The 238551-nt window shown below is 37.7% G+C and overlaps 10 protein-coding genes, 1 long non-coding RNA gene and 1 pseudogene across 22 annotated transcripts in view; 7 read left to right on the top strand and 5 right to left on the bottom strand.

Annotated features, from left to right (window-relative positions):
• PIG-X (Phosphatidylinositol glycan anchor biosynthesis class X) overlaps positions 1 to 36342 on the bottom strand; it is a 70621-nt gene extending 34279 nt beyond the window's left edge. For all 6 annotated transcript variants that reach the window (XR_011899954.1, XR_011899953.1, XR_011899956.1 and 3 more), the window contains exons 1-2: positions 36088 to 36342; positions 32866 to 33001 (exon numbers count right to left, since the gene is read on the bottom strand). Coding sequence is in view for 1 of the 6 variants with exons in the window: in XM_072301044.1 (XP_072157145.1) it covers positions 32866 to 33001; positions 36088 to 36203 (252 nt within the window). In the remaining 5 variants the exon portion in view is untranslated. The remainder of the gene's footprint in view (positions 1 to 32865; positions 33002 to 36087) is intronic.
• Positions 14292 to 18437, top strand: LOC109030817 (putative nuclease HARBI1). Its single transcript, XM_019041985.2, has 5 exons — positions 14292 to 14825; positions 15392 to 15588; positions 15813 to 15945; positions 16349 to 16493; positions 17229 to 18437. The coding sequence occupies exons 1-5, from the start codon at positions 14574 to 14576 to the stop codon at positions 17618 to 17620; spliced, it is 1119 nt and encodes a 372-aa protein (XP_018897530.1). The 5' UTR covers positions 14292 to 14573; the 3' UTR covers positions 17621 to 18437.
• On the bottom strand, positions 18594 to 26185 carry LOC109030818 (uncharacterized). The gene is made up of 6 exons (XM_019041986.2): positions 25097 to 26185; positions 24045 to 24254; positions 23329 to 23479; positions 22771 to 22947; positions 21687 to 21772; positions 18594 to 20731 (listed from the first exon to the last, which is right to left on the bottom strand). The coding sequence occupies exons 1-6, from the start codon at positions 25301 to 25303 to the stop codon at positions 20540 to 20542; spliced, it is 1023 nt and encodes a 340-aa protein (XP_018897531.1). The 5' UTR covers positions 25304 to 26185; the 3' UTR covers positions 18594 to 20539.
• A 166-nt stretch (positions 36343 to 36508) lies between the features above and the next one.
• On the top strand, positions 36509 to 48039 carry LOC109038463 (maspardin). The gene is made up of 7 exons (XM_019053508.2): positions 36509 to 36898; positions 37980 to 38114; positions 39038 to 39143; positions 40014 to 40134; positions 42239 to 42347; positions 44097 to 44348; positions 45382 to 48039. Exons 1-7 carry the CDS (start codon positions 36800 to 36802, stop codon positions 45448 to 45450), a joined length of 891 nt encoding a protein of 296 aa, XP_018909053.2. The 5' UTR covers positions 36509 to 36799; the 3' UTR covers positions 45451 to 48039.
• Positions 48040 to 50263: 2224 nt separating this feature from the next.
• Positions 50264 to 60420, bottom strand: CstF50 (cleavage stimulation factor subunit 1 Cst50). Its single transcript, XM_019053493.2, has 9 exons — positions 60212 to 60420; positions 58675 to 58874; positions 58074 to 58228; positions 56994 to 57218; positions 56052 to 56212; positions 54709 to 54859; positions 53861 to 53954; positions 52911 to 53042; positions 50264 to 52367 (listed from the first exon to the last, which is right to left on the bottom strand). Exons 1-9 carry the CDS (start codon positions 60280 to 60282, stop codon positions 52252 to 52254), a joined length of 1305 nt encoding a protein of 434 aa, XP_018909038.1. The 5' UTR covers positions 60283 to 60420; the 3' UTR covers positions 50264 to 52251.
• A 135-nt stretch (positions 60421 to 60555) lies between these two features.
• On the top strand, positions 60556 to 66775 carry LOC109038455 (zinc finger protein 277). 2 transcript variants are annotated; one of them, XM_019053495.2, is made up of 3 exons: positions 60556 to 61092; positions 62187 to 62370; positions 63839 to 66775. In XM_019053495.2, the coding sequence occupies exons 1-3, from the start codon at positions 60893 to 60895 to the stop codon at positions 64670 to 64672; spliced, it is 1218 nt and encodes a 405-aa protein (XP_018909040.2). In that variant the 5' UTR covers positions 60556 to 60892; the 3' UTR covers positions 64673 to 66775. The 2 variants fall into 2 exon arrangements, with proteins under 2 accessions (XP_018909040.2, XP_072157140.1); XM_072301039.1 differs by lacking the exon at positions 60556 to 61092 and adding an exon at positions 61356 to 61504.
• Positions 66776 to 67465: 690 nt separating this feature from the next.
• Positions 67466 to 83842, bottom strand: Hsdl2 (Hydroxysteroid dehydrogenase like 2). Its single transcript, XM_019053494.2, has 9 exons — positions 83662 to 83842; positions 82643 to 82806; positions 78943 to 79156; positions 77305 to 77510; positions 76466 to 76663; positions 74125 to 74199; positions 72801 to 72917; positions 70452 to 70580; positions 67466 to 68921 (listed from the first exon to the last, which is right to left on the bottom strand). Exons 1-9 carry the CDS (start codon positions 83673 to 83675, stop codon positions 68809 to 68811), a joined length of 1230 nt encoding a protein of 409 aa, XP_018909039.1. The 5' UTR covers positions 83676 to 83842; the 3' UTR covers positions 67466 to 68808.
• LOC140224705 (tigger transposable element-derived protein 1-like) lies at positions 79163 to 82636 on the top strand (annotated as a pseudogene).
• A 260-nt stretch (positions 83843 to 84102) lies between the features above and the next one.
• Positions 84103 to 100972, top strand: noi (splicing factor 3a subunit 3 noi). The gene is made up of 12 exons (XM_019053510.2): positions 84103 to 84381; positions 85423 to 85470; positions 86321 to 86479; positions 87362 to 87407; positions 88216 to 88307; positions 89936 to 90157; positions 91209 to 91345; positions 92454 to 92609; positions 95262 to 95448; positions 97376 to 97486; positions 99254 to 99344; positions 100612 to 100972. Exons 1-12 carry the CDS (start codon positions 84286 to 84288, stop codon positions 100743 to 100745), a joined length of 1479 nt encoding a protein of 492 aa, XP_018909055.1. The 5' UTR covers positions 84103 to 84285; the 3' UTR covers positions 100746 to 100972.
• A 5404-nt stretch (positions 100973 to 106376) lies between these two features.
• LOC109038460 (sialin) lies at positions 106377 to 172549 on the bottom strand. 4 transcript variants are annotated; one of them, XM_072301034.1, is made up of 11 exons: positions 172239 to 172549; positions 133535 to 133605; positions 126348 to 126541; positions 123058 to 123297; positions 122448 to 122532; positions 115918 to 116141; positions 112246 to 112395; positions 111771 to 111903; positions 110006 to 110161; positions 109646 to 109731; positions 106377 to 108347 (listed from the first exon to the last, which is right to left on the bottom strand). In XM_072301034.1, the coding sequence occupies exons 1-11, from the start codon at positions 172301 to 172303 to the stop codon at positions 108168 to 108170; spliced, it is 1584 nt and encodes a 527-aa protein (XP_072157135.1). In that variant the 5' UTR covers positions 172304 to 172549; the 3' UTR covers positions 106377 to 108167. The 4 variants fall into 4 exon arrangements, with proteins under 4 accessions (XP_072157135.1, XP_072157136.1, XP_072157137.1 ...); XM_072301035.1 differs by lacking the exon at positions 172239 to 172549 and adding an exon at positions 136588 to 136760; XM_072301036.1 differs by lacking the exon at positions 172239 to 172549 and adding an exon at positions 136480 to 136498.
• LOC109038461 (uncharacterized) lies at positions 121774 to 123390 on the top strand. The gene is made up of 2 exons (XR_002009593.2): positions 121774 to 122221; positions 122996 to 123390. It is a non-coding gene; the product is annotated as an uncharacterized lncRNA (long non-coding RNA).
• Positions 172550 to 173364: 815 nt separating the features above from the next.
• krz (beta-arrestin protein kurtz) lies at positions 173365 to 227408 on the top strand. Of its 3 annotated transcripts, XM_072301038.1 has the most exons (14): positions 173365 to 173744; positions 175282 to 175380; positions 175643 to 175673; positions 176952 to 177012; positions 178158 to 178351; positions 180733 to 180911; positions 181868 to 182003; positions 190364 to 190448; positions 192099 to 192171; positions 192858 to 192995; positions 201206 to 201349; positions 211960 to 212046; positions 213077 to 213217; positions 215917 to 227408. In XM_072301038.1, the coding sequence occupies exons 2-14, from the start codon at positions 175343 to 175345 to the stop codon at positions 216002 to 216004; spliced, it is 1395 nt and encodes a 464-aa protein (XP_072157139.1). In that variant the 5' UTR covers positions 173365 to 173744; positions 175282 to 175342; the 3' UTR covers positions 216005 to 227408. The 3 variants fall into 3 exon arrangements, with proteins under 3 accessions (XP_072157139.1, XP_018909274.1, XP_018909275.1); XM_019053729.2 differs by lacking the exon at positions 192858 to 192995; XM_019053730.2 differs by lacking the exon at positions 201206 to 201349 and having other exon boundaries at positions 173366 to 173744.
• The last annotated feature ends 11143 nt before the right edge of the window (positions 227409 to 238551 follow it).

Below are 238551 nucleotides of genomic sequence, written 5' to 3'. Positions count from 1 at the left end.
TAGAGCTGTATACCGAACCCGTACCGATACCGATCGTTACCGATCGATACCGACCGAAACATTTTCGATTCACCGAATACCGAAGCCATCGCGATATATCGTACATACCGAACATACCGAGACTTACCGAAACATACCGAAACATTTTCGATTCATCGAATACCGAAGTTATCGCGATATATCGTACATACCGAAACTTACCGTACCGAACATACCGAAACTTATCGAACATACCGAAACTTATCGAACATACCGAAACTTATCGAACATACCGAAACTTATCGAACATACCGAAACTTATCGAACATACCGAAACTTATCGAACATACCGAAAGTTATCGAACATACCGAAAGTTATCGAACATACCGAAACTTATCGAACATACCGAAACTTATCGAACATACCGAAACTTATCGAACATACCGAAAGTTATCGAACATACCGAAAGTTATCGAACATACCGAAACTTATCGAACATACCGAAACTTATCGAACATACCGAAACTTATCGAACATACCGAAACTTATCGAACATACCGAAAGTTATCGAACATACCGAAACTTTGTTGAATCCATTGTTGCCACGTTGCCGTAGTTCAAATGTTCAGTTTTTCACCTTTTTAGCTGTGACGTTGAAGGAATCGCACAAAAAGTAATCTAACTATTTTTTGATGAAAGTAGACCGTTTAAGCTCAAGGTAGATTTACACAGGTATGGACAGAACTTAACAACTGGCCTCTGATTGGCTCTCCAGCGGCCCCTTAACGTCAGCCATTTTGAATGTTTTAATTATTTTGATTTATTATTTTCGGTTTATCGTTTGTCAAAATTTTGTGGGATTTTTTGCACAATTTTGCTAATGCGATATTAATTTTAACGTTTAAACGCACAAACGTTTGAATGTTAATTTGATTGTAATTTAATTAAAAAACGGGCCCCTTAACCTACGTCACGTAGTCATGTGACACGTACTGAGGCTCATGGGAAATTTTCAACTTTTCCATACCTGTGTAAATCTACCTTGGTTTAAGCTTTAAAATAAGCACAAGTTCTTCCTGGGGAAACAAGTTGGAGGAGAGATATGATTTTTCAAAGTGGATGCGGTACACTTGGACCTGGTTTGTTCCGAGTCCCAAGATCACCAAATGCCCTCAAACCAATCACGAATTGCAAGGTTGTGCATTTTTATACCCCATTATAGCTCATTTCCCAAGAAAATTATTAAAAAAGAACAAAATATCGAGACATATGAATGTTACAGAACTAGCCTCAGCTGCCGCTCGCTGCATCAACAAAAAATCATGACTCATTTTCAAATCGTTTCTCTAGGATGGACTTAAATTTAAAAAGCTCAAATGGTACGCTTTTATTAGCAATTCCTCTTTTTTCCTCTTATTTCTACCCAGCAAACCGTTGAAGGTAAACATAAATTTTTTTATGATCGAAAACTTTGATTTCCCTGTATCCATCGCATATTAATCATTTATCCTGATGTTGTCATTTTTGACGAATGATTTTATACAGGATTGACCTATAAAGGTATCGCCCCAGCTAAAAATTGAAAATTTGAACTATGGCAACGTGACAGCAATGGATGACATTTTCAAAATGGACCAATTTTGTCATCATTGTCTGAAAGCTGGTGGTTTCCTCTATATTTTGGGACTAAGATCATCGCTTTACGACAAACCGTTCACGAGATATGCGAGTTGAAATATTTATCTTTGAACCCCTTTCACTCTATCCGTACTTGTTTGATTTCAAAAATCGTCGGTGTTTTGGACTCGGAAAGTGATTCTCTATCGACCCTGAAAGTATTTCGAAGATCAGGGCGAGGTTGGAAATGACCGCTTTTGAATAAGGCCTTTTGATGACCGTTTTACCACCCATTCTTCTCCATTTTATCGAAACACTCCTGCATGAAATATGCCTGCAATTCTGCGGGAAGTTAACATCGTAATATCATAAACAGATTTTTAATTTCACCTTTGCCCCGCATTAAAAAAATATTCAGCAAAATTGATGATGATCAGAAATAGCTAGTGATTATCAGTAAAAGGGAGTAAGTAACAGTTAGCAAATTGGAGTAGAAATATAGTGTCATTTATTCCAGTAGATCAACTTTTCACCCACCTATGCTCACAAAATGGCGCTATGGGCCAGTTGCACCAATTTTTTTTATCGCTTTAATCGAAAGAACTAAGGCTCCTGATGTCACAGGAATTTTCCCGGAGTTTTTTTATCACCGGAAACCCCCAAAAAATCAACTTAAAAACGCCTCAGAATTTGGATTTTCAAAACGGTCGTTTCGGGTCCGCCATACTTGTGACGTGAAATGATATGACAGACCTGGTTTCTTCATCACTTACAATGTATTTTCCCGTAAGGAAATGGCAGCCGCTTTTCAAATGCAAATATCGAGTCAATCGATAATTTTTTGATCAAAATGGAAATCAGAAATGGATTCCTCGTACGTTTAAATGGTTAAAACCTTCATTAGATAAATAAGAACCGACGGGATAAACCCTATTTTTAAGGAAGACTGTAGTCAATGGGCGATTGTTTACATCTGCTTAGTGATAACAGACATGGACATTAGCTCAATATTTAGCCATTTTCATGAGTTTTTACTTTTTTGTCACTATTTGAAGGTAAGTTTATTTTATAAATTAATTGTTTAGTGCCTTAGGATCATGTTAAAAGCTGCAAAGGTATACTTTGTTACTAATTAATTCAGAACACACTCCGGCAGTCCAACGCTCAAACCTGGATGTAGCGAGTCAGTTGTTATTTCTTACTATTTCACCCTTTAATGCCTCACTGAAGACACCAAAATGATAGTATCCGTCATTGATGATGAAAAAAACTTTCCTTTGACAATACTGATGAGATGAGGAGACCGGTATGTTTTAGCTGGAGGCAAGGAAAGTAGACGTAGGATCCTTCTTCGGTTACCAGACTTTGTCGATAAATTTTTCTGTATAGTGTTACATTTTAAAACACACAGGATTTTAAAATAACATAAGTTTATAAAACGTGGGAACGTTCTGAATGATATTGAGATGTTTGTTGAAGAGTTAAGAATGATTTACACGCATTGAGAGAACATCCATGGTTTGAGCGTTGGACTGCCGGAGTTTGTTCTGAATTAATAAGTAACAAAGTATACCTTTACAGCTTTTAACATGATCCTAAGGCACTAAACAATTAATTTATAAAATAAACTTACCTTCAAATAGTGACAAAAAAGTAAAAACTCATGAAAATGGCTAAATATTGAGCTAATGTCCATGTCTGTTATCACTAAGCAGATGTAAACAATCGCCCATTGACTACAGTCTTCCTTAAAAATAGGGTTTATCCCGTCGGTTCTTATTTATCTAATGAAGGTTTTAACCATTTAAACGTACGAGGAATCCATTTCTGATTTCCATTTTGATCAAAAAATTATCGATTGACTCGATATTTGCATTTGAAAAGCGGCTGCCACTTCCTTACGGGAAAATACATTGTAAGTGATGAAGAAACCATGGCTGTCGAACCATTTCACGTCACAAGCACAGAATATATAGGCTCCACCAATCACAAGTATGGCGGTTGAAAAACGAACCTTTTGAATGGGTCGGTTCCAAAAACAGCTTATTTTGAGTTTGAGAGGTCATTTCAAGGTTTTTTAGTAGCGCCATCGTTGTTTTCGTGAAATTTGCCATAAGAATCAGGCATCAATTTGCAAATCCCCGAACCTTGCAACAGGCCCATTGGGTGAAAGTTTCCATTTATTCCATAGGTAGTTTTTCTCACTTGTCAGCAAAGCGGAGTAACAAACTTGAAATCGATGTCTCTCGGTTGCGAGGTTTCAAAATGTTCAGTCTTATTTAATTCTTTCCCTCGGATGGAAAAAAAGTGTCTTGGATCCAAAGTCCAGACTCTTAAAAGATTGGACAAGAAAAATACTCTTGGTTCAATCGGATTTTTCTTTGAAACGAGAGCCCAGCCTCTTAATTCAAGCGGATTTCTTTTTTGTTCAAGCAAAAATCCGATTGTTTCGAGAGTATTTTTTAAGAGTCTGGACTCCGGATCCAAGAGACTTTTTTCCAGTGTAGGTAAACGAGTTTCTATCATCGTCTGCGCTTTTCATAGATACTTCCTCAAGTATAAAAATTACGTCGAATTGTGTTTTTGAGAAAATGGCAGGAAGGCTGTAAAGTCGCTAACTTAGTAACGAATCCTTTTCTTCAATAAAAATTGACATGCAGGTCCCCCGTTCAAATAGTTTACACTTATGCGATGCCATGACGAAGGTTTTACTCCTCGCAGATCGGAAGTGAGAAAAAATTCAAGGATTACAATACATTCAAAATTAGGCGCTAAAAATACATTTTCCCAAATATTTTGTAGCTACCGCCAGAATAAGTATAGACGGTTTCCGTATCGTAAAAAATGAAACGCAGATGGACTCAAAGCTGTCTGTCTAGCATAACTTAGGAGTGAAAATGAGTTTTCTTCTTTTTCTTCCTCTGAACAAACGTCAGGAATTTTATGGTTACCTAATCCCAATGCAATTTAGCGCTGAGTTCAATTTGGACCATAGTTTCTCTTCAACACTTTTAAGAAAACCAAAGTTTTCCTTAAAAACGGGCCGTTTCGAGGAACCAGGCCCAGATAGGCCCTAAGGCCGACCTGCCACTGGCAGATACGCTCCCACGGCGCGCCGAGTATGCACCCCTGTGACGGATTGCAAAATAAGAGAAGAAAAAAAATATGATGAAACCTTAACATAATATCCTCAACTCATCAACCTTAACTCATATCAAATTTCAAAAATAAGAGGCATCTACACGCGATACAATTATTCGTGCTAGATGGATATCCATATTGCACATGAAAAATTAAAAGCGCAATGGCGTGAGTCGTGAGGCGTGAATTCGCAATAGGTATGCTCTTCTCTAGGCTGTTAGTCAGATCCGGGAGAAAAGTTAAAAAGCGAGGCCGGATTACGTTTTTCCTACCTTCGGCTGTGTTGCTCACGTAATCCTTTGAAGCACCACTACAAGTGAGACAAACGAAATCAACACAATAAGGAAATGGAGCAAGGGAAAGGACTCGCGTCGATGACGGCGCAGAGATACGACTATTCGTGCTTGATGGATGTCCGTGTTGCATCTGCAAAATTGAAGGCGCAATGGCTCGAGGCATGAACTCGCAATGCTCCGCTATGTGCTGCCAATGAGGTGTCGCTCAGATTCGGGAGAAAAGTTTAAAAAGAGGCCCAAATAGGTCCCTTCTTTCTTCGACTGTGTTGATACTCGATTTTTTTTTTGGAATGATTTGCAGATCAATATCTAAAGCTCGCGTGAACCGGCCCCATCCAATCTGCGGGGCAGGTTTTGTTAGGAAGCCTCGAAATTTGACCCGGCTTCAGCATTTAAGGGTTAATAAAAATATCATTAAAATGACTGCACCTTCCTCGCAAAAAGTCAGGATTCAACATTGCATCCAAAATAGGCCAGTCAGTCTGTGAATCTTTTGCATTGTCCGGAACTTTCTCGGAACTTTTGAAAATATCTAAAAGGAGTCCTGGGACGGATGACGGTCATGGAGTGGGAGACATTGGAACCAAGAAGTTCTGAATCCCGGATTTTTTGACAGACATGGAATGGAAGCACTGAAGTAGTGACGCTAGAGCTTCAAAAAATTGAGGTAAATAGTAGCATCCTAATAGACTATTTTTGATATAAATTAATCATTTGGGCGTGCAAGACGCGCAAGTACCTTTTAAAAATTCGGAAACTTGGCCAAAAGCGCTGTCCAGGCGCAAAAATGCGGTACATATTTTCAGCGAGTTGACTATTTTATTAAGATTTGATGGAACGTTTCTATCGTCGTAAAAACTTAAGCTGGTTTACTTTTGTTATAAATCAAACATTGAACGTGCACATGGTAGTATTTTTTATAAACTTGGAAACTTGACGCTGTTCTTAAGGTGATTCGATGGACGCCATATTTTGTGTCAGAACGGCCTGCGATATATCGCATCAATTGGTTCCATTTTTTCAGCTACTCATCATATTTCTCCAATTTTGAGATCGCAATTCTGTTGTCAGGAGACTAAAGCACTCACTTACCAATTTTGACAAAGAAATTCAACGTAATGAAGGCGTGGTTTTTTTAGAGAGAAAATATCGCATTCGAGTGCAGTTTCGATATCAGTATCGAATGCGATGTTTCCTCTCTGAAAAAACCACGCCTTTATTACGTTGAATTTCTTTGTTAAAATTGGTAAATGAGTGCTTTAGTCTCCTGACAACAGAATTGCGATCTCAAAATTGGAGAAATATGAGGAGTAGCTGAAAAAATGGAACCAATTGATGCAATATATCGCAGGCCGTTCTGACACAAAATATGGCGTCCATCGAATCATCTTAAGCTAAGGTACATTTTGGCAAAATTTGATTGTTTTGTTTTTTCTTTTCTCGTAATTTCTGAGGAACATTTTCGGCGTCATATGGACCGAAGAAAATAGACTATGAACAGCGTAGTTTGGACAAAAAAAAATAGCTTTTATCCCAGGGACAGAAGTTTGGAAAAATCCCTAAACTCACATAAAAACGTAATACCGGTCTTAAATACCCCTGGATTAGTGGATTATCCCCCAATAGGTATTTCTAAGAAATTTACAAAAAAAAAAATCAAATTTTGCCAAAATGTACCTTAGCTTAAGAACAGCGTCAAGTTTCCAAGTTTTTTAAAAAATACTACCATGTGCACGTTCAATGTTTGATTTATAACGAAAGTAAACCAGCTTAAGTTTTTACGACGATAGAAACATTCCATCAAATCTTAATAAAATAGTCAACTCGCTGAAAATATGTACCGCATTTTTGCGCCTGGACAGCGCTTTCGGCCAAGTTTCCGAATTTTTAAAGGGTACTTGCGCGTCTTGCACGCCCAAATGATTAATTTATATCAAAAATAGTCTATTAGGATGCTACTACTTACCTCAATTTTTTGAAGCTCTGGCGTCACTACTGCATCCCTAAACAAATTATCAAATCTACGAAATTCGTTGATCTTCGGAACCGTGCCGTTATTCAAAAAATATGGGATACGGTAGCACTTAGACTTTCACCTTAAATTCTGAAACTTAGCCAAAGTTGATGTTTAAAATTGCCGGAAATGCATATGCAAACGAAATTTTCTCGAGATCGACACATAGAAAGTTCGATTTCATAGGCTAATTTTACTCTGGAGGTTGTAAGATATCATATACCATCATATCTTGAAATTTAGCCGGCGCGGCACTGAATTTCTTAGTATTCCGAGCGTACGTAGTCTCCTTATTTTTCCTTATTTTGAACCCCACCAGCAATGTTTTTATTCATAGTTTACTTTCTTAATGTGTACATTATCGCTTTAAATTCTTTCCCCCTTTCATCTCCTATTTTTCACCTTTCTTTTTCATTTCTCCTATTTTCCTCTTTTATTTCTTATAATGTTTCGCTCTGCTTTCTTTTGAGTGTTGTATGTATCTGTATCATTTATATTTTCTTTCTTATTTATTTTTTTCATTCTCTTTTAGTGTTTTTCTCACTCTCATTTTTGCTTTCATTTGATATTTTGGCCTTTCTCTTTTTACTTTCTTCTTCCTACTTTGCTGGTTCCTCATTAATTTTATACGTCCCCTCTTACTTTATCGTTTCTCTTTCAGTTGGTTTTACGTCACTCCTTTTTTCCCCCTTTATTTAGCTTTATTTCCAATTTTACTTTTGCTCTTTTATTTATTCATATGGCATGAATAAATAAAAGATCCAATCATACCCTGAGCTTTTTCTTCGTCTTTTATTTTTCTCTTCCTCTTTTATTTTCCCTTTTACTTTTCTTTTAATTATATTGTTTCCCATTATTGTTTCTTTTACGTTAATGTTTGTCCTTCATTTTTCTTTCCTCTTCATAATATCGAACTTTGAAGAGGTTTGCAACGCAAGTCGCGCAGCAAGCGCGGAACGATTGCTTTGGGATTCGGAGGGGGATTGCACGATGGGAGCCCTGTGGCTGGTTGTGACGGCGAGCCGGGACAAGCTGGTGTGTAATGCGTTTTAATAGAAGATCGAAATGTAAGCATCTCAACCAAGAAGACGCACGGACCAAAAGAATAAGCGAGCGTGCAACGAGTGACCAGTTACATCAGGCATAGCGCTGGGAGAGGAGAGGTGGATGGTAGGGTACACTACTCGGTGGCATGAATTCATTCGGTAAAAGAAAAAGAGGAACGAAGCGGAGCCGACTGCGACTGGGAAGATGCTTCGGGGAAAGGAAAAGATAAGGAGGCAGAGAGTCTTATCAGTCAAGCCAAGGGACGAAGCACGCGTGAGGGAAGAAGATGGACAGGAGAGCTGGGTCGCGTCGGTGCCCGCGCGGAGCACGGCGATGCGCTGCCCAATACTGACGTGCTAAGGAAGAACGCCGTATGAATATTCGAGGGTTGCCAAATTGTTCAGGATAAAACATATATTTTTGAAGACAAATATGCGTATTTTTCCTTGAAATTTTCAGACCATTTAGATAAAATTGCGAACAAAATTGTCTGAAAAAATTGAAGCAAACTAGTGACGATTTTTCTAGTAAATTAGATTTTAATGGAAAGATCTATGTAAACGTTTGAATGCTCATACGGCGTTCTTTTTTATCACGGCAGAATATTTCTTCGCTCTTCTAACATGATCAGTGTTCGAAACTCACAGGCTGCGCCAACGCACCAAATGCGCCTAAAAAACGAAGGCTCTGCGCCAACGTGGCCCCAAAAATTACCCCTTAAAAATCTGGATTTTCATAGGAAGTCACATAAAGAAAGAGATCCAAATCTATTTGAATTAAAAAAACTCGAAATTGTCAGCACTACAAGAGAAAGGTTTTTTATTCCTCACGATTTCATTTTTAGTGCTTTTGTCTTCCTCAGTTACAGCTACTTACTAGTTCTGTTACAAAAACATCTTGCGTCTAACTTTTCACTAAATGCGCAGTAATGTATAGACAAAATGTCAATTTGGCCTCTAAAAAATCTTCAATGGCGCCTAAAAATCGAGCTTGATGCGCCACATGGCCCCTAAAACTCGAAGGTGAGTTTCGAACAACAAACATAATTCAATTTTTACGTGAGCCGTGCAAAGCGTCGAGATTTATGGATAATAGGGCTCAATGCAAGCCTGTTGGATTTTTAATGATACCGGTTAATGTGGATGGGTCCGATTTTGTTCGGTAAGTGTCGGTAAGTTTCGGTATGTTCGGTAACTTCGATATGATCCGTAACTTCGATACGTTCGATAAGCTTCGACATGTTCGATAAGTTTCGGTATGTTCGATAACTTTCGGTATGTTCGATAAGTTTCGGTATGTTCGATAAGTTTCGGTATGTTCGATAAGTTTCGGTATGTTCGATAAGTTTCGGTATGTTCGGTAAGTTTCGGTATGTACGATATATCGCGGTAACTTCGGTATTCGATGAATCGAAAATGTTTCGGTATGTTTCGGTAAGTCTCGGTATGTTCGGTATGTACGATATATCGCGATAGCTTCGTGATTCGGTGAATCGATCGAAACCGACCGAACCGAACCGATACCGACATCGATCACCGACACTCGATGAGGCGGTTCGGTATACAGCCCTAAGTTGAAACCACCACCAAACGTCCCAGGCATTCTGTTTGTTACTAGCGTTGGTTTCCCATTTTCTTACGGAATCATTCTGTTAGATTGAATTATAATAGGAGACATTTTGAAAAAATCTTAGTTTCTAAAATTTGAGCGTTACTATTCTATTCGACCACATAAAAGCTCTGTTGCTAATAAGCCGAGTTGCCAGGGAATTCAGAAAATTGAATTCCTTGACATATTTCTAATTTCCTTGAAAGTATGTGGTAAAATTACGCGACATTTGGTTAAAAATTGATATTTCCAAACCCTCGCACGAGAGGAGAGCCATGTGAGGAAAGTTCGACTCCATGCACCGATCGCCACGCTGCCGTGCTGAGGAAGAACGCCGTATGAACATTCGAGAGTTGCCAAATTTCCTTTGATAAAATGTTCATTTTTGAGGAAAGTTATGAATATTTTCCCTTTACATTTCAGAATCGTTGGGTAAAACTGTGAACTAAATTTTCTGAAAAATCGGGAGGGAAATATTCATAAATTTACCAGGAAATTGTCGTTTCACGAAAGGAGATTTGGCAACGCCTGAATGTTCATACGGCGTTTTTCCTTAGCAAGGCAGCACAGACGAGACGAGACTAGCGGCCCGATTATTTAAAATAGACAAGGCGATAGACAAAAAAGGATCCGAGCGATTCTATGGGTCGAAACGGTTGGTTCTTATAGACCAAGAGGGAAAATGATGATTAGTTTTTTGCAAAAATGTACTCATTTAAGCGGAAGAAGGCTCATTTATGAAGATACTTGGCCAGCTTGGTTTGATAATGGAATCTGATGATGGGAGTGACATTTTTCGTTTCCGAAAGTTTTCTGATCTTTTGGGCCCTAATAGCTCCATATTTTGACATGTCCGTGCTCTATCTATATATATGTAGGTACTCTAAATTTCAATAATTGGTTCGGAGGACGGCTGACCTTCGGGGGAGTTGGTGGCGAAAAACGCGATCGCGAAAAAAGAAAAGAAAAGTAGAAAAAAGAAAACGGCCGAGGAATAAAATGATTCATTATTCAGGTTTTCCACAGCGACTCGATCAAGGACAAGGTTAAATTAGATTCGGTTTCTCAAGTATTACGGATCGCCACGCGCCGGCCGCGATGCTTGAATTTAAAGTTGGGAGGAAGAAATTATCAAAAGGGCGTGCCGACTCCCGCGAGAACTCTAAGTACCATCACCATCAATACCGCTAAGGACGGAATCTCCATGAATTTTTCCAATGATTAAAAATAGAAATTCCAAAATTCAATAAATCAGAATGCGCCTCCGTTAAATGCCGCCATTTTTCCGGGAATCCGGCATCACCCGCACTGCCTCCCACCCCCCTAGCCTTTTACAAAAATCCTCGTTTTCCTCACGAAGGAACGTATCTCCATGCCAACGTTGCAAAATCAACTCCAATATTTTAAAGTTTTACCGGAGTATACTTGTGCGATTTTTCTTTAAAATTTTCTGATTTTTGCATGGGATCAGAAGAAAAATGAGTGAAATTTTCAATTAGAAATGTCCAGAATTCTCCTGGTTAAAGAGCAATCTGCGAAGGGAAATTTGGCAACATTGGAATGGCGTTACGTTCTTTCATGAAGGAAAGGACGAAATATGGGAAAAGAAGTAGGAAAAAGGTAACGAGATGAACTGTTTTGTAGATACCAAAGAATTTTATCAGTGGCCGGTCATTTCAAAATAACAAATGACAAGTAGTCTTCGATTTCAAAATTCCTTGACTTTTCGCGCATTTTTAACATTAAAATTCCCAGAATTTTCAATGTTTTTTTTTTTACAATTTCTTCGTTAACTATTTTCAGGAAAATTTTTCAGCTCGAGGTTTCTCGAAATTCAATAGATGACAGATTTCCGCTGAAAAAAAAATATGTGAAGGTCCTAAAGCTACTAAAATCCAATATCTTTTTAGAGTTGGGCAAAATTTCCTGACTTTCCCGAGTTTTTCCTGATTTTTCCAAAACTTGGATGAGGTTTACACCTCTACTGGAATCGACCAATTGGAAATGTTTAAAAGATACGATTACATGTATACCTTTTTCAAATTGATCTTTAGGGGGTATAGAGAACTGGTGCCATAAATACTAGTCGTTGGTTTACAAACTGGTCCAAACTCGAAAAAGATATTGGGACAATTTAAATGATAAGATCGATTGATAAATAATATTTAAGGATAACTCTCCTCCAAGAAGGATAACACACGTGATTTAAGATCGAAAGTGGTTCGGATACCGATACAAGATACATGAGTTTGCGCGGCTGCCCTGAGTACAGGATCCTCAACAAATTACCTATACAAAAGGCTCATCCATACCTGACTAAGTGACTGGGATTTCCTCTTTTTATCTACCTAAAATACATTGATAGCCAACTTGATGGATGAAAACGGATTGTGGACAAATAATACCTGTCCTCAGGATATACAGTTTTAGGTAATGTTGGTAACGTTCAGCAAGGCGGGAGACTACAATTTTCGATTGTTTATCTTTTTTTTTTTTTTTTTTTTTTTTTTTTTTTTTTTTTTTGGGGGCTAAAATCTATTTGGCGTGCAAACAACCGCTCGGTCAACATTAATTTGTTCCTTCCGAAAAACAGGGCTGCCACAGAATTTAGATAATGAAACTCCCTGACATTTCCTTGATTTCCCTAACACATTTTGGTGGGATTCCCTGACAATTGAAGATGTGACAGGTGGTTAAGAAGGCATAATTGAAAATAGTTTTCAGTTAAACTTTGTTGCTCGAAACTTCAAACCCATTTTAGAAAGCAAACGAAGGTGATTTAGCAGATTTTCCCTGACATTTTCGTCACTTTCGTCATTTCCTCTGACATTTCCCGGTTTTCCCTGACGGTGGCAACCCTGCAAATTGGAGGGTAAAATCTATGCGAGGATGCGGCAAGTTCCCGGTTTCCAAGCATGAGTAGATAATTTGAGTAAGAAAATTTACCTCTAATAGAGAGCACTTTCGATACCGGTGCACTATCACTCCATAAAGATGCGGAAATGCGATAGGGTGAGTCGAGGTCTTGGACGGGGATCTGAGAGGGTCTCTCGGGAAGAGCGAAAGGACACGGAAAATGAGTTATAAAAATCGAACGATGCAGCACTCGCGAAATTCACTGCCGAAAGACAGAAACACACGGCGAGACGAGAGTAAGTAGGGGTTGGGTCCCCGCTTCCATACGACGATTTCAGAGAAACGAAGACAAATTAAGAAAAATTAAGAAAAATGATGACAAGGGCGCGTTCGGCTGCTAGGGGTCGGGTCCCGCTCCGGGAAAGCTCGACGCGGAGAGGCACTTGGAACTGACCTGGGATTTTCTTGTCCGTCGCCGGCGTCCGAGCCGTTTCGCCGATCGGGTCCTCCTACCCCGCGAGTATCGAAAAGTTTTTTGCCGCTCGCCTTCAACTTGAAACGGGTTCCGTCGCACGGTGGCGCGAGCCCGCTCGTTTCTCGGCCAGCGGCGTGGCGTGCTCTGCGATACATCGATCGATCGACCGTTTAAAACCTATGGAAAAGTATCGATAAACAGGGTGTTCGCTGCGAACACCTTAATAATCGATTATTTACCACAGCTTTAAATGGGAAAATATCGATAGATCGCAAGTCACTGTTCTCGGCGTCGCCACAAAGAGCCACTAAAATTAGAGTCGCCGCATGTTTTATTCCTAGAATATATGGATTACATTTTGCAATAAGGAACCACTATTTCTGGCTCATTTTAGAAACAACATATGTGCCATTGATTTCCCTATGAAGATACGTGCTTTTATGGAAGAGCCAGAGATAGTGGTTCCTTTTTGCAAAATGTAATCCATATTTCCTTCTCGCTTTCGTAATTCGTTTCACTCGCGGGTGCCATCGCCATCACGGTGCACTGAAAAAAAATTCTCGGCATTTTTACCAAGGTCCGTTGGTACCTTTACCATCTCACTTTGTTTACCAATTATTGATAATTTTACCAAGACAGACTGGTAATCATACCTAAAAACCGGTATTTTTACTGATTTCTTTAGGTAAGAATACCACTTTTATTGGTAATCAATTCTCGGTAACTTTGCCATTTTATCTCGGTAATTCTACCACAGTCGATAAAAAATATTGGCGTTTTTACCGAGGTCTAGTAAAATTACCGAGGAAGTTCAATAATTTTACCGAGATTTGTCGGTAAAATTAACAATTCCGTAAATGGTCATTTTACCAAGAAAAAACTGGGATCAAATAGAACCCTGAATTCTTGGTAATTTTACCCTTTTCTTAAAAATACACAGAGATTTATTTTTCAGTGTGGGCGCTAGGGTGCCGTTTATTTGGGAAAAGTCTCAAATCTTATGACAACACAACTTCAGTCGGTTCCTTTACATGAAAAAACATACAAAAAAAATTCAGCTCAAAATTCGAGAATTTAGAGGTCGCTCAAAGGTCTGAAAGTTCAAGATTTTGGCCAAATGTCGTAAAATTTCTTCGATATTGACGAATCTTCAGGACAATAAAAACGAGAAAAAGTTAGCATTTTTTCCATCCGTCGTATATTAACTCCAATTTGACAAATTTCCACACTCTATGATCCCTCGGGTTCCTACCCAGCAGGCTGATTATTCACTTGTCTCATCTACCGACCTTGATAGATGCGAACTGCACATCCATTCCGAGCGATTCAGAACTATTGACGATGGATCCGGCCATAGATCCACTGATAGATGCGGATCCCCCGGGCCTGAGGCGGTAGATGAGATGACATCTATCGAACTTTGAGGTTATGTTATGTTTATTTTCCGGCGTGTTTACCGTGACTTGTGAACTAGTGAAGTTGTGGGTGACATGTAGATCAGTTCTTTTAGTGTATTTGCGTGTTTAATCTCCTACTCAAATGGCTTTTCTCCCACCGGGCTTCCTACCTCATCTTGCTGCACTGGAAAATGCTGCTAATGAAGAAGAAGCGGCTCATAATTACCGAGTTCAGAGGAAGAGACTACGGGACGCGTGCAATCCCTTTGATATTCCTCAGGCAATCTTCAAGCAGAACTTCCGTCTTGACAAAGAGAGGGCTCACGGTTTGATTGACAAGCTCACTCCTCTAATGCAGACTCAGAGGGCTTTCAGCCTAACTGCGACTCAAAAAGTAAGTGCCTAGCTGAATATGTTTTATTACGCTTTTCATCGCCGCCATAAGCTCAGCTTTTACATCATCATAATTATTTCTAATCAAAGGTTTTTAGTAAAGTTCCAAGTACCAGTCTCATTAAAATACTGATTTTCAGATGCCTCCTAGCCGCTTTAAGGAGGCGAGGCTATATGACATGATAGTGTGTCAGTTTTCGGAGCAAAATAAAGTACTTGTTCTTAACATTCCATTACTATCCATCTTTACAGAGTAGCGTCCGAAGGTCCTTTTCTCCTAAGGTTTTTGGCACAGTAAATACTTATTTATTCACCCGAAGGAACTGGTTTTGTCTTAGTAGGTTTGTTATTGTTGAAGTGGTCCCATCATGATGGTGAAGTGAGACAATTCCCTTGACAAAGTTTTTACATGGAAAACATTAAAATATCCACCACCGATAAAAGTTAATTTCCTAACATTTACAATTGAGCATGCATCATTCATCATGGAAAGCTAGATAGATGCTAACACACTTTCCCTCCGAAGTATTATTTTTTTACTTCATTGTTATGTCTCACTGTTGCTAGGTTTTGACTGCCTTAAAGTTTTTGTCATGTGGGAGCTATCAGCGAGGTTCGATTGCGCACCATAATTTGATTAATTTGAGCCAGGCATCTGTCAGCCGTTGCCTGTCTGACTTTTTGACTGCAATGGATCAGGCGGTGGTTCGGGAGGTCATCATATTTCCCACGACTGAAGCCGAAATTCAGGCAACAAAATTGGGGTAATTGCATGTTGATAATTATTTTATTACATTCTTGTAATTTTCAGTACAACCTCTGAACCATACTAAGCTGGTAAGACTAATTAAGGTTAAAACACCTTTTTTGTGCTGCTGAGTAAAACTTAACTTTCATATGAATTATTTTCAAACAAATACCTACCCTATTTATGAACCAAATATTTTTGAGAATTGTGGGTTTTAATTCGTTTGCTTCCTTTTCTTAGATTCTTCGAAAAGTTTGGATTCCCGGGCTGCATAGGCGCTGTGGATTGCACCCTGATAGGTATTAAGAGACCCTCCCAAAACGAAGAGCAGTATTACAGTCATAAGAATCTGCATTGTATTAATGCTCAGATTGTAAGTATTAACATTATTTTCATCGAATTTTTCAGTATTCTTTTGCGATTTCCCCATAGTCACTGAACTTGAAGTATTTTTAAAGGACAACAGTAAATGTTATTTATCAAGAATCAGAATATTTTACCCTCAGAGCTTCACTAAACTATTCTTATTCTTAAAGTGTACAATTTTTTAATGACGAGCTAAGTATGAATTCCATGTCCATTAATCACATTTAGTCTGTGAGTAGAATTGTGTTAATTTTTAGGGAGGAAAACACCAAAACTGTGGTCTGAATACTGTCAGGTAATAAGATAAGAGAATAGTGCTGCTTCTATACATTTTTTGAAGGGGAAGTCAATGCCAAACATCTCGATATTTAATATCAAGGTTTTAAAATTGTTATTTATCCATGTTACAGATATGTGATAGTAATTTACGCATTACAAACATTAACCCACGTCATGGAGGTGCCACTCATGATGGCTTTATTTGGAGATTCTCGGTCATTAACAACCATTTAAGGATTGCCCATCAAAATGGACAGACTTATACTTGGCTTGTTGGTAATTCATCACAACTCTTTCAATTACTTATACTGCGGTAATCATACCAAGGACTGTTTAAGTAGGAATTGGATAACTTGGCCGCTTTCATTTGTCCACAGAGATTTCATTTTTCTCTCAGATGAGCTAATTTTTAGATTCATGAACATTTTCTCCTGTTGAAGGTAGTTCTTCAAATATATGTTGCCAAATTTGGGATTTGTAACCCCCCACCAGAGTGTTACATATTTTACGAACTGCCCACTGTGTTGAAGACTATGAATGGAATTCTACGGATATGCATTCATTGAGGATTCTGATGGAGCAAAATTAAAATTGAGTGAAAGTATAGGTATTTGTAACTGGCACCAGTTACTAAATCCCTTTATTGTGCAACTCACAAAATATTTCCTTGGGTTCTTCTTCAAATAACACAGCAAGAGGGTCAAGAGTATGTTGAGAAAAAGAATTTAAAAAATAAGCGGCTCTCTATCTTTGTCATTTTTCGCTTGAAAAAGATAGAAAATATTTTATGAAATCAATTTCCTCTTGTCTTGTTGAGCCTTGGTTCATCAGTTGGGACATTGCCAGCAGCCTCTCATTGTGCTGTGGAATGAATGTTCGGCTCATGTCTACTGTTACGGAATACTGCATGGGGAAATTATGTTTGTTAAGTATGCTCTGAAAAAACTACATTTCTTTTATCTTTAATGAAGGAAGAAATCCCTCTCAGTCATCATTTAATGCTTCTTCCAGGTGACAGCGGGTATCCTACTCTACCGTGGGTCATGATTCCCATAATCCACGCGGATGAAAACACCCCTGAAGGTCGCTATACTCACGCCCAAATTAGAACAAGGAACTGTGTAGAGCGAGTGATAGGAGTGATGAAGGCCAAGTGGCGTTGCATTCTTAAGCATAGGATTCTGCACTATGAACCTGGGAAAGCAAGGCGCATCATAAGATCCTGCGCCGCACTTCATAACATCGCCATGACAATGGAGGATTATGCTCATGATGCTCAGAATTTCGAGGTAGATATCGATCAGGAAGGAGAACCAGCAGGACCTCTAAATGGTATCCTGGAGGATGAGTTGGCGGCAGGTTTAGTAGTTCGCACAGAATTGATTGCAGCCCATTATGGTTAGATGTGACTGAGTCTTTCTTCTCTCCCAGAACTTTCTGTTGAACTCCACCATAAGTGTATCAGCGTTCTTTTTTAATTATTATAATACTAATACTGTGTTGCTGAAAAGAGCAGTAACATCAAAATTTTCGTAATTGAGTTTGAACGACATGAAAGTTCGACTTTTGAATGTGAGTTTGAATTGAGGGGTTGGTGCTACGCTCGTGGTCCATGCTCTTAATAAGTATTACTTTCCTCTTCTTTTTTCCTTCCATCATGCTTTAATTTGACGCCCTGCTGGTTTCAGCTTTGCTTCGTCTTTTCTATTGCAGGCGTTTATTTCCCGGTTCTGTAGTGTAGTGTTGCATATTTTGACTCTACATCTGTGTCAGAGATTTTAGTATAAATGACATGTTCCCCATGAGACAACTCCAGTGTAAGCCTTCCATGACCTACAGACGAGTTCATTAATAAATTTCTATTTCCATTTGGTGGACATTTTGCAACTAAGAACCATAATCTTTAGCTCACTTTAGAAACTATGTATGTACCATTAGTTTCCCAATGCAGATATGTGTTTTTACGGACAAGCCTAATCCTAATTGCAGAATGAAGTCCATTTTCTCCCTCTTAAAGTGGACTTCAGTCAACTCATCCCTCAGCAAGATCCTTTTGCCAACAAATTATGAAGTATCCATGTTTTATTGTTTCTCAGCATTCCTATTTTTCCTCACTCTTGAAAGTATGTTGTAAAGAGGAAAGAAAAATGTGAGGCAGAAATGATTATTTAAGTCTAAATACAGAATTTGCTAGTGTCTGAAATTTGATGAATTTCGTGTTTAAGTGGAAACTACCGAGTGAACTGAACACGAGGATATCCTTGGTTCATGAATTGAACAATCATTGGAGAAGATATGACAAAATGATCTAATCTGCTAAAATACACGTGTTTCAATGGGAAATGCCGCCAGATGACATCTGGGCGGCGCATTTTCTCACATTTAAATCTATTTTCATACTATTTCCCAGAAAGTCCCTGAGACAGGTACTTTGAACTTTACTAAAAACCTTTGATTAGTAATAATTATGATGATGTAAAAGCTGAGCTTATGGTGGCAATGGCTTTTTGAGTCGCAGTTAGGCTGAAAACCCTCTGAGTCTGCATTAGAGGAGTGAGCTTGTCAATCAAACCGTGAGCCCTCTCTTTGTCAAGACGGAAGTTCTGCTTGAAGATTGCCCGAGGAATATCAAAGGGATTGCACGCGTCCCTCAGTCTCTTCCTCTGAACACGATAATTATAAGCAGCTTCTTCTGCATTAGCAGCATTTTCCAGTGCAGCAAGATGAGGTAGGAAGCCCGGTGGGAGAAAGCCTTTTGAGTAGGAGATTAAACACACAAATACACTAAAAGAACTGAAAGACTCAGAGGAAAAAAATTAAAAAATACTGGAAAATCAGCTCTTTAAGCACTTTCAGATGAAGCAATAAAAAATTTGCACCCAAATTCTCCATTTTATGTAATGAAAAAAATAGAGAGTTCCTAAGTTCCTTGTCTTCTAGATAATCTGTATTATGTAATGTCACTAGTGTTACCAATGTTAATTAGTTTTCTAATACCTTTGTAAATTTAACTCATTGAGATAGATACAAGGCGTGTAGTTCTTGTAGCTGTTATTATATTTTTAAATAAAATTTGTTTAGAAAGGAAAATCATTATACTTCTCTTTGCTTCTTAGGATGTCCCAACAATTGGAAAGTAATCAAGTAATTATAAGACCAACGAAAAGCTTTAAGCATGAATCAATTCTAAGACACTGAGACAATCACCTTAGATGAATTTCCTGGAGTTTACTGTACATTCTTCCCATGTTCCAACAGTTGTCTCACGACTCAAAGTTGGCAATTTGAAAAAATCTGTCGAAAAATTGAAGTCAATTTATCACCGAATGAAACACTTTTATTAAGATGAACAGGTACAAGAGAAAATAAATGAAGAAGATATCTTGAGTAACAAGTGAAACTAGAAAAAAATCACAATTTGGTGAAATACAACTATAAAGCACAATAGTTTCAAATAAACAGGTAGCTTCAAACTTAAACTGACATCTTTAAGTGGCAATTTCAAATTCTATGCTTAAATATTGAAGTCAATTCATCACCAAACAAAACACTCCTATTAAAATGAATAGGAACTAGAGAAAGACAAATAAAGAGATCTTGAGTAACAAATGAAAAAACTATAAAAAAATCACAATTTGATGAAATACAACTATAAAGCACAATAGTTTCAAATAAACAGGTAGCCTCAAACTTAAACTGACATCTTTAAGTGGCAATTTCAAATTCTCTGCTTAAATATTGAAGTCAAATTATCACCGAACAAAACACTCCTATTAAAATGAATAGGAACAAGAGAAAGACAAATAAAAAAGAGAACTTGAGTAACACATGAAAAAACTAGAAAAAAATCACAATTTGGTCAGATAATACGATAGAGCTCAACAATTTAAAATAAACCGGTAACTTCAATGAAACTTAAACTGACCATTGGCAACATCTTTAAGTGGCAATTTCAAATTCTCTGCTTAAATATTGAAGTCAATTTATCACCGAACAAAATACTTCTATCAAAATGAATAGGAACAAGAGAAAGACAAATAAAAGAGAGATCTTGAGTAACAAATGAAAAAACTAGAAAAAAATCACAATTTGGTCAGATAATACGATAGAGCTCAACAATTTAAATTAACAGGTAACATGAATGAAGCTTAAACTGACCTTTGGCAACATCTTAACATCTACATCTTTTTTCAGACACAAGAAAAAAAATCAGTCTAATAGAAAAATCAGTCTTTTAGAAAGTATGATATCCTCTCCTGGATACACAATATTTTAAAAGAGTCAAAAGTATATAATAATGTAGAAATATTCACATCTTCATATCACTCTTCTTCTTCATCTCCTCCGATAAGTCTTCCTACTTTATCACTGAGGCGGGCAAGCGCTAGACCTAATCCCAAATTCGATTCGCACTGGGCGGTTGATGCATTAGTCATGGCCGTTGCGATAGCGTTCATTGACGAGGCTGCATTGTTCATTGACGCGGCTAAGTTATTCATTGCTGCAGCAAGTTCCTGGAAAAAGAATAAAGATAATGATTAATCAAGCCATGAAGCTTGAAACAAGTAGTAACAATAGCCAAAAGTTGTTTATAACAGGTTTTTAACAGCAGGCTTTTAAGGCCTCATTCATGTAGGATTGCCAAAGAAAAAGAAAAAAAAATTCTAGTAACATCAAGAGCTTCATAATTATTTTTTGTGTAATTATTTGGCGATGATTTTTACAATAATGCTGGAACATACGAACTATGTAAAGACTGATGGTCAATAGTCCATTTCTCTCTTTTTTTTTTTTGATTTTCTCTCTCAGCCAGTAAAAAATTAAAATGTAACTGAACGCAAACGATTCACAATGGTAACTTTGAGTAGATTTAGCCCTTGATTGACTTTACCTTCATTCAAATCCGCATTGTGCGTTTTATACAACTATATATGACCATTCAAGGAATAAGGAAATTTCGATTGCCTGTAGACGTTCTTTCCTACTTCTTCAGCTTTGAAGATACTATGTCAAAATGATACGACTTTATCTTGACCTCCCTGGGATGTCCATATTTCGTCCTATTTTTGGGATGATTTACTTCCTTACTGTAAACAGTATTGCACCAGTTCATGGTTACGGCCACATATCTATTTCTATTTTAGCCTCAAACATCCCAAAATATTCTTTAATTCTTGAGTAAAATGTAGCAATGAAAGTATTACGGAGCATGGATGCAAATTATTCAAATATTTAGATAATCTTTGAACTTCCTACAAAAGGATGGCTTGTATGGATTCAATTAAAGGACAAAATTTAGTAACTCCATGGGCTTTGACTCTGTGGGTTGGGTATCAGTTGTAACATCAAGAATAGTGACTGATCATAGATCTCAGCTTTGAGAATGTACGAATGACCTCTGATACAAATAATGATGAGTCTGCTTTTCTTGTGGACCGACAAGCAGAGAGGAAAATTTAACAAGTGTACCTTTGTAGCTTTGATGGATTCCATGGTAACAGAGACGTAGGCTTTGGATGTGTCCTGATACTGTCCTCTCAAATTTGTGCGTGGACCTGTTGAGCAAGAAAACTTAGGAGTAAATTAATCTGTCCATTACTATGAGGTAATTTTAAAATTAATGTTTCCGGATATCCCTTTGGGACAATGGGCCTAAACTTTAAGTTTTAAGTAAGTTCTCCCAACCTATTGTTTGCAATGCTGCTTGCATCAACTTCTGTTTCAAAACCAAGAAGTGCCATTCTCTATTCTATTTTGCTTTCAAAATTTCTCAGGTTCTGACAGTGTTGTATTTATATGTTTTGGTACATAGTTTCTCTGTCTTATTTCGACCATTCTTTCCTTTATGATAATTGAATAATGGATATTAGCTGATTGCCTGTTTATTACCAGTACCTACATAAATGAGTCTCACTTTATCAAGAGAATTACCTAGATATGACAGTCAAAGTAAAAGACGAATTAATTAAAGCGTCGAGTGGATTAACATGTTTAACTATCAGTATGTGCTTTAGAGACAAACAACCTGCAACCCTGAAGATTAAATGTCTCTTACGGACTTGGAAGAAATTGAAACAGGTGCAACGATCTTCGATGTGCGTTATGAAGCTCAGGTTTCCCTGAGTTAACAGATTTTGTCATTAAAAATTATTGAAAGCTCGATTAGGCATAGATAAACTTTTCTATTGATTCACTAAACTCCGCAACTCCAAGAACAACTGAGAACCCCTCTTAGAAAAAATAGAAAGTTGCACACAAAAAACAGATGAACTGATTTTCCTAGTTGATGGAGCAATTTCACCACACATGTACTATAATTTAACTTTAAAATGATTTATTTGTTTAAACGGGAAGCGACAAAACATGGTCCCTTGCAGCTTTTACAGAAATTCATTTTCCTCTTTCATGCAGGATAAAGTTTGGGTGCACAAAATATAAGGAATTCTTTCATTTATATCTGCTTTGGTACAAATGTAAGAGAAATTCTTGTTACAAATCTGACGCTGCATACCTAATAACACAATGGGTCTTTTTTAACAGTAGGTAAGCTTACGTTTAGCTGGTGGACCAGGATCCTCCTCATTTGCTGATGAACCTGTGGGTTTTTGAGGTATTTGGGTTGAGGGTCCGCTCTCCAATTCTTTCTCTGAGGGTTCGCTCTCCGATTCTCTCTCCGAGGGTCCCTCATCCTCCTCCTCTGCACAGCTTACCTCATCATGACGGTCTGCCACTGTGGAAAAAAACAAAAATGCATCAGTTGATTACTGAAGGGAATGAGAGGAAAATATTTAACCACAACGGAAATGAAGGCAATAAATATGACTACAGAAGCACAAATTAGAGAAAGCACGGAACGGGGCAAAATTGCCTATTAGACATTTTCACAAAAAATAAAATGAACGGGTAACTCCTAGTTTAATTTATTTTCTCTTTCCGACAAATCTCATCGATATTAAAATGTGAAATGCAGTAATTCCTTTGCAATTAATGCTTGCATTGTGATAGATTGTCCACACATTCACATAATTTTAACCCAATCTCCTCGAAATTTTTTAAATTATTTCAACCTTAGATATTCACTGATAAAGATGAAAACATAAATTTAACTCACCTCTCACAGGTGATAAATTAGGGGTTATCAAATACTCCCAAGTCTCCGATACATCCACATTACCGGATCTGGATGTGGAAGCAGTGGGGACAACTCGAGGATCAGAAGGTTCAGAAGGTTCGGAGGTTGAGTCACCCTGGCGAACTGGAGTCTGTAAGAAGAGTTTTTCGTAAGAGAGGGTAAATCTTGCTGGAATCTGTATAAGTGAACTGACCACCATTAATTTGGATTTAAGAGATTACTAACCATGCTTAAACCCAAAAAAGCTGTATTTTTGGTTCTGAATCTCCTACTTACGCACAGAAATTTTAAAATGCTACCGCTAACTATTTTGAGTACAGGGCTGACCATAAATTATGGAGGTTTACTAGTAAGTAGGTAAATATTTTATGTCCACTGAAAGGTAGAATGCAATGGTTCCACAGAATACTACTGGTCCACAACAATGTAAGTAAGCTGAAGAAAGGTGAAACTCCGGATGATAAGTTACCAAGAAAACCAAGGGTGTCACTACTGCGGTGGATGATGTCAAAAACCGAATTTTTCAAGCGATCATATCTCTGTTAATATTGATCTTGGAAAGTTACTATTTGGATGGATCTTATTATTTTCAGCTAATCTACAAGAATCAGACATCAAAACACAATTCTGAGACCAGCCCAGCTGACCCATTATAAAATGTAGCACATTTCTTAAATGAAAGGAGATTAACTTACTTCCTGTTGAGGAAGACCAATTTCCTCCTCTTCCGGCTGACCAACCCACTCTTTGCCTCCGCAAAGATCGACGATCTGCTGCTCCTCAGCAGTTAAGGGTGGCACCTCTCGACCTTTGTCATCAATTGCCTTCACATTTCCGGTCTTCCTTGTTGCTTTTGCCAGATATCCAGCCTTTTTCTTAATCCTTTTTTTCAGGTCACTCCAAGTCTGGAATTGAAAAGGAAATGGAACAATATCTAATGATTGAATTTTAACAAGGCAGAATGTTAACAGTTTCATAATTTATAACAGAATGAGCTAAGATCCACATTGAGAAAGGCTTGTGCAAAATATCACTCTTTATTGTGCTAAAAAAGCTTATCAGAAGCTCATATCTGCTGTATTGTTCGTTACATAATGCTTACAGTATCAAAGCATGATTATTGAAGTTGTATCTCACAGAAAATTGCTGCTGCTTTTGAATGATCTTGAATGAAAAACTAAGAAACATTAATGTTTATAATTTTCCCAGAATAATACTCACATAGTGAAGAAAAATCAGAAGAAATTTTGACAAGGAAAACTTTCCTCAGTTTTCCCTCATGAATATTCCTTACGAAGAATACACCAACCCCAGTCTCACCGTAACTGCCTTCAATCCAAATTCTTCTTGAAAACAGATAGCCTCCTTCAACAAGGCCCTGTGCTCTGTGCAGGTATGATTGTTGCTCAACGTTATTCAACTGAGAAGCATATTTTTGGAATATTTAAGAGCTATTTCTAGACATGATTTGAAATGAGCATTACATAACAGCTACTCATAAATGGACGTATTCATGCAAAGAGGAACTATGAACAAATGATGAAATCAAAAGGCACAAAACTATGTATATGAGATTTGCATATATCTTGGTTACCTTATCTCTTATTAATCTGTGCATACCTTCTTCCAGAATAAATACGGCTGAATAGGAAGCATCCATGCAAGTGTTGGTTTCAATGGCAATGATGATAGGAAGAAAAAATTATTAATGTAAATGATAAAATAATAAGACTGTAATTTTATTTACCTGTTTCCATGACGCTTTACTCCGGGGTGGACCATTGGCATTCAGGATCTTGATCAGCCGATCCCACTGATCGACCGTCTTCTTCACATTATTCTGACCTGGGCTCACACCACTTTTCGCAAATATGGTGTGTTTTGCCATATATTGAACAAGCAGACTGCGCTGCTTGTCACTCATTGTGACCCTCTTTTTCTTGGTGTCGCTCATCTTCTTTAAATACAACTACACTTCACAACACACACACACAAAAGTAAAGAAAAAACCACTAAAAATATGGCACGGACACTAGCATTAACTTGGTAAAATACATGGGTAGAAATGGGCCGTTTATTCACAGTTAAAATCTGTAGCTAGAAAGGACAGTGTATACAACTACAGGCCGGAGCGAAAGACTTCGAACTGTAGTGAAATACACTACTCCCAAAGGAACGGTGAACGCATGAGAAAAGTGCATTGCTAGATGGAAAAGGACCCAGATAACAGCGAGACGTAAGCTCACGAAGAATTGATTTAACTTGAAAATATTAGAGCTGCACGTTTTTATAAATCGCATTGAATGGGAGGCGTATAAACTTAGAATAGAGGTGAAAAGAAATTTATGACTTCAATCAATGTAAAGCTAGGTCCATATCATTTTTAGGGAGAATCAAAGGCAGAAAATCTAAAAATTATAAGTGGAGTGAAATTACGAAATTGATTCCAAAAAGAAACTCACAGCAAAGTAAAACTTGCAATAAAGACACTGACGGTGAAAACTTGATTTTCCGATTTTCGGAAAAATTTATTACTTTTAGACTTTCAGAATTCAGAGGATCACATATTTGGAGGTTAGCCGGTTGTTTACAGCACGCTTCTTCTTCTTCGCCCGTAAAGTCAAGTGTTCTGATTGGTTGAAATGAATAGTTTCTTTTCAACTTAATCGTTCAACACTGTATTCAAATTCTGCTCATCCATCGCTCATCTATGACCGTTCCATCGGCTTGGATCTGAGTCTAGAATCGCAAACAGTTTGCTCATGCATCTATCATAGATGCGCGGTAGATCAGATTTCCGGATCTATGACCTGGATCCATGAAAGTAAATAATCAGCCTGCAGGTCGACTTCGACTATACTGATGATATAGAAAAAATCTATAAGATTGTTGGAATCTGTTCTATGGTTGTAAAAGTAGAACCCATTAAAGTTAGTACTACTAAGATAATACAGTGTCGAAAATGTCAGAATTTCGGACATTCCCAAGCATATTGTGGTAAGCAAGCACGTTGTGTAAAGTGCGCAGCTAAACATTTATCCACAGAATGCCCTTGGGCGAAGCGCATTATCAACCCTAAGTGTGCAAATTGTGGGGTAACAGGTCACCCAGCTAGCTATAGAGGCTGCCCCTTCGCGAAAGCGATGCAAAAAGACAGAGAAAAATCTATTAAAATGAGAAAGGGAAAGATCGATGGGTCTAATTTTCCTAACTTCCCAGATAAACCAAATAAAAAGAAAAAAGGGGGAAAAAATCCTCCTAGTGCTATTAAACAAGGAGTTAGCTTCGCCGACGCAGTATCCGGCCCGAAACCCTCTAATCAACAGGAAGAGCTCATAAGTCAACTCTTAATGACCATTGAATCATTAAGGAAGCAACTAGAGGAGATGAGTAAGAGACAGGAAAAATACGAACAGGCTCTTATGAGCCGAGTGTTGAGTTCTCGATAAAATGAACAACAAAAATGAAAGCATTCTTAATCTTATCGCATGGAATGCGAATGGATTAAAACCTGCTAAACTCTTAGAATTTAGTGAAAAAATGGCAAAATTACGCGTAGATATAGCATTGTTCTCTGAAACCCATTTTGCTAGGGAATCGAGAGGATACTTGAAAGGATATAGATTTTATAATTCACGACATCCTTCTAATAACGCTAGGGGGGGAGCCTCTATTGCTATCAGGGAAAACATTAAACACTCTGTTCTCGAAATTGTAGAAGAAGAACGTTTCCAAGCGGTGATTATTCAAATTGAGTCATCGCTAGGGCCATTTAATGTCAGCGCGTTATACGCTCCACCACGTCATCGATGCTCAGTTGACGACTATTCTGGTCTACTTGATAAATTGGGTCCTCGCTTTCTTATCGGGGGGGACTTCAACTGTAAAAACGTCAGATGGGGTTCGAGATTAACTAACCCGAAAGGTGATAATCTTGAAACTGCAGTCAATCTTATCGGAGGTGATTTTATCTCTCCGGGTAAACCCACCTTCTATCCAGGTAATCCATTGAAAGAGCCAGACGTAATTGATTTTTTCATCTTCAATAATCTCAATCTCAATAACAAAACTTCTTGCAATGTGTTAGAGGGAAAAAAAGATCATGTGCCGGTTTTCTTATCTATATTTGCTACTCCAGTATTAGTTAAACGCCCACCCTGTCTAATTTCTACTCAAACAGACTGGAAAAAATTTCGAGAATTATTAACTTCCCGTATTAATAACTCAACTTCAATAAACGACTGCTCCACACTTGATAAGGAGGCAGAGTCATTAATTTCGAGCATCCAAGAGGCTGCAAAAGCAAGCACGCCGGTTGCTAGAACTTTTAATAATTTTCATCATAAATGCACTCTTCCAAAGGAAATACTCAGCCTTATTGACCGTAAAAACAAAGCGGGAAGGAGGAGAAGGATTACTCACCATGAATCTGATAAAAATCTCTACAATAGACTAAACAAGGCAGTGGAGAAACGTATTAATGAATTTCGTAATGAAAAATTTGAAAAATTTGTAGCTAATCTCAGCCCAAGCGAAGCTAATGATTACACCCTTTGGAAAGCGACAAAATCCCTAAAACGTCCTTTCCTAGCTAGCTTCCCAATTAGAAAACCGGACGGTGAATGGGCAAATAATAGCCAGGAAAAAGCCCATACTATTGCCGATCACCTTGAAAAAGTATTTCAACCTAACCCCTGCGAATCTCCAGAGAAGGAATGCGAACTAGAGGAAGAAGTTGGTAATATTAATTTTCTCCCTGCAGAAAAAATCAACAAAATTACATATGACGAAATTTTCAAGGAAATTAAATATAAAACAAAAATCAAGAAAAGTCCAGGTTTTGATCTTATCTCAGCAATTATCCTCAAGCAACTTCCTCCTGCGGCAATCAAAAAATTAGAAGCACTCTTTAATGCAGCATTGTCATTGAAATACATCCCTAGTCAATGGAAATTGGCTGAGGTGATTGTTATTTTAAAATCCGGAAAACCTCCTTCAGCCCCTAGTTCGTACCGCCCTATCTCCTTACTTCCCCTGATATGCAAACTTTTCGAGAAGTTATATATTAAACGTTTACTGACAATTGTAAATAAGAAAAAGTTACTTCCTAATGAGCAGTTTGGTTTCAGGGCTAAACATAGCACAATAGAACAATTACACCGGATCTCTTCTTATATTGAAAAGGCGCTAGAGGAGAAACAGTTTTGTAATGTAGTTTTCTTGGATGTCGCCCAGGCATTTGACAAAGTCTGGCATTCTAAAGTGGCATTTAAACTTTCTAAATTCTTGCCTGGGAACCACGTGCAATTAATAATGTCCTACTTAGCAGATAGATCTTTTAGGGTTCGATTTGAAGACTCTTACTCTGAATTTAGGAAAATAAGAGCAGGGGTACCTCAAGGTTCAGTACTCTCCCCCCTAATCTTTAGTCTCTTTACAGCTGACGTACCAAAACCTAAAAAAGGGAAAATTGGGATCTTTGCGGACGACACGGCCGTTGCGTCCTCCGCGCCCACATATGAGGAGACAGTCACTAACATCCAAGAGTGCCTGGACGACATCCAGGATTGGACTGAGCGCGATCGCACGGCGCTTAACGCCACCAAATCAGTTAACGTGGTCTTTACCTTAAGACCATATGTTTATGTCCCTGTGATCCTAAATAAAATTGCTATTCCCCATGCGCAAAAGGCTCCTTACCTCGGCCTTACCATGGACTGTAAGTTAAAATGGAAGGAGCATATTCTAAATAAGAAAAAGCAAATTGACTTAAAGCACAGACAGATGCTATGGCTTCTCGGAAAGCGATCTAAATTAAAGCTAAAAAATAAAGTTTTACTTTATAAATCAATGTTAAGGCCAATCTGGGTATACGGCTGCCAGATTTGGGCGTGTGCCGCCAGTTCCAATCTCAAAATTATTGAGACAATTCAAAATAAAATACTCAGACAAATGGCAGGGGCCAGGTGGTACGAGCGTAACATCGATATTAGAGATGAGCTCGGGATCGAAGAGATGGACATGTACATCTCACGTATGTACAATAGATATGAAGAGAGACTGGGCGGTCACCCCAATCCCGAAGCAATAGCGCTTTTGGATTGGGGCTCCGAGACCCGGAGGTTAAAAAGACGCAAACCACATGAGTTGAGCACAGCTCATTTCCGTCGGTGTTAGGCTCGTGCCTCTGGCCCTTACCAGTCTTAGTCGACTGACAGGGCGAAAGCATAGTTAGTAGAAAAATTCTCTAGAATCTAGTTCTAGGAATAATTATAGTTAATATCAGTTAGTTTTTCTCCCGCTTTTTACAGGATTTTACTTCTATCTCATTTGTTCATCCTTCATTTTCATTCTCATTAATTTAATCCATAAAGCGGTGTTTATTTCTTTTTTATTATATTAGGCTTAAAGGAAAATTTGTAAAGACTCGTAAGGTCTAGTAATATAAGTTGTAATTCAATATGTGTAATTACAAAATTAAATAAAAAAAAAAAAAAAAAAAACTTTCGCGCAAAGTTCCGTGCGAACTTTTGCTAGTAGTGAGGGGCATAGTGTCCTTTCTTTTAATTTTTCTTGTTTTGCCGGTTGAAAATGCGGGTGTGATCCCTGCGAAACGTCCCGGGTTTCTTATTATATTTTATATGTTTCTTTTTTATTATTTGCGGCCTTAGTCCCGTTTTAAGTTGTTTCTCTGTTACTGTTTCGGGCCGATTAAGTTGTTTTTTATTGATGTTTCGAAACGAATGAGAAGGGGGCGGCAAAATACAGGTGGCCCATAGGCAGCAAGTAGGTAAATCCGGCCCATGGGCGGCAAGTAGGTAAATCCAGCCCTGTTTTTTAAATGAATTTTGAGTCAAATTTACGTGAGAAATTGATTTACCAAGATTATTTTTCTTAATTAAAATTAACTTTCTTTTTAATACAGTTTTTACGTCAATACATTTGTTCGTAATTTCCAATACTTTTTACGAAATTTTTATGTTAATTTAATTGTTATGTAAATTTGACTTCCTTTTCCGAATTTTTTCTTTTTTAGCGTTTTTCTGTGACTTTTAACAATTTTAGACTTTCTTTCCTTACTCTAGTAAGGATCTAGTCGTCAGAATCTATCCTGAACGACAACTTACATTCATGGAAAATAAAGCTTTAAATGTTCCTGACCATTTTTTACCATCCAAACTCACTAGAACACATTGTATAGGTATATGAAAAATTTGAAGAGCATCGCTGTCAAAAGCTAAGTTCTCCTTCAATTTAGCTCTTTTTGTATGGTCTACGGGTAAGGACAAAACTAACTGTTTTTGCTAAACGCTTACTGTTTTTAATTCATAAAATTTGAAAGTCTCAATGAAAGCAAAGCTATGTCCAATCACAGCTAGGTATTTTTATTTTGAGACTGCACATCCCAACTTCTCCCACTTTTTCAGCCGAATTATTTTTTTTTTTGGGCTAGATTTTGGTTGGTGCAGTAATGCTGATGGTTATTTTTAGAAGACTATGATAGTGAAACCTAAAGTTTCCAATGATATTTTATCAGCATAGTAAACTCAACCACGACTTCAATCATAAATAATTCCATTTAGCAAAATCAAGCTGAAAGGCACAAGTAAGGGTTCATGAAAGTTGAAGTCATAGCTCAACATTATAGGGTAGGTTCAAGTAACTTTTAACGTGTTTTAGACTTTTTTTTCTTACCGTAGACCCTGAAAAACCACTTAAATTCAAGGAAAATAAAGCCTTAAATGTTCATACCCATTTTTAAATGTCAGAACTCACTAGACCACATTATATTCATGATAAATTTGAAGAATATCGCTGTGAAAAGTTGAGTTTTCCGTAGATTTAGCACTTTCCGTATGGTCTTTAAGGTAATGACAAAAAATGCTAAATTGAAGGAGAACTCAACTTTTGACAGCGATATTCTTTAAATTCATCATGAATAAATGTGGTCTAGAGAGTTCTGACAGTTAAAAAATGGTTATGAACATTGAAAACTTTTAGTTCGATGAATTGAAGTTGTCCCTTAGGGTCCATTAGCGCTAAGGAAAAAAATTCTAAAACTTGTTTGAACCAACCCTATAATATTCTCCCACAGGATTCACTTTCAGACAGTAATAATTAATCAACATAAACATCAACCATTACTGATAAATCATCAAAGATCCTATTGGGCGAAATTCAGCCAAAAAGCACCAGTTTGGAGTCTTGACATTTTGGCCACCGTTGGTTGCTTATTTACGCTATTAAACTGTGACTCGATGATAAAGAATGCCATAGGGCGACATTCCGCCGAAAGGCACCTGTGTGGGTTCTTTACATTATGGTCACAGTTGATTGCTAAACGCTACCAAACCATGGCTAAATGATCAGAAATTCCATTTGGCGACACATGTTAACACTCTTTGAACATCTGAGGTATGAGTTCTGGAAATTTTGGCTATACTTGGTTGCTAAACGCTACTTAACAGTAAATGTTCAACAGTGACTTGATGATAAAGAATGCCATAGGGCGACATTCCGCCGAAAGGCACCTGTGTGGGTTCTTTACATTATGGTCACAGTTGATTGCTAAACGCTACCAAACCATGGCTAAATGATCAGAAATTCCATTTGGCGACACATGTTAACACTCTTTGAACATCTGAGGTATGAGTTCTGGAAATTTTGGCTATACTTGGTTGCTAAACGCTACTTAACAGTAAATGTTCAACAGTGACTTGATGATAAAGAATGCCATAGGGCGACATTCCGCCGAAAGGCACCTGTGTGGGTTCTTTACATTATGGTCACAGTTGATTGCTAAACGCTACCAAACCATGGCTAAATGATCAGAAATTCCATTTGGCATAATGGAGATGTTGCATGTGTGAGGAATTTGCGATTTGACTGTTGAATCTTGGGTAAAAGGTCACGAGAAACACGATGGTGCCACTGGTTTTCTCTGAAATCATCTCCCAAGCTCAAAAAAAAGCACTCAAGTTGAGGCCAAAATGGAGGGAATATCCCACCCTACCCTGAGAGTCCAAGTCTAGATCAAGACCAACTCTCCATGCAAAGATAGGGAGCTAATACATTGACAGGGCTACCAATTTATCTGGGGACTCCAAAACTGAAAACACGGCAACCCTGCTAATGTATTTGCTCCCTATCTTTGCATGGAGAGTTTGTCTTCATGTAGACGTGGACTCTCAGGGTAAGGTGGGATATCCCCTCCATTTTGGCCTCAACTTGAGAGCTTTTTTTGAGCTTGGGAGATGATTTCAGAGAAAACCAGTGGCACCATTGTGTTCCTCGCGAACTTTTATACAAGAATCAACAGTTAAATTGCAAATTCCTCGCACATGTAACATCTCCATTGGGCCAAAATGCACCGATATCAATACCTCATATGTTACTTGGTTCCTCGAAAATTCTCCTCTTGGACTTAGCCTAAAAGTGTGGACACTTTTTAGCCTCCGGCGAAACCTAGAGTCTATACGGCTTCGCCGCACGACTAAAAGTGGAACTTTCAATCACCTCTTTGCTTCTAGCCAACGCTCGTAATTCATCAGGATTGACAAAGACATTACTGGGCAGATTCTCTTGTAAAACTAATTGACAATTATCAAGATTTGAGTGCACATTGACCACCTCCACCAAAGATGTCAGTTTCCTGAAAAAGAAGAGGAGAAAATGTACATAAAATAAAAAATCCTTGACTGAAAGTACTTCAGTAGGTATTTTCTTAATTTTCGAATTATACATTTACAAGAGTGATTCTTGAATGGTTCATTAAATACACTCTGGCATTTAACTTTACGATCAAGAAAGACTTAGTTCCAGAAAAGGCAGGTGAAGGGCGGTGTCAGCAACTGGCTCAGGGTATTTTTTATAAGTTGAAACGCAGGTACATTTCCTCATTCAAAGGACCTAGCGACCAATCAACCCTTAAATACAGGGATCCAACTGCTCACCTGAGTCTGCCACTCATCCGTTACTTTTTGTCATGTCGACTATGAACATCACTAAAAAATACGATTTTATTGCTCAAGCCATGACTCCTACCAAAGCAAAATTTAAAAACTCTAATTTTACCTGGATTAGATACCTTCTCATTTTAAATTACTCACGAATTTGACTGGATCTTTCATTCCCCAAAATGGAAGAGCACTTAATTAGTAATAGTAAAAAAAGTAATTCATCAAAACTACACACACACTGACTCCTTGCACAGGGGAAATCTTGAAAAATGCTCTTTATGTCGCATCTTGGCTTACTAAAAACTGGTCAATAACTTAGCCGGATCGTTCACCTAGTCTCCAAGGAATGGAACCCAGTCTCACTGGTTTCCAAGTATGACATATGATTTTCATTAGTGTCACAACTCCTTACACAAGCAAACACTTATGAGGAGCTCTCTTCTTTGGAAGACGGATTACTTTAATAGCCTTAAATCACTCAAGATTTTGGCTAGATCCTGCATCTTCCCTAAAAGAAAATGGACCGACCAGCGTCTCATTGGAAATGGTCAAAACAATGATGAAAAAAATAACTATTCACCGATATTGTATAGCTCCTTACGCAAGAGAAAACTTGAAAGAAGCATTCTTCGTAGCACCAGGATACACAAAATAAATTTACCACAGTAGCAAAATAGGCTGGTCATTTCTACTTACATCTCAATATTTCGGCTGGAATAACCACCATGGTGACAAGAAAAACAGAACAATTTGCAAAAATTACAAATTCATAGTGAGGTAAGTACTCAATTGGAACTAATAATTTTGCAAAAAGAGTGTTTATAATTTAAATTGTTCTTTGGTACTACAATTTTTGCTTGGGATGCAATAACTGAATTGCAATGCTCAATTATGCTGTTCTTGATAGTTATTCTGCAAAATTCACTAAATGCCATCGTGATTTAAGCTGGGACTTCGCAAATTCTCACCAAGTATTACTTATATTGCTATTTTCACTAGATATAGTACGAACACAGCCTCAAATTTTCGCAAATATTGCCGAAAATAAAAGCTATCATCCGGCAAATTCTGCAATTTTAGTTGTGAGCATCTTATCTTACTTCTATTTCATAAATTATCGTCATATTCTTTCTTCGGACAAAATACCTACAGGTTATGAGAATCCATCAATAATTACACACATATTGCACTCTGCGATTTGTGGTGGTGTAAGAGATTAATTTTTTTCCCCTCAATGTAAATTCTTGCTGGTCCAGTGGTAGAGGTGTTGCCAGATAAGATGACATTTGTTTACTTTTGATTAGCAGGCATAGGCAACAAATTTACACCTCTGCACAAAGTGTCGTTTGCTACTGTCCACCTTAAAAACATCTGTCTGATAATCGTTTCGGAAAAAAAACTACTTATCAATACTGATCCATGACTTTCGTGTGGTTACGATTTCTGTGTGGCTAAAAATTAAAGTGGTACAAGGTTTGAAAGTATTAAAAAACCTATCCAAGCTTGTGTTCTCCCTCCTGCAAGAGTCGCATGTGTTCATGTGGATATTTGTGACGCAAAAATGCCTGCATATCGAAAGTAAACCGATGTCAACTTATGTGACGACATCTCTAAAACCTTGACTACTTTGCACATAAAATCCTAAAAAGTAGTCACAACAGTAAAAAATGTCAGGTCTTCCTGCGCAAATTTAATAGTCATGAGCTCTAAAGCGGTCTGAAGGTAAAAAAATAAATGATGAAAGCATTTTAAACAAACTTTCAGGTGAATACATAGACCGAAAACTGCGAAAAGCTTGATTTTATACCATTATTTGCTCCATAACACGGGTGCTGATCGGTGGGGTTGAGCTACCAAAACCACCAGCGGTCATGACATCAGCACCAGCAATCAACTTAAGAACGCAGTTTAGAGATCCGTCGTTCCGCTGTTCAACAGCAGAAAGCACTTATTTTTAACTGGCTCCCAAGTGCTACAGATCTTATTGAAGTAGGGTAATTCTACTTTCTGAGATTGGTAGCCTCATGCCGCTCTCTGATTGGCCGGCTCCCACTTGCCTTCTCGTATCATCCTCACTTTCGTTGTTCATGTCCATGTAGCCCTTTTTTCGATACAATGTTGTCTCCCATTTATTTCACACTCGAAATAATTGTTATTTATTTCTCGCGCTTATCCACCCTCTATCAGATCTCGCATGCAAATACTTGAACATGCGCAGTTCGTGTCAGGACGTGGTTTGTTTTACTGATAGCAACTGGTGCATTGCCGAAGTAAACTTTCAGTTTGCGTAGGGTGCTGAACGCTGTATCAACGGATATCACATGGCCGTTGACTTACCCATTGGGAAACGTGTTGTCAGTCGTCTCTGTTGACTAGCTAGACATTCTGACTCTGCTCTGCATACACAATTACATTCAGAGGTTAGCTAAATGCTCTCAACTACCTCCTGAGAACAATGACTTGTTGACTTCCGTTTGGTAAACAATCCCGGGCACTGGGCAATCCAAATGGAGTCGAACAACGCCGAGCGTTTGAAATCGGGTGATTCCGCTGCCCAACGTTCCCAAAAAGTTTACTTCGACAGCGCAGCTCTATTAAAATCAGCTGACAAGACTGGTTGCCACCAAGCCGATGAACTATGAAGCACTGCATTAAGTGCTTCATGGCAAGGACTAATCCAGTGAATACATCTCAGAGGTGTGATACAGGTGCCTTGCTGGAACTAAGTTTGATCTTAAGCAGCGATAGAATACATTGAATTTAGCGTATTGTAACATACCTGTGAAAACCCTCATTGCTGGTCTCACGGAGAATAGTGGCAAAAATGTTGCAGCCATGCTCCTCCGATAAACAAGCGACCACAAGAAGTAATAAAAGACACTGAACAAGCAACATTTTTGTAGTGACGCAAGGAAAAGCTATGAAAAGAAAGTAGAAAACGGAACTTTATCAAAAATCTTTTGAGAGAAACAACTGTCCGAAGCGTCCGACGAAATCAGATCTAATCAGGAATTCAGTCAGGAGATCAGACCAGAGACGACAGTGACAGTCAGTTGAGGTTATGTTACGTTATGTTTTAGGACATTGACGTAAAATTAATACAATCGATATCGATTTGTACAATTGTATTATACGTCAATGGATATATTCTTCATCTATTTTGATTTTTATATTGAGTTCTTGTGGTTCTTGGTTTTGTTGTTGGATTTTGTGCATCTTTCCAATTTTCCCAGTCTTTGATTATTGGTTTTTCTAATTTTCTGGTTACCTCTCATCCCCCCACAATCTTCCTGTTTAGAGCCCTTCAAATATGTATTATGTATTGAAAGAAGAAAATCATGGAGAATTATAATTCGAGCCAGAGCCACTCTCATGAGAAGGATTAGTTAATCAGCTGTGCGTTTTATCTAACTTTGTGTTCTTACAGAGGTTTCACATCTGCTCGCTTCAATTCTTGAAAGCACTAGTATCTCTCAGAACACCTCTCCACCATGAATTGCGTGAGTGATTATGCTCATTCGAATGAGTATAATAGTTTCAGAAGCAGTGTTCCTTTAAAAACAATCATTGTTGATCCGGACTCTTCTAAGGTAACTATTATTCTTAGATCATAATGGATTACACAGCTCTCTTTTGGGGAGTTTCGTCCTCCAGTGTTTGAATCTCCGCAAAATCTTTAGGAGCCATTGTGACCAGCATATTGAAAATTTAAGTAGGAGCTAAATGGTTCTTCCTTTTTTCTGGGAAATGAAGATAAACGTTATAGTATATCGCTCGGAATGTTAGAATTGGTTTAATTTTCGCGACTCAGCAGGATCGAGTTTCATCCAATCACGATCGCACGCTTGAGGAATATCTCTGATATCTGTGCATGTTTATTTAAGCGCCAACTTTGGCCACAATTTTAATTATTTATGCGCATACGGTGTATGATGCCTGTGGGTTTCAAGCACTGATCTTCTCATAGAATTTAATGAAATGATGTACGTATGCCGTGTCAACAGAATTGACAGTGAAACTACCAAACCATGTATCTCACTGGCAGTCTGTCAAATTCTCTGCCCCTCCCACTTTTTTCTTTGAGTGAAGAAGAACTCAACACTACTTACTTTTAGCTTGAAATAGATTATTTTTCACACCGAGAAGAAAAATTCAGGAAGGTCCCAGGAGTTGACTTTCAGTGGTTTTCAATTTAAAAAATATAGTATGACAAGAAGCCTGCAGCATCACAAACTGAGGCACATGGTTTAGAAGTTTCTCTGTTGATATGTTACTTTGTTGATATGTTACGTTGAGATATTCTGTCAAAGAGAGGCTGTGATTTTGAAATTAATGCCAATGGTTTTTGGGCCATCTAGACAGTTGGAGAAAGAAAATGGATTAGAAGCACTGACAGACTCATGTGAAAATAAATACTAGAACAAGAGCTGTCTTGTTGGGTGCTCTGTATAAGAATAGCCGAAGCTGTCGCAAAAATTTTCCATCCAATGCATCCTGTTCAATCAGGGGTCATAGGAACCTATGATTTCTTTCAACTAATCGCACCAAAGTAACTTGTTTCTCTTTAGCAGTATAGGAAAGCTTACAAGGGTACAAGTGGCTCCTTCATAATACTCTCACATTCTAATTTTGATTCCATCAATTTTTATTAATCCATGTTAATTTTCTCAGGGCTGGAAAATCTATGACTCTGGACCAAGATCAATCAGCACTCCGTTGATTTTTCTTCCACCAGTAAGTGGAACAGCAGACGTCTATTTCAAGCAGCTCCTATCACTTGGTGCAAAGGGCTATCGTGTTATTTCAGTAAGTTACTTTCCCAATGCAATTATTATTCATTTTATTTTTTTTTCAATTCCATTTAGAGGTATTGTCAGATAAGTGGGAAGCTGTTTACTTTTGATTCTCATGAACAATAGGCCGATCTACGTTTCTGCACACAGCAGCAGCGGCGCTGGTAGTCAATCCTCGATGGCCATTGGATGGTTCCAACTTAGTCACTTGTAAACGGAAAATAAATTACACTCCACTCATCTGACGACACCTCCATTTAATGTTGGGGGAATTCAAACCTAGCTTTAATCAATACTGGAAGAAATTTCTAAGATAAATTATTGTTAACATGGTTCACGACTGGCAAAAAAGCAAAAATATGTTTGGTTTATTTAAAATTCATCTGGCAAAGACAATCTGGTTTGCCAATAAGAAACAGAAAAACCAATCCCGTTATTGAAGAACACACTTTGACTCCATATTTTTTACATTTCCTTTTCGTAGAAAAATTGAAGGAGCATGTATATTCAGGAATTAAAACATTTGATTGCAATATTGAGAAAATTAACTGGAAACATCAATGAAGCACACACAACAAAAAATTCTTGTCCAGTGAGTCATTTGTCAGCCGGACCACCAAAATGCATTTGATAAATTGCGAAGAGTGCAAGTCAGTGCTATTAAAGATTTTAACTTCTTTTCCTTGGCCTTCTTTTGTGTTTTAAAACAACCAAAACTGTTAAAATTTGTTCTTTTTCAATCGAATGAAAAGGGAATACTTAAAGAAGTAAAATAATATTAAATGGATTTCGAAAATTTTATATTTTTAACTTTTTCATGAAAAATCTTGGATCTTCATCAGTATTGGTTAAGCCCACTAAGTTTCTTCCCTCTAAAAATTTAATCCTTTTATTTAAAGACTTGATAAAATTTAAAATGAATTGCTCAATTTTTAGGCGGAACATCCTGTTTATTGGAGTGTCAGGGAATGGTGTGAAGGATTTAGACGATTAATTGACTACATGGGCTTTTATAAAGTCCACATTTTTGGAGCATCTCTAGGTGAGACATCACTCTTTTGCTTTAAACTATCACTACTAAGTAAGTAAGTATGTTTTTAGAATTTCATTAAAATGATATTGGTAAGCCTTCAAGTGTACAATGGAAGTTTTAAATTAAGTCTCTACAGTATTCTCAACAGCGTCAATTATTTTATTTTATTTATTTGTTTTCATCACGTACACTCAAGCACCTAGAAAAGACAAATATTAACATACTTATCTTAAAGGTGTACTAGGCAAATATACTTATCATAGAATGGAATGAAGACATTCTTACCGTACAAAGGATTTTCAGGAGTCACAAACGAATTTGGGTGAAATGTTTTCCAGTGATCAAAATTAAATTACTTTTCCAAGAACAATGAAAAAAGAAATTCCTCTTATTTTCGTAGTGTATTCTCTTCCATTATCAAATGAATTCGGTCTGACGATATCTCTCAGCTTGTTAAGAAAATAATTGGAATTTCCCACATTGAGAACACATTGAAATTTCTTCTCCCTTACAGATTTGTAGACTTCTCTCCTTTGGAAAGTTTGTCGAATAAGATTGGTATTACAGTGCACTTATCCATGCATTTTTGCAAGCAACCATCTCTTTTAATCATTTTTATTGAACCACAAAAATTTCATTATTCCTCTTCATCTATTCCATCAAATTACATTCTTTTTTTTTTATTGTTGTTGTCTATTTAAGAATGTTTTCTTGAAACTGATCAGTGGACAATATCACCTCCTCCTAGTCTTATAATAATTTTTGATTGCCAATTGCATCTGTTAACAGTACTTACAGCTCAAATATTAAAAAATTCTAATTGTAATAGCCATTATCGGAAGGAACACCATGACTACTAAAAGTTTGTTTGTTTTTCAGGTGGTTTTCTTGCTCAGAAGTTTGCAGAGCATGTATCTAGTTCACGACGAGTCATATCTTTGTTTCTATGCAACACCTTTATCGACACATCTGTTTTCAGTTACAGCGAGTCAGCTAGTTTGTGAGTTAAATTCTTCCCATCTCTTAAATTGCCACCTTTATTTCATTGGTCCTTTTTCAATCTGTATTCAAAAGCAAGTTCATATCAATAAATCAGAAACTCTTGCTGTTTTTAGTTTTGCCTTTTTTAAAGGTCCATAATTAGTGGCATCCTGTCATGTATAAAATTATTATCTCTGCCCCCCCCCCCCTCCCTAAATCATGCAGATTTGGGAAGGTAAACGCAGAAAGCTAACCACTAGTACTCTCAGTCTAAATATACATGCAGCCACTTTTTTCCTACGAAAGGCAGATGTAGTGGCGGCAAGTTGTTAATTAAATTCCAAGTATACACAGAGATACAGGAAGCCCTTAACCCTCCATTTATTCTAACAAGTCAGCCAATTGTAAAAATACCTTTGCCTGCCAAATTTTTCAAAGTCCTCCTCTCCTCCTCCTCCTCCTCCTCCTCCTCCTCCCTCCACCTTTTCTCTCTCTTCCTCTGTCACTCTTCGTTTCATTTATACAATTTTGTGAAAAAGACGCCATTCTCACACTCTCCTATCTCAAGACCTTTTTTGGCAGGCGTCCCATTTTGTAACTCGTTCTCGAGGTCCGCCCATTTCCGCTCTCAACCAATCATGATCTGCCAGTTGCATGATTGAGATGTTTCTACACCGAGGCATAATCATACCATGCTTTTCGGCCATCGTAATGATTCAGTAGACAGGAAGGAGATTGGAGATTTCTTCACTGCCACTCTACAGCTGGTAGAAAACTTACAATTAATTCTTCTAATAGGCCATCAATCAATATGTTTTGTGGGATGTTTCACTGCAAACTCCTAGCTTTAATGACAGAAGCCACTATTTTGCAAGACGAAAACAGTGAAAAAAAAAACCGGCGCTCCGCTTCGCTCCGCGCCGGTTTTTGGGGGGGCTTCGCCCCCCCCAAGCCCCCCCAAGACGCGCGCTGTGCGCGCGTTTTTAGCGTATTTTTTTTTTTAGTTTGAGTGTCCGGCCTCAGTTGGTCTGTCTTTTAAGTGACCCGCGCGTCCACCGCGGGAAGAGTGTATTTTCCGAAGGGAGGGGCGGGGGCGGGGAGTTATCAATCTTTGGAGGTTGGATTTACGTTTACACTGTTGGAGGCATTGAATATTCGAATAAGGACTTCATGTCGCTAGATTGCAACAACAATCCTCATGTAATGTCTGATATGAAAAGATATCAACAAACGCTGTGGCAAGCTTCAATGACGATGGATGATTCTCCATAACCGTGCGACAACATTGCCGTCTTGTCCAACAATTATCAGTTCGTGACCCACTGTGCGACAACATTGCCGTCTTGTCCACCAACTTTCAGTTCGTGACCCACTGTGCGACAACATTGCCGTCTTGTCCACCAATTTTCAGTTCGTGACCCACTGTGCGACAACATTGCCGTCTTGTCCACCAACTTTCAGTTCTTGACCCACTGTGCGACAACATTGCCGTCTAGTCCACCAACTTTCAGTTCGTGACCCACTGTGCGGCTTCCCTCCTCTTTTGCCGCACACCCCCCGCCTAAAACTTTCAAAGCTCGCCATTTTTAAACGGCTCGACCGATTTCGCTCAAATTCAATACCAGCCTAGAACTAAGTAAGATCTTCCTTCTATAAAAATTTCGGGGGGGGGGGAAGCTTTTAATTTGCGCGAGTTATCGCGCCCACAAAATTGAACCTCCCCCCACTTCTCGCCCCCACCATTCGAAATGTAATACTTCGATCTCCGTTTTTTTTCGCAAAATGGTAGTCCTGTTCCTCTACTTTACATCGCAAAAAGTTTCACCCGGAACTTTTTTAAAATGAGAGAAATATAACCCAGCGAAAATCGGAAAAACCACGATGAGTCGGAAATACATACATAAATAAGCAGATATATATATAAATATATATATAAATATATAAACATGAATTCAAACGGCATGCATATTCGTAATCTACGACCCATGATCGATGCTCATTACATGGTCTTTGGTCCAGGTCTGACATCAGGGGAGAACGCAATAGTGTATTTCCTTCGGAAAATACACTAAAAGCAAGTTGCCTTCCAAGGAATATAGTGGAATTTCCGATGCTTGTTTCAGGTTTTGGATGTTACCCTCAGTAGTGCTCAAAAAGATGGTCATGCGAAATTTCAATACTAGCGATGTGGACTCTCATATTGTTGATTCCATTGATTTTATGGTGGAAAAGGTACCATCTAAGTATTTACTTATGAACCTAAAATACAACTATGTTCATGAACAGTTCTTGAATATTTGTGGGCCCTCCCTCCCTCCCCAGTTTTTCCCCTTTTTCCCCTTTTTCATTATGATCTTAATTTATGGAGACAGTCATGAAAGTACTTAAACATTGATCTGTCGTTCTTTTGCTCTGATTAGAGATTCCAAAGGATCTTAATTTCCTCAACGAAATTAAATTGCGTGATTCTCCCTCATCATTGGCTGTTCACAATGATTAGTACTACATACGTAGTTCAAAATTGAAGAGCTTTCCGGAAAAAGGGCACATACCGAAAAAAAATGTTGTGAGAAAAACGCATTTGAAGTTTTCATTCTTACTTTCTGGCCACTGATGATGACATACATCGAAACTGGGGCACTCATATCAACGTTCATACACCCTAGAATGAATAACGACCATTGGTAAAACTTGCACTTCTTTCAGTGTTGTGGCAAGAATGTTTTAAAATTTACCGCTATGTGCCCTTTTTCCGGAAATGGACCGGTGGTCATAGGTTTTGGCTTTTGAAGCTGAATTTTCGAGACTTTAACGAGTTTCTAAACGAAAATAAATAATTTTGATGAATTAATAAATTATAATTTCAATCGAGAACGCCCGGTTGGATCATCTTTGATCATTATTAATGAAAAAGATAGCAAAACACGCAAAAAAATCGACAAATTCAAACTCACAAGAGACCATTAAAAATTGAATCATTAATAATTACAAAAATTCACGTGTGACCAGTGCAACGCGTAGACAATCCTTACAACCCGATGCTATTGCATTGAGTAGCAGAATCAGTGCGATGTATCTGTATAGTGAGGGATCCTTATCAGCACCCATCACCTCCCCGCCTGCCTGCGCGCTATCTCCTCAACGTCGTGGCGATCGTACCCAGAGGCAAATAGATGAAATACGTTTGTGACCCCTGACTTAGCCTCACAAAACGTGGTCTCTTAGCTCCAAAAATGAATCAATAAAGCTGAAACTCGGGACATTGGTACATTAAGATGCGAGGAATCCATTTCTGCCATTTCCAGAAAAGGGGCACATACGCGTATGTGCCCCTTTTCCGGAATGCTCCTTAATTTCTTTGTCTTCTCTACTGTCTTGAGTTTTCTTTTTGACTCTGCTATTCTACTGAACAATCAACATTGGCAAATTTTCAAAAACTTTTGAATGTGTTGTGTTAATGTTGACTTATCACGTTGATTTATAGAAGAAAGATTTGCCTTAAATAGAAGTTTTTATATGTCTTCAAGAAACTAGCTTAAAATTTTGAAAGAGGCTGTTTAAAGTCTGTGTATTTGCAGTAAAAAGGACCTGAGAACTTAGTAACAAACAATGTTTCAGTTGAAGAGTAAGTTGTCAATAGTTTAGCTTATCTTTATGTCAAAAGCAGCTGATTGACTTTCAGTTCGAAGATTCTGAACCCTGACTTTGGTAGATAAGAAGTTTTTCTCAGACCTGCAGATTTTGACCTGCAAACCTCAAACCACCATGTTTGCAACATTTTAGAGAAATTTTTGAGTGCCGAAATATTAGTCCAACCCTTCTCTAAGCAAAGGCACTGACACCTTAATTTCATGTTTCCAGGCCCCAAAGTCCCTTTCCATGTGGAAGGCCACATTTCAAAAAGTCAATAGTTACCCAATATTTTTTGTGAAAAACCTGAGAAATTGAAGTATAATAAATTTATGTATTTTTAATTTTCAGCTGGACAGTCTTTCGCAGCAGGACCTGGCATCACGGCTCACTATAAATTGTGTTCATTCGAGGGTAAACCCGGAAAAATTGAGTTACGTCCGAATGGTCACTATCATGGATGTTTTCGATGAATGTGCTCTTTCCACCCCTGTGCGTGAGAAAATTTATGATTGCTACAAAAACGCAAAGCTTGCCCATTTAAAGTCCGGAGGAAACTTTCCCTACTTAAGCAGGAGCGATGAAGTCAATCTGTTCCTCCAAGTAAGTTCTTTTTATCCGCTCTGTCCTAATTTTTCACAGTAAACTCAAATTTCTCATGCTTGAAATCAGATGGTAAATACTTGTTGCATTATCGGGACTTTAAGCGAATGTTTGAATCGCTTTAAATTATTCATTTTCAGGAAGAACAAATCATTGAACCATTCCTTTCTTTTCTACTTTGAACTCCAAATTCAACCTTCTCAGCGCTACTCAACACACTTTGTAGTATATTGCCAAGCTCTAAAAATTGCAAGTCTCCAAGTAAGCTATTAATTATCGCTAAAACTAAGTAAAAGGGGCCCTAAGGTAGAAACTCAATTTGTTAACCAACCCCAACTGCTCACCCCTCTCTACATGCATTCTTGAATGTGTGAAATACTCAATATCCAATGCCATAATCACTCCTGAAGAACGATTTCAACAACTTACAACATTAAGCACCTTAACATCAGTAACCAACAAATTATTTGGAATGCATCTAAAATGAACATAAGACTCTCATCAGTTAAGTGCTTTTAACATTATTACCACTCTGAAAAAATGAATTAAAAAAAAAGAGATTAAACAGTTTCTGACTGTGGTGGAAGCATATCTCTAAAGTGAAGTCTACTATGATATAAAAGATTTCTTCAATACCTAACCACTATATAGTAATTTATTTAAATATCTTGTGTCTTTTTAAAGTTACACTATTATGCTATTGGTTATTCTTGTGGCGATGGTTCAACTCACCTGCGATGTCTTGAGATCATTGCATACAAATGAATCTGTCTAGCTCGCTCTCTCACACTGCTCATTCCCAAACGGCTCTTATTTAGCGCAGTTTGTAACGTTGAGAGTTTGAGAGTGAGTGGCCAACATGAAAAGGGTTAATACAAGAGAAGAGATTTCCTTTCAGAAAAAACGAGAAGAAAGGAATCTTCGAATTTCTTATACGCCCTTCTCTTTGGGAGGTTGATACTAGACTGCCAGGCGGTAGTCTCATTGCCCTGTTATTTCTCAACTTGATTATTTTCTTATGGCATTTTTCCAGATTCACTTAAGAACATTTGAAGGAACTTACCTCAGTGCCTCAGATAACAAAGACTGCTCATTGTCCTAATAATTATTTTTCGAGCATCATTTCAGAAATGGCCTATTTCATGGACTTCCTTACTTAAGTAATTTTGCATCTTTATATTACTGTTATATTGTTATTTAGTTGTAAGTTCTCATTGGGTGATTCTCCTAACTTTTCTTTATGGAAACAGTGTTTTCTTTTTATCTTTTTTTTTTTTTGGCACTGTCTAAAATTATATTAGATTCTTTTTTTAGTCAATCTTTTTTGTACTGAATATTTTGAAGTACAAAATCATTGTGACAGGCGAGTTCTTTAGATGTCCTGTCCACGGATAAGGAAACTGCCTTCCCCTTATTTTTTTTAAATTTGGAAGCTTATACTTCTGAACAGACTATTGGACCTAGATGATTTTTTTTCACTTATCCACTCATGAGTGAACCACTTTGAAATCAGAATTTTCTTAAATTAACACTGAAAGACCCCCCCTCCCCCCCTGCAAAAGTCATTCCAGCTCACAGTAAGGCTTAGTGGTCGCATTGAAACCAAACTTACTATGAGTTACTGACAATAATTCTCTCAAGCATCACTAACTCAGACCAGGGGTGGAAAAAATTCAGAATTTCAAGATTTCGCTAATGGTAGTTTTTCTCCTGTGCATTGTTTTACAACACTAGCAAATGGCATATTTTGCTGTAAAATCAGCTATTTTTCATTTTTCCTCAAGGCTGATTGGAAAATTTCTGAGGCAAAACGCTGAATTGCGAGTCAGCAGTTGACGTTTTTTACCTCTGGCTCAGACTATGAAATTGTATTGGTGTTTTGATCTCATTTTGTCCTTGTGAAAATTTTTTTTTTGGTTTTACTTCTTGTTTCCATTAGACGTTTTTGTGAAATTAATCATCGCAATGAATTGCCAAAACATATTTTATTACAGCACTCTGTGGGAAAATGAAACAAAATTTGAGAATAGGTCAGAGTGCAAAACTCCAAAGAGCCAATGATAGGTTGGCCAGTTTTGGTAACTACTGTTTGCTGCTGTGTACCCACAGCAGCAATCAGTTGTTTGAGAGTACCATTGGAGACAAGGCTGTTTACCACTAATGAGAAGGCATACCACCTGTCTCCATCGTGCATTGCGCATTTTGCTAGAAATAGTAGTTTCCCATCATAAAAGTTCTATTCATATCTTTGCTGCAGTTAATATTGGATAGTAATGTTACTCATGTTATTTAATTCCTTTGTCAGAAACTGACCGTATGATTTCTCAGAGCACTTATCTGTGCTTGAAAAATTATTTTTCATAGTTCAAACAATGCCTGTGCTTCCTTGTTATGTGATAAGACTTTTTACCCACTATCCAAGTGTTCCATACCGTTTTTCCCTACTTATTTTTACTTCCGTTCAATGTTTTTTTTAAGAAAGTAGAATAGCAATTTCTTACTTCACAGAATAGATAAATATAGAATAGATACGTACTTTTTTATAAGAATCACTTTTTTAGTTTTATCGTAAGCAATTTCTTTATTGTTGCCTAGCGATTATGTACTAAAAAGTAATACAGTCTTCTTTATCTTTGTTACTCTTTAATTTTCAAACAATTGTTTTTACTCACACATATTTTGCCTTGTCCTTTAATTTGAGTAAGGATAGCTTGGGATAGCTACTTTTTCGTTTTTTAAGAAACCATGGCAGAGTTTTTATACTAGTTTTGATCACAAAGTATACTTTCATGGGAACTTTTGAGTTGCATTGTTACATCCTTCATTAGTGGACTTAAATCGAACTGGAGGAAATTGTTGAATCACTTATTTTCAAACCTATGTATCATTGCCTGAGGGAGAATCCCACCCTTGGCAGTAATTCCTAAAGCCTTACTGTAAAGTAAAGGAAGAGGCGATCTTATAGCCCATAAACACAAAATTTCAGCAAATAGGCTGCCGATTGGATCAAAGTTCGTAACTTGCACCTGCTAAAGTTGCCACTGAGGCAGTATTGACACAAAAGCAACACTATCCAGAGATTTTAAGATGCAAACTAGTTGAGGGGCTTGAAGAACAAGGCGCATAGGAGCAGTTTTTGCCATTTCAAGAGACCCGTGTTTGAAGTTTCAAAATTACATGGAGCCTCATGGTGGGAAACTCAGTTTAAACTCACTTTTTCATGCTTTAAAGTTGGATTTTGGTTGTGCATTTTTCACAGAATATGCTCTCAAACTAGATTTAGTTGAGCTCATGAATATCTCAATTTTTTCAAAAACTGCACTTCTGCGAATAGGTATAATATGAATAAACGGTAGAGCTTTATTAATCAAGGTTATTCGATTGAGAAGCAAGCTAATTTCAACTATCAGCTCACCGACTGAAAACTCTCTGTTGAAAAAACTAGGAGAATTTTCCAGTAAAATACTCTACTTGACAAGAAGGAAAGTACATAAGAATATTATGAGTAAGTTAGTTGAGTTTCTCAAAAATAGATTGTCCCTGTCACCATGGCACTTTCTGATGGAATTTTAAGATGAAAAGTTATGTGTATTTGTTTTTAAGTTTACTCTGTCACTTGTTTTGACCAAGTACTTACCTCGTTGGAAATTTGTTTGACAATTGTTGCGCAATAAAATGATTACCATTCTAACTTTTCGATGGACTCAATTTTTTACAAATGGCACTAAAGCGCACTCTGTGTTGCGGTCTTAAATAATAAACCTTATGAAGCCTAAGCCTTTTAGAATCGAAAATTGAAGACGTTCCTGCAATAAGAAGAGAGAAAATTATTGAATCAACTGATGAGCCACTTTGTGCTAATCCCAAGAATAGAGGAAGATAAACAGCTCAGCTAGTTCCAGGTCAAATTCCTATTGATATCATCAATTATCACAGCCCTGGGTTTTTTTGGCCATGTCGTGTTGCATGGCATGTCTTGGTTGATTCTTATGTTTTTTTCAGTGCTAAATTCGGGAAAAATATCCAAAAAATTCCATCACGTCAGGGTTTTCCGCAAATTCCAAATTTTGGTTTTTTTTTGGGGGGGGGGGATTGCCAAAAAATTGAATTTTTTTTTTTTTCAATTCGACCGTTGAATTTGGTCTGTAGTATCTCTACTAAGTATGAAACAACCATTGCTTGTCAAAAGAATGCTTCCATGAGTGATACTTGTCCAAATTTCGTCAAATTTTATGCATTTTTAGGTGATTTTTATCCCCCAGAAAATCGTTTTCCGGTCAAAATTTTTGAAAGTACGACTCGAAAAAAATGTATTCCCCCATAATTTACTTCCGTTAATACCCTTAATCACCAGAAACAGTAAACACAAGTTTCTAAAATATTGGGAAGAGAGGGGCGATGCCAAGTTGTCATGAGAGATCCACGCGGCTACCTAGCGGCTTCTCCCCGCCGCGCGCCGCCGCGTCACAGGTTTCCTCAAAAGTTCTGTGATATCAAGTCGCTGATTTTGCACCATCAGCTCACCAAAGATGTAAAAAAACACACCTGGTGTTCTTTGGCACCCTCTGGAAGCCAGTTGGCCGAAATTACGAATTTTCGGCACAAAAAAGAACCGAATCTCGTTCAAAATGTATTCAAATGTATGAAAAAGGTGTGTGAAACACAGATAAATCGGAACCTGCAACACGGTGCGGCGGCGCGCGGTGGGGAGAAGCCGCTAGTTGCGTGGAGCTCTCATGACATCTTGGCGCCGCCCCCATCTTCCCAATATTTTAGAAACTTGTGTTTACTTTTTCTGGTGATTGATTAGTGGGTACTAACGGAAGTCAAATATGGGGGAATACATTCTTTTCGAGTTGTATTTTCAAAAATTTTGAACGGAAAACGATTTTTTGGGGGATAAAAATCACCTAAAAATGCATACAATTTGACGAAATACGGACAAGTATCATTCTTGGAAGCTTCCTTTTGACAAGCAATGGTTTTTCCATACTTAGTGGAGGTACTACAGACCAAATTCAATGGTTGGATTGAAAAAAAAAAAAAAAATTCAATTTTTTGGAAATTTTTACCCCAAAAAAACCAAAATTTTGATTTTGCGGAAAATCCTGACATGATGGAATGTTTTGGATATTTTTTCCAAATTGAGCACTAAAAAATACATAAGAATGAATCAAGACATGGCATGCAAGACGACATGAGGAAAAAAACGGAGGGCTGTGTTACATGATGCCGCAGAAGGTGAGTGGTTGGCGTCTCCTTTAGTATGGGACTGAATTATTTTTCAGTTGTAACTGCATTACAGTTGAGGATGGGCACAGCTGAGGAGCATTAGAAGATAGATTTTTGAGCGAAATTTAAAGTGAACAAACATTAGTAAGGTAATCAAATACTCTTTTGCATAGATTTTTGGGTGATTTCTGGTGCAAATTGCAATATGGTGGAGTCTTAGAGGGGGTTACAGGGGTCACAGGGGGGTTACAGGGGGTACGAATTATCCCAATAAAGGAATAGTTTGAGTTTGATGATCATCTTATTATTATGATAGTCACTACACTAAACGCCATACATCTTAGTACTATTAGTACTGCTATTTTCATAAAATTAAATGAGTAACTAAATGGGAAGATAATCCATGTTACCAAGGAGCAATCAATATTAAGTATTGGGGCTAATATATATATATACACTAAAATTTGAATTATAGTTTATATTTATTTCTTTAGAAATTAATTTCATTGCATCTGCGATGGGCTGTGTGATTCCTACTATTAAAATTTTATTTGGGCCTTTACGTGATTGCCACTAATGCATCAAGGCACAATTTGTCAAAGGCCTCATCTCATGGCAAAATATGCTGGTAATCAAGGGATAAATGAGAATAATTTTTTTGTGGATTAATGAAAAAAATGATGTACATACATAAATATACAAATATATTTACAACTGATTACTTTAGAGAGGAAGATGAACAAAATGAAAAGAAAAACATTCTTCAGGAATATGAAATGCAATGGTCATCCAAAAAGTAAGGTTCCCTACCTTGTATCCTCCGAGCGAAAAGAAATAAATCAAATCGGTAAAAAAGCACATATTAGGCATACTCTAAGCTTTAAAACAAGCTCAAGTTTTTGAAAATCGGTCAAAGGATTCGCGAGTAAACTTAATTTTACTGAGACAACCTCCTGTCGCCGCATGCCCACCTCCGGGGTCAGGATGCGCGGAGAGTCGATTATTGAAGACTCGGGTTATCCACCTCTATACATCACATCAACAAGGAATTTTAAAGTTTTCATTGAGTAGGCCTTACCTTACTTTTTGACGTAGTCTCCACATCTTTTTTGACATTTCTGGTATCATTACAGGAGCTTCTTGATGCCTTCCGCGTAGAAGCTTTCGCGTTGACTCCAAAACCAGTCATTGACAGCGATCTGCACTTCCAAATCAGTTGCTTTGCGTAGGGAAATTTTCCCCCAATCCTTCAAGCTCTCTTACTTTAGCTTCATGTGACTTTCATTTGTTCCCGAGCGGAAAAACTTTCACGATGGACACGATTTTCAACCGATTCAGAGGTACAGATAGATGTCAATGACTGGTTTCAGAGTCAAGGCGAAAGTTTCTATACGCGGAGGGCATCAAGAAGCTGCTGTAATGATACCAGAAATGTCAAAAAAGATGTGGAGACTACGTCAAAAAGTAAGGTAAGGCCTACTTAATGAAAACTTTAAAATTCCTTGTTGATGTGATGTGTAGAGGCGATGACCCGAGTCTTCAATAATCGACTCTCCGCGCATCCTGACCCCGGAGGTGGGCACGCGGCGACAGGAGGTTGTCTCAGTAAAATTAAGTTTACTCGCAAATCCTTTGACCGATTTTCAAAAACTTGAGCTTGTTTTAAAGCTTAGAGTATGCCTAATATGTGCTCTTTTACCGATTTGATTTATTTCTTTTCGCTCGGAGGATACAAGGTAGGGAACCTTACTTTTTGGATGACCCTCGTATTATGGTGATTGAGAGTAAAAGATACAATTGAACTTGATTCTATGAGGATGATGATATTTTTAAAATTACTCCATTAGATACAAATTAAGACTTTCTGCTCTATAGACTTTTTTAAATCTAAATATCTTAAGAAAAAAAAACCCTATTTAAATGTTACTCGTATGTAATTTTTTTAAAACAAACTTGTAAAAGCCGAATCATCATATCTTTTGTGTACTATTGTGGTAAGACCACACTTTCCTCAGTGTAAAACCTGATGGTGAAAAACCTTTTGTCTTAAGGAGAAACAAAAAAGGAACTGCTTTAAAACATAATTATCAAAGTTATTTTATCTTTACTTCCCTGAATCAAAAATAATGAAAGTTGTCAGCTAAATATCTATTCTTTTACATTTAATTTTGTAGTCATTCTCTTGACTTTTTCTACAGTGTCAAGAGTAGTATTTATTGCTCAGAAGCCATGATTTCCCCTAATTTCCTTGATATGATACAGGGAGTGGTAGTGAAATTATTTTACTGGAGAAAACTAGGCACCATGAGAAAGTAATTCGACACCTGACTTTTCGTCTAATCCTGTGGCATAAATTCCTATGATTCAAAAATGCACAAACCAAATGCAGTTTTCCCTCAATTTTCCTATTTTTCATCACTATAATCACATAAAAACGGTCCTCAGTTGAACAGCTGATTTTTCTGTTGATGGATCAGGACAGATAATGAAACATTTAAAATGTACGCTCCTTTCTCATATAAAATAAACTCTGTTTTTCATTCAGCTGAATATTACTTGAAAATTTCGTTTGATCAATATTCTTAGTCAAGATGAGTTCTGTGGCAACGTTGAAAATGACAGGACTACCTTGCAGAAAATGATGAGATCAAAAGAGAAGAAAACGGACGCATTAGACTGCATGAAGTTGCCGCCTATACCAAAATCGAGCACGGAAATCATCAGAGCAAGTCAGGAAAGAGGCGGAATGAGGTGAATGCACAATCAATCTTACTGGACCGTTATGACCTGCAAATAGAACATAAGATATTAATTTTGACATAGACTTCAAATACTTTGAGTAACCTTTCACAGGAAAATACAGAACTGATTGGAACCAAGATTCTCTTAAAACCCAACTTTCCTTAAACTTGGGCTGCTTCACTGGTGGGGACTATTCTTAAATTCTAATGAGTTTGATCAAATTTCTCTCCAAACTGGTGATAAAATAACACATTTGGCTAGTGAAAAATGTTTCGTTCAATTCCTTTGGAATTAATTAAATAATTTCAAAAATGCATAACATCATCTAGTACTCAGAGCAAGAAAGTACGTAAAATGTCTTATCGGATAAATTGAGTCATTCGCGTTTTTTACACCCACTTAGTAACTATTTTTTGTTTATAAAAAAGTTGGTTGCTCTGGATCAAGCCAAGTATGAGAATTGAAGCTCCAAAAATTGCTACACATTTTTGTTAGATTCAATGGAGCCAACATGCCCTCTTCCCGTGATAACACGTAATGGCTGAAACGGAATTAACTATTTGCTTTGGAGTATTGATTTAAACCCACCCAAGGAGAGTAGATTTTGTCGAGAAGCGTTTCGCGCATTCCAGACACACAAAGATGTTGTAGCTTCATCAGGGAACATTACATAGTCTTCAGTGTGATTAAAGACAGCTTGCGCTCTATGCTCTTGCTTGCCTGAAAACAGAGGAATTTCACGTTTGATTCTACGCATAGATGACAACTACTTTTGACATCATCTGATGTTACCAAAATTTCCTTGTTATACCAAGAATTGAAGAGACAGCTGTAAAAACACGCCCACTGGGAAAACCTTTTTTTGAGAATAAATGCATTGGAAATCCCTAATTTTCTGACAAAGACAACAACTGATTTCCACTATTACCCTTTGATGAATTCTTTCAGATAAGGTAAACAAGTTTCAGTGCGAAGCTGAAAACATATATTCTTCGATAACACATGCATAGAACAGGTAGCTCTCCATGAGGACTTTAACATAACAAAATTCCAAAAATCGATTAGGATTGTTTTGACGTAGTGCGGTTAATTTTTCTTACGGCAAATCAATCAGCTTCATGTAAAAGCCTTAACCATTCGAGCCTAATCAGTGATTCTTGCAGGTTCATTCAGAGTTTTAAATTATTTTCTATTTTGCAGCACCTACATTGCATACTCATTTATTAAAGATTTTCATATTGTTGGGCTTTTAAATTTTTCACCAATTTTTAAAAGGCAAATACGGATGCCGTTATTACAAACTCTAACTGCAGGAACAAAAATTTTCTCAAGGTACGAATTTCATCCAAAGAATAAAGAGAGTACATTAAAATATTGGGTTGCATTGATGATTGGATTGCAATGACAGGAAAATAGGCAATATTGAGGAAATCATTCATTTATTGGCCTCTTTTTTTTGTTTAAAAGGGTTCTCCATTTAAATTAATGAAACTCAAAAATCAATATGATAAATCTAGGATCAAAAGATGAGAATTTACCCGTTGTGCCAGCTCCAGTGTAAGCAATTAGACATCTACTTGTTGAAAGTTCCCACAGCTTGACCAATGAGTCTTTCCCAGAAGATAGCACATACTGATCGTGAGACAAAAAACAATAAAAGATTAGACCAGAGAATAACTGAGAAACCACCCTAATTTTAGTGTACATATGTATTTTTGATAAAGATGAGTGATAGCAATTCTTTGATTTATTTCCTGACTCCTCGACATGACTTTTGACCAGAGATGTTTCAATGGAAACACGCAACTTGATTTAGGAATATAAAATCAATTACTTTTCCTTGGCGTATCCTTTATAAACAGAGGAGCAAAAAAGGAATCACTCATTCTCTTTGTGTAAAATAGATCACTTAGTGACACAATAAGTGACAGTTTGCAAGAAAAAAGACCTTAGTGTGCATGGGCAAATTTTTCAGAAGAGGTATTCTGGTTTGATCGAGTTGAATTCAAGTTTCTGCAGGGTTGTACAGAGTAGATATCAAACAGTTTGGTTTATTTCTGTGCTAAAAATGGTTTAAAATTGCGTTCTAATCGCCAAATATAATAACCCCAAAAATAGCAGATCAAAGTATTGGTTAGTGTATCATCAATACTAATCATTCTAACTGCTGACTTCAAAGTGGTTTAAGAAGAATTTGGCATTTTTCGGTGTTTCTAACACCAGACTTTACTGAGAACACTCTTCTATCCATGACACCGATTATTCTTTATACTTTTTTGACACAAAGGATCCCTTCCCTGTAAACCGTCACGTATAAAAACTAGATTTTCTAGGTTTCCTACTAAAGGCTTGGAGTGAGATGAACTGAAAAAAGGAATTTGCTTACCTTGCTGTTCCTCGAGAAGGTAACAGAACAGACTTCAGCACCATCATGAGCTTTTAAAAATGTGTTGACGCACTTGTTTGAAATACCATCCCAAATTTTAATGCTACCATCTCGACAGGCTGAAGCAAAATACTTTCCATTTAAGGCCCATCTAAAAAAGGGACCAAAAAAAAAATGGGAAAAACTCAGTCAGCAGAAATGAATTGGTGAACTTGAGAGATCAGCTTATTGGTAAAAAGTAATATTGAACCTTTCAAACAGTTTTGCCTTTAACTTTCATGGGTCTTCCCAGTCTCTCCTACATACTGCTAAGTACACTGTTGGATATGAAGTTACTGTAACTAAAAATTTGTTGACAATTCTCTTGATAAATATTTACTAGGCAGGGGGCTTCACCGCCTGGACCCCATCACTCGCTTCGCAAGCGATTGTGCTCGCTTTGCGAGCCACATTCCTGTCACTACCACTTTAATTACATTCGAGAAAGTTCCAGAAACAAATGCGACTCATCATCTTGCAATACTCTTCTAAAAGTTCAAGAATATTCTAGAAAGCTCTCGGGAGGACATGGTGAGGGCATCAATTTAATTACGCATTGCCTGGAGAAAATTTGAGAGAGTTCAAGAAAATTCGAGAAAAGGTATTGACAATCATGACACCTTACGAAAGTCTGAGAAAATTGTATAAAGTTTTGGAGAGGATTAATGAGGGTCATTGCTTTACTAAAGGTCACTTGAATGATGAAAATTCGAGAGAGTTCTGGAAAGTTTCAGAAACAGTTACTACTTGTCGCCATCTGACGGCCTCCTCATGTCTAGGAAAAGCCTAGAAAGTTTTGGGAGGGCGTAAGAAAAGCGGGAGCCTCCTCGGTACCGGCTGCAGTGCTTGCAGAAACAGAGGAGAGGGATGGAAAGGAACCACTGGCCGCGGCTGCATAGTGTTCTAAAAGCCAATGAAGAGGACGGTGCCGGGAGGGGGAAGGAGGCTACCGCTGCGGCGAGTGGCCGGTGGGCCTGCGCGGCGCGTGGGGGAGGAATTCTTCACACGAATTTCTGACGAATTTTAGGCGCACTTAGAGCTGTAATATAATGAGATTTCATGGAACATTTAATCCAAAAAGTAAATTTCAAATACTTCTGATAGATTCCTTGACTTTCCTCCTTTAAGATTTTTTTTCAAATGGTTCCAGTGAAGAAATCGGGACAACATATGCTAGAGATCAAAAAAGAGTGCAAACTGAAGGAAAACAGCAATGAACACAATATTTTTTTTTTTTTTTTGATCTCTCTTAATTTCAACTGAGCTTTTCCTGAAATTATGCAGTTAAGTCAAATTATACCTACTTCACAGAGGTTATGGTTCCTTCATGCTGATGGCTTGGTATGCAGCAAACAAAACATTGCCCTGTATTTGAGTCATAAAGTCGTAAGACAGGATGCTCTGTTCCGACGATCAAATAATCTCCGCTTGGATGAAATGACATGCAACGAATTTTTTCCGAATCCTGAGAAATAATAATTTTAAGAATAGAGTAGAACTAGGATAAATAATAAACATAAGATAACCTCAATACGGAAAAAGTACTGATTGAGTTATTGGTGTCATTGCATGGACGAAAATTTCATGAACATCATGGCACAACAAATATTTAAAAATGTCAAATTAGACTGGAATCATGACATTTCAAAGTTTGCAGTCAAAGATACACAGTTCTGAGAGGGGCTTTAAAAAGTTTATACCTTAATTGAGGCTTAAAATTGTCAATTAAAATGGAATTGTAGTAACCTCTTTTTATAGGTACAAAAATGAACCAGCTCACCTACTAGCAGCTTTTTCTTAAGGATACATGCAAGAGAGAATGTTTGTCATAAACTAAAAATCTTGACAGGTCTCAACCCAACTTTATTTGACATGAATTATCCTTCTAAAAAATTTGCCTACAGAACTAGAATCCCTTTTCCTGTAAGTGGAAAGGTCGACACTCATCAGAAAGCTCACTAGTGACTAAAATTGGAGTTAATGTAGCACTGAGTATGATGTCTCTACACATGACAGGGTTTGGGCAATTTTTCGAGAGTTTTCAGATATTTCCAGCGCTTATTTAGAGAAGTGAAAAATGAAATTGAATGGTTTTAAAATCATGCTGTTGTTAACACAGAGCCCATTGAGAACACAGAGGAAGACTTTTACCCCTCTCTTTAATACATTAATTTTTTCTGTTTCACATTCAGAACTGTTCAGAAAAGAAACCATTTGATTTAAAGCAAAAGGTTGGGGTGTCTTACCGTTATGGTTCGATGGGCTTTTTTCACCGACGCTTTGGCATAGTCAAATAGTTTGATCGTGTGATCTGCAGAACCTGATGCTAGGACAGTAGCTGTTGGATGAAATTCTAATGCTGTGACCTCCTCCAAGTGATCGTAGAGGGTTCGAATCACAGGATGACCTTGTCCTTCAGGTTCAAGTCCGTCTGCAGAAGACTTTGCCAACATTCGGTCAACATCTAATATCTGAAAAAAAGAATAACAGTCCACCAGCGTTTCAAGTGGGTCAGATGGTACTCATCTCTTTTTAATTCATTTTCTGAAAATACAGAATAAACTAAGTTTCTAGAAATGTTTTCAGAGTTTTTTGAGCCATGAATGGCGAAGGAACTTTGTCATAAAAATGCCGAAAATGAGACCCATTTGAAACATTATTTTTGGCCCTCCTCAATTATGAATTTTTTCACCCCCATTATTTTTTGCTATCTTTGAAACTGCAGTTCTACTATATCTCAAAAATTGATCACTTCATTTGAAATTGGTGATCCTACCTATCTGCCCTTAAATGTTCATCAATTTTATACCTGGGAACATTTGAATTTGAAAACTCAGTTTAAGAACATAGCTCGTGTGTATGCCCCGATCCCATACCAACTGTTCTTTTGATCCAGACCGGAATTAATGGAAAGTTTGAAGATAAGTTAAGACTTGATGTTGAAATCGATAGTTCCTTAATATACCATCAGAGAGCTGCAAAATCCATTTTTCTTTGTTGCCCTTCTCTCTTACGGTACACCTTTACCCTACCTACTCTTTTTCTTGTTAGGTAGGTGTGTAGCCAAAGTGCTAAAAATGTGCAAGTGTTTATCTACATAAAATGGTTTATTGATATAGTTTTTGGTCAAAGCTTTTCGGCACAGTTGCCATCGTCAGGACCTTTGTATTAAGACAACAAAATTTAAATACATTTTTTTTACAATTAACAATAAATAACTTTGGTAGGCACTTGTTGACTAGGTAAGAATGTAAAAGTAGATAAGATGTTTCTTTTTTTATACTCTTTATATCAAGGATGTTGGAAATAAAATTAGTTGTACTAACCTTGATAGATGCATCAGCACTTCCTGTGGCTACTAACTGCCCATCATAACTAAATGCTCCTGCTCGGCAGTTACCTTTATGGGAGGTGACATAAGCTGTTTCATATAAAGCAGGCTCAGGGGCTGTTGGAGCCACGTCAGTTTCATACTCTAAGTCTGAAATTTAAAAAAGACAAACATGTAATAAACTTAATTTGACCCAAGACCTGCCTTACATTTGGCTCTGGTTTCAATAAGAGAGTCAATGACTTTTACTTCTTAAAAGAAGTGAGTTTTCTCATTCCTTGATCTCTTGCTCAGTTTTTTCTTTATGATGTTCCCTCTTGACTTCAGAGGAAAACACACTTCAGCTGTTGATAAGGTGTAATATTATGTCAATTTCATAAGACAAAAAATTAAGCAATGCTTCAAAAAAAATTTTTTTTTTTTAAGCGTGTTGGCTACACATCCAACTTACTTACAGTCTAGACGACTCTTGTGTCCATGCAATGAGTTTAGAAAAAGGAGGAGTCTGGCGTGACGTAGTTTTTCGGGGAAGTGGAGAGCTGCATGAATGATGGACGAGATGGACAAAGGACAAGGAAGGTGTAAATTTGACTAACCGATTCCGGGGCCGATCAAGATTTGCTGGATTGGATTGAGTCCAGGGACCGGTTCGCCTTTCTTCTGCCTGTCAGGTTCGTGCTGGAGCCCTATCATCATGATGTGCAGGAGCCTGTCTGAGGGTGGACAAGGGGTGTCCGTCTCCACCAGCCCTGACAATCCCACTGCCAAGCTCTGATGCCCATCATAGAAGAGCTGACTGAAAATCATTCAAGCAAAACTTAACTTAAGAACCAAAACTTTAAAAAAAAATTCATTTTAACTTAGTTGCACCGCACAGTTGAAGCAAACTACACACACAATGCTGACTTCACATTCATGGAAAAAGGGACCAGCAGCCTTATAATTGAAATTAATAGACGAAACCATAAAAGCGGACAGAGGGGAAATGGAGCAATCCTATTGGTGGAGGTGAGTGGTTGCGATGGACAAAGAAGGTAAGTGGGTGCGTTGCCTACGAGAATGGAGTAACTATGATTCTGTGAGTCACACTAGTAGATGAAACTCAACACGCGTTCTTAAGAACGCTTGCCGCGCGATGATTTCTTGCCGATATCTTTTTCAGGGTTGATCTGACGCAAAATTTCATAAGAACCTTTCCGAAAGAGGATGAAATTCACTTTAGAAAACTAACTAACCCACTGTGACATTGTCTAAAAATCTAGGAAAAAAAGCGTAATGCCGAAAATCGTTACTGATTCAAACGGGCCGCTCGCGCAACTGCGGCGGATCTCGCGCAACTTCATTGAGGGCCACTCTGATTGGTCTGCCTCACTCATCGATGCACCGATGACCAGGAGATGCTTGTTGTTTTCGGTAAATATCTACTAGCTTGACGTCACACAACTGACTAGTTACGGCCTCTCCATTCTCGTAGGCAACGGTGGGTGAAACACTGATGGTAGCCTACGAAAGTCACTGTAGTTAGCCCATCATTTTTCCCCTTAGTCTATAGCAATCACCTGTTTCAACCAACCAGGATCCCTCCATAGGGCTTTTTTTAAACCGTGGAACGCAATGATAGCGGTTCGGGCTGGTTCAACCAGCCTGAACCAACCTCAACCTACCTCAGAAGAGTGGTCCAAGCGTTCCTCTGGAACACATGGAACACACCGGTGGAACGCGATAAAAAAGTGATGCATTCCGTTGCGGTCCACTGTGGTTCGGATAAAAAAAGCCCTCATATTCCCCTTGTTTTCTTCAACTATAGCTTTGACCATAGATTTCAAAAATCAGCCTGCTGCCATGCTCAGGAAGGACGCCTCACAAGCCTTCAAGCATTGCCAAATTGTAGAGTAATAGCGCACAATGACGCTTTGTAAAAACATCAAACTCCTATGTCTAAATAAAGAAAAACTTAGAATGTCCTACGAAGAGAAGCAAGGCATTCTAGAAAAACGAGCACATCCCCAGATTCAGATGTGACGTCACTTAATGAAAAAAAGGGGCCCGCCGTAGTGATGCTAGATAAAAAAATTACAATTTCATTGATGTAGCATTGTTCTGTGACGATAAATTCATCAGAAAGATATGTACCTGATCATCAGTCGGTAAAGCAGCTCTCTATTCTTCACCATGTTGGGCTCTAATTTTGCTGTTTCTTTCATCTTGATCGCAATGTATAGTAATCAATTTTAGCTAAAACTGTTTCACACTGCCTAATTACAGCGAGGGAAATACGAAAAATTAAAAATTAGAACAGTGCAAACAGTAAATTAATATGAAAACCGGTTGGACATGTGAGGTTATGTTGTTTATGTTGTTGTTGTTGTTTATGAAAACACAAATAAACAAAAAAGCAAAACACGCACATACAGGGTGCCACTCTTATTTACTTTTCACTCTTTGATTGTGGACAAAATTTCAAAACTGAGACCTAGAAAAAACACAAATATGGCAGGAAAAACTAATTGATTTTGCTCAATTTTCACAAAAGTTAATTTCTCTGGCACGCTGATGCGAAAAATTTGATTTAAAAAAAAAACTGATGAAATCACATAAATTTTCTCAATAGTGAAACTTTGACTACTAAGGTGGTGAACACGTAAATAAGTTTCAAGCTAAATATCAACATAACCTAAAATCGTGTCGATGCCCCCCAGGAAATAAAGTTCTAAGAAAGTTGCTGGGTTCCTGTCATCCTGTCCTTCGATCCCAAATTCCGTGATTTTACCATTAAATTTTACTATCCCTTAAGTATTTTAATGAAATTTTAGCATGTCCAGGCTGTCGCAGTTTTACAGACCTGCCGCAGCACAACCACCGTGTTCATCTCTTGAGCAAAATCAGTTCGCAACATGCTTGTTTTGCGACGAAAGATTCACTTTACCCTCAGAGGAAGGAAATATCTTGAAGCATTTGTTTGTAACGCATCATTTCATCATTGCGGAAGGTCATGTCATCAGTAATCTCAAAAAGTGAGTAATCGAATGACCATGATTCTGTACCATATACTAGTCAAAGTCCTTTTAGCTGAGACTTTCTTGCACCCAGCTCTTGTCTCTCACAACTGTTCCAAATTTTATGACCCTTTCAGAGATAAGAACCAATGTTGATCATGTTTTTCAAATTTTAGGGAGCGAAAAAAGTTCTGTGCCTCAGTTTTCAAATTGGGACTTAACCTCATTGCGTCCTGGTAGATCTTCGATGCTGATGGCTGATAGGTACTCATTGTCAGCCTCACTTCAGAGGGTGGCGAACAAGTCTGGCATCATTTCCACTCAAACAAATCAGCGTCAGTCACTATGCCCAGTCAATCAGGAGCGTTAAAGATCCAAAGAAGCACAATTGCAACTATCGTTCAATCATGATTCCTCCATCAATCTATAGGTCAGATATTATCAATTGTTCCAGGAGTAAAAGCAGGGCAAATACGCAAAATATGGTGCTATTGAACCAAGGTACCTATCCTTGCTGCATGTTAGCAAGGAAGAGAAGACAGACTGCTCCAGAACTAAAGGCTCCGCATACCCGCCACAGTAGCAAGCTGCATTTTCTAAAAAAAATGTTTGTTAAAAGCAGGAAAATGTTCTTCCCGGCTGTTTTTCTCAAAATTGGCACATTGAATTTGTAGTTGCGAAAGCTAATTATGCTCAGGAGGTCTTGAAGAGCATTTATCAAATAATCACAAAACTGAAATTATTCTTTTGGTAAATATGGAGGATTCTCAGCTTGAGTGATAAAGTATATCGACGGTGAAACTGCCAAACCACGTATCTCGTTTGCGGTGTTTCAAAATCTACGCTCACATTTTATTTTTTTGAAGTAAACCGAATCAATATCATTCCTTGAAATTTTCGCAGAACTTTTTCCGCACGAAGAGGAAAAATCACAGAAATTTTCAAGACTGGACGTTAAGTAGTTTTTCATTTAAAAAATAAAGTATGACAGGAAGTCTGCGACGTCGCAAACTGAGATACGTGGTTTGGTAGTTTCACCGTCAATATCATATTTACCCAATACCTAATATTCACATACAGCATCTTCAAGATATTTTCTTTTATATTTGCAGATACTTGGACTTTTGGAGGATTCAATTTGAAAGCAGCTCTAATGCTCTTGAGAAATTTTGCACCAAGTTCAAGGTTGACATTGAGCACGAATGTGACATTGAAAAAGATGTTGAGTGTTACATGCTCTCTGACCATGTTGAAGAAGATAAATGCTTGCGGCAGCACTTACATAAGGAAAAATTAGTAAGTATGAGATTTCGCGTTGTTTGTGTGATGAATTAACACTTTAAATCCTCCCATTTGTGTTGCTGTGTGAAGTTAAGGCTTACTATGTAACAACAGCACAGCCCTGTAAATTGGAAATTGTGTCTTATATTGAGAGATAGCTTGATTAAGTCCTGTATATTTTCAATGTCAAGCTAGGGAGAGAATTCCATCCCTTCAAGATTTTCTCAACAAATTGGTTTTTCCAGGTAAAATTCGGTTTTTTTTTTTTTTTTTTTTTTTTTTTTTGCAGAAAAGTAGTGCATATGGGATAAAACAAAGTTCATTCTTGGATTCTACAGCTGAAAACATAGTCTTTCCTCCACGATTTGATTTTAGTCGAGTTGGTCACCTAAAATTTTAACTTGCGCCCTCCAATAGTGAAATCTTATTAGTCAAACGACCTGTTTCCAAGTAAACTACCAATAAAACCTCATTTGATGTTTATCCCTTGGGTTTGCATTTAATAGGGAGGTCATGCGACCCTGCTGTATGACTGGAGAGAGAAATTTTTAAATCGAGCTTCCTTATTCAAATGAACTCATAGATTCAGTTATAACATAAAAATATGTCTCATAAGTCCAAAAATGAGACCTATGAGACAGCAAGCAGTAACTGCGCAAAAAATGACGTAGAAACAAAACGGCAGTAAGGGACATTTTTCTGCTAGATAGTTGTGCTTATTGAGTAAAATCGTGCCCCTCTCTCCTGATTTGTAATCTTAAAATTTGTTTGTTTTGTGTCCAAAACGCAACCAAGATAGTACTCACTGCTGTCCTGCCTAACACAAAATCAAAATAGCCGTTTTTTCATAGTAAAAAAGGAAAATCCTCGGATTTTCAATCATCTGAACAATTTCTAAGAGTTCTCTGAATGATTAGTAAGAATTTTACAAAAAGCTGAGGAGTTGTTGGATGTAATTTTCCGCTCAGACGCAACTAGGTTCATTATCTGAAAACTTCATCTTTTCGCTAATTGCTCACTTAGGCAAGATGATGGCAGAACTGTCAAGACACGAGGTGTTTAAAAATATGAAGATGAAAAAAAAAGGAACCGTTTCTTTTTTCTTTTTTAATTTTTTTCTGGCTGGCTTTAGTGTGATCCACCGCCAATGCTCATCAGTCTCCTGCCTCTCGCTTAGGCACTGATTAACTGGACTTGATTTTGCAATTGGAAACTACAATTTCTGGCTCATTAGCTCACAGGGGAAACTATTGGTACTTATGTTGTTTCTAAACTGCCCCAGGTATTTTTGTTCTCAATTTGCAAAGTGCAGTTCAACTGAGGTGTTGAGTTCCACTACAATGTATCTGTTGGTAAATAAAAATGATAATTTTAACCATCAACTTTTAATGTAGCAGTTTTATTCAATGTGTTATTATTGATCCTTCTACCATCTTTCCTCAATTGCCATTATTCATATCTTTCTCTCTCTTTGTTTTGGCAGGAAGCTGCGCTTACTCAACAACAGTTTGAACGTGAAGATACCAGTTTCAAACGATGCTGTCTTTTTTGTCGTTTCGAGGAAACGGGCACCCGAGCAAAATACTTGGAACACTTAGCCTCTAATCATAACCTCCAGTTGGGACGACCGGACAACTTAGTTTATATTGATGATTTTCTAGATAATATTGAAGATAAAATAAAGAATCTTATCTGTATCTTCTGCGAAAGAACGTTTAAAGACCGCAACGTGCTTCGTGAGCATATGAGGAAGAAGGGACACAAAAGACCTAACCCTAGGAATCGATTTTACAATCAGTTTTACATCGTTAACTATCGTGAGATGGGGAAAACGTGGCAAGATGAAACTCAAATTAACTGTAGGCATCAAGGTTACCGTTCTGACAGCGAAGACGAGGATGGGCATTGGTCCGATTGGGAGGAAAAAGAAGAATCCAACATCGTGTGTCTATTCTGTCCTCGGTCTGCTCATAGTGATGTTGGAATATTTTTACATATGTCTGCTTATCACAACTTCAGTTTTAAGGAATTGACTCATGGTCTCCATTTTTATGAAAAAGTTAAAGTAGTCAATTTTATTCGACGGAAAGTTTTAGACACACGGTGCATTATTTGTGATAGTAAAGCTGAATCCAACTCAGCATTGTTAGTCCATATGGAAGAAGCAAAGCATTTCAGGTTACCGGAGAAAGAAGTCTGGGATCAACCCGAGTTTTTCTTCCCAATCCTTGAGGATGACAACCTCCTTACTTATCTTGAAAATGATGACACGGATGACAAAATTAAAAAAACAGAAAATCTACCGGGGGAAATTTGAATGCAGATTCACGAGCAAAATTCCAAAACCAATAGTCTTTCAGATGATGATCGCAAAGAATACTGCGCATAAACTGAGTAGAAAGAAGTTTGTGTAACTTGCATTTTGTAAATCCAAGTTTTCAGAAGGATAATAACCTGTAATATTTTCTTCGATTAGACACGATGACATGGTAAATGAAATTTGCATGCTGAAGTTATTTTTCAATGTCTCAGGACCATTGTCGTCAGTTCGTGGATGAACAGCAACCTCTCTTACTTGATTCTGCTATCGGCAAAGACTGGGTTTAACTTGCGAGTTTATCTAAGGCTGAATTAGTCAAGCCATCAATGTATGTACAGAGAAGTACAAACAATGCAGTAACCTGAAATGTGTTAAGGATAAAAAGCGAGAAAAATCAAACAAAATATGGATAACCGAGGCTAGAAATCGGATATTTAAAAACGTCTAATTTCAAGAGTATGTTTTTCGTTATTTTTTATCCTTGCCATCAATAAATTAATTCCCTAAACAGTGAGTGCCTTGAAGAACTACCATTTTATTTTAAAATGCAATTGCTTTTTCCGAATATTTGTTTAAATATTATTCTAATTTTTGTTCAGTCCTTCTCTAAAATATGTTGACTTGTCCGTGAACTAGTTAATGACACAAAAATAGCATGAGATAGCCACACAAAATGGCTGCCCTTAAGTTGCATTCAACAGAAAAGAAACAAAAGTTTAATCATTTAATGATAGATTTAACATTGTTAGAGGTGTCGTCAGATAAGTTGGCCATTGTTTACTTTCGGTTTGCAGGCGTTTTTGCATCACTACTATCCACATGAAAACATCCAACTCTCACAAAAGCGAGAACACAAGCTTGGATAAGTTCTTTATTACCTTCAAACCTTGTAACACTTCAATTTTAGCCTCACAGAAATCACAACCACATAAAAATCTTGAATCATAATTGATTAGTGGTGTTTTTACAATACGATCATGAGACGGATGTTTATAAGATGGATAGTAGCGAACGCCACTTTGTGCAGAGGCCTTAATTCGTTGTCTGCGCTTGCAAACCAGAAGTAAACAACGGCTAACTTATCCGACAACACCTTTAACATGAGCGAAACTACCAGATTTGACTTTAAAAGGGATTATCATTATGAAAGGGAAACCTCCTGCTAATTCTATGGTAAAACCAAGGCACTTTTAAGAGGGTTAGTTTTCTAGTCCAGATTATACCTATTTTCCATTTATATTCATTACTAGTGGAAACTTCGGTCGTTGATAGCCTCGATATGCTGATGAGAGTTTGTGTCAATATCATATCATTACATTATACATAGGCGTAGCTAGGTCATTTTGCTGGGGGGGCCTCCCCCAGAAAATTTTTGAAATTGTAACTCCATTTGAGCGCATCTCAAGGCACTAGTGGCGCTAATCTTCCTTCAATTTCTGCCTAAAAATCACCCAGTATTATGCATTTTAAGGTTAAGATACTTTGAAATTGTTGCATTCAACAGGCTATTCTATTTATAGGCATCCTCTCACGGGCCACGGCAACAGAGACTTACCGTTGAAGAAGGTGCTTTTGCACCATCCAGAATTTCTGGGGGGGGGGGAGATGATACTATTTTCAATTCTAGGGGGGGCCAGGCCCCCCCTTCCTACGCCTTTGAATGTTTCTTTTTTCTTCTCTTTAACCGTTTAATTCACCTGCCTCCTGGTGGGCTAATTATTCCTTGAATTCACTTAGTTCTCACCCTAGAAGCAGAGAAAATTGGTTTCGGAGAATAGAGGAAAACTGCAAGTGCTTGCAGTTTGAGAGGACATTGATGACATTTTTGTGATCAAAGTTCTCGAAAATGGTGTGGTTTATGAGAGAAAGTTACACCTCCCAAGAATTGGTTAAGATTATCTTTCGTGTGGAAACATGCCAAAATGACGCATCGTTTTCCATTATCAGACTTTGCAGGAATATGGACGCCATGTTGTATCCACCAACATGATGGTAAAAACCACTCAGCAACTGCTATCACTTCCTTTTTTTCTCTCTGTGGACTCTGAATGTTGGCTGTGAAATGTAATCCAAGATTAATAAAAACTGTTGATTATCTCATTCAAGTCTTTTCCTTTTTCATCTGAAACATTGTTCAACTATGAGGCGATAAATTTTTCAATTTAGGGTGAATGAAACTAATCAAATGATGTTATCTACCCTCATACAAGAGTCAATACAGATTGATTAAATAAAATTAATTAGACGAGGTTTGTTATGAAAAAATTCTGTACCTGATAAAGCACAGTAAGCACTTGGCTGTGTTAGGTCATGAAGTCTTGATAAATTTCAATACAAAAGGCTGAATTCCTTTAGTCCACCTCATTTTCTCATAGTATTTTGTATTTTTAAAACCAATAGACGCTATCATCCTTCCTTGGCATGAACAATTAAATTTGCCCGGAGTTTACAACAGACGGATGTCATGTAGCGCATGCTACTTCAACCATAATGAACTTGCAGGACGAATTGCCTGAAATTGGACTACATTTTGCAATTTGGAACTATAAATTCTAGCCCAGTATAAAATCAACGTCTGTGCCATTAGTTTCCCTATGCACATAAGTGTTTTTCCAGAAGAGCCAGAATATATAGTTCCAAATTGCAAAATGCAGTCCAATTAGGATAAATGCTTCTCTCTGGCTTCCACCTTGTACTTGCCTCTCCATCAATAAATTATTTTATCATTGTGATATCCATTCCACTCAACTTTCTAAATGTACTAACTTACAAGAGATATTTGAAAGTAAATAAAAAATAGAAAAATATATTTATTTAAGAAAAATATAAAACTTTAAATTAAAATATTAAAATATAAACTTACTTGCGTTCATGTATAATTTAGACTCACTCTTTAAGTTCCACCGATTAATTCATAGACAGAAAATGTTCTGTGCAAACATTGGGACCCATTATTCGAGGGTAAATTTTTGGGTTACTTAGATAAAAAGACTAGACCAGATGCCCTACAGAATACTGTCTTCTTTCTTTTAACATCGAGTATTTGAGTAATGAATTATTTAAGTTTCCTATTTACCTCTTCTCGATGAAATCTCTCTATGACCTCCAGATCTTTTCACTTCTGTTGGTGGCTTGTACAGACAAAACGCTTATGGTAAACATAGGCCCAAAACAATAAACAAGTGGTGAGCTTATTGGTTTAAAATTTTGACATTTTTTATGAAGTCTTTTGATGCTGTATAGAAACATGATTTTCAATTTTGACAGCCTATGATTCTGTTTCCATTATTGGCATTCTGCTGCAACCCCAACAATGATTAGGGGATTGATTCTTAATAACGAAAATAACAAGGTGGAGTGGCGACGATTTTGGCGATTAATTTCACAACATATTTTTCTAACGGCTGAAACTGCTGATCAAGAAATAGGAGACATTTCTGAAAAAACAAATGACACTGAGGAAAAAGGTAAGTGATTTACCAGTTTGTAGGACTGTGAGGTTTAGCTTTCAGTCATTTCCAACTTAAATTCTTATTCTGACAACTAATATGTTATAATAGTAACTTTATTTGGTAATTTGGTGAATTTTCAAAATGTATGTTCTCTCAGCCTCATTATGAAGTAAACTTACAATTTTTGACTTATTAAGTAATCCCCTCATTGACTGGTGCCTTTAAATAGGACGGCTGGACGCCAAAGCAATGTATCTCAATTGCAATGGTTCGAAAGTTCCAGGGTTAAAGTTACTCCGTTTTCTTTTCAAAAATAGAGTATCCATGGGAATTCTGAGCCATTGTAACTGAGATACTCCATTTTGCAGTTCAGTTGCTGAAGAGTTTAAACCAAATAAAGAGCTACTACTTGCTCTTCACACGATGGGCAGGAATTGTTGACAGGTAGCTGCATAAACAGTGTGCAGTGTCTTTACGAAATAATTGCTTTCAGAGCATAAAGAAAACTAAAATAAACGATTACACTTTACCCTAATTTCAGGGTTATGAAAATTCCATGATAGGTTATTCTTACCCCCTTTCAAAGATCCGATAACTAGGCCTAATCAAACAAGCACCAAAAAGAGTTAGCCATTAGATCAGTCTTAATAAATTAACAGTTACTTTGAGCAAATCAAAGCATTATAATTTGGATTTTAAAGATGTCATCAAAGGTTCTAGTTTTCTCGCTTGTTGCAAGTTACCCATCACTCTCAGTTTCCCTGTTAAAACTGCAGTTGCTGGTTTCAGTTTACCTAAAAGGAACATATTGAAAAATACATTAAGGTTGGATAATTAAAATTGCTTGTTGAAAAACGTCACTGCAACAGTTGGAGACTTAGAACTTTTGAAATTTTACCTGGCACCTTCCGATTTTTCTTTAGTGATTTTCTTAACGTCACAACGATGAATTCAGCCAAATTATCCATCTTCAAGTAATCCTGACATGCACTTGTAAGGCCACAAACGCAGTAACTCTTTTAAAAGACAAAAATTGCAAAACTTGTATGAGCCAGACAAAACTAATAGATAATTACAGTGCTTAAAAACCGAGGCTGGCAGCATTGTCCCCCAGGCAGTGCTACCTCCAGATTGGAGCAAAAAGACAAACACAGATCTGGACACTTAAGGACATGGTTAATTGCCTGACCTGCAAGCCTTGGTTATTTAGTATCATAATTATCCGTTATTTTTATCGTATTTAAACAAATTTTGCAATTTTTGTACTTCCAAAAAGTGACAGCGTTTGAGACCTAGCAAGTACGTGTCAGGATTGCCTACAGATGGCAATAATTTGGTCAAAATAATCCTTGCCGTACAAAAATAATCACAGAGAAAAAATCGGGGAAATACAAGGAAAAATTTCAAAAGTGCTGACATGATCACTGATCAAAGCAAACCATACTCGAGCCTTACAATTGGAGTTATGGTTTGACAGTTGGTTTATAACTCTTAAATTAGGAAAGGATTATTGCTGCCACAACATCACAGTATCATTCAAATGCCTTATTGCAACCTTTTGTAGAAAAATCGCCCCTAGTTAAAAAAATTTAGAGGAGCCATTTTTCCAGACCGAGGAAAAATTTTAGTTTTTGAGCTTTTAACAGCTCATACTTTCTAGTATCCCAAAAAAACAAAACTTTGCCACTGTTTTGATTCATGTTGTGCCAATAAAGGGTGTTGAGTGTAATTTTGATCAAGTAATTTTCAGCCCTCAACACTACCAACACAACTTTCATATAATTTTCTTTAAAAACTAGATTCTTCTAACTGCAAATCTTAAACTATAATAACTTCCATTTGGTTCACGTTTACAGGATTCTTTTGGCGCAAAAATATTTATGAAACTGTCCTTCATGCATAGGCACAAATTACTCAAAGTTGAAATGCTTGGCACTAGGTTCCTTTTTCTCTGGACAGTTATGATTGAAGATTCGAAAATATTTTCCGGTAGTGCCTGACGTGTCTAAAAGCTGTGGCGCAACCAATATTTTTAGGAAAACAGAGTGTCCGTACCAATATACCTTGGGCCCAAATTTTGATGGCTATGGTTGACCACAAATTATGAAACCTAACCTCTTTTGACCAGAGGTCGGGAAAACTACATTCCGAACTCAAGCTGAACACAAGTTGAGCTTTTTTTACAGCAGACTCCAGTCATCCTTAATTCCTTAACGGTGCAAACCATTAATCAGCGACTGAATAACAAAGTCGACATTCTTATGGTCACTTTCAGCCTAACGTAAACTGACCAACAGTATTCGGGCCCTGAATAGAATACCCACCTCCAAAAAGAGCAAGAAAGTTTTTGAATTCCATCGATAGAACTGCATCAGGGGAGTGGGGAGACTTTCCTTTCCCAACTTGTCCGCCACCATTTTTCAAATCGACGAACCATGTTCCATGTTCATCTCCTAAAAACAAAAAGGCGAAAAAGAGACTGAGAGCATTCAACAATAAATGTCAAATGAATCTTCTAGATGAAAAATTGTTTCTACTTACAATGAGAAAAATAATCATGATCCAGCAGTTAGTAAAGAAAAAGCTTGTATTCGGTGGCTACTACTTTTTTCTCCATTATGAAAGAGATAAATTTTGATAAAAGTTCACACTAAATAACTGATCTGGCGATTATTTCACGTCATGCTTTTCACTCGTATTTTACCCCCTCCTTCGTTGCAAAGCATGACTTTGTGTCGTGACTTCGTCCTATCCATCGTATACGGAATAGGTTTGTAGAAAATCAAAAAAGAAGAAAAAGGACAGATTGCCTTTAATTTTAGCGAATATTGTGTCAATTGAAGTATATCATTATATCCATCAAGTGGCTTGAAGCAGAAACATCCTAGATACAATTAAAAAACTTGTATCACATTTTAATTTTTTAACACATTGACTGCCACAGATTCCAGCGTAAACGGCAACAAAGCATTTGGAAAGAAATGCACAAATGAGACACTGTCCCAACATCAGCAACAGAGACGCCCTTTCTCGGAAAAAAGGGGTAAATTCTAATTTGGCCAGGGACCCTGATAGTAAACTATCGAAATAAACAACGTCTGAACAGAGCAAATGCAGTGCTCATCTCTATAGGCCCGCTTTGATAAAATCAACGTGTTAACAGAAACCTCAGCAACACTTTACTTTATAAATTCTTTTGACAGGTTATTGAAAATTATCTTCTGAAAAGATAACATGAAACGAAAAATAACAAAACGATACACGGATAAAATAGTGTAAACAACACAGAATTAACTTACAAAATTAAAGATTTTAAAGCAAGTTGTTGCCTTATCACCTGTTTAAAAAATTAGAACTCAAGGGGAATTTTATGTAGTCCAGGCAAATAAGCCATGAAAAGGGCTATAGCCTGCAAAAATCCTGGTGAGCAATGTTTTCATCGGTTCCTATGAAATTTTTGACGCTGAATCCGAATTTCAACTTTGCACCATTAAATTCGGACCGGAAAGTTGCCAAATTTGGCAAAAATGGCCTAAAATCGGACTTTTTTCCGGATTATGGCCTGTAACTTGCCAAAAATTGATCTGACGATAAAATTAGTTATTTTCAGAAATAAAGCTCGTTAAATTTCCTATAAAAAAGTTCCTATACACTTTTTTGCTCAAGGCAAATGAAGGCTTGAAAAATGAGCAAAAATTGTGTTTTTCGCGGTTTTTGCCCGCTGTCTCCTGTTTTAATCGTCCGACGAGTAATTTCTGGACAAATTAAGTGAAGATGATAAAATTTACACTTAGTGAAATGAATTGATGCAAATAATAAGGATAACCCAACACATAACAGTATGCGCAATTTTCGCACATTTTACAAAGTTTGGAGCCCGCCAGTGCGCTTGATTTTGCCTTGAGCAAAAAAGTGTATAGGTACTTTTTTATAGGAAATTTAACGAGCTTTATTTCTGAAAATAACTAATTTTATCGTCAGATCAATTTTTGGCAAGTTACAGGCCATAATCCGGAAAAAAGTCCGATTTTAGGCCATTTTTGCCAAATTTGGCAACTTTCCGGTCCGAATTTAATGGTGCAAAGTTGAAATTCGGATTCAGCGTCAAAAATGACATAGGAATCGATGTAAACATTGATACCCAGGATTTTTGCAGGCTCTTTTCCTTGTTTGCCTGGACTAATGCCATTAAATGCATTTATGCTGATTTTAGTTGAATCAGTAAATGTAGCAGGCAGAATATCATTGGAGGGGCTGGGAGGCTAGGGCGCATAAGAGAAGTTTTTGCTATTTCGAGAGATACGTGTTTTAAGTTTTGAAATAGCACCGATCCTTAAGGAGGCGAGAAAGTTTAAACTGACTTTTTGATGCTTAAAACTTGGAATCTGGGAGCGAATTTTTCACGGCATATGCATTATGACTAGTTTTACTTGAGATCATTAATATATAAATTTTTTCAAAAGCTGCACTTAACGCTCCTTGTCCTCCGAGCTCCTCATTTACCCTTTAGTTACCTCACTTGAGAAAAAGCTAGGGTAAAAGTGTTGAATAACTGAGCTGCTAGCTTGGAAGTGATGCAATGAATCTTACCCTTACAATCGATCAATTTATATTAATACCTAACAGTGAAAGTTCAGTTATGTCTTTTAATAAATTAAACAGTTGAATCTTACCGGTAACTTCAAATTGGAAAATTGCTTGTGTCTTGGAGACTAACTCAGAGGACAGATTGTGTTCAATTTTAGCAAAGATTGAGTCGATTGTACCCGTGCTAGAGGTAGCGTTATCACCTGAAATTATGATGGAAAATATGATGGAAAATATGATGACCAAACAAAACACAGATAGCTATTCCCGATATTCCAAATAAATACCTAAAACCTAATTTATTCTTCATGTTCTTAATGCTCATATATTTCATTGCCCAGTAATATCACCAAATTTTGGTAGTAGTCCAACTACATCTCCATTACCACTTTTTAATGCTACATCAAGCAGGGTTTTTTCAGAAGCATTTTTCTAATAAACAATTGACTAATAATTCCAGGGGTTTCACAAGTCTTCATAATTTTAGAATCATCAAAGACAAAAATATAGGATTTAGAGGATCCAAGATTTCATCATTTTTAAGTGATTTAAACAAAAGAAAAGAAGGAAGATTCTAAATTAACACCTTTGCAGAGTCAAATTTTAAAAATGAAATTGAATTTGCTTCAAGCGCTAAAGACAACAATTTGATTTTAATATTCATATGTTTACCGCGCAGGTGAGTTATTTTATATAATTTCATTATTTTTCTAAGAAACCTAAGGAGTTCAAGTTATACATTTAAAAATAATTAAAAATTTATTTACCAATTACATACATAAGAAATAAATTAAACCCATTCATGAAGCACTGGAGCTCCATACTAACTTACGAGGGGCAGTTGCTCTGTCAAACAATTTGAGTGATGGAAAAGTTATGGACCTGGAGCCTTTTGGAAGGTTTCAGAGGGATCTACATGAAACTTTTGTCCAAATCAATTGTTTCTTAAAAATGTTACTAAATTCCTGCAGAGTAATACAATATGATCTTTAAGAAATTGTTTCTTATTGAATAGTGAACTCCGGGTCAGCAGAGTAATACAATATGATCATTAAGGAATTTAATTGTTTCTTATAGACTAGTGAACTCCGGGTCAAAGGACAAATTTATCTCTTTTTGCTAGGTCAGCAATACCTTCAGCGCCAGATTAAACAAACTGTTGCTGTTCCAAAACTTGGATGCGTAGACGCATTGATGCTGTTTTTAGCATATGTAATGCCACTGAAAAATTACAAAAATGCTGCTTAGGCCGCAGCCTTTGTGGTCCCTCTGTAACTCCGGTCCTGCTACTCTCTGAAGACTAACCCTTAGGCCCTCCAGATAAACTAAATTAAAAGAAAAATACTTTCGGAACCATTATTGCAAAAAGGAAAAAAAAGCCTTGGAGAAGATAAAATGTCAGTTTCTTACCTTTTGAAGAGCTTTCACGAGACTGATCTGATGGAGACCCCAAGAAAAAGTCTGGCATTAGTTCATTGGCATGAGCTGCAAAAACGAAAACAAAAGGCATGCAACACATTGATTGATTATTGATGATGGGCCGCATTCATTGTCTTGAAGAAGATGGGTTTTAAAATCTTATTGCAGGAAGTGACCTCCACCACTTGACCTCACTGAAAATTACTGCAATTCTTAGGTTCAACATTCTGAGGTTCAAGGAGAAGCCTTCATGACTCTTTGCATAGATCTAGAACTTGGATTTATCATTAAAAAAACCAGGATATTTAGGGAGCTTTGTAAGGTCCCAAGGATGCAAAGAGTTCCATGTCTATTGGTCTAATTAATTGGCTTTCCCTCATTTTTATCTTGATTCGTATTCCTTTCCTTCTGGAGAGTGGAAGAAAAAAGAAAAAAAAAGAAAAAAAAAAAAAAAAAAAAAACTTATTTTGCCAAGAGTTAGACTTTGCCACCTAAAAGCACCCTCTATAAAAAATAATATCAAATAAATTCTGAGACCTTTCCTGCATTTTTTCCTGTCATCGCAGGGTTTCCTCAAATTCTGTTAGCTGGGCTGCAAGCTCATGATTGAAATTGATAGAAAGAGCTATAGACAAAGAGTAATCCTCTTGGCAGAAAGTGGTCGCAATGGACCGAAGAGCTAAGTGACAGACTAACTATCAGCAACCCATGAGAGACCCTATAAATAGTCCATTATTTTCGCCTTTATTCAGCGACAACCATCGGTTTCAACCAAAAGGATCACTCAATTTACCTATTATCTTCTTTGTCTCTTAATTTCAATCATCAGCCTGCTGCTCACATAATGGGGAAATTTGTGCAACTCTTCAACACCATGAGCCTTACTAGATTCTGCCTGAGAAATATTTGAAAGGAAAAAAAATGTAAATTGTTTAAATACATTTTTAACTTAACTTCACAGAAACGCTGTTTCCGAGGACGTTCTGTATCTGGGTGATTGTCTACGATTTTATCACTTCTCACTTACAATTAGACACATGAATAACAGAGACTGTAATGGGTCAGTTGCACTAGTCACAGAGTTGTATTTTGTTGTTTGATTCTTGTAGATGAGCAAAAAATAATACGGTCTGTCCAAACCGCAACTTACTACGTTCAGTTTTAATCGAGATATTGCCCTTTGAAAAGTCAGGTTTTTGACGTCATCCACCACGGCAGTGACACCCTTGGTTTCTTCCTCTTTTGTTTGATCAGTGATGCAGAGGGTGCAGCGCGAAACTTCAGCGATGTTAAGCGTAAACAAACTGAAGTGAACTGACTGGCCGCCTAGTCTCTTCGCGGTGAGTGCATTATCTCCTGACAAGAAGATCTTTACAGTGCGAATCCTTCTGTTTCTTGAGAGTTTTTACCTTTGACGTCGTTGAAGTTTTGCGTTGCACCCTCTGCATCACTGATCAAACAAAACAGGAAGAAATCAAGGGTGTCACTGCCGCAGTGGATGACATTTATTTATTTATTTACTTACAGTTCCTACGGGTCATAAAGACCCATTTGCTAGACATTACAATGAAATAAAGAAACAACAATATGGCAATAAGGTTAAAAAAAGAAATAGAAAAAAAAATGGTACAATAATAAAGTAGATAACAAAATTATAAAAATTTGATAAAAAGAGAAATAATTACAACTAACTAATTAATTAGGATCAGATAGGAATGTCCTCCTTGAAGCAGTTTTAAAATTAGAGATTCTAGAATTAAAGAGGTCAACTGATACAGATTTAACAACCTCACTCATTCTGGTGACTAGTGACCTATCAGAACTGTTAGAATTAGTATTAAACGTAATGTTCCTAGATCGCAATAACCTGGCTGGAACAGCTAAATTAAATTTACTAAGAAGTTCAGGTGAGTTTATGAAACCATGAAAGAGCTTAAATAGAAATGAGGAATCATTGTAACTAAGTGTATTAACTAGCTCAGACATTTTGAGAGAGGAATAGAGAGAGGACAGGTCATGATCAAAGAGAGATCCAGGCTTTCTAGTCTTATAAGAAGTGAATCTGAGACATCAAAAACCTGACTTTTCAAAGGGCGATATCTCGGTTAATATTGAACGTAGAAAGTTGCGGTTTGGCGGATCTTAATATTTTTCGCTCATCTACAAGAATCAGGCATCAGAACACGATTCTGTGACCAGCGCAACTGACCCATTGCTCAATCCTGAATTGCAAATTTTGTTGAGAAATGAAATTTCAAATTATGAAAAGTCATGACATCCAGGACTTGGTTTTTTGTTCATGAGATGATGGAATATATAGCTTGAAACTCACCAGGGTCACAAGCATACTGCTCCAAGTTAGTTACTCCTTCTTTTTTCAGCACATCTTCATCTATTGCAAAATTTCCAGTGTACTCAGCAGGATCTTTGGTTAAAATGGCGTATGCTGCATCAGCCATAATATCTGGTTTCCGAGACCACTTGGAGGAATCCGGGCCAGTCAGCATCTCAATGGCAGCGGTGTGAATGGCTAAAAATGCAAAAAAAGCAATGGACGCCATCTATGAAACAAGGAGCTTGAATTTCAGAGAGGATAATTTTTCAAAAGAGGGAATCCTTTTTTTTTTTTTTTTTTTTTTTTTTTTTTTTTTTTTTTTTTTTTTTAGTTGCATTAAAAAATCCGAATTTGAGTTGTAACAGAAAACGCTCTCAATATTACTCCCAAAAATTAAGTTGTAAGCTATTCAATTAATCAGGCACTAATAGGAGGAATGAAATTACATCGCACCAGAAAAATTTTAGACTCCAAAAATGGAATATTAAAAATTTAAACAGTGTTTTTTTTAAAGCAAATTTCATGGCATACTGACTTCAAACTGCCATCAATTCCTTTCTGTTGAATGTTTTGGGGCACTTTATACATCCAAATATTGATTGTGATGATTAACATTATGATTCTACAATGTGACTTTCTCACATATTTTTTGTAATTTCATCAAGAGCGGTTTACGTTTTTTCGTTCTTGGCTGACTGAATTTTCAGCAATTTAAGTGTAAACTTACATGCACAATGATTCCATTGCACGTCAGTTTTTTTGTACTTTAAAAACACATGTATTTTGTTGTAAGTCCTAATTTTTTTAAAAGTAGACATACTAAATAAGATAATAACCTGTTGCAGGCCATAAGCAATTGACCGCGATATTACTACTTCTGAATTCTTCAGCCATCCCGAGCGCACACATTGACATACCGTACTTGGCAATGGTATAAGCAACATGATTTTTGAACCACAATGGATCTAAATTCAAAGGAGGGCTAATGTTCAGGATATGAGCATGTTTACTTTTCTGTAAATAAGGTAAGCATGATTTGGATCTGAAACAAGCGAAACAAACACATAAGGAAAAAGTGATTAAAACTATGAAGTGCTTGAAATCACTTGGTGCCTGTGAAGGAGCAGGTAAAACATGAAAAATGCTCTTTTTATAAAACTTATGATTTAAATATGCAGCAAAGCTAGACAAAGAAGAAACTTTTCAGATCCTCAGTATCTGCTCCAAAATGTTCTGCACATTCTCATACTTGGTGATCCTAAAGTCCTGCATCACCCATATACTGTCATGCTTAGGAAAAACGCCGTATGAGCCATCAGACGTTGCCAACTTTCCCTCAATTAAATACAAATTTACAGGACTTATTGTGAATATTTTTCCTTAAATTTTTTAGACATTATTATTTGAAATTTTATCTGGAAATCTGCAAATTTCAAGGAAAAATATGCATGTATTTTCCGAAAAATACATGTTTTATCCGGGGAAATTTGGCAACTTTCAAATGTTCATACGGCGTCCTTCCTCAGCACAACAGTATAACCCCTAGGATCCTTATCCCTTCTCAGGGTGGTCCCTTTAAAATTTTGGGCGTTCCCAAAAGTTATCTCCTTTGACCTTGGAGTACTCACGAAATTTCAAGTCTCTATCTCAATTTCTTCAAAAAGCACAGGGGTGATGTCTTGTGTTGGTGGTGGACCTTTGGACTATACAGATTAAGTCTGAAAACTTTCGTGAGAGTATGCCCGAGCAAAACAATGTATATCAAATCGGTAAAATTTTTCGGTCTAAAGAAATTTTATTTCGGCTGAAAATCTAAAGGGGAATTAAACACTTAGTGTGATAGATTGTGGATTTCATTCAATGACGATAAGACATTGATGGTGCTACCTGAGCAATACTGTGAATTTTATGGCTGGAAAGGAAGAAACAATGGTGAGAGAAGGAGAAGCAAAAAAAAGACAAAAAAATAAATGAATGAAAGGAGAAAATGAGAGAGAAAAGAAAAAAAATGAGTGCGAAATCAAGAGAAAAGAAAGAGAGGAAAAAGATAAAGAAAAGAGGGGAATGGACAATAAAGAAAGAAGGGAGAGAGAAAAAAAGAGAAAAAGTAAGAGAATAGGAGGAAAGACAATAAGAATGAAGAAAAGGAGAAACGTAGGAAAAAAAGAAATGAAAAGAAAGAAAACAAGGAGGAGAAAGGAAAGAAAATTTGGGGAAGCAAAAAGATGGAGGAAACCTCTTATCCTGATCATTCATGAGCTAGCCTTAAACCTACTTAGGTTGAGAGAGACTTATAAACCTTCCAAAAGTCGTTTGCTCTAAAAAAGAGTATCTACAATTAATTTCAAGGAAACTATATTTTTGATAGTTGTATTTGCAACTTTACCTCTCAATTACTTGATTCATTGTAATAAGAAGAGTCATGAGCTGAGGTGGAATTTTCCAAGAAAGAATGTGCAACCACTGATACTCACACAAGAAAAGTGCCGCGAGCATTGACACCATTCATCAAGTCATACCGTTTCATAGGTGTTTCTAACGTTCCTGTTAGCATGATAGCACTAGCATTATTCACGACAATATCTATTCCGCCAAAAGTTTTAACGGCTTCATCAACTGCTGACTGCACTTGATTTTCGTGCTGAATATCAACAACGCATGGCAGACACCTCCCACCTGCTGCTTCCACTGCAATCAAACCAAATTTGAACACCTTTCTAGTGTAATAAAAAAAATTCATCTTGATTCTGTAGAGTCAAACTGCAGATAGGTACTATGATTTTTGACCGACCTCAAGGAGAGAGACCTCAATCTATAGTGCCGTGCAAAGGAAAAAACACCATATTCCCTTGCCGAATTTCCTCCGATTAAATTTTTGCTTTTGAGGAAAGTTATGGATATTTTAGTTTGAAATTTTCAGATAATTTGCTGATCACGAATGAAATTTGGTAGCAAAATTGAAGAAAATATGAACATGATTTTCCTGAAAATACTCATTTCATTAAAGGAAAATTGGCAACATGGAGGCTCATGAAACGTTTTTTCTTGGCATAGCAACACGGGAACAAGATTTTCAGAGGGGGAGTTTTTGATGAATTTGATCAAAGATCAGAGTTTAGATTACAATGGAAAACTCCCTTCAGTAGGTGTCTCAAAGAATAATTTACAATCGGTAGGGTTCATTTTCGTCTTGATAGAAGGTAAACCTACACTATGATACCTACGACAATTTTGAGCCCTAAACAGACCGGATTAGATTTTCAAACAATTTGTTCCTGAAAATATAGGACCTTGCACACTCTTAATGGGAAAGTGCACCATAATCGGTTTTTAATTTTTGTATTGCATTCAATTCTTCTCAAGATGCTGATCAAAAGTCATCATTGCGCCAACTTTCTACGATGCACCGTTTTCGCACAACATGCCCAGAAAGTTTCAATTATTCGGCGATGAAGAGTCAGAAGGATTCTTCATTTCAGCACTTGAGTGAATGGTCGGCTGTGTGTCAACAAGGAAATCAGGAAAACTCCAGCACCGAGCAGCAGTCTTATCTTGGATTCCTCACGCCTTTTAGCTTGACCATCCAAATGAGTTTTGTGTGGAGCATAAGAACAGGGCAGTTAAAGAAATACTGTGAACGTCAAACGGACAAGAGCGGGAGGGAGATAGCTCTAGAGTAGGCAGGAACAGATAAGAGGACATACACGTGCAACGGTTTTCCTTATCTGCATCAGGCCTGTTCTCAAATGTCTTATTCTTTTTTACTCTTTATCACCGAATAATTGAAACTCTCCAGGAAAGTTTCAATTAGTGGGAAAACGGTGCATCGTAGAAAGTTGGCACAATGATGACTTCTGATCAGCATCTTGAGAATAATTGAATGCAATTAAAAATTAAAAATTGATTGTGGTGCACTTTCCTGTAAGGAGTGTGTGGGGTCCTTTCTCTATCTTTCAAATCGCCATAATTCAATTTTATGTGTGAATTTTTGGGTATTCTTTGCTATACTGTTTGCACATAATCCTCCTCTACGCTCTGTTATCAATGGAAAGAAAATAAAAAAAAATTGACTAAGTTTTTGATCAGCCACATTTAAAAAAAGATAAAGAAAAATTGAAAAAAAACTGTAAAGCATTCAGTGCCTACCTATGGATGTTGGTTAGCTTTATGGGAACTTATTCCCATTCAAATTTATAAGACAGAATTCCTACAATATCCAAAATGTGTGGATGAGCGTGGACTTTTGAAAAAATCCTTACCATTTCCTGGATATATGATGATGACCACCTTTGGCAACACCTTGATTTCACAACTTTATCTTTAAGGGTGATGAGCAGGCTTCATGAAAGAAACATTAAACTTTGCGCAACTAGAAAATCATTCTCACTATTTATCAAATGGTGACCCCTACCAGGCTTTACAAATGAATCAAAAAACATACGGACAAAATTCTTGGAGGTAGAGAGTAGATTGCTCCAATGCTGTTTCATTGTTGACAAGTACTGTAATACCCCGGTATCCACAACCCTGCCATCTGCGGATTCGCTAACCCGCGATCGGGGAAGAGAATCTTGGCAACCATGAATGAAATGACTGTGGGAAGGTTGTCATGGAAGTGAAGCGCCAGTTGATAAAGTTTTCCTTTTCCTAACCTTACTTAATTATTTCATTTCAAATCATTCAAATCTTGCCTTCAAGGCATTGTTGCTGTTAGAAAACACGACAGCGCACAGCGAACAAGCTAGAATATGCTCATCCTAACATCATTATCGAGTTTCTACCCCCCAACACCACTTCTCTCATACAACCGATGAACAAAGAAATTATTAGAGCTTTTAAGAACCACTACACTTGCAGGGCGTTTGAGCATATTGTGGATGTCATTGATAAGGACTCAAATGCGGACGTACGGCAAGCTTGGAAGGGTTTCAATACAGCACACTCCCTTTCTATGATTGAGGGTTCCTTGAAGGAACTGAAACTTAGCACTCTCAACAATTGTTGGCGCAAGTTATGGCTGGAAGTAGTGCAGAGGAAAAAGAAAAGCTCAAAGAAGAAAGCTATGGACAAGGATGAAGAGGAGATTGAGGATGAGGCTGAGCTCTCTGCACTAAAGTTTGAAGTTGCCGAAATCGTGGCTCTAGCCAAAAAGGCTTGGTTCTAGGACGTCACAGACAAAGAAATCCAAGATCTCTTGAGCAGCCACTCAAATGAACTTACTGAGGAGGATCTTCCTGAAATGATTGAAGAACAAACTGTGGATGATGAACGAGAAGAAGAAGAAGAGGAAGAGAACTTGCCTCAGCTTCATCTTAAAAATCTATGCGACTTCATAAGAAATGTCCAAAACGATGGTGAGGAAGCACTTCGTATCGATCTGCACACGAAAAGGGCACTGAATTTCCAACGAGGCCTCAGCAGTCTACTTCTTCCATACATTGAAATACAAAAAGATCTATGGTGTAAAATGAAACAACCAACTCTAGTGACTTTCTTCCGCAAACCATAGGTGAATGTAAGCATTTTCCATTTAACATGTCCTCTAACCCTTCATTTTCCATAAGACCAATGCCCCCGTATCCGCAAATTTGGTACCCGCAGGGTTTTCGCAGAACGTAACCCTCGCGAATACCGGGGTATTACAGTACTACAACTGGAAATTTTTCAATCAAAAGGAACTATATCCATTCTGACATTACCCCTGAGAACACCAACCATCCATAAATTAAACCACCTTGAACCCAATGCAACATGGCTGCTTTACGATTCAAATCATGAACAAAAATTTCATTAAAAAAAGAGGGAAAAATATATTTACTTCAAATAACACAATAGATATTGCCAGCACGGCCTAGATATATAATTTTTTGGTACAACTGCGACCTGAAAGTAAATCAACAGACACCGGTGCAAGGGTACACAGTGGTCAATAATTTTTCTGAAATCACCAAATCTTTTGGGGCATGATATTTTTCCGTTTGAAATGGGGTTGCATTGTTGGCTACTTAGATAGCATTTTTCTCAGCTAAAATTTGATTACTTACATGAAAATCAGAAATATGCAGGCATTATCATTTTTCAACTACTGTCCAATTCAAAATGCCTTGAAAAAATTGTGAGAAAGCCTGAATATGACGAGGCAATTTTCGTTGCTTTATTAAATTTGGATAATACCTTCTTGTGCGGCAGTATAAATTGTTCCAGGAAGTTTTGGATGCGGCTCAGCAGTCTTGGCAGCAATTATAATATTGGCACCATCTTTGGCTGCCTTCAAAGCTATTGCTTTTCCAATTCCACGACTTGCACCAGTAATAAAAATTGTAAGTCCCGACAACCTCCTGAAAATACGAAATAAATAATGACAGGATGTCTGGGTGTCCACAGCCTTGTCAGGAAAAATTATCTTGACTTTTTCAGGTTTTCTGGGACCAAAATTCTCTGATTTTTGATACTGAAAGTTTGCCTACTTTGCCTACTTAAATATAGGCTGATCTCTCATTGAGAAAAGTAAAATAGGATCAGAAATTGCTGTCTGAAGTCTATAATTGATGATAATTCAAACCGATGAATAAAAAGGACTTCTCCTTGTCCTTCATAGAGGATTTTCTTCAGTTAGATCTTGATGGGTTCAATAAGTTGATCATAATTTTAATGGAAAAAACAGGAAAACAAATTGGTGGCTACAGCTTTATCATAGTGATAGTGAACTTCGGATGCTATTTCACAACCATGACACTTAACAAGTTGCTTTTTGCAACTTGCCTCTGCTTGCCAATTGAGCAATGTACTGAAACTCTGATTCTGAGAACTTAGGGGTAAAAAAATATTTAAGGTTCAAGTGAACTTTCAATCACTTAGGATAGCAATTCAAATGAGGTGCAGAAGTGAGAAATAATACTTCGACTTCATCAATAAGTCATTAATTTAAGTTTGAGAGTAAACAAGATGGGTGTTACACGTCGCATTAAAACAAGACGGAGTTGTGACAGTTATAACTTTAAAACGTGCATTTCTTGGAGCATGGTTGAAATTGTAACGGATAAAATCTCTTGGAAATAAACTACAGCTTTAAATTTTGGCTACAGCGAAAAAAAAAAGGTTTTGGACATAATCCTCTACTTCTTAAAGATGTATTGTATAAATACTTGATGATGAGGGAGGGACCGAGGAGAAAGAAAACTGAATTGTCTCACCTAGAGTTCATCATAATGATAACGATGCTTTAATTATTTGAAACTAGTTACAGCATTCAATAAAAGCCCAAATTTACTGTCAGTATTGAACTTTGTACCACTATTTCCCACTAAAATGATGATGACGATGACATTCACTCACGGAACGGAATGATTCAACATACATAACCCTAGACCAAGACCATAGAGGCATCATATATAGGGTAGCCATGATAGAGGGTTTTCTAGCCAAAAACAGGTAAACTACAGCAAATACAGACACAACAACATCTATCGTATCGTCATAACTATCGGTGCTTTTAGGAAAGTCGCCTCTGATTGGTCAGTACAGTGGTTTCCTAAGGCGCGGGAACAGTCAACCAATCAAAGTTTATTTTCAGAGGTCCGAGGTTATCCAGTTGAATCGCTCTGCGGCCCCTCTCAGTTTCTCTATATTGAATGTTTACCTAACCTAACTACGTTCCACCTCCCGGCAGCAGTTTTCTTTTCACTTCGAAGCACCTCTGCTCTCAGAAACTAAACTAAAAGTATTTCAGCCAAACTAACTCTGCTAAAACTATGAAATATGTATGAATAAAGTTATTAAATGAAACTGTTCTAGTCTTTAAATATTCATCAAGAAACATGGATTCGATCATCGAACAACAAAGATCCTACCATGAAGAACGAGAAAGGCTGTTGGATGCAATGGTCCGAGAAATGTTGCACAAAAAAAGTTCTGTAAGTGAAATACTTTGCCTGATTCATTCTCTGAAACTGCCGTATCATCGCTCACATGAAAAATGTTACTGGCGCCTTAATGAGACATCCCATTTTTGCCAGTTGTTAATGGAGTAACTGAGAAAATGAGGAAGTGAACCTTGCCTCAGATCAACGCTCCTTCTTTCACCTGCATTGCACAAAGCAGTTATGATGCTTGAGAAAAGAGATGAACTGATCTGTACTGGGAAACTTGCTGGGGAATAATGCTGCACAGGAAAATTTAATGCGAACAATACTGTTCGCAGGACTCGCACCTTGTTGACAGTAAAAAATTCTTTTCATCAATTAACTACAGTTTTGATCCATTATTTGAAAACTATCAAAATTTTAGGAGGCAAATCCTCCTCTAGATCCTAAGCGTTATAGATTTTTCTCTAGAAGAATAAGTGTACCATTTTGTACAAAAATAATGAAAGAATAAAACACTGAAAAAATTGACACGCTTATAGATGGCTTGTAGCGTGATGACTTTCAGTGACACTGACACATCTTGTCCCAGTTGACCAAGTTTCCCCACTGCTCTGCTCTGCTAAAATTCCTTTTCACCAGATAATGATCATGACAACCTAGTCTTGCAACATGCTCAAAAGCATAGTTTAGAAAATTTACGCCTCCTTTCATTGTGTTTGTCTCATTAAATCACTTTCATTGAGTGGCTAAAATTGCCACTCTACACAAAAATGGCCCTCAGATGACCTTTCTTTCATACTGTTTCTGAACTCTACTCTAATGAAAAATTTCACTATTTCAAGCTGTTCCCTCTTCTGAAGGATATGTGTCATGATAAGAACAAATTTGGTTACAAAACGCCAATTCCTCTGTGAATTATGCTGCTTTTAGACTTCAAATGCATAAAAAATTGGTCCTGGCATCGGGGCCTTTTTCACTTATAATACCTCGACTGCCTTTCTAAACAGCATTTTTCAAATTATCTTTTCATTATACATGGCTGATTTGCTAAACATTCTTGAATTAAACATTATTTCTCCTTGCTTTCAGTTTCGAGACACAATCAATTCTGATCATCGGCTCAAAGCTCTACTCGATGTAAGTGTATTCCATACATGATTGGCACCCCCCCCCCCTTCCCCACAAAATACCCTTAGGTGTAGTAAGAATTATTCCATTGAGATGGGTCTTACAATTATACTTTTCAAAAACTAATTTTTCCTTTCTGCCCCAAAGTTATTCGAAAGATAGATGTGCCAACATAGTCTGTCTGATAATTAGATACTTTCAGATCAAATTATATTTAAAAATTTCCGTTCATTTATGGAAAAATTAAAAAATAGATAATCAGCCCAAGTGCATGATGGGTGGTACATTTAAGCGGAGAGAAGTTTTGATTTTTTAGAAAAAGTGGCATCCGTAACTAAATTTTGAAAGGACAACAACCTTAAAAATATATTGCCTCTAGCCCAAGATTTTGATCTATGTTGCCCTTGCTTTTTTTTTACGGATTTCTTTCAAAATTCCTTGAAATTTAATATTCAGAGTGTGGCATATTGTTACATTTATGACCTAAGAACATTTTCAAACACCGTTCTAGAAACTGAAATTTATTTTTTCTGCCGAGCTTTCAATTGAACTACAGAAGAGATCATATCATCGTAATCGTTTACAATTTTCGATTGGGTCCAGCACATTTTTAGTGCTAAGACAATGCTCCAAAGAATGGTCTATTTTCGTTTGAGTCAGACAAAAAAATAATAAACATTTCAACTTATTTACATACCTACATTTCCTAAAAATTTCATTAGATGTGCTCCAACAGTGTTGTGTTGATTATACCTCTGACGACGTAAATGGCAAACAATTTTTTCTCATCTCTTATTTTCATTAGCCTCTTACATTTGCTCATGGATTTTTTCATTTGTACATTTTTGTCTTTGTCCAGCAATACATTGAGAGCACCACACAATTAAAGGAGCTATATGAAGACAAAGATGGCCTGCGAAAAGAGGAAATAGACGCCATAACTGATTCAAACGATTTCAATGAATTTTACAATAGATTGAAAGGTATCAAGGACTTCTACCATAAGCATCCAAATGAGGTTAGTATATTTTATCTTTTTTTGCTCTCATGCTTCAATGAAGGTTATGCTAAAATGGAAGTCTTGACATTAAAATGCACAGAAGGATGCTGAAAATAATAAATCACATACTGCAATATTTATTGCTCTAGAATGAATGAGGATGCAATACCAATGAAAAGCAAAGCAAGAAAAGCGCGTCTTAAAGTTTGTGAACAGTGATGAACAGAGATATTCAGATGTCCGGGTCATTAAGATGTGACAGATGGTTTGCTTAGCCACAGTGGATCAAATTTTGCAGAAACTGGATGTTTCCATAATTAAGAATAAAAACTCATTGTAAATCCTTGTGAAGACACCTTGAATTTGATTATTATGAATGTATTCTTCTTATCAAGAGCCGTTTGCTTACTTATAAGAGTCTATTGTTGCCATTTGCAGCCTAATGCTAAAAATTTGTGTGATATAAATTAAAATGACCGTGCCGGATAATGGCAGTATCTCTATTTTCAGTGTGGCACCAAAAGGTACAACTTGGTAAGGGGAAACTCTGCTCAGAAGAGACTTTACACACCATCATAGAAGTATTCAGTTTGATTATTTGTATGCACTGTGGCAAAAGACCATGTGTGAGAAAAGTGTAAATGTGACCAAATTAGCTATTTAGGGCACTAATTTCTCAACACAGATGAATGTTGCCAGAAACAATTGTATATCATGATTTTTAAAAAGTAGTCCTCTTTGAACCTTCCTTATGATCCTTAACATTGGGTCATGTTGTGAACTTGGTTGTGGAGATCCCCTAATTTTACCATGTACATTATTTCATTTCTTTTACTCAATTTGAGTGTGTACATTATTTTATTTCTTACACTCATCTTTTTTTTTCTTTTATCTGAATAGATCTGTATTCCGATGTCAGTGCAGTTTGCACAGGAAGAAATGCAAGGTAAGTGAGAATAGCCTCTCATTTATCTATCAATTTTTTTAGGTGAAATTTGATGCTCCTTTTGTAGCAAAATATTTGACTGTTAGAACAAGTTAGGTAGCCTTAATTTTTACCAACTCAATCATAGAGAGCCACTGAAAAAATAATATTTCTGAGTAACCATTTCATAAAATGAACCTTAAACTTACTGTGAATTTTATCTTTCCAAGGAGTGAGTGATTTTGCACAATCCTTGCACTTGATAACATTTCTTAGAAAAGTTTTCTTGAGAATTAAAATGGAAGTGGAATTACAAAATTGTCTTTCCCAGGAAAAAAATAACAAGGAGTCATATCTTACAAAAAACATTTTGCCTAGTGTTGGTAAAGAATTGTCTCTTTTGAAGCCTGCCACAGGCTTTGCATCAAACTGAGAACAAATTGTAATTAGAGTTGTATTGTTTTGTATTTTTAAATTTTAAAAGTAGGTTGTTTAATGCAATTGTAATGGCTAAATCTGCGCAGAAACCTGTGCTGTACTGTGAAAGACATTTCAGACTTCCAAAAATTGTTCTTTTGCTTTTCATAATGAACAAGAATCAAAATACTTGATTTTCAAATGAATTGAACTCTCAGATGTAAAAGTTATACCAATAAAAAATAACATAAATGAATTAATATTTAGTTACTTAAAATTAAAAAAATTTCAGAATAGTTGTTTGATTTTTTTGGACGAAAACATCCCTAAGTAAGCTAGATTGTTATCATTTGAAAATTTTATGTCTCCAGTTCACAATGAAATTGAGACTAATTTTCTTTTTCTTCCCTAGATATGGCGGAGTTCACTGATGAAGAAGGTTATGGAAAGTATTTAGATCTACACGAGTGTTACGAAAAGTACATCAACCTGAAAGGAATTGAGGTTTGTCATTGCTAATGTCAACCTCTAACTGACACTTTATTATCATTTTATATAATTTTACAATCAAACTGTGTATTTAAGTGGCCAGCTGTGACGAAAATACTACAATTTGTTACCCTCCGGCCAAAGTAACACAATCGCCTTGCAACGTTTGAACATTTCTGCTGCCGTTCATTTTTTTTTTTTTTTGAAGATAAATTGTTCAACGAAGCTATCCAAAAATGTCACTGAACTTTCTTTGTGCTGCCCATAAAATTCAGTGAAATTATCAAACAGATTCAACCAACAATTTCTCTGTAAAAAAATAACGCTGTCTGCGGAAATTTTGAAACGTTGCATGGCGCTTGTGATACTTTGGCGGGAAGGTAACAAATTCATGAAGAATTAAGAGCTCTGAAATCAAGTTTCTGTTTTAGCGTTGCCAGGATCGAGCATTTAATAAGTTCTTCTACATGGCCAGAAATTCAGAAACATTCTCTTGAAAATTACCTGTGTATAAAAGTTTCTAAACAGTTGGAAAGTCTCAACATTTTATGTGAGCAGAATATTTCAAAGATGTCCATGATGCTGTAATTAAGTTTCTTAGCTCCAGTTATGAAGTATGTCATTTGTGCAAGTCAAAATTTTTCAAGTTGAAAGAATTCATGGTTACTTTATTGGGCGATTGTCAATGTTCAGAAAAAACTTACTTTTAATCTTTCGCCCCGATGTTTTTAAAAATTATGACGATCATTTCGGGCCCATACATGGGTCCATCATCAGATCAAAAATGAATGCAAACTTATAGGAAACTAAAATGAATATAAATAAAAATAATGTTACACCGAGCTTATAACTTGGAGGAAAGTATGGTATTCATTTTAATTTCCGACAAGTTTGCATTTTTCACGTTCGCTTTTGACCTGATGATGGACCCACCTATGGGTCCGAAATTATCGTCGTCATAATTTTATAAAAACATCAGGATCAAAGATTAAATAGTAAGTTTTATCTAAACATTAAAATTTTTCATTGCTCTTCATTTTACAATATGTTAAACAAGTAACAATACATTGAATGGATTACATCTTCTTGTAAGGCACTAATATTTTTTCCTCATCATAGAAAGGACATATTTATTGTTAGTTTTTTTTTTTTTTTTTGAAGATGAGTGTTTTTACAAATTAGCTAGAAATTGTAGTTCCTAATTTAGTATGTTTTCCAAATACTATGTCGTAAGTTGAATAATAGAATGAAATTTTTCACCTAGTTTTTAAAAAGTATCATAAATTTCGTCTGATATAAAATCTTTCTGGTGGTCGTTTTTTGTCTTCAAAATGTGGTGTTCAGGAATTTAAAAATATTTCCTGGAATGCAACTTCAAGCTGGTTTGTTTTTAATTATTTTATTGCAAAGGAATTATAATGATCAATTTTGTATATTAAAATAAAGCCAGTACCTTCGTTGCACATTTTTGCCCTTTGACTTTCAATTAAACAAAAAGAGAAAGAAAGAGAGAGATCAAAAGCTGCGAATACCTTCCTCATATATTTTACAACATTGTGTAGCATCTGAAAACCTTTTCATAAAACAAACTTTTTTCAGCAATTAAAGATGAAACTAAAGTCACGCGTTTGATTGTTTTTCAGAAAGTTGATTACATCACATATCTGACTACTTTCAATCATTTGTATGATATTCCAAAAGAAAGGAAAAATTCTGAGTACAGGAAGTACCTTGAACTTCTGCTGGACTATCTCCATGGTTATCTTCTGAGGATCAAACCATTGTTTGATGTTGAGGCAGAAATGGAAGGTGTAGTTAAAGAATTCAATGCTCAGTGGGAGAATGGAACATTTCCAGGATGGCCGGTAATGTATCTCAACACCATTCAGACCAAATTCAGTAAGAAAGGAGTTTTCTGCTTCTTGTCAGAAATCACATTTCTGCTATTTATTTCACCATTTGAATAGGTGCTTTTACGAATGCGTCTATGTCCTTGCTCCATTCTACGAAACTTGGTCTGTCCTTGATCTTGTGCTTCCATGATATTATTCATCAATGCAATTCCAAGTTGTGGCCTGTATCAGCAGATATTGAAAGTTTGGGTGCCTATCTGCAAACGAATGCGGTGAAGTATTTCCTTATCAAAATTTTTCTCAGTTAAAATCAAGAATCATTATAAACTCACTCACGATCTCAAATTTCCTCTGCTCAATCCAACTGCATGAGCTGTATGATATTGGCAACTGATGAAGTTGTAAGGTACATTACTGAATGTAAATTTTTTCCTCCATCAGATTACCCAAATTAACTGATGGCGAACAAGACAGGAAATGTCATATTCTAGAAACTAGGAACTCCTAACATTTAAAGTCAATAGGAGCATGTTAAGAATGGGAGGTTTGTATTTGGAAACCTGTTGAAATGGGTTTTTGGATATTGTAGTGCATCTGTACTTACATCATTTAGCCTCCATACTTACATATTTTTCCCTCCTTTTATGTAAGTTTCATTGCAACTTGGTGCTTTTGAAGTGTAGTTTAACCAGCAACTAAAAATCTTGCCACTTGACAAAATCGTCCACTGATTTAGAGTCTTGATTAAACTTGCAGCAAGCACTTAGACTGATTTTATTTTGAAGGATATCTGGAATTTTCACGACTCACATCATGAGAGTCATGAGTTTTGGCATTCCTGAATACATACTACATCCTTGCATGAAAGAGTAAATTGGGCATACCCAGAGGTATCAATTTTCAACACCTTTCGAAGCCTTCCTTTTTTTATAGCATTTTAAACATTTTCAAGAAGGAAGCGGGATATTTTTTCAAAACAGTCTGTGCAGTGCGGTGTCTCTGAGATTCAGAGAGTTTTGAAAAAGGTTTGGACTCGTGACTTATATGATGTTTCACTTTGCAGAAAGATACAGGGAGTGCTCTGAGTAATGTGGGAGCTCATCTTGATCTATCTGCATTTTCCTCCTGGGAAGAGTTAGCATCATTGGGTCTTGATCGACTGAAATCAGCTTTAGCAGCTTTGGGCCTCAAATGTGGAGGGTAAGCAATACCTTAAGCTTACGTCAGATTTTTTTAAGAATAAATTTACTCCCTCTTGTTTTCTACATTTTCTGTAGGGATTTTACCTGCCAGGAAGAGAATACATGTTCTCAAATGTTTCTTCTTTCTCATCTTTAAACAAAATGAACCCCTCAAAAAAGGAGACCAACAGCAACAATAGTTGTTGGTCTCCTTTTTGGATAATTATTATCATAGTCTTTAAGCATGTCTTACATCATTACAAGTATTACTTCCTCCAAATTGTGGATTCACCCTCGACTGCAGATGGGAGTTAAATTTTGGCGATTTTTTAAGTTTCTTGACGGAATGTGAGTTATTTCCCATCAACTCAGGAACTGTGCGAATGGGACCCAGGAGATAGTATTTGAATTATTTTTGCTTTCACACCTCCTAGGGTAGAGCTATCATTGTTTCGGCTCTTTAATTTTTTGACTCCTTTAGTATACTGTAGATGAAAAGCATCATGTATTAAAGAGTCTCATGTCATTGTTGAAAAGATTGAAATGTACGTCTCACCGCGGAAAAATTGTCTCAAGGCACACTTTGTAAGTGCTTCAGAGGTTATTTCTTTGCCTTAATGTTCAAGTTGAACCCTCATCTCTAACACAAACCTTTATCTACCTTTTCAACTATAAAAACTTTTTCTTACAAAATATATTTATTTTATGACCAGTGCTTTTCAGAGAATGGTCACTGAACATTTTCATCCATGATATCCATCAGTTTGTCAGCTGCCACGCATGGAGGCATATGCACATTGTAACGTAGCAAAATCTCCAAGAACTTATTATATTTTATACAAATCATCATCGCACCTTTAGGTTTGAAAACTTGACAAGGATTTCTCGCCAGCATAAACCAAAATTGCTGACATTTTAAGAAAATCAGAAAAGTTATTTGCAAGTGATGGAGAGATTGGTCTCTGACATTTTAGAGACAGAAAGACCTCCTCTGTGCAGCAGACATCAGATTGTATACGTGTTGTGCTATTTTCTGCGCTTTTTTCAAAATCATCTGAATGTCAATATATTTAAATGTCAGCACTGTATTTTTTTTTTTTCATTACTTGACCTTTTTATCATCTCAGAACGTTGGAAGAAAGAGCTCAACGGTTATTCAGTACGAAGGGCAAGAAATCATTGGATCCTTCTCTCATAGCGAAAAGCAAGCCTGGAAAGATGAACAAGAACAGAGACGCAGAGCGCCAGCGGGAATCAGCTCTGCTAGAAGCTCAAATTTACAGGTAAAATGGTTAATTTTAATATCAGTTTTCAAATGCGCCAGCTTTCTGGTATGAGTTGCTATCTGTTATTTTGTCGCCTTTCTTATTTTGATATTGTTTTTTATAAATAAAACATTCAACCCGTGACCATCTGGAGAAGAAAGCACCTTAATACCAAAAAATTCAAAGTTTAAATATTGGTACCATTGATTAGATTAGTGCCCCTGAATATTTTGACCCCAAAAAACCTGCTAAAATTTCAACTAAATTGGATTTGTGACGATTGCAGTTGGCAGCTCTTGTTAGGGGCTTAAAATTGTTCAATCGTAACTAGAGTTGGGCCGAAATGGAATTTTCGCGTCACCGGAACCGGATCCAGATATCGGTTTTTTGTATCCGGCCGGATCCGGATACCGGATAATTCAAAAAAGTATCCGGCCGGATCCGGATAGTACCGGATCCGGATAGTGCTTTTTTCGCGCGAAAAATGTCGCGATTTTTGAGGTTAAGTTTACTCGACTCACGATCGGTCGTAGCTAACAAAATTCGGGCCTTGAATTTCCACCTGCATCTATGAAAGTGAAACTATGGAACGCTGTTAGTGTCAAAACCTTTTCTTGCGCGCGCGGAATTTTTTCTGGCGCGCGGAATATTTTTCCGGCGCGCGGAAAGAAAAAACCAGTTTTCGATGAAAATCTCTGAATTTCCGGATTCCGCGCCGGTTTTCGATATATTTGCGCCGTTTGTGTCAAAACTATTTTTGTCGGCGCGCCGCTTCAAATCTGTTCCGCGCGCGGAATTTTCGATATATCGATTCCTGCTCGCCGTTTGTGTCAAAACTATTTTTTCCGGCGCGACGCTCCAAATCTGTTCCGCGCCGCGCGGAGAATATGTATTCTCCGCGCGCAGAAAAATCGATATATCGAAAAAGTGGCGCGCGGAATTATTTTCTGGTGCAGCGCCGGAAAAACAGTTTTGACACGATCGGCGAGCAGGAATCGATATATCGAAAATTCTGCGCGCGGAACAGATTTGGAGCGTCGCGCCGGAAAAAATAGTTTTGACACAAACGGCGAGCAGGAATCGATATATCGAAAATTCCGCGCGCGGAACAGATTTGAAGCGGCGCGCCGACAAAAATAGTTTTGACACAAACGGCGCAAATATATCGAAAACCGGCGCGGAATCGGAAATTCAGAGATTTTCATCGAAAACGGGTTTTTTCTTTCCGCGCGCTGAAAAAAAATTCCGCGCGCCGGAAAAATATTCCGCGCGCCAAAAAAAATTCCGCGCGCGCAAGAAAAGGGTTTTGACACTAACGGCGTTCCATAGTGAAACACGCGGGTCGCGGACTAAAGGAATTTACGTTGCGATCGCGTCAATTAGCAGAACATGTGCGTTATTCCGGTAATAAAGGTCGAACAATTACCATGACTGAAAAAAAGTCAAAAGTTTCAGGAAAAAATTCAGAAAATTGTATTGATAGGAAGAAAAAAGAAAGAATACCACCAAAAATTTATCGAAATTTTCAGGGCCAAAAAGCACTATTCGGCGGGTCCAAAAACCGGATAGCGCGATTATCCGGCCGGATCCGGATACTCGCGAAAATCGTATCCGGCCGGATAATCCGGCAATCCGGATAATCGCCGGATACCCGGCCCAACTCTAATCGTAACGTACTTTACTTTCTCTGTCGGCAGAAAAATTTATGAGCTGCTTGCTTTGGGTTCTCTAAATAACAAGGAAGTGTTCTTCGTAAAAAAATTTCATTCAAATAACCCAACCCATCAAATATCTCTCCCTTATAAAACTTACTACAAGCTCTTGTGTCCCATAACCTGTACGATACTGAACAATTCTATCTAATTCAGACCTTAACCTACGTACAGTTCCTTATACGCTTCTTACAATGAAGAGCCAAAAAAGACAAACGATCAGTGCAGCGTTTCAGAATCTCTCCTACTTTATTTTTTCAAAGAGGAACAAGTCAACTTTATAGCTTGAAATTTATGCAGAATAGTCTACTAACAGATAAGAAAAACCGAGGAAGTTTAAAATAAATTACGTTGACTAGTTTTACAAGGAAAAAATTAAGTTTGACTTGAAGTCTACAACGTTGCAAACGGAGATACATGGTCTCGCTCTTTAGTCATTGATATTTGTTCCCTTATGGGAATTTTACATAGAATGCACTGAAAGCATCAAAACTTTCCAAACTCAACATATCAGTGAGAAAATAACGATTTTTGTCTATGTCAATTCACATTTCTGGCTCAGAAAAACTCGAAGTCAAATTAAGCACTGAAATTTTCTGTATTTTTTATGATGGAAGAATTTTCCTGTAACCTAACATTTTTTGACCCAATCTGAGATACCCTGTGTCAGAAGAGGAAGGAGCTCTAGTTACCTGCCCGACACAGAGATTGATTTCAATGCTTACGTAAGCCTACGTTGATCTTGGTTGTATACGAGCAGGAAGTTGGAAATGACTGCTTATAATATAAACTACAAAAGATTATCTCTATTCCATGAGTTAATGTTAAAAGTTATTGATATGGTCAACATGTTCTGCGATGAATTTTGATGAGAAAATTTGTGCTGTTGTTTTTAATTTCTTACCCTCTCTAGTAGTCTATTTTGATTTGTAATTCTTATCACTGCTTTCTAACGTAGGTTCACAGAATTATTATCTGAGCAAAGGGTTGCAACGAAAGAAAACGTCCAGAGGAAACAAGCCCGAACGGAGGGTGAAAGAGATGATTCAGATTTGGAGGCAAGCGCCTCTGATAATGAAGATGAAGAAGACGATGAAGATATCCCTTACAATCCTAAAAATCTCCCGCTTGGTTGGGATGGAAAAGTAAGAAAGCATAGTATCTACTCTCATAAGAGCCTATCGTATCCTTTAACCTTCTTTAAAATGCAATGAAAAGTTGGTTTGCTGAAACTTTGTGCTGGGAGGTATAGCGTGCTGTTCATTTTTCGTGTTTTCAAATACGTACGCCTTCGGAAAATAACGGTACAAGCGTTCCTGAATTTTAAAATTGCGATAACTTTTTAAGTAGATGATTTTTGGAAATTTCTGCGCATTTTAGAGTTGGTACAATCCTCTACCTGTATAAATCCATTGTTATGCCAATTCTAACGTATGCATCTCCAATATGGTCTCCTCATACACGCCAAGGGTGGGATAAAATCGAATCCGTCCAGCACCATGTGCTTCGTTTTTTGTCATTTAAGTTAAATAGACCCATGTCCATATATGACCACGATTATAGTAAGATCTCTGGGGCTTTGAACGTTCCAACGTTGGAGTCTAGGCATCATACCTATGACCTCACTTTGGCGTTCAGAGTCCTTGGAGGTCATATTTCGGCTCCAGATCTGTCTCAGCTGTTTCAGGTGAGGGAAGTCAACTACTCCCTGAGAGTTGCCCATCCTTTATTTGACAACCCCGCTAGGACTTCTTACCGTTTCCACTCGGTGGTTGTCAGAGTAAAGAGGCGGTGGAACCTACTGTCGCCTGGGCTAGCTGATGCAAGTCTGGAGACGAACCTGTTTAAGTCTAGGGTCAAGGACTACGTTTTGAAATACTATGTTCCCTATTACTTATATTCATTGTATTGTACTTTTGTTTGTTTTGTTTTATTTGTCAGTAGAGTCTATCATTTGTTCAGCTGTTTTGCTCTTTTTTGCTAATTACTTTTGTAATTGGGCAACTTGCCCGTTTTGTATAATAAATAAATAAAAACGGATTACAGCGCGTGAAAGAGCGCCAAAAATCAAGGCGACCAGGCACAAAGTTTTCCAGAAACGCGTCATTTCAACGCAACATAGCTTTGAAAAAGTTTTAGATTTTTGAAGCCCCTTGCTCCGTAGGCAATTTTTTTGCAGTAAAAATTGTAAAAACACGAAAAATGAAGAGCACGCTAAAAATTTCCATGCTGCACAAAGTTTCAGCCACTTATGACTAAATACTGAGGAGTTACTTCAATTTGAAAGAAGAAAAATTGCAACTTTGGGAGCGCATAGCTCACTTATGAAACGTTTTTAGGCATATGTGTATAGACAAAAAAGTCTTATGTATTTTTAGCCGAAAGATCAATCCTGAAAGTTAAGAACGTCAACTTCCGGACACCCTGTATTGTATTGTTTTAGGCTTTTATGAATGATTTTATCCTTTTTGAAGCAAAAAAAGAGTTTTCAAGCAGACAGAAATGAAAGAGAAACACATAATGATTAAAATAACATAAAATATTAGAAATGAAGAGTGGCATCTTATAGTTCTTATCAAAGTACTTATCCAAAATGTTTTTTAAGCATTCTATTCTGCTTGAAAATATCACAGTTTTTTAGTGTCTGCACAAAACTGTAATCATTGGTTTTACAGTGCATACTAATCTTCAAACCTATCTATTATCAGTAAATTTCTCAGAAGAGCGACTTATTAATAAAAATCTCATTGAAATGCATCAGAGTTATAATTTTATAAGTGCTCTCATTTTAAGAAATATCAGCAATGTCACCTCTTGTCTCTTCTACACCTAAAACAGTCATTTCAAGATGCTTCATCGGATCAAATATCAACAGCAATTCTGTATCTGCTGGTTGATGGTAGCAAGGTATGAATGTAAAAATTGAGCTTTGAGGAAAATTTGTACTTTTGCCGAATTACTTGATTCAAAATAGAATGAAGTAGCCAGTGAACTTACCATGATAAAAGTGAAACATTTGTTTTTGTCAGATTTTTTAGCCTCATTAAGTAATCGCTTGTTTCCTTTTTTCAGCCAATACCCTATTGGTTGTACAAACTTCATGGACTTAACATCAGCTATAATTGTGAAATTTGTGGTAATTTCACATACAAAGGCCCAAAGGCATTCCAAAGACATTTTGCGGTAAGTAAGAAGTATACATCTCTTTTGCCCTTTCATCTAACTGTTCAAAACAGGACCTAATCAACAAGAGGGAATTTTTTTTAAATTGATGGACTCTGTATTCCTCATGAAGATTTCGGAGTACCTACTGATAAATATATGTATGCAGCCTGTATATGAAGCAAATCTAGAGCAGATGAAAAAACCAATCTAATTTTTTTTTTTTTTATGAACACCGGAGGATGTGTAGAATGAAGTTTAATTGAAAAAAGAGGGGAAAAATGCTCCAAGACTCAACCCAAAACTTCTCAGCCACTGTCATGTCTGGTTGTCCAACCAATGGGCTAAATATACAAAAACTATCAAATAAATTAATAAAATTAAGACAAGGTGCAAATCTAAGCATCATGATATGTGAGGGGCTTGGAGGACAAGGTGCGTACAGTTTTTGCTATCTCAAGAAATGTGTGTTTAACCCACTATGGCATGAATTAATTTTGGATCTCAGATTCTTGGGGACACTTATCTATTTTGTAGCTTGCATAAAAAATATAGAGAGCCAAATTTTTTATCATAATTTTAAATTTTTAGGAATCAGTTATTCAAAAAAAAAAAAGAAAAGAAAAAAAAAAAAAAATAGTAATGGAAACTTGTAGAATGATGCCATAGAGGAAAGATTCAATTTTTGAAACCCCCAAAAATACTTGTTATGCCATCAGAGGTTAAGTTTCAAAATTACATAAAACCTTAGGGCAGAAAGGAGGTCTAAACTCACTTTTTGATGCTTTAAAGTTGGATTTTAGTTGTGAAATTACAGTTTATCCTTTCAACCTGGTTTTAGTTAAGTTCATGAGTATCTCAATTTTTTAAAAAACTGTACTTGTGCACCTTGTCTCCAAGCTCCTCAAATGCTTTTTCATCAAAATTTCACTTAGATCACGATATGAACAACGAAAATTACTGAAAATAACTTTTAATCAAAGAATTAACGGGTTTTGATGCATAAATTCAAACTTCCCACGCAAAGAAGAAACAATCTACTTGAGTAACACACACTAAACGTTATCGTAACAGTCGTTACAATATGAAAATATGACAACCTGAATCTAGGGCTTGGGCTTAGCTATAGCGTGTTGTCCACACCTTAAATAACACAAGGCAAAGATGGGTCATTACTTGATTGAGAGGCCTGCCAAAACAGTTCTAGTGGGTGTTCTGATTTAAGGAGACTTCTGTTTTTCTTGCAAGCTGAACATTCAAACTTTTCGAAACCAGTGCTAAATAAGAACGTTATTATCTTGGTTTAGGTTTAATATCAACTGTTTTCATTGTGTTAATTGTGCTCTATGTCAAATTTTGAGACAGAAACAAGTATCAGTTATGTATTTGTATCTTGTCTTGTGGTCAATTAAATTGTGTAGCTTGAAGACACACCATCTCATTTTTTCTAAAAGCAGCCTTCTTGATTGATTTCATTCCATGCTATTGTTTGCAGTCTTTTCTTTCCATGAAAAAGCTAATTCACAAGCCTAAAACGACAATTGTTCAAGAGGAAGACGATTAGAGTAACTGCATTTGATTGAAAATTTTTGAAAAAAGAGTTCTAGAAAAAACGAGAGGTCTTTACAAATTACTTGAGTCAACTGACATTATCAGATAATAGGCACCCTAGCTTCCTCTTAAAAATGACTTGTGTCACTTTTGTCTGCTCTCACATTTTCCAACACAAAGTAGACTTGATTCCATATTTTCATAATTCAATAGCTCTCTTGATTGTTGCCTATTCAGGAGTGGAGACACGCTCATGGGATGCGCTGCTTAGGTGTGCCGAACACTGCTCACTTCGCAAATGTGACCCAAATTGAGGATGCTTTAGCTTGTAAGTACTTGTACTTATATTTTTTGTGGTAAATTTTATTGATTTCCTCTCATAAGTTTTTCCTTTTTTTTAAACTCTTTGGTTTTGTTACCTTTTCAGTAACTGAACTCAACTTAAGGGTTTCCAGCGATCTGGAAAACTTGGAAAGGCAGGACATTATTGAAAAAAATTAGAGTCCCTTTATACTGAGAGTCACGACAACACCCCTCATGGAGTCACAAACGGGAATAAAGATTACACAAATTGAACGTTCTTCGTAATCTTTGATCGGCCCATTCTCAAATTCCTTTCTCCGTTCCCTCTCTCATTCTGTTTGTTCCTTGCCGAACCCGTAATTCCCTTGTCAATTCCAGATTATAATCTTTGCAATCGGTGAAAATGTAATCTTTATTCCCGTTTGTGACACTGCAAAGGCCTAAAATACGGGAACCAATCAGAAATGGATTCACATCGTCTTGACTCTCAGTATAAAGGGACTCTAGGAAAAATCAGGGAATTTACGATTAGTGCGAGTGGTGAGCAACTTAAGCGGGGGCCATGTGGGAAAACGTTAGCAACTTTGGAGTGTCTTTTTCCTTCATTTGAATCTAGAAAAAAATGGAGCTTTTGTCTATAGTTTAGCAAACGTCAGGGTAATGAAAAAAAGAAAAAAAATTAATTGGAGGTTTTGATAGAAGGTCAAGTAAAGCGAGAGAATTCGGAAATTTTGGAGTCAGGGGATCGGAAAAAGAAGAAATTATGGAAATCATACAACCGGTCAAATCATCTGTCAATCCACAAGCTGATCTATCAATTTGATTTTCTGCCAATCCACAAGTTGAATCTTCTATGAATGGAATCGTCAACCATTTGTTGCTTGATCTTCAAAATCGTCTATTTATTGACTTCTTAGAACAGACCAAACTACCGATCAACTAACCAATTAAGTTTTCTTGCAATCAAAATGTCAAATTGTCCCTTTATTGACAGCAAGAATTTTTTCTGATTGACAAGCCAAATTGTCTGTTGATCGACTAGTCATATCGTCTGCCAGTCGACCAGTTTTTGATTGATTGTGTCTAAGAGTCACCTTTTTTTTTGTTAGATATTGTGTCCTTGTCATCGTCTAAAACTGAATCTTGTAGAGTGCAAGTTGTGTCCGTGTTGAGACAGGTGAGAAGGTGTTTTCAGTCTTGAGTAAGGCTGCAGGTGCATTTCTTGTCTTGGCTGTATCTGTAGCTGGGGCCTAATAAATGAGGATCTTTACCCTTGTGTTTTCTGCTTTCAGTGTGGGAAAAACTAAAGGTTCAGAAGAAAAAAGAACGATGGCAACCTGAACAGGAGGAGGAGTACGAAGACTCACAAGGAAACGTTGTCAACAGGAAAACATACGAAGATCTCAAGAGGCAGGGATTGTTGTAACATACTTGCACAGCAATGTTCTTATACTTTCATACTGAAAAATTGAGCTCCTTAATGTCAGCAATTATTGTCCGCATTGAGAGATCACCGGACTTGGTGTACATATAAGTTTTATATAAGAAAAGGACTTGAATTCGATTTCATCCCTATGCCGGAAGTTGAATCTTGTTCGTTTTTCATGAGTTTGTAAGGATTTCAAAATAAAATACTTTCTGTCTGTCTCTTAAGCATAGCATTGATTTTTAATTTGTTCTTTACCGTCCTTGAGCAGAGACGTTAGTCAGTTACTTTTCTTCCTTTTTCGGTTGTCACTATTTACACATTTATACTATGGCCATTTCGGCTTCAGCAGAAGCCATTATCAGGTAATTTTTAAAAAACGAACAATGAAAACAAAAACAAAAAACCGAAGCTAAAAATTCCGCGTATTTATCGCCGGCGACGCGTCGCGATACTAGTCAGTGCGATATCTTGCTGGTGATCAGCTGACCGTGTTGCGTCACGTAGGAGGGCGGGGGGGGGGACGATCACTGGTGCCACCTGTTGCTCAATTTGTGAATGAAGTAGCTGTTCCTTGGTGTTTTCATTATTTCGATTTGTTCTAATACATCTAATTTCCGGCCTTTCTGACATACTTTTTCTAGTTTCGCATAAAAATTTTCCAGTTTATGGTCAGTGTCGATTATATGGTCCCCAAATGATGAATGACCTCTCCTTTTTAGTATGGTACAGTCAACGTGTTCTTTCAGCCTTGTTGCCGCACTCCTTCCTGTTTTCAGGACACAAATTCACCCAATTCACAAATTGAGCAACAGGTGACACCAGTGATCGTCCCCCCCCCCGCCCTCCTACGTGACGCAACACGGTCAGCTGATCACCAGCAAGATATCGCTCTGACTAGTATCGCGACGCGTCGCCGGCGATAAATACGCGGAATTTTTAGCTTCGGTTTTTTGTTTTTGTTTTCATTGTTCGTTTTTTAAAGATTACCTGATGATGGCTTCTGCTGAAGCCAAAATGGCCATAGTATAAATGTGTAAATAGTGACAACCGAATTTGCATCGGGCGAAAAAGGAAGAAAAGTAAGTGACCATAGTTCCCGATAAAGAAAACAAAGAAGTAGTAGAGACGTTAGTGTCAAAAACTCAAAATTGAGATAATCGCACCATTGCGCAACGGAGTATTCAACAATAAATGTAATAAGAAAAAAAACTCTAAAATATCGAATCAAACTGAGTTATAACTGTTTGAAGTTTGCAGAAATAGCAATCTAGAGCTCCTATTTGTCGTGCTCTGGGTGCAAACTTGTTGAATTGCTCTGTTGGCACACACATGATGTGTACTCGTTAATTGGGCGAATTTGACCAAATCACAAGTTGCTTGATTCACTTGGATGTCTTATTTTTTAAACAGAGTACTAAGCAACACTAAAACTTGAAATTTTCTAAGTATATTCTTCATTTTTCATTTTATAGTGTAAATTCACCAAAAGTCAAAAGGCTTTAAGTAGTTTGGTTTTCTGCTAAAAAATAAAAACGTCCACCTGAGGGGAGGGAAATTGAAGTTTTAAAAATCAAGATCTTTGGTAGAGTTTTGAATAAGTGGAACAAATCACATCAATAGAAACACGAGATCCTTGTGAAGCCATTTGTAGACATATTCTTACTGTATATAAATCAACTCAAATAAAAATATATATATGTCCTTTCCATTTCCCATGTTATTTTCTATAGGAAATGAAAAAGTTTCCATTGAATGCTTAAAGTGGCTAATAAAAAGCACTGGGAAAACGAGTGCTCATGCTCTCCTTGTGCTTAGTGCGGGCTTTTATTTTCTCTTTGGTGTAAACCGTCAAAAGCGATTCCGTGACCGGCGCAACTGACCCATATTTTTCAGTAATTTAAGAGACTCAATTTCCACCTCTTGGGCACTTTTGCTTTGTCGGCTAAAAAAACACACTACAAGATGGAGAAAATGGTTCGCTGTTATAATTTTGAACACTGGTCAATTTAAGGATAGAGCAAGAGGACAAGGATCATTGCCAGTGACATAAAATTAATGTCACATCATTGTCACCCACTTTTAGTTGACAGTTCATTAAGAGTAATGGGTCAGTTGCGCTGGTCACAGAATCGTATTTTGATGCTTGATTCTTGTAGATTAGTTAGTTATAAGAGGATAAATCCAAACTGCAACTTTCTACGTTCAACATTAACCGAGATATTGTCCTTTGAAAAATAAAGTTTTTGACGTCATCCACCGCGGTAGTAACACCTCTGGTTCCTTCCACCTCGCTTTCATCAGTCAGTGTGACGCACATTTGCACTGGTTACTCAAAGTCAAACTCGAGACCAAGGGTGTCACTACCGCAACGAACTACACCTCTAGGATGGCCGCCAGATAGCAAACCTACGTAACGCGTATGGAACGGTTTTTGAAGGCAGGAGGGGGGTGGGAGCCCAAGTATAGCTAACCTTAATCTCCATTTTAGCCGCGTCTCGTACATAAGCATTACATGTGAAAATTTCAACCTTTGTAAACTTTAATTATTTTAAGGTTTGCTTTTAAATTTCCTATTTATTGAGTGAAGGAAACCTTTTGAGATACGATTATTATGCCATCTTTTCATTGCTATTACTTTATTCAACTAAATTGGGGCAAAAGGTGGGCAGTTTCTTACATGGGTTTAGATGGCAGCCTTAGGGTGCGTCAATAAAAATGAAAGTCTGAAATGTTCCGCTCCCCAGGCGGCAATCGATGACGTTTGGTAAAAAAACATGTTTGCCAAAATTTGGGCCAATTTCAACCATTTTAAATGGTGCCAAAGGTCAATTTTGTGATGAAATTATGATATTTTGGTTTAGACTCGATTTTGTACAAAAAACTCGATTTTACGCTGAAATCGTGCGTTTACGAGAAAAATGTCAAAGAACTCGACTTGTAGAGGATGAAATTTTATACTGGGAGGACGTCTTTGTAACCGATAAAAATCAAATTGAACTAGAAAAACTCAACTCTGTATTTATTTTTGTGGTCCTCAGAATTTCCGAGGTCTTACTAAGTAGAGGTTTAAAAGACTCATTTTTCACGAAAATAAGTCGAAAGAGGGTATAAATGAACTGTAGGCAAGTGTTGAGGATGCAAATGTCATCAGAACTTCCTCAGTTTCAAAAAAAAGTTCCAACTATTTTGCACAATCCTCCAAAAAGTGTACGGCTCGAGAAGCAGGATCGTGCTATAATAGTAGGGGGAAAGTGCGGTTTGACCGGGAAAAATTGCGTAACAAACTTTCCCTATGTAATCGTCATCAGTAGGTCCCCCTGAACAACTTCCTAAAAGTTAAAAATGGCCCGACCCCGGAATATCCCTCAAAAAAGTTAAAATTGAAAATGGCGGCCGTAATAAGAGGGTCCGGGAAATCGGTATTTTAAAATGCTCATTCTGTCTCATCATGTGAGGTAGCATTTCCTATGTAATTTTGGTCGTAGATTTCATAAATGAATTCCGCAAGGCCCCTTCTGAGCTTACGTTTCTCTCGGTAGTCGTATGTTTCCTTTAATTTCTTTATTAAATACATTTATAACATCAAATTTAAGTTTCTTGGCCATAAATACATGAAAATAAAGGCACTTCACTTCCTTGTTCCTTCGGTGAATATTTAAAAAAATGCAACCTCCTGCCTTTCACATTTGGCCGCCATCTTTGATTTGGAGCGCCCCCTTTGGCCGGAGGGCCTTGCGGAATTCATTTATGAAATCTACGACCAAAATTACATAGGAAATGCTACCTCACATGATGAGACAGAATGAGCATTTAAAAATACCGATTTCCCGGACCCTCTTATAACGGCCGCCATTTTCATTTTAACTTTTTTGAGGGATATTCCGGGGTCGGGCCATTTTTAACTTTTAGGAAGTTGTTCAGGGGGACCTACTGATGACGAATTACATAGGGAAAGTTTGTTACGCAATTTTTCCCGGTCAAACCGCACTTTCCCCCTACTATTATAGCACGATCCTGCTTCTCGAGCCGTACACTTTTTGGAGGATTGTGCAAAATAGTTGGAACTTTTTTTTGAAACTGAGGAAGTTCTGATGACATTTGCATCCTCAACACTTGCCTACAGTTCATTTATACCTCTTTCGACTTATTTTCGTGAAAAATGAGTCTTTTAAACCTCTACTTAGTAAGACCTCGGAAATTCTGAGGACCACAAAAAAATACAGAGTTGAGTTTTTCTAGTTCAATTTGATTTTTATCGGTTACAAAGACGTCCTCCTAGTGTAAAATTTCATCCTCTACAAGTCGAGTTCTTTGACATTTTTCTCGTAAACGCACGATTTCAGCGTAAAATCGAGTTTTTTGTACGAAATCGAGGTCTAAACCAAAATATCATAATTTCATCACAAAATTGACCTTTGGCACCATTTAAAATGGTTGAAATTGGCCCAAATTTTGGCAAACATGTTTTTTTACCAAACGTCATCGATTGCCGCCTGGGGAGCGGAACATTTCAGACTTTCATTTTTTTTGACGCACCCTATGGCAGCCTGCTGTGTGAGCCCAAGTAAACCTAACCTATCTCAACTTCAAAACGTTACAGGTCTCTAACACTGGTCAGCCATTCTAGAGATGTAGTTCGTTGCACTACCCCGGTGGATGATGTCAAAAACCCAAAGACATTGAATCACGTAGACCGTGCATCCTGTGTTACGGAAGGCGGAGCAACTTTTAAAAATTCGCAAATGATGAGTGGTGGCATCGACCCGCATCGATGAGTTCATGTGTCCCAGTTGCGCACATCTGCGCATGCGCAATAGCGGCTCCTGGCAGCTCCAGTGAATTTTGGTCGGATTGTGAGGCTTTTTTCCTCGGTTAATAATTAATTTGGAAAAATGAAACAATGCTAATTGGGTGTAAAATTATGTGTTCTATAACTTTTCTTCTTAGGGATTTTGTCTGAAAATGGACTCTAAACGAGATATTCGTGAAAAACCGAGCGCGGGCATGAATTCTCCATTGCCTCTTCGAGTGCTTGGGACACACGCTCTCTCCCCTTCCCCGCCCGCCCATCATGGGGCTCCAAGAGACTTGCCTCGCTCCGCCAGTACTAAACCGAGCCGAACGCACGGTCTACGTGATTCAATGTCTTTGCAAAAACCCAACTTTTCAAAGGGCGATAGCTCGGTTAATATTGAACTTAGAAAGTTGCTGTTTGGACTGATCTCATTATTTTCAACTAACCTACATTAATCAAGCATCAAAACACGATTCTGTGACCAGCGCAACTGACTCGTTTGCTCCCTCTTGAGGAGATAGAAGTAACCCGGAAATTCTCACTTATTTGTATGAAGTTGGTATGAATTACAAGTCCTGGTGCTGATACTTAAAAATGAAAAAATGTTCAAGACGTTAGTTGCAATATTTACCGCCAAGAGCGAGTAGTGTTCACTGCAAGTTTGGCCGTGTTTATACACACTTCCATGTTTTTCAAATACCTGCACTGAAAAATGCAAATTTTAGATTTTAGATTACTCTTTAGAATGAGTGTTTTAAAGAAATTTTTCTACATATACAAATTTTTTCATACATTTTTGGTAAGATAGTTGATAAAATGCAAGCTGGAAAAAATAATTTTGTTAACAATGAATTTTATTCAAAATTGTATAATTTATAAAAATATAACATACCAAAATTTGTTTCTAAATAATTTTGTACATAAATTTTTCCGAGATTTTTGTTGTCTCTTGTACTTCTGTGCTTTTGAAGGTTTGTGCCTTTAGGTAGAACCCATCGGCCAACCCATTGCCTGGAAGATGAGATCTTGCAAAGCCTTGGAAATTAGAAAAAGACGGATGTCCAGGATCTCATTTTAAGATGTCTCTCAGGGGAGACTCTGACCCTTGATCCAGTTTTGCTCACATTGAAAAATGAGGGATTTTTCGGCATTTCACAATGTCAAAAATCTAGAGTCTTCTAAATAATTACACCTGTAGACTGTCTTTCCTATATTTTTCAATATATTTCAGCTTTGCCTTGATATCTCCTTCATCTAGTTTTCTTACTAAACAGAGCTTAATATCAAAATACATTCGCCATGGTTTTTGCAAATGGATGTGATAAAACACCTCTGCTGAATGAGAATTGACAAATTATTGAAACATTCTCTAATTATTATCTATGATGATTTGAATTGCAAAAACTATAATTCAGGAGCTTTTACGCTTTTACATCAGATTGAACGGAGTAAATGGAAGATTTAACCACGTGAAATGGATGAAACAGAGTATAAACAACTTGATTATTCCATTTAAAAACTAATAAAATAAAATTGAAAAAATTGCAGAAATATTTTTTCATAAAAAAAAACTAATGAATAGACCTCCATAAGAGGATTTTAACGATTTAATAAAATTTTGAAAGAATAACAGCAAGAGGGACCATTTAATTTTGGTTTATGCTATTATCCATCTTGTAGTTAATTGGTTTTTATCGGCACACTGGCAGCATACCTGATTCAAAATCATTATTTTCATATCTTTGATCATAATTAAGTATCTTCAGCAGTAAAAATAAGTCTTGTATTTAGAGGGTGTATATCTTTTTTCAGACTTTCTTTCAAGAAAAATCTTATTGAGGGAAAAAAGTGAGCTGAATTGACTCATTGGGATTTTAACATGAGTTGTAGAATCGGAAGCTGACTTAAGAAGGTAACATCTTTGTAAAGAACAGAAAAAGAATTGAAAAATATGAAGAACATATTGAATGATTGGTTGACAGATACAATGGTACAGGGTTATTTTGTGCTATTTCATGCGAGGACCTTAAGCGCGTCTTGCAAGTTATGAATCACTAAAAATCTGAAAATTAGTCTTAATGCACAATTTTCTCCTTATTTATATGTCATGACCATCAGTTTTCTCCAAAAATTTTACAAGTACCCCTTCCCCTCCGTGTTGCCTCTATCGTGCGCTTTTTTCCATACATACGGGGCTTCACACAAGGTACACAGGCGCAAGCTGCTTAACAAGGAAGTTAGTCTATCAACTTAGCTGTAAGTTTTCAAATGATTACCACAGTTTCCTCTAAAACTATCACCAATACTCCGTTTCTTCCCTTAAGTTGCCTTATTTGCAATTACGACACATGCAATTTCTGAGTCAAGTTTTCCACCCTTGCAGAGCATAATACACAATACAAACTTGTGCCACTAAAATTCAGAAAATTAGTTTGTAGACACTTTTTTTCATCCTCTTGGTTGGTGTTCACAGATTTCTTGCAAAAATGTAAGAAGAGACTTTATCTTCCCACTCAGACTTGGCACATTGAAGCAAAAAACGTTGTAATGACGTTCCTTTGATACATTAAAAAAAAAAAGTTAAGTAGATTTTCCGACTTGGGTGTTTAACCTCAATGATAGTGTCACGATTCTGATTTAGATTTTTTAAGAGGGATTACTTCTTTACTATCCTGTTTCGTCATTCCATCAGGCGAATTCCATGGCTGCAGCTCCCCTGTTCCAAAAAGCACAAAAATCAGCGCTCCGACCATATACGTGCCGGCCAACATCCAAAATACAATTTGCCACTGGCCATACGTTTGCTGAAAAAGACAGTTGAGTTTAAACGTGATAAGTCTTCAAAATCACCAGACAAAGTACTCACAACATTTTCGTGCAAAATGATCACTTCGATAGGGTAAAATAAACAAGGTCGTTGCATGATCGCGTCGAAATCATCATGATGATGACTATTTCCATAAGTCTATTACAGCGTTTCTATTTGATTTGCGAAGTATGGGACTCAAAAAAAAATTCAATTTTTCGACAAATATTGTTAAGAATATTGCCACTTGCACTGGTCCAAACATGATTTTGGCATAAAGAAAGCTTTCTGCAGTAGCGCAATTGCCTTAAGAATACGCAAATATTCAGCAAATTCACACTAATTGCAATGATTTTGATGCATGCATGAATGGCATATGAAGCATAAAACGTATGTGATTTAAGTAAAACGTTTTGACTGAATTGATAGTTCCCATTTGACACATAATTAGCAAGTCCCTATTTAGAGGGGGCTAGGAGGGCTGTAGCCTCTAACAGCAAATTTGAGGGAGAAGCAAGTTATGGAAGCAAAGCAGCAGTTCTTTTTTAAGTAATGACTTTCGTTTTTATTTTATTCTCTTTCTTGTTCACCATCTTAGGGAAAAGATGAAAAAAAAGTAGCCATTTCGGTAATCTAGGGGTAGCAAAAGTGTTTAACTGGCCCTGTTTATCAGGAGATTAATACATCCATAAGTCCTACTTATATGTAATGCTAATCTTAGGTAAGAAACGAAAACTGAGTATTTAATAGATTTTAAAACGTCATTACTGCCGCAACATCGAGAATTTTGGAGCAAAGAGATAAGAAAAAAATTATTGGAGAATTAAGGAGTTTCCAAAACAAAAATGGGAAGAAACCTTACTTGAACACATCCAAAATGGATTGCATTGCTAATAAATAAAATGCAATCCATCAAAACTTTAACAATGGATCACCAGACAAGGTCTGACCTAGAAAAAAGCGTCACATTCTGTCTTTTGAAAATCTTACAAAGAAAATGATTCACATCACAAGACGCTCAGAAATAAACTCTTGAACGAGATATTAACAATTATTTTTAACACGGACCAAATGGAAGTTAAATTGTACAAATCACATTATTGGTATTCATGCAATTTGACCAATCTTAATAGTACCACTTGTATCTTTTTAGGAGTTGATTCCAAAACTTCCCGTTGCGTGTTACTTTTTTATTGTGAAATTTTGAAAAGGTGACATGTTGACTACTGCTTTGATTTGATGCCCTGTCTGGAGGCCCATTTATAAAAAAAATTAGCTTCGTTTTTTCAAACTTACATTGTGATTGGTCAGTGTGCCAACAATGAATGATGATAGAGATCCGCCAAAGGATGACATAGTATTCGCCAAACCAAATATTGTACCTGAAAAATTAAACATGGAGTAAATGAATGAAAAAAGAGTATTAGAACTTGTGTGAGAATTTCTTCTCTAACTTTTTAATTGAACTCAGGAAATAGACAGAGAGACGAAGAAAATGATAAGAATTTCAAAATAGTAAGATTTGAAATAACTTGATTTAAAGAACTCAGAGCTTGCATGCACTTGTATTGGGGTAGCAACGACAGATTAATACAGGTGAGGTAATACAAGGTCCCCAGATCCTGGGCAACAATTCCTGAACGGTTGATGACCTACCTGAAAAGTTGGGTGCGATATCAAGACCGTTTCCAAGGTAGCCAGCAGTCACAGCTCCATTTAAAGTGAGCGAAAGGGTGAATATAGTCACGGCAGCAGTTCGGTCTTGACCCAAGTAGACTTGGACTATCATCAGAACTCCTGGTAGAAACACAGCTGGGGACAAAAAATAATCATTTGTACGAGTCACAGATAAAAGACATTGATATCTGACACCAAAGTTGGTCCGCTAGCTAATAATGCTTCATGTAAATTAACACCTAATGGAAAAGAACATTAATAAATCCAACAGATTTTCTGGAAAACCGATTTCCATTTGGACTTTCAGCAAAAAACGCAACAGTTGTGTCCAGAGGTACATGTTAGTCGTCTGTACTGGAAAGATCTCTCTTGGAAATCGTAGATTAAAGATGAAGGTATCTCAACTCCAATTAACACATGCTATACAAACTGTAAAGAAAGTGAGACAGGAGAGAAATAAAACAAAGGAAGAAGAATAAAAGTGTGTTGACCTCCCAGAGTGTAATGGTTATGGCTTTGGCCCTAAGATTAGGAGCTCCAAGGTTTGAATCTGGAGTTTGATTTCGCTGGGTGACTCAAGTATTATAGCCTCATGCAAGAATCCCCATTTGGCATCTCCATGTTACCTTACTAAGTGAGTAATACTCCTAAAGGAAGCTGAAAACGCCCAATTTCATATAGAATGCTAGAGAGAATCATAGAGATGCTTTTTTCATATAGAAGTAAGATTTTTAACCGCTTAAAGCTAACACAAGTAATAAAAACATTTTTTACCTCGACCTAGTCACTTTTTACAATCTTGGATTAAAACTGATTGATGATTCGCTGAGATTTTTCTCGCCTTCCGAATTAGTCATGTACTAACAAGAGTCGAAAAACTGCTTGTTACCTTGCCAAAACAGAGAGCAGAACTTGATTTCAAGCACTCTCATTTCTCAGAAAAGACGCTCTGGTTGCAAAAAATCCCAGGGAGAAAATCCATTTTAATTTATCTCTCCACAGTGAGAGGGAATTTTTTTAAAAATTAGTACAGACAAAAATTGATTTCAGCCAAAAATTTTCGCTTTGTAGCCTAAGAGGGACATTTATAACGTCTATTTTCGAATTTTTCGGAACGTTCAACATTTTCAGGATAAATTTTTGACAAGAAAACATTGGCTACAAGGCTTGTTTTCTTACCGTGTCTCGTAGTTCATTTGAACTGCATTTTGCTATTAGAAAATATCATTTCTGGCTTAATTTAAAAACAACGTATGTACCATTAGTTTCCCCATGGACACAAGTGTTTTTATGGATGAGCCAGAGATTGTAGTTCTTAATTGCAAAATTTAGTCCATTTTATACTTGGCACTTTTCATTTCTGTGCTCTGTATACTAACCAACATTTTGAGCTTTGTGTTCATAATTTTTTGTAAATGAGAGGATTTCTCAGTAAAACACAAGATGTGATGATGAACGAACTAAAAAATCATGCGACTTTTTAATTAGCTAAAACCACATTCCTTATTAAAGTAACCCTCTTTAATATTATGAGGATCAAAACTTGAAGTGTCCTATCTGATGTTCATCTTAGGGGGTCGAGCTTCTTCAAGCGTAAACAGTTATGAAGGAAATGCTCAAACAACTTTAGAAGTTATTTCCTTAGAACAAGATTTTGTTTATTGCGTTTTATATACATCTATCTAATCCTCAGATAATTAACATTAAGAACTAGAGAATGTCCATTATCAAAAACTGAACTTACCTAATCCAGTGAAAAGTTTTCTAATGGCAGTAACACTTAATTTATTTTTTTTTCTCAAAAAATCTGCGATAGTACTGGTAGTCATTGCCATGGTATACTTTCCTAGAAAAGGGAGACTTGATAATAATCCATTCTGAAACAGGAAAAAAGGAAATTAACTGTAAATCTGATCTAGTCCATGACAATCTCAGGAAAACTGAACACAATGATTCTGTTTGTGGGTAAAATTTGTGCCAAATAAGTTTATGCACTTAACAAAACGAAATATTCTTCACCAAGCAGACCACTACCATGCACAATATTTCTGATGGCTCCTAGTGAACAATAAAGCTATGTTTTCCTATAATAAAAGCTCATAAGCTCAATTTACAAGCAGCTTAGGTTTAGAATATTCATTGTGTTGAATGTTGACGTAATTTCTCACAGATGATGTTTGGGTCTCAAAAGAATAAAAATCTTTTCTGACGGTACACACCTCCTTGATGTTAACGTTGAGTATATTCTTCATGTACGTTGGAAGCTGGTTGGTGATGGTGAAGAAACCATACACACTCGCTCCATGAACTAAAATTATTGCCCATACATGGCGGGATGTCAGCATTTGAAACCAAGGTACTTTCAATGCCTGAAATAATAGGACAGAGTTAGAGCATCGTCTCATGATTTCTTTCCTGCATATTTGCTTGAGTCAATACAAATAACTAAAATGTTAGTTCAGTTCATCATCGGAATAGATAAAAGGTGGTGGGCAGTTAAGAAATGGTAGTCATTTTGTCAGTAGACTGCTAGATGGTGTTGGAAGTCAAATGCTGCAGTATATACTTGCACATTGAAATTTCTCGTTGAACGTAATAAAATAACATATTGAAAAAGTCTAAATTCAACTCATACATGAAAAATTTTACATGGCATTCAACAAAGGAAAATTAAACTCCCTGTTTGCCAATAAAACCACATTTTATCTATAGGAATCAGATTGGACAAACTAATTTTTGTGAGTTTTCTGATAAAATAATTTTCTCAAAATGCTGAATGTTTTGTTAAACGTTTCTCAGCCCCATATGCTAAAGTATGAGGAGAACGTTTTGAGAATAAATTCTAGTAACTTGCCAGATGATATGTTTACAGCTATACCTGCTTGACTTTTGTCTTTTTGTCCAAGCACGAAGTTTCAAATCACTCATTTTAATGAAAATGATTAGTGTTTATCTCTCAGTAGTAATAATAATAATAATAATAATAATAATAATAATAATAATTATTTTAAGACCTCTCTAAACTCGAAACATACGACCGAGGCAATCAACACCTTCGCCATTCCTGCGTTAGCCTACTCACTTGGCGTTGTCCCGTCGTCTGACACGGAGCTTGAGGGGCTTAATAGGAAAGTCAGAACCTTGATGACCAAGTGGAATAAGCATCACCCAAGAGCCGCGAAGGAGAGAATACACATCCCCCGCAAACAGAAGGAAGGGGTATCCTTGATGTGAAGGAGGTCTGCCACAGCCAAGTCCGTAACCTGCGAAATTACTTCCTCAGTAGAAACGACAGCCCTTTGCACGCTGCAGTAAATGCCATAGACAAATCCTACACGCCTTTGCGCCTTGCTTGTCACGATCTGAATGAAGAATAACCCTCAGACCCAGTTGCTGGCCAGTTAGAAGCATGGGCCTCCAAGCCGCTGCATGGACGCTTTTATCATTCAGTTGCGCAGGGTCATGTTAGTGAAGGAAAGTCTTTCTTGTGGTTATCGAAAGGGCAGCTGTATCCAGAAACGGAAGGATTTGTTCTCGCAATACAAGACCAAGTGATCAGTACCAGGAATTACAAGAGGTATACACTGAAGGAGAAGATCGAGAGCGATAAGTGTGGGAAGTGTAACGCTGCATCCGAGACAATAGATCACATCACATCTGGTTGCACATTGCTTGCGGGGAAGGAATATACCAAGCGGCATAACAACATGGCTAAAATTATACATCTAGCGCTGGCCAAGGATCGAGAACTATGTGATACTGCTGAACCCTACTACAAATATTGCCCAGCCACAGTCCTGGAGAATCAGCGCTTCCGGCCCTATTGGGATAACCCGATCTTAACCGATAAAACCATCATGGCAAACAGGCCGGACATAATGCTTGTTGATAAGCGAGATCGCACCGCTTACATCATAGATATTAGTATCCCTAATAATCATAACTTGGAGCTGAAGTATCAAGAAAAGATGGTAAAATATCTGCCTTTAGCTGCAGAAATGAAGCGATTATGGAACCTGAACATTGTTTGCATCAAGCCCCTTATAATGTCAGTAACGGGGATAGTTCCAAAAAGTTTAGTTCAACATCTTCGAGACCTTGGAATAGATAGTTACCTGCTTCATTCAATGCAGAAGTCCGTCGTCATAAGCACGTCAAGTATTGTCAGGTCGTTTCTGAATATCGAGTAATTTTTTGATTTTACTTAAAATTTAATTTTTTTTTAAATTATTTAATTTTACTATAAAATAACATTCACTTTTTATTCAAGCAAGATAGTATGTGTTGCTGACTTTGGCCTGTGGCCCATCAGTAATACTTGTACCGGAAGTGTTCTCTCTTCCAAGTTAAAAAAAAAAAAAAAAAAAAAAAATAATAATAATAATAAAACTTTTTTAAGCACACACGAGTCACACACACTTTTTTAATAAACACATTCTTTAAAAAATGTTTATGAACCCTCAAATTTTAGCAATTTTAAAAGGCTCTAGCTTTGAAAGACTTGGCTACGGTCCGTCTTTCAATGAGTTTATTTCCACAAACGTATTTTTGTGTGAAAAGTACTTGATATGTATAATAAAACTTAATTGTGCTCCTTTCTTTTATAATTTAACAAAATTATTTTAAGATTCTTAAAATAGGTTGTGAACTAAGAAAAAAGAAAGGTAACATAATATAACCACCCACTAAGGTTGGACCTTATGTTGGGTGGGGTCTATTAATTGATAAACACAATGTTAAATAATCATTTGAGAATGAAAGAAGGGCGGAAAAAGAAAAAAAAGAGGAAAAGAAAGAGAAAGAAAGAAAGAAGAAATATACCACTTTATCTACTTCCCGACCCCCATTTAGCCTTCCTCCTTTTGTTGTTTATGCTGATTTTTGACTTACTTAGGGAATAATTTTGAATTTTTCTGTGATGGCAGGGAGAGAAACTAAGTTATTTGCTATGAGTTGTTTATATTCCAACGAGAGTTTATTATATTCCTCTGTTATACCGCTTGTGTGGCTACTGTGAGTTATTTCAAGGTTGAATTTTTTATTTTTCATAAGCAGTTGCTCCTCTCTTCGGGTGTTGTACTTGGAAACTTCTGATTTACTTTTATTAATTTAGAAGGCATATTTTATCAATTCAAATCTCCAAAGATTTCATTGTTAATACGTTTATTTCTTGGAATAGTTGGTACGTTGGATAACGTTTTCGTTTGTTTTTAAGTTTGTTTTTAATTAAGAATATATTTTGGAAATTTCTGATGTGTTCGACTTGTCATGCATGAAATTTTGAGGAGATTCGTCCCAGGTTCTTGGGGTGATCAAACTGGCAAGTGATATATCGCATCTCGATTGAGAAAAAGTCTTGGGAGATTTTGACTTTTTAGCCAAAAACAGGAAAATAGCCTCTGCTCATCAGTCTGAGCAAAAAAATTGCAAAACTCAGCAAAATGAAATCAGGATTTGTCTAAAAAAAAAAACTACTACATTGGATACAGCACTCGACCTCTGTATAGAATTCTCCGTAAAAATAACCTGCCTTCATTTTTACAAGTTTTGCAATTTTTTTGTTGAGGATATTTTTTTAGACTCATGCGCAGGGGCTATTGTTCTTTTCTTGCCTAAAAAGTCAAAATCTGCTAAGAATTATACTCAATCGATGCGATACATCACACGCCAGTTTTGACCACCTCAAGTTGACACAAAATTTCACGTTTCGATTTCATTTTTTACCATATATCGCACATTAGTTCCACCACGCAGAGAACTTGGAACAAATCAGTATGGTCTTTTCCTGGATGCCTGTTCCTTAAGATTTGGCAGTGTCTGAAGAATTTTAATTAGTAAATGCATTAAGACAGCATTCAAAACTGGAGGAGAGTTTTGTTTGATGATGTTACCTTTTCCGAAGAGACCGTCGTCTGACCGATGGACTCCTCGATGTATTGTCGTTCTGCAGGGCTAATGCGCGGATGGACAGCAGGAGTATCATAAACAAGTCCGAACCAGAAGGCAGACCAGACCAATCCGAGGAGGCCAGTGACATAGAACACTGCTTCCCAGTCGATTGTATCGATGATGAATCCACAAACAGGGAGTGTGATCGCTGCTCCCAGTGATGACGCTGTTGAATGAGAAACAGGATATTCAACTCCTAGTTTTCACAGGTTTCTTCCTCATCAACAAATTTAACATTGTGCTGAGAAAAATCTGTAAGTTTTCATTGATGAAAAGCGGTAACCTCGGTGCCAGAAAATTCAAAATTAAAAACTACTTGTACCATCACTAAAAAGGGTTTTTACAAGCTTTTTGGCTCAAAAATCAACCAATAACATTAAAACCAAACCAGCGTGATGTCAGTTTAGAAATATCAGTACAAAGAGTGCTGCTTTGATAAAATAATCTTTTTGGAGTTTGATTCTGCCATAATTACAATGCAATATCGATGTATTAAGTTACAACTTAATGCCATCTATTGCCACCGATGTTGTCAGGTATCCACAAATTTCACATCCAAATATTTATAATCGGACTAAATTTTGCAATTATGAACCAAAACTTCTGGCTCAGTTTAGAAATAACGTACGTACCACGAATTCATATTCTCACATTTTACAGCACTTTTTCATTAGGTTCAGTTCAACTTAACACTGCAGTGCACCTAGGTTGATTTTTCCATTTTTTTTTTTTTTAAGAATTTCCTCAAAATTAGGCGTTCTTGGATGACATGGAAAATTTTTCTGTTCATCAGAATGCTCATCCTTGAAACTTTCATACGGTCTCTTCTTACAGTCAAAATTTTTCAAGGACTTCAAAAACAAGAGAAAACCCATTAAGAAAAATAGTTGATTTTCCATGACTTTTTAAACCCTACTGAATCTTCACACCTGATGAAATAAAATTAGTCGCTGCATGAATTGCTTACTTTCAAGAACTATAGGTTGAAATTTGCAAAAACTGTGTGTTAATAATAAATAGAGAAAAATATATTATGAGCTGCTTTTGGAGCCAGTCGTTTAACTTTAATCAAAAAAATCTACTGACTGCAGGAGGAGCGATCATGAATATTGTTTTAGATGATTCTTAATGGAAAGATTGGGACACTTCCTGTTAGCTAATCAACTTCCCGATATTTTTTGCTTCACTTCATACCACCCAATAAGAAATATCATTGTCAGCTCTCTGATTTTGTTTCGCTTCTTTTCAATTCTGCTACCAGATGCCAGAAAACAAGGGAAAAATCAGAAGTTTTTAGTCAGAAATTCATGCCACTAGACGAAATTCGGTGAGCAAATTTTTGTTTGTCAACAAGAAGTTGGGTTGAAACCTTTTTTTTTTTTTGCATCATTTAAAAGTCTTTGAGCCTCCAATAATTTTAAATAAAATTCCTTGTCACTGACAGAAACTCATCACAGAAATACAGAAAATTACATGCCCTACGACACATTTAAACTTGCACATCTGTTTAGTTTTGACTGAGAAGTTCGGTTTTGTTTGAGCATGGCAGGATATTATAAAATAACAGAATATTATCGAACGGTTTTTGTTGATGACTGTCAACATTACTTTCTCGTGTTGAGCCTATTTCTGCTTGTTTTACTTCCTGATACTTCTAAGCGAATGCTTCTTTTGATATTCACCAATTATGAGAAAGAATATTCGGCATGACATTTCAAGGATATCTTGTCTTTTTCCTGCCCTGGGATCAGTAACATTTTTAAGGGACGTATAGCAAAAAATTAGTCATATTTTGGTAAAGAAAAATATGCGGTAAAAATGAGCGAAAAGAGACAAATGGATCTCTTGCATCAAAGAAGGATTTTTAACTTAACCATTTATCTTTAAAAAAATTAGCCAGATGAGGTACCCCTGGTTTTCTCTAAAATCAACGCCAGAGCTCATGACAACTCAGTCTGGTCTCTGAAGAGTGTTTCCTACAATTAATCATGGTGATCAGTTGCTATGGATATCTTTTCTGATGCGGGATCACTCGCTGACTTTAACAGTTGAATATGGAAGTCAATAGTCATCGCTCAACAGCTGAAATTTTGCTAATTCGAGTTATTTTCATCCATATTGGTATCACATCTATCAAGTAATTCAGGAAAATCCGACATTATCTGATAGTGGCTGAGCCTTGTCGCTGAATTTTGCGCAACACTCACAAAATTTTAGGCATAGGATTGATGACTTCCACATTCAGCTCTCAGATTCAGTGTATGATTCCAGCTTGATAAAAAGGATAGGCATAGACCAGAAGTGGAAAAAAAGGTAGGGGAAAAATGAAGTGACTCAATATGAGTATTTGTGTTAAAATTTCAAGTAGAACAGAATGGATGCATTGACAAGCTTAATATTCAACTCACGAGCAGGAAATTGGTGTATTTTGCACATGTCACTTTTAACAGCCTACTTGCCAAAAAACAAAGACTTCTAGTGTCAAATTGGGTAATGAACTTTTTTAAGTTAGCTTTGCGATTAAAGAATTTGCTCGGAGTGCTGAGTATCACTTCGCACCTTGATAAAAGCCAAGTATCAAGAAGGGAACTTTCTGAGAAACGAAGCTCTAGCTATGCTTAACACATAATTTCGTTTTCTGTAGTGTGTTCACCTACATTTTGATTTTTCAACCAAAAAAAAAAAATAAAATTTGAATTTACTGGTGAATGGAAATTATGAACTCTTGTTTCTCACTAAAAAAATCAAATGAACAGGTTGATTTTGGACATTTTCAGCTGGCTTAATGTATTTCGCATGGATTTTTAATGATAAAATAAACACATAAGGTGGCACTAAAACTTTTTTCTGGTTTACGAGAGAGTTCTAAAGATCCAGTTTTGTCTGCTTCAAGTACAGTGCTTTATGGAAACGAGGTTGACTCAAGTGCTGACTGTAACATTGAAAACAATAAGTAAAAATTGGACTCAACATTTCTGGATCGACAGCTGCCAAACAAAAATTTGCTTCTGATTATTGTGGGCATCAACAAGCTTACCATTCCGACTAATTTGGCACCAACTCCTTCATCACATTCTTGAAGTCTCCCCTGTCCTTGAGCATCATGAAACATTTAAGTGGTTGCTTCCAAGTAGTGTTTTACCCGACCATTGCCATTGTTTCCACTGAAAAAAAAAGTAAAAAAACCAACACTGCTAAACCAACAATGGTTGATTTAAGTACTTTACGGGGGAAAATGCTCCTATATCAGCAGTGTCCAAATGAGAAATAAACTTCATGATTCACAAAAAAAAAAAAAAAAAAAAAATTTAAATTTAAAAAAAATAATATGGGAAACATCCAATTTTCCAATAAGATTCCTCCATTTTTAACGCTGTAGAAAATTTCTTTGACCAAGGATTTGAAAATGAGACATAAGTTCAGGTTTTTGATCTGAGGCAAATGAAGGAAGAATTCAGATTCATCCACATATACTTTTAAGAACTCCCACATCTTGAGCAGAGCTTCAGATTCTATGCTGATGTGCCATCATTTTTTCTTCCTAGAAAGAAATCTTCTCATACTTTTACTTATTTCACTGAGGACAAAAAAGACTTGTGAGAATAAATAATATCCTGAGCTATAGGGGACACTAGAGAGGAAAACAGGTATTGCCATTTGTACAGGTCTGAAAAACGTTATTGGCAGTTTCTCCCCCCCCCCCCCCCCCCCCCCGCACCCCCAGGAATCCGAGGATGAATAAGTTATTGTGAGCAGAAAAAACAGCATTGATGAATCTGCTGTCTTGGACAATGAGAATACCTAAATAGAATGATGGACAGTACAGCTAAACAGACCACTTTTCTCATGAATGATTTTAATATAGTTTTGAATTAAAGGTTTTTCCTCATTTCCTCTGGCTGAATTTCTTGATTAGTTAAGTGATGAGTCAACAAAAAAAATCCAGAAAGTTCGAAGGGTAGGAGCTGTAGATTTTTTGAAGGACGGATAAGGGAGTATCACAGTGAGACAGACTCAAAGTGAACAGGAGTGTGAAATAACGGAAGGTGTTGTGCATGAAAATTTACGTTGAAAATCTTAAACAGCAGGTGCCAAATTTCTTGGTGTTCCAAGAATAGTCCTTTAATGAAACTGAGTCAGGAAGGAACAAAACTATCGGAGTGGGGTTAAAGATGGCCCCATGGGGATTATTCTTGGAAGATGCAATGTGATAATATAAAACCTATGGAATAAATATCAACCTAGATGCACTCACAGTAGAAATTATTCAGTTCAATAACAGCAGAACAGGATGTTCCATTTGAAGCGGCTAATTTCATTTAAGATGTCTGGATCTGGATTGGGATTTTACTTTTCACTACGTCCTATTTTCTAAATAATTCTTCGGAGTTCAAACATACTTTATTCATCCCACAAACTAGATAATCAACACCACCAAAAAGGAATTAATTCTAAGTGCAGTCATTAGGTTTTTTCTTAGCTAATATATCCTCTTGGTAGACGTTCAATGCAAGAGCATTATTTTAATCGTAACTAAGACGTATTCCCCACTTTAGCTGAACTGTTATTACTGCAGAAACGTCGGTTGATTCACTTTTCCTCCTACTTATTAGAAAAACTAACGGCCATATCTGCTGCATCCTCACTGTTGGTGCAAACCTCATTATTCTGTTCATCAATAATATGTCAGCTCTGAAACGGTGTGTAACATTGAGATTTTACAGAATTACAATCATTTCCAAAATAGGGGCCTAATTTGAAATCTCTTTTTGCACAATAAGGATGTAACTACCGATAATTATATGATCAAACAGTCATGTGTCACCTGAATTTTAGCCAAATATTGGTCTACCAAACTAAATCAAAAGTAGTTTAGAGTTTAGATCTTAATTTCAACAACTGAGTGCAATTTCTTATGTAAATCGACTTCTTTTGCAAAAATAAGTCTAATTGACTTTGCCTCTTGTTCAAAATTATTATAAATAGAACAGAATTAAGGAATGAATAGAACTTCTGTGAACACGTCGTTTCATGAGGGGGGTTGATATCAGTTCCAACAAAATCAGTTTGGGTGCTGCTTGTTTAAAAATTTTGTTAATTGATCTTACGCTATCGTATGAAATCATAAGGGTGCCGTGTCATGCTGAGGGTGTCACGCTAAACATGTCACAAACCTGTTTCTCTTCCACTCCCCAACCCCTCCCGCCGCCCACGCTCACGTGCGTCGCGCCGCCTCCTGCTACCCTCTGGCTCGGAGCCTCTCACCACCTGTGCCACTGCCACTCCAGCTACCGCTGCTGCTACCTCTAACTCTTACCTCCCTCCATTACCCGGCCCATCAATCACCACCGTCGTTTTGGCAATAATTTTGTCCGTTCAGTTATCTCGCGATTTTGCGGAAGCAACAACTCCCACAATTCCTTAGTCTACCTCTCTCTCTTACACTATCCATCTAATCCAACTTCCTTAATTATCTATCTTATCTTCCTTACCTACTTTTCTTTATTTTTTTAGCGGGCATTAGTTTTCCAGGGCCTTCCTGATTCGATAAGTTCTACCAGTGGACTGGGTAGGTGAAGATTGCGTTTACAACCTTAATCCTTTCCTTTGCCTAGGTGGTGTTCTTTTATTGATATACTCAGAGAATCTGAGCATATTAACCTTTTCAATTTTTGCCATCTATTTATTACCACAGTAACAGCTTAAAATTAATGCAACTCACCGCCTCACTATTATTGGAATGATAGCTGACGGAAATTGTTTATTTAGAGCGATGTAGAATGCTTCGATTTACTTACCATTTATTTTGTTTCTCTTCTATTTTTTTAATTTATTTCATTTTAAACATAGTAAAAACACGCCACGATCTTAATGCTATTTGTATCTGTAGATTAGATGCGCAAAGTGCCTCTGGGAGGTTAGGCCGCAGTCCCTAGTTAATTATATAATTAGGGAGGCACATTGAACTATTAAGATTGTATAGATTAAATAAGTCATGTAATCAATCTTGATGGTGTTCTCATCTTGATATGATTATCTCTGACTGTCTGTTGTTGCCCACCTCACGGCCTGAGGGCTGATTGTACTCCCTACCTATCTAACTCTGTGACAAGTTAAAAAGTAATATAAAGTATCTATACTATCCAGCATTTATCTTGCTTTATCATTACTATCCACTAGCGTCATCATCCAACACTGCTATGATCATAAATGTATCTTCATCGCGTAAAAGTAAAGGATCAATGGGTAAGGTATTTTTGTCCATTTTATCTTCTAAATTGTAAGCATATGTACGAAACAGATTGTAGATAAATGCACTTAGTCCGAATTCAATGAGAATGGCATATTACAAATGCACAATATTAGTAACACCTGAACTGACATCCCATGGCATGAACGCAGCCCCCTTTAAAAATTGGATGAAAGTGTGAAAGAAAAAACTTAAAGTCTGTATTGAGAATGAAGTCCTCACCCATCATGTTAGCAATGAACTTGCTCCGCTCATTTGGAGGAATCCAGTGCGCCGCCATGGGATGCATAGCAGGCCACGAAACACCCTGAAACAAGGGATATTTCAATTAGATTATTAGTTCCATAAAGAAATTCAGAATTCAAGACTTCTCTTGACCCTCCACCCTTTGCCATCTAGTTCGCACCGATATCTCCTCACTTTTTAAGATCTGGTAAAACTGAATCAACTTCACCTGAGCCATGCATTAAGTGTCAGTTTATAGTACATATATACGCCTTCTCTTTCTACCAAGCCCTTCACTGTGCCTGGTGTATTTGATTTATCTTTCATATAAGACAAGTTGCCATATTTGATGGACTGCTTTGAAAAATACCAACTTATTGAAATTTAAATGCACAATATTACACATGTTAAAGCTTTGAACTTCACAAATTAAAATTGGGTACTTTTATTTTTTCCTCTATTCTGTGTAGTTTGAGACACTGCCATCGTTAATCTGTTTTTAATTAAAGTTCCTCTTCAAATTGTTTCCTCCATTCTCATTACAGAGTCCATTAAAATTACGAAAACCTATGGAAAGTAGGTGTTGTGACGAAGCCTTGCTACTTACAAGAAGAAATCCCAGCAGAAACCGTAACACAACGATAGCAGCGAGATGTATTTTGGCTGAAAGTGGAGTCAAGAGCGTAATGAAAGATGAAAAGAGCATTGAGTAGCCGAACACCTTCCGTGCTCCAATTACTTCTGAAAGTCGACCACCTAAGAGTTCCGTTAAAATATATCCCCAGTAAAAGCTGCCGATGACATAATTCTGTTCATATTCATTCCAGTCAAACTGCTGCGTGCTTAGCTGATAAAAACACACAAAATAAAAAAAATACTTAAAATAAAAAATTGTATAAAATAAAATAAAGACTATGATCAAAAGGTTATAAGATAGAAATTTTTAGAGTTTCTTCAACATCCAATGACTGCATTAATGCCCCACTTTGCTGTGTATACTTCGATTACAGGAGGGGGCCTCTTATCATGAGCAGAATCATTGCTCTCCGGGCAAAAGTGAAAATAAGGACCTAAATTTTAAAAAGAGCCTGTCATGCATAACGAAGGTGTAAGTCGGCAATCACATAATTCGGTTTGCGATGTCGCAGACTTCCTGTCATACTTTATTTTTTAAACAGAAAACTACTCAACGGCAATTCTTGAAAACTGCCGTGATGTTTCTTCTCTGTAAGAAGAAAATTCTGCATAAACTTCAAGGAATGATGTCAATTTGTTCTCCTTTGAAAAAATAACATAGAGGCGGAGATTTTCAGACACCATGAACAAGATATGTGATCGCGGACTTAGGCCGTCGATAACTGACTGTGGCCCAGGGTTCATATGAAATGTTATTTTTCCTTTCCCTAGTAGCACATCTTGTAATATAATGCGTGAAAAAAAAAATTAAAACTGGTAAATTTTACAAGCACGAAAAATGTACGTAAAAGAACTCGTAAAAAATCAGAGTCTGAGAACTGAACGTAAAAAATTTGTGATCAAAGACGTAAAAAAAAACTGGGGGATTGAACTGAAATCTATAAGTAAAAAACCGGCGCTCCGCTTCGCTCCGCGCCGGTTTTTGGCGGGGCTTCGCCCTCAAGCTCCCCCAGGACGCGCGCTTCGCGCGCGTCTTTTCGGAGTCTTCTGCACGTCTAGTTTTTCTTCTTTTTAAGTGTCCCGCGCATCCACCGCGGGAAGAAAGTGTATTTCCCGAAGTGGGATTTTTGTGGGCTGCTTGGGCCGCTGTGCCACGAACAGTACTTCCAAAAACTTTCTTCACCTGACCCACTGTGCGACGCGCAGTTTGTCCAAATTCTTCCTTCCCCTGAACCACTGAGCGACGAAAAGCTTGTTCAAAAACTTTTCCCCCTGACCCACTGTGCGACGAAAGTTTTGTCCAAAAACTTCTTCCCCCTGACCCACTGTGCGATGATCAGCTTGTCCAAAAACTTTCTCCCCCGACCCACTGTGCGGCCCTGCTCCGGCTGGCTCCCCTCATGCCGCGCACCCCTCGCCTAAAACTTTCAAAGCTCGCCATTTTTAAACGGCTCGGTCGATCTAGCTCAAATTCAATACCAAACCGGTCCTAGGGGAGAACTATCACCCGTAAAAATTTCAGCTCAAAATATCCATTTTCGCTCGAGTTATCGAGTGGACAAGATTTGACCTCCCTCCACATTCGAGCCCCACCCCTCAAAACCTATTGCCTCAAATTTCAATTTTTTTTCGCGGAATAGTAGTTCTAATGAGTCTCTACTAAATGCAAAAAAAATTGGTCAAAATATCTTTCAACGTAAGAAAGATATAACTACTCAAAAATCGAAAAATCTTAAAAAGGCGGAAATACATACATACATATATACATATATATACACATGAATTTGAATGGCATATATTTTCTTGATCTACGACCCGTGATCGGTGCTCTTCACAAGGTCTCGGGTGTGGGTCCGTTATCATGGGAGAATGCAATAGTGTATTTTCTTCGGAAAATACACTAAAAATTCGCGATTTTTTACATGTAGAAAATCAGAAAAAAATTGTCGGAATGGAAATTCGCTGAATTGACCGAACAGGAAATACCTTTGTAGTTTTTGTGACAAGGAAATTAAGCAAAAAATTCTGATGTCCCTAAAGATTGTTTGTGAAAAAAAGTATAGCCCAAAAACTGGATACAAAAACACATTGTTCTGAACAAATAAGCCAGAGTTTTTAAAAGTTCGAGAAGATTTTAATAACTTATCTTTATTAAAATAGTTAAGACATTCTTATAAAAAATTGATGCATGTTAATAATATTTAAGAAAAGAAAAAGAAAAAGGGGGTCATATTATTAAAATGTACATAATTTTTTTCACATATTCCTGAACAACAAAGGTACTTTTGGAAGTAGGTATACTATCTTTAAAACATCCATGATAAATATTAGTTTTTGCCCTATTCAGTTTTTCCAAATTCAAAAAATATTCCTCAATTCGTTCTCACACATATTCAACAATAAAAATATTCACTTATACAGTGCAAATTCGCCCCTCTAATACAGAAGCCTTGTTTGCTCAGTAGGTAGCTCATTTGATACCTGATAGGCAGGTCCCAGGTTCAATTCCCGATGAGAATCTTATTTTTATGATCTTATTGAGATAATGATTTAAATGTTGATCTCAAGGAGAATTAATTGACTACAGATTCAGATAGGTAAAAAGTCTATTTTTTTCTTTACGATTTATCATTTTAATCAATTTTAGGAAGCAAGAGTTTTTTTGCGCATAACTTTTTACGTAAAGAAACTCGATCTTTTTACGTAAAAAATCTTGTACTCTTTACGAATTATTCTTGTAAAAAAGACTACATTGGCATTTCATTTTTGGTCTATTTTAGGTCTTTTTTTACGAATTTTTTTTTGGTAAATTTTACGTCTTTGTGCTACTAGGGTAACTCCTGATTTTCTGCATTGTACATACCTAATTGACTTAATACTTACCTAACTAACCGGCTGCTATCTTGAGCTTGTAGGAAAACTACTGTTCCCTTAAGAGGACTTACTTGAAAAAAGACTTACTTTTTAGCCCATGATTCAATTTTCATTTCCGGGAAAAAGACACAAGAATTGCCAAATAGACATGTTAAAGAAAAAGAAAACCATGTAGAACAAAAACCATATGCACATACGGGTAATTTTTCGTGATTCTTTAAGAAATAATATTTTCTCCTCTCTTAAATGGAGGTAGTTTTTTCTTCTTCTTCTTTCAAAATTTCTGAAAATTAGGTATGTCTCTATTTGACATACCCCAAAATAATCTGCCAGAGGGGATGTGCGTCTTTAGCACCCGTACTCTTTTCTAGGTTTCAATTTACTCACTTTATTTGACGTATTGTTGGAGGTGAGGGTGTCATCATTGGTCTCATTAGCTAGGCCCGACAAATTACTGTTCCTCTGTGGATGGTGCCCAACCATTTCTACAATAGTTAGAGACAAGTTAACTCTTAGCATGTAATTTGCCATGAAACCGAAAAAAACGAGAAAATGTAGTGTTTGCCTGCATGACACAAACTCTGAAACACAAGAAAAAAACACAAATATTTTTAGTCGAAACATAGGTTACAAAAAGAATTATTTTAATTTTTATACTAAGTAAGTACGTTGTATCAAAGATTTGTGGTTAGGCACTTGTTTGTAATTGGGGGGAGAGTATGCAATGCTCCTCCTCAGTGCTCGTTCACTTGTTACTTTTTAAACCTGATTTAGTTTGTTAAAAACTATTAATATGTGTTCCATCGTCAATGATCTGTAGGTATTTTTCAGATCGAAAGAGTGCAACAAGTGTTTTAGAAGTTTGCCTCTTCCCTAACATCAAGTCTTGTGGATCGTTTCCATCATCATTATTATTCTGTCAATAGAGGTCCTCTAAATGTGTGTAAAATTGATTCTCATTTTTTCAATACAGACATAGGGTCCTTCATAAAGTCGTTGCTTGATGTGTAATATCGTCGGTGTAAGTCGGCAATCACATAACTCGGTTTGCGCAGACATTTTTTAAATGCACTAGTAAAAATGGCAAGTGTTAGGTCAGTGAACTTTCCACTGAGGTCAGTGCAATTTGCTCTGAGGTCAGCTCAATTTGCTTTGAGGTCAGTTCAGTTTTCTCTGACGTAAGTGTTAAAGCACTTACCCAAGAAGTCAGCACTGAGGTACGAGGCACTGACGTCGGGAGAAAGACTTTACCTAAGTGCAGAGATATCTCTGAAGTAAGCGGGACTGAGGTCAGGACTTGGTTCAGAGGGTAAGTCTCTGAAATCAGTCTTAATCGAACCGCACTCACTCCCAAAAAGTAGAGATGGCTCCCCCTTCCCCCACCCTATTCCATTATTGTGGGGGAATATTTCCTCGGGATACAGGGACCACAAACTTTATCTTACAGAGAGGCATATTTTTTTGGGAGGGGGGGATTTTCTAAGAGGGAAAAAAAAACTTGTTTAGGTAGCCACACTCTTGAATAATTTGTTTTACCTTCTTCGTTTATGATGACACTAAAATAATTAAAACACACAAAAAATTGAGATCGGTAAAAATATTATCACCGCTATAATATGTATTCAGATGTATTTATTTAAGCATTATTATTTTTTTTAACTTACTTAGGAGTTTTTTTTTAAAAAAAAATTATTATAAATTTGGTTTTAATTTTTTTCAGTTTTAACTCTTTTTAAAATGTTTCAGTCTTAATTTTTTTTTTTAATTTTCCTTATTTATTTTTAATTATTTTCCAACTTTTTTACTCCTTTACTTTCAATTTTTGTATCTGCTAATTTATATTTTTTGTATCATTTCAACTTTAATTATTTGTTTTACATCCTTAGCTATAATTTTGAATTTTAATGCGTTCCAATTTCTTTCCAAAGAAACATAACATATAAGACTTCATTTACATGTTGATTGATTAAAAAATAATAATAATAAAATTAAGTATAGGATTCAAAGACAAAATCATCATTTGCTGGCAAAATTACTCCAATGGGGGCCCTAAAATGACATAATTACGCCCTTGACGCTTACACGCGCACGTAATGTAGTGGTTCAATCGCTAGGTCTATCACCGAAGTTAAGCTACGTCGGGCGTAGTTAGTGCTTAGATTGGAGACCGCATGGGAACGAGCGTTATCGACTGAAGATTAAGGTAATGAGCCAGATAAGTCATTATTTTCATTGTGTCATTCGAAAGTAGTAAGTGACCAAAGCTTACGGTTGTTTTCCTAATTTTTTTTGATGACTGCAAACGGGAGAACAGTTTATTTGAAAGTGCCAAAAATTAGGATGGCCTAAAACGGCGTTTGAACCGCGCGCTCGTAGGTTTCAAGTCTACACGTCACGATCAATATGGCGGCGGAATGCGTAGTAGAAGAATACACGGCGGTGAGGCGTCGCGGTGGCGGTATGTTTTTGTTGGTCAATCGGAGGATATGTAGGTTACTTTGTTTGAGATTCATATCCATACATACAGGGTTATCCAAAAGTCACTGACCACCCCTGTAACTTTTTTTCCAAATTGAGGTAGAAGTTTGAAACTTTGGCAATGTTCCTCGGTCTAAAGTAGAAACTTTTTGGTCCCCCAAAAATTTTGGGGGGCGCCCCCCCCCAGGGGGGCGGTGGCTAACTTTGTTTTTTCAAATGGCAACCCCCCCCTTTGTGATACCTCATTCAAAAGATAATAAAAAAAGAAAATTTTTGCCGCAAACCGCAGGTCAAAATGTTGATTTTTGAAAAAATGGCGGCCGGTCAAAGTTCAAAATGGCGGAAATCTGACATCTCCGTTGTTTATTGACGGATTGGCGTGAAACTCGATATCTTGGAGTTTTTCGAGACAAGAAAAACGATTCTGGCATTGGTTTTTCAGAAATGTCAGTACTTTTCAAAATGGCGGCGGTCAAAATGACGGGAAATCAGTTTTACGACTGTTTACCGATGGATTTGAATGAAATTCGATAACCTCGTGGTTTTTAGCTCAATAAAAAGGAATCTTTCATTGTAGATTATCGAAATGCTAAATAATCGTTATCGAATTTCATGCAAATCCATCGGTAAACAGCCGTAAAACAGATTTCCCACCATTTTTCCGCCGCCATTTTGAAATTTTTCGGAATTTCAGAAATCCAATGAAAGATTCGGTCTTCTCGCGCCGAAATACCCCCGGATACTAAGTTACATGCAAATCCAACGATAAGCAGCCTAAATATCCACTGCCCGCCCTAGACGGCCATTTTGAAAAGGACTGACTTTTCTGGAAAACCAATGCCAGAATCGTTCTTCTAGTCTCGAAAAACCTTCAGATTCCGAGTTTAACGCCAGTCCGTCAATAAACAACGGAGATGTCAGATTTCCACCATATTGAACTTTGACCGGCCGCCATTTTGTCAAAAATCAACATTTTGACCTGCGGTTTGCGCCAAAAACTTTCTTTTTTTATTATCTTTCGAATGAGGTATCACAAAGGGGGGGTTGCCATTTGAAAAAACAAAGTTAGCCACCGGCCCCCCTTAGGGGGGGGCGCCCCCCAAAATTTTTGGGGGACCAAAAAGTTCCTACTTTAGACCGAGGAACATTGCCAAAGTTTCAAACTTCTATCTCAATTTGAAAAAAAGTTACAGGGGTGGTCAGTGACTTTTGGACAACCCTGTATATTTAATATCCTAAGGCTTTTTTTGTCCTCCTTCAGTTTGGACAGTTTGTCCTAATTCGATCACGGAAACTACTGGACCGATTTTCCTCGGATTTGTTTTAAATGAAAGCTCTTAGGCTGTAGATGTGCAAGCACCCCTCGGTTTTTCGATTTGCGCGACCGATGTTGCAAAATTTACCTCGATTTGATAACGACATATTCGCGTTTTTGCCGCTGGACAGTTTGTCCTAATTCGATCTCGGAAACTACTGGATCGATTTTCCTCGGATTTGTTTTAAATGAAAGCTCTTAGGCTGTAAATGTGCAGGCACCCCTTGGTTTTACGATTTGCGCGACCGATGTTGCAAAATTTAGCCCGATTTGATGACGAAATATTTGCGTTTTTGCCGCTGGACGAATCATATGGTTGGGGGACCTCCCACCCTCTGATTTTACGTTTCCCTCTCCACGTAAACCCATCCCTACCTGCCGTTAACGCGTGTCACCCTTCTACTCTGGCATAGATCCTGTGACAGTATCCCTCCCTTCCTTATGCCGTCTCACTCAGACCACCTGCTACGCATTTCCTCCGTCGCATTGCTCATAATCAGTTCTCGGTTTGTCCAGGTTTTTTATTAGTGCGTCTAGAGTTTTGCTTTCTTGGTTTTGTCTTTAGTTTTTTTTTTACATGAAAATTACTTAATTTTGATGTGCATTTTTCAGAAGATAATACTTTTTACGGCAGCACAGGTTTTATTAATAATTAACTTTTTTACAGCAGCTCATGTGTTCTTCCAAGAGAATCGGTAATTAATTTTCACTCTTTCGCACCGTTAAATTTTCACAAAGTGTTATGATTTTTTTTCCATGAGTGTTTTTTATTATTCAAGGATGTTTCTTTTTCTACAAGTAGGTGGTTATCATTATTAGTTTCTTATTCTTTGTTTTTGAATTTATCATTTTGCCTCCAGGAAGTCCACTAATTACTCGTAGTAGCAAAATTTGGCTCGCGAAGCAAGCCAACATTCATTCGCGGAACGAGTGACTGGGGGTCCAGGGGGCGAGGCCACCGGCTAGCGGCGCAAGCGAGCTGAAGCAGCTAGTTATTCTTAATTCTCTAAGCTTTTTATTCAGAATGCTATACAGATGTATGTAGGGTTCTCTATGGTAGGATATGAAACATTCACACAGAACTTACTCAACCTCAAACGAGAAATCGTGATGTCAACAACAGCGGCGTGGCGGTAGTAGCAGGTTGGCTTTGTCGTCGCCATCTGCCCGTCTATAACGAAGACTCGAAGATTCACGGCGGTCGGTTCAAACACGTTTTCGAGGACCCCTAAAAAGGAAGCGTCATATCTCCGCGGAGACAATTTTTCGTGAAATTTTAACGTGCGCATCATTCTTCTCGTACCGAACACTGAAAGATTCGACTATTTGCAGGCGAATCCCTCCCGAGCTTAACTGACTCGTTGCTTGTGATTGAAAACTCACAACAGCCCTCCCTGGTCGTCAAATAGTGAATTAACGTACCTGGCGGATCGGTAATTAATTAAATGTTTGCCTCTACAGTATTTCTGGGAGTTTCCACTTCCTTTATGTCGGAGACACTTAGGTCAGTGCTACTTACATCAGAGGCACTTGCCTTTGGAACAGACCTAAAACTGACGTAGCATATCAGCGCCCAGCAGCACTGACATCAGTGTTTAGGCCTGTTCCAAAGGCAAGTGCTACTGATCTGAGCACTTGTCATTTTTACCGGGGCGGGAAACTACTTAACGGCAATTCTTTAAAAGTGCCGTGATTTTTCTTCTCTGTGCGAAGAAAATTCTGCAAAAACTTCAAGAAACGAGGCATTGTTCGGTAAAAGGGCGTATTCGGTCTTACGCCCGTTTTCGAGAGAACGCATTTTGTGAATCCTACTGATGTTACGCATCCACAAATATATAGTTTGTATAAGTGGGAAGTAAAAAATTAAAGATGGAGCCGTCGAAATGAGGGTACCTCGGCTGAAAGTACATGCATCGGCCAGGAGCCGAGGTGCGGCGAGTATTCTCTATCTTGCCGCGCGCGCGCCGAGTTCCCGTTCTTATCACTTGCATTTTCTTGGGGACGAATGTAAAGAAAATGACCCTCAGTGATTTCAGTCTTGTTTGGAACACTTATTGATGAAGTTTTGAACACTCGCGAATTCAAAAGGGCATCATTTTTTCCGGATGCTCCTACGGGTTAAAATCGAAATTTCGCAATGTTGTCATTCTGCGCCTGGTTCGCGAAAGTTCACAATGTGGAGGTAGAACACGTATTACGTATTCCCAATTTGTGAATATAGTTATGGTGTTGGGCCTTGCCTCCACGGGTGGTATCATGGGATTTGTCCCAGGGAAAAATCTCACTTGCGAAGTTGAGAAAAACATTGAGTTACCAAGTCAATATTAATCACAGTGCCAACTAAAAGTCCTCGGGGAGTCCCAGAAATGACGTAAAAAGAGGAAGAAATTTTTTGGTGTTTATTAATGGGGAAAAAGTCCAAAAGATTCATTCCTGCGATTCGAACATGGGAGAAATCCCGTGGACGAGACGTAGAGGCGATCGCAATTTTGGTGTGCACGGCCGCGTTATGAAAAATATACCGATAATCGAAACCGCCGAGGATTCGGTATTAGCGAATTATTGCCGAATGCCGCGAAAAACCAAACGTTTTCTGGACGACTTAGGACACAGCTATCTTCAAAGACTGGTCGGCCATCTTTATGACTGTTCAATGATTTTCCATGATTTGAATGCTTACAGCTTAAGGCCGAAATTTTAGATACATTTTCTTACAGGGTTTCGCTCCTCTCTCTATTTTTTTGATAAAGATGGGTATATCTTGAGTTTCAAAACGCACAAATTTGATTTTTTCAAGTAAGATCAAAATGAAAAAACCAGCAAATGTTTTTAACACCATTTATTTATATATTTCATTATATTTTGATGTATCAATGCAAGAGCAGTGGTAAACTTATAATATAACTGGCGGAAAGAGAGTTTTACGGTAGAAGGGCGTATAGATACTGATCTTGCATCCATAATATATCAGCAAGTTGACGTGCTAGGTACTTGAAATTTTGGCTGGTATTACTCAAAATAAATGCCTGTCTGTAATCCTGTTTTCATTTTTTTAAAAAATATTCACAAGTGTCGGATATAAAAACGTTTTGAACTTTCAAATGCGTTTTTCTCAAAACTGTGATTTTTCGAATACGCCCTTTTATCGAAAAAAGCTCAAATGATGTCGATTTGTTCCCCTTTAAAAAAAATAACATGGAGGCGGAGATTTTCAGACACCGCAAACAGATAGGTGACTGCGGACTTACACCGTCGATATGCAAGGGTTCTTGTGTCAGGCGAATCTCCATGCATCTCCTTTTTCTCTTCATTGCCTTGAGCTTGGAGAGGATCTTCGTCATCCCTTCCCAGGAAGGGGGCGTCTGATGTCGAGGTAAGGTGGGTGGTAGGATGGTAGGATAGCTGACTTGGCGAATAGTCATTCTGGCTGGATTGGATTTTTAAGTTGAAATATCGACAGCATAAGTTTGCAATCACATATCTCGTTTGCGGTGCCTGAAATTCTCCAGTGTGCGTTTTTTTTAAAGGAGAACATATAAACATCATTTCTTGAAGTTTATGCAGAATTTTCTTCGCACAAAGAAGAAAAATCTTCAGTTTCAAAGAATCGCCGTTGAGTAGTTTTCCGCTTAAAAAAGAGAGTACGAGAGGAAGTCTGCGACGTCGCAAACCGAGTTAAGTGATTGCCGACTTACACCGCCGATATGTCCACCTAGGACAAACTTATTCTTGGTACTTAAATGAAAAGTTGAAGTATGCAACATAATATTTATATTATTACCTTTATGCTTTTTGTTTGCCTCCCTCTCGGGAGGTGTTGACGTGCTGGAAGTCATGGAATCGGTGTGGTGCCTATTAACAAAACAAGAAAGATCAATTAGCACGAGTATCAAACCATTGGCTAACATGTGTGCATAGATGCTCTTCCTTGGCTGAGTATAAGTGTATTTCTCGTTCCTTTAGTTTCCTTCATCATAGGGTCGAAACGACATGCGGCAGCTAGCCCGACCCGATTTAGATAGGAGCTCTCAAATTTACTTATTTTTATGAAGCTCCAAAGATGACACTTCAAATTACGACGGCGAAACACGTATCTCCTGAAGCACTTCGGCTCACAATCAGACTCTATCTACCTGATGGTCCATTGAGACTTCCGTCACCCGAGTCGACAAATTCAACTTTGATGAATGAAATGAGGTGTGCCAAGGGAGTCGTACGGAAGTTCGGTGCTGAATCAGGCTCCTCAGTGTTGCCAGATTTTGTGACAAAAAACTAACATTTTACATAGATGTGTGTAACATAAGTGTCGATTTTGCAGGACAATCTGGAAAGTACCCCGCTCCTTATCAGTTGAAACTGGTCCGTTCTAAGTTCGGCGGAAGTTCGCCTGGGTGAACAGAGACGCCCCTTGACCACCATGGATGCCGGATTTGTCAAGACTTTTACAGTGGCTAGAAAGGAGGATGGCAACAGGCTGATTTTTAAAATTCAATGGGCAAAACGGTAGACAAAGAAGATTCCAGAAAAATGGAGCGCTTGCAACGAGTGGTTGCAAGGAGGAACGTGATGGACTGACCATAATGGGGTCTCTCGAGGGTCGCCATTGTTGGTTAGTCAACTACTTACTTCCTTATCCATTGCAACCACCCGCTTCCACGGATAGGATCGCCCAATTTTCTCTTCACCTACTTTGTCGTCGCTCTGTCTATAAATTTCAATAATCAACCCTTACGGACACAAAAAGTTCCGAAATGCCGACCATATTTGCCGCCGTGCAGAAACCTTCATGGCCTAATGTCCTATTTTCTGGCAATGTATCGATTCCCCGGTAAAATTTGCTGTTGGTTCACGTTTTCGAAGTCACTTGTGACAAAAAACAAGTCCTTACTTTAGAAAATTGCCTCTCGTTTGCGCAGAGATGTGAAGGAAATTCAATGTAATTCCAATAATTCTTCAGGGGCTGTGTGTGCAAATCGCAACAATTATTTGAGAGTTCGATGGAAAACCTCAAAATTTCACTCATGATCCTCCCCCCCCCCCCCCCCCAAAAAAAAATTCAATACACTGCTTTTCTTGATCCGATGCGTTTTATTGCATACTCTGGCTATAATATAATTTTTATAAATTATGATGAAAATGTACTTAATTCAATTATCAGAGAACATTTTAAAGGAGTTTCTCGAAATGTACTTATCTCTGAGTTTGTCGCAACCCTAGGATTGCGAGATCAGGCATTTTCTGCACCCCTAGCCAAGGTAAGAGGGGTTCAGAAAATTCTGCTGTAGAAAATTTTTGCTTCATCACATAGTCTCGAATCCTTTACTTACATTTCAACCTCAAAAGTTTTCCCGATTTCCCTTGATTTCTAAAACAAAATCGAGGATTTCCTCTCATTTTCGTCCAGATGCTGTTGGAAGAACTAAATTTTTCTCTGGGACTCGGAAAAAAAGGAGTTTTTCTTCTTCTTTGGTATAACATATTTTTACCTAATTTCTAAAGACCCAATGCAAACCACCGGACTGAAAAATAATATAGGTAGATCTTGCCGTGGAAAAAGAAGTCCCCGGACTTTCCCGGATGAGTAGTTTAGTTCCCTGCGGATGTAGCGAATCCCAACAAATTCCTGGAAACATTTCTTTCCCTCCAATTAAACATAGGTATGGCGATGAATCGACTCTCAGAGGGGCCGGCCATGAGATGCTATAACAAGAATCGATGTAATCAACAAAGCTCAAATTGGAGAAAAGCCACCAGTAATGCCAGCCACCTAGATCTACACATCTGAATTTGGCGATGTCTGCAGGCCCAACGAACTGTAGGGTTTACCATTACCCAGGAACACAATAGGACGTTTGTAATTGCTTCTACAAGAGACCCTTCTAGACATGCGACATGCGACCGCTCGCTCTGCCATATGCGCTGCCGTCTTACCGAAAGAGAGCATCCAAAGCATTGGCCTGTGGTCGTATTCTCTCTCCATTTTGAACCTATGGATATAAATTGATTCTCGGAGGGGCTAGCATCTCCAACAAGAATAGATTATATTCAACACAGATTTAAGTAGAGAGAAGATAATGCTGCTCAATTGCTGTTCTCCTCTGATTAAATGCAAACATAAGTTGGAACAATGGACATTACAGCGGCCGGGTGGATAATTTTGTTGAACCAATCCTTGCCGTTCTTCGTAAAAATACCACCAATCGTGAGCGGAACTATAGGAGCTTTTTGTGGGGGACGGAGTGCCAGACGGACATATTGCTGAGGGAGGTTTGGATTAGGAAACACTATATATAAAATATTCCATCAAGGATGATTTGTGGGCCTCCCCAGCTCCAAAAGGAAGCTCGAGGATTTACCAGTCTAGCGGAGCCCGGGGCGGGACCTTCCCCAAAAATGTTGAGAAATTGCGGCGTCTTAGGGGCAGTTTAGGGCTGTTCTCAGCGATAAATTGATTTTGAGATTAAAATTTCTCATGTAAGTGTAAAATTCGTCACAATTCGTCCTGAAGATCTCATGTGAAGGGCCGATTTTATTGATTTTTGCGGCTATCGATAGGAGATAGTCCCTACTGCAGGACGCTCTATGCAGAGTACAACTCAAGAAGAGCCGCGAAAGGGGGCCTTTATGAGGGCGCGATGCGCGGCCAGCGGCCAGGGGGAGTGGTCTCCTTTTTTTTTTTTAAGCACATAACAACTGCCGATTAAGGAGATGAAAAAAAGAACTGACTCTAGGATGGTTACACGGAGTGGACGCTGCGTTCATGAGTGATCCTGAGTAAACTTTGGTGAGTTGATAAACAAGACGAGAACGTAAAATAAACAGAAGGGCACGGACCTGGTGCGCGGTAGAAGCCACGAGATCAATGAACGCGGTGAAACTTTCGCACTCGTCACTGGCGCTACCCGAAGTCCCGAGAATACTCTTTCCTCAAGAGGCGAAGCGACACTGGCTCAGAGCACTGGACCGATGAACCGCGAGCCGCGGACTGAACCGCCCAACACCCCACCCCACCCCACCCGACGCGACACCGACTCCGGCGTAAAAACCTAAAAACCGAGGTGAAATGTGAAATGTGAGAGTGATAACACACTTGACAAGTGCCCCCCCCCCCCAGTCACTCACCCGTACCACTACTCTCCCGCTTTGCTGGCACTAGAGTTTTTCGATTAGTTGATAAATCGATTTATCGAATTTTTGGATAATCGAAAATTCAGTAATAATTAATTAATAGTTCACCAGTTATCGGATCAATCAACGTCCATATTTTGAAACTGTAAATTTTCGAAACAACATCCTGTACCCTGGGATGCCCGCGAGGGTTCTCAGGTGTAAATCACAATTTGAGCTCAACTTGAGAATCAAAATCATGAGTGCTGAACATTTCCCAATTTTTCAATTCGCGATTGATCGCGATTATTAATCGCTAATGGAAAAACTTTAGCTGGCACTATCCACTATCCTTTCAAACTCGGCTGCTACTCGAGCCTAATAGGGGCAAAACCAGATGGATCCGGAAATACTTAAACCGTTCGATTCGAAAACGACGCGAAGGAAAAACTAAATAATGTGCGAAAAAACAAAATGCCGATTGCGATTGGTCAGGGGATCATTGGAGGATGGCAGGGGCGGGGCTGGGTTCCCTTATAAGCGTAGCTTATTGAGGAAGAAGGGAAGGGCAAAGACCTATTCACGTTTCACGGGGATTCTACTGCTATCATGCCGCAATCAGACGCTGAATTTAGCAGCTGAATGTGGAAGTCAACAGTCATCGCCCAACGGCTGAAATTTAGCAAATTCGAGTTATTTTCATCCAGATGTGTATTAAATCTACTCGAATAGTTCAGACAAATTCAAAATTGGTTCGATGGTTGCTGAGAATCGTTGCTGAATTTTGCGCCACGCGCTAAATTCAGGCATCGGGCCGATAACTTCCACATTCAAGTCACATTCAGCTCCCACATTCAGCGTGTGATTGCGGTGTTAAACCGCTACATACAATCACAACATATTTTCCAAGGGTGGGGACACACCGGCCTTTTAGAGGGAAAACCCCCTCCTGAATAGAGTATTTAGATTAGCACCTAATTAATCAACTGGAAGCGCGATTAATCGATTAAAATTTTAATCGATGAATACTGCCAATTAATCGTAAATAAAAAAACTTCCCAGTTCCCAGGTTAAATTCCGATAAATCAGCACATAACCTCTAAAAATTTCAAATCAAAGCCTAAAAGAGCTGATACTTTATGGAAAAACAGAACTTCAGGAGGATTTGCGGAAATATATTTACTGTACCGTTTGCTATATTATCGCGGAAAATGTTCAGCTCACAAGATTTCTTGTTCTCAAATTGAACCAGAATGCTGTTTTCCACCTGCAAGCCCTGACGGGCATCCCAGCGCATATGTTACTAACCGTTCTGAGCGCGCTTCGCGCATCCGTCGCGGTTGGCCAAGGGGCTGTGCCCCCTGGACCCCCAGTCACTCGCTCCGCGAGTGACATTCGGTTCGCTAAGTAGTTGGACATTTGATCACTATGGTGTTGTAATGTCAGAAAGTATCATATAGATATGGCAACCATGGATCATGTGACCAGGTCAAACCCCACTCCTCACACACACTCATACAAGATGTCCGACCATGCAAGTTCTTGAATAAACAGGTGTATTCTCGTAAAAGTCTTTATTTTATGTTTCATCAAAAGTCCTTTAAAAGTCAAGATAAAACATGGCGCAGTCGAATGTATTTACGTGCCGAAAGTGTTTTGAAAGCCAATAGTGAAAGCCAAAGTTATTGAAAGTGAAATATCGTATCAAGTGCAAACGTGACTGAGAACAGTGAAAGCCTATTTTGAAGCCTAAGGTGAAGCACATGCAAATTTGAAAACTGTAAGTTTTGGATATCTTACAATTATGGAAGTTTGTTCTAAACCAAAACCGTTGAGCGTCAAAGGTAACCTCAAAGAAAACTGGAAGAGGTTCAAGCAAGAATTTGAAGACTTGCTAGTCTCAATGGAATGGGACTCAAAATCCGATAAAGTCAAAGCGGCCAAATTAAGAAATTTAATTGGTCCTGAAGGTCGAGAAAGAATTGAAGCTCTAGGTCTACAAACGTCTGAAGACTATAGTGAACTGATATCGAAACTAGATGCTTGGGCGGAACCTCAGAAAAATATCACAATGGAACGAGCTAAGTTCAGCTCTCGAAACCAAAATCCGAATGAAAGTTTCGACGAATACGTGTCTGATCTAAAACGTCTGATCTCCACGTGTGAATATGGTACTCTCAAAGATGAGATTCTAAAAGACCGAATTGTCTTGGGAGTAGCGGATGTTAAGTTAAAAGAACATCTTCTCCGAATCTCTGATCTCACCCTAGAAAAAGCAGAGAAGTTAGCACATGCGGTTGAAACTGCTAAAGCAAGCATAGCGGTGATGTCATCATCCGAGCAACATGAAGCAAACCATGAAGTGAATCCAGTCCAAAAATTCAGAGGTCGTGGTCGCGGGCGAGGAAATTCTCAGAGGTCATCCAACTCGCAGCGTGGTCAAAGCAGAAGCAACCAGCCAAATGGACAGTATCAACAACAAAGATCTCAATACTCTCAATCACGTAGTGGAAACCGAGGTGACTTTAACGGAAATTTCAGAGGTAAACAGTCTAATTATTGTGATAGGAATGATAACTATTATTGTAAAAAGTGCGCAACAAAGCATGGGCCGAGACAATGTCCAGCCCATAATAAAGAATGTGGAAGGTGCTTTAATCTACATCATTTTGCAAGGTGTTGTAGGGCTAATAATGTAAATGAAGTTAACGTAGAAGAAAAAAATAACGATGTTGTTAAGCGAGCAGTCGAATCCGTTGTTTACAGAGAATGTCATGAGCTAGTAGCGTACAGCCCAAAAGCAAGTTTTTATGAAGCCAGGGTAATAAATTGTGACAAAGCAGATAAATGTCTTGAAACTGCCACTAAGAATTTAGAAATTGGAAAGCCAGCTGAAAATGCTAATGAGAGTCAGGTAAATGTCCTTGATGTCCAAGATCACCCAAATGTCAGTAGCGTTGGTGAACAGAAAAAGCCAAGAAAGGAATGGAGAGAGACAATATTCCTTGAAAACGTTCCGGTTAGTATGAAACTGGACCCGGGGAGTGAAGTAAACACTCTACCAGAAAGTATTTTTAAAGCTATTTTAAAGAAAACTAAAATTCCACTGGAAAAGACAAACGAAATATTAGGTGGAATAGGTCACGGTGTAGCTAGACCTCTAGGTATTGTAAGAAAGGTGGATTGTAAAACAAGTTTTGATGTGCGAGGATATTTTGATTTCTATGTCACAAAAGATAGTGACACTAAAGCATTATTAGGTATTGAAGCGTGTGAACGCCTTGAATTAGTAATAAGAAGGGTGCACTCTGTTAGCACTAATGCAGAACAAGCAGCTTTTGTTGAGAAAAATAGAGATGTTTTTACTGGTAGCGGCAAAGTTCCAGGTTTAGTTAGTTTTCAGGTAAAACCGAATCCTGATTTTAAAATTTTACCTCCGAGGCGGTATCCGATTGACACAAGTGAAAAACTGTTGAATAAATTAAATAAATTGGAGAAGCAAGAAATAGTTTTAAAAATTCCAATAAATGAAGAACTGTTATGTGTCAGTAATATATTAGTCCGTGAAAAACCGGATGGTGATTTACGGTTATGTCTTGATCCAAAAAATTTAAATGAGTGCCTCATAACAAGAAAATGTGCTATCCCTACTGTTGATGAAATCAGTGCAAAGCTGTCAGGTAAAAAATGGTTCACAGTGTTTGATGAAAAAGAAGCGTTTTATCATTTTGAACTGGATGAATACTCAAGTCGTTTGTGTGCATTTAACACGCCTTTTGGAGTTTATAGATTTTTACGTATGCCTTTTGGGATAATCTGTGCAGCAGAGTGTTGCCATGAAAGAAATGTAACTATTTTTGGAGGAATCAAAGGTGTGACAGTGTACATCGATGATATCCTCGTAGCTAATGACACAGAAAAAGAACACGATGAAAGCATCAATCTGGTAATAATTCAGGCCAGAAAACATAATGTTAAATTTAAGTTGTCAAAACTTCAATACAAACAAAGGTTTGCGCATTTCACTGGGTTTATTTTTTCGGAAAAAGGAAGGCAAATCGACCCGGAAAGAACGAGAGCGTTAACTGCGATTGCAGACCCCAAAAATAAAAAAGAACTAATGTCAATAATGGGGATGTTGAACTATGTAAGACAGTTTTTGCCTAATCTAAGTAATGAATCAGCTCCTTTACGTGAGTTACTTAAAAAAGATGTAGAATTTTTGTGGACCCCGTATCACTCTGAAGTGTTAGCAAAATTAAAAAAGAGAGTTGCTGAAGCACCTATTTTAAGTAATTTCGATTCGTCTCAAGAAATAGTGTTACAATCTGATGCGTCAAAATCAGGAATTGGAGCATGTTTGATGCAGTTAGGTAGACCAGTTGCCTATTTTTCTAAGGCTCTGACAGAAACACAAACCAACATCTGGGGTCAAATCGACAAGGAATTTTATGCAATAATTGCAGCGCTTGAAAAATTCTACCAATTTACTTATGGTAGAGATGTAACTGTTGAATGTGATCATAAACCTATTTCTTATTTGGTTCATAAGGACATATGTAAAATTAAATCTCAAAGATTGAAGAAATTCAGACAAAGGTTGTATAATTTCAAAGTTAAGATAATATTTAAGCCAGGTCGAAAAATGTACATAGCTGATCTGTTGTCTAGGCAATATTTGCAGGATGTAGCGGAAGACGATCCAGAAGAAATGGAGTATGTCCATTCCGTCCTAACTGAAGAAAAAGGTAGTTTAAGTGATTTAGAAGAGTTGAAGCGAGAAACAGAAAATGACCCAACTCTACAAATTTTAAAAGAATACCTACTCAATGGTTGGCCTAATAATAAAAGTGTTTGGCCAGATTATGTAAAACCATTTTGGAAAATTAAAGAATTTTTGTATCTAGAAGATGGAGTAATTTTCAACGATGAGAGAATTGTGGTTCCAAGAGCAATGAAAGAAAAATTTCTTACGCTGTTGCATTTAGGTCATTTTGGTATTTCAAAAACTATTGCGAAAGCCACTGAATTGTATTATTGGCCAGGTATGAATTCTGATGTAACGAATTTTGTAAAAAATTGTCCGATTTGTGAAAAATTTTCAATGAACAATCGTAATGAACCCTTGATGCCCATCGAATTACCAAAGAATGTATTTGAAGTTTTAGGTATTGATTTTGCTGAGTTAAATGGGGAGAGTTTCCTTATTTTAGTGGATTATCTGTCTAAATGGTTAGAAATAACAAAAGTCCCATCTCACCATGCTAGAACGGTGATTAATGCTGTAAAACCAATCTTTGCAACGCATGGTTATCCTAAAGAAATTATTTGTGATAATGTCCCTTTCGGAGCCAGAGAATTTAAAAATTTCATTGAAGAACATAAGGGTAAGGTCCTAACAACCAGCCCAAATTTTCCTCAAGCACATGGAATGATTGAAATTTATGTAAAAATAGCCAAAGGAATGATAAAGAAAAGCAAAGAGTCTAAGGTTGATCTTGATGAAATGCTGTTAGAATATAGAAACATGCCTTTGACAGGTATGAAAGTCAGTCCAGCTCAAATTTTAATGAGTCGTCAGTTGAGAAGCAAGTTACCTGTTAATCCTAATCAGTTGAAACCTAAAGTAGTGAATGCAAGAGAAAAGTTTCTTGAAAAGCAAGCTAAAGTTAAAGAACAGTTTGATAAATCTGCTACACGATCTGAAACTGAATTTAAGGCGGGTGACAATGTTGCTGTTCGAAAAGATAAAATCTGGATTAAAGGAATAATTGTAGGTCCAGCAGGTACCCCTCGTTCGTATATTGTTCAAACAGCTCATGGTAATTTGCGTAGAAATACTTTTCATTTAAAAAAATCTCAAACTGAACGTTTCAATCCACTTTTGCAACAAAATGACAACTATGATTTTATGGAGGCAGAATTAAATGATAATACCCAGTTACATAATGTAATTGAACCTGATAATAATGTACCCCCAAATGCACAAGTTGTTAATAATGCCCTGCCTAACGGTCAAGCGCAAAATAATGAACCTGAAAATGTAATTCCACGTAGAATTAGACGTGTCCCTCAGTGGCACAAAGATTATGTCATGTAAAACTTAGAGTAAATTCTGTTTTGTAACCCTCTCAAGTGTAATCTGTGAATTGTACTAAAATCTAAAAAAAAGAAAATTTCTCAAAAAGGGAGATGTAAAGTAAGATTTAAATTTTTTTTTCTCAAAAAGGGAGATGTTGTAATGTCAGAAAGTATCATATAGATATGGCAACCATGGATCATGTGACCAGGTCAAACCCCACTCCTCACACACACTCATACAAGATGTCCGACCATGCAAGTTCTTGAATAAACAGGTGTATTCTCGTAAAAGTCTTTATTTTATGTTTCATCAAAAGTCCTTTAAAAGTCAAGATAAAACATATGGTGTATACATTTTGGAGAGTCCCAAACCAAAAATTATTTTGTCACGGAAACTTATTACCAGAACGTCCCATCATATGAACATTAATAAAAACGTGGAGAGGAAGCAATGATGGGGATCGATCATTTCTTCAAAAAAACATTTGGATGGACGTCAGTCCCATCGGGTGGAGGAAAGGGGCAACCGTGGATCTCCTTCCACGATTTGACTCACTGAAATAGCAAAAGTTCAGCTTAACTTCTTCAGAAGACTATCGGTGCGGCATAGCGGTCTGAAAACTGTTCAACAGCAGTTAAGTTCGAGTTTCGAACCGCCATGAGCTCACTTGTGTTTTTTTTCTTGTAGTTTCATCGCATACAAATCTCTCCAATGTTTTTCTTTCATTCCCTCTGATTGCAAACGTAATTATATCCTTTTTTGTAAAGAAGAGGTGAGATAAGAAGGGGATCAAGGCCTCCTTGAAAACCTGATTAAGGAGAGGAAAGAGTAAAGCAAACCTGATGCAGGCTAAAATTGGTGCTAAGCGCCCATTTTTCAGAAAATATTAATCTGAACCGGCGTGGAAAGCTGATTATAGACGAATCCTCTGAAGAGTCCCCTTTCTTTTCTTTATATTCGGAGACACCCCCAAATATAAATCCATATATCAAGTGAGGCATCCGGGGGGTGGGGGGGGGGGGGTGGTCAAGAGGCGCCTTACTGAGGGGATGATGGGAAGGGGGTCAAGCACTGCCTTACGTAAAGAAAAATACCTGCTTGAAAGAGAAAACAATGAAAGTGTCTAACTAGTGTCTACTAAAGTGTCTAAAATATATGAACTGAAGGTAAGAAAACAGAAAAACAGAACTGTTAACGTTTTACTCTCGTCTATTTTTTCTTTTTTGTAGCATCTGTGTCCATTTACAATTACTAGGGGGCCCTGCCCCCTGACCGCTACGCGGCCCAACCCCCCAGAAGACGCCTCGCGCCCTCAGGCCCGTTTCGCGGGCCCTATACGCATATGTATAGGCAAAAATGTTCTTCCATTTTGATACACCATTTTGTGTTCGAGCTGCATCGATTTCAAAATTTTTGACTTAACACTCAGATTTGTAAATGATAAGGAAAAGCTGGATGTACATAATTTCACAGTCCACTTACTGGAGAAATTTCCATTTATTATGTTATTTTTAAATACTTAATTTAAAAAAAACAAAAAAAAATCGGATTTCGACCGTTAAGAGTTAATAATATTTGGTCCGTCCTGACGCGACGCAGCGCCCGCCTTCTCACTTTGTATCTGCTGTTTATCTGCTGTAAATATTGATAGAAATTCAGCAATCAAGTAAATTGACCAATGCCACAAATCAAAGCCGGAAGAATGGAGGAAAAATTGAGTTAAACCTTATACCTTGGACCTTGAACATTGAACCCGGGGCGATGCACCGTTCCTCAACTCTTCGAATGAGGAGCCCTTCACGAGCTTTTCCATTGTTTTACTGTTTATTCGAGTCACTCAGGTAGAATCCCACACCTTGACGTTTCTAGCGGAAACTACATATCTCTCACGCTATTAACATTGGACCTAAGTGACATGAGCTTTAAAAGCTCTACAATATTAAAAGTTCGGGGTTTCATAATTTGTTGCACATCTACATCTACTACAGATGACATACATGTAAAGATCATCCTTATCGGTCCGGCAGTTCGTCAGAAATAGTGCTTCCAAGATTTTGCTTGTAGCTGTATAATATAGAGATTAAGATTATTTTAAAACTAGGGGGCTATGCCCCCGGCCCAACCCCCAGAGGACGCTTCGCGTTCTTTTAGGTCCGCGTCGACAAAAGAACGACCAAAGAAAATGAAAAGATTTTCATACCCGACTCTTACTTATCCAAACTCCCTCTGGCCGGGAGCAATTGGACCAATTAGAATCGAATGAAAAAAATCGGCATTTATTTCAAACTTCACGCCAAGACTTACGCGAAACGGAACGGAGCGTTTCGTCGCTTTTGGATAGTCTGTAGCAAAGGAGCATACCTCCGATTCACTTACCCTATTAACAGACCAAGATTCAAAATTTCCCGTTTACTTCAATTTTCCGTTAAATTTGAAATTCCCGCCATTTTTCGTTGGCGAGAATTTCAAAGTTTGCCCCCCTTTTTAAGCATTCTGGTCTCCTCTAATATAAAAAACCTGGCTCCTATTTTCAAATTCTGATCACAGCGGGCTCATCTAGGGACTATCGCCTGTCGATAACCGCAAAAATTATGGAAATCGGCCCCGCAGAACGCTCAAACGAACTATGACAAAAAATATAAAATTACATTATTTAAATGGGAGAATTCGTAACTTTACTATGTAATATTAAAAAAACCTGAGTCATATTTTCAAAATCTAAATAAAGCGGGCTTATCTAGAGACAATTGCCTGTCAATAACCGCAAAAATCATGAAAATCGGCCAGGTAGAACGCTGGAACTAAGCGTTACCAGATACACAAATTTAGGAGGTCTCGGAGCTTATATATATGATAGCTTTCCCTAGAATACATTTAATGCTTCAAGCGGAACAAATTTGTTTCAATGACATTTCCGGATAAATCATGGGTTTTCCCAGGAAGGAAGCCTCTCGTCCTTTTTCCAGGCTCTAATGTTGCCGATATATGCTGCTTTTCCAGTACTTATCCCCTATCAAAACCATGTAGAATATTCACATTATCGCACAATCTGGCAACGCCGGACTGGAATAAAAGGTGGAATGAATGAAAACGTGAAAAGTGAAAAGGTGAAATTTTTCGAAGTTCACATTAATGATTTTGGAAAATCGTTGCAAAGTGTGAACATTAATAAATTACATACTCAGAAAATTTTGATTTGATTCGATAATTAATTGTTGGCTTAATTTTCAATTACTAAAAAAGTCGATTTATCGATTAATCAAAAACGGAAAGACGCCGCCGTTACCTTCCAGCGGGCCAACCCCCCCCCCCCCCCCCGAATGTTGGCCCTCCGGCTACGACGACAACCTGGCTGAGGTGAGTTCAATTCGATGAAATTCGGCTTCGGAACCATTGTGTGCTGCATTGCGGTTCTGCGGTCAATACAAACAAGGTGATGGACAAGTCCCGCACCTCTCCTGTAGCCCCCAGGATTCTCGCCCCTTCTCAAGTCGGTCCCTTTAAAATGTTGGAGGTTCCCAAAAATCGTTTCCTTTGAGCACTCACATAATTTCACGTCTCTACCTCACTTTGTTCCAAAGAACCTGATGCAAAAACGGCTTTTTACGCCCCCCCCCCCTCCCGGAATTTCTTCAAACTTTGTCAATCGATTACTCATACTCGAGCGCTTCTTTTCCCACATTTTCAGATCCTCCAATAATGTCTTGAGGGGGGTACTAGGGGGGGGGGGGGTGGAGGTCAAAATCTGTGAACCTCGACATCTCTCGAATGAAGAGAGATATCGATGTTCACAGGTTATGTCTTCCACCCCTTCTGCCCCTTCCCCAGTTTTTGAGGAGTCTGAACATTTGGGAAAAGAAGCGCTCAAGTATGAGTATTCAATAGACAAAGTTTGAAGCAATTCTAGGGGGGGGGGGGAGGCGAAAAAAGCTGTTTTTGCATCAAGCTAAGCTCTTTACAAGGATGATGCCTGGTTTTCGTGGCGAGGAACTGTTGGATCACCTTGTATGTACATGCTCTTGCCATGCAATACTCATTGCTTGGATCAACGATCAAACATGGACGCATTATCTTCGAAGCCCGAGGAAGCGCCGCGCGCGAGACCGCGACAGCGACAGGACCGAGTACTGAGGTTCCGAAGCACTAAAAAGTGATAAAAAGAAAGGGAGAGGGGAAAGAGGGGGGATTGCGGGGACCGGTTTGCCGGTTTTCCCTGGCTGCTATCACTCTATCTCACGGGCTTCTCATGTTGTCACTTTTATCATATTCTTCTCGATCATTCATTGCATTAGGCATTAGGTTGACCTACATACCGGTTAAGTACCTTTGTGGGGAGATTACTCATGTGGTTACGGGCCCCGGAGTACTCTTACAAGCATTTGCGGCAAAAACAATTGCCCAAAAAAGTGGAACCAAGCAGGTGGGGCCGTTCAAGTATTACGTCAGGCATTTTGGCCAACTTTTGGACCCCCCCTCCTTTTGAATTACGCGAGGCTTGCCTGACTCCTACCAATTTGCAAAAACGAAGCAGAGAAAGCTTGAAAAGTATATGAAAGATTGTTTTGATTTAAAAATATAAAAGTCTCTGAAGTGGAAGACTTAGGGAAACCTGGGCTTGTGCATAGAGAAAAAAAAGGAGGTGTTTGCACTTCGGGCATCTGGGCATTTTTTGATGACGTAGGTAGGTACGGCGACTTTTGTCATCAATTTTCTTGGAAATGGTGTAGTTTATGGAAAAAAAGCATTTCACATAAAGTGTTTGAAATTATATCAGGAGTTGATTAAAGCAAACAAATCGGACATTAAGGTCCGTTTTTTATACTTCGAATTCCGGATTTCGCTGGCCAGGTTGTACCGACCTACGTCACAGGGTAAACAAACCTCAAGATGCAAACACCTCCTTTTTTTTCTCTATGGGGCTTGAGGTCCCCTTCCTTCCCGTTCCTGAGACCTTGCAGAGGAGGACCAGATCCCCTCCTTCCCTTAAGTAGCTTATGAGCTTACGTAATGGTTGAACGGACCCACGGTACATTATGGTGGTTTGAAGCTTGCAGCTCAGAAAACGTTAACTCGCGGAAGGGCTGTTCGAAATTGAACAGATTATTTTCCAAATAGCGTAGGCGATAATCTCTATTTTGGTGGTAGAGGGGTTGTTTTTTCTTTGTTTTCTCTGGTATAATCAATCATGTCTGATTTCAAAATAGCCTCCTAATATAAGAACATTCATTTTTTGGAATTCGAAGATTGTCAACAAAGCGAATAAAACGATTTTTCTTGTTTTTCTCGCATTCGCAATTTTGGCGCTTACGTGATTTGGAAAATAATCGGTTCAATTCTGATCGCCCATGTGCAAGGAACGTATATGTGGATTAAATGCGATTTTGCTCCCTTTATTGATGGAATTGTGGAAAAATTGAATGAAATTTGAATTTTTCGCAATTACCTATCAGACAGTTTTCAATCGAAGTCTCAAAATTCGATTTTACGACCCAACTCAAGAAAAATCATTCCACTACAAAAAACGATAGGTACTTCCTCAGCCCTCAAGGGAGATCAGAAAGGTCCCTTTTCCTATGGACGGTTGTAAAATGCGTTCCAAAGTTAAACACGAGTGTTTTTAGAATCGTTTTTTTTTTTATTTGATCAAATTAAGACTTTATCTTGTTCTATGACGTTATCCCAAAAAATCACCTCTTTGAAAACTTTAAACCCCTTGAAACTACTCAATAAACTTTTGATTTTTGTTTTTAGGGTTAGAAATGTGTTCAGTGTGTGGAAGAAAGTAAAAATGCTAACTTCTATGCATTTTCATTCATAAATATCGTCACAATCAAGAAAACTGTTTTTTGGCCGCGACTTTGATATGCTGTAACTCTGAAGGGGGAGATTTATTGCATGGGAAAATGTTGTCTTTCTTCCTACTTTAAAAAAGCTTAGCCGATTTTTGAATGTTCGTCGCTCTCTGGTTTCTAATTGGTCGATAAAACCATTCAAAAATCGTCATCAGAAAAGCCGGGATGAAGTCAGAAGGAAATCATAGTTTTTCTGATTACTTCACGAACGGACTTTTTGATGAGCTCATTAATTTGCTTTCCGATCCGCTGACGTCATCAATACAACTTTCCGATGACATTATCGATATAATTTTCCGACCATTTTCATCCCAAAAATCGATTTTGAAAACATTCGCGTCTAACTTCGGGACATCCCGTATATTTCGATTCTCATATCGATTCACGCTTTTAAAAGGTTAGGGTTCTCTAGAAAATGCCGTATATTTTGGGGCCGTATATGATCACAAAATCTGATGCAGAAATAAAGCCCGAGGAGGTTTTGCTCTTGCAAGAAATATGCTTCCCTGATATAATTTTTCGACCGACCATGACACAAACTCACAGGAGGCGCTGGCCGTTGGTTGAGATAGCTTTTGGCCTTCTCCTTTTTCCCCCAGCTAATTATAAGCTGAAATAATTAAATCAATTCATGTTTCTGAGCTCTGACGCCTGATTCAGAATAAAATATCAACTAAGACCACGTTTTGCGACCGAATATGAATCATTCCTTAGAGGTATCTGAAAAATAAGAATAATTACCTATGCATTTTATCGAGTGAACAGTGTATTTTACCATCGTCTTTCTGGGGATCTGGGAGAATTCTCCATCGACATTGAGAATTCTCATGAAAATTTTAGAGAATAATTATTCTCCATTTACGCAATCGTGTATAAGTAAGTAACAAAAAATAATAAACCAATTAAAAAAGTTGAAAAGTAAAATATAACCACGACATAGGAGAAAAAAAGGATAGAAAATTTTAAAAAAATAACCGACTCGGCATCAAAATCTGATCAAAAATTTTCATTAAAAATGTAACTTTTCTTCGAAGAATCTCTGATCGTGCCTACGTCCATTTTTGCCGAGAGTTAAATTCCGCATCTTTGGGTGCGGTCACCAAAACTTAAGGAGATTGAAAACATTCGATGAAAAGTTTATGGAAATACCTATCATAAAAATTCGATCAACTTTTATGTGTATTTAATGAAACAAAGCTTCGTTGCCGCAAAAACCGAAAGCGCCATGGAGAGCCGATCATGAAATACGTTAAACTAAATTTCGAATTTTGCCTTCCTCGCACCGCTTCTAGGGGTCCCTGTCCTTTAGCACTTAAATACAAAATGGTGTAATGGTCTCCTTGACCCCCCTTCCCCCTCACTAGTGCGTTAGGTTTTTTTATGACTGGCCTTTGGACATTACTAACTCCAAAGGCATTTACATGCGTTGGCTTTATGTTTTGAATTTAAAATTATTCATTCTTACAAATAAAATGTTTGATGTTTTAAATTGATGAACTTTCATGACTCATAAAGTTGTAAATGAATCGCATCCATTCGTTGCTCCACACTCCTCAGCTGCAGCTTCGCAGCGCAGCGACTTGAAATGAAACGGAAATCTTGGCTTGGTATCAGAGGTATCGGTACTGTACAGCTTTACATTCTGAGTGGGCGAGGATCGTAAAGACTCCTTCAATTCTACCGGCATGCTACACGCGCGTCCAAGAGGCGGGGATTGGTGCTTGGTGCATCCACGGCGACGCTTTGGTATGAACCAAGGACCAGTTGGACCGACAGGACAGAGAGGAATCAAGCCCCATCAGCTATTGCCAAGTTTAACTGGGCAATTATAAATTTTTTACGAAAGAACGTTCGTTCGGATTTCTTTGAAAATTTTAAGGAATTTGCTTCGTACCATGAAGAATATTTTCGTTGAAATTTGCACGAAAATCCGCACAACCGTTTTCATGTAAAAAATTAAAATGCCCAATTTTAATTGAGCTATGGCCAAATTTATATGGCAATAGCTGATGTGACTTGGTTCCTTTCTGTTTAACGCGGTCCAGTTAAAAGTGTCGGGTTGTCACACGTTGGGATCTCTGTTTTCCCTACCATGCAGCCTCGGCTCTGGGCCTCCGTAAATATGGAATATTTTACAATTGTAAAATATATGGACGGGACTTATTGTTAGTGAGGGTGGGGAGTGTAGGTACAGACATATTTGCAACTTCATTCCCTAACATATTCCGTGAATTTGTCCTCTATGATAAACAGGGAGAAAAAATCAGGGCAAAATAGTCCTTATTCCTCCGTTAAAAGTGAAAAATGAAAAATAAAGAGTAATTCTGCGGAGAGAAATGCGATTACGCAGACTCATGGACCACAAGGGAGTAAGAATGGGCCTGTTGCAAACTTTTGCTAGAGCAAAAATAAAATATGTTTCTAATAGAAAATGTCTATAAAATCATGATGAGCGCATCGGCAAAGTCTGACATCCTTACTTTACAATTTACGTAAGAAATTTGCGTTTTTTTTAGCTTCCCGCCTCAAAAACGATACAACGGCACGAGTGAACATTTCATTGGAGGAGTCTTTCCATCCAACCCCTGCTCACAAGTATTCTACACAATATTCAACATAGCCGACGCCAATCCGCCAAAACACTTGTGACGGAACGATGATTCTAACCATCTGATAACGATCGGGGTGTTTACAATTTTCTCAGGCGACGGTGCTCTCCTCAACTTGCGCGCGGAAGCGTCGGCCATGTGTCAAGCAGGGATTGAATGGAACCACTCCTATAACGAAATGCTCACCTATACCGTAGTATCATTTTTAAAGCGGGAAGCTTAAAAAAACGCAAATTTCTTACGCACATTGTGAAGTTAGGAGTGCATTTCAGAGTTTGCCGATGCACTCATCGTGATTTTTGAGACATTATCTGTAAGGAACAACTCTTATTTTTGCTCTAGCAAAAGTTTGCAACAGGCCTATTAGACATGCACAGTTTTGCATAGAACATGTTGGATATATAAAAAACGTCCAAAATCACCTCTCACGTGGTATAAAAGAACGCCGCATGAGCCTTCAGACATTGCTAAATTTCCTTTGATAGAATAGGTATGAATTTTCGGGGAAACCTGTGAATGATATCCCTGCAATTTTTCAGAGAATTTAACTTCTAAGTAAATCTAAGTAAATACTTTGAAAAGTTCAAGAGAAATATGAATAACTCTCCTAAAAAATAAAATTCATATTTTCATCATTAATTCATATTCAATTCATCATTCTTCTCCTAAATTTGGCAATCCTCCAATATTCATACGACATTTTTCATTAGGAAGGCAGAACTCAAGTGGGTAATGAATATATATGTATAACTAGGGGGCTACGCCCCCTGGCCGCTACGCGGCCCAACCCCCTGAAGGGGCTCCGCGCCATCAATGGGCCGCTTCGCGGCCCTAATTTTACCCTCCTATCAGTGTTAGTTTTATTTTTACCCTAAAAAATTACGATATAAGGTATACTTTAATTTTAAACTTTACTTACAATTACTTTGAAATTAAGAGGACGCGTTTTGGAATGACTGCTTGATGAAATATTGCAGTAAAACAATGAAAAATGGTAAAGTCAAGTAATAATTTAGATTACATGAGTCGGGGATCAAACCCACACCGAGTCCAAAGAGGACGCATTCGACGTCTTAGACGACTCAGCCACCTCTCGACTTGAAGTCGCAGGTGCGAATCTTGTGTAGATAAGTGTAGAGCTGATGCGCAGGCTACACAGCTCCTGCGCAACCTCCTCGACCACTGCGCATCCTCCCGCGCACAGCGGTAGCAGTACCGGAGCATTCTGTAAACTCAGTCACTTTTATAACGTGATTTTAAAAAAAACCTGGGTCTTTTTTCCAAAATCTGATTAAAGCGGGCTCATCTAGGGCCAATTACCTGTCGATTTACGCAAAAAGCATGGAAATCGGCCCGGTAGAACGCTCAAACGAACTATGACAAAAAGTATAAATTTACATTGTTTAAATGGGAGAATTCGCAACTTTACCACGTAATATAAAAAAACCTGGGCCATATTTTGAAAATCTGAAAAGAGTTGGCTTATTTAGAGACAATTTTCCGTCGATAGCCGCAAAAATCATGAAAATCGGCCCGGTAGAACGCTGGAATTAAGCGTTACCAGTTTCGCAAAATTAGGAGGTCTCGGAGCTTATAGTATAGAGAAGAAGAAGAAAGAAGAAGATAAAGATATAGAAGACTAGGGGGCTAAGCCCCCTGGCCGCTACGTGGCCCTATTTTTACCCTCCTATCAGTGTTAGTTTTATTTTTCCCCTAAAAAATTACGATATGAGGTATACTTTTCTTTTAGAATGAAATAATTTTTGGTTTTGATGAATAAAGAAAAAAAGAAATTTTTGAAGTCAAAAGGACGCGTTTTGCAATGACTGCTTGATGCAGTATTGCAGTAAAACAACGAACAATGATAATCAGGTAACAAATAATTGAAACGGGAACCGGGATCGAACCCACACCGTGATCACGATAGGCGTTTACAACGTCTTAGACGACTCGGCCACCGCACGTCTTGCTGTGTGGGTTGCGAATCTTGTGTAAATAAGTATCAAACTGATGCGCAGGCTACACAGCTACTGCGCAACCTCCTCGACCACTGCGCATCCTCCCGCGCATAGCGGTAGCAGTCCCGGAGCATTCTGTAAATTCGCTCACTTTTATAACGTGATTTAAAAAAAAGAAAAACCTGGGTCCTATTTCCAAAATCTGATCAGAGCGGGCTCATCTAGGGCCAATTACCTGTCGATTTACGCAAAAATCATGGAAATCGGCCCGGTAGAACGCTCAAACGAACTAAGACAAAAAAATATAAAACTTTGTTTAAATGGGAGAATTCGCAACTTTGCCACGTAATATAAAAAAACCTGGGCCATATTTTGAAAATCTGAAAAGAGTTGGCTTATCTAGAGACAATTGCCCGTCGATAGCCGCAAAAATCATGAAACTCGGCCCGGTAAAACATTGGAACTAAGCGTTACCAGTTACGCAAAATTAGGAGGTCTCGGAGCTTATAGTATAGATACAGGGTGGCCCAGAGCACCCGTACTAGGCTTTTTTCTCGGTTGATATAGTTCTGACGAAGTCAGCGACCGCGGGGTTGAATAGGGAATTGACCCCAATGAATTCGAATTTCATGGTCTCGACCCCCCCCCCCCCGCCCCCTAAGGGGGGTAAGGGGGGGGGGTCACGATCCTAAAAGTCGGGGTTCTCAATTTAATTTCCATTCGATTTCATTAGAATTGAAAAGTACAAGAAATTTCACAAGTAATGGACCCCAAAAAATCCAAAATCAGACCACTTTACGCCCAAAGATGATTCCTTAAAGAGGAGGACAGCACAGCGGCCCCCTCCATAAATTTGACGCAGATTCTCCGGATAAAGATGGTTTACCAGGTAATCGACCCCAAGGAATACGATATTTAAGGTCCCGAAGCCCCTCTAGCCTCTTTTTGGGGGTAAAATGGGGGGCACAATTACCCCCGACTTTTGAAATGTTGTCTTCTCTATTTAACCCCCAAGGAAGATTAGGGGGGCTTCGGGGCCATAGATATCGAATTCAGAGAACTATATGTTAAAAATTTCTTATTTAATCAGTTCATCGTTCAACACCGCAATGTGCCGGCTTTGCGTTCGCGTTCGCGTTATGGAACCCGAACGGAAAAGGCTCCTAATGAGTTTGGGTTTTTGATCGTGAACCGTTCGCGGAAAGGTCTCGGTCGGGTTTTCGATCCCGAACGCATTGTCAATCGAATCGGTTCGAAATTCGGAACTTGAACGAATAAGCGGCCTACTGCGTTTGAGTTCAAATAACTCATACCAAAGACCTGACCATTGCTATCAGTCCAGCTATACTAATGCCATAACTCATAACGCCGCTTTTCGTTATGCGTTACAGATCTAGAACCTCGCCCAGCTCCGTAGCGTTCAGAGTTACTCTATGCCGTGCGGCCGTTGATGCTCTGCACCGGTCGTCCCTCCCCCTCGTCTCTCACCCCGCTTCACGCTGCCCGTGGCCCGCTGTTTTCCCAGTGCATGCCGCGTTTGGGTGGATCATCTTTTTACCTGTAGACATTTTTTTTAGGGCTGTTTTCGTTCCCACCCCCTAACTCGTTCCATTCCGCTTAAAAATGACTCATTGCCAGTGAAAAAAATTAGATTGATGGGAACATTTTAAGCTTTGCCTACTCGAGGGTTTATAGTCGCTTATACCCAAAATAATGGTTCATACAGAGGGACATTAAAAAAGCTTTGCAAAAAAATCATTTTTGTCTTATTGACTTAAATTTCTTGGGTGCTTCGCAACTATTTCTTACTGTAGAATGCAAATATGATAGCTATTTTTTGCTACGACATCAGGTTATTTTTTTGAAAAAATTGAAATTTTCCTTGAAAATCGCGATTTCTTAATGAAAATTCAAATTTCACAAAACCATCCGTGTACTTGGAAAGGAGCAAGGCAGTATGTAAATGAGACACCTATAAAAACAACAGTTGTATGTAAATATTATATCGAAGGCTGAAGTACAGAACCCTTCATCTCCTTTGCTGTGTTTCAAAATATTTGCTCCCATTTTATTTTTTTTGGAGAGGAATAAGCCACCCATAATAGCTTGAATTTTCTAGGGAATATGCTGCTTATCGAGAAGTAAAATCACGGCAGTTTTCGAGACATTAAGTCGACTAGTTTTTCAATTAAAAATCGAGTATATGAAGAGAAGTCTGCAACGTCGCTAACGGACATACGTGGTTTCGCACCTTGGCCATCGATATGGCTCAAAACATTATTCTTCTTCCTTTGATTATGCATTTTCTTCGAAAACTCGGTCACATCACTGGGTACAAGAGAAAAATGATTGCAGAGGAAGAATAAAGATACGAGAAAATAGAAGTAAAACAAAATGTTAACATTAACCGCTTTTTGTTATGCATCTTACTAAATTGAGTCGACGAACAGTTTAAATTTCTGGCACATTGGTTTGCATAATTAACTGCCTTTGACCGTGCAGGGGTCTAAAAACTGCCTAACGATAGTATAGTTCGAGTTCCGAATCGCTATGAGCACACTTGTGTTTTTTTCTCACAGCTTCATCGTACGTACATTTCTCTCCTGTTTTTGTTTCATTCCATCTGAATGAATAAGTAATCCCTAGTAGCAAAACCACAGAAGGAAAAGATAAATATTATGTACGAAAGTTAATTTTTTTTATATAATGCATGCATACAAAAGTGTTAAAAGTGAACATTTTTATGTAACGATTATATAAAAAAATGAAATAATTTTCGTGAGCTTTTCGCGAACATACTAAAAATTCCTCTAATTCGCGAAAAGCTCACGAAAATGATGACCTATTTTTTTATATAATCGTTACATACAAATGTTCACTTTTAACACTTTCGTATGCATGCGTTATATAAAAAAATAAAAAATGTGTGTATAAAAAAAAATTACCTTATCTAGCTTGTATCATTTTTCATATATTACGGTCAGGTCTGAACTTTGATTTTTTTTTATATAAGCGTTACACATTTTTTATATAAAAAAATCATTTAGATAACAGATATGTTTTTTTATACTTTTTTTAGAAAAACAAAAATTTGTCCTGCTACTAGGGATTATATTCTCATTTAATTTCCTTCCCCTTTCATTTTTTGTACTATCTGTGTCCATTTATAATTATTATTTTAAAATAGCCTTCCTTAGTATACAGTTGATGCCTCAAAAAATGAACATAGGATAGCATAAGACACAAATTGCGGAACGAATTTTCTCAGTGGTTACTGTTATCACGCAAACTTACGGGGACTGACCGCCGCCTGCCGAAAAACAATATGCGCAAGGGAAGCCAGCCAGTCGTCCGGGCTCGGGAAAGCTGAACTCATAACGCGCCGGACTCTTTTGAGTTATGGTTTCTGAACTTGAACGAAAAGGCACGCCTTTTCGTTCGAGTTCGAGTATTTGAACGAGAAAGCGGGGTGTCGCGTTTTCGATAAAGATTTCAATAGCGAAGCATGCAGTATCCGGTCCCGATCATTAACGCGACCGCGTAGAGGACGGATTCCGTTTGCTACCTGAATCTGTAACCGAAAGACAATGGTAAGGGTTACCGATCATGATTTCGAACGCATCCCGCCCGCTAATGGGTCAGCGGTACGGAACTGCTCACTGATGCCAAAGATTGTAACGAATACGGCTTGAGGGAATAGATCTCTGATCGAATTCCTTGGGGTCGATTACCTGGTAGACCATCTTTATCCGGAGAATCTGCGTCAATTTTTGACCAAAGGGAAATTATGGAGGGGGCCGCTGTCCCCCTCTTTAAGGGATCATTTTTGGGCGTAATTATTCTAGGGGGTACTAAGAAAGGTACTAAGGTGCTAAGAAAGACCGGGGGGGGGGGGGAGGTGCTGTGAAAAATAGCAAAAAAAGTGGGATCATAATATGCGGAGTGGGGTAATGGAGAAAGGAAGAAAGAGGGGGAGTCGAAGATAACGCACGGGCGTACAGCACGTAACAAGCGAGGAAACCAATGAAAATTGATGTCCAGACATTGGCAAATGAATAATGGAAGCGTTAAACGTGTCGTTATTTTAATAATAACTCAGGATAATCATATTGAGCACCCTGTTTCCGAGGCGCGAGGCTGATTGGGAAACGAAATTATTCAGGTCACATGAAAGCGGACGCTTTGGCGTATTACCCGAATGCGAGCGATTATCCACCGAGGCAACTTATTTCATTGTGTATGCTCCTCACCTCGTCGCACGCAGATACATTCGTTTCGCTCTAAATTGATTTGACGGCTCGTCAGGCGTCAATTTCCACGTGACCTCCCTCTCAACGACAGCCAGCGCTAGCCACCACCCAAGACCCGACCATCAACCCAAGCTATGGCTCGGACGCTACAGGGTCCGGAGTCCCAATACAGAGACATTTTTTCTGAAAGTACTTTTTCAGGGGGCTACACTGCTGCAGCCCCCCCCCCCCCAAAAAAAAAAAATCTGGGAAATAAATAGTTCCTCCTGTATTTTGGCAACGGCTATTGACCGAATTTCATGAAAACAGGTATGAGTACACCCGACATGTCCGTTTGATGCGCTGAATGGGCCTGTTGCAAACTTTTGCTAGAGCAAAAATAGGAGTTGTTCCTTATAGATAATGTCTCAAAAATAATGGTGAGCGCATCAGCAAACTCTAAAATGCACTCCTAATTGGACCGCGTTAAACAGAAAGGAACCAAGCCACATCAGCGATTGCCAAATTTGATTGGGCAATTTAATTTTTTACATGAAAACGGTTGTGCGGATTTTCGTGCAAACAGTGAAAATTCTCTATAGTACGAAGCAAATTCTTTAAAATTTTTCAAAGAAATCCGAACAAATGTTCTCTCGTAAAAAATTTAATTGCCCGGTTAAACTTGTCAATAGCTGATGTGGCTTGGTTCCTCTCTGTTGAACTCGGTCCAACTTCACAATGTGCGTAAGAATTTTGCGTTTTTTTAAGCTTCCCGCTTTAAAAAGGATACTACGGTATACGTGTGAGCATTTCGTTAGAGGAGTGGTTCCATTCAATCCCTGCTCAATACATGGCCGACGCTTCCGCGCGCAAGTTGAGAGCACCGCCGCGCCGCCAGGTCAATCAAGGAGGATATTAACCAACGCGGGAAAATGTAAACATAGTCCGGGAGCACATGTTCATTTTTGGGGTCCCGTGGGACCGTTAATGATACAAGTTGGCGAGATGGCTTGATCTCTTCGTCTTGATGTCCTGAAACAGAATTTCGATGCTGCCAGGCTCAATTTTTCCCGGAACACCCTTAAATTCAAGATGGCGCCCAAAATGGCCGCCACGGGGGTGAAGTGGGTGAAAGCGACTCCCATGGTCGACATGTATGTCGATTCCTATGTATTTTTGGTCGAAAATTTCAAATATATGCTTAAAAATGTACTCCGACTTCTTAAAGACCCTTAAATCCAAGATGGCGGCCAAATTTCCCCTCCTGAAAGTCAAACGGCCACGTGTGCTCCTATATGGCATGTGAGGTATCTTTCATACCATTTTTTGGGCCGTAAAATCGAAAAATGATTTTAAAAAATCCTTTGCGATTCATTTAAGGCCTCAAATTACAAGATGGCAGCCAAAATTGCTGAAATTTTGGAACCAAAAATTCTATAATAGCTTCTCATATCATGTGACTATCGAACCCCATAGATTTCTGGTCGTAGAATCCAAATCTTGAATTCAAAACTCACCCCGGCCCCTTGGGAGGTCCAAAATCCAAGATGGCCGCCGAAATTATCCCTTACAGGATCATACAGTCAGCCTTGACCTTAGAATAGCAAGATATGTATCCATTTACAGGTTTATTGGGTCGCAGAATTCATAAATGAAGGTTAAAGTAACCTTCCTTTTACAATTTGCGCCATTTTAGTTTTGAGAATTGCGGCTAAAAGGCGTGAAGCGTGTGGATTTAAGAAATATTTCAATTTTACCCGTTTAAAAATTTAATTACAACTGCTAACGTCATCAAAAATAAAAGTTAAATTTGACAGGTTACCTAAGTAATATTAATTTAGATGAAAAAAAGATGATAAAAACTTTCCACAAGGGACAAGTTACTGGCTACCTTGGCGGGATTCGAACTTTTTGAGGTTAGTCACCGAGAGTCACGGCTAAATCCATCTCCCGAGGTGGGTTGATCGGATGCATTTGGATGAACAAGTAAAGACGTCATGAGTCACTCACTCCGAGTTCCAAGAACGCTTAGATTCATCAACCTGGATGGAATCACGGAACCTAGGAACGTTTGGATGGATTTGAATTGAATCGCTACTCAAAAAGATGAATTCTAGAACGCACCCATTATTCAAATATTTTTGTCTGCACTCTGAATGAACCGTTCCATCAATTTTACTCAGTCATTATTCTTCAAACGTTTTACCTCTCGTGTGTCTTCACAGCCTCTTTCAAAGCTAATACTGAATCACTGTTCCTAATCTCGCCAAACAGTGTGGCCGCCAGTCGGCGCGAAACGCATATTAGCGCCTACAAGACTGCGGTAATACTACACGCATTGCGCCAAACACAGTGCGGTCTTTGGTCGACGTGAGACGCATATGGGCAATTCTACGAAAACAGCTCAATTTGACCACCAAAAAACTAAAAAATTCAACTTGAATATTTTGGATCGAGGGTTTGTTTTCGTAGTCAAGTATAGTAGCAGGCCTAAGAATTTAATACGGGTACCTGTTTTTATCAGGCATCCCACACACAAATAAAGAAATATCTTTACACACAAAACATCACATGCAGTATGACGATCGCAACTGTGACGACCGTGACAAATTTAAACAAAAACCGCGGTTATGCTCATCAGCAATGAAGCAAAATCTCAAAAGTCGGTACACGTGCAATTGGTAGTAAGAACTATGAAGAGGGCATTAAGATTTTTCAGAAAATCACACGCTTCAAAAATAAAAAGCTTGGCGGTCGTGACACAGAAAAAGGTTCAATGGAGTAAACTTGCGTTCCTTGCGACTTTTTACATCACTGTTTGACGGACTATATACGAGGTCTGTTAGATTAGAAACCGGATTTTGGTCATAACTAGCCCACAATGCGTCCGAACTAGGTTCTCTTGAGTTTTCCTGATAGCTGGAAATATACTTAAGAACGCTACGTTCACAGATTTTGTTTATTTTGATCAGTGTTTATTCTGTGTCATCTTGAATACGAGTTAGTCAGGTGCGTTTTGCGATTTTCATCATGCGATCACTGATAGAGCAAAGATTCAACATTAAATTTTGTTTTTAAACTCGGTATACCTTGTGCCGAAACTTTTGGTATATGCTTAGTGAAGTTTACCATGATCATTGTATGAGATGTTCCCACTGTTTTGAATGGGTTAAACGATTCAAAACTGGTCAGGAGTTCGTCAAAGATGAGGAGCATGGGAATCGACCCTCAACGGCAACTGACATTTGTCACGTGGAGGAAGTGCGGGCAAAAGTGCTCGAAAATGGTCGTTTCGAGCTTGTTGAACAGAGTAATATTTCTGAAGGCTCTGTACATACAATTTTGATAGAATATGTAGACACGCATCGAGTTTCAGGTACACTTGCCCCTTGATCGTTGTCCGTTGAACGAAAATCCACCCAAAAGTCAATTTCCCTCTAGCTGCTTGAACGTTCTAACAATGATCCTACATTTTTGGATAGGATAATTTTCGGTGACAATACTTTAGTGTACGGCTACGATATGGAGAAGAAACTCCAATCGTCCTTTAAGGTTGAAAAATATAGTGCAAGACCGAAAAAAGAGAGACAAGTTCGGTCAAACATAAAAATCGCAAAACACCCTTGAGGTTTTCTTACTTCAAGCCACATACCAACGAAGCTAATTAAGATTTTTCAAATTTGTGAACGTAGCGTTCCTAAATATATTTTCAGCTATCAGAAAAGCTCAAGAAAACGTAATTTGGACGCATTGTGGGCTAGTTATGACCAAAATCCGGTTTCTAATCTAACAGACCTCGTATTCAATGGAAATTTCATGATTTTACCGTTCGAGCCGTTGAATTTCGGGTTTTCGATCCCTCTTCCCACCCTGGTAAGACTCCAGTGATGTAGGCCCCTATCTTTTTGGACATAAAAACAAAATGGCGTAAGGCTCACGGCGACCCCCTCCCCGTGTAGCGTTACGTATTTTATGAGTGGCCCCTTTGGCGTGAAATTTTTGAATCTTAGCTTTCATAGAAATGGTGGAACCTTGCCCGGGTGGTGATGATTCGACATTCGAGGACTCGACTCGGCGAAAAGAGCCGAACTTGGTTATAGTGGCGGGTGCAATTACGTCGTTTCGACGGCGCGAGACACACGACGACGAGCATGCCATGTGCCGTTGCCGTTGGCCATTGGCATGCCCGTGTCAAGTCCAAGATCTATGCACATCTTGGTCAAGTCTCCAAGTGGGCAAGCAGCCGAGCTTGGCGCCAAGTCACCCGCCAAACTCACCCAGTCTCCCACTTCTCCCAGTCACTCCTGTTCTACCCGCGAGCGTGCGCCCAGCAAAACCTCCTATCAAACTTCAATGCTTGCCCAATTTCTCAGAGATATGTAAGACTTGGGAACGACGACTTAAGTCTTTCAATGCCACCAGAGTTACTCGATAGAGAGGCTACGGACATTACGCTCCTCCACTTTTTATCAAGGTAGAGAAACTTGTAGAGAGTGTCCACATCTCGCCCCTCCACTTTCAATGGAGGCCTGAGCAAGATCTATTCATTTGTAAAGGCCAGTTTGCGCAGATATCCCTCCTCGAGGTTGCCCCTGTCCATTGGATTAGAGTACCTTTATAGACAGAGTATGGCAATTTCTGTTCCGGTTTTTCATTGGTCGCGTGAAAATAGGCTGACACGATATTCTTATGGCCGTAAATAAACAAACAAGATGGCTGTTATCAGCAAGCAAGATTGAGGTTATGCACATCTTACATCCTCCTGTGATAAAGGTGAAAGGCGATTTAACAACGTTTTCATGTGTTTTTCGTGAGTTATTCGTAGATATGCTAGTTTAAATTGTTATTGCCGTATAATTGAAATTTTTGTCAAATTTAGCTTCTTATCGATGTTACGGTGAGCCGCCATCTTGTTTGTTTATTTACGGCCGTAAGAGCACCATGAAGCCTAAAAACTCGTTGGCCAATCAAAAAGCGGAACAATTTTACTATAGTAAAAAGATACGAATGGCCATACTCTGATGGTGACGTCAATATTACTCCCGCAAAAACCACAAATCTCGAAAGCAATGCTTTTCTTATGGGAGAGTACTAATTTGTATTAACAAATCATTTAAATGTCTTACTTATAAATCCTTTGAAACTTCCCGCGTGTCAAAACGTTTAAACTTTAGCATTCAGGGTTTCAATTTTGCCGAATTTGTGGTTTTTCATTTTACAGTTGACTCTGCATCAGCCATTTTAACACGCCGAATCTATACCACAAAATGGCTCGTACAGCGCTGACTTCAAAAATCATTTAAAAATATAAAAACGTAAATTCAACCAAATCGTCACCCTGAAAGCTAATGTGTAAACGTTTTTATCGATTCTCAAAAACCTTCAAACGGTTTAAAAGTAAGAAATTTAAATGATTCATCGATAGAAAATTAGCCTTCTCCAATGAGAAAATCATCGGTTCCCAACTTTCAAGCTTTCGCGCAAGTAATACTGACGTCATACACTAAAGATTCTCATTTGGGTTCTGGGAATGACTGACCTACATGGATAGATCTTGGGTCATAAGGGCCCAAAAATGCCGGCGATTTGTTTTGATTTTTGAGGATGGGAGGGGGTCATGACCATCTTTTGACAGTTATGACCAACCGCACTTGCTGTCAACGTTCCTATGTCAAAGATGATTTTTCTCTAAAATACATAGGGTGTCCCAAAAGTACCGGGACTGATTCTGTAACTTCAAAATTAAGATAGATGCAGACATGGTCTTGGTTTCATCTTGAAGATCAACTCAATACCTATCGATTAAGATCAAGATCAGCTCAATCGAATAAAAATTGACCGAGTTATGGCAATTTGAAATCAGTGGGGAAAGTGTAGGTACCCCTGCGGTTTTTAAGGAGGATCCTTCATCGCCGTAAATCGAAAAATCGGCCTGTAAAGGGATGCTTATTGTGTTTTTTGATTTTCGAGGTGTCATTTATCAACATTTTGTACCACCAAACACAACAGTTGACGGAGCGTATTATTGCAAAGTGCTAAAGGAGTTGAGAATACACATCTTCCGGAAACGGCCGGACTTGAAAGCTTCGTGGATACTCCATCAAGACAATGCGCGGCCTCACACATCGAACTTAACACGTGGATTTAAGTATTAGTAAAAATGGAGTTGAAAGAATCCTTCATCGCCCTTGTAGCGCTGACTTGGCTCCATGTGATTTTTGGATGTTTCCTACGCTTAAAAAGGAGCTTCGCAGGCGAAAATTCGAATCGAAGACCGAAATCCAGAATGCAGTTCAGAACTTTTTCAACGCCATCCCAGAGGAAGAATTCAGGAAAACAATGTTGGATAAGTGGCAAGAGCGCATGAAAAAGTGCATCCGGTTTGATGGACGGTACTTTGAAAAGCAAAAGGAAGTTATGGAAGATTCGGAGGAAAGCGAATACGGATATTAACTTTTTGAATCTTGGTAAGTAAAAAATCTTCCTAAAAAACCGTAGGGGTAAACTTTCCTCACTGATTTCAAATTGCCATAACTCGGTCAATTTTTATTCGGTTGAGCTGATCTTGGTCTTAATCAATAGGTACTGAGTTGATCTTTAAAATGAAACCAAGATCATGTCTGTATCTATCTTAGTTTCGAAGTTACAGAACCAGTCCCGGTACTTTTGGGACACCCTATGTAGCACACGATTACCCATAGAACTATGTAAATGTGTCGTAAAAATGCATTTGAGTAATTTTCTCATTGTGATATGCAAATAAAACTACATTTTAGGCCATTTAGTGTCTAAATTTACTTACGGAGCGTCCGCTATTTTTAAGTTCGAATCATTATTATAACTTCGAACGATTCCACTTTTTTCCACGTTTAATCCGTTGCCAGATTGTCCAATAAATGTGAATATTATACGTGGGTTTGAATGAGAGGGGGGGGGGGGGTGTGACGGTAATTTTTTCCGTCACTTTAAGTTTCAAATAATTAATCACCTGGGAAATTTTTTTTTATAGTAAACCGTGCCGAAAAATAAGGTATTTATTTTGTAATAATTTCGATGGCTTCAGCTACAGCGTTGAGCGAAGCAAGTGATTGCGACAGTAGCGCATTCTGTAGGAACGACGGAGTAGCGAAGTACCGAAGTACACCGGTCGGCCCCGCGCGGCACTCGAGCGCTCTCGCGGAGCAAACTGGAACCTCTTGTACCCGACTACCCGGCTGTCGGCTGTTCTGCGTGTGCAAGGTGTCTCAGTCGCACAAACTCTTAAGAAAAAGTCGGTTATTTATTATTTTAGCTTAATTAATAAATTGTTTTCACCAAATTTACTAAAGAAAGTCCTAAAGCTAACTTAGGAAAGTAGTTGGATGTAAGAAAAAAATTTATTTGATTGTATATTTAATTTATTGGGGTCGAATGAAGTTGGTCGACGCTTACGAAAGCTAAATGAAATGGATTTGATGGGGTCCCGACCGGTACTTCACCGCAGTCATCCGAGCGAGATGAATTAAGTGCGATTTTATTTACTTTCTTCGAATCCTATCGAACGCAAAGCTGTGCACGTGATGAGTAACACGCTTTCAATAGAAAGTACCTATTTGTTCTCATTGTCATTACTTACTTGTGTGACGCATCAGATTACGGGTAGCTCCTTTAGTAAATAATTACTAGAGCTTTCTATTTATTTACTTCGGGATTTATATTTAGTTGGATTAAATTTTGGTACTCTCAAAATTAAATATCACATAGCGTGTCAAATTCCAAGAAGCACCTGGAGTTTTGGGTCGCACAGCCTATTGGCTAGAAGCTCCATGAAGCTCAAGATGGAGCCACAATCAAAAGCGATAGTCACATAGGCCTCGACACAAAACCAAAGTCCGAACCAATTCTGATCAAATTAGACCAGTTGATGACTGATGGTCGCCATGCAACAGTCTGATTGCGGTTGAGCAGGTAAGTAGGTAGGTTCCAATTTGGAAAATAAAGTACGACAGGAGTCTGCTACGTGGCAAAGCTGGATACTTGGTTTGGGAGTTTCACCGACGATTTGTATCATGAAGCTTTATCTGGTCTACTGATCTAGATGGTGAGGAAGGTGGCGTAAGCGGCTGAGTGCATTACTGAAAAGTACCGACATTTGGCTGCCGTGATAGCGAAGAGAGCATTAAGTGCATGCTGGGATGAACCTCGAGACGCATAAAAGCATGTACTGATCATGGCTCATACAGAGATGCACTTACTGCTCTCCTCGCTATCACGGCAGACTTGGGGGGCCAGGATCGAGGATGGGCCTTTTTTTTCTTTTAGGGGGATGGGCAGGCGGCCAGGGCTAGGCGGACGGCGGACCAATACCACCTACCCATACCTGTCACCGCCAAAAAATAAACCAGGAGGTTAGGTATCCTCGGTAAAAATAACGGCTATTCTTCCAATATGGAGATGTTGCATGTGTGAGGGATTTGCGATTTGACAATTGATTCTTATGTAAAAGTTCGCGAGAAACACGATGGTCCCACTGATTTTCTCTGAAATCAACTCCCAAGCTCAAAACACGCTCTCAAAGTTGAGGTCAAAATGGAGGGGATATCCCACGCTTTCCTGAGAGTCCACTTCTACATCAAGACAAACTCTCCATGCAAAGATAGGGAGCAAATACATTAGCAGTGTTGCCGTGTTTTCCATTATAGAGTCCCCAAATAAAGTGGCAGCCCTGTCTGCCTTGATGTAGACGTGGACTCTCAGGACAGCGTGGAATATCCCTTCCATTTTGGCCTTAACTTGAGAGCTTTTTTTGAGCTTGGGAGTTGATTTTAGAGAAAACCAGTGGCACCATCGTGTTTCTCGCGAACTTTCACGGACCAAAGAATTAATTGTCAAATCGCAAATTCCTCACACATGCTACATCTCCATTGAGATGCATGTAATTTTTTTGGAAATACTCGTTCCGTGTAGAGGTAAGTGTTTATTCTAGAAATAAATTGTCTTAAATGAGAGTATCGTGGGAAATTTAAGTAAATCAAGCATCTTAGGTTAATTTATGATATTAGTTAATATATAATATATAATAATAGCATAATTATAGTTAGACTTGTTAGACTTTCTCAGCTCGACCAGCTTCCAGTTTTTTTTTCCACCTACTCGCAGACCAGTTCGAGCCAATGAGCCAATCCCTAACCTGTTAATCTGTTTTCTCCTTTCCCTAACTACTCCCTACAGGCCAAACTCCTTCCACCTGTAGCATCTGGGTAGAAGTTCGCCTGTTATGTGAAGTTTTATATTTCTTTTATGTAATTTTAATGCTTTTAAGTCCTTCACTTTCAAGTGCGCGTTTGAAATTACAGTTGTGGTGAAATTTTTGTACTTTGAACACTCACTCGTTTCAGTGGTCCCCATAAGACTTGCATAAGACGCCATGTATTTTGTTCTTGGCCACTCGGTTTCTAACCTCTTTTTGCGCTGGAAGGTATGGACGCGTTGCAGGTAGTAGCATAAAGATGCAGCGCTTGAAGCATAATTACGCCGTTCAAGGCGCTCTACACGCGAACAACGCGCGGGCGCAACGGAGTCTCCACTTTGAGAGAAAATAGGCGGCCCATTTTATATAGAAAATGGCCGCAAGGGATTTAACATCCATACTTTCAGGAATCAAAACGGATCCTCGGAAAGGCTTAAATCCGGTGACCTTTTCCGTCTAGCCCTCCAAGGGGTGATGGGTGAGGGGGTCAAAGCTCAAACGCACAGACCGCCCTAACTTTTGAAAGAAACACCGGATCAACTTGATCTTGGGCTCAAATGAAAGCTCTCAACGAGACATTTCATTTGATGTATATTAAAGTCTGTTTTTGGTAATTTTTCAAAGCGGAAAAAATCATTGTTTGATTTTTCAGGCCCAAAAAATTCAATTTTTCGGATTTTTCTAAAGTGGGGAACGCAGGAATCATTACAAACACCAAGTGAAATGAAAGCCCTTAATTCAATCTTTAAAACGAGCTATAGCTCACCTTGGGGAAACAAATGGTTCAAAAGTTATGACCGTTCAAAGTTGGCGTGGCGCGCTATTTTCGAAGCGCGCGGAGTGCATACTCCGTGCCACCCCTTCCTACCTTTCCCCCTGGTTCCCGCTTCAGCCGATGGTGGATACAGAAAGGTCCAAAGCTCCTTCCACCTAAAGAATGACCACTCATTAGTGTAAAATTACTTTTATTTCTATCGAAAGAAGGAAAATAAAAATAAATTAAATGCTAATAAACGATAAGACGCTGGCATACATTATTTTTTCGCCCCCCTCCCTCCATAATTTAATATTTAATGGTCAAATCAAACCTCTTTTACCGCAAAATACACTCAAAAGCTGTAGATAATATTCATAGGCTCCTGTACGCAACCAGCCGACCAGCACTTGAAACTCGCATTTACTACTGATTATCTCTCCCTCACCTCTCTCCGATCTATTCCCCCCTCATGAAAATTACCTGCACGGGAATAATCAGATACCGCAATGATGAGAGGCTTGATTTCGCTATTAAATATTAAATCATGGAGAAGGGGGGGGGGGGGCAAAAAAATAATGTATGCCAGCGTCTTATCGTTTATTAGCATTTAATTTATTATTATGTTCCTTTTTTCGTTAGAAATAAAAGTAATTTTGCACTAATGAGTGGTCATTCTTTAGGTGGAAGGAACTTTGGACCTTTCTGTATCCACCATCGGCTGAAGCGGGCACCAGGGGAAAAGGTAGGGAGGGGTGGCACGGAGTATGCACTCCGCGCGCTTCGAAAATATCGCGCCACGCCAACTTTGAACGGTCATAACTTTTGAACCATTTGTTTCCTCAATGTGAACTATCGCTCGTTTTAAAGCTTGAATTAAGGGCTTTCATTTCATTTGGTTTTTGTAATGATTCCTGCGTTCTCCACTGTAGAAAAATCCGAAAAACTGAATTTTTTGGGCCTGAAAAATCAAACAATGATTTATTCCGCATTGAAAAATTTCCAAAAACAGACTTTAATATACATCTGATGAAAGGTCTTGTTGAGAACTTTCATTTGAGTCCAAGATCAAGTTGATCCGTAATTTCGTTCAAAAGTTATGGCGGTCTGTGCGTTTGACCTTTGACCCCCTCCTCCCTTTGAGGGCTAGACGGAAAAGGTCACCGGATTTAAGCCTTTCCGATGATCCGTTACGATTCCTGAAAGTATGGATGTTAAATTCCATGCTGGCATTTTCTATTGAAAATGGGGCAGCCTCTTTGCCATGGGCATCTGACATACAGGGTGTACCAAAAGTCCGTCCCACCCCTGCTAACTTTTGAACGAATTGAACTAGGGTAATGAAACTTTGGGAATGTTCCTATCTCAGAGGGGACCATCTTTTTTTTGGGGGGGGGGGGGGGGTCAAAATTTTGGTCCCCCCTCAGGGGGGGCGCGGGGGGCCCCCAACTTTTTTTTTCAAATGGCAACCCCTATCTTGTGATACATCATTCGTGAGAGCATAAAAAACTGAGCATTTTGGCGCAAACCGCAGATCAATATCTTAATTTTTGACCGAGTCATGATAGGTCAAAGGTCAAATTTGACCTATTTTCAAAAAATCATAGCTCCGGTTCAAATCGATGTAATTTTTTAATTTTTGACCGAGTCATGATAGGTCAAAGGTCAAATTTGACCTATTTTCAAAAAATCATAGCTCCGGTTCAAATCGATGTAATTTTAAGGAGGGGCTCGGACCCGCAAATACGTCAATTCAACGGTCATTCAATTTTCCCAACGAAATTTAAGGTGATTAAATTTGACCGTTTAAATTTCGTTTTTTTTTTAACTTTTCCCGAAATTTGGGGACTTGCCAACGTAATGTTGAACTGATTTTGACCTTACTGAGATAATGTGGAGGCAACTCTAGGGGAAATTGCCTTTTTTCGCGGGAAAATTGGATGACCTTTGAATTGACGTATTTGCGGGTCCGAGCCTACCCTTAAAATTACATCGAAGTGATTTCTGCAATTTTTACTTAAAAGCGGACACAATTTGGTAAATTTTCCCGTTTTATTTTTTTCTTTACGATAATTTGAACCGGAGTTATGTTTTTTGAAAATAGGTCAAATTTGACCTTTGACCTATCATAACTCGGTCAAAAATTAAGATATTGATCTGCGGTTTGCGCCAAAATTCTTAGTTTTTTATGCTCTTACGAATGATGTATCACAAGATAGGGGTTGCCATTTGAAAAAAAAGTTGGGGGCCCCCCGCGCCCCCCCTGAGGGGGGACCAAAATTTTGACACCCCCCCCCCCCCAAAAGATGGTCCCCTTTGAGATAGGAACATTCCCAAAGTTTCATTACCCTAGCTCAATTCGTTCATAAGTTAGCAGGGGTGGGACGGACTTTTGGTACACCCTGTAGGGAGGGTACATGTACATACTCAATGCCATCTGACAACCATGACGTCGGTTTAGCTCTCGATATTTTATTCGAGCCTTCGGCACGGCGCGGCGCGGCGCGGCGACGCGGGACGCGGCATTTTTGTTTTGACTCGTAATGACATCCTGAACCAGAAAATCGTCTGGCATTACCTATCTCCAAAACAACTTCGTTTCTATTAAATTGCTCGATGCCAACTATTTACTAAACTCACGTTGGGAGTCAACAAGAAAGGCTGATTCGTCTTAGGTGAAGCTATTTCAACAGTCCACCAGATTTCCTCCTAAAAAAGTATTTTGATCCTGTAAGAAATTAAGGGCTTGGAGCCAGAGGGGTTTAGTCGGGGCATTGCAAAGTTCTTACAGCAGTTTATTCATTTATTCAAGAGCTGTTGCGAGTTTTCTTGGGTACATTGATGCAATATGCCTTGGTGATTGGACCAAAATTCCCTGAAATATTCAATAAAAACCATGAGCCTCTCAATGTGCAAAGAGATAGTTTGTTCGGTGAAATTTAGCCTTTCAAGCCTTTTAAATATTGGAAATGGACTTGGCTAGAAAAATTTTCTTGGGGAATTGAACTATCCCAAAATTTTCCGGCAAGAGTGGTGGTGTTGAATAAGAACTTGTGGTAACAACTATTCTGAGGGGGCAGACCCCCCTCCAGGAAACGTCTTCTTATGCCAATAATCTTTGAGGCGAGTTTGGAGTTTTCACCTTGAAACTAAGTAAATAATTCTGCTTAGCTCAATGAAATTGGTTGGTTAAAATCTCAAGGCACATAGTTTTTCCTCTGTATTTTGTAAGCATTTGATTTTTAGCTGAAAATACATTTCCAAAGGCAATAGAACTGTTTTTTTGAAAAAGTTAAAATGGTTTATCCCATGGGGAAGGGGTGAGGAATTTTTAGAGTTGGTACTTGCAATCTAATATATCGACGGTATAGGGCCGCAATCACATAACTCGGTTTGCGACGTCGCAGACTTCCTGTCATACTTTATTTTTACTTAGACGGAAAACCAAAATGCTATTTTGTATGCGACCATAGTTAAAAGCTGACAGTCATGTGGGACCAATTAAACATGGATAGAGCTGAACCTAACAGTGAATAGTGCTGCTCATTAGGCATTCATCATGAAAGACAAACAAACTTTGTTTGCTTGCTTGCTTCAGGACAAACCTACTTCTCATATTTCCCTCACATTAGGCATATCGACAGTGAAAGTCGGCAATCACATAACTCGTTTGCGGTGTCTGAAAATCTCCGCCTCTACGTCATTTTTTTAAAGGAGAACAAATTGATATTATTTCTTGAAGTTTTTGCAGAATTTTCTTCGCATTGAGAAGAAAAATCATGACAGTTTTGAAGAATTGCCGTTGAGTAGTTTTCCATGTAAAAAATAAAGTATGACAGGAAGTCTGTGACGTCGCAAACCGAGTTATGTGATTGCCGACTTTCACCGTCGATATGGGTGCTACAGTAGCATCATTGACAAAGTTCTTTTTTTGGTAAATTAAAATCCAATTGGTGGTGCTACTTATGTTTTGATGATTACGTAATCAAAAGACTTATTACTCCAGTTTAAGATTGGTGTACTAGTCAGTGCATCAAGGCCTCTCAACTTTGTCTTCATTACTTATTTGACGGCAAGCTGAATGCTAGGACTGATCCTCCTCAAAAATTATGGGTATTATTGGGTATGATAACTCCATCAATACTTAGCCAGACACTTAATATCGGTGAAAATACCGTGTTGCCTTGATACACCAATGAGTAAATTGCGTCTAATCCAGAGTACATAGAGTAAATATGAGAATGGGTAGCTGACGCTGCTATTATCCATTTTCAAGTTACCAGATGCCTGCTGTGAGGTGCCCAGTTACCATCTCCAAACATTCCCAATTGTTTCTGAGTTAGGAAAAAAATCTCGCATTCAATACAGAAATTAATAGCTGTATCAAATGCGATGTTTTTTTCCTAACGCTATTCTGCTTTCATTTCTCAGAATATTGCCAACTTTTGAATTTTGAATGATTCTTCAGGCTTATGCACAGGAACTGTTGTCCTTTGTTTGGCTAAAAATACAAAATCCACAGAGATTATTGAACCTAATCGATGCAATATATCGCATGCCGGTTGGACGATGTCACTTGAGCTTGACGAGTCACCTGCAGAGTATTTGATTTGAAATGAGCGCTGGCATTGGTGCTTGCAAGAAAGAATCAATAGAAATACTTACAGTTGACAGGGTAGGTTGGCGACTGAAGAATGGAAAACACGGGTACACTCACAGGTATGTATCATTCACTTATTGAAGGTCTCACTCTCACGTGTCCGGTAGCCTGGCACCAACACTAAAAAAAAGAGAGAAATGCGAAGACCTATGCACAAATTGTGCGAGACCGATTATGGAAGCCGAGAATTGAAGTTGAACGGTTAAAATCTCATAAATTGGAAAACCCGGTGAATCTGTGCCTCAGTCTCGATCACAAATAACTGATACTGGCGGTGAGGGTGCTCGTAGTTGAATGTTTATGAACTTTTCCTTCTATTTTTTGAATATACACTACGCTGACTACGCGCACGCGCAGTCGGGCCGGAAGGGTCAAGATCCATCCATATAGGTCAGTCATTGCGCAGATTTCCCCGCTCGGGGTAAGCCCCTTTCCATTGGCTCGTGACGTCAGCATTACTGCCGCGAAAACCAGAAAAGTCGGAAACAATGATTTTCTTATGGGAGAGAGCAAATTTTTCTTAATGAATCATTTAAATTTCTTACTTTTAAATCCTTTGAAACTTTCTGTGTGTCGAAAAGAACGTTTAGACATTAGCATTCAGGGTTTCGATTTTGCCGAATTTATGTTCTTTCATTTTTACAGTTTACTCTGCATCAGCCATTTTTACACGCGAATCTATACCACTAGATGGCTTGTTACATCGCTGACTTCAAAAATCATTTAAAAATATAAAAACGCAAATTCAGCTGAATTGAAACCCTTGACGCTAATTTCTAAACGTTCCTTTCGACACTCAGAAAGCTTCAAAGAATTTAAAAGTAAGAAATTTAAATGATTCATTAAGAAAAATTTGTTCTCTCCCATAAGAAAAGCATTGTTTCCGACATTTCTGGTTTTCGCGGCAGTAATGCTGACGTCATGCGCAGAAGATTCTCATTTGGGTTTCGGGAATGACTGACCTATATGGATGGATCTTGGGAAGGGTGGAGGAAGGCAGGTAGATAAAGAGGCAGCCAATCATAAATTAATATTAGGTGACGTAATAAGCAAGTGATGTACTCAAAAGTATGTCACCAAGATGGCTGCGTGCTTCCACCCTGCTTCCACTTGACCTTTATCATTTCTTTGGGTTTGTACATATATACAATTCAGAGTTTCTGTGTTCTGAAACTGTACTGAAAATCTGGATCGTTGAAAGTTCTTAATTCTTTGTTTCGTTTTGCCGAAATTGTTCCGCTAGTGAATTTTACAATTAAAAACATTGGATCGAGCTCTTATCGTCAATGTCTAATTTACAGTTACATACTTTAGTTTTGCAGAATTCTTACCAGCTAATCTGTTTGATCCGAGGTGATCATTGAGCAATTGTTGAGTGTCACTAGATGTGGAGTCATTGACTATTTGGTGACTGTCAGGTTTTACTAACATCCTATTTTATGTGGCTCGTCCCTTCAACGTCCGTGACGCCCTTCCGTCAAGTTTCTCGTACCTCTCCTTGCTTTCATACTGTGAGTATCTCACATCTACTGGTCCAATAAAAGTGGTCTTACCACACAAGTATCAGGAAGCTTCCTGTCTAGCAGTTACTACCTTCTTCATCCCCGAACTCCAGTCAGAACCTGGAGTAATACTTGTCAAAACTTTAGTTCAATCTACTCAGTGTAGTTGTTAAGTGTAACTATTTGTAGACTACCTTTGTATTTACATTTTGAGTGCCAAGTGGTATGTCTGATGTGTAGGCACTTAACCTCAAATCTTGGAGCGTGTGGGGGAGCTCCTGCGGTTATTTACTTTTTTTTGAATGATCAATGATGCTATTGACTGAAAATGCCTTTTGCTTTTGGTCTCTAGTGGGCCCTTCACAGTTAATCACATACTTGTTGGTATTATTCTTGATCAATCAATTGGTTGGGGTGATGGGAAATTCTAGTGACTTCTTACACCCTCGTAAGCAGATGTTCAAATTAAGTATATTGTGCACCTGCAGGCTGTCCAAAGACTCTAACTTTTTGACAGGCAAGTCTTGAGACTTCTAATAGTTAGTGTGCACCTAATTCCCTCCTATTATTGATCACAGAGATAATGGAAGGAATAATGTAGGAATGACATGAGTATGACTCATGATAACAACTGAAACTCATAGACGCTGTTAATGCTGTTGTTACAGAAAATCGGTATATATCGATTTTTTTGCATTGGTAGTCTTGAAAGAGGCTATGCCAATGTTATTGTTTGGATCCTATTTGATACTATGGAGAAGCCCTATGATGACGCGCCACTATTAGCGTCTATTCTAAACTTGTGAGCGAGTTGTAATTAATTTTTCAATGGTCTAATTATGTCTATTTTGTCATACAGTTAGATAAGCCTGCAGCTTGATTGTTGAAATTTTGTGCTTTTCGGGTGGACATGGACGACATAGGTTAAATTGCGAAGGGTGATTGGTCGGCTACGTCTTATCGCTGCTTTGTCGATCGGAATGGACGACAAACTAAAGGCATCTATTGAGTCTCCGATAGTATGTCGTTCATTCCAGCCGACAAAGCAGCGATAAGACGTAGCCGACCAATCACCCTTCGCCATTTACCATATGTCATCCATGTCCATCCGACAAACACAAAATTTCAACGATCAGGCTACAGTAGTAGATAACATTTAAAATTTGGTTGTAAACTACCTGAGCAAGGATGTAAAGTATTTGATTTCAGGTGAGATTTTTGAAGTCATGTGATGGTGTGGCATTTTTTTTTTTTTTTTTTTTCTTCTTCAAGTAGCCCACAAGGGCTAATCCTGCGCTGCAGTCCCGTCCCCCCTCCGTCCCTAACAACCAGTCCCAGGCTACCATTGTTTGAGACCATCAAACTCGGGTCGCCTAGACGGGAATCGAACCGATCTCCCGATCATAGAGCAAGCACTACACCATAGGAGGCCGACCATGTTTATGTTGTCCATCTATATACATGTAAGTAATTGATATGAATTTCTTGGAAATTCATTGATTCATGTTTTTAAACTCAAATTTCAATAACTTTTATTTTGTTTCAGGTGAATCCAAGGGGGGAGAGAAGTTATTTGTCTGTACTGGCCTCTCATTAGTGCTACGGCCATGGATGATGGCTCAATCAGTAGGAGGCAAGCGACAAGGTTTGTGTCCCCACTTACATTATCTCTCCTTTTTTATTTTTTACAAGTACAGACCCTGAAATTTTTTCTTGGTGACTTACCGCCAAAAAAAAAAAAAAAAAAAAAAAAAAAAAAAAAAAAAAAAAAAAAAACTACTGAAAACAATAGGGTTAAAATTCTCTGCAAGTTTGCTGCAATTAAAACCATGCTTTTAATTGACATGTCAACATAATAGAAGGATATGCTTTTCATGACTCTAATTTCTGATCCCTTTTTTTCGCAGGGTTTTCAAGAAAAGCTCCCTCAACGGAAGGGTAAGAACTTTTTCAATTTCATCATGTTTTTCTTTTGATAAATGTAGATTTTCTAAGTATTTTAGATAGCTGACCTTCTTAGTAAAGTCACAAACAAAAGCTCATTTATAATTTATCATTTATTTTTTTACTTTTATTTTTTGAATCATAAAATGTGTAATTTTTTTTTACTCGATTACTGACGACCTTTTTGTCTGTCAATTCCAGACTTTTGAGTTACCTCATCAACAAAGTCCTGAAATTAGTCCTCATACACCACTGACTCCTTGAAGTGTGTCCTTTTGCAAATGAATACGCTGAAATTTTTCTAAGAATTATGAATTCATTTTATGAAATTCCTTTTCCTGTGGACGGTGGCACATTAGCATGAGGAACTTTTTTTTTATTATAATTATTAGCTATCTTTTATTTTGTCTGCAGCGGACACTTCGCGGTCCGCAGGCGTCTGCAATTGTCTATATTATTTTGCGGATGACTTGGAGTGGGCAGGGCTTAATTTCGAGGATGCGAAGCGGACACAAGAATTTGCCTGGATGCAGACACCTGCAGACGTTTGCGGTCCGCGGCCGTCGCGAGTTCGCAAGCGTAGACCACGGACGAAACCCTAACCTCCCGACAACATCATCTTCAAAACACCCTTCTATTTTGTCAATCCTATTTAGTCTCTATTTGTTTTTTTGACCCATGATCTTCGAACTTTTATTTCTGTTGAAACAATTCAGGATTTTATAACTGTCCAATAGTTACGGTTTTATTCATTTATTGGTTGTCATTTGAAATATGTTGGCATTTATGCCCAAATTTCTCAACTTTATTTAGTTTTTGAAAATCTTTATCAAGCACTCTTAAGTAACTTTTCATTAGATGCTTCACACCCAGTCAAGTGAATTTGGTAAATATAAATAATTAAAACTAAATGCAGTGGTGCCCTCCAACAGACCGCTCTGTAAATAACCTGCTTTGTTGCGATTGGTTCTCTGAATATCTGCAAAAATTGTCAATTGTCTGCGGTCCGCGGTCCGCAAAGAATCCTCACAGACAAAATCAAAGACGGCTACTATTCACAAGTTAACTAAACATCATCAGCATAATAAATGATGTAACAGCATGTGTAGCGTTTCAGGACCTATGAGTTCTGGTTTTTTACTTTTTGTATTTTATTCTATTTTTCTACTTTTCGAAAAATATACTTGCAAATTGACAAAGAGTGTCATTGCCTCTAAGCAAAACTGCCTTTCATGCTTTCAGTGTGTTTTTCATTTTTCTTTTCTTTTTTAGATCACTGTTTACCTGGGAAAAAGAGACTTCGTTGATCATATCACTCACGTAGATCCGATCGGTAAGTCATTAATTAGTGACTATATTTTTTTAGAAGTACAAGCAGTGACCTATGAGTCCCTTCAGCTTGTCTAATCTATCAGTTTCAGTTAAAATAGGCAAGCCTATAATTATTATAAGAAGATGGTAGAAAAGTGCTGAGTTCACACTATTCTGCCAGGAAGTTTAAACCAGAAGATACAAAAATTTACAGGGTGTCTAAAAAATCCGTAGCCCCCCCCCCCCCCCCTCTAAAATTTTCCCTAGGTAATTAAGCTATTGAGACGAAACTTGGGGAATGTTTCTTGATTGAAGTGAACTACTTTTTGGCTTACCAGAAAGTTTTCTTCGGGGGGGGGGGGGGGGGGGCGCCCTGTGAAAGGGTTTTTTAATTTTTGCTGCAAATCGCAATAGGGAACATAAGGTCAACCAAAGTGGATCCTTATCAACACAAAAAAATCGTGAATGTAAACACGCTTTGTTGTTGACAAATGATTAAAATCTCATCCAGGCACATGTGTTTTGGCGGATTGGTGTCGGCCATGTTGAATATTGTGTAGTATCCTAGTGAACAGGGGTTGGATAGAATGACCCCTCTAACGAAATGTTCACCGTGCCGTAGTATTGTGTTTGAAGGAGGAAGCTCTTAAAAACGTAAATTTCTTACGCAGATTGTGAAGGTAGGAGCGCATTTCATACTCTGCCAATGTGCTGGCAAGATTTTTGAGACATCTACTGATAGAAACAACTCTTATTTTTGCTCTAGAAAAAGTTTGCCCATTGTATTGGCATGATTTAAACCGCCTATGGATCAGGATTTGAACACATTGATGGCCGAAGTGCGAAATCAGGTATCTCCGATTGAGTCATTGCAGACGTCTTGCATACTTTATTTCTTCCTTGGAAAGCGACTCAACGTAATTCCTTGAAAACTTCCTTGATTTATTTTCTCTTTAGGCATAACATTCTGTGTGAATTTCAAGCCATGAATTTGGCCTGTTTATCTACAAAAAAATAAAATGAGAGGAGAAATTTTGAAATATAGTAATAGAGATACATGGTTTTGCACTTTAGCCATCAATATGGAGACACTCGCCTTCTGTAAAGCAAAAATGAGAGGAGCTCTTGTCCAAGTTAAAGGTTTACCTTCATTGTATTTAATTTTAGATGGAGTTGTCCTAATTGATCCAGATTATGTGAAGCAACGTAAAGTGTTCGGTCATGTTCTGGCTGCGTTCCGATATGGGCGCGAGGATTTGGATGTTCTAGGACTCACATTCCGTAAAGATCTTTATTTAGCTGCTGAACAAATCTACCCTCAAGATGGTACCACTCCTCAAAGGAAAACAACTAGGTTGCAGGTACAGGCTTTATCTCATCAATTCAGTCTTCATCAGTACATAAGGATAAAGGAGGATTTTTAACACGGCTTTCAAATCCGCCCTCGACAGTGGAATTGCTTGTGGATTTTTTCTCATCATTTACGTCCGTAAACATTTGAAAGTGATAGGCAGATAAGTGACATTTTTGAAGTGAGAACTATGAGATATCAGTCATTTTAAGTCATATCTGTCACAAATGGCAATTCATGAAAAAATTGAAGATCAGAGTTCATTTTTGCTTAAATTCCTTTGATTTTAATTTATTTAGGGCTCTCCTTTCCTCTTAATTTTTCAGCCCATAAGGAGGGGTATCGATATGGGCCTTTTTTGGCCCCTCCTAGAATCTGGAAATTTATGCGGGTTTTTCAAGTTGACTCAACGTAGTTTACGGAAATAATCATGATTTAGCCCCTAGGCCACTGGATAGGTGTTAAACGGTTGCCTAAACATAGGTCTGCAGGCGTATTTTAGCGCAAATTCGTGTTTTTCTATCCCTCTGAGACTTTTTTGACACCAAGCGCATTGTGTAACTAAAACGAGCTTTTGATATGTATCAAGGAGACTTTAAGACACATTTTAACCCTGATTTGGTTTTAGTTAGATGATCTGCTCATAGTAAAAGAAAACTTTTTCAAAAGTCAACGTTTATGGGACATCCGCAAAAATCTTAGGGAATTACGTCGTTAGGGTTTTTTTTTCTACTACAATTAAATAAAATCTCCTTTTAAGGGTTTAACAAGGCTTGATAACTGCCCTCGATAATAATACGGAGCGTGCATACAGTTGGAGAGACATGTTCCCTATGATTTTTGCGGATGAAAAAGTTTTTTTTTTACCTCGAGCGCATCATCTAACTACAACCAAACCAGGGTTAAAATGTATCCCAAAGTCTCCTTGATAACATATCAAAAGCTCGTTTTAGTTAGACGTTGCGCTCGGTGTCAAAAAAGCCTCGGAGTGATAAAAAAACACGAATTTGCGCTAATATACGCCTGCAGACCTATGTTTAGACAACCGTTTAACACATATACAGTAGCCTGGGGGCTAAATCAAGATTATTTCCGTAAACTACATTGAGCCAACTTAGAAAACCCGCATTTTCCAGATTCTAGGAGGGGGCCAAAAAAGGCTCTTATCGATACCCCTTTTTTTCCGGAATTTATGTAACTGTTACTAAACTCTCTTATTGATGATATACAGGATGATCCAAAAGTCCCTTCCACCCCCTCTAACTTTTTATCTAATCAAGGTAAAGATTTGAAACCCGGGGGATGTTCCTAGGTCAAAGGGAGCTACTTTTTGGCCCCCCTAAAACTTTCAGGGGGCTCCCCTTGGGGGGGCAACAGACCCCAACTTTTAATTTTCAAATGGGAAGACCCCTTTCATGATAGCTCGTTCAAAAGAGCATAAGAAAAGAAAACTTTTTGCGCAAACCCGAAGTCAATATCTCAAACCGTTTCAAATGGGCCGTTAAGTCAAAATGGCCAAAAATTCACACCGGTTATTTGTCACTGAATTTGCTCGAAAATCGGTATCCAACCAATCACCATCCTTGATACATTCATCGAAGAAGAAGAGGCAGTTTGGAAAACATTAATGACGAGAGATACACTAACCTCAAAATTTCGGTTTCAACCAATAACTTGAACCAGATCAACTTCGATGGCCGACGAGTGAGAAGCACATAAACAAAAGGAGAACCCTAACCTCAATTTCTTCTTCTTCTTCTTCTGTTGATTTACTGGCTTATATTCCAGATGTGGAACCCACAGCCATCTATAGACAGAGTTTCAGACTTGATTTTAATGAACATGAATGGGTAAGGGTATGAGTAGAAGGTAGGGTATTTTGTTTATTCTAACAATCACCATTTTCACGCTTAGAGACCCCTCTAAGCGACTTCCCATACCAGGGAATACTGGGTCATGGATAACATTCAAAGTGAACATACGGTGGATTAGGATTTATAATATTTTTGTTTTTTTTTGGGTTCTAAGATTTAGGAAGGTGAGGATATTAATTAAGAACCTCTATTTCGATGGAATCGAGCAGTTCCATCGACCCATGAGCGATTGAACAGCTTTCCAAAGGCCGTTTCTATAGATCAAGGTCTGTGGTTGCCCTCGAAGGGTATTCTATTGGAATGGAACGTAGTTCTGTCAATATCCATAGAAGCAAGAGGTCTGTGGTTGGGCTGCTGAACAGCTGATGCTGCTCCCTGAATTCATCCCAATTAAACCTGAAACAATTTCAGTTCTCAGCCATTCTCCTGTATATATGTTTTGGCCCCTGAGTCTTTCTCGATTAATATCAATGTACCTAATCCTAACGGTCAACTTTTTTTATACTTAATTATTTAGGAAAGGCTAATCAAGAAACTCGGACGCAATGCATTTCCATTTTACTTTGAGCTCCCACCGCATTGCCCGGCCTCCGTCACACTGCAGCCTGCCCCAGGTGACACAGGCAAGCCTTGCGGCGTTGATTATGAATTAAAAGCATTTATAGGAGAAACCCAAGATGATAAACCTCATAAAAGGTAAGTCTCTGTTGCGGTATCATAAGGGGCCGATCACAATTTGCATCATGCTGAAAAACGGAATTTTAGACCCCAAAAAATTACCTCTTTCATTTTTTTCCAAATATTTACATTAAAGCTACCAAATAATTCCACGTCTGTCATTAGGTGCCGTACCCCTCCCTTCCCCCCTTACGCACCTTTTATTCAAGCTGTGACCTCCTTCTGTCTCCTTGTTGTTCTCAGTTAATGATATTATTTACCGTTAGCCTTTATTACTTTTATTCAGCTCATCAATCAAGAATCATTAGCTTCCTTTTCACTGCTCAGTTACTAATTCCAAAACATAGAAAGTAAATGTTTTGTGCAGTTCTCTTTGTAGTTGAAGAATTTTTCAAGCCCTTTGTTTATTTCTTAGTTCTCAATATATACCTCCCTAAACCTTTTTTTTTCTTTCTTTCTTTATTTTTTGAAACATAAGTGAATATAACCTAAGAGTATCTTTTTATGCATTGATCATTGATCATGACCATAACCATAACCTCTGCAAGTTTTGTTCGTTAATTAAGGCCTAATCTTTGCATTTTTAGATTTTGGTTCAATCAATCAAAGATTAAACTTTCAATTTTATATTGGTTTCTTAAAAGTTTGATTTTTTGGGAAGTTTTGGTTTTAGTTTTCCAAACTATTTTAAAACATTTTTTGGTTGTCTTATCTAAGTTGAGCACTTGAAAAAGTTAATTTTTCACTAATAAGAGCAACTGTGAGGATATACATCTCTTTTCTTTCCGACTAAATTTTGCAGTCATCTAAGAACAATGAGACCCTTTTTTTTACTACATGATTGAAAGATAAAGCAATTTCTAACTTAGAATTTAGCACTGTTCTAATAATTGGAATATTTCCTGCCGAGTCAGCAACATTTTCACAGCAAGGCTTTTTTCTCCATAATTGATTTTGGAATTTTTGTTGAACAGGAATTCTGTGCGGCTTGCAATCCGCAAAATTATGTATGCTCCAAGCAAGCAAGGAGAGCAGCCGTCTGTGGAAGTTAGCAAAGAATTCATGATGAGTCCTAACAAGCTACATCTAGAAGCATCTTTAGATAAAGAGGTACTTTAAAATAAATTAATCATGTCCATTCAAGAATCAATAATTGCTTTCCCACTGCCCCCACAGCAAAAATTGAGAGTTGATACTCAACTGAATCTGGTGATGGAAAGGACTACATGCAAAACGGGCCATTTGGGGCTCGGGTCGGATACCTTTGAGACTTGTCCTATTCATTCACCTAACAATGTCCCATCTTTTCCCAAAGTCTCAAGCCCCCCAAAAATTTTGGAGAGACGCGGCGGGGGGTCATAGTTAAAAACCGGCAAAATTTTCGCGAATTTATTACTCAAAAACCAAGAAGTTTTGGAAAATGCGGGTTAAACGAGCGTATTTAGCGTGACGAGAGCTTTCAGAAAATGTATAACATCATAGGGTTTTGTCAACTTCAGCTCGAGTTATCGCCTCCGAAGCGCCGGAACGCTCATAAAAGTCCCCTTATTTTTTCACGTTTGAGCCGATTAAAAAAAAAGCCAATTTTTTCATTTTCATGAAAAACTGATATGTTGTTCCTGACTCTCTGTAGCCCCTCCAGCTCTTTACCGCATGCCGGGGAAATGTTCTGGTCGCGAGTTATAAGAGCGGAAAGGAGCGAAGGTCGGGAAAATCGGCTATTTTAAACTGCGCGCGGCGACGGATCAGAAGGCATGTGGCAACAATGCGAGGTTGGCAGAGGAGTGTGATTTGCCGAACTGAGTGGGAGAGGACGTTTTCCCTCCGATCAACGCCGCGCGCGCAGTTTAAAATAACCGATTTTCCCGACCTTCGCTCCTTTCCGCTCTTATAACTCGCGACCAAAACATTTCCCCAGCATGCGGTAAAGAGCTAGAGGGGCTACAGAGAGTCAGGAACAACATATCAGTTTTTCATGAAAATGAAGAAATGGCTTTTTTTTTAATCGGCCCAAACGTGAAAAAATAAGGGGACTTTTTTGAGTGTTCCGGCGCTTCGGAGGTGATAACTCGAGCTGAAGTTGACAAAACCCTATGATGTTATACATTTTCTGAAAGCTCTTGTCACGCTGAATACGCTCGTTTAACCCGCATTTTCCAAAACTTCTTAGTTTTCAAGTAATAAATTCGCGAAAATTTTTTCCGGTTTTTTACTTTGACCCCCTGTCGCGTCTCCCCAAAATTTTGGAGGGCTTGAAACTTTGGGAAAAGATGGGGCATTGTAAGGTGAATGAATAGGGCAAGTCTCAAATGTATCCGACCCGAGCCCCAAATGGCCCGTTTTGCACGTAGTCCTTTGCAAGGCTCTCTCTGGAGGAAAAAATCACATTTTGAGTAGATGTCTTGTTTATGCATACAGACAGTGCAGCCTTGTGCTCTGCGATGCCCAATCGCCATTTCTCCCTATCCTTCCATAGATTATCAGGTGCTTGGCACCTCTTGATCTCCTCCTCCACTCCTTGTCGCCAACCTTCCACAATATGTCCTTGCCGTCGCCGTCCGGGAGGAACCCGTTCGAAAATCTGCTTGGGCAACAGATACTCTACCATCCTTCGCACAAGTCCATACCAGACCAACTGCTTGGACCTGATATCGCGCTTGATGTCATGCTCCATCCCATTATCTCGCGCACCTTTTCATTGCAAAAACGCTCCCCTCTTGAGAACCCAGCAGACCTCCGCCAAAAGTCCATCTGAGTTGCTCTAAGCATGTCTTCACTTCTTTTCTTCAGTTGCCAGACCTCACTCCAGTAAGCTACAATACTCTTTACAATGCCATCGTAAATTTTTCTTTGATCTTCCTTAGAGATACTCTGGTCCCAGAGAACTCCATTGAGCATCGCGATAGCTTTCCTGCCTTGCATATTCCGATCTTTAATAACCTGATCCAAATTTCCATCCTTAGTTAACCAAGGTGAGTCTTGTTTGATAAGCCGTGCGGTGAGGACCTTCCGTAGCTAGACACGCTCCGTTATCGTAGTTTTAATCTTGATAAGCTCGATGTTCTATAGTTGACAAGTTTGTGGTGTTTTAACCTAAAAATGTAAGCAGCTCTCCAGCACCGGGTGCCGCGCCATACGCGGCCAAAGTGAACTTGGCAACATGGACGCTTCAAGTGATGGTGATAAAGACGTTCAGGCTTCTATACCTGTCACGTCTACAGACTTAACAGCTAACCTAGAAGATGAAATCAATAAAACAATCAGCACTACTGTGAGTGTTGGACAAAATCCGATCGCTATCGAAAGGATTAATGCTCTTAAAAATGTTTTATGCAAAGTGCCTAAAGTGTTAAAACTATTAGCCTCTGAAAAAACGAGAGCTGAACAGACAGTTAATGACCTTAAAGCTGAGACTTCTATCCTCAGAAATGAGCTAGACCAAGTCAAAGCTTTCATTGAAATGAACACTAATAAACAGTGCAATAATCAAAATGCAAAATCAAACGTGTTGGTGAACCAAAAAAATAATATTTTGGATAGCCAACCTAACCTAAACAAAAACAGTTTTGACCTTCTTAACGCAAACGACGCAATATCGCCAGATTTCAACGGGCCGGCCAATTCTGAAAATGAAGTTCCAGCACCACCTAAGGTAAACCTCAACACAGATACCTCTTATCTGGTTAGACCTAGAAATAGGAAAAGACCAGCGATCAATCAAAATATCATAGAGACGGAGAGGAGAACTCCACGACAACCGGCAGTTACTCAATCTCCAACTAAACAGAAGCCCAAAAATCTTAAACAATCAAAGATTTTTTCTCATTTTTCTAATTCAATAGTCAATCAAGGTTCTCAAACATCCAGCCAAAACTTAAATGCCAATACAGTTCCACAGAAAACGGGCGCTAAAACAAATAGCCAGCAGAGTCAAGGTACATCTGGTACATGCATAAATACAGACAAAATAGTAAACAATACCAATAATCCAAATAATGCTGACCAATCTGAACAGAAGAAGAAAAACGTCAGCCCACCTCCATTTAGGATTTCGGAAGTGGACAATATCAAGTCCATAATTTCTCTAATTGACGCTATCCCCGAAAAAGGCGAGAACTTCAAGTTTAGTCTCAAATCTCTCAACAACAATGTCGTTAAAGTTTTTCCAGAGAACCAGGAAACCTGGGAAAAATGCGGCAAGACATTTCAAGAAGCCAATCTCCAGTTCGTCACCTACGAAAATAAGATAACCCGCCCCATAAAAGTAGTGGTGAGAGGACTTCACCAATCAACCCCCGTCGAAGAAATAATCGATGACCTAAAGGACAAAGGATTCAAAGCGATTGGAGCAAGCAATGTGAAAATCGTGGAATGGATCGAGATTCAGCAACCTCAACCTAATCAGCAGGCCCAGGTGGACCCTTCGCAACAAGTGTATCAAAAACAGTTCAAGAAAAAATTAATAGGCCTTCCTATTTTCCATATTTTGTTTGAAAATACCCAAGATGTGGAGGAAATTTTCAGTATTAAGAGTATCCTTCACACAAGAATAGTTGTAGAACCCCTTAAAAAAGGGGATGATGTAGTTCCACAGTGCCTCCGGTGCCAAGCGTATGGGCACACCCGTAAATACTGTTTTAGGGCCCCTCGTTGTGTTCGGTGTGCAGGGGATCATTTTTCAGACAAATGTGAGTTAGGCAAATTTACAAAAGACCCCTTATGCGTAAATTGTGGGGAAAAACACCCCGCAAACTATAGAGGGTGTGCAGTAGCCAAAGCAATACAAAAACAAAGAAGAAAACCCATCGAAAAAGATGGTAAAGATAAGAAAAACAATAGGGAAGAAATTAAAACTCAAGCTCCCCCCCCAAAGCCGAACACAGGGAGAGGGTACGCTCAAGCAGTGAATGGTGCCAATAATGGTCGTAACTCACATAATACAAACCCTGAATCGCTAGATCAAAACATGTATTTAGCACTAATCTTATCTAAGTTAGATCAGCAGAGTCAAGAAATTAGTTGGCTCAAAGAGAAAATTCAAAAATTAGAACATGGCAAACGGCGCTAACAGATTTAGGAATAAAATTGACCCCCTAATTGGCTCTGATTTAGAATGTAAACCAATATTGGGTGATGATATTGATAGGATTTCCGACATGGGACGTTCGAAAATGTTAAAAATTATTACATGGAATGTTGATGGAATATTAGAAAAAAGAATGGTAGTAACTGATTTTCTTAAAGAAACAGATGCTGATATTCTGTTAGTATCAGAAACCCACCTTAAATTTGATAGTTTTCTTAAAATACCAGGTTACGCCATTTATCATACTACCCACCCAGCGGGTACAGCTAGAGGTGGAGCTGCGGTAATTATTAAGTTAAAAATTCAGCATTATCTTGATATGCCATACAAAAACAGCAAATTCCAAGTTGCGTCAATCACAGTTAAGACCTATATGGGTGACATAAGAGTTGCATCTCTTTATAGTCCCCCTAATAACAGAATTAAAAAAGACGATTACATCTCGCTATTCGAAACTCTGGGTCCCAGATTCATAATAGGCGGCGATTTTAATGCAAAACATAAATTATGGGGATCTAGGAAGACCCTCACTAAAGGTAAAGAACTAGAAAAAGCCTCAATTGATCTAAAATTAAATTTTCACTCTCAAGGATATCCCACCTCATGGCCAAAAGACAGGAGAAAAAAGCCAGATGTAATCGACTTTTTCGTGTCAAAAGGCATTTCAATTAATTGTTGTGACACCTATGCAATCGGTGATTTATCATCAGATCACATTCCAGTATTACTCATGCTCTCGTCATCCGGACTGCTAAGAATTAAAAATAGTCCTCTATTCAACGAAAAAACGGACTGGAAGCAATTCAGAGATAAGCTTAATAGTATAATAACCGAAAATGCAATTTTAAGTAATGAGCAATGTGAGAACGAAATTCAATTACTCGCTTTACAAATTCAAAACATTGTCAAATCTTGTACCCCTCCGACCAAAACAATGCTTTACAGTTTAAAGATCCCAAAAGATGTTAGGGAACTAATTAGACAAAGGAGAAAAGCCCGAGCCACTTGGCATTCCACTAGATATCCAGGTGATAAAACAATTCTCAATAAAATAAATAAAAAACTAAATAGCTTACTTTGGAATTACAAACACGAGAGCACAAAAAAATTCCTCAAAGGCTTAAATAACAAACCTGGTACAGATTATTCCCTATGGAAAGCTATTAGATATCTAAAAAACACACCAGTTCACTGTCCCCCAATTAGGAAAAAGAATGGAGATTGGGCCAAAACAGAAATAGAAAAAGCAGAGGTATTTTCTGAACATCTAGCTAGTGTGTTCGCCCCGAATGAAGACATACCCGGGTTGAATCTTGAACAGTTAGAAAAACCGAGAGAAATAGCTAAAGAAAAAATAGCTCCAATTACACATGATGAGTTGTTCAAAGAAATTAAATATAAAGTTAAGCGTAGGAAAGCCCCGGGAAGGGATCAGATTGGTGGAGAGATATTAAAACATCTACCAGGTAATGCAATAACTAAACTCTGCTCTATTTTTAACTACATGCTAGAAAAAAGTTACTTTCCAAAAGTTTGGAAAGAAGCCGAAATAATTTTAATCCCGAAGACAGGCAAAGACCATAACGAACCAAGCTCACACAGGCCAATCTCCCTTCTTTCTGTAATAAGTAAATTATGGGAACGCTTGTACCTTAAGAGATTAAAACCAATATTATTAGAAAATAATGCGATCCCAAATCACCAATTTGGATTTCGTGAAAGGCATTCTACAACTCAGCAAGTACATAGAGTAATTGACCTAATAGAAAAGACACTAGAAGAGAAAGGAGTAACAGCTGCCATATTCCTTGACATTCAAATGGCTTTCGACAGAGTTTGGCATCAAGGGCTAATCTTCAAACTGAAAAGCATTCTACCGACTAATCATTGCGATTTAATAAACTCATATCTGTCAAATAGACAATTTAGAGTAAGATATGGAAGTGCATATTCGGAATTTAAAACCATATTGGCCGGAGTTCCCCAAGGGAGTGTATTGGGGCCAATTTTGTACCTTTTATTCACTAGAGATGTGCCTGAAAGTGGTAAACTTTTAGGAACATTCGCTGATGACATTGCAGCTTTGGAGACGGGTCGAGATCTTCCTGAGGCCACTGTCAAGTTACAAAATACTGTTGACGAGGTTGTGAACTGGACCAAGGACTGGAGAGTGGCTCTCTCCAATCCAAAGTCGGTTCACACCATTTTTACTAACAAAAAAATTAATTATATCCCTATATTAATTGAAAATAAACCTGTACCATACTCGGATACAGCAAAATATCTTGGAGTCACGATTGACAGAAAATTGATTTGGAAACAACATATCAAAAATAAAAGAGAACAACTTAATGCAAAATACAGACAAATGTACTGGCTCTTGGGAAGAAACTCGGCACTCTCCATTGCCAATAAAGTTCTCTTATACAAACAAGTCCTCAGACCTGTCTGGACATATGCTTGTGAACTATGGGGCTGCACCAAACCGAGCAATAGATACCTGATTGAGTCCTTCCAGGCGAAGGTGCTGCGGTCAATGGTAGATGCCCCATGGTTCACAACTAACCAATCAATTAGAGAGGAGCTTGAAATAGAGTCCGTCTCTGATTACATCAAAAACGCTTCCTACAAGTACTACAATAAACTTGAAATTCATTCTAATCCCCTAGCCAGGGAACTCACCACAGACGTCCCGGTAAGGAGGCTAAAGAGGACCAAACCTCGTGACCTAGCCTTTGGCGTTTAACTTAAAATAGTCACTTTTGCTTATCTTAATACAACAAAGTAGATTTCCCATAATCTAGTTATCAGAGAAGCCACTGGGGACATGGATAACGCATGAAAGCAGTTGTAACTCATCTCTCTTAAGTTTTCTTATTTATCATGCTCATTTATTTTTATTATTTTTTGATTTATTTATTTTCTAAATCTATATAGCAAGTAAGAAGTATGAATGTAGTCTGGGTTTCATGCGAGTATGGGTTATGAAAGTTAAAGTTAAAAACAAAAATTAGATGCTAGTCAATTTATAAGTTATTTTATTTGTAAAGTAAAGTTAATTTACACCTAGTTAGGTGGTTGTAACATATTTTGGATGAATAAAAAAAAAAAAAAAAAAAAAAGTTAACCAAACTTCTAGATATATATACTCTTCACCGTCCTGATTTCTCCGGCCATGCTTCCATGCTTGCAGTTCCATGTTTTGCTGATCACCACCAAAAACCAATTTCTCCGTCTTAACAACACTGACTTCCATCCTTATTTACAGCATACTTCCACTAACTTGCGCGTCATGTAACTACCATCTTCCTCGCCCTGAGCTATCACCACCTGATCATCATCAAAACACAAGAGAATAAAGGGTGCCATCTTCCTGTAGCGAGACGCCCATTTCTGAACAGCATTTCTTCCATTCCTTTAAAACTTGTTCAAGGTACACCTCAAATAAGGTTGGCGAAAAACAACACCCTTGTTTAAGTCCCCTAGTTATGAAAAACCCCAAAGATAACTCCCCGTGGGATTTAACCTTAGAAAAAGCCCCATCATAAATTTCTTTAATCGCACTGAATAGTCCTCTACCAAAACCCCTTATGTTCAAGGCTTCCCAAAGTTTCACCAATGGCACCCTATCGTAAACCTTCTGGAGATCCACAAACACTAGATGTAATTCTTGGCCTAATCCCTCCTTTTTCTAGATCACCTTGATGATGGTGAATAAGTGATCAATCGTTGATCTACCAGCTCTGAAACTTGCTTGCTCTTTCGCTTCATGTCATTGCCACTCATCCTCGATTTTAGCTTTCAGAATTTTTCCGTATACCTTGCTTAGGGCACCTGCGACTGACAGTTCTCTATAGCTATCACTCTCATCCTTTCTACCCTTTTTTGTCTTGTTGATTTCTCTGTAAAAATTCATTACAAAGAATGTGCGTATACTATTACACATGACACTTCGTCTACAGATGGTTGAATTCAATGGTGGATTAAATGTAACTTTTTTCTATCGAAGATATGATCATCAATTTATTATTTCTGTGTAAAGGATGTAAATTTTTAGTTGAGATTTTGATTATCCTCTATTACATGCACTAAAATTTGAAGGAACAAAACTTTTCTTGGAAAAACTGAAGTACAAGTTTATCGGAAAAGCAAACCACTGAAGAATAAATAAAAAATGCCCCTTTTTAGCTACATCTTTGGTAAAAATGGAGCCACCATGTTTGAGCATATAAGTATCTGCACAGGAAAAAATTAAATCTGGTGATTTCTACATCAAAATTACCACATAGTTCTCTCGCAATTGTACTCAGACTAATGTTAATCTCTTTTTTCCTATTATAATGATTAATTGCTTATGATGTATTTTCAACTTATTTGCCAACAGCTGTATCATCATGGAGAAACAATATCTGTCAATGTACATATAGCAAATAATTCTAATAGAACTGTGAAAAAAATCAAAGTATCAGGTAACGTTCATATTATCACTCTCATTAGTAGATCATTTGTGAGGGCCTAATGGGCCTGTTGCAAACTTTTGCTAGAGCAAATATAAGAGTTGTTTCCTACAGATGATGCCTCAAAAATCACGATGGGCGCATCGGCAAAGTCTGAAATGCACTCATAACTTCACAATCTGCGTAAGAAATTTGCGTTTTTTTGAGCTTCCCGCTTCAAAAACGATACTACGGCACAGGTGAACATTTTGTTAGAGGAGTCGTTCCATCGTCGGCAATGTTCATCATGGCCGACGCTTCCGCAGTTCCGCGCGTAATTCGAGGTGAGTTCAGGGTCAATCAAGGCGGGCGAGGAAAATATGAACGTAAACACGCCGATTGTTATCTGGTCTAATGCTGTTCAGGTGTTATCTCGTCGCATCATACGTGTTTTGGCGAATTGGCGTCGGCCATGATGAATATTGCTGACGATGGAACGCCTCCTCTAACAAAATGTTCACCTGTGCCGTAGTATCGTTTTTGAAGCGGGAAGCTCTAAAAACCGCAAATTTCTTACGCAGATTGTGAAGTTATGAGTGCATTTCAGACTTTGCCAATGCGCTCATCGTGATTTTTGAGGCATTATCTATAAGAAACAAATCTTAGTTTTGATATAGCAAAAGTTTGCAACAGGCCCATTCCAAGGTTGAAATATGATTTCTTTTCAAATAATAGACCATTTTCAACTTCTTAATTCTAAGGGAAAACTTCTGAAACCCCAGTAAAATTGGAATGTAGTTGTTCATGTTCAGTAAGTTTTTTGATTATGAAGAATAATGATTTTCCCAAAATATATCATTCAAAAGTTTATGCCACTATGTGAGTTACATTAAACAGGGCCATTGCAAGATCATAAAATTGCGTCGGCATTAGGTGTAGATTGTGCAGATTTTAGTAAGAAATACGTTTTCGAGCACAAACAAACGATTTAGTTTTAAATAAATGACACCAATATTCACTTCAATTTGGGATAATATTTTAAGTATGGTCAAAGTACATAATCTCTTGTTACAATTCAGACCTGAAAGTAAATAAACCTACCTGAGGTGAAGTGATACAAGGTGGCCAACTCTTCTTGTGATGTCGCAACTTCCATTGACAAGATATATTTGCGTTCGAAGTGAGAGAAGAAGGTTGCATTCTGTGGTTTTTGAAAAGTTCAGCTCAGTGTTGTTGCTTGTTAAAAGACGGTTGTGAGAATGTGTTAAATATTTCATAGTTTGATCATGTTTCAATACACTGAGAACAATAAAAAGTAAAGGAGCCAGAAGAAGTCTGAAGTAATTAGTCTTTTAACTTATTTTAAAATCATGAATTTCTCATGAGGATAATTTAAACTAAACGTACAGTAATTTTAAAGTTTTTCCTTTTTTTTGAAGCTATTTTGACCTGAAGAAACATATGTTAAAATTGGAGCAGAGACAAGGATGATACATGTATCGTTTTTGAATTTTTGAAAAACTACGAAATGAATCCTAACTCAGTATGCAACTACATCCCAGCGTCATGAATGCCTGCATGTACTCTCAATTCACAAATTGTCAGTGTTTACATTGTAGAAAAGGTGTATTGCGGGTGTATGTTTTACTCCTTAGAATGATATTTTTTCCACCTATTTTCCAGTTCGACAGTTTGCAGACATTTGTTTATTTTCCACTGCACAATACAAATGCACCGTTGCAGAAGCTGAAAGCGAGTAAGTTCTCTCCACAAGTTTCTCTATTTTCATTATTTTTTCTTATTTTTCAAAGAGGTCATAGTCTTTTTAGCTCGACGCACAAACAATTTTTTCCAGGTAGATTTCGAAGGAATGTTACTTATTTCTTTCTGTTGCCAACTCGAAATAATCCTAATAATCCTCGAAAAAATAATGCTATTGGAGTGCGTTTTGACATTATAAGATGTGGTTCCTGAAAAGTATATATGTATATCATTTACAAAAGTTTGTAGCTGGCCGACGATTCTATGACACTCAGACATGCCAGTATAAAGCAAAGGTACATAATACCATTTTCAGACAATCTGGGGTCAACTGTGTCTTGAAATCTTGATTGGAGGTCCGGAGATCTATGTGAATCGTAATCTTTGAAAGAAACTAGTTGTTTTGGAAAGGTGAATTAGAGTAATTTTTGCTGCAAGAAGAGTTGCTGAATATTTACCAGATTTTCTGCTCTTGCAATTCGGAAAAATTGAACCTTGTGCCAAACTGAATCTAATTGGGAGTAAATCAGTCCGGAGGCGAGCGCAAGAAATTTCAGTTTATTTTAGCATCTATAACAGACGTGTCTCAAGACTTTTCAGCTGGAAAGCAAAGGTCTTATTGTGGTGTAAGATGCAATTTTGCCTACGTCAAGTTTTCTGTGAGATTGTGCGTATGTACAGAGCCGGAACTTGTGTTGGACCTGGATTTACTCTGAGCAAGGTCTTCATGCTCCGGCCGACGGCGGAAAAAGACAAGCGAGGCCTAGCGCTCGATGGTCAGTTGAAACACGAAGATACCAACCTAGCATCATCCACCATGTGAGAAGCATTGCTAAGTCAAATATCTAGCCTCAAGGCACTGTCTCCTACCGTTTCCGCCCAGCTTTTGTCTTCTTCACTTCTTTCATTCTGCTTCTTCTTTTTCTTTCTGCATCTCACTTTTTCTAGGAGTAACCTGGTGTAGAAAGTGGCATATTTTAGTGGACTCATCAGCAATGAGTCAGTTGCGCTGGTCTTAGAATCATATTGTGATGCTTGATTCTTGTCGATCAGCTAAAAATACTAAGATTTGTCCAAACATTAACTTTCTACGTTCAATATTAACCAAGATATTGCGTTCTGAAAAATTCGGTTTATGACGTCATCCCCCGTGGTCGTAACACCCTTAGTTTCTTCCACCTTGCTTTCATTAGTCAGGGAAATATTCGTACTGGTTACTCAACTTGTAACTTGGATGAAAGCAAGGTGGAAGATGTTGAGGTTTAATGAAATTAAGAATATAACGCAAGATTTTGCAAACCTGTATCAGTTCATGTATTATATTACTTATGACGTATGGTCAACTGAGCCTGAGACTCAGCGATAAGATGAAGCTCCCTGTCTAGTTCAAAATTTCTCCTGTACTCAGTCCTCTTCAGCACTTGTACGCACGATGTCATAAACTAAGCCTTATTATCATCGATATATACTCTGTACTATCTAACGAGGTGTTATTTTTTAATAATCCATAATACCTTAACAGGTTATGGGCCCAGAGTGAACGTGACCATCATGTGAAAAACAATCGTGCCGAAAAATCACGAGAACGACGAAAATTTTAGTCAAAAATTACGGGCGACATAGTGCCAACGGGCGACAAAGTGCCAACGGGCAACAAAGAGCCAATTTCGGGCAACATAGTGCCAACTAATTCGACGAAAAATTTAACGTTCGTTTTTGTGATAAAAATTTCGGGCAACAAAGTTTTCGGCCAACGAAATTTTTTCGGTCAACACAGTGACAACTAAATTGAACTTTTCGGTCAACACAGTGACAACTAAATTGAACTTTTCGGTCAACACAGTGACAACTAAATTGAACTTTTCGGTCAACACAGTGACAACTAAATCGAAGTTTACGTGAAACTAAATTTCCTGAAGAAATACTGTATTTTCTGGGCAAAATCGGTGCCAATCAATTTATCGGTGCGCATCAATACGCAAAACAAAAATGTCTGAATCGCACGAGTATCAGTTATTAGACATGCGGGCCGTGGATAAACTCAAAGGAAAATCAAACTATGAACTTTGGAAGTTTCAAGTGCAAATCCTTCTGGAAGAAAAGGGCGCGCTGAAAATCGCAACTGGAGAGGACCCTAAACCTGCAGCAACTGACAGACCAGATGACACAAAGTCACAGGAAGCCTGGACAAAGAAGGACGTCATCGGTAAAAGGATCATCTTTACAACACTCGAGAAGACCATCATGCCATCCATCATGTCGTGCAACTCCTCAGCTGAAATGTGGGTTCGTTTGAAAAATTTGTATGGTAGGAACCAAGAGGAACAAAAGCAAGAGTTAATCAGAGAATTTTTCAGCATTAAATTTGAAAGAGGCACGCCTATGACTCAACATGTGAGTAAAATTCAAAATATCTTTGCTCAACTTAAAGCTGTTGATCAAACAGTTAGTGATGAGATGCTCATGTCAAAAATTTTAACTACACTCCCGGAAAGTATGGAAAGCTTTGTAACATCATGGGATGTATTGTCCATTAATGAGAAAACGGTCGAGAGATTAGTCTCCAAACTTCTTTTGGCGGAGGAAAGATTAAAAACATCGAGTGAGTCTGGCGTGGCTTTTTCAACTAGTTCATCCTTAAGCTGTTATCGGTGCCATCAAGTCGGGCATTTAAAACGCAATTGTACAACAGTGTTAAAATGTGAAAATTGTGGTAAAGGTCACCTGACCCAATACTGCAGAAACAAGAAAGGTGAAAATAGTACTAGTACTTGTAGTATTTGTAATAAGGGAAACCATTCAACTGAAAAATGTTGGCATAATAAGGCCAATCAAAAAGGTAATGCAAAGAAAAATAAGCAAAACTCCAAGGGCGAAAAAGGGGTAGCATTTTCTCTTAATAAAATAAAGACCGATGGTGTGGAGTCTGATGAGTGGATTGTTGATAGCGGGGCCACGAGCCATCTCACGAATAATCTAACTGACTTGAGTGACGTAAAGAATGCTAACATCGAAATCGGTGTTGCGAAGAAGGGTAATAGTCTAAACATAACAAAAATTGGCCAAGTGTGCGCCGATGAGTGTTCGCTAACAAAAGTTCTATTCTCAGACGAAGCAGCAGGGAATCTTTTGTCAGTGAAGGCAATAACTGAAAAAGGTGGAACAGTTCTTTTTACAGAAAATGAAGTGTTAATCTCCAAAGATAACGTTGAAGTTCTTAAAGGAGAAAAAGGAGATAACGGGTTATATACAATAAAATTGCATCCTAAAATCATCGATAAAGCTCTTTCAGCAAATGTTGTAAATGATGCATGGATGTGGCATAAGCGATTGGGGCATATAGGTGCTCAAAATATGTGTAAACTTTTAAAATTGAGCGAAGGAATGAATTTACAGAAACAGCAGGTAATTGAAACTATTAAAAATTGTGAAGTCTGTATTCTCGCGAAGCAGACCAGATTACCATTTGAAAATGATAGGCATAAGGCTAGCCGACCTCTTGAAATAATTCACAGTGATGTGTGCTATGTAAGCCCACCAACCTGGGACAATAAACAGTACTTTGTAACTTTTGAGGATGATTTTTCAGGTTTTGTCCAAATTTACTTGCTTGGTGCAAAAAGTGAAGTGAGCGAGTGTGCCAAGGAATATGTGGCTGAAGTTGAGGCAAAGTTCAACTTGAAAATATCTAAACTTAGAAGTGACAATGGCGGAGAGTACGAAAGTACCGAATTTAAAAAGTGGTGTAAAAATAGAGGTATTATACTTGACAGAAGTACTCCATACACGCCTCAGTTAAACGGTACCGCTGAACGCCTGAATAGAACAATTTTGGACAAGGCCAGAGCAATGATTCTAGAATCAAAACTTGATAAAGAAATGTGGGGCGAGGCAGTTTTGGCTGCAACTTATGTTCTTAATAGAAGCCCTAAAGCAAACAAAGAAACTACTCCTTTTGAGTTGTGGTTTAACAGAAAACCAAATTTGAAAAATTTAAGAATTTTTGGCTCAACTGCATATGCAAAAATTTTAACCAGATCAGGTAAATTTGAAGAGAGAAGTGAAAAGCTAATTTTTGTTGGCTATTGTCAAAATGGGTACAGACTCTGGGACAAAGAAAAACGTGAAATTGTGTTGAGAAGAGATGTGAAGTTCATTGAAACTAATTCCCACGCCGCGGAGGATGATTATTCATCCATTATTAGTGAGCAAGACGAAAAGGACGACGCAATCTCGAACGAAAATTCTGAGCGTGAGTCAGAGCATACGGGAAGAGGCAAATCGCCAAGTGTTCAGGAATCGGATTTCGATGGGAACCAAAGCGAGAGCGAGTTGGATGATAAAGACAGCGAGTCGAGTGAGTGGCTACCGGAGTCGGATGATGATGACGAAGACCCGAGCGCTCCAGAAAATCCATCAGGGGACCGTCGCTATCCTGACCGCCCGCGACAACCGCCCGTCCGATATCCAGAGCAAGCAAGTTTGGCTGATCGCGTCATTCCTGGGTGCTCGGGTTCACCTGACCCTCAAACCTACAATGAGGCATTAGCTTCTCCAGAACAGCATAAGTGGCAAGCTGCCATTAATGCTGAAACAGCAGCGTTGAAAGATAATAAAACTTGGGTTTTAGTCAACAAGAATGAAGCTAAAACTTCAAAAATTCTCTCAAGTAAATGGGTGTTTAGAACCAAAGAGGATGGTACTAAAAAGGCCAGACTCGTAGTACGGGGATTTGAGCAAGGAGACATTGATTACGGGGAAATATTCAGCCCTGTTGCCAGCATTAGTTCTATTAGAACACTTTTGGTGTTAGCCGTTGAGCGTGATATGAACATCGCCAAATTTGATATTAAATCAGCTTTTATTAACGCGGAGCTTCAAGAAAGTGTTTTTATGTACATTCCGCAAGGCTTTGAAAAATTTGAAGGTAAAATATGTAAACTGAATAAAGCACTTTATGGACTTAAACAATCACCTCAGGCATGGAACACAACTTTGACTCAGCATTTGGTAAAACAAGGGTTTAAACAGTTGAAAACTGATAGTTGTATTTTTAAGAACAAAACAAATACTGTGTTTATATCTATTCATGTTGATGACGGATTAGTTGTCTTTAAATGTAAAACTGAGCTTGACAAGTTGATAAATTTGTTAGGTAAAGACTTTGATATCAAAACAGAGGTGAATCCAACTGACTATCTTGGTATTGAGATTAAGAGAGGGGTGAGTTACATCAAAATATCTCAAAGTAAATACACTGATAACGTGTTGAAAACTTTTAACATGTATGATGCAAAAAGTGTCGAAACTCCAATGATTCCTGAAAATGTGTCTGGTAATATTTTTGAAACTGGAGAAAATCAAATTGAGGTGATCAATTTTCCGTATAGGAAAGCTGTAGGGTCACTTTTGTACCTAAGTAATAAAACTCGACCTGATATAGCATTTGCGACAAACGTCGTGAGTAGGCATCTTGACAATCCGGATAAAAGTGATGTAATTAAGGTTAAAAGGATTTTACGGTACCTTAAAGGTACAATGTCTGATGGAATAATTTTTGAAAAGAGTGGTACTTTAAACTTAAACGCGTATTCTGATGCCGATTATGGCGGGGACTTAGACACAAGAAGGAGCACCACAGGGTACGTCATTTTTATTGGAAATTCCCCTGTGTGCTGGTCATCTCGTAGGCAACATTTAGTTGCCACTTCCAGTGCAGAATCTGAACTAATGGCTGCATTTGATTGCGTGAAAACACTTGCTTATATGAGAAATCTCATGCTAGAATTAATTGATGAATATAAAGAAAATATTCTGTATGTAAATCATAACCGACTATTCATCGATAATCAAAGTACTATTAAACTGATCAAAAATGGGGTAAATGGTAAGAGATCAAAACACATGGACATAAGATTTCATTTCATTAAAGAGAAAGTCGAGAGAAACAAAGTGGAAATCAAATATATCAGCACAGATCGTCAAATTGCTGATATTCTTACAAAACCTTTGCAGAAGATCAAGTTCAATTTTCATAAGCAAAATCTGGCATTAAGGGGGTGTGTTGAGGTTTAATGAAATTAAGAATATAACGCAAGATTTTGCAAACCTGTATCAGTTCATGTATTATATTACTTATGACGTATGGTCAACTGAGCCTGAGACTCAGCGATAAGATGAAGCTCCCTGTCTAGTTCAAAATTTCTCCTGTACTCAGTCCTCTTCAGCACTTGTACGCACGATGTCATAAACTAAGCCTTATTATCATCGATATATACTCTGTACTATCTAACGAGGTGTTATTTTTTAATAATCCATAATACCTTAACAGAAGAAATCAAGGGTGTCATTACCATGGTGGATGACGTCATAAACCGAATTTTTCAAAGTGCATCTTGGTTACTATTGAATATAGAAAGTTGTTGTTTGGACGGATCTTTATATTTTAACTGATTGACAAGAATCAAGCATCAAAATACGATTCTGAGACCAGTGCAACTGACCCATCACTAATCAAGGCATCCATAAGGCCTTGTCCACATGAGCAGTGGTTCGCGAAACTCTCAGCTGCACATTGTCTTTTCTGTGTGAAGACTGAGTAAGTTGTAACTCTGTCATAATTTATTTTTCAAAAGTTCTGGGAACTTAGCATGTGTGGACAAAGCGTAGTAATGGTGTAAACAGGACGGTGCTTGGTCCTTTCTTAAGTCAACTCTTAAGCTCAAAAAAAGCTTTTACTTTTGATGGTCTAATTAACGCAATAGCCAAACTCCTACAAGAAAGTCCACCTCTATACTCATTAACACATTAGCAGGGTAGCAACTCTGTTCAGTGACTTCCAAGTTCTAAATCTTTGATTTTTATTAGTATTTTTTTTGTCATCTTGAACACCATCCAAGTGTGATGTTTAGCATTTTTGATCGATACCATAAGAAAAAGCTGGGGCATGTTTGGTACGGCTACCGCACCGTTGCCATTTTTGTTGTCAAGTGACGACCATGATTTTCAACACTCCCCAGAGTGATAGCAGCGAGCGCTCGCACAGGATATTACATGAAAACTTGTGTAGTAACCGCCTGTCCCTTAATTTTTCAAATTTCTTAAGAGGCGCAGCCATAAATCCAACATCTCAAATATCATTCTGATGGCCATGATAGCGACAAAATAATATGTCGCCAAAATATACGACTCAAAAATCATAATATATAACAACAGTCATGTCAATACTCTGTTGTACCAAGTAAGAACGCTCTTTACTCTTTCAGGCATCGCCAGGTTTCTTCTAATCAAATTTTAATTTCTTGGAAAACTTTTGAATATTTCTCCTTGAGATTTTTAGAGAATTTTGGTCTTAATTTAAGGTCATGTATTTGAAAATTTGAAGGAGAAGTGTTCCTAACTTTTTCAAAAATGAACATTTTATAAGAGGCAACCCGATAATGTCTACATGTGACCAGATGGGTAAAAATGGATCTTATATCTTCGATTGATTCTTTGAGTAGTTGATACCTCTGCATAGAGTCAGAAAATTAGGAAATTCCAGCGCAAGTTTGACCCTGAAAGCTCAAAAATTGAGGAAGGTATGACGTATGCAAGTTTCAAGTAAAAAAATTATGCTCTAAGTTAAATATTCTGTAATTCTACATACGCACAGAAAAAGAGCAGCCAGCACCCTCTTTGGCGAGAAAATTAAACTAAAACGGCATGTAGCTTGTTCCAAAGGCTTCTTGAAAGGGTTGCTTATTAAGAACTCGGAATTGTCAATTTCGAAATTTTTCGGTAAATTTTGCTCTCTTGGACAGTTCACTCCTGGAAGATAAATCTCCTTTCACAGATCTGGTCACATCTGTTTGTTTAGCGGTTTTGCTTATTGCAGCAGTACTGCCAATGCATTTGGTATTATCTCTGCATGTAGGGTTTAATTTATTATAGAGGTGATATGTCTTGTAGGCGCAAGCTATCTTCTTTAGAGTCTCAATTTGAAGAATTTTATTTTGAGTGAGGAATTAATTTTAGAGGAAAATAGGTGCACCAACGTGTATTAACACTGCTGGAAATGGGAGTCAAGAGGAAAAAAACCTTGGCTGAAACGGTGAAGGATGATTTTGAATATTACTAGGAGCTTTTTCCCTGCTGTAAATGAAGTAAATTCCCTTCTTTTCTCTCTCAGCCTTGTCTACCTTTCATCTTTTTCTCTGATTCTAAACTCCCCAGCTCTTTTAATAAAAAGGATATTGAATCAATGGTTCCTTTTTGTAGTCTATGAAGTGCAGGTTGATCGGAGGTTTGGTGACTGTCAGTCGCTCAATATGCTTCCAGTTTTAAAGATCTGATTGGTGGTTGATACCTTTGCTGCAAGTAACTTGTTGGCAGAAAGATGTTGTCAGACAACCTCTTCAATCTGTTGATCGCGTTACTATTTTATGGAAGTTTCACTTGACCACTAACCTGCCTCAAAATCATTCCTAGTGGCAATGACTCTTGAAGAAACTGTAAACGCTAGAAAAATCCTGAACTTCCACTTTTTGAAGAAATTTAAAAGACAACAGTGATTATTTTTGTGTATTTCTCTCAAATATTCAATCAAATCACGTATCCTTCTCAATTATTATTGAATTCACAAGAGAGCAATGTTAATTTTTACGATAAGTTGAATAATTTTATCACATCAAATCTGCACATTTTTAATGCGAGATTCAAGTACGTCTCAGTCAAGGAAGATTGCTCAAAAATTATTCAAAATAAGAGAAAAAAGAAATCGTAAAATTTTTTCATGCTCAAAACTGAGGTAGAGGTTTTCCGTTTATTGACGTATTGGTTTAATTTTACGATCTGCTTCACGAGTTATTGCCAGTGGGGATGTACTTATAAAATTATCTGAATTTTCATTTATTAATTGGCATTGGATATGAGAAACGCTCGGCTGGAATTTACTTCAGTTATATCTGGGACAAGCTCAATGAGTGTTTTTTTACTAACTTTAATGGTGGTGTGTCTTGTGGTGGTGACCTATTGTTGTTCTGTTTTAGCGAGGGATGTCCCATTGGTCCTGGGTTCACTTTATCTAAAGTTTTCACTCTGACTCCTCTACTGGCAAATAACAAAGACAAATGGGGTCTTGCTCTAGACGGTCAATTGAAACATGAAGATACAAATCTTGCGTCGAGCACCCTGTGAGTGCTTCGTAATCATTTTTTTTCTCAAGGTTTTGATCGGGGTGTCAAATATTTTCCCTCATAATTGACCACTAGACAGGTTAAGAAAGTAAGCAGTACATCATATGTTTTCTCATGAAAAGTTTATGCAGAACATATTGAAAACTTTCAAAATTAATTCATGTGTTAGAAATGAATGTTCGTAGTTAACATTATGAAAAGTAAGTTCAAACTTTCTGCTCGTCAAAAAATCTTAAACACTGGAGGCCCTATTAGGCATTGACATGAACCTATACATGAGCAAATAACCAGAGCTTGCTTTCCCTTGTATTTCCTTCCTCCTCTGAAACAAGGTACCTCTAATCTGGTCACAAAAACATTTAGTACTCAGGAAAATTCATCCACTGTAAAGTAAACAATAACTACTTTGGTACTCAATTTGACTCGAGCAAATTCGGATTTGTTTTGTAAGTAGGAAATGTGAATTAAAGCAGACAAAAACTATCGATTTCTGACCTAAAAGTTGTATTTTGGACTTTTTTAACATTTTGGCGATTCTTAGTAAAGTGTCAATACAGAAGCCTTTATTGATGTTCTGCAGTTCCTAATTTTGCACCCTATTAATTGGTCCATGTTAAAGTGAGGTCTTTCCAGATATTTGATCAATTTATCTCGCAGCATTTTAACGAGGGAGGTTGGTGAGAGAGATTTTTTGAGCATCAGTCTATGTTTTATTTTCCTAAGTTTCCACTCATTATCGCCAATATTGTCTAGTTTCTTCTAAATTGCGCCAGAAGGACCATTAGACCATTTCAAAATCGAGAGTTTTAACCAAAATCAACATTGCTTTTCTGCCCACGTTTGATATTTTTTTAAAGTAAATAAAAAACAGCTAATGTGGAATTTCGTGAGAATCCTTCATACATTTAAAAAGATTCACAGAAAGTATTAGAGCATTGTATTTTTAAGTTTTCCATGAAGGAAATATAAATATGAGTGGCAATGTCGGACTGATTCTGCTCAATGCTGTCCAATTACACTTCCAGGAGTGACAGCCTTTTTTTTGCAGAAGTACATCATGCTGAAACGTAAAGTTTTGTGGGAATTTCAAGCAGTTTTCTAACCTAATTTTTAAGTGACAACTGGTAAATCTAATTTTAAATCTACAATGAACCTTCAGCTGGACAAGAAATTAAGCACACAATTCCTCGTTTCCTTTTTAAGATTTCATGTAGAAAAAGGTGGACATATCAAAAGTTTTTAATGTAAACTCATAAGTGAGTAATTAACATTATCTGCTGCTGTCAGTTCAAACTTCCCTCTTTATTAGAAGAAAGTCAAAATGCAAACACCTACGTAATTGAGGCGCTGGGTGCATGAGGGTACATCTTGGTTGTCTTATTTCAGAATCTCTGTTGCTAATTTATGTTTCAGAGTAAAATTTGAAAGGTGATTTTCACGAAATTTTTTCGTAGAACATCGTTGAATCTTGAAGAATAGTCAGTAAAAATTTCGACAAGATCTATGCATTCTTTTTCCTTAAAATGAATTGATTATTAGGTGAGATCCTGGAACACTGAATCTTGAAACCAGAAAGTGCCCCTTTTGCCCCCAATTTCAGTGTGTATCGAGATGAATTACTTTTCACAGAGTCCTTAACTATTTTAAGCAATTGAATCGAACATTTACCATCTCCCTAACGGTAAGATATTTTTTTTTTTTTTTTTTTTTTTGGAAGCAGAAAGTTTGAATTGACTGATAATAATGTCGATTTTTAAAAGAAAACTTTCTCTTTCTTGAGATATTTTTCCTTGCTTTCAACGTGCTCTGCAAGAATTTTTAGTGGGGAATCTTGTCCCAGGATTCTGGTACATATTCTTATTTTGTCTAGTGGTCTACTATTTAGAAGCATTATAAGTTTGGTAATGCAGGAAAAAATTTTGCTACGAACAACACAATAGATATTAGTGACAACTATTTTTCCCAAAGGCAACATTTTGCCTGCTCCTCTCATTTTTAGTCAACAAAGCCTGATTTTTAGTTCCGTTTTACTCACTGTGTAGTCAGAACATTGATTCCAAGCATTCCTGAAAGGGTTTAAATGATCCCTCCTCACTGTGAAGTTGTCATCATCACTTCAATGAGCGTCCCATGGTGCCTTGTTGCCAACCACTATCAGCTACAGGAACGACACATGTATCATTAGTTTCTGTATGCAAATGAGTGATTTTACAGATGGGCCATTAACGCTGCTGTGTTGCAGAAGAGAGCTGCAAGCGCAGTCTGGGATGAGCCTCGAGACACAAACAAGCATGTGCTAACCATGGCCAATTGGCTCTCTTCAGTAACACGGCAGCATTTATGCCTTATTTGTAATAAAAGCACCTATTTGTGTGGGGATCACAAAGATACATATGTTGTTTCGTTGCAAGGCAGAATAGTGGCTTCAGTCTCTTCAATGCAAAATTTAGTTAAATTCATTTCTCTCAGAAATATTTTGCTCGATTTACATAAGTGCTTTTCACACTACAATCGAGCTTGTGTCAGGAATTTGCAATCCAAGTTCTGATCCCTTTGTAAAATTTCGCAAGAAATACGATGGTGCCTCTGGTTTTCACTGAAACTAACTCAGAAGCTCAAGAAAAACTCACAAAGTTGAGACGTAATGGAGGGATACCCCACACTACCCTGAGAGGTAACTTCTATATCCAGTCAAACTCTCCACGCAAAGATAGGGAGCAAATACATCGGCAGGGTTGCAGTGGTTCGAACTTTAGGCTCCCCAAACAAAAAGGCAAGCTTGCTAATGTATTTGCTCCCTATCTTTGCATGGAGAGTTTGACAGGATATACAAGCTGCCTCTCAACGTAGCATGGGATGGCCCCCTCCATCATAGTTTTTACTTGAGGAGCTTTTTTTGAGCATGGGAATTGATTTCAGAGAAATCTTCCAGAGATTGGCCCCATCGTGTTTCTCGCGAAATTTCCGACAAGAGTCAGCATTTAAATCGCAAATTCCTCACACATGCAAGAGCCCCATTCTTTGAGGCTCACTTGTGTGACTGTAAGAGGGCAGAGGTCTATCCAATTGCAAGTCTTCATGATCAGAACGAAATTAGTTTTTTTTGGCATTTCTTTAAAATTTTTAGACTGAATATTCTTGAGTGTAGTCGTTCTACTTTGAGCAATGAGATCTTATGTCTGCAATGGAAGATTGTTTTCTTGTTCCTTGGAAAAATTTTCCACCATGCTCTCCAAGTGATTTTGAAGGGAAGCATTTCTGTTCCATCCTTAGGGGCACTCAAGAGTTCTTGACATTGTTCCCTTTGGGATAAAAGCTGAATTGAAATTCTTCCGAAGATTTGTCCTTCAACTTATCAAAGTTCACAAATTTTAAAAGTAGGAGTCTGGAAGGCGTCGCCTGTAGGTAAAAATTTTTCAACACGGGCTTTCCGATTCTTTCATAATCAATCAATTGAGACAAGAAAAATTGGTGCTCAAACGTTCTCTTATTTTATAACGAATTTTGAGTGTATCTTATGGCAAGAGGTGGATATTGGTTTTTTCCTGCATTCCCTCGAGTATATTTGGACATCCCTAATTCAATGCCTGAGTAGAGTAGACAAATTTATATTTTCTGCTGCCATGAAAGTCAATTGTCCGTACTGCTAGCATACTACCCTACCCTCTGTATTTTTCAATGTGCTTTTTGTTGCTGTGCATAACGAGAATTATGTTACTGTATGCCATATTTTCCAGTCCTTTTTTTTGGGCGTTTTGTCTAGTCACTAAAAATACTATAATCAATTAAAAATCCATCTTTTATTTTCTGTTCAGCTTTGTAAGTTTTCTTGAGATGAGAATATTCTGAAAAATTAAAGCTTAAAGTACTTGTACTTTAATTTTTTGGAAATATATCTCCTCGCTAAGGAAGAATTTGAGATGCAGTTGCATGGTCCTTGTTAAGCACAGTCATTTAGCGCACAGTTTCAAGCCCGATCAAGATCCCTGCCAATTTTCTCTTTTCTCCTCCCGTTTTCCTTTTTCTTTGCTCTTGATTTACTTTCAGTCTTCTGTGTTTTATCTTCCTGCTTCTACCTTGTTGTCTTCGGATTCTGAATTGTGGTCTCTTTTCTCCCTATATTAGTTTCCTATGCTTTCATATGTCTTGAAATTAAGTTTTTTTTTTTTTTTTTTTTTTTTTTTTTTAAAAAACATTTTTTTGCTTTTGATTGATCTTGGAAGAATCTTTTCAACTGTGGATTTTCACAGTATTTCATTTTATTTTTATTCTTATTTTTTATTTACGCACAATTTTAGCCTGTATCAAAACACTATGGTAGATCTCTAGGCGTGAAAATGGTGGTGGTCATATCTATAAATCTATACCCATTAATAATCTATTCCTACTAATTTATTCCCACACCTCCCAGAAGTTATAATAACATATAGTTCAATTTTTGTCTATAGTTGGCTGTAGTTTCCTCAATTGGAACATAAGTCATTAAATCAACAAAAGAAGAAGAAGACACCTTATGGTATACTTGAGTAGAAAATATTCACGGAAATGCTCTGAATTTAGACTGTGGTACAATGACTACAATAATGTACAACTTTGGCCAGTATTTTACTGGATAAAGATAAAAAAGGACTCTCGGGAGAAGGAATCACAGATAATTCGTTTGTGAACAGAAATTTATTCCTAGAATAGAAGAGCCCCGTCCAGAAGGAACTTCAATGTTTATTTGAGAAGAGTCAAAAAGTTGGAAAAACATCCCTGTCGAAAATGGTTGCCATCTCATCACTGACCGCAAGAATTGCTATTTTTTACGTGCTCTTTCTGGAAAAGTCTTCAATCAATTTTGAATAATTCTTTTCTCTCCCCGTTCGTTTTTCTCCCGTTTAATGATCCTCTCGACAGGGTAACAAGTTAAGCACGGCAACATAGCTCCTCTTATCAAAATTTTGTGCAGAACAAGTTGCCATACATCGAAAATTTTCAAAATTAATGTTCATATTCTAAATTATCAACGGAGAATTCAAACATCCCCCTCTCGAAAAAATCATAATCAGCGTAGGCAAAATTAGGCATTGAAATCAAATCAACCTATGCTTTGAAATAATATCGAGGTCCTCGTTTCAAACGCATCGCCTACCTTTTTTGATACAACGCATCTTTAAGTTTTTCCCCCCGAAAAAAGAAAAAAAGTCTTTACTCAGGCGAATTCTTCCATTGTATCTAAGGTGCGTTTAGTGTTGGATTTGACTCAAGTAGGTTTCTCTTTGATCGGGGAGTGTGAATTAATATGGACAAAAACTATTATCCCATATATTAAAATGCAAAGTTCCGAATCTTGGGGCATTAACTTTGAGAGAACCACCGGACCGATTTGCGTGATCTTTTTTTTAAATGAAAGCCCCTGAGCTGTAGATTTGCAGGCTGTGATCGTTTTTTCGATTTTCTCAAATTTTCTCCCATAATTTTCTCAAATTTTCTCCGATGCATTAAAACGGAGGTCCGAATCTTTGGACGTTAACTTTGAGAGAACCACTGGACCGATTTGCATGATTTTTGTTTTAAATAAAAGCCTGTGATCTGTAGATTTGCAGGCTGTGATCGTTTTTTCGATTTTCTCAAATTGTCTTACTTTTATCGACGAGTGAAGTTTAGCTGGGCTCAAATTTTCTCCCATTTATTCAGACTAAAGTCCGCATTTTGGGACATTAACTTTGAGAGAACCACCGGACCGATTTGCATGGGGTTTTTTTTAAATGGAAGCTTCTGATCTGTAGATTTGCAGGCTGTAATTGTTTTTTCGATTTTCTCAAATTGTCTTACTTTTATCGACGAGCAAAGTTCAGCTGTTTCGAGCGGTCATCTGGCCGCTACCTGCTTGCCCGTCCCTAGATACCCCCTCTAGGGTCTCAGCCACCCCTCCCACCACGTTCTTTCGGCTATCTCCGTTTTCTTTCGTATAGCTTTCCTCCCACCAACCTCAAAGAAGGTTTGGGTCGCATTGTCGTTCGTCACTCACCACCCACATTCCGTCGCAATCTCTCGGCTACTCCGTTTCACCACTTCTTGATAGGCATCCTGGCGGTTTGACTGACCCTGACTTATTAACTGCAGCGGTGCGCACACGTATTGCTAACAACATGTATTGTTATGGACATTTCATTCTTATTTGTTCTTTTCTCTTTCCAACTTTGTTTCAAATTTGCTTGATACTTCGTTTCTTCCTCTCTCTTTATTTTGTTGGTCGGTCGACTACGTTGATCGGCTTTTTGCTATTGAAAGCACATTAAGACTTCATGGATTTTCAATATCATCATTTGATCTTCCGGAATTGCTTCCAATTAACCCGAATCTTCAAGGGTCGGAGCCTGACTCTCCTCCCCCTAAAACTATGATTCCATGATTTCTGCCGCTAACCCAGAGCAACATCAAATTATTTCTGAAATAATTAGTCTCATCCAAAATCCATCTTACACGTGTAATGCGATTTTCATTGATGGTCCAGGAGGATCGGAAAAAACTATCGTTTAAGAATGTCTTATTGCGTATTGTACAGAGGAAAACTTAGACGTCATCTCCGTTGCTTGGACAGGTATCGCCGCATCGTTGCTACCTAACGGTCGGCCGGTTCATAGCAAATTCAAAATTCCTTCGGTTCTGAATGAGAATTCTGTGTCGAGTCTGACGGTTAGCTCAAGAGAGGCCAAGACTATTCGGAAAACAACGATCATTTTTTGGGGTGAAGCTCCCATGGTTATCACGCATGCTCTGGCATGCATCGACCGACTTCTTAGAGAATGGGTAATGATATCCCTTTTCGAGGAAAAATTGTCGTCTAGGGTGGTGATTTTAGACAGGTTTTACCCGTTGTTCCGCATGCTTCTCGCCAAACATTGGTGCAAAATGCAATCAAATTCTCACCACTTTAACCTCTTTTCAAAATCAGAAAACTTACTCAAAATATGAGAACTTTGCAAGACGAAGCGGAGTTTGCAAAATTTTAACTCAAAATAGGTGATGGTGTTTACTTTTCTGCTAAAAAAGGCCATGCCGGAATTCATTGATTTACCGACAAGCAGTATTACTGAAACTGATATTATTACTGAAATTTATGGAAAAGATAGCTTCCTCATGTTCGAACGTAGATTTCACAAACTGCGCAATTCTGGCCCCTAAAAATAAGCATTGCAATGAAATTAACGACAAGGTTGTTGAAGTTCTTTCAGGTGTCTCTAAAACGTACTTCAGTGTTAACAGGCTCAGTGTAGAGGAAGAGGGAGAGGCTCTCAATTTTCCCCTCGAATTCTTGGACAGTCTTAATCTTAGTGGCTTACCACCGCATAAACTCACACTTTTGGAGGGGGTTTTTCTCATGCTTTTAAGAAACCTCAACGTTTCTAAAGGTTTATCGAATGGTACCCGATTGATCGTCTGGAAACGTTATGAAAATTGTCTTGATTTGCAGGTCATTTCCGGCGAGAAGGCCGGTGAAAGAATTTCACTGCCAAGAATTGATTTGTCACCTGCAGACTCCTCTCTCCTTTTCTCTTTTAAGAGGCGACAATTTCCAATTCGCATTGCGTTCTGCATGACCATCATCAAAGCTAAGGGCCAAACACCGAAGCGAGTCGGCATTTATTTACCCCAAACAGTTTTTGGCCATGGTCAACTATATGTTGCACTCTCACGAGCTACATCGTACAAAAATTTTGAAGTCCAAATTCTTCCCAAAGGCAACCGTACAAAAAACATCGTGCACAAAGAGGTGCTTCGATCTTTTATAAATCCCAAAAGCCTCATAGTCATTAGAAAATTATCAAAAAATAAAAATAAAAAAAATTAAAAAATAACACAAAAAAAGAAAAACTAATAATGCGAGCTTTTTATAACATTTTTCGGTAGAATGGCAGTCTCCACCCTGTAACGCAGAGAGGCAGTTAAATTCCTTGATCTTCTGCCGCAGAATCATCATCATTATTAAATAGATTCAACTAATCGCTCCGATTCCAAATAAGCTACTGCACCACCATTGCTAGCTGTGGAGGGCGCCCGTAGGGCGCCCGGAGCAGCTAGTTTTCTATTTATTTTGCGAGTTGAGTTCGGAAAGTTTGTCGTATTTTACTTAAAATTTCGACAATCAAAGAGTAAATTGCGACTCTTAATTTCCTACCCCGTTTAGTGGTCCATTCTTTTTACCTTCCATTTTCTCCAATCTCATTCAATTAGCTTGTGACATTATTACTCAGATATTTTCCTTAACCGCAATTCCAATAGCATGCTTGTAAACCTATATGCATCCTATACACCTTTTTTTAAACCAAAATTGAATTCCATGAGTTTCAAAGAATCAAAATTTAAGCCATGAAGTTGACAGTTTTTGCTTTTTTTTATTTTCTTAGATACTTTCCCAATTTGTCAGAGTAAGTAGTCATAGGGGAATAATTTCATGTATCCTCTAAAAGATTGTGTCGGATTACAAAGTATACTCGAGAAAAAAGGAACGATACGCCTAAGTTGGTTATAGTTGATATTGGTTTGATTCTGCGGCTAGTTGAGAAGTAAATAGACCAACTGCGCAGAGTTTTATCAAGGCCAAGAATTGAATTATCAACATTAATGAAAAAAAGATAATGAATCATTAATAATATGCTGTATAAATTGAAATTGATTTTCAATTCTTTAACCAGTCACTACATCTCTTCATCCTCCTTGGGCTTGCTTTAGGAAGGCCACCTGCTTGAATGTGCAACTCAGAATGTTCATTTTTCTTTTATTTGTTTAATTAATACTCTTCCTTTCCCCTCCTTTTATACAAATAATTTTTATTTTTACATTGTATAACTAATTGTTTATTCTTTCACTGAATTAATGAAACTTGACATAAAGCACCTCTTGAATTATTGAGAGAGATGTTGACATTGTGTCATAGCTGTTGATCAAATACTCTTGACAAAGGAAAGAACTTCTGGCACAGAGAAAGAACTCCTTTTGAGTGAATTCTCCCTTATAGAGAGCAACACTAGTTATTATTTGTATCAATGAAGAAAGAAGATGTGTTAAAAGTCTAATTGATTCGCTTGCTCAAACCTCAGCGTTGTTTTAAAGATATTGCTGAGCTTAAAAACAAAATCAGGAGGCTGCGGCTGTGCCTCACTGATGCACTGCTTGGCTCATGCTGTCTAATTTGACTTGACATGAATTTGCAGTTGCCTCTCTGATTGGTCCTAAATAGTGTTGCCCCAGACAGCATAACTCCACAGGGGATAATTTATTCTCAATGATTTTTTCCCCTTCATCATGAGTTATTCAGTTTTACAGGAACAAGCATTCGTGGCTATGATGCAATGTCAACACCTTTGTTTTAGGAAAGCTGTTATGAATTTTGTGACATTAGAACAGTATTAAAAACTGACATCAGATTTGTTATAATAATTTAAAAGAAAAAAATGAACATTCCTTGATGCACATTCCAGCTAGCAAGCCCCCAGAACAACAGTCTGCGTCTTACTGGGCCAAGAGAATCCAATTGAAAGGAAGCCGGACAAAGTGTAGTGTAACACTAGAATCTTTAGCCTCTTATTTTTTACTTTATTATTTTGCTTCGAAGCCTCCGTTCTTTTGCTTTTGGAGATGTTTTTTCTTGACTCATCCGTATAAAGGAAGCACAAGAGAATTACTGTTAATAGCAGGTTTATATCTTATTGTCAGCCAAAAAGTAAATAGATTAGTTGTGATAGCTCCTGAATCGTGTTTTGATTGTTTAACCTCATAGACTAGCAAAAATCAAAAAGATCTGTTTAAACGCCAAATCCCTGTGCCCAGTTTTAACGGAGATATCGCCCATTGAAAAACACAGGGTATAACATCATCTACCGCGGTAGTGCATACTAAGGTTTCTTCAACTTTCGTTCCATCTGCTTTTTAAATCAAGCACCCAATGCAAACGTGTGTATCTCTGATTTATGGAACCTAGGTGGAGGAAAGCATGCTATGCATACTGCGAGGGGATGACGTCATATGTACTGTTTTCGATAAGTAATATACCTAGTTACATTTCATAAAAAACCTTGGCATTAACAAATCTTCATATTTTTCTTTATCGATCGCAAGGTTTTGGCAGTATGGAAGACCTGGAAAGTCCGGGACTTCAAGGCAACTTGGAGTCGTCAGGGAATTCTGCGAGTAGTGCTTCCGCTTAGCAACTTTGACGGGTGCCATTCGAGTAAACACGAACAACTTCAAAGTTACTTTATCTTTAATATGAATCTCTGGAATTGGAGATTTTGTCCATAGTTTTGCCAAAGTCAGTGTTGGTAATCAAAAGAAAACAAAATTAAATCGGAGGTTTTGATCAAAGGTCAGGGAAAATCAGGAAAATATTTAAGAATATTGGGAACCCTATCTTGCTTACAGATTAATTTCAATTCAAGTGGGGGAGCAAGAATTCCAAAGATTGAAGTTGAAAACCTCTATTTTCACTATGTTTCATTACTCCTATGAAACATTTTATTCTTGTGGTGGCTGTTCTCTTTTGCCTCCTTTCCATTAATTAAATTTGTAAACTCCTCTGTTACCTTTGTTTTTTAATAGAAGTCTGTCTGATTTATTTTTAGTGTTGCTGATCCGTCTCAAAGGGAGAATCTAGGGATTGTTGTGCAGTACAAAGTTAAAGTGAAGCTCTGTCTTGGAGCCTTAGGAGGGTATGTATACAACTTTTTGTATCAGTTTCAGAACTAAGATGCAGAATTGCATTTAAAAAAGAGGCAGAGAGAGGCTCATGCGATTTTCGGTTGATAGTGAAATTTCCTCAACAATGCAAAAATTGGTGCTGATCATATCGCTGAAAAAAATTTATGATGTAAAAAAATTCAACCAAAAGCAGTTAGTTGTGATATTTGGAGGTTCATCATTAGAAATCAAGCCCTCCATTTTGAGTTTTTTCATCGAAAGTTCCTTTTGAAAATGGTGTACGTCTAAAATAATTTTAAAAAATCCAATAAAGTTTTTTCCTTGTGTATGAATTCAATTTTCTGGTTCTCACAACAGCAAATTCTACATTCGTCAAATTGGGCAATAAAGTTAGTCCATGTATGTTAAGCTAAAGTTATTTTGTAAATCTGTTGAATTATTCTGAAAAATTTCACAAGCACCATATATCTGAAGAATGATTTTGGAACTGAATTCTAGTTATCAACCCAACATGTTAATGTTTTTCCAACACTTGTGGGCTGAATGTCGAAGTTGATAAGTAGATGAAGAGAAATCGGAGGAATCCTATTGCTGAAAACGGGTGCTTGCAATGGAAAAAGGAGGTAAGTAATAGACTAACTAACGACAAGCCACGAAAAACCCTCCAGTTACTCCATCATTTTCTCCCTCAGTCTATGTGAGCCACCCGTTCCAACCAATAGGATCACTCCATTTTCCCTGTGTCTTTTTTGTCCATCACTTTGTCTATCAATTTCATTAATCAACCTGCAGAGTTAACCCTCAATGGTTTTGCTTTTTTCTACGATCGTAAAGTTTGGAATGATCAACTCTAATACAATTACAATTGAGTAAGGCTAATCTTCCATTTGTATGTTAATTTTGAAATTATTAAACGTGTCCAACTTATTTACCATGAGATTTGGCTGTGCGAAGTTGCTTTTTTACACTTCATTTTTTACATTATCTTATCAAGAATTTGTTTATGTCACTCGTTTCAACTTTGAAGTTTGATTGTTCCAGTGATTTAGTTGCTGAGTTACCGTTCATTCTAATGCATCCCAAGCCAGAAGATGACTCTGTGCCCTCAAGTGGGCCCAATCCTTCGGCAGGTGAAGCTTCTGGTGATGTTCCTGTTGATACTAATCTTATCCAACTGGATACGTAAGTAAAGTCAACATTTTCAGTCCAATTTTACCACAATAAGGCAGATCGTCCCCTTTGAAGATGAAATTATCTGGTGCTTAATCGTCAGCTTCTGAGGAGATATTAAAAACAATTTTTGACTCACATTAGGAAGTACGACATGAAATGGAACGTTCAACACGAAGGAACCAAGCCACATCAGCTATTGCCAATTTTAACAGAGCAATTTAATTTTTTACAAGAAAACGTTTGTGCGGATCCCTTTGAAAATGTTAAGGAATTTGCTTTGTACTGTGGAGAAAATTCACTGAACTTAGCACGAAAATCCGCACAACTGTTTTTATGAAAAGAATTAAATAAGCCAATAACATGATCTGATGAACATTCAAGAAAAGAGCAATTTTTGTTGTGAATATTGGACTACATTTTGCAACAAAGAACTGCTCATTCATTTTATAGCTCACTCATAGAGGCTTCTATCTGCATATCAAGGGCTAAGCAACAATACTGCCTAACTGACAAATTTTCATGAAAATGAGTCAGCAACTTTCCCGCATTCCGAAGTATTAAATACGCAAGCTCATGTTTTTAGTTTTTTCCAATTCCGCAAGGGGGCGTTGTAAAGTCTCTGAATCTCTAAAAAATTTGCAAATCTAACCACAAATATACAAAAATCGCCAAGTTTCTTCTTTGTCCTGCAAAATCGTCAAATTGGCACCACTGTTCCTCAGCCATTGTAACTTAACTATGGCATTTATGTTGTTTCTCAAATAAACGAGTAATAGAAGTTCTTTATAAGAAAAAGTGGTGGAATCAGTGCTTGTGACACCTTGTTTTAAGAGGATCCTGTGAGCATTGTAGCGGATCTATTTTTAATAGATGGAGATGATTCTCATCGCTTCGTTTGGGATACTTATGTTAAGCTTGAATTTTACAGTTAAACATAACCCAAAGCACCAAGGAAAGCAGTTAAAACCTATCTACTGCTGCCTGACTTGGCACTTTTGAAACTTTTTCTCAGACATGGTGCCTGTGTTACACTTAATACTCGACTTAATCAGATTTTTAAATGCAATGAATTAATTTATTTAATAGATGAATTATTTTTGTGTTTAATATAAATGATGCAATGGATTCGAGTGGTAGAATCCCAATAAGAAAGTAATTTAAGAGGGGATCTAAAGTCTGTGAGACTCAATCATGTGAAAATCTTATTATTGAAACGGCAAGCTGAAGTGACGCTGCGCGCAATTATCAGAAAATTGCTGAGTTCAGTCTCGTTTTATAAGGCCCGTGATTTTGGCCAGGCCGTTTGATGACCCGTCACGCCAATATCTCAAATAGACCCTGAGCTGGAACTCATCAAGTGTGGGAGAGAAGTTAATGTCTTTTGGAGTTTGCTTAAAAGAAGCTAAGCCGTTTTATTCGTCAACTGTGCTGCGTGTTGATTAATTCTTCATAACCAGAAGTAGGATTAACTCGATTTCGATGAAAATGGTGCCTGTAATACTTTTTCAGAACCTCAGTTCATGAATTGGGTATCCCTGGACCAATGATAATGGGCATTGCAAGCCCTTGCGTCAGTTCCTCTATTATGACAGGAGTTCAGAAATGTCCTTGTTATTTAGAAAGTTTAGACTTTTTCTCAGATATAGTGTTTCTTTCCCTTCACCACATTGCCTTTAATTTTTATGCTGCTTATCAAATAGTTAGCTGGCATTTTTAGTTCGTGTTGGTGTAAGCACTTAAAGGAGACGGCAACCCTAAAATCGAAAATGAGATAGTATTAAAAATTGAAGCAGGAAGGTATAAGAAGCAACCCGGCTCTGTCCTGAATGAAAAATTCGCAAAATCGGCAGAGATCTGAAAGATTGTAAGTCTGACTGCTGACATCATGCGCTCCTGGTGTGACTGCGGTTCAAAGTCTGGTGGTTGGCTGTCTGGCGCCGTGAAGTCGCCTTTGTAGTCACTTCTAAACAAAGAAAAAGAGTCGGCCAGGAAGGAGCGAGATTGTGGCAAACTAATAACCTGTCGTGAACACGCGTCGGCCACTTGACATCAGAGACAGAATGCAGAGTGCAGACTGCAAAATGCAAGACGGAGCTCATGACATCATGCGCTCAGCTGTTTTTTCACGCTAGCGGCTCAACGAATGCAGATATTCGCAAACAGATTTCGGCATCGTTCATTGCACACTTTTCTTTGTCGATTTAGCCAAACTTGTTTTTAAGGTTGTCGTCCAGTGTTCTGCCTTCCCCGGGCGCCATGCCCCAAATGCGCCTAAAAATCGGGCCTTGGCGCCTAAAAAATTTGACAGATTGAACTCGCAATTGGGAAGCAGTGGTAGAGATGAAGCGCTCTCTATTCGCAGCATCGCCATGGCCCGTATGCAAAAATTTAATTTGGCTCCTAAAAAATAGTAGATGGCTCCTAAAAATTGGGTTTTCCTGCCAAGGTGGCTCCTAAAATTTAAGGGGGAAGGCAGAACACTGTTGCCGTCCCCTTTAATTTTCCTCCATGTTCTTTTCTTTTAATTTTGATCTCAAGGTTTTCCTTGAGTTTGCTGTGAGCTGTGGATTGCTGGATGAGGGATTTTTTGCATCCCTGAATCATGAAACCAATTTTGATCTTAATGAGTCACTAATACTAAAGATAAGAGATTTTTGATTTTTTTTCCTTCATCGATTTATTAAACATTAGTTTGTTTTCCTTTGTAGGGACTGCTCTCCTCAGCCAGACGATGATTTTATTTTTGAAGATTTTGCGCGGCTGCGACTAAAAGCCGGAGGGGAAACGGACGCGTAAAAGCTCTCACTTCTCTTTCCTCCTCTTTTATTAATATTTTGTACATATATTGCCAGTTATGATTAAGTTAACTTCTAAATTTTGTTGCATTTTATATCTTTTTGTTACAAGTACAATGTTACCACTTGTTCAATGCCCGTGCTTTTGAAAGATATTCAACTTAGTGTAAGTAAGAAATCGGAAGCCAACACACATGTTTAAATACTCTATGTTCCTTCTTCCTTTAGCCTCTTGAACTATTCAAATTTAATTGGTGAGCACCCTCAGCCAAAAAACCAATGAAAATAGGAAAAATACCCTCTTCCTAATGTTAGCTTTTTCTTTTGATCAACAAGTGCTGCCCTTGGCGGTTATCAACACTTATTTTGCACGTTGCGTGATTCATCTCATGCTCTTATTTTAAAAATTGCTTTGTTTGTGGAAAATGCTTTATATTATTGTTGCCAAGTCTTTGCAGAGCTGCGTTGTTGAGAATAGTGTTCATGGTATGATACAGGAAACGATGAATTTATTCAAATCTGGTTTGCCTTTCAGAAATGCTCAAATTTTTGCCCAGTGCGTAGTAAAAATACTCGATAACAATAACAACCCATTTCCACTGCTCCATCTAGAATGTTTAAGTGGTCTTCCATAAATTTTTTTGCTTAAAATTTTTAAAGTACCAAGGAGCCGTAAAATTATTTTACTATGCTTAACAATGGGTCTTTAAAGTCAAAACAAGCAGTAACCCTAACTAACTGTGATTTGACTATAGTTTTAAGATCCTGATGAGTTCAATGGTCAATACATTGCTTGTCAGCAAGTTTTTCTATAATTCTTACTTGCCAGACTGGCTAAATGTTTTTTCATTTTTCTTCAAATACTATTAAACAAATGGGGCATTTTTCGGTAAGGGGACATATGAGACTTCCAATGCTGCTAAGATTGTGCAAAGTAGTTCTCTAGTTGTAAGTAACTTATCCAAAAATTCTGCCATACATTTTTCCTTGAATCTGCTCCGAGTTATTTTGTTTTATGGTAAGGAAGTAAGTCAACTGTAAATGCATTTAATTTGCCACAAACGCTGTAAAAAATTGCACAATCTTAGTAGCATTGCAAGCCTCATACGCCCTTTTACCGGAAAAGTCTTCAAATACTGATCAATTTTTTCAAAAGTGGTTTTTCACAGGGAAAGTTGTACACAGTCAGTAAAAAATTCTCTGGTAAATGTTTAATTGTCCTAAACGAAATTGGATACAACGTTTGCACAATCTAAAAACCTTGGCTAATCAATGACAGGTTTGAAAATTTCTCAGCTGAAAGCTTGCTGTAAGTGAGCCTGACTTAGTAGGCGACGCCGCAAGGTGAGGTAAAACTACGAAAACATTTATCTTGATTGCCGGTGATAGAAAATCTCCACTACTCTTATACTTTTTTAAAAGAATGTTAAAAGACACTTTAGTATGAGATCTTCAGACAATATTTTTGACAGAGCAAAGAAACATCTCACAAAATAGTTTTAATAACGATGGGAATAAAAAAATAAAAAAATGCCAGGAAATGTGCAAAGTTACAATTACAAGGGCTCTTAGTTTCACGATCGAGATTTTCTTAATCCTCTCTCTCTTCTAATCTACATGGAGCACATTGTTTGACTTCATGCTTAATGCTAGTGATCACATTCTTTCATCATTCAATTTCATTCAATCTCAAATCATTCTTTCATAATCTTTTATAAACGAGTAAAATTTTAAAATCTCATTGCTAGGTTTTTAATGGTGCCAATTCAGGTTTCTTTTTCTTTTTCTTTTTCTTTTTGCAACTTCGAGCTCTTTTTGGTGGATTACTATTATTAAAAAAATCGGGAAAAATTCCTGTGATCTCTGTGCTTTCTCTAGTTCTCAGAAATGCAGGAATTAAGCATTACTTAGCAAGCTCCTGAAGTGAAATTGAATAAAATAGCTCCCCTCTCTTGATTTTTTAAGGTTTTAAGATCTTGATTTGAACAAAAGCACACTAATCAGTGTTGCGCACTTTAAATATTTTGTCGAAATTAAAAGTTAGAGCCAAATTGTCAAAACTTTTTATATGCTCGCAGGTGACAAAAAACTGTAGCAGGTGAAAGGGGGTCAGAGAGAACCCCAAGGTTGTAACTTGGTAACACCAAGAAAACATTACTTTCACCGTAGCCCTCTGTAGCTTTCCTCTTTTACTAAAACAGGAATTTTTTTCACACTTGGCTGTATCATTGTCAGTGAAGGAATTTTTTTTTTACCTCAGATACAGTGCATTGTCCCCGCATTATGCTGAAGTTCAGCACATTTCCACTATTTTGTCGACGATTTGCAATTTTGCAAGGTTGGCAACACTGTTTTTCCTCCATTTAAAGCCATTAGCATGTGTCACGCTATCAAAATACTCCATCAAAATGTCAAAGTCAAGTGCTGTGATTGGTCCGAGTCATCGAATAAGCCAATTAAAACATCTGATCTTTATATTTTGATGGCAAGCTTTGATAGTGTGACATAGGCTATAGGAACTATCAATTTTTGGTGAGGTAGTGAAAAGGTGCAAAAAAAAAGTTTAGTTGTCTGATCAGTATTATCTGTATATTTGTCTAACCATGGTTAATGCTCTAATTCATTAATATTTGTCTAAAATTGCGTTCTATACATGCTATCCCGGATAATTCAGGAAAGGGTGGGAGGATCATGCGTTATCAGATTTTTTTTTATCCAAATCGATGTTTTTCGAATCAATTTGGATAGTTACGAGTTTTATGTAACGGGAATTTTTGGGCACTGAGGTCCCTTTTCCTTGGAATGGTCAAGTAGACACATTTTTGCTGAAGGGAACTGTGTACAAATGAGTGAAGGTTCAAAAGCAACTATGATCCTCGTAATTCCCATGTACATAGTTCCTTTTAATTTAATTCATTTGCCCATAATTCAATTTAGTGCAATTACGTTCAAGTGATAAATAACTCAGTATTAGATCGAAAAGAAGTAGAATATTCAAAGGGCATATCAAAAATAAAGTTTGACACGTATTAAGGAGTTGAGTAACTTTTTTGTGATTTTGAGAGTCATATGTTGCAATTTGAATGATAACACGGAAGCTTACGACACTAATGAACTTTGAGAGTAAAAACGATTCCATTTCATTTTACCAAAGAAATTTCTCCGAAAAAATGTGCTTAATGCTTTTTCACTTAAAAGCTAAAAATGCATTTTCACTCAAGACATTTGATGTTATGTAAAATACTTCAAAATTTTTCCTATTAACTTGTCATCTAAAATTCTGAAGTCATTTTATGCCATATTTTGTTTAAAGATGTAGCAATTACAGGTAGCGATCATGTACAACAAGTAGGACCTGTTGCCCAAATACATCCAAAATAAGTGAAAAGCAAGTGAGCAAGACAGGTGAAGATGTTGTCGAAGATTTTTTGAAAATCGGTTGTATTAATAATGCCTCAGCCAATTTTTAGGTAAATTAAATCAATTTATTTTTAGGTAATTTCACTTATAGGTGAACCTTTCATGAAAAATTCAGACAAAAAGTCCTAGGTGAAAAAGTATTTGACACATTTTTTTGAGATGAAACTATCAGGAAGCGTAAAAAGTTTTATCCTTCATTTTTCATCTTATGAACATTGTGAAGCTTAGCATAGATTTGAGTAACATTTTATAAACAATAAGTCTACATTCTCAGGGGCCCTTAGGTATTTTAGGCTGCCAGGAAGAAGTGTAAAAAAATTATATTCGTGGCGAAAATTGCAAGTATGGAGGACTTGAATGAATTACTCCTTGCACTAATGTCAGCAAAATCTCTCTTGTGCCGCACAGGGGGAAGTAGCCTGATTTATGGTTAAGTCATAAAGCATTTAAACATACTTTGTATAAGAAAAAAGCAATTACTTGGACCAAGATTCCTTGACTCTCTCTTACTTACGTTTTCCTAAGAATTTGGAGGCTGGTGCTTCAAAGCAGCCAATTTTTGTATCTTTAAGCTCTTTCTTCTTTTTTAAATAATTTTCTCGGACATCTCTGAAATACACGCCAGAACTGTGTACATTTTTCAAGATAATCAAATGGGATATTGCCATTTTATGTGTTTTCTTCGGATTTTTTATTTGTTTTAAAATTATTATCAGCTTCATTTGTTGTTGGAATCATTTTTGAAAGAATGTCTGCTTAAGGCCTGTCTTGTCAACGCAATATTTACTGTGTTTATCATTTTGTTGTCTTTTGTTTCTACATTGATTTTTATACATATTTTACACACTTTTCTGCATTTCCAAGAAGGAATCCCGTCTTAAACTTCATATTGGATGGAATTGTTTAATTTTTGCTAAGCACAGAGTTGTTACAAGGTCCTGCCAAAGATTGTATTTATTTGTGACTTTCTACAGGAAAAGGGAGCTCCATACGTCAAAACAAATCTTTCAGAAGAACAACTGTACAAATTTAGTCACAATCAATGTAACTGCATTCGATATTGGTTAATTTAAATTACACAACGCCTTGAAACTCTATACGAATTCTCCCTCAACTATCAAGATTAAACTCACAAAATTTCAAGTCAAACTTTCTGTTAAAAAAATAAAAAACGAGAGGAGATTAGGTGATGTCTAATGTAGTCGCGCAGATTTTTGTTGAATGTGTCCAATTTATGTTCAGGAGGACTAAAAAATCTCAATTTTGAAAAATCGGAATCATTTCAAGAATTAATGCCCACAGAGGGCAGAAAGTTGCATTTGATCGGAAAAATTTGAGCCTCAAATAAAACAGATTGAAAATGTAATCCCTCAAAAATCTTTTCTGAAACTCTTGTTCCTTGAAATACAAAGTTCAAATAGATTCAATGCTGGTTTTTAACATTTAAAGCATTCTCAGAGTCAAAATGTTAGGAAAACACTCCTCTAACCAGGAGGCTCATCATTGAAATTGATCAACTAGTGTCACACGATCAAACTGCACTATCAATACATCCAAGTCCGGTGTTATGATTGGCTTCCATGTCTTAGACCAATCACAGCACTTGACATTCATGTATTGGTAGCATGCTTTGATTGTCATGGTTAAAGACGTCTATGAAAATACGAGAGGCATTCGTAAAGTAAGTAAATATCTTTATTTTCTCCGAAACTGATGAAGATAAATTAAATCGGTAAAAATTGTTTTTACCGCCATACTCTCAGCTTTTCAAAAATCCTTCGTTTTTTAAATTTAGTTTACCGGTTTGCAAGTGACGTCATTTTTCCCGCGCCCATCGCTCGTCACCGCATGTCCAAAATATTCGAGCGTGGCGGAGCTCCTCAGACGAGTACATGTTTTGGCTACTGTGTTTTGGGACGCTCAAGGCATAGAGAAAAAAAAGGAGGTGTTTGTATCTTGAGGTTTGTTTACCCTGTGACATAGGTCGTCACAACCTGGCCAGCAAAATCCGGAATTCAAAATATGAAAAACGGACCATAATGTCCGATTTTTTTACTTAAATCAACTCATTACATAATTTCAAGCACTTTTTGTAGAATGACTTTTTTCCTTAAATTACACCATTTCCAAGAAAATCTACAGAATATAAACGTCGCTGTACCGACGTACGTCATCAAATCATCAAAAAATTCCAAGATGCCGGAAATGCAAACACCTCCTTTTTTTCTCTATGCGCTCAAGGAATATTGCTGATCGATTTCTTGGAAAGAGGAAAAATGATCGATGCCGCAAGATATTGTGAAGTTTTGAAAAATCTTAAGTCAGCGATCAAGCGAAAACGGCCCGGTCTTTTGTCTCGTCAAATTTTGTTCCTTCATGACAACGCTAGGCCTCATGTGGCTCATGTCACTCAAGAGTTGTTTGCCTCATTCAATGGGACCTTTTTCCTCATCCACCGTACTCACCGGACCTTGCTCCAAGCGATTTTCATATTTTTCCTGCGTTAAAGAAGAGCTTGATTGGCCAAAAGTTCTCCACCCACGCAGAGTTGCAAGAACCTGTTAAAAAATGGTTCCAACTACAGGATGCGCAATTTTTTGAAGATTGAATTCACAAACTGCTAACACGGTATCAGAAATGTGTCCAACTAGGTGGAGATTATGTCGAAAAGTAAGGTAAGACAATTCAAAGCCTGAAATTTCCACATAATAAACCAATTATTTGTGTTACAAGCTTCTTTACGGTGAGAGCATGTACTCCTCTGAGGAGCTTCGCCGCGCTCAAATATTTTGGACATGCGGTGACGAGAGATGGGCGCGAGAAAAATGACGTCACTCGCGAACCGGTAAACCAAATTTAAAAAACAAAGGATTTGCAAAAAGCTGACGGTAAAAACAATTTTTACCGTTTTAATTTATCTTCATTAGTTTTGGAGAAAATAAAGATATATACTTACTTTACGAATGCCCCTCGTAGAAGAAGGGAAAATAAAGTGATCCTATTGGTTGTTACAGACCAAGGAGAAAATGATGGACTAACTATAGGATCTCTTTTGGGTTGTTGTTAGTCTGTTTATTACTTAGCTCCTTTGTCCGCTGCTGCCACCTGCTTACACCAATAGGATTTTTCCATTTCCCCTTTGTCACCTCTGTCTATCAATTTTAATAATGAGCCTTTAGTAGTATCAATATCTCAATTCCAAGTTTTTTTTAGCAACATCCCTTTTCCTGCGGACGGTCATGGTTGAAACTAGCAGAGCTATCATTATTATGTTTACAATATTCTGAAGTTCATCCAAAATTCCTTAGTCTCTGGACAGCTCTTCTTGAAATACTCTATTTTTTTAAATGGAACGAATTTTTCAAAGAATTTATAAGGGCCGTTTGATAAGAGGGTGCAAAACCGGTTATCATGCACGTGGAAGGTAAAACTCACTGCTTTCATAACATGTAATGACCTACTCCCGAATGACAGCACCTCAATTTTGAAACATTTCAGCTGATTAGCTTACAATAATCATCTCATTTTCTTAATCAAATAATGTTTATCTACAAGTATGGAGAAAAACGAGTTCCGAGTTTTAATCAAATGCAATTTTTACCATGTCCAAAATTTGCTGATATTAAAATGGAAGTAGATGCAGAGTATTCGCCTTTGCGTCAAATGGTTTACAAGTGGTTCAGTCAGTTTAAATGTGGTCACATGAGAATTTGCGATAGGGAACGTTTAGGGTAGTCAATTTAGATAGTCATTAATGAAATCTTCGAAAAAATCGGTAAACTGGTAACATGTGATTGCAGATTGAAAGAATCTCAACGGAACGAGTGTGGTCTATTATGCATCAAGTTTTGGGGAGTGAGAGAATTCTTTGTGAGACGGGTGTCTCGTTTGTTGACAGATGGGCAAAAACGTGTTCGAGTTGATGCTCCTATAACGGGTTTCACCTTTTTTAACCAGGGTTGCTACAATCAGGGAATACCGGGAAATATTGGGAAATTTTAGAAAGTCAGGAAAAACCTGACGAAAAATAAATTGTTAGGGAAAATGACGAAAATTACAGGGATAATTGTCGGGTTACCTTTAATTGCTGTCTGAAATGGGTTCTACGTTTTGAACAACACATTTTGTCTAAAAACTATTCGTAATATTGACTATTCGTCATATTAAACTATTCGTATATTCGTCTTATTGACCATCTGACATATCTTCATTTGTCAGGGAATTCCACCAAAATATGTCAGGGCAATGTCAGGGAATTTCATTTTCTAAATTCTGTGGCAACCCTGCTTAACGCTATTTGACCAAACTTTGGTGACCACTCACATCATCAATGAAAGAGTGCATTTTAGGTCAGGAGACAAAGGAACAGTCAAAACAATCGATGAAAGGCGGAACAATTAAGAAAAAAAAAACCCAAAACTGTTCAATCGGTGGGAATAGTTTAAGCTAGAGTTTTTTTAGAATTCCCATGGTGTTGTCCCTATTTATTATTTAGATTAGAAATCGGTAAAACTATCACAAGGTTGTATGTTGGAGCTTTATTGGACCAAGTGAAGGATAAAATCAAATCGAAACCGCATTTGACCAAGAAAAAAGTCCTGTTTCATCGTGATAATGCGTCAGTCTGATGCATCTGCAGTTGTGATAGCATTTTTACCGGATTTAGCACTACAGGACTATGATTTATTTCAAGCATTTTAAAAAAAAGCTCGGTGGTAAGATATCCTCCCCCCCCCCCCCCCAATTCTGGACCTCTTACTTAATTAAATGGTCATTTTGCAGAGTTAGACGAAACGATTTATTCTGACAGAATAGGAAAATTAGAAAATCAATGGACTAAATTTGAAGCCCAAGTAGAAATTATCTTGAAAGGTAGACGTCTCATGTCTATAAAATCACTTTTTTTTAGTTTTGCCCTAACTTATCTAACGACCCTCACTCGAAGTTGCCTGAGGAAATCTACTTTTAAGTCAGGATATTCATACTAGTGACTTGAAGTCTTTCCTCTAGACGTCCATTCAATTTGAAAACTAACTGGAAGAGAGCCTAACCTACCTATTGTTTAAATGAACTGAAAGACTGAAGGCTGGAAGAGATGTAGTAGCTTTTGGGGGGGCTTTCATTGAAATAGCCGTTGCCTCTTGCGGCTGCCTTGGTTCAGATTTAATATAATTCCAAATACCCGTCAGTACATGTGCTACCATCTCTTAAAAGCCCTTGTATGATGCTAAACAAGTGGAACAGTTGGATAACTTTTGTATTTTCTTTAAAGCATCATGAAGATGCTGAATATCCTACTTTTTGTGTCAAAACAGAGCTCTTCTGTTTGCAATGTTTTTAGATAAAAATTTACTGTTAAAACATTGTTATATTAGAGGTAGCGTATTGTCAGTACAAATCTGTGAACTTGCAAAATCAACTTCTACATCTCTTCTAGCTTCAGATATTGGGCTCACTAAAATAGATTGTCAGTACTTCAATCGCTAAAAAGTATGTGCAAGGTTTTTTTTTATTTTTCCTTTTTTAATTTTTTGTAATAATCAGACTTGATGATTTCTTTACATTTTGTTTTGTGGATGCACTTTGTTAATATTTACTCAGTGTCAATTTCGATGTCTTGAATGTTCTTGCCCTGTCAACTTTTACCTAAAATTACTCTTATCGTCTTTTTCCATACATTTTGTTCAATAAAACTGCGGCTCAAAAGAGGATTGTTCTAAATTCATTCAAAACTTTGTAATTTTTTCATGATTAAATGTTCTCTACATCATTTTACATTTTATGAGGGTCATCCAGAAAAGAAGGCTCTTCACTCTTAACCTTCAAAATCAGCAGCAAAAAAAATTCAGTCTAAGTTTTTAGCTCTCTCAGCTTTTGAACAATCTGTATTCTCTGAAAATGGGACTAACTATTAAAATTTTGTGTTTTTCGACCAAACAAAACAAGAAAAAGATGGAATGGAATTATATGATTGGTTGGCAGTGTCGTTTTGAAGATTTTGAGCCTTGTTTCGAGTTCTTTTCAGGCCAGAAGAATTGTCTGGTTGTCAGCCAGTGAAAGGGTTCTGTTCACTAGTCGATTCTTCCGCTCAATAAAGGGCTCGAAGGAAGGCTGGCAACCCCCCTATCATAATGGCCGACCAACCATTTAACTTGAGCTCACCCTTGTCTTGTCCTATCTAGTCAACAAATACAACATTACAAAAATTCGCCCGCAGGAGCTTGGAAAAAACAAATTACCTCCGAAAGGATCCTTGTCTTGACATGTCTCACCCCTTTACTTATAAAGAGAGTATGTCAGATTTCCTGTTTGCCGAAGTTGAGGTGTTTCCTGCATCCAGTTTGTGAAATTTCCTTCATCAGCAGTATCTCAAGAAAATGTTTCATTCCTTTAACAGTTGATTTCTGCCACTCCTGCGGACAGTAATTCGCATTTTTCAGGAATGGTGCAATAATGGAATTAAAAGAATTTACGCAGCTCAGCTGGCCTGAAGACTTTGAGCCACACTTTATATTTATGATTCCTCTAAAATATTTAACCCATGTCTTGTAGAATTTTATAGAGTTCACTCTCTAAACTCTTTGAAGGTGGTTTCAGGCAGATTAAGCACCACTCTCAACAATTTGAGGGAAATAGAATTAATCAAGAGGTTGAAAATTTTTACATTTTAATTACTGTATTTTGGATGCCTGTTGGTACATGAGGAACAGACAATTGAGGAACTTTGGCCGAAGCCGAACCCTATTTCTAGATTACTAGCTCATTTCAGAGACAGCATATATATGTGCTATTACTTACCCCATAGAGAACGAGATAAATGCTTTTGTGGGTTAACCACTTATAATAGTTCCTAAAATTGCAAAATTTTGTGGGATGAGCCATTTCAAATTGATTACTTCGAGACATCAACTTTTTGCAAAAAATTAAAATCACAATATTTTGGTCAAATTTTGGTCCTAATTAAGAAAACAGTCACTTCAGTATTTTCATGTCAGCAGTTTTTCATCATTTCGATACTAAATATCAAAGAAATATATTTTCAGGAATACCTAGTTTTTTGCCACTGATTTTATATAGTATCGATTCTCTTTGTCCAAATTAAATCAATTTTTGTCTCAAAAATAGCCATCCTTAAAATGTAGTCCGTTTCGAGTGGCCTAATTTCCTTTCATGTATTTTTTTATTTTTTTTTTATTTCAGAAGAAATTGAGTGAGAATGTCAATTAAACATAAAGATTCATTTTGTGAAGGAATAAAAAATGAGAGGAAATTAGTTAATGTGTTAGGCTGATTTGTCGCTGTTGATCAATTCGGGTTGTGGAGATTGGCAGAGGATTAGATAGCATTCTCACTCCTGCTTCTGAGTTATCTTCGAAGGTTTCAAACAATTTCAACAGGAGTGTGCATCCCAATAAAAAATGATTCTGGAGTGCCTTCGTCATTTGACGGTGCCGTCTAGAAAAAGTGAAAAAATTAAAGAGTGAAGTCATGCCGTCCTTTCCAATGAGAATAGAAAAGTTCCCTGTAACCAGATGCATCCGAAAAATTTAATTTGGCTTGCTAAATGGAGAGATGCTATCTATTTTTAAGCCAATTGAGTCTGTAATCCATGACCTACTTATGTTGAAAGTTTAAATCCTCCTCTAACAAAAGTTGCACAAATTCTTGACTTCATGAAGCATTTCTTCTTGGCTAGTAATTTATGAAAAATTCCTTGGGGAAAAAAAAAAAATTTCAAGCTGTCATGGTTTTCATCTTTGTCACTTAATGTAGACCTCTATTTATTGAATTTGCCTTTCATCTTTCTTTTTAGCCAAACTGTATTTCTGCTAGTATAATATTTTTGTTACTAAAAAGATAAAAAAGGTAAAAAAAACTGAATATTCATTTAACGCTTGAACTATAATGAATATGCATGATCTTATTTAATTATCATTCATAAACAATTATTATTGATAATAAATTTCATGTGATTGTTATCTAAATTTTGAATCATTATTATAAGTTCCCTTTCTGTTCAGCAGAAAAAAACTAGATCACTTTAGTGCTAATAAGCATTTTGCTCAGCATCAAGAGGGCGAACAAACCAGCTGTCGAAATCATAGGGTAGGTGGGGGTAAGAGTACGCATTTTTTGGTTTTTCCTGTATTTCCGTGACCGAATCGACTTTTAAGGCAGGAAAAGTGACCAGGCACCTACTGCAAGCCCTCACGCGCAAGTGCCCTGCGTTGTCCGAATTCAGAAATCAAATCCATGGCCGTGACGAATTTTTTAAAAAAATTTGAAAATGCGTACTTTTGCCCCATTTAATGGGGCAAAAGTACGCAGGTGAAATTTTTATTTTAAAAACATCACCTGGGCTCCAAATTGCTGTTGTATCCCGGAAAACAATTGAAACTGGTCTCAAAGGGTTCTAGTGGTGCCTAACCACTTTTACTGTGAAAAAAAGAAATAATTCGGTCTCAACAAGCTCCCAAATAATTTTGCGAAGTCAATTTTTTTTAAACAGGAAAAGAACAAAGTGTAAGGGTCCAAATTGAATAGAGGAACATACAAATTTATTAAGATGCTGAGTTGCCTACATCTTCTATGTTGAAGTTCCTATACACCTCCCCCCCCCCCCCACTACGCCCCACCTTTGGGTGCCTACTTTTGCCCCATTCTGGCTGCGCACTCTTGCCCCATTTGTAAACATTGGACAATATATACTAAAACTTGGGGCCCAAGGCCCAAGGTGTGAAAGCAACTACGGATTATTGAAGCCAACACTATAATACATTGATATGGTGCCTGTCCGATTTTTTCCATCAACTATTCTACTCACAACAAACAATACAAATACTAAAAAAATCGATCTTTTTCGCATGAAAAGTGAATTTGCTTCATAATACCGTCAAAACACATCCGCTTCACTTAAAACCTCGTCAACAGGTGAAACTCAATGTTGCCAACAACCAACACCTGGTAGCATCATAAATTCATACAAAGCGCGCGAAAAAAGTGCGGTGCATACTCTTACCCCCACCTACCCTATAATTTTTCTGTAATTTTTGGCTGATGAGAATCTATTTGAAAAGTGTCATAATGAAACTATTTCACTGTTGTCTCTTAACAGGGATTCATCTCTCTGTTTCATCTGAGGAAAAGAAAATGATAAGAGGACAGTCCATCCTTCATTTTTTTTAGCGCACTACTTACATTTCCATCCAAGATTTGCCCTCAATTTGCACTCTCACGAATTCTTAGTCTTGCCCATGATCTCTTCAAAAGATACTTGGATTTGATTTAGTGTTTGTAGAAGTGATGAACATAAAAGGCGATGTATGTCAAAAGGACGAATGGCAATAACCATCATTTTTAGCGAAAACTATTAAAACAACTTGCGTTAAATAAAAACTGAAAAACTTTAAACACTTACTTTTAATAAAATGCGGATACTTTACATGGATTTAAACGAGGAAAAGTGCTTATTTTTCAGTACTATCTGGCAACATTGTATCAAGTTTTAGGGCTGTATTTACAGTCGTTCCTTGAATAGCTTCTTTCCTTAAGAAGCTTTCGAATCTTGAGTAAAATTCAACTGTAAGACTATGAAAATAGACTGGCCAAAAAAGAGCCTCCCTAAAAATGGCCCCTTTTCGGGAACCCGAGGATTTCATTAGTATGTGGCTTAAATGAAACCTTATGATGAGACAAGCCTCCAGTAAAAATTTTAGTTTGAGTATATGTCTTGTTTCCGAGATACAGCGTTGCAAAGTTGGCATATTTGAGCTTTAAAATTCTCATATTTTTATGGATTTTCTTCCAAAAACCAACTTCAAAAATAACTTTACAATACTTACTTGAGGCGCACACGATAATTTATAATATAAAAAGTCTCCAGTAAGAGTTTTGACTCGTGCGTAAGCCTTGTCTTGGCAGTACAACGTTGCTAAGTTTACATTTTTCAGCTTTAAAAAGCTCATTTTTTAAAGTTTCTCATTCACAAACCGCTATTACTGAAGATCGAACTGTATTTTGGGGCATAAAATCAACAATTAGTGATACTTGTAGATGCATAGTATAATTTATAAAAGGATACAATAATACAGTGTTGCAAAGTTTTCAACTTGTATCTGGGGAAATGTCTATTTTGTGTTATTTTATTGAAGACAAGATTGAAAAATCGTTGATAAGTGATATTGTGAAGCAAAGAAATGTGGAGGACTTTTGTCAATCCTAGGTGAAAATTGGAATTAAAATGGCACTGTTGCCAATTTTATTTAAGTTTCTCTTAACATTCCATTATAAAATAAGTTTAAAATAAGGATACTTCCAATAATTATCTGATTTTAAAACGTAATCCAAGTGAATTTATGGCATACAATGAATGGCTCAGCATCAGTGTTGCTTTCAAAATCTAAAAAATTCTACCTTGCCTTGGATGTCAATTTTACCTTTTTTTTTAGGCAGAATGCAAAAACAAACATAAACTATGGAAACGCTCGAGTTTTTTAAGTACAAATAAATCTTGATACAGACAATACATTCATTGTTCCTTAAAGGATAGAATATCTTCGACTTAAGAATTACAAATGATGAGAAAATTAAATAAAAAAATAAATTAAATAGATAATTTTATAAAAAAAAGAAATTAAAAGAATAAAATATTTAAAATTATTAAAATATTGTTGGATGGATTTGTCAAAAATTATTATTTCGGCATGACTACAAACTATTTTTTCATTAATAAGTTGTTAAAGTTCCATTTTTGTTGAGGGTTGTCCCCATAGTATTAAGACCTCTGTGTCACAGTGACAGCATTCCGAAGAGAATAGGACCAGGCTATTGTCATATTTCATACTTGTATTTCAAAATGAATTTAAGCATTCACATTATGATCTCGGCACTGGATGTAAATTCTTGGTAGAATTCGCTGACCCCTCCATTCTGATAAAAAATACATCCATCTCCCAGTGAAATATATCTGGAAAAAAGTATATTCTCAATACGCAACGGTGCAGTGTCTTGGCAGTGCCAATCATGTCAAGCTCGTATATGTATAGAGCATGTTGAAAACATATCTTTGATCCAGATGCCCCAAAATAATTGATATACTTGGTAAAAGTAAAAAATCGGCAACATGTTGAGGTACTTGCTATATATTTGAAGGCAAGACTATACTCACGTATCAATTGAAGAAAATATTTTCACGGATATTAATAAATAAATATAAAAAAATTACAAAAGACTAAACAAATTAAAAAAAAATAAAAAAAATAAATTAGAAGCATCTTTATTTTAAAATCATTTTATTATTTTTTGTTTGAAAGAATTATGAATAAACTTTGCAGCAGTTTTTTTTCCAAAACCAATCGTTACCTGGGACTGACATCAGCCCTTGATATTTTGCCTTGATACGAGTTAAGATACCCATTGAAGTCGTGTTCAACAAGAAAAAATCATAATCCATGCAGAGTTCAAAGTTTTAAGCATTGGCAACGCTGTATCACCACCGATTAAAGTATTCTTCTTCAAATACAAACATTAATCTACAGATGACATAAATGGTTGATTTCCTGCCTTAAATCGTGATTAAATTCTACGAAAGTAGCTTCTTAAACACAGAACTCAAAAATATAGACATTTTTAAAGCTCAAATATATAAACTTTGCAACCCTGTATCGTTAAAACTATACTTGCATTTTGAGTTAAATTTTAACAAAAGCCTTAATCTATCGTAAAATTGCATCTAAACCCCTAAAACATATCTTTTAGCGGTCACTAAGTTCGTTTTCAAGTTAAGAAACTTGATAAAATGAACATTTTTAATAGGTTTTTTATGTCAACTTTGCAACGTTGTTTTAACAGAATTAGTAGTATTAATTTTTCAATAGAAATATGCATTCGATAATAATACTAACATTTGATAAAATTTTACAAAATATCATAAAACATCCAATTGAATCGTTCTCAGAAAATAAGATACCCGAGAATATGAGAATTTTAAAGCTCAAATATGCCAACTTTGCAACGCTGTATCTCGGAAACTAGACGTATACTCAAGCTAAAATTTTTACTGGAGGCTTACCTCATCATAAGGTTTCATTTAAGCCACAAACGAACGAAATCCCCGGGTTCCCGAAAAGGGGCTAAAAAAGGCCCTTTTTTAGGGAGGCTCTTTCTTTTATGTAGCTTTAATTTTTCATAGAGGCAAACCATCGTTATCCCTTGCAAGGGTCTGTTTCTAAAGTTATAATTGAATTTTACTAAAGATTCGTTAAAACTGCTCTTTCTATGATGCCATGTTAGGGATCGCCTTACACCTCCTTAAGCCCTCTGTGAAGCATGCGGGGTCCTCCTGAGGAAAGGGGCTGTTAAAGGAATTACCATGAATGTGGCCCTAAGATTCAAATCAGGGCTCGGGAGTGACTACTTGGCCTGAAATTATGCCTTTCGGAAAAGCAGTGGATCTGTATATCTAAGTAGGATAGTAGAGACCTGGAATTCTCTGGTACTTCCCAGGAGGGAGGGTTCACTGCGTCAAGGACCCAAACCTTCCAATGGGAGCCTAGGATTGTTTTCCAAATTTTACAAAAAGGAGCTTCTTATATATCTTTTTTCTTCATAAAAATGATTTAATTTTAAATCTCTATTTCAATAGTTATATTTTTTTCTTTTTTTACCAAAACTTTAACAAAAATCGAGCATGCATGATTTTTCAGAGAATTAAAATTGTTTTGTTGCTGAATAAGTTCTCTTAAACCCCTTTTTGACAGTTGCAAAAAAGAAATCATATCTATAAAAATGATGGATGTCCATTTTTTCAAAACGCTGTTCCTTGCCTACCATTATTTCGAACTAAAATCTTTTGGAAGACTTCATTGTAGGGAAGCCCTCAAGACTAAATCCTTTAAATTCAAATGATGTTAAAATGCTCGTCTGTAAAAACTTTGATAATTTATTCAGAAACTCATAAACTCAAGATCTGCTCCTTTCTCATATTATGCTACTAATGGTTCATTCAGGAGCCTTAGAAAATCATTGTTTTTAAATGCCTCTTACAAATAACATCTGATTTTTCAGAGAGAGACGATTTTACAGGTAGTGAGAATGTTTTGAAGACAAAAACCAATCAATGAAACAAAATAAATCTGTATATTTTATCATTCATTCTTTTTCACAGAATATTAAAAACAAACACTTACAAATATATGTCAATATATACACATCAAGTAGGGCAATAATGTACATCTGTACAACCAGTGTAGGATAAACAATACGTTTCTTTATTATTTCTTCTATTCAATTTTCCCTCTCTCATAGCAAGAACAAACTAGAAGATTATTTGTAGAGCTTAAGTTACTTGTGATAAGAAGGAAACGAATAAAATCATGCTCAATGAATATCATAGAGTATGATGAACATAGAAAGAATCACCGTGTCATTTTAGAGAATGTCCCAAGTGATTGTTGCACAGGCTTTCATAAGCAATCACTTCATAGACCGGTATTTTAAAAATATCCATGTAAAGTTAACAATATATTAGTAGCTCACGGTCACAGTGGAAATGTCAAAGTAGCTTACATTTTTAAAAAAATCGAGTAATTCACATTTTAACATGCCAAGGGGAGGCTTTGTGACAACCATTACTGGTTACATCTAATACTTGATGCCAGATGCAAGATAGGAAACTTGTAACATTTTGAATTACACAGGTAGCAATAGGGACGACGGGCAGTTTTCTTGTTGTACCTCAAAACGTAGTTACAAGCCTCCTGCTCAAAACTGCTGATTTCTAGCCACATTTCTCAGAGGCAGGAAGCCACTGATGTTAATTGATACACAAATGCTGCGACTATTAGACACACATTGAAATTCTTCGCTCTTTAGGATAGCTGTAAAATGGGCGGTGGATAATCATAAGTGATACCATCTTAACTGGAACGGCCATTTTAGAGATAAAGGATATGCAGAGGGTACATTTTTTGCCTTGCGATTAAAATGTACCCGATGCCCTGTGACAGCAAGAGGGTTCAGATGCCACAACCTTTGTGTTTCAGCCTTGCATGTCACGTAGGCACTTTATTTTAACATAAAATTTCTTCAAGGCCTAAAGTTCACAATACCACTAAAGACATCTTCAGATTCACAGTCTAAATAGTAACTTGAGAAGATTTTAATTTAGGAGAATTACTCGGTATTGATATTCTGGTCTCGATGCTTTAAGCTCGGTTATCACGATATTAGGGAGAATCCTTGAGAACGGATTTCCGAGAAGGGAGGAAAAGCTTTTAGGAATGCAACCATGAGCTTCGATGGAACAATTGGAACTCAAGTTTACGCAGCATTCACAAGGACAGACTTCGGAGGAGGAAAAAACCCTGACTTTTTTGGTTAACCATCCTTGGACAGGTGTAAAAATACGACACTTTCACTATCGGAGAAATAATTGACTTCCAATTATGCAGCTTTCATTTACTATGTAAGAATAATTTTCAAAATCTTTATTAAGAGCTCTGTAAAAACGAACAACTAATCAGGGTACCGAATTAAGAACCCCAAAATGTTTCCTCGTCCCCATTTAACGTAGAATACGCGGAAGATGTTTAAACGATCCAAAACAACTCAAAAGAGAGAAAATAATCGCTTTGTCTATGTTATTTCAAACTTCCCGCTTACAGAAAATTTCGAGTGAGTTTGAGTGAAATACAGAAATTTTGGTACACTTAGGATACAAGAATTTTCCTGTGTAATTACTACTTTTGTTTTTTGTTTTAACAAAATTACAGATACTCTGTATCAGAGGAGGAAGGAAATGTGTGTGAGAACTAATTCTTGTTATTTGCTTAACACACAGGTTGACCTAAATTAATTATGGTTTTTTGGAAGAAGGAAGTTTGAATTTTCTGTTTATAGGTATGAACAGAAAATTCAAACTTTACAACAACAATTCAAAAATTGCCCGTGCACAATTATTTCAAGAGGGAGCTAAAGTTAGGCTTGAATACAAATGCTTCTTCCTCGAATAACTGAACATCAACTATTGCCTTACATCAGTTACAGCTTCTTTCCTTACATTACGAAACTGATTTTTTCGAGTCATCTTCACTTCCAGTTACTTTGCTTCCATCACACATGGAAGAATAACATAAGCTAAATGGACAGAGTTTATCAGAAAGGAACCAACCCAAATCAAGTTGAAAGTGAGAAAAAGAGGTTTGAAGTTTTATTCCTCCATAAGACTCAGTGTAGAAAGTAAACTTAAGCGCCTCTTTTCACATACTAATATTTTTTTTCGACTTTGAGTTTTTGGCAGAAGAGAATATATAACTAGAGAAACTCAAAAACATCCTTGACTCAATTTTTTCGAAAATGTAGGTTGGTTCCTATCTGATGAACTCGGTTCAAATGTTGATATCATAGTGACAAATAAAATTACGGAGAGTACAGCGTAACTTTTCAGCCAGCCTTTTCGAATTACACCAAGATGAGTTCTCTTAAAGTTTGTTTATTTTCGAGCCAAAGAAACAATATCGCCTTAGACTCCCAGAAATCTCTTATACCAAGTATAAATTATACTTGGTATAAGAGATTTCCTAAACTCAGGTTATTATAACCTGGGTTTAGGGATTCTTAGTGAGATGGAGGTGGAAAATAAATCCGCCTATTCCTCTTGGATACCTCTTGCTCAATCCAATCTCACACAAAAAGACAATTATGTTGTCTTCAGGTGTTTCCACCTACTGAAAACATAGAAAGAGCACATCTCCTTTGGAAGGACTTTGAAAAAGTTGATATATTTTGTCGAAATTTCACGCCATGTCTAGAACTTTCATGGATTTTTTTCCACGAAGAATCATGGGGGGACAGTAGCAATTAAAAACTACTAAAAAGTGCTTCATTTTCACAAAAGATCAGGTAATTTTCGTTATGAGCAAAGAAAAAGTTGAAGAATTGCCAAAAACATATTTGATTTTTTTTTGAGTGAATATTTGTGAACTCTTGCGTTTCCCGTCTTTCACTAAAGAGGAAATTCCTTTGACGGACTCAAATTTTTCCAGAGTTTTACTTCGGGGGTATTATTTCTAGGGCAATGACTTGGGAAAATTCTTCAACTTTTAACGATGATATCCTGAGTACTTAAAGCTGATGAGACTAAATGGCTAATCACCATTAGTACATATTCTCCAAAATAGTGTACATCGAAAATAATTATGCTATCTAATTTTGCTATTCTTTTTCAAGAAAATATTAGATCACTTTCCTAATTTTAGGTTAACAACGGACCACTAGACAGGTTTCAAAGTTAAAAACCACAATATATGTTCCTTCATCTAAATTTTACTAAGAATACAATGGATATAATACATTAAAAGTTTCAGAATTTATCCGGGAACAAGATTTGCTAACAAGAAAACAGGAGTCTTTTCAGGTCAAATTGAGCACTAAGATGGTTTGGTATATTTTATGAGGGAAGAATTTTCCTGTGTTTAAACTTTTTTAAGACAAAATTAAAGGTACCTTATATCAGCAGAGGAAGCGAATGCGTGTGAGACCAAGTTTTAGTCATTTCGCTGATGATCAGGCTGATTTCAATGGCTAATTTGGCTCAGGTTGATAATGTTTTTTTGCCTACGGAGAGTTTGAATCCACTATTTATAATGTAACTCATGAGCGCTTATTTCTGAGTTTACATTGAGTTGAATAGAGGATATGTGTTGAATTTTCAGCGCAATGTGGCAACAATATGAGTTAATTTTGAAAGTTTTTGATAGGTTTTATGTGTTCTGCATAATATTTTGATTGGGAGATACGCGCTGTAATATTTAATTCCTCATCCTGTCCAGTGATCCGTTGGTCCACTCTTTTTTCCTAAATTTCACAATTAATATCGCTGAGTTACAGGAGTTCAAATTACGTTCACCAATGACTGGTCTAGATATAAGGAAAATGAGAAGCTCGTGGGTTCCTCTGAAAATTTCAGATAAAAAATAAGTACAACCTGAACCTGTTACAAAAATAAATGCAAGTTTAAATTGGAATGCTGAGCATGACTGAAATTTAAGAAAATACTATCACGACACTACAAGAGATGATTATTTTTAAACGCGCACTCTCACAGGAAGAATTGCAGAGACGTTTGAAATCTTGTGCTTCAAAATTTTCCAGTCTCAAGTTTAATAATTCATTTTTTATATTTATAATTTCCCCTGGGTTAAGTTTTTGCTATTCCTTTATGTATTTTATTTTTATTAATATATAGGGTTGGGCATTAATTGAGTGTACCATGAATTTTTGACTTGTGAAAAATGTCTCTAAAAGGAGCTTCGACTGGAAGATGTAAATATACACAGAGAGTACAAATGAGAAGTACATTTCAATCAAGTATCCATTATGATCCAGTAAAATAAGTCGACAAAAGAACAGGATTATTTCCTTTTCATCTTAAATTTTATACACCATTTTCTGCTGTTTCAGTTAGTTATCCTTAAAAAGGAAGTAATTATTTAACCAGGTGTTACTTTTGTCACAAGTCCCTCTACTATTGAAGCTGTTCTTGTTAAAATAATTTTCAAAAAGAGTTAATAATGAGGGAATTAGATGGAGAGAATCTGAATTTCCTCAGCCATCTTGTAAATAATCCTGAGAGAAACCTTTTGTCCTTTGTTCATTAAAAATCATATGTAGTAACTTAGAATTGTAACTGGATCAAATGCTTTTAGAGATATATTCATCTAATTCACTCCTCTAATTTCTTTTGAAGACAAATTTTTCACTACCGTATCCACTCTAAATTGGGTATGTACTTCCAAAACTGAATGCAAGAAGGGGGGGGGATGGAATAATTTGAGGTTACATCGGGTTAACTCAATTGTTTGCTACATTCACCACAATAAATCCTTAACCTGTTCAAAAGTCCTACTTTAAGTGCTTTGTTCTCAAGGGGATCTTTCAGAAGTGGCCCACATTAGACTTCGCTTGGAAAGATAAATAATTTCATTGGTTCCATTGGTAAAATTACTTGATTTCAGCAAAAAGGGAATTATTTAACATTTCATTACAGTGAAACCTCCTAACTCGTGTCCTCGGTTTAAGCCGGGACCCCTTTAGTCGTTAGAATCGGCCCGGTCCCGTTTTAAATCACCCATATAACACAATGCTTATTAAGTCTGGATCAGCTCGGTTTGGTCAGATCTGAAACCAGCTTAACTCCCGGTGGAGATTTTTTCTAGCTCGACCTTTTTTCTCGATCGTCCACACGTGATCAAGCCGAAGGTAGTGGTTCGTGCGGTCGGGTCTATTCCACCTAGGGTGACAAATCTCCGAGAGAGGCGCAGCGCAGTGCGCAGAGACGCCATCGGGAAATAGAGAGATAAGGAATCAATACGCGCACTCGTAACAACACAAAAATGATAACATAGAAATAGATATTCTGATACCGCGTGTTTATCTATCGCGCGTGTGAAAACTCGCATGCAATAATTAAGCATTGTTCACCTATCGAGGAGTTGACAGGTCCATCAGCACCAGCCCCTCGCCCCGCTACAATATTGCATTGCCCCGTCCCCCCCGCGCCGCCCCCCAGAATCTTCCGCAAGTTTTTCGAGGATTTTAGCGAGTATTGATTCGTTGCATGTTCCAGTGCAACAAACGACCCCGCCATAGCGGCGCGGGCCGCGGCGCATCACACCGCGCGGCACCGCCATCAAACAACGATTGACCCGATACTTTCATGATGCCCTGACACGTTCAAAACACGCGTCCACCGCCGAGCCCACGCAATTTTCAAGTGCATTTCATGAAATTTTACCATGTAGTAACCTTGTTTCTTCGATCAAATTGGCTCTCCAAAACACACCTATAAGCACTCTACAACCACTTTATGTTGTGTTCCGTTGGAAAAGTGCAGTTCGAGGAAGGCGTAACGCCGCTTAACTCGGTAAATTTCCTCGGTCCCAATGGAAACCGAGTTATTGAGGTTTCCACGTATACTACTGACAGAAAGATGCAAATCTCACTTATGAAAAGAGCCCAATATCAGAGCTAGACAATTTTAGATACCATAAATTCAAACAGGTCGTTGAACAAAAGCAGATCACCCACCAGAATATTCTAGGCCTATAGAAGACAAGGCAAATTAAAATG

This window comes from Bemisia tabaci, chromosome 5, assembly GCF_918797505.1.
Source record: "Bemisia tabaci chromosome 5, PGI_BMITA_v3".
Taxonomy (NCBI): domain Eukaryota; kingdom Metazoa; phylum Arthropoda; class Insecta; order Hemiptera; family Aleyrodidae; genus Bemisia; species Bemisia tabaci.
This window is presented reverse-complemented; position numbering and strand designations above follow the sequence as displayed.

What these genes read in the sequence shown, in the direction of transcription:
- LOC109030817 (XM_019041985.2), top strand. Translation starts at nt 14,574, where the DNA reads ATGGCTTTTCTCCCACCGGGCTTCCTACCTCATCTTGCTGCACTGGAA. An exon ending in GCCTAACTGCGACTCAAAAA is followed by an intron (nt 14,826 to 15,391) that starts GTAAGTGCCTAG and finishes CACTGTTGCTAG; the next exon opens with GTTTTGACTGCCTTAAAGTT. An exon ending in ATTCAGGCAACAAAATTGGG is followed by an intron (nt 15,589 to 15,812) that starts GTAATTGCATGT and finishes TCCTTTTCTTAG; the next exon opens with ATTCTTCGAAAAGTTTGGAT.
- LOC109030818 (XM_019041986.2), bottom strand. Translation starts at nt 25,303, where the DNA reads ATGAGCGACACCAAGAAAAAGAGGGTCACAATGAGTGACAAGCAGCGC. An exon ending in TTGGTCTTCCTCAACAGGAA is followed by an intron (nt 23,480 to 24,044) that starts GTAAGTTAATCT and finishes CTCTTCTTACAG; the next exon opens with ACTCCAGTTCGCCAGGGTGA. An exon ending in TCCTGGTCCACCAGCTAAAC is followed by an intron (nt 21,773 to 22,770) that starts GTAAGCTTACCT and finishes CTTGCTCAACAG; the next exon opens with GTCCACGCACAAATTTGAGA.
- LOC109038463 (XM_019053508.2), top strand. Translation starts at nt 36,800, where the DNA reads ATGAATTGCGTGAGTGATTATGCTCATTCGAATGAGTATAATAGTTTC. An exon ending in CATTTTTGGAGCATCTCTAG is followed by an intron (nt 39,144 to 40,013) that starts GTGAGACATCAC and finishes TTTGTTTTTCAG; the next exon opens with GTGGTTTTCTTGCTCAGAAG. An exon ending in AAGTCAATCTGTTCCTCCAA is followed by an intron (nt 44,349 to 45,381) that starts GTAAGTTCTTTT and finishes GCATTTTTCCAG; the next exon opens with ATTCACTTAAGAACATTTGA.
- CstF50 (XM_019053493.2), bottom strand. Translation starts at nt 60,282, where the DNA reads ATGAAAGAAACAGCAAAATTAGAGCCCAACATGGTGAAGAATAGAGAG. An exon ending in AAGCCCATCGAACCATAACG is followed by an intron (nt 56,213 to 56,993) that starts GTAAGACACCCC and finishes ATTATTTCTCAG; the next exon opens with GATTCGGAAAAAATTCGTTG. An exon ending in GGAACCATAACCTCTGTGAA is followed by an intron (nt 54,860 to 56,051) that starts GTAGGTATAATT and finishes TCCCTTTTTTAG; the next exon opens with ATGGGCCTTAAATGGAAAGT.
- LOC109038455 (XM_019053495.2), top strand. Translation starts at nt 60,893, where the DNA reads ATGTCCAGGCTGTCGCAGTTTTACAGACCTGCCGCAGCACAACCACCG. An exon ending in GTCATCAGTAATCTCAAAAA is followed by an intron (nt 61,093 to 62,186) that starts GTGAGTAATCGA and finishes TTATATTTGCAG; the next exon opens with ATACTTGGACTTTTGGAGGA. An exon ending in ACTTACATAAGGAAAAATTA is followed by an intron (nt 62,371 to 63,838) that starts GTAAGTATGAGA and finishes TTGTTTTGGCAG; the next exon opens with GAAGCTGCGCTTACTCAACA.
- Hsdl2 (XM_019053494.2), bottom strand. An exon ending in GCTCGCGGCACTTTTCTTGT is followed by an intron (nt 77,511 to 78,942) that starts GTGAGTATCAGT and finishes CGCTTGTTTCAG; the next exon opens with ATCCAAATCATGCTTACCTT. An exon ending in TCGTGAAAGCTCTTCAAAAG is followed by an intron (nt 72,918 to 74,124) that starts GTAAGAAACTGA and finishes TCATAATTTCAG; the next exon opens with GTGATAACGCTACCTCTAGC.
- noi (XM_019053510.2), top strand. Translation starts at nt 84,286, where the DNA reads ATGGATTCGATCATCGAACAACAAAGATCCTACCATGAAGAACGAGAA. An exon ending in ACCATAAGCATCCAAATGAG is followed by an intron (nt 86,480 to 87,361) that starts GTTAGTATATTT and finishes TTATCTGAATAG; the next exon opens with ATCTGTATTCCGATGTCAGT. An exon ending in CTAGAAGCTCAAATTTACAG is followed by an intron (nt 92,610 to 95,261) that starts GTAAAATGGTTA and finishes TTTCTAACGTAG; the next exon opens with GTTCACAGAATTATTATCTG.
- LOC109038460 (XM_072301034.1), bottom strand. Translation starts at nt 172,303, where the DNA reads ATGATACATACCTGTGAGTGTACCCGTGTTTTCCATTCTTCAGTCGCC. An exon ending in CCAACAATACGTCAAATAAA is followed by an intron (nt 123,298 to 126,347) that starts GTGAGTAAATTG and finishes TGTTTTTATCAG; the next exon opens with CTAAGCACGCAGCAGTTTGA. An exon ending in GTTCATTGCTAACATGATGG is followed by an intron (nt 116,142 to 122,447) that starts GTGAGGACTTCA and finishes CTCATTCAACAG; the next exon opens with CGTCATCACTGGGAGCAGCG.
- krz (XM_072301038.1), top strand. Translation starts at nt 175,343, where the DNA reads ATGGATGATGGCTCAATCAGTAGGAGGCAAGCGACAAG. An exon ending in AACCTAGCATCATCCACCAT is followed by an intron (nt 192,996 to 201,205) that starts GTGAGAAGCATT and finishes GTTCTGTTTTAG; the next exon opens with CGAGGGATGTCCCATTGGTC. An exon ending in TGTCTTGGAGCCTTAGGAGG is followed by an intron (nt 212,047 to 213,076) that starts GTATGTATACAA and finishes TGATTGTTCCAG; the next exon opens with TGATTTAGTTGCTGAGTTAC.